General features: G+C 41.6%; 2 protein-coding genes across 6 annotated transcripts; one reads left to right on the top strand and one right to left on the bottom strand.

Annotated features, from left to right (window-relative positions):
* Window positions 1-7680: 7680 nt before the first annotated feature.
* Window positions 7681-17293, bottom strand: dthd1 (death domain containing 1). Its single transcript, XM_053860728.1, has 11 exons — window positions 17222-17293; window positions 16216-16371; window positions 15924-16047; window positions 14686-15016; window positions 13712-13891; window positions 13070-13335; window positions 12731-12874; window positions 9138-9427; window positions 8553-8803; window positions 8399-8456; window positions 7681-8238 (listed from the first exon to the last, which is right to left on the bottom strand). Exons 3-11 carry the CDS (start codon window positions 15953-15955, stop codon window positions 7946-7948), a joined length of 1845 nt encoding a protein of 614 aa, XP_053716703.1. The 5' UTR covers window positions 15956-16047; window positions 16216-16371; window positions 17222-17293; the 3' UTR covers window positions 7681-7945.
* Window positions 17294-19373: 2080 nt separating this feature from the next.
* Window positions 19374-145289, top strand: arap2 (ArfGAP with RhoGAP domain, ankyrin repeat and PH domain 2). 5 transcript variants are annotated; one of them, XM_053859945.1, is made up of 33 exons: window positions 19374-19525; window positions 24299-25138; window positions 25522-25604; window positions 30795-30862; window positions 31147-31205; window positions 32201-32551; window positions 34676-34745; window positions 47708-47831; window positions 60881-61074; window positions 71890-71996; window positions 75230-75429; window positions 78564-78649; window positions 79454-79636; window positions 88578-88752; window positions 97195-97320; window positions 105828-105972; window positions 111727-111829; window positions 112443-112641; window positions 117646-117709; window positions 117868-118031; window positions 122163-122375; window positions 122465-122570; window positions 124295-124442; window positions 127905-127982; window positions 132600-132674; window positions 133767-133884; window positions 135590-135718; window positions 137091-137224; window positions 137963-138045; window positions 140185-140220; window positions 142063-142126; window positions 143186-143305; window positions 144241-145289. In XM_053859945.1, the coding sequence occupies exons 2-33, from the start codon at window positions 24366-24368 to the stop codon at window positions 144526-144528; spliced, it is 4866 nt and encodes a 1621-aa protein (XP_053715920.1). In that variant the 5' UTR covers window positions 19374-19525; window positions 24299-24365; the 3' UTR covers window positions 144529-145289. The 5 variants fall into 5 exon arrangements, 4 of the variants coding, with proteins under 4 accessions (XP_053715920.1, XP_053715916.1, XP_053715921.1 ...); XM_053859941.1 differs by having other exon boundaries at window positions 137088-137224; XM_053859946.1 differs by lacking the exon at window positions 144241-145289 and adding an exon at window positions 143630-143881 and having other exon boundaries at window positions 137088-137224.
* The last annotated feature ends 105942 nt before the right edge of the window (window positions 145290-251231 follow it).

Here is a 251231-nt window from a genome sequence, read left to right as displayed (position 1 = left end):
AAGACTACACCCCAAAATCAATACACTTTGGTATGTGCGACACGTGAGAGCCAAAAATGTTTGCTTTTTTCTACTGTGACAACAGCTAGCAGTCACTGCGAGTCATGATCTGAGTCATTTCAACTCACTACAGCTTAGATCACCATGAAATGGCCTTTCACTTCAGAATAATAACATGCCAGAGGGGACAAAAATTCACTTGGTATTTGCATGCTAGTTTCGGTTTGCAACTGTGGTGTAAGCCAAAGTTTAGCGTTCAGGGTGAGTTATGCCCACAGGACAGACTTTTGGCTTTCAGCTGGGTGAATAATAAGATGCGCTTGTAATGTAAGTAGCGAGTCGGAGCCTGTAGCAGACTGAACAGAGGAATTGATCAAGTGCTAAAATATTCCAACACCAAGATCTGCCAAAGTCATGTAACCAAAAGGCTCAAACTGAGCAGATGTATAATTATTACTTGTTTAAGCAGATAACGTGTTTGTTTTGGGATGTTGTGTGACAGGCTGATGTAAATATGGGCAAGTCACATGCTGGTATTTGGCTGTGTTACCCTGGTTAGGTTTTGTTTCCTTTGGTACAGCGAGGAAACATGGATAGCGGAAACTGATGGAAACACTTCTGCTGGTGTGTCACACTGACTGACTCATCATCTGCTGGCTCTTCATTTGTGCTCAAATACTTCCATTTATTTTTATTTTCACTTCAAAATTTGGCTCAATCTTGTTAGGATTGGGAAAACAAGTCACCTTGTGGGGACATTGTGAGGTTTCTCATTGCAATAAAGGTTTCCCCAGCCTCACACCCTATACCTACATCAACCACCCAAAATAAATGGTTAACCTTAACCAGGACACTTTTAATCCTCAAAGTGAGGCTTAACTTTGTGGGCTCAAGCCAAATGTCCCCATGAAGCGATAGTGTTTTGTCAAGAATTTGTCACCTTGCTGCAAATTTAAAGTGTCCAATTAACCTAGTGGGCATGTCTTTGGAGCGTGGGAGGAAACCTGAGTGCTTGGAGAAAACCCATGCAAACACTGCAAGAACATGCAAACTCAATGCAGAAAGTCCAACCCGGGAATCAAAGCTTCTATTGCCAAGAATTACTAATATATTGGTTTATGGTTTGCGTATGTCGCCTACGTTTTAGAGACAGCAGCTCTGACACAAAGACGAGAAGCAGAGAGTCAGAGGTGAAGGTGCTCAGGTTTTCATTGGGACAAGATTATAAACTGGCGCATCACCTGAATAGCTCATATGGAGAAGTTCAGAGACTAAGCTAGGAAGGCTGGACTCACATACAAATACCAAAGAGACAGGGGATGTGATGGATGAGGAAAGCTATGAATGGAAGCACTAGGTAAAACGAGAACGGGATGAAAGAATGAGGTTCATGGATGTGTTTAAAGAGGAAATGAAAAGGATAGATGTGACCGACAAGAGCGATTAGGTGGAGGCTGACTTACTGAAGAGAAATGCCAAAGGAAGGACGAAAGACAGATACATCACGAAAAGGCCGAATGACATGGCAGATGGCAGAGAGGTTTTAGCCTCCTAAGAATTTGTCCATTTCCATCTTATGGGTTAATTCCACAGAGAGCGAGGCCACTCAACGGGAAGGTCATCTGTAAAGCTTTCTAATGAGTTCATTAATAGGACACAAGACATCTGATTCACATTCAATGGTGGAGCTTAGCTGAGTGATGTGGGGTGCTCCTGAGTACAAAAGCCAGCATAGAAGATAAGCATTCAACTTTGTGTTTCTCTTTCTTTGTTGCTTCAAAATGATATCACATCATATACAACAACAAATATACATCATATTCAACAAAACCACAATGTGCAATCTTTTAATCCTTTATTGAGTGTCTTTTCCTGGAGTTACTGGTAACTTGAATAATCTAACTCTCTAACTGTTTAAAACTATTTCTTATAGCGGTTTCCTGTAGCCTCAGGGATAGATGTAACCCATCTGAAGGTCAAGTCTGCTGCTCAAAGTCAAATGTAAAATTAAATATACATTTACTTATTTATTTATTGTGGATGATCTTGTAGTCTGGATGTGTGAAATCCAAAGTAGTTCATGATTCACCCGTTTGCCCTTTTAACCCTGGATGTGTAGTGATGTTGTGCATGATGGATAGATTTCTCTCAGTTGCCATGGCTCCCCTTCCTCAACAACCCACTTCAGAACAAACACACCCTCTCCATGTCAGACTGGTTTGACACACCAGTGGACACACTGCTGCTGCACCTCCTCCCTATCACGTCTCACTTTCCGCTCTGTTCGCATCCTTTCACTGCTGTTTATTCTGTCTTCCGTCACCTCTTCCCCTCCATCACTACTGCCTCCATATCTCGCCATGACCCCGTCCATTTGTCCCTTTTTATCTGGTCCTATGCTGCCTCACAGATTTTCTACTCGTTTCCAGAGCAAATAAAAACAAGAAAGTAAATGTGAAAACGGTCAGAAAAAGAACATAAATCCCTGTTTAATAAAACAGTGTTTGCCCTCCATATTCACATTTCTAACCTCTGGTGGACCAAAGGTCTGAGTCCTCTGTGAGTCAGCTTAAACAGAAGCTTTCATTGACCACATTTCCATGGTTTCATGGCAGTTGGACTAAGAAAACAGCCTTGATTAAGCCGCTGCCGATTGCTATGGTCTGTCCGATTTAGAGTCAACCCAATATTTAGTGACATCACCTCTCAGGGACAAGGGGTTTCACGATGATCGCCAAGTCCTTCCAATGTTACCAAGACTCGGTAAGTACACGGTAAGTGGACCTTTACCCTAGCACAACGCATTATTTAGAACCTCAAATAGCACTTCAGGTAAACGCCTTTGAGGTGGCCCAACATCCTAGTTCCAACACTTGCTCAGTACACTTGCTTAGTACATACCATGCTACATTTTGGAAGTGTGTGACATAAATCTGCTTACTTATTGTGTTGTGTGTGAGGTTCAAAACTCATATTTTGTTTCACAACATGTATTCAATGTTTCTATTAAGAATGCACTGCATGATTTTGGGCATTGCTTGCCATTATGGTTTGACGGTGGGTCCTGAAGCCAGACCACCTGAGAGCCAGACCAGCTAAGGGTCCTGAAGCCAGCTAAATTGTGGGACCTTATAAATTGTCTAAATTTATAGTAACGCTCTGCTTGAGTACACCGACAAGCTATTTTCAGGGAACTCTAACGTTCCAAGGATGACAGTCAAACAGTTGATGCTGAAAACAAGGACACATCCATTGCATGTGCTGCTTTGGTTTGCTGTATTCATCAGGAGGACTGCTGTTTTTTTTCCCTCTTGACAGAAAAAAACTGACAGGGAAATGCCTGCGCCAACATCCTCTATGCGCTAAATATTTATACATCGCATGGACTAATTGTCACAGATCAAAGTAAGTAACAGAATGGTGAGATCAGAAAAAAGATAGTGAGACATGGCCACAGAGGACGACATCAAAGGGCTGTTCTGATAATAACCAGATGTGATGCGTGATAACCAGAGCATGTATAAAGGGTACAGTATATATGACAATGAAGAGTATGATGGTGTATGACTTGAACATTATTATTTATTACGTGAACTTCATTTTTTATGACTGATTATTCTGGTTTTACTGTCTTGAATGTATTGAAATAAACAATCCCTAAATATGTTGAGTGAAATAACATTTCTATAGCATACATATTGTACTTTTCATCCTTGTCCTTATGTATAATTTTACTGTCTTACTGGGTGTTAAAAGGGGCAGAATTCCCAGTTTTCTGGGATTTGAGTTTTCTGCCTTTTGTTTAAGACCAAGCTCTGTGTTTTTTCCTGTCTGCAATTAAAGGTGAAAGACTTAACATGACTGACTGTTTCAAAGCCTGTAGATGACCATCACATTGATGAGTTACAATGGCCCCTATATTAAGAAAACAAGCACATTTTAGCAGCCATAGCAATTACTTTGAAGTGGTAGTGATGGGTCGATGAGGTTTCATGAAACAGTGTCCTAAATTTCAGCAACTTGGTACAGTCATGATGTATATGGGACTTCATTGAAATGTTTTTCCAAACTAAACATTTTAAACAGGGAGCACCATCTAGTGGCACCTGAAAACATAGCTCACTGTTTCATGAAACCTCATTCATAAATCACTACTATGCGGGATTTGTTCTTTGGGCTTTTGAAGTGTACGCCGTTTTCATTGTTGCCAGATGTTAAAACTGCAGTCTGAAAGCAGAAAAAAATGTTGCCCTACATCAATATGCATGTTCATTCCTTCCTCCTTCCACATCTCAGACTACATTGACAGGAATAACCACAAGATCAAGGCAGCAGGGATTCCTCTGTTACAGCGCTCTACGGAAAAAGACAGGTAGAAGGATGATGAAAATAATGAAAGCACGGGATGTGAGGTTTTAATCAGAATTCCTCTCCTCCGGGCTGAAGTTTCCTCTTCATCCTAGAAGGCGACCCATCACAGTGCCGCGCCACATGGCCTTTTTAATAATGTAAAGCAGGAGGAAAGGGTGTTAAAACGGGAGACGGCACCATTTCCTGGCACGGTGGGAGTTCCTTCTGTGACATTTACCTCTGTGGAGACCCTGAGCGTGAGGAGGCTCAGATCCACTAATGATACCCCCCTTCGGCTGTTCAAAAGCTCCCTCTTCGACAAGCACAGGAGCGGAACGACAAACGGGGAATATTTACAGATTGACGGAATATGTTAAAAGAGGTTAATGAATAAATGAGACGAAGCACCAGCGGTTTACAACAACTCCACCTGTAGCTATTTCATACATCATTAACCGTCACTGCGAGGAATCACCATGGGAACGCTTCAGACCCCCACCGGCTTTCTTCCATTGCGGCCTCCCTGGGACATCGCAGGACCAGCGGAGTTTCGCACATCAAGATGTGGAAGCCCTCTGAATGTCACGACCATCTTTTTCTACTCATACTTGGTTTGTCACTTCAAAAACAACTTTGATATTCCCCACAGCAAAATAGCATCGGTATCAAACAAGTGGTGGGGACATAAATAGATCACATCAATTGAATCACTGACACCTTCACCCCCACCCATTGAGGAACATATGATGAGCCAGCATGGTGCGATTTCACGTTTGTTTTAGTTTAGCCTGTGAGAAGAAGAACAACCTCAATGTGCAGCTTGCACGCAGAATGGAGTAGGAGTGGATCGAAATATCTGTACTGAAAGGTTACAGGGACCACGGTGTGCAATACTCATGACATGAAAGACCGATTTCTTTGATCGAGTGCAAAAGAAGGGACTCTATATGGTATCTTTTGCCGTGCAAATAAGGAAAGATTGAAAACAAGTTTCAATTCACCAATCTCTGGTTATGTTGATTTCTTGAACATGTATAAAACTCAAGGCTCAAAGTGAGGCAGGCTTAAAATACAGGGAAAAATGGACAGCAATGTATAAATATGGAATCCATTTTAACACAAATTTAAAATTTACATTATAATCCAGGACTTTTGAAGTCCCAGAATTAATATTAATAATAATAATAAATTTCTTAATAAATTTCAGGTCTTTGCAAACTGTTCAGACACTGACGTTCAGAGTTACACACTCAGTATATTTCAATTAGAAACTACTCAGTAAAAACACTCTTGACTCACATTTAGTATGAATATACCGTTTTGAATGATAACATATTGTCAATTTGATCAAACAATTGATTAATTTCCATAAAATTTCAAGAAGAGAATAATTTACATGAATAAAGATTGACATGGAACAAAAAAAATCACAGGAACTCTACAAAAGGGATTCATATATTTTTTTCAATTATTTCGACTGACGTTTTTTTTTTTACCAGTCTTCAACTTCGGTTCCGGCAACCTCCCTGGGTGCTGGAGCCCTGAAGCACCCATAAACTGTTGTGAGGTATTGTGCTAAAAAGCAAAGATCTGACACGACTGTTTGCAAAAACTGTGGCAGGAGAAACTGCTTGGAACTCTCAAGAAAATAAATGGCTGAGCACAGAGTCGTGAGTCATTGTGATTATGCTGCAAAAAGCTGCGTCTGACAAAGACCTGCAAGTAAATCCAATGAAATTAATGGGGAAAATAATGGTGAAAAGAGAAGGCTAGGTCGAATTAATTGAGCAGAATAGAGTAGAAGTAATGGAGGACATGGACCTACTTATTTTGTGCAGCTTTAAATTTTATTTGGGCATTTTTTATTTTATTTGTTACACCCATGTGTAGTGAATAATATTAGTGATGGCTAAATGAGGTTTCACGAAAGAGTGTTCTATTATTCTGAGGCCACTGGATGTCACTGTGTGCTGTGTAATGTTGTGCTTTACATACATCCATCTTCAGTTAACTAATGTTTAGTCCTGGGAGTGCTGGACCCTTGAACACCTCACATCATTTAAAAACGCAGCGCGCCATCTAGCGGCCTATGAGATTTATGAAACTGTTTCATGATGCCTCATTTATCCATCGCTAATAACTATTGATGACACTCTTCTTGCAGTGCAATAGAATTATTTTGTGCTCAAATTCCCCCACTCAACCATGGTGACTGCATGAATGATCGCAGGCTTTGATTCCAGTCAATCGGAGCTATTTTCGGCGTATCAGGGAGCAAGCCACGGAGGATCCGCGGAGCTTCCATAACCCAACGCAGACGTTTATAATTGAACTTCAAAATGTTACCTGACTGTCACACCAAGCTAAAAGTGCTTCTGTGCCACATTTGTGGTGAAACAGGAACATGCATCTGATCAAAGAAATTTTTGTTTTAATGTATTTTCTTAATCAAGTGGTCACCCATAAAGGTTGTCTGCCCGAAAAGGAAATCGCAACTGTTTGCTAGAGGCTGCTAAAGGGTGCAATTAACTGTCTTCAGACCGTCAGCTGAGGACAAAAGGAACTCCTCTTTCAACCTTATCACGGCTTGACCATTGTGACTTGCACGAGGGGAAAGAATGGAATTAATTGAAGCGTTAAATTGTTATACTTACTTGAGGTAAAGAACTTAGATTGGGTTCTGTTATTCTGGGTTTAACCTACTTACGATAAAAGCTGCGGCTCAATGAAATGTAAAGAGATGTAACGCTGATGCCTTGTGTTCAATAATCTCGGGCTTTGAATTATTACTTTTCCTGAGAGATAATTGAAGTGAGTAGTTAAGGTCAACGATTTAAGAGCAGTAGATGAGAGGATGAAATCTTTGTCAGGTCAAGAACGTCGACCTTCAGCAAGGTTTGTGCAAGGAAGAGTTGCAGGCGACCAGATGACGCTTTCTGTGTGAGCACTTCCACTTCCACTCCTTCCAATCATTTAAGCGGACATTCATCTGGAATGATTTTGTTTGTTTCAAAGCAAAGAAATGTCATGCAAAATAACAAAAATAAAACAATGACTGGACCAAATAACATGATACAATAACAGCCATCACGAGACACAGAAGGTTTGAGCAGAATTAAAATGTATTTTCACATCCTCACCGTTGAAATGAAATCCTTCTGGAGGTTTTTCACTTTGTGTTACAGAGACATCACAAGCATAAACACACAACAAATCCAAATTCTAATCAGCTTCCATGAGCAGACTCAGTCATGTCCTTACAATACCACGGTGCAGTCACGACTGAGTGTCTCCAGTTGTTTACAAGAGGGAAGAGATGGCTGACTGATCTCGTAAATCACCTGCCTGCCTTTGAGCGTGAGGCGACAGAATGTAGTGAAGGCTGTCAGGAATAAATGTCGGACTTTAAAATAAACCTGAGTTGCTACGGTAACAGCCTCTTGAAGATGATATTGATTGTCAGAATGCTCCACAATATGGACTTCCTTCTGCCATTCAACATGTCAAACTTCAAGCAGATAAATTAAGTTCCCTTGTAAAATGCTGACCTCTCGTGGCTGCAGTTGAACTTTACACCAATTCAAGGCAAAGACTTTCATTTTGAAGCTGAACTTTGCAGTTGAAGCAGTTCTCTGGCCAGATCAGGCCGACCACTCTTGGTCAGGCATTGGGCAAGTATAGCGATCTTGGGTTGTTGGGGAGAAGCAGGCTGCTCTTTTCTCCACTTGGCCAGGAGGTGAAAGGCCTGAGAAGATATATTCCCTCCTGTTTGTAGCTTCACCAGCTGTGCGGTGCTTCGACGGAGACGGAGAGCGCGCGCAAGTCTTGGAAGTTCTTCTAGTGAAAGCTCTGATGACAGCCACAGAAGCAAGGGGTCAGGCAGGGCATCTATGTTGGAGTGAAAGACAGAGTTCTTTATGTCCTCTGTGATGAAAATAGGTTCCTGAATGAATGAGCATACTGGGTGTGGTAAGCTGGTCCATGGGAGAAAAACAAATAAACACAAACCACACAAGTCAATACTAATACAGTGTATGTGTCCACCTACCAGTCTCCTCATATAACTTCAGTCTTGCTGTGGTCGGTCGTTTAATTGCTCTCACTTTCTGAAATGAAACACATTTAAACACATTTTTCTAAACCATTACAGTCATCCAATTGGCAATAATTGATGCAGGATAGTGCTTTGAATGTGTCGGCACCTTGGGCAAAGTCAGAGAGAGCTTGCAGACGGGATCTCCCAGGAGACTCAGTTCCAACGGCAGAAGTTTGTCCTCCAGCCACTTCACTTGCTCCCTGTCAATCTTATAAAAGATGGCGGTGCCCTTGTAGTGGGGCGAGCTGTGGTTACCAAAAGGGTCCATTTCAGTTAGACGTATGGTCAGGTGATTCTTCTGTTGACTGTGGAAGGTGAGTCGCTCATCGAGCATGCCGTTTTGGTCAGTCACTGGCACTGGAGGGGCAAGAACAATTCATATTTGGCTGTAAACATCAAGTAAGGTGGGGGGTGCAGCACAGAAGCATGAGGATTCAAAAGTGATACTGGATAGAGGACAGCAAGGGGCCACTGCAGTTACGACACAGAACAAAACGTCCAATATTTAGGAAGCTGAACTAAGATAATATAATCACAATGGGACTTGTTTGTACTTGAATTCATGATAATGGGATGAAATGGCTGTCAACACAGCCACTCTGAGCACTTTCACCTTTCACCTGGAAACCGTTTTAATGTCTGATCTCATGCGGAGTTGTTCCAGAATACCACCAACTCAATGCCACTTTACCTGAAGTGGTTATATTCCCACCCAGTCGGATCAGAAGCTGATCTCCCTCCCTCATCCAGATCTCAGACGAGGTCTCCGCATGGCGACTGTATCCCTGTGCCTGCAGTTTGGTGAGCTCCCAGCTGAGGTCTCTGGCTGGCACGGCTGCCAGGAGAACACTGTGTGGCTCACTGTCTCGCCTAAGGAGGGCAATGACGACGCTGTGGTGACTGAAGTGCTCCTGCAGCTGCTCAGCCAGACAGGTGAGATGGCATGGCTGCGCGTCCGACATAAGGCGAGCCACGAGCAGACTGAGGAAAGACAAGGATGAGAGAAAATGAATATTCGCTTGATCTGTGATAACAGCTTATCAGGTTACAATGGTTGATCTTTTAGCCCAGGCCTGAACAAAGTGCATCCTGGAGGCAGCCTGTCGACTGCATTTATGCGGCCTCATGAGTTCATAGTAACTATAGAACTGATGGTGTAGAATTTCCCTCCTTTGCCTTTGATTATTTCTTGTCCATCAAAATATACTGAAAGAAAAATATCATATATAACATTTTCTCATCGTGTCAGCCACAGTCGCAGTATAGAACTTAGTTTAGAACTGCTCACTTTTGTTTTCACGTAAAAAAAAGTGCATGGAGATTCTGTCTGTGGAATGTTTAATCACGGCATTTACCAACACTCTATATTCTGACATTGATCCTGTGCCTTGTCTGACACAGAAATGTTAAATCCCGGAATTCACGTCATGAGGTTCACATGCCGAGTCTAAAACCCTTACGTAAAGAAAAGCTGAGTGAGACTCACAACACGTCAGCTGCCGCTCTGGAAAGGATTTCTTCTAAACTGAATAGCGGTGAGTTAAAACTCTTGAAGTTTGAAGCTGTTCCAGAACCAATTCAATAGATTTGAGTCGTTCTACTGTAGGCATGTCACCATTCTTAGATGATTTAAGTAATAACACTGAAGAAAACCCTCCGCTCGGCTAAATAGATGAAACAGTGTATTATAAAAGCACGTGACACATTTCTCTTCCAGATTCTCTGCGGTTAATGCTCCCTCCAATGTTTAAGTTGGATAAGTAAGTACGACTGCTGATTCACAGCGTTGACAACTTTTTTGTATAAACACAGGCATTTGATGGATCATCCAGTGGTTCAATGTGCCGAGCTTGTTCCTGCCAGCCTGCAGCTGAGCTGTCACTCACAATATTTTCCTCTTGATTTAAAAAAAAGAAAACCTAAAATTCTGTCTTCTCTTACAGGAGGCATGTTTGCTATCTCGTATTGCTGGGAGGGCTGCTGGCGACGGTGACCGCTGGCAGTCAGTGTCTGAATGTGGTCATCAATAATGTCCAGGACCCCGCTAAGCTGCTGCGACTGTCGAACACCGTCATTAGACTCCTTCAGCATCCAAAGGAAGTGAGGAAGCTCCTGAGTTGATATTGAATCTCTGATCACTGGGTCGTATTTAAGCATATCTTAATAGATTTATACTGCAGTGTCACTGCTGAAAACATATCATTGGTTTTTGGCATGTCTTTAACTGTAAATCCCTAAAGAAACACAAGTGATGACAGCTGCAGATATGAGTGAGATTTACTTCTCATGACTAACAACTAGTTTTTTGTTTTTGTTGTCACCAATTAAATATGTCAAAACTCTGCTTCATTTCGCGATTGGCTGCTTTCCATTCCAATTTTAATTATTTATTTAAGAGGGACGTTGGGAAATCCTGCAATTTAAATTTGTATTTTGTTATATAAGCTATTGATGCTGAACTACAATAGCCTGTCTGTAAAAGTATTATTATTTAACACCCTCTTTTCAATATTTCAGCCTTGGAACATAAGTCAACTGGAATAATTAAACCAAGAGGACTTCTGGAATGAAAAGAATGACTTCATTGTGTTGACTGAGAGATGACAAATATATATGCTGTAAGGTCAACAAATGTTTTTTTTTTCTGTCTTCAGGCAAAGTCCCGGACAAAGAAGAAACTCAAACGACTGTACATCATAGACAGGTTCTGAACATGAACATGACATGTTGGCTTGAAATCAATTTTTCTATCTCACACATATTTCAGGTTTACTCATTTCACGGTGCAGGAAGCATCCCATAGCTTTTTGGCATCATTATGGTTTCCTGAATCCCTGGAGAAGTACACCAACCTGAAGGCAACACCCATGAACTGCATAGCGATAAAACGGTGGGTATGAAATGAGCAGAACTGTGCAAAAACAACTTCATGATTGACTGAAATGTTTGGTTTCTCTGTCAGATTAAGGACATATTACATCTTCTTTAACGCGCAGCGATGCCCATCTATAGTGATGCTCAGCGTAAGGGGAATCAAGATCATATTCTACAGAGCATCTGTAGATCTGGAGTGGCTGTCCATCTTCAACAGACGGGCCCAGGCCCGGGGAGAAACAGTAAGAAAACGCGTCAGAGAGGCGCGGCAGCTTCACTGCACCACAATAGGCAGCAAATAATCCCATCCTGATTCTTCATTTCAGATTTTGTTCTTCATGAGCGAACTAACTGGCCATTTCAGAAAGACTTTGGACGTTAATGATGCTGGTAACAAAGCAGGAAATGGCTTTTTAAATGATGAAGTAAATGATGCAACAAATGAGGCTACACACGAGCAGCGGCCGACCTCTCTGACGCTGGGCTCGCTTGGTTTATTAGCTGTCCTCCTCTGGGTGCTTTCCCCTCATATTGCTGTTTGTGTGGGGATTTGTTTGAGTTGTCGACTGCTGAGCACACAATACAGTCTCAGCTGATACGGACGTCATCAGTTCATGGAGTGGCCAGATCCTTTGTACATATCACTCATTCAACTGTGCTTTATAATTGCTACGGCAGGCTGTAGTCACACTGTCTATGGCACAACTTCATTTAAACGGCAAGGGATTAGGCATATAATCACTATCACTTGGGAATGATGTTGTAAAAGTGAAGGAGTTATTCAGATTATTGGATTTAACGCTGAAGTTTTCCACGTTTATGTGACGTAACTGAAAAATACACTAAGAATGCACTGGCCCACAGAATAGGTGACATGGACAGTGAATTGTAAAAAATAAATGGACTGATCAAGTGGAAATCTGTAGTCTGTTTAATACTAAACAATACTTTAGAATCATCTTTTTTTTTCTTCAAAAGTCAGGTCTCAGGAAGTGGCCATAGATCCTCATACCTCATATGGCCCTCTCCCATTAACTGTGCTAATTGAGGCTCTAAAGGTCTGTCAACTGGAGAAGCTGATATCAAAACTAAAAGCAAACAACAAACGTAAAAACTAAAATGTCACGCACAGCACATTTTCAGCTCATCAGATCTGGCTCTCTTTGGCGGAAGACAGCTCTGCATTAAAACAAATAACTAGATGTGCATGTCTGGTGAACAAGAATACTGCTAAATGTACATGTAAATGTTCTAAAAGAAAAATGATCAGTCCCATGTAGCTTGTGACTTAGACTTCTTTGGCATTGTAACACACATAGGGAAATTAAAATTCCATCAACTGTAATGCGTAAATGCATTTATTTACTTGACGTGAACTGGAAATCTATTAGCCGATTATTTGTGTCTCACCTCTCAAAGCTCTCGTTCAGTTCCAAAGACACTAGTCCGTTCTGCTGGTTCCTGATGACCACATTTTCCAAAACGCTCCACTGGCCATCAGTTGAGGCAACGACCTTCAGCTGTTCTCTGTTCTCTTTTGAAGGGACCAGAATTCTGAGAGAGACACAGAAAAAAAAAGAACTTGGGAAGCAAATTTTAACACTAAAAAGTTTCGCATCTCCACAAAGAAAAGTAAAACAACGTATAAATAACACAAAATGAAGTTGTGAAATGCATTGCTTCAATCCAGAGCCATTGTGAACAGCATCAGGTCAGCAACTCTTGCTGTCTATTCTGATGTTGGCTCACCTCACTCGGGGGGACAATGGATCGTCCCAAACTAGAGAAGCACTTGCAGCTTGGTAATGGTGATGCACCAGAGCTTCCCTCTGCTCGATCTTGCTTCTCTTCCTGTTGGGGTTGGGTGGACACGGCAGAGTGATGCTGAAGGGTCTCCGCAGTGGCTGTGAGGACGGGTGGGTGAGGTACAGCAGGGGGCTAGTGGACACCACCCAGTGATAGGCTTCACATCTTGACTTGACAGCAGCAAGCAGAACAGCATCTATGGGCTGAATCTGCAGCAGATGGAGAAACAGCTTGAGGAGTGACATGAAAGTTCTATCGACAACTGACAACATTCCCATTTGAAGTGACTGCAAATGCAGAAGCTGCAGTATCTTGTTGTCGGATCAAGCAACAAACTGTTGTGGTCACACACGGGTGGATTGTGAATTGAGCTCAAACATCTATTCCAGATGTTAACTTGTCTTCGTTAGTGCAGACATCTGCCCAATCCTCCCACTGAGAATCCAAACACCTCTAGGTGCCTCCTCTCCTCCCCAAAGACTTGGAGTATTTATGCAGAGTTTTTGTTCATTCTCAACATTAAAAGGTCCAAAGGGACTGCTCACTATTGATGAATGAGAACTGATGAGGAAATGACTATCTTACCACCGCCTGAGCCAGCACCGGAGCCGTGAAGGTCTCTGGGAGGTAGTTGAGGCAGATGCGAGGATCCACAGGCAGTTTATACGACAGTCCTCTCCTGGGAACTGTGTAATGTTCTCTTTTCAGACAGGACACAACAGCAAACAATCCAAGAGAGTAAACCTTCACCTCTGTAAATGAACCCTGTGGAAAAAAACATGAATAAAGCTCAACATCTGTTGATGAAGTACACAAGGTTTGAACCACTTGTCTTCTGTGTCTCATGACCTCAGTCTAAAAGTTAGACCCACTCCGAATTTGAACCTTAAAGGACATAAAAACTTCTGTTCACTGCAATTGGAAATTTCATTTCAAATTAGAATACCCAAGTATCAACTGTGCAAAATACTTCTTTGTGGTTTACTTAATGCACCAATTTGAAGTCTTCCTCTGGCAGAGGCAGCTCTGTCTTTATAATAAGCTTCTGTCTATTTTGTGACGGACGCAATGTCAGTGGGATGAGAGCTACGCTCAAAAAGTGTGATGTCCTGAGGAGAAATATGGTGATAAAGCCAAAAGGGATTTTGTTTTATCCTCTCACTAAGCACCATATAACTTTCAGCATGTTGCATAACAGCTGTCAGGCATTAGAAGAACAAAATATGAAAAGTTAATCTTCCTTGGAGATGGGAAAATAAAAAATAAGATAGTGATATTCAGTTGGCATGTGACCCGGATGCTCTGTGCCACTCTGTTTCTGTGCACATCTTTCTTTGGCAACAATAGAGATGAATGAAATATTCAGCATGCATCGAGCTTTTTCTGAATATTTGAACAGTTATTAAAACATACAGTTCAATTAATGTGAGCATAGAAGACATTGTTTACTTTAACTGAAATCAAATGAAGATCAATCTGTCATGAAATGAAAGCGAGTGTTGAATGTTTTTTCCAGATTTGATGCTGGATTCATAGGTACTTGTCACTAAGAAGTTTACCCTCTGTCCCTCGAAAGGGCCTTCAATTGTCACTGGGGTGATGTAGCTGGCTCTTCTCTTGCTGTCCACGATCTTCACCACCACATGCCTGTAGCTGCCACTGTATGAGCTGCAGTACGGCACCACCACCGTCAGGGGGAAGCGAAACTTGGCCTGCTCTTTAACTTTAAGCCTGATGACTCTGCTGACCAGCTCTTCAGAACCGGTCACCATCATGAAGCTCAAGTCATTGGCCACCTCGCACTGCAGGACTCCGGCGATCTCTGGAGGGGCTTTGATGAAGCAGACATCAGGTAGGCTTGAGTGGCCGTCCTCCAGCTGACCAGCCAACCTGGTAGTGTGTTACAGAGAATATAAAAAAGAAATGTTTCTTTTATTATCGACAGTGAGGTTGAAATTTATAAACATAGAACGGAATCTTATTTTACTATTCTTTACTACAAATTTTTTTTTTGCTACTTTAAAACATTCAATTCCCCTGTATATCTGTTTCAGGTAAACCTCATTTTAGACTTATTTTACTTTGTTTAGGAAGGGTCGACCTTTCCTGATCTTTAGTGAGAGGTTTAGCAGGATAATATTTTTAAAAACTGTAATAAATACTCACTCAACATCCATGGTGAAACAAATGACTTTGGTTTATATAGTTTAGGAAGGAACACGAAAGCCGTCCTGATATCATCGATGAAAAAAATAAAGCGTATTTTCTTTCTTTCTCTAGTCTTCATCTGTTTTCTAGTACTTATACACCTACAGTGTACGAATCAGAAGAACCCGTCCTCACACTTCAGCGTTAATACACTTTTTCATTGTCTGCATAATGGTCCCATCTAGCCAGGGTTGCTTCACACAATGGTCCATTTCTGATGGGAACATGATATACTTGGAGAGGCTGAACCAAATACGCATTCCCCCAAATCACATGAGTAAACTGCATGTTAGATGTTACGGTAAAATGGAGGACCAAACTAAGGAAAGTACAACGTGAGAATCCTGAAACTCTAGATGTCTGTTTTGTGCCTCACTAAAACTTGAGTTAGATGGCATACTAGTAATAGTTGTAGAGAAACTGTGATGAGGTGTTGATGGGGATTCATGAGGCTTCAGTTTAGAAATGATGCGAGGTTTCAATGGGGTAGTTGGAGTTGTTCAATGGAGTGGATTTGAAAGTGTTTTGAGTTTTTATGCAGTTAAATGTTGCTATAGCAGGTGTGTGTTGTAATATAAATGTCACATACCCAACGGTGATAGACTTGCTGTTTGTCTCCATTTGCTGTGTGTCTTCCAGCACACTGGAAGTCTCCAGAGATACACGTTTATCCTTATCATCTTGACCGTTGCCCTCAGCTGCTCCTTGTGTCTCTGCAGTGGGAATGCAGAGGGAGCCATCCATATTCAAGATGGATGCTGTTTCAGACTCCACAGAAGTCGTTTCATCTGGAACAGCGTCTGACTCACGGCATTCTGAATGACTTGGGTTATGGACCTCTCTAGTTTTCACTGATATTTCCGTGTCTGTGCTTAACTCACATTCTGAATCAGGAGGAGGCTTTTCTTTTTTAATCAATTGGAGAATTTCTGAATCCAGTTTGGAAATGGCTGCGTTGAATCTGTCCTCAATGTTCTCCAGATCCTCCATCAGATCACAAATAGTATTGTATAGCTGGACATTGTACACCATTGTACCTAAGGAAAAAAAAGTCAAGGGAAAAAGTAGTATTAGTCTATTTATTTCATGTAGTTTTCATACAATATGCATAAAATAATTAACTAATTAAGTACAAAGTGGTGAATTAAGCATTGTTTATATTTTTTTCTTATTTTTTGAAAAGCAAACAGTTAAATAAATGTAAGAGAATATGAACTAATGCTACAAATGTACACATTCACACTACACAGAGTTTGATCTGGTTAATTAGCCGAGCTGATATGTTGACTTGCATTAGTAGTGCCACATTTATAAATAACTAATGTATCATCTCAGCGTAATTTTGGCCCCTTTCACTGTTGACTGTTGCTGCGTTATGCACGCTCTAACGACCAAAACTTCTCTTTCTGTTGTTTTTGGTGGTGGGCACTAGAGGGCGCAACTTTTGTTTGTGTCAGTTGAAACCTGTCGACACTTGTGGTCAGACGTTTTCTTTTTGTTGAAACAGTTCATGTGACAAACTTAGGGAACGTGTGCTCCTTGTGAGGAGAAGATTTTCTTCAATAAAAACAGCGCTCCTTTTTCAGTTCGTTTCTGTAAACAGAAGTTTCCACGCGACCTAAAAGCAACGTTACAACGCGTTGCTTTTATCTGCACTGTTATCATTTATCAGTCCTTTCCTCATCCAGATCAGGTTTTTATTACCGATCAATAAAATAGTTATAACAGTGAACTTCAGAGTATTTGTTTTATTTCGACATTTATTTGAATGGTTAATGTCTTATTGTGTGTAGACCACTCAGGATGGACCTATTACAATATGTAGCCACAAATGAGAAGCACTTTCTGTTATGTTTTCAAGCATTTACCGTCGAAGAGCGAACTCACCTTGCACCGCTCCTATTGAATGGGCTCCCTCTGGTGGACATGTCTTGATCCTGCAGGAACAGTCAGACAGTTCTTCCCGCCATGCGGCCAAAGTGTTTGAATAACAAACAGTCAGCTGCCTCAAAACTCGCAGTACTTCCTGTGCGCGCTTGTCTTCTGCATACGAATGATCACCATCAAGCACTTGTTCATCCCCTCTCCCGCTTCCCTTGGCTCCTCTTCCACCCCACATTGCGTCACAACAACTTCTGGTCACAGCTCCCAGCTTCTCCGCGGCGTCAGACAACGTCTTTAGATCGGTCCATCCTCCGCCAGCACTCTCTGAAACATCCATCTGCTTGTTTAGACGTGGGACAAAAGACAAGGTAAAATAAAGGCGTTTACTCCTGAAAAAAATACTTGATGTGTCAGACAATAGTGAAATGATTTACTTCAAGATAACACGAGCGATTGACAACAAACTGCACCCCCGAGGTCCGATCCCTTTTGTGACTGGCCGTCCAGCAGTGTCCTTGGCTTGGAGTGTTTCTGTGTGCTGCCATGCCAGTTTACAGGCACCAATGCTGCATTTATAAGACTGCCAGCAGTAAAGCATGTTGCCAAGGCGACCTCTGGAGGCGTGGTGGGAAGGGACGAGAGAAAAAAAAACCAGTCAGTACAAAAACTCCACCTTTCATCATCCCTCTATTTGAGACTTCTATCAATCACTTGACTGTTACTCAGCTTTACGGAAGTAGGATCATTCAAAAACAGCGCTGGCACTAACAAATGATGGATGCCAGTTATTTTACTTTAGCACATTAGTGTTGATGGATCATTGAAAAAAGCCTGTTCAGCTCCAACACTGGGACTGTGAATCATTACCCTTCATCCTCTTGAGTCCATGACAATATAAATTTACTGCACTGCAAGTGACTGCCATGATGTATTGGCTGACAGCCTTAAGCAAGGACTTCTAACGCATTCTGAGGAGCTCCCCATTCCAGCACGGTGAATGTAATGAGTCGATAATTACCTGAAAACAAATTAACTCTGCATTATAGATGGTTTCTTAATGAATGAAGTAATAAAGTACAAAAAACCCACAAATAAATCAAACTAAACCTTATTAAAATTGATAACCCATGCAATTTCCTCACATGTAAATGCAGCAAAAATTCAATTAGACAAACAAACAAACTTTGGACTGTCTGAATTTAATAACTTTTAAAGCTCATCAACGCCTGCCCCCAGACTACATTGTAGATATGTTGACCCCCTACGAGCCAGCCAGGACCCTCAGATCCTCAGGTGGTTCTCTGCTATTGAAAAAAAAAATAGAGGTGACAGAGACTGATCTGCCAGAGGAGATACGAAATGCAAGATGCATTTCCCTCCTGAAAACGCTCTTAAAACTGATTTTTATAGGCTTTCATCCCTGTAATATTGTCAGTGTTTTCGTCTAAATCCTTGTTTGTCTGTAAAGCACATTGTGAACAGCGTTCTGAAATGTGCTATATAGGCAAACCATTATTATTATTATTATTATTATTACAATTTCTTAATCTCGTTTTGTCGCCATCAAGCGGCCATTCTTGTGAACAGCTTTTATTTCTTTATGGAGGGAAACAAAACTTTGGTTTACCACGGACGCTGTGAGGAGTGAAAAAACGTACACATAAAAAAAAAAGAAAATACAGTGAAGCGAAATTCAAATTAAACTCTATTGGACAACTAGCAGAACTGTAATGGCACTGTATGAGTGGGGTTGATTTTGTTTTTCGAAGTGCTGTGTTCCATAACGGTGCTTAAGATATAACGTGAAAACAATAGTTAAATATACAGACCGAAAGAAAGAAAATGAAATAGAATCATCTGGCTCGAGTCTCGGTTCAACAGAGAACAGCATTCCTGACTGATTGTCCCGGGGCCTCGGACTCAAGTTCGAACACGCCACTTCGCCCCTCAAAGAAGAACAACGCGCACTATTTCATCCTGCCATTGTCATGCTTTTATTGTGGAAAGTAGCGCCACTCTCTTCGATCGTCTTTCAAACGCCTTTATGTTGTGAGATTGAATTCCAATGAAGACGAATTCAACTGAACTAGTTTGCGCTTTACTCACGGTGCACAAGTGGGCGTGGTGTTACGTCACTGTAACTGGGAGGCGGAAACGCCGCAAAGTAAAAGCCCGCTGACAGACAGGAGGGATTTGTGATGGAAACAGAAACTTTCAACTCTAAAACCATGACAGAAAGCGCGTACAAAACAGCGTGTAAAAGTGTCGGAGGACTGCAAGAGGCTTCTCGCTGCCGCTGACTTTCAGGTGAGTTCTCCAGACCTGTGTTACTTTTCAGTCTTTCACTGGCCGAGCCGCTGCGACACGGTTGTCACATGTGGACCTGCCGGTAGCAGCAACACCACAACTTTTCAAACGAAGCGGTTTCACGTAGAAGGACGTCAGAAAAAGATTTCTTCTGAAGCACTGTGGGCAGACCTTTGCTCATGGCTTCATGTGCGTGTAAGAGCGGTGACTCACTCTGGATACCTGCAGTCCAATGGGTGGAACAGTAGCACCCACTCCTGTCACTCCAGCCGCCAGGAAATAAACCTGGGCTCATTTCTGCCCGGACACAAGGACGAACTTCAGTGTTCTCTGATGTGTGCGCGTGTGCTTATCTTGTTCTCTTTTTGATATTGATCTTCACGCTGAGTAGGTCATGACACCAGGGCTCTGTATTGACTCAACAGTTTTAATAACGCTCAACTTCCACCCTGGATGTGAGCCGGGGTTGATGAGTCGAGCACAAGTGTTCAGCAGCTCTGGCCAAACATGAAAGGAAGGACCGGTGAGTGCATGTTTGCCTCTACACGCTGCTGCACGTTGAGCATTTTTTGAGTCATTTTTGGTTTATAACAAGCAGATGGGTGATGTGAATTAACAGCTTTTGTGTTGCATTCTGACAGTCACGCTGCGGTGTTATTTGGTAAAGTCTTTTTTTTCCATTGGTGTCCATTCTAAACTTGAGCACCGCCGCACACCTGATGGAGTCAAATCTCATTTCGGGGCATGAATAGCAAGGGTCAGGCTGATGTGACTGGTTACATTGAACTGGTCACATTAGCACCGTCCAATGTGTTGTGTTCTGTGAGGTGAGTGGGTGGTTAATAAAGGACATTGCTCTGTAACACTGAGTCAAAGTTGGACATCAATCTCACAATGAGTCCTTCAGGCTTCTCATTTATCTCAGTCTCGATAACAAGCGGTGCAACAGGCACAATACTCAGTTTTCCGCTGCAACTAACCACAGTCAAGTTCTAACTTGTAATTTGGGGGGTGATTTTTCTATTTAGTCAAATGAAATAGTCCTTTTAACACCACTTTTGGAAATTTGAAATCTCACGAGCAACTACCTCGAAGATTACATCTAACTTTTAACACAGTGATGGTGCAGTCCCAGGTCCTTTTGGTGAATTGCCCACATCAACAATTCTAAAGAGGTTTTCAGCATCAATCTTTTTGGATTCTATTACTAAGACATGTCCAGTTTTGAAGTTATCAGGTGCCCTCATTGTCCCGCCAACTCTTTGCATAGCAATGCAATTAGCGTAACCACAAGCTAGCAGGAAGTGTTCTCTCAAAAAGCAGAACTGTCACTTCACCCCCCTACGCACTTAAAGGTTGCAGCTTCTAAAGAGGGAAGTGGATATGGCAAGAAGTTGGTGTATCTTCCTGTGGGTTTGAGGTGAAGGTGTGGGCACGACAGGATAGTGGATTGCAAACCCACTTTCATCTGTCTCTGACAGAAGCAGGAGGCACAGACTTTACAACATTTCTGTGATGATCAGCAAAAATCCATGTTTAAGGTGATGAATTATTTTTACTCCCATAGTGCGCTGCGACATTTCAGGGAATGCCGTCTTTGAGTTCAAATATCTGACAAAAATGAATTGGTGACTAACACTGATAATATTCCTCTAATACCTCTCGCTGGTTCTAAATGAGTAATTATAGTCTTGGTTTGTTAGTGAAATGTGTAAATGTATTAGAAAAATATCGCAATACTTGATGAATATTATATCAATATTTTTGCTGGAATGTTGCAGTACTTGATTGTGTGATATTGTCTTGATATTTTTAGTAAAATTTGGCTGAAAGTCCAACTGCGCTGGCATCATAACGCAGAAGCGCATAATATTATTCTGCATTATTCGATTGTCCCCCACTGAATTTACACTATTGCAATATATCGTAATGTATTGTATTGCCACTGTGGTATAGGTATACGTATCGTGTCACAAGATACCTGCCAATACACAGCCCTCATGACGTTAAGGACCCTTACATTCTGTAGTCTTTGGAGGATATTGACTGGGACTTTTTTAATCACTAAGATCATCATACACGCTTAGATCTTATTTATTTATTTTTTACCTTGAGTTTGACACAGGTTAAAGTAAACATATTTCACTTCTGTAGCTCTACTACCGGATCTAATTAACATGAAGAGCTGTAATGTATCTCTCTCTTGAGTGCTTTGAGTCTGTCTCATGTGTATATTATGTTCATGAATGTTACTGCACAGTACAGGTGCAAGGGCTAATTTGTCGGACCACCTAGGAAAATGTAAAAAAATGACGAGAAAAATAGTCCAAAACAGTTTTGCCCATTAAATACAGCTAAACGATATGACAACAAGTGAAAGCACAAGATAAGGCACCACACGTCTTTAAAAATGTATACACAGTCTTCTACTGAGCCTCTGCTTCTGCCAGCAATTCTGTCAGTTTTGTGCCAGTCTCATGGAGAGGGCGTGCCCCACAGCACCACGCCCCACATCCCTACTGTAATGTAGCGAATGGTCCATCATTTTGCGAAGACTGCAGTGAGCACTACAGAGGATGCCCTACGTAATTCATCCACACAAAGACACGATCATGCTGCCATCAGAAGTGAGTGTGTGATGAGGCCCCATAACATGGCTGAAGCACAGCATAAGCGTTCACTTGAACCCCTTGATTCGCACAGTGGGTTATGCCACCGTGTCTGTAGCCAACTCGTCCTCTCTCTCTGATGTGGTAATGCATTGCTGTTGGGAAAGTGGACTTCAGCATCCTATACTGACACCAAAGGCAGCCTTCTGCATTACATGTTGAGGCGTTTTAATGGAGCCCAAACATTTTCCTTCCCGTGTATTGTTCCAGGCAGGGGGTCTCGCACCTGGGGATCATAAACTGGTGGTACTGTAAACACTTGTGGATTGTGTGGTTTTAAACTTCGTATTTTATTTATTGGAAATATGGTTTAAAACTGTGTTACTGGCAATCCTTGTATTTCTCATTTTTCTTTTGACGTTTTGCATTGCGATTCCCATCAGACTTGACCACTTTTCAACTCAAGCAGATGTCGAATTTAATAGTTTGTTGCAGTCCTGGTATCTAATGACAAAATCTAGATGTTTCAGTTCCTAAATAGCTTGAAACAGTGAGTTGAAATGTAAAACAAACAAACAAAAAAAATATGGCTTCAATTGTTGGGCACATTAGGTTGTGTATTACGTATAAGCAGTGTAAGCATGAGTTTAAAATGGAACAAAGCTATGTATACAGGTATAGCGCTAATCACAGTTCAGGCAGTGATGTGGTATGCAGTGCAGTATGCCATAAATTATAAAAGTCTGAAGTCTGTGTTCATAGTTTCTGTCCATGTCAAACAGACGCCACGTGACGCTGCTTACTGTCCAAAAATACCTGTGTTTTCTTATGAAGCTCGTGATGTTGACAAGAACGCATGTCAGATTCCACTTAAGCTCAAACACCTGTTAAATGAAACAACGTTCCATCGTCGTGAGTCAACAGAATGTTAGACGTGTAAATGGAGTTGGAGTGTGGGTAAAAACATGCTTCCTGGCTGGGTGTGACCTTGGAGTTCTGTGTTCATGCTCCTCAGTACAATTGTCACTGCAATCTTGGCAAGCAAATTGCCAGTAAAGGATTGTGTGGCTCACAGCTTCCAAACTTCAACTCTAAAAGCCCTGATTTGCAAGGTTTTGTGAACGAAGGAACGTTCTGATACGAGTGAGTGTTCTTTTTTTTTTTTTCTATAGAGCTATGCACATTTGATGTCGTACCAATTATGGTGTGCTGATAGGAAAAACAATCTTAAAAATGCCAGAGTCCAAATTTCTGGAGAATCTGAAATTAAATCTATAGAAACGACAACCATTTGAATAGTTTGACATAAACAAACAAAACAAGTTAAATTAAAACATTATTACAAAGCAATCCATAAGAACATAAAACAATCTCCTCTACAAATATTGAGAACTATTACACTGCGCTCTTCTTTAAAAAAAAAATAAAAAAAAAGCAAATAAAATATAAAAACCATTATAACTATCTCCACTCAGCACGCTGACATCAAGTTGCAGGAACTGATGTCATGTCTTGTTGGAACTGGTTTGTGTTATGGCTAATGTGATCTGCAGAGATAGTTGCTAAAAATACCAGGAAACTAGCAGTTTTATGCATTAGATCAGGGGTCACCAAACTGCTCCATTGAGGCCCGCAGTGGGTGACCCCTGCATGAGAGGCATGAGAGGAATAAATTTTCCAGTCCAGATTTAGAGGAAAGCGACCTCTGTTGGTAAGGGAGAAGTGTTGTATCCAAGATGCGAACGAGTCTGTGTTTAATCGTGAAACATGGTGATGGCCGATCTCAACATTTTCAGCGATTATGAATTGTCATAGATTATTTGGCCAGTACCAAGAGCCAAGTGTACTTTGAAACAGAGCCCCGACTTGTACAGAAGTCTTTAAGCAGTCGGTTATAGAAGATGCACCTTAGTTGTATAACTAACAGTGGTTAACCTTATATATTGAGATTAACTTGGAAATGTCTTACTGGAGTTCTGGGGTGGTGCCAGTTTTGGATCCAGCCACAGAAACACATACAGTTGAACCAATGGGGTCTCTGAAGAATAATCACTGGATTGTCAGTCAGGTGCTGCTTGTTCCAGAAGATCCCTGATTGAGTCATCTGGGCACACTCCAAAAATCTGGGTTTAACCCCAAATGTCTCTTGTTTTTTTGTTTACAGTTTGCATCTAGTCTGCATGTTCCCAAGTTCCAAGTTTGTCATCTCAGCCATGAAGATTTAACCCAACATGTTGGAACTTCCGGAAGCCTGTGAGGAAGTAGAGGACTGGTTGGACACACTCCGGCTCTCTCAGTACCTGCCATGTTTTCAGCAGGGGGGATATCGAGCTCTTGCTGACTGCAAGGATCTCACAGATGAGCGTCTTCTGGAACTCGGTGTCCTACCCACGGGCCATCGAAGACGCATCCTCCGCAGTCTGGAAGCCCTGGGTGTAAACCGGAGTGGAGCTGCGAAACCCAAGCTGTTCCCCCGACATATCTTTTTAAATGATAAAAAAAGGGGGACTTCATGTTTGCATAGTCATACAAGGGGGCGGGAAGATGGTGATCATGAAGGGAGTCAAACATTGCCTCCCGGAGCGGGTCTTGGGTTCGATTATCAGGATAATGATGAAAGGAAAGACCCATCTATTCCACAACCTGCACCGCGCAATCCTGAAAATGTTGGACTTTGCCCACTTGAGAGTATCCACATCCCCCCGTCCATGTCCTCAGCCAGCAGTAGCAGCAGGGAATCCTTTTCTTTTTCTGAAACACCGTCTGACTGGGAGATTTCAACCACAGACCTCAGTGACCCTGCTTGTGGTTCTGGAGAGATCTCCCTCCCGGCGCAGGGCGACGATGCAGGAGGCTTTCACGGAGAGATGGTCGAAAATGACATCTATGGCTTACAAATGAGTTTCAAGGTTCCAAAGGGTCCCCAGCGTACACGTTCATATCGACTGAGGCATCGGCCTGTTCCCAAACTCCCGACTCAGGACCTTCAGCCACCTGATGACAGGTACGCTGCTCAAAATATAAATATATATATATATATATATATATAATATATATAAAAATAGAAGAGATCACAGGTAACTGGGTATCCAGGTACTTATTCACCTTGAAAATACAGTCAATATTTACATGTGCATTAGTTTCCCAATCTTTTGATTGTTGAATATCCCCTCTGTGGGACTGATGAAGGCCATCTAATCTAATTTCAGTTGAAACAGAATATGTTTTTGAACAAACTAATTGGCATTTAATACTCTTTTATTTTTCTCACTCAGTTTCTGTGCTCTATTTTATTTCATATTTTCACTGCGATGCAAACTTTGAGTGCTATTGTCTACAGATATAGTCCCAGTTTTTGTTCTAATCCCTGATCTCTTTATTCCTCAGGAGCACAGCGCTAGTGCAAACAGCCAACCCTGAGCACCTAACTGCCTCTGAAGGCTCCGTCGGTGCCAACGGCACGCAGAAAGGTACACTAGTCTTTCAAATATAGATTCATATAAGCCATGAATATTTCATTTTGCAGTTAAGTCACTTATAACATTGTTTGCTGAGAGGACTGAAAAGAGAGTGGGGATGAGTTGCACACCAGGAGGGGTGTTCAGTAGGTGTGTCATGGGAAAACGACATTGCCACAATTCCAAGTGAAGATTTCAGAGGATAAAGTTACTTTATATCTAATCCCTGGCTACAACCCTGGTGTGAATGTTTGGATAAAAAAATACATGTGAACTTTGTTAGCGACAGCAAAACTTGGAAAACTCATGTGAACCTTTATTTATATTTGTCCACTTGGCATTTCTCCCAGTCAATTTCATGTTGTTGAACCATATATACTTACGCAGTCCTTTGATATGGTATTTGATATTGTGTTCTCAATCGCTTTCCCTGTGGCAGAGCATCACTTCCTCCTCTGTCCATCCCATTCAGAAAGACAGGTTTTGTATTTCAAATCATCAAACATCGAAGGACAAACTCGCTTTTTGAAGTCCCAGTGAAAATAATTTAGAAACAAAAGAGCATGCTATTGTGAACCTCTAAAACAAGGGTGTCTTAACTGTCCCACACAGGGCTGCAGTGGGTGCAGGGTTTTGATGCAAGCCAACTAGTGCACACACGGCTTCACCAATCATGTGCTGATGGGTTGGAACAAAAACCTGTGCCCACTCTGGCCCTTTCTGGAACAGTTTGGATACCCCTGAATCAAGAGCACACCTTCTCACCAGTCAGGCATCAATGGAGTGTAGTCAGTTGATTGATGCCTATTGCTTCAGCTGAAACCTCATCGGTTCAGCTGTGTGTGTGTGTGAGAGAGAGAGAGAGAGATCTGTTGGAACAAACACCTGCACCACAGCGGCCCTTTGAGGACTGGATTTGACACTTCTGTGATAAGTGTTCATTTTTGTCCAGGTTTTTTTCATGAAGCGGAAACAGTTTCCAAACCTACATGAACTGCGTGAAAAACATTTTGCCCCCAGTGTTAAAGCTGTGGCTTATCTCCGTTGAGTTCAATGTTTCTAGCCACACCCTCTACTGACACAGCTGCTCTCAATCAAGAAATCGCTTCATGCAATGCTGAGAAACTTTCGGTTTTGGCTGATTTTCACGGTGCAAGTGGACTAAAGTGGTAGTGTTGTGCCCGAAGGTAGACCACATTTCTGTGTCCGGTGAATCTGTGAAGGATGAACAGTGATGAGGTGCTTATCCAACTGTGGCTAAACTATATCATATGATGATATAGTTTAAAAAACAAATGTACCGTATTGGCTCATATCAGAGACTGACGAATCGGATGACGCGCTGACGAGTTTAGAGACTTGGAAATAGATTATTAAAATGTCTGTTGGAGAATTTTACAGTAAAGACACATACCGATTCTGACAGGAAGCAGCAGCGTTTCTAGAAACTGTAGTTAGGTCTCTCAGGGAAAGTACAGTACTATTCATTCTAAACAGTTTCTTCATATTGTGTGATTTCCTATACTGTTATAATTCCATTTGTGAAGGCAACACAAAACATTTATGACTAAGATTAATCTATGCGACTCTGTTATTACTAAATGGGAACGATTAAGCTTTTGGCTATTTACTGCTACCATGTTAGTTATGAAAGTATTTTAAGTGTTGGTTTAAACGGGGCCTACCTGAAAATATGACGTAGACCAAAGACCCTCTTGCAAGCTAGAGCCAGAGACATTACGGAACAAGTGAAGAAGAACGTAAATGGGATGAATCACTGTGGAAAAGTTTGGAGTGCCGTTTCTGCAGCTCCTGCGAACCACAGTGAGGGCCATTAGCCACAAACAGTGTGAAACATGGATCGGTAGTGAACCATCAGGCGTGGCCCGCCGACCAAAATTCCACCAACGTGGGAGCGACTCAAAAAGTCTCAAAAGACTTCACAAGATTCAACAGACTGCTTTCCTCACTTGCCTCAGTTTGGGCGAGTGTTCATGACCCACTCGATAAGACTGTGTCAGAGCACAATTGGCCGTCATGGCAGAATTCTCTAAGGAAAGTCATTGCTGAGCAAAAAGAACATCAAGGTTTGTCCCATTTTTAAAAAGAAAACCTTATGATGCTAATGAATAGAACCAAGTGTAAAAACAAGACAAAAGTTGAATCATTTGGAAGGTGTCGTGACCAATCATTGTTGCCATTAGAGATGACTAACTAAAAAGATGACTGAATGGTTCTGTCCGACTATGTATACTGTGAGGGTCTATATAAGGTGAGGGTCCTGTTTCTGGACCTAGAAGACTTGGTGGGATAAATAGAGCAATGGATTCTGCTATCCACCGCGTAACAGCCTGAAGGAAAATGCCAGGCGGTCTGTTTGTGACCTGCAGCTGAAGCAGGACCACGATCCAAATCACCCCAGCAAGTCCACCTCTCAATGGCTGAAGAATAATAAAGACTTAATATATTCTAGTCAAAATCCTATCCTCTTGAGGTGCTGTGGTATAACCTTAAAAAGGCAGTTCATGCTCAGAAACCCTCCAATGAGGGAGAATAACAACAATTCGGAGTCAAATTTCCTCCTCAGTTCAGCTCTGGTTATCGCTAACACGATTGCATTTGTTACTGCTGAAAGATGACCCAGACAGTATTATAACTTTTTCACACCGGCTCTTGTAGCTTTGGATTTAGTTTTCCATTTATAGTGAAAACTAAATAAATTTTAAAAGTTGCATGTTGTGTGTACACTTGTGTTATATTTAACTAATATAAAATCAATTGATGATCTGAATCATCCTAGTGTGACAAACACTCCAGATATGGAAGGGAGCAAATACTTTCCCACCCCACTGCGCATGACAAACAACCTCAGGTCAATGATATAATTGTTGTAACTGTTGTTCAAAAGGTTTTGGATGCATTCACACTTGGGCTCACCTTCAGTAATTGAGTCTTGTAGCATCGAAAATGAAGAGGCTTCTCTCTGCAAATTTTGGAACACTATTATGGTTCTCTCTGACAATGTGCTGTGGTTGTTTCTCGCCCTCTTCTGCAATGTGTCAACAGTTTCCTGCCCAGGCTACATTAACACTCCACTCACAGGTTTGTGTCTCGCTTCATGTGTTTGCATCACATTTCTTCATCGGTAGATGTGGCTTTCCCAAGATTCTCTTTTGAGGAAAATGAATGGGAGTCTGACAGACGGAGGTTCAGAATAAAATTCAGCTAAGAGAAGATGCTAATGAAAGATGGGTAGCAGAAAAAGGAGAAAAAAGAGAAAGAGAGCAGTTTGCCAGTCATATTTATATTTTTGGTGAGCATGCATGTAAGTGTTGTATGCAAGATCAAAGGCTTTGCGGAAGGCTTTAGTTAAACTCACACACACTGCTTTGCTTCAGTGTTTCGTTAAACTACAAATTAGGCAAGATAACTGTTGTTTAACAGTTATATATAAACCTCGGGTATGTGATTTCTCAACTCTGATTCCACCGTCATTGATCGGTAAGCGACAACATATTCACCTCAACACATAACAGGAGCACTACTGACCGTCCCTGATGTTTTGGAGCCGCTTGGACTGGAGGACCAACAGCATGAGGCTATTGAAGGTGGACCTGAAGTTCACAAACAGAATCCTTGCTTAGGTAGTGGGGCAGGCAGCCCCATGTTGTCTGTTCTCTTTGGTCTGTAAGCAAACTGCAGGGGGTCATTGATGCCCTTCAGATGTGTCAACACCGGCCTCAAAGGGTTTCATGACCACAGATGTCAGCGTGACTGGTGTTTACTCATTCAGTTCTATCAGGTTCAGTTGAGGTGCATACTAGTTGAATAAGGTTTTCCCGGCACATGCGAAGGAGACAAAAATATTTTAAGATTTTCTCATCTTTCTTGAGTGATGCTATCTTTTTTTTGATTCATCCATTCTTCTGACCCCAATTAAATTTCGAATTTAATTTAGTTATTTATTTAGAAAAATCAACAAGAGCATACACTCCATATGTCACAAATCACCTTCTTGCACCACACCTGACCCAAGTGGTTGGTCACACTCTCACAGAAAGGTCCCCATGTTTGCTGCAATATGATCATGTCCTAGTGAGCAGGGCATGCTTGTCAATGTGTTTTTCCGTGTCCTAGCACGAACTCCACTTCCTGTCTGTGGCATCGATGAATTTCAGTGTGGTGTCTGAAATTGTGCAACTGTGAGTCGGCTGGTCTCTTTCTTTCCACTTGTTTTTCCATTTTTAGGCACTGTAAGATGACCACCTGCACCGGGATGATGTAACTATATTCAATATTTGATGGCCAAATGCAGTCTTTGATTATTACTACGGGTAGTTGCATTGATTTGCCTTTGAATGTCTCTTTACCTCCGACCTAATCGCCTATGTGACTTAAGAGAGTATGGTCTTCTGATGAGAAAGAAGCAATGTGCTTGACTCTCAGCCAAGGTCAGAGTAGGAGCCCAGAGAGGCAACACCAGGATTCAAAAAGGAATTGAGAACGATATCATCTGACACAATTGTGAGCGACCTAAAGGTCACTTGGAAGATGATGATTAATGGTTGCAATGTAGTCATCAAAAAGAGCTGGCTGGACTCTGTTCTATCATCAGGTTAACCGTCCTTATGATGAATCTCGCTCGCTTGTCTGTGATGGGAAATCATTTGCGGTGCAGTTGTAGTGCCTGTGAGTTTTCTCTGCATTATTTTTTTATCCCACCGTTCGTCTCTTGACACAGTTATGTGTCTGTTAGAGGGTGATTCAATCTTAGTACGGCTTCTCTCTGCTGTGTTTGGGTGTGTGTTTGTCTTGCTTGCAGCTACATCTTGTGGCCTTCACAGTCCTCCAGAGAAGTTCCTGTCATTTTTCAACATGACAGTGGAGGCCCACGCAGGCTGGCCCCAGGTCTCCAGACTAATAGTGTCTGGACAGAATCTCCTGTTCCTCTTATTCTCTGCTTTCAGAAAAACCCGCAGAGACTTGATGTCTCCAGTGGAAGGCATGATTAAACATACCTCACTTGTCTCACGTGACTTCATAATTTATATTTCAGTCAAGTCTGTCTCATCCAACAACTACAAAATGCTACATCCCATGTAGCTCACACAGCTTCACCAATCGGGTGTCTGAAGACTGTAGTCACTATTTAAGTGTGAAAATAACAATTACAAACTTCTGCTTTATCCTCCTTTTTCTTAGCTCTCTTTCAAAGGACCCTGACGCCTCCTGGGGAAATCTTCCTTCCCAAGAGCGGCCAGATCTCTCCGGTAAGACACTGTCCACTTCCACTCCTTGACTGAACAGAGTATTCTCTAATTCTCTCAGTGGGTTTTAACAATGACAGTCTAAACTTTGCCCCCTGTGATAATGCTGTTACCATGGGCACACAGCACAATGCTCGCTACTGTTTTCCCCTCGAGGTTAATAGAAATGTCAGCAGGGCCACTAAAATAAAACGGCCCAGTGCACCAACAAGATAACAGCGTCTGAGAGAAAGATGGACACTTTCTTTTTTCATTTGATACTAATCTTGACTTCTCCATTGGGGTAGGGGCGTAAAGAAGTGCTGCAGCAGCACCTGAAGGGCAAAATAAAGCAGAAGAAACAGAGGTAATGTATGAATTAAAACTACCAAATACAGTATGTCCTCATGCCAAGACAGTAGGAGCAGGCCACTTTGTCTTTGTTTTCCTTTTCCCATCTGATAACTCTACAGTTACAATGTTTATTTATAATTGATTTTAGCATGCTGTAAAGAAACAGTGTGGTATGTTGCGATAGTATAGTAATCATAGTAGTCATCATACAAAAGAAGAGTTTTATGGGACATTTCCAAAAGCGTGGAACTATTTTGTTCATGACTGGAAACTATGAAATAGTAAATCTACTGCATTGCAATTCCTTATTTTTCTTGCAATGGACACCTAAAATTGCCCTATTACACTTGTCCATGCTTTAACAGTCAATCCATTAGGGTAAAATGTCAAATAATGACATTGTAACGTCTTGTGCTTTTCTTATTTTTTAAATTATTATATTGATTCATGTATATTTTATTATATTTTTATATTTCAGTTATTTTTGAGTTATTTATTTCTTTACTTATTTAGGTATTCCTGCATTTCCACATGTATTTATGTTTGCATTTCTGTGTCCTCTTTGTCAGAGGAAAAGTCATTGTAATGAAAATGTGGTGGGCAGTGCTATATCCACTCTTAAGTAGGATTGGTGTGATTGGTATATTGTTGATCAGTTGAAAACCAGAATGGAATCACTGACAGGCTGGTTTTGTCATTGTAGTCACTCATTCAGTGGAAATGAAGCGTTTCAACCGAGGAGACCGTTGTTTAGACTAAAACTAGATCTTTAACTAGAACTTTGAAAATGCTAACATTTGACAAATATCCACTATAACTGTGTGTGAGATAAAATCACAAAGGGGCCTTTTGAACTCCCTCTGTTGGTCCTCACTACTGAGGATGAGGACTGTCTGCTCATTGTATTGTAAATAATACAGCCGATCGTAATTCTGCACCTGTCTGATTACACCTCCATCTGTAGGCGTCAGCTATTTGTGTTCATGTTACAAATGCTTGTCCATGCAGAAAAAAGATGCTGCAAGAAAAACACAATGAGGACAACGAGTCTCCCCATGTTCCACCTGTCCAAGACCCTGACGTTGATGAGTACTCCACAGTAGCGGAGTGTGCCAGCATGGTGTCGAGCGCCAGCTTCACACAACCTGAAGTTGATGCCGTGCTGGGCTCAGTGACCTCTGCGCCCGCCGCTCAGGACGACTCTGTGCTCATGGTAGAGTGTGACATCTACTCAGAAACAGCAGACCTTTTGGCGGCCAAAAACACAGAGCGTGATATTTCACCATATGCGTGCTTCTATGGAGCTCCACATCACCAGGTCCTGAAAGTGGGCTGGCTGGACAAGCTGTCCCCCCAAGGGTAAGTGACTTCTGCAGCCAATGACTGTTATTAAAGTCTGGGCATTTAAACAACTTCTTTGCTGTAATGACTCATTACACTGGAAACCTGCAATTACACTGCAGCTCAGTCTGGTATTAATCTTTTACAGTAATGAGATCACTGCAGGTTTTTACCTCGATAAGCCCAAATATGCCGCTGCTTGGCATGTGACGCCAAACTTCCTGTTTCTCTGCAAGCCACTCTGAACTCTGCTGTGCGCCCCCAAGGGTCTGCTATCCTTTGATGATTATTTAAAACTGATAAATGCTGTTGCGAACAGAGGCCTGGAGCAGATTTATTCATAATGCATTATCAAGGCAAGAGGAAACACAAATTCAAGGGGTGCAGCGGGTGGGGGTTGGGGGGACCTTACTGAGATGCAGATGAAATTGCCTTTCAATTATTTTTACTCCAAAACTGTTTTCATCAATTATTTACCACCCTCATATTTCCTCCTTCACACCTGAATTTGTGAGCGATTTAACAGCCTGAAGGATTTCAAGTATCTATCATAAGCAGCTGAGGTTTGCACTACATGGAAAACATTAGTCAGCCAGTTTAGACAAATCTTACTCAATGTCCTAAATTCTAGGTAGGTACTGATGAGTTCATGCAGGGTGTTAATTGATGCCCAAGTTAAACGAATAGTTCCTTTAATGCTAAAGCGCTCTGCTTTGGTCCCTCTTAGCTGTTAATGTGGTGACACATGCTTCAATCACTGTAGAGTCTGAGCGCATAAACAGTGTACTATTGTTTTGTGGTGCATACAAGCTCGCTGAGATGCACATATCAGCATAAAGGAGCAACATGGCAAGAGCTGTGGTGACAGTATTGTTTTTGTAGTCTGTGAAGGGGCTTCATGTATCTGTTTGTTGGTCCAGAAAGCCCTCAGGTGGGCATCGTCCTTACACCTATACATATAAAATATGAGTCATAGTTACAAGTCCTCCTCAACCAAATGAGAGATATCTATATTAAATATGTATTTGCTGAGAAAAAAACAAAGTTTAGTTTAGCAAGTTTAGCTTACTTCACTCATCAGATTTTAGTACAATGCGTGTCTTAACTGCATTGGACTGAAAATTGGAAAGCAATAGTTTTCACGAATAATAGTAGCAATATCTGTCCTAAACTCTGAGGAAAAGAAAAGGTTGGACAAGTCAATGGCTAAAGTGGCTGTGGAAAAAAAACCCCAAAACAAAACATTACCCTGCTCAACTCAGACAAGGTCACAGGAGGAAACCATTGGGACAGGGAGACTGCATGTACTATACTGTAACAGCGAGGAATAGTACAAATCAATGTTTGGAGTGCAAAAATAAGAGGAAAGGGACAACGGAAAGGAAGAAATTAAAGAAAAGGTGCCTCAGTTTGCAAAAAGAACTGTGATTACTGAGAAAGAAACAGGATAAGAACTAGAGCGAGTGCACCATAAATGAGAGAATTGCAGTTTTAAATGTGTGTCCAACCTTGGTGGAGACAGAGGCGATATTCTCAAGGTTAGTAGCACAAGCAAGACGATGGGAAGAATATGATGACTTATGACTTATTGTGACAGAAAAAAATGGAATCTCAAACATGTAGACAAGGTGGGACACAGAAAAGCTTACCATGCTGGCCACCTGCTGAAAGTAAAACACCACAACCCAACTTTATATCCAACTTTATAACTCTGTATTCCAGAATCACAACTAATCACCAATGAACCCCCGAAGTGTGTAAGAGAGAGAGAAACAAGTGACATGCAGACAGCATTGGTGGGAGTTCCATGGTGGTGCAGTCCATTTGCAAAGTTTCAGGGTTTAGTGTACTTCCAGAACTTTGGAACAAGAGCATGCACTGACGATAGAATAGTCCGAAGTTGACAGTCTGCCTGGGAAAAGAAACTCCTGCAAGAAAGGGGCGGACATTATACATTTTTGAAATTCTTATTCTCTCTGCTCCTTTTCAATCCCTGACAGTTCATCGAACGTGAAGAGTGGTATGCCGCAAAGTGTATTGAAAACTTTGTCCTACATTTATTCCTGCTGTGACTCTTTCTCATCTTCATTGGTGATGAACGAGCCGTTTGGTTTAAACTGCCCTTCTTATTTTGCCTTGCAGAAAATGTGTTTTCCAGAAGAGGTGGGTGAGATTTGACGGGGAGAGCTTGGCTTACTACAATAATGACAAGGTAGGTGTAGCATTAAAACTTGTATGCTAATAGCTGCCAAATTCCAAACGGTAGCCTGCTGACAAACCCACAGGCCTGTACGTGTGCACTTGGCGTCGTCGAATCCATTCTGGGGTTACAGAAGCCTGAGCTGCTCAGCCAAGTTCTCCCCTTTATTGTCATCATCATCATCATTAGCTTGGCAGGCTAAAGAAAACGAGGGCAAGGACGGAGTGACATTACGCCATGCGTGACGAGCCAGCACTGTGCGCGCCTGCCTGGCCGCACTGTAAAGTACATTGATGTTGGCACCTGTCCAGTTCCCCAGGAAATGAAAAAGGAGGGGGGAGAAATGGGAGGGAGAGGAGGAGGAATCAGGTTTTGCCTCATCAGCATTTCTCCCTCTCTTTACCTCCGTTTTACCTTCCTTCATTCTCCGTCTGTGTGACAGTTTGAGATTTTGCTTAGCATTGCCTTCCTCATCATGAGGCAGTGCGAGGGAGGGAGGAAAAGGGTGGCGATGGAACGGTGAAGTGGGGGTGGAGTAAGGAGCAAAAAAAAGACGAGGCGGCAAATAAAATACATTTTCTGATAGGACCAACAAAGGCTTCATTACACGCGTAATAGCCAACGTAGTTTTGTTCGCAGAGGTTTATACGCCCCCTTTTTCAAATGGACTGCCTTAGAGTACATAACCCTGATTGTGCAGACTGTAGATCTCAAGTTCAAATCTCTTAGTACAGTACTTGAATATGTATCATTGTGGGCTGCATGACTCACTGCAGGAATGGTAGACATTTGTGCTGAGCGGAAGCATTACGTAAGCCGCTCGGCCTCCATGAAATCCCTCTGCAGGTGTAGCGGTGCTGATGAAGGAGCTCATGAAGAACGTTGTGTGGAGCAACTTCAGCACTTTTACAGCAACAGCGTCAACAATAGGATAAGCTCTGATATGAAAAAGCAGGCGTAGTCCACCTCATTCCATTTTCATGAAGATCCTTTTGATTGTAGTCGTGTCTCAAATTTGCTGATCTGAGTTTTGCTTTGCTAAAAGCTAGTGGTGTATGATCATTTTGCCAATTGATAAAATGCAGAAACTAAATTAGAGGGCAAAATTATTTATATTTATATTTACTCTGCTCAATGAATTCCGCCAATTTTCACTATAATCGCTGACATCCCTGCCGCCGAGCATGTGATGGTTCGGGTCTGCGTCGGAGTCTCGGACTCAACACTGCGCTTAGGTTTTCATTATTATCACGATGACTCATGAGTCTCTGGTCAGACGTTTCTTTCCTTCAGTGTGTCAAGCAGTCTATCCTGCCACAGTTGATGGAAACGGTGGGGGGGGTCAAGTCTTTGTTTTTTTCTAGCGATATACCTGTCAATCTCTGTTGTGCTGAAACCATGAAGCATCAAGCATACCTGGTCGTCAAATCAACAAGTGGAATAGGACCACAACTTGAAATAATAACTAAATTTCTTAAGTTAGAATTCCCTTTTGCAGATTTCCAGTGAATTTAAATACGTTTATACGTGTAATTTCTTTATTCGTGTAAATAATTTTCTTGGCCTTTTTCATTGAAGCCAAGTTTCTTGTTTACATTTTATACAAATGTATTAATCAAAGTATTATTAAAAATGAAGTATTGACATTCCATGTGAGCCAAGAGTATTTTTACTGTGTAGTTCAAGCCTGGCCAACCCGTGGCTCCCGAGCCACATGCGGCTCTTTTCCCAGTTTCATGCGGCTCTTCACCAAACTTTGTCATTCCCTAAACTAAACGTATGGCATGTGTTTCACCTGTTATTCATTGTCCTTCCATATTTGTAGGATGTGGCTCTTTTCAGCAACAAAGTAAAACAATGTGACTCTTAGCCTCTGACTGGTTGGCCACCCCTCTAAAAACAAACAAACAAACAATGAGTAACTACACAGCAGAACACAATCCTGAGGTCACACTGTGCCCATTTTTTTCCGGTCATATCAGGGGCCTAGTTTTGTCTTTCATACTATTTTGTGAGCTAACTGCTTCATTACTTTTCATCCCCACAAACTGTTGACCTCTTGGATGATGAAGGGAAAAGAACTGTGATGCCTGTGCTACAAGATACATCATATAATCTCCCGTTTCTAATTCTAAGTATCATTGACAGTCCTCAAAAACATTTTGAGCCTCAATTTCCATCAGCTCTGTGACCGTCCATTTTGGCTGCTTTGTTCTGATGGAAACAGTATCTGAAAACGGTGCTCTCCATTTCTGCATTACGTCTGGACCTTGCTGTGTATGTGTTCTGTAAATTCACCAAGAGGATGGAATAGAAAAGGCTTCTTCTGGCTGGAGTACAATATCAGCATGCATAATTCATAAAGGCAGAATGGGAAGCACTCTTGGGAAAACCTCTTAAAGAATATTTTACCTCATGTATTCACTCCACAACCTCTAACCTTGTCTGACATCTAGCGCTTTACCTTCGTGTTCGTGCTAATGACCCTTGTTAAAACTTGGACTGCGAACAAACACATTTGCGTGTCTGTGCGAGTGTGTGGGAGCGCTGACCCCGGTGCCCCCTCGCTGGGCTGGCTCATTTTCGCTGCAGCAGCACTGCACAAGAGCAATCAATGATGTGGGACCTGTCTGATGCCGCCTCGTTAATCACTAACTAATTATAGCTCAGCCAGCCCGCTTGAGCCCGCCCTTCTTTTTGCCTTTGTTTTTGTCTTTCTATTGCATTTGTTGCTTTATTTATCAGCGAACGCTCCATTGGAGGCGGATTGGGAATCGGCAGGGAGGCCGGAAAGTCAGCACTTTACTGTCTGTGTCGCTGTCAGTGATGTTCTTTTTTTGAGGGGATGAAAGTTTGTCTTTGTTGTGTGTGTGTTCCAGAGAGACTGAGCTTTTTTTTCTGGCGTCGTTTGGACTTTTTAAAAGTCACTCTGCCAATGTGACTCCCCCCCTCTGTGAGAGCACAGGGCCTTATCATGTTTTGGGTGAGCAGCGAGGGCAAACAGTCATTCAGTTTTGCATTTTGTGGCCAGCTGAGGCTCTCTGTTACCCCGCCGCCGCCGCCACCATGCTATCTTAAGGCTGCACGGACAGTTGGGAGTCTCTCAGTAATTATTTGTGTCAGGAGCTGAAATATGGCTCAGTGCTTTGTGCAGAAGTTGAATTTGTTCTCTTCTAGAGTTCTTGTTGAACTTTGTTGATACCAGAGTTCCAAAAACGAAGCCTGGCTGGAATGAAAACTGACTCAGAAGAAAGTCCTTCTCAGAAACAGCCCTTTGCACCACCTGCGAGTATTTACAAGTCAATCATTTGTGTCTTACTACGTAAATAGCAAAGAGGTCTGTCATCCTGCATGCCCTGCTCTTAAGTCATTGCTGTAAATGGTTTGGTTCAAAATATTAACAGGACAGTGACTATTTTATATTTACACAATTCCCAACTTTAGATCAGTATTGATCCTTGTGGTGCAACTTGGCCATGTTGCCAGTGATGCACATCCCCCCGTGTGTTCAGGTTGTTCGCTCTGACACTCATCCCGCTTTTGTAATCCAGAGCCATTGTGGAAGTCTCTCCACTGCCTAGTTTTCAATCGTCTTCACAGCGCACAGTTCCTATTAGCCCCAGGAACCTATCCAAGGTCCGTCCTCACTTCTCAAGCCCTACTTTTGTAGACCCCTGCCTCACCATCTTACAATGACTCAGTTCATTTCAAAGCTAGATCAATACATTTGTGGAAAAAAAGTTGTCAATTGTCAATTTTTTTGTTTATTTTCCTTTTAAACAATGAACAAACAAAAACAACTACCATAAATGCGCTTGTTTGTCTCTGTATAATGCAGGTATTTTTTAAATTTGTGCGAGCTGAAGAACCCTAAAAAAACACTCTGCTTGTTCTTTATCTTTCAACACTGGAAAAAACCTGGTAGTATTCTGAAATCCACCTGAATCTGTCGGCCCCACCACTGATCGCACTTAATCGCCGTCCCAGCTGGAAGGTCTCTCTGTCCCTGTGTGATGTTGTCATTACGATAGGGTAGGTGGCGTGGGAGAGTAGCCAGATCCCAAGTCTCACTTCTCCGGGCCTTACTGCGATGCATCCACACCGTCTCATCATCAACAGTTTCGTTTGATTTCGTCAAACCTGAAATATCCTAGGGGATGTTCGGGTCCAGGTCCTTTGAGTCCTTTGTCTGTCTGTCTGTCTGCGTGTGTGTGTGTGTGGATTGGTATGCGCATTTGCGAACAGTCCGGAGCCATACTTCAGGATATGGAGGTGAGAGATAGTGAGTTGGTGGGTGCGAAAGGCTTAGAGGGTGGGTGGTTGTGGGGATGGTGGGGGAATTGCGAGATACAAGGCCAAAGGGCAGATGAGCCTGTTGGATTGAAGATCAGTTCTCTACTGTGTCTGATTCTGCTAAGAGTTGCTTGCCAAGACTCAATTCTCCACCGCTTACTCCCACTGCTCAATGCGCCAACATTTGCTGGAACAAGCGGCTCTAATGTATCGATGCTTCTCATGATTCATGTTCACTGATCTTATCTGAACGCCTTGAGTCTTTCCCTTTCAAAATATACAGTTTTATTTAGCTATCGATTGGGCGATAACACAAAGTTGGCAGTGTGGTTAAGAAAACATTGCTGCCTGTGTTAGCAGTTAATCGTGGTTTATCACTTAGGCTAGAATGCAAAACCTTTGCATTGTGCACAACAGCCTCCACTCTCGAACCACTGCTGAGTTTAAATTTGTTTGATAACATTAAATTTGAATGTTAGTGCTGAATATGTGCGAGAGCGCAAACTACAAATCATTTGGAAGCTAACCATTTGCTGGTTCTTTTACTTCACTTAAGATGAAGCCAACACTCGATTGAAGAATCAGAATTCAGTCTTGTTTTATCATTTGTTTTTTCTGAAAATAAAACTAATAATAAAACTGGAACCCTGAGGTAGGAAGCACTTTAGTCTATTATTATGATTTTATAGCTATTATTATGGTTTTATCATAGTTAACCTGAATTACTGTATCTAGATAGAAACAAGCATGACCATCAGTTACTCAAAAATAGCCAAACATTTTCCAATGCAATTTCCCGGATGGGTTGAAAGTTGCCGAATTAAGATGGTTTGAGTTTGCGGATGTTCTGTTGCTTCTATTTCTGTATTTTAATGTATTTATGAATTAAAAAAAATACAATTTACTGCTGGTCAAGTGACCATGGCAGGAAACAGCAAAAAAAAAAAAAAGAAATAGGGAGAAAAAAAATGACTTAAACTAAAGCAGCAAAAGTTTGAGATCTCAGTGACAATGGCAGGTGGTGTCCAAGCGCTGTGGGGCTGTGGGAAACCCTGTTCAAAGCCTTTCTACTAGTATTACAGTCATGACCACTGAGTCAAGACCAAGGAGGGGCGAAGCCAATACCACGAACAAGACCAAACTCAATACAGAATGCATTACACTATTTGCTATCATGAATCCAAACGGACCTACAGAACACGTCCATAATCAAATTCTATCAAAGCTTGCTAATTTCCAAACAGAGTTTTTTCTGTTTGCAAATGATTAGAAATCTTCAGCATGGCAAAGACTATAATTGTAAAATAGTCAATTCAGAAACAAGACTAACTGTCAGTGCCATTGTTTTTGTTATGTTGTCGACCCCCTATTTTAACAGGGTTAAGCGAGCGTGGCCTCTTTTTAAAGATGACCTTTCACCTTATGAAGCGTATTAAAATGAAGTGGAAACATCGAAACAAATGGATAACACACAACACATCACGGAGGTGTACATGAACATGAAGGTTTTCGCTGTGTTATTTGTGGAAAAATCCCAAAAGCAACATCGTAGTAACTGAAGTCTGTTGCACGCAGAACTCAAGTCGCACTATGCGGCGGAATATATGAAAAGGTGGACTGTGTGAAGAAGTCTTGGATTGGAGACAGATCTACTTCTGATGATTACATTTTTTTACCGTCACCAATTCAGTTAATGACAAAACATTTTCTCTCTGTCTCTCTGCCACTTCATGATTGACTGCATCCTGGCGGACAACTCTGTTTAAGCATGCATGCAGTGATTCATTCAACAAGCATGTGCCCCGCTCCTGTTTAGAGGAAGCACCTGCCTCTCATGCAAGTCGCAGGCCTCTTCATGCATAGTTGCGAGGTAGCAACACCGTATTTTTCAGGTTTGGTTTTGTTGTTCTCCCTCTCATGCACGGCTGAACCAGAAATTTCATTGCTTGTGGGTCATTCTATCATCCTGGAGGGAACGTGCATTGAGTCTTTCCCAGTGGGAGAATTGCGGAGATTAATTATCTATCAAAGAACTAATAACACATCTGATTGCCTGTTTCATTTTGGGCTCCGAGGCTCAGAAAGTCATTTTCAACAACAGAATACGGTATAACAGGAAAAGGTTTGAATATAAAATGTGTTTTTCATTTGGCAGAATGCTGGTGGTAGTGTGTGAATAACCTGAAGAAAACCATCACGAGAATTCAGAGAACAGATGAAGCCCATCCTTTTTTTCCCCCCGACCTACTGAAGTAAAGTCATATGAGGTCTGGACTTGAAGCCATGACACGCGAGATCCGACTTGGCTTAGTGCAGGATAAGTTAAGTCATGCTTAAACAAAGCACTAAACTTCATGGATTTGTACTTCATGTCAGTTGGTTCATTGTTTATGAAGCAGACCTACTGTGTGATGTGGTGAATTTCTCCCCCTGTTCTATGGTGATTCGTGTGAACTTTGTGTCGTGTGGTGAGCCAGCTCAAATGCCATGTAAATTACATGTGCTGTCATTGAGACAATGTTTTCCTGAGCTGGTGCGGCAGAGTTGAGGACATTCCATGCCAGAAACCATCAAATTGCTGAAACAATTTGCCCCTATATTTGGTGCATCACCAATGTGATTGCAAAATGTGTGTAAATGGGTGAAGTTAAGCACCAGTGTGCACAAAATTATACGTCTTTATTTGTCCACTGACTATCCAGAAATCTAGGGAAAGTACTAACTTCATGACCTATGACAGTTCTCAAACCAGACTTATACATTTTTAAAGATGGAAACGTGTCAAATCATCATCTCTTAAATTCACCCAGACTGGCAATAGCGGGCCATATTATCATATTTTAATATTTAAATGCCTCTCTGAAGATATAATTAGATCCTTGGCACCTATAAAGAATATATAAAGCTTGTTTTTTTTTTCTTTGTTGTAAACAGCTTTGCTGCTTTAAAGGTCAACATTCCGAGACTTGGTTTAACAAGACTTGACACTTGACGTCTGTTGCTCCCTGAAGACTTATGAGTGCCGTCTGTAAAATCTTTAATGTGCCCCACTTGTGAGTGTCGTTGGGGATGCTTTGTTGCACATGAGTGGGAGGTAGTTTTCTCTGCAGCCAGTTGGTGTCCTCATTCCTCCACTGCAAGGCCACAGCCTTACAGGAGGCTCCTCAGCTCTCTGGTGCTCAAACTGGTTCCGCTCCCTTCACCCTCCTCCCTGCTTTCTCCACATGGTGCCTCGGTTATTGTCAGCTTTAGCTCCATTGCACTGCCTTAATTGTTTCCTGAAGTTTACGGGGCTGCTTTTTTGTTAAAGAATACACACATAGTTTTCACTGCGGAGTGTCGCTGCACTGCAGAATGACACAGGTTGGAAATGATAGGAGGGTAAAATGTAAGTGGATGCGGGAGTGAGGGAGCTGATAGTGGGCGGGAGGTGAAGCGAGGAGGTCAGAGCAATGAGAAAATGAGCTCGAAGTAACTCTTTGTTGGAGGGAGGTGACTCAGGTGCGTCTGTTATACCAGGAGGGAAGATAGTTTAGGCCTCATTGCTTCCCTAGTTGACTTTCCTTTTGATAGAGGTCTATAAACAGCAGGTGTGTGTTTGTGAAAGTGGGAGATTGTCTCAAACTCCCAAAAGAAGAATGGTGGCTCTGTGGTATTGAGTCACACTTTCACGCCGATAGATCAACACAGGGCTTTTACTCGTTGCTCCTCTCATCATAATTTCCACAGCATTTCTTAACTACTTAAAATAGCACTTGTCCATAATGGAACAACATAATATCAAAACTACGTACAGCAAAATCGGAAAAAAACTAAACTCCAGTGACAGTAAAATGGTGCATTGAAAAAAGGCTTGCTTGTCTTCTGCCATTAGATCTGGGGCATCCAAACTCTACCACAGAGGGCCACACCCTGTGCAGGTTTTTGTTCCAACCAGGAGTGAAAACAGACGATTGTCTGGTGCTGCTTGTTTCACCTGAGACTTGACTGGTTGAACAGTGTGTGCGGTTGGAACAAGGACCTGCACCACCTCGCCCCATTGAGGACCGGTTTGGACACGCCTGTAATTTTGACTGTTACCTGACCTGAGAGCTGAAGACTGAAGACTGTAAATCAAAACTTTCAAGTCATCATTGTCCAGGGGAACCAACTGTTATTGGCTGAATGTCTTCAAGTACATTGTGCGAGACAAAAAAACACTCTTCTGTATACATATCCAATCTACATTGCATGGCCGACATTTCATGCTAGACATTTTAGTTGACTCAAATGTTTCCCCTCCTGCGGCATTTCCTTGTTCGCAAGGAATGACTATGGTTAGATGAGATTACATCATCGCCCAAGTGGTGTCAGCTTAGTGGTATCGGACTGTCAAAATGAAGACACCTGAAGCAGCTGAAGGCAAATACTAAGGAGTCATTGTAGGATTCTGCATGGGGGGAACAAACACACCACACTTCTGCTAAACAGCTGCCGTTGCCTGGGTTAACAATCCCTGCTTTTGGTGCAGACACCAATGAAAAGTGGACTATTGTTGGTCGAGGAAGAGAAAACAAAAGGGGGGAAATGGCTTGAAAGGCAGAATCATTGATGTGAGTGTAGGAACGTTAAATGTGGGGACCTTGGCTGGAAAGGGTAGTTTATGTAGATAGTTGGTTGAATGAGGAGAAATGTCTGCTTAGTATGCGTGCAGGAAACCAAGAGGTAAGGAAGTAAAACACGGGTCATGTGTTTTTCCATGTTTTAGAATGTTGTAGAGAAAATGGGCATAATTTTGAAGGAAGACTGACCATTGTTGTGGAAGTGAAGAGGAAGCCTGATAGGATGGTGAACTTGAACGCGGAAGGGCTCATGATGCACGTAGTCTCTGCTTTCACCCTACAGGTAGGATGTCTGTAGGGGGAGAAAGAGGGAATCTGGAACAAACTAGATGAGGTGATAGAGGGCATTCCCCTGAGGGTGCGAATCGTGATTGTGGCAGACATCAATGGCCATGTAGGTGAAGGGAACAGAGGTGATGAACAAATGTTGGGGATGTAAAGAGTTAAGGACTGAAATGCTGAGGGACAAATGCTGGTCGATTTTGCTGGTACACAATGGAGATAGCTGTATTGAACAAAGAAGAGAGTGGATGACTGTTGTATCAGACAAGAGTGGAGGGAGGACATCATAGATTGCAAAAGAGAAAATTCACTGTAGGTGGTGCCAAGGGAGAGCAGCATCGGCAAGTGGTCTGAAGAATGAGGCTAGTGACTAGCAAGAGGTAGACATTGAAGGAAGAGATTAAAGAGTGAGTGGTGGAAGTTGAGGCAGGAAGATTGCTGTTCAGAGTTTTAGCCAAGTAAACAGCCTCTGAATGGTCTGGACAAACTATTAGAGTAGGAAAGTACCACAGAAGTTGTGGAAGGAACTGCGTAGAGCAGGTATGTTGTCTGGGAAAAGATGGTAGGAAACAGTGGTGGTGTGATGAGGTCCACAAAAAGTTGGAGAGATGAGATGAGTGACAATGACAGACATAGTGAAGACTGTCACAGTTAAACAAGAGTCTGGTCAGCAAAAAAAGGGAGGAGAGAAGTATGCATTCAGGATAGTCAGGCTGAGAGAGATAAGAAGAAGATGTGGGACATGTTAGGTTGCCCAAGGACACGGATGGTAACCAGTGGATGGTAATGGTTATCAGCTGAAGATAGTGTGAGAGAAAGATGGAACCCTGACATATTTCTCTGATGCTGCTGCTGCATTGGCGTGTGAGTAATGGCTGTTTTACACATTCATCCATGCTTACTGTCATAGTGCTTTTAGTATTTTAACATTTTCAAAGATGCTATGAATACAGCTTTTACATGGATCCTGGAGTTTCTTTTCACTTACGTTTGATGTGAATTCAGGAACACTTGAGTGACCATCAGCTCTGTTCACCATTATCGTATTAATGCATTTTAACATTTGTGTCAATGGCTCCAAGACTTGTGAAGTCACGTGTCTTTAACAATGTTTTTACCTCATGCTTTGGGTGCAGTCCTCATGGACTGTCTCAGAACTAGGCTGGCACCAGAGTATTTACAGATGCACAACTGGCAATTAAACAGCTCTCCCCTCCCTGACCTCAAAGCTGGAATTAAAACAATTAATTACATTCTAGAGTGTAATTATTAGCAGACAAACTAATCCCATTCCAAACACACACTGCTCTTCTCCTTACCTTCCTCTACGTTCTGTCTAAATTTAGAATGGGGAAAAAAAAATCAGGAGATATTGGTGTGAAACTCCTGGGGAGGGAAACGCACAGGCGGGCTGTCAGTAATTAGGTTGAGCCACTTCTTGCCATTGTTAACATCCTGCTTTAATATGAGGAGAACCCCGCCCTGACCCTCTTAGACTTCTTCATTTCTACATGATGTCTCTTTTCCCACTTGTCTTTTTTCTCCCGTGCCTCGCATCTCTTCCGTGCGCCGCCGTCTCTCTTGCCGTTTCCTCTCAGTCCTCTCCTTGGCCTTTCACTGGAACCTAATTTTTCTGTTTTCAATCTCACTCTCCGTTCGTTCCCTTGTCCCCTGCTCTCCCAAGTGATGGATATTTTAGGCTCTGTGGTCTCTAAAAATATGCTCATACTGAAGGCGGGGTCATCAGCTTAATTAAGATTGGCGCAAACACGTCTGAAGTTCGCCCCTCTGTCCTTTCAACCTCTTTCTGTACAGTAAAGGCTCTGCTTTCACACCATATGTTGAAAAGATAATGACATTATCTCTATGAATAATGTAACGTGTCTTCGCTTTTACGTCCCATTGGTTTTCCTGCTGCTTAAGTTGTGTAATGTACTGTCGCTGAGTTAACCACCCCGCGAGAGCGTCGCTGCTTTTCCCTTTGTCCAGCTCCGGTAAGGGCATCACTCTCATCATGCCCTTGCTTCTTCATTTCACAATTTGATTTGCTCGTGTTGCCCTCGCTGTGTCTCTCTCTTTCACATTGACAATGACCCAGAAGTTTAATTGCCATTGTCAAGGGAAACTCTGAAAGAGGGTCACGCAGCCTCTAGTGCAACATCCTACTTATTTTGATGCCTTCTCAAAAGCTGCCCAGGGGAAAACGCAAGAGGGGTTGTAGAATGACTCACAGATCCAAATCTTGCTTTACCCCAAACAAATACCTACTTGTGTGTCTGTGTTTGCCAGGGTGAATTTTCTCGTCTCAAGCTGTTCCAAACTTGGCTTTTTTTTTGACAACGACACACTGCATGGGACAGTGTTCATGGGACAGCTCCAATGCAAATGAATTAGTCAGATTATGACAAAAGGCTACAGGACAAGAATGAGACCTGGAGGATTGGCGTCACGCAGGCAGGCCAGGGCATCGTGTCACATTTGACCTTTAATTTGCCCTCAATGTCTCCAAGTGACCTGAATGCCAAATTAAAGAGGAATGCGTGAATGCACATTTATTTTTCATATAAATTCCTTCACGAGACTATCCTAATGTTTTTCAATATATTTTCAGATAGCTTTCTAAAGTGCATTTTATATTACAAATCTTTCAAAATAGTACATCTGGCGACTTATCTTTCATACATATATGAAAGAAGATGAACAAAACTATGGACACGATAGCTTGTAGTAAGGGGAAAAAATTGTGAATTCTTATAAAAATATATATTTTTCAAGATTTATCGGGGTCAGTCAAATACAGTAAAACTAAAACAGAGACCCCTGCATCTGAAAGTGAAACTGAAAGTGTTATTGTGGCAACAGCTGCTGAATTCATCTCTGTTAACGTCTTTTTCTTTACAAAGCAAGTTGTTCAGTCGGTGACCTGGCGTGTTGGAATGGTAATGGGCTGGAGCCTAGGCTTTGGACAACCTGTTTCAAAATCTTAGATAAAAGCCTGCTACACCCTCTTTGACAGTCTTCTCTTAGTGCTGTGATATTCTCGCTACATGTGATGCTGTTCCTATAGTGTATGAAACTAAAGTTTCTTTACCTGGTCCCTGGTATCTTGTGTGTCCATAAATATAAAATATATCAGGTTTGTCATTTGACTTATAGCACTGACTCATGGGATTTTTGTTTGTGTTCCTCTGGCAGGGTTTGATGCAAACTCCTTTCATTCAACGGTTCTGTACCATTTATCAAAGTTATTGCTTGAAAGGCAACCAGGAAGCTATTTGTGCAAATGAATTTGATGCTGCAATGATGGATTTTGGCACATGCTTGATGAGGATGTCAGTCAGAGCTGTTTTCTTTCTTAAAATGAATGTTTTCACCTGAGATGCAAGTGTGAGACAAAATTACACTTGAAACAAATGATCAACACCAAACGGAAAATCTGGCTCTCCAGATAATGAAAAAACAACAACAAAAAACCATCAAAAATAGAATGACTTGACAGATTCGCTCGCCCAGAAACATGAAACTGCATTGGTTTTTGTGTTGAACGTCATCAGTCTTTTGATATTAGTATGACACCACCGCAAACTCATTTAGATCGGGGCAACTTTAATAAGACCTGCTGCAGGGCAGCTTGTAAACATGGCTGCACTACTTTCGCTTTCCTTTTGGACAGCCATCACACAAGCAGTGCATTTTGACCTTGATATCACTATAACTGGGTGACTGGTGTCCTGTTTCAAGATAGAATGGGAGTCACCACACTGTATTCCACCTCATCTCTTGTATTGTTTCTTGCAGGAGATGTACTCCAAAGGGATGATCCTGGCGAGTGCCATCAGGCAGGTGCGAAGTTTGGGCGACATTAATAAGTTTGAGGTTGTCACCTCGCTGCGAACCTTCATATTCCGTGCTGAAAGAGAAGGTAAAGAAACACATCCTTTCCATTTAGCCCTGTGATGTTGGCCGGCCACTTCAGCTTTGGTGTGTTTCTCTGTTGTTCTCTATGCGTCTTTGGCCTTTTTTAACCTCAGGTAAAAGGTTTTCATTTCTTTAGTCTTCACCACTTAAAAAATTCCTGACCTGGAACAAGGTCGCTCTACATTGAGTACCTTCTTGAAAATAGTGGTTTGAAAGTTTGAGCCAAGCGTCTTCAGGAATAGTTAATAGTTATAGTGTGTCTCTCGAGTGTTGCCAAAGTTTTAAAAAACTGAATAATGGGACAGTGAACAGATGATCGTATTTTGGTGTTCCCTTGGACACTGTTGACTTGACCACTCTCCTGCATGAGCTATAGAGCTGACTCTCTTGCTCAGTTTCTCAAGGCATGTGTGACTTTCTAAGCACTACTACTATGTGTCTCAATTTGAATTTGGCTATTCATGATGTTGCCCACTTATCAAATGTTGAAAAATTATGGAATTATTTAGACAATAGAAATGTGTTTAAATATTGTGTGAAAATGGTAGTCAGCCAGAGGTTTACGCTCCCAGTAGATGTCGCCATGAATGTTTCCAAAACAGAATGGGTGCTTATGAATATCTTGAATGCAACAATAGTCCGTCCTGCTTGTTGTCATTGACAAGTAAGTGGGTGTTGTCCGTGACTTATTTGGTCATCATTTTTAAATTTGCAGGAGAACTAGAAAAAAGGAGGAAGTGACCCTGACTGTATGTAAAAGCACAAACCACTGCAATAGTAGCTTAAGTAACATGCATGTTTTCCATGTTTGAACATTGAACCAAAATACAGGCACATTACAATATATTAAATATTTTTCATTCCAGCTTCATCAAACTAAATAGTAAATGCAGTCGACCTGACAGTGGAAAATGTTCTTCAATTAGCGGTGTGACCCGCTGAACTCGTATAGTGAAGCTGTCATACGGCTGTTACTGGATTGTGTCATTGAGGTGAGAAACCTTCTGGTTTTAGGCCTTGGTTGTCTGATAAATACAAATTACAACTAGAGAATGAGCCAGTTGAAGATGACAAACAATGTACAATCAAGACAGCAAACTGCAATGATTCCAGAATTGCGTTGGCACTTCAAAAAAAAAAAAAAAGTTCTGTCCGTCCCCATCTTTGAGGTCATTTTGACACAGTGCACTACTTCCGTGCCATCGCTCTCCTCTGTAATTTTCTTAATACAATATGGTGAAGTCAAGTACAAAAGCAAATGTCATCTTTTTTTAGCACACTCGCGATCCTCCCCTTTTTTGTTGATTCACTGCATCATTACTACGATGACTGCCGGCATTTTTGCAACCCCCCCCCCCACCCCTGCCGTTTTATGAGTCCTGTCCCCTCAGTGGAATCATTCATCACGCTGTCTGTAAGCTGAACGTCGTATGTCAGACTCAGTCTTCCTGACACAAGCTACAGGAAGTGTGTGTTTGATTTGGTGGTGGTCTCTGATTGCGAACGATGGGGTGGGAAGTCTCTTGGCTGGAGAGATGGATGGAGAAAAAGGAAGGAGAAACTTGGCCTCATCACCTCATGCATCTTTAAACAGGCCGGCTTGCCTTGTAGCAGAGTCATCAATCTTTGGGCGATGTACGCATGAGAAAAAAAAGGAGACATGGTGGGACTGTGGCATAGAGAAGGAGTAGCTTAGTGAAGTGGAGTCAAAGTGAGTGACGACGGTCCAGGAGGCGAAGCGTTAACATTATCGATGAGCAGCAACATGGACGTTATAAGAAAGGACAGACTGTATCAAGCAGATCCAGAAAGAAAACAACACTATATCAGGACGGGGACAGCAGGATGAGATGAAAAGGGCAGAGAGAGGCTGTAGAAAGGGGAGAAATGGAGGAGGGAGAACCGAGTAAATTATTGAAGGCCACCGGAGAGAGTGTGCACACAGCTGTCAGCTGATTCTCCACTTGGTCTGCAGGTGGCCTCTTCCCTCAGGTACTGACAGATCCAGAGAGGAGACGTGGAGCAAGGACGGAAGAAAGGCAGACTGGCTCAGGGAGGAGAAGTAAGGGAACGGTGTGATGAGATGCAGTGAAGAGGAATCAAAAGAGATGATACCACAGGAAGACACCGTCGACGAAGGAAGTGTCGGCATTCACTTGTTTGCAACCTCTCAGCTGCCTTGTCAAGTTGATAGGAGAGACAATAGCTTGACTGTTTGTGGATCGTTTATATCGCAGTCGATAGATTGGCTCAGCTTGAAATGCTCTGACAGCTTTTTTTGATAACTTTTTAACAACCTATTATTTATGCACTCATTAAACTGATACAAGTGACCACTTGGGGGCACTGTAGCATTTTGTAATTGTCGTGTTAGTAGTTATAAACAATCGTGAAAAGCATGTCAACTCTACACCTCTGTGCAGTCTTTGAATCGGAGGAAGAGTAAGCTCTTTGTCACGTGGGTCATATTCAACCGCTCGACCACCCCGCTTGACACTTAAATAGTTGTGCCCATCTAAAAAGGAAAGCATGCACAAATGACTAAACCAAACCTGCCCCATGAAATGTGGGTGACTAATGGTCTAACTATGGGTCATTGGGAAATTTGTTATCTACAAAGATCATCCTTGTTAAGCAGCGCGACTCATGACGTCACAGAGAGCCAAGTATGGACGTACTGTCTATTCCAAAATGGTACTTTGTTACGTCACAGTTTTACACAGTTTTTTGTGTAACGCTTCAATTGATCTAAAACTAGATCAGTTTTAATCCGCATGCTTTTGTCATTTGCACTTCTTTCGTACATTGGTACGTTTTTTCGCTGCCTTTTTCTGAAATACTGACCCTGTTTTTAGTATCTTTATCCAGGAAACAGTTATAAAAAAAGGCAAAGACGGAATTACTCAAAAGGAAATGATTAATCATTAAAACAGCATCAAAATATGATTAGTGAGGCTTCAAATCCACAATGGACTCGCTTTATCATGCAAATGTATCAGCCTGGCTTAAATTTTAATTAGTCTCATTTAGTTTCCTAAAATCATGCAATCTGTGGGCGAGCTGAGGCTCAACTAGGAATCAGGAACGCAAATATTTGTTTCTGTTTGGTACATATGTCGATATCTGCCCCTCCTTTGTTTTTTTTTTGTTTTTTTTTTCTGTCTTATCTTTCTGGTGTGTGATGATGGAGACTGTGTGGGCGGCCTCTGCGGAACAGACCCCGCTCTCATCTCATCCACTCTCTACGAGGATTATCTGTCGCTCGACTCGTCATTTCTCTCAGTGGAAAGTGGATTCTGCTATCAAACACAAATCCAGCTCTGTTTCTCGCTGAAAGACAAATACATGGTTGAGAGCGTTCAATAGATATATTCATACATTTTGTGCAATAGGAGTTACATATGGTTAAAATATTTTCCCAAGCACTCAGGATCCTGTTTGAGCCACTGGTGTGTCACTCGTTTTTTCCTCAATAATCACACGCCTCCTTTGATGAAAAAATGGATCAGATGTTTGTAACGTTCCATCATCTTGTGATAGTCTCTGGTCAAAGAAAGTCTGTAATATCTAGTCTTCTGGACTACTGTGCAAAGTAATTTAAATATCTTCATATTATTTTTAGAGCGGACACCAGTATCGATATCCGATGGCTTAAGAAAGCTGAAAACCAATATTAAGGCTAGATGTTCTGGGCCGATGTCTGTCTGTCAGATTTGCCTTTGGTCTTAAGAGAGTACTTTGAGGAGATTCATTTGTTTGCAAACCGTCCATGAGAAAAAATAGACAGTATACATTCAGATTTCACTTGCACCTTCCCAAAGGCACAAATGAGCGGCACGCTATATTCCTAACACAAGAGGCCGCAATTGGACAAAATACTGGCACGGACCGATATGATGGCGGCCGATAAATGTGTGGACCAACAAGTGAAAAATGTCCCAAAAATGGCCAATATATCGGCCCAGTCGACCTCCAGTTGGTGGCTAAAAATCTGCAACAGATGCCCAGTTTTGTGAAAGAAATCAGGACACTCGTCTACAACAGCAGTTCTCTGTGTCACCATCTCCCCATGTCACTGGTGAGGACTGGGCGGGAAAGATTTTACAGCAGTTGGACAGATCGACCCTCGTCTCTCGTATGTGGTGTCAAGTATCAAGCGAGATCATCTTCCATCTGATGAACTAGTACCTGTGCCGCCGTCACATTGACCTTTTTGGTAAAAATATGAGTTAACATCTGGATGTAGTGTTTTATTTTGACCTAAATCTACCGTATTTTCCGGACTATAGAGCGCACCAGAATATTAGCCGCACTCCTTAAATCTAAGAAGGAAAATAGATGTTTTCCGTACATAAGCCGCGGGTGAACTGTTGCTGTCTGTGCTGCAGAAAATGCATGAGGATCACTTCTAGCGATCCTCTAGTTGGATGTGATGTTGTCGGTAAATAAGACGCCCGTAATGTCATCGGTTTGATGTGACGACGCCCAATAGTTTTGCCTGCATGACTCTCTTTAGACTGTAAAAACTAGGGATGCCCAGGACACAGGGAGAGTCTTCAACCTCTTTTATGAAAGTTTCCACTCTGAATGTTTGCAAAAGTTTCAGATTCAGATGGCCAAAGAACGCTGTATCTGAAACACACAAAACAGCAGCGGATTTGGTCGATTCTGTCTTAAAACGACAACCAAGAAAGGCTGCTCATCTGTCAGTCATTTGATATATACACTGCCTCGAATGTTCATGCGGTTGAGCCATGTTGGCTTCTTGGAGGCATCATCAGTAAAGTGTGCTATATACATTGAAACAATGGTCATTGGAGTTCCCGATCATCAACCCCCTTCCCCAACCCCTCCTTGTAGGACGTCACATGTGAGGGGAAGCATTCTACTAATTCAACATGCTACATCGAAGGATGACTTCAGTGTCAACATTGGACACAAAAATGACCCTGAAAATAGTCTATATTTGAATCTTTGGGAGTATATGGCCTTCAGACTGTGAATCAATTATCAAAGGTCTTCTCACTGATCTTCTCACTGAATCAGGCATTCAGTGGTGATGCTTGCCTGAATTCAATTGAAGACACCAATGACATTTCATGGAACTCTATTCAGCCCTAAAGTGTGCTTCTGTTTGCCGAGAGAATCCCTGAAATTTAGCTGCGGTTGTAAACTAAGAGCAGCCACGCAGCCCTTTGAAACGCACACAAACTCAAACAGCTTTCCCAAGTCCTCCCACAGATTCCCGGGCTGCATCCTCCATGTTCAGATTGGCAGTTCCAGCAAAAATGTGAGCAATGTTGGAGCCAAACGTCCTGAATAAATGAACAGGCAAATAAGTGAGCAGGACAGGTAATGGAAGTCAGAAAGCAGGGTGGGAACGGAACAGTCAAACCAAGCGATGTAAAGACAAATCAATAATTAAAGCGGCCATTCATAATTGATTCCCACTCTTTATGAATTCCTAATAAGATTGGAGGTAGCCCGACCAGCAGGGCCAAAGCCAGAACCAGACAGTGGTAACAAGTATTTTAAGTGGGGAGACGGAACTTTAGAGTGGAGACGTAGAGATGAACACATGTAAGGTCAAAGAGAGGCAGCAAGGGGGATTCGCAGGGTCGGGGACTGGGAGTCAGTTTGGCAAAGTATTTTCTTTTGAAGCTGCTGTAGGTGATTAGAGTTGTAATCCAGAACTGGTGGTGCAGCAGGCTTGTCCACACAGGAATAAAGATAAGACAAAAGAAATGATGTATTCAGACACAAGAAATCACTAAAAGAACGAGATCACAGATGAGTCTCCCACAGAGATGTGGGACGGGACGATGGGATGTGCTTGAAAGTATATAGTTGCAGATAGTAGTCAGAATTCAGCTGATGCAGGTCTGCTGTTCTCTTTGGAGGTTTCTCTGGTGAATACGTTAGAATGACTTCCACAACATGTAGACAGGCTGGGAAAAGAAGCCTCGCTAAATATGGTACCTCAGTTGGAGATGTCTGGAACTGCAGGAAATGAACTCATGCTTGATAATATGTCAGTGGTTTTCTGTTAACAGGCATTTATATTTGAGCTTCTTGATCAGAGCCAATACAGTTGATGGACAGTTATCATTCCACCCGCTGTACTGTTATACTCTCAATCAGTGACGTGCAGTGAGGTTTGTGGCTGGTGAGGCACTGACTTCATAACAATCAGATTTACAAACACATGAACCCTGCAGAGTAGCCTATTCCCCATTTGATTCGCAGCACTTAACGGGTTATGTTAAAAATACCATTTCCCCTTTTTGACATACAAACTGTAGTGTACAAAAAAAAAAAACACAAAAAAACAAACAACGTTATTATGGCCTTAACTTTTATGCTGCTTGGTGAGCGGGTGGTGAGCTTGTTGTCTCAGGCGTCTCGGCGCTAGACGCCGGAAACTACATGTACAGGGAGACGCCACACAAACATGATAAATGCCAGGCATTAAAAGGATCTGATCGCTGTCTGAGTGGATGACATCGTTCAAAAACAACTTCTCAAACACCCAGAACACTGAGGTGTGCAGCTGGGTGATAGTACAACACAGCGCAGGCCAGCGATCCGGGACTCGCAATGTGTGCGGATGTTTGATAACTCACGTGTTTTCGCCTTTATTAGGCTGATAAACATCTGATTTTATTGACACAGATTTGCTTAATGTCGCACTCTACAGTAGCTATTTTCACTGCTGTGGTCTCGCCACAGCACAGCTGTCTGCATGAGAACAGCGAAGAGGAAAGACGTTGATTTTCCCCCCAAGTTACTGAACATCACCAGAGTATTCATTGATCATTTCTGTCGTCGGGATCTGAATTTCACTGATAAAAAACTTTCTCGATCGTCAGTATCTCACTGTGTTCAACGTCTTGTGAGAGCAGCATGGATCAATATAGGCTGTTGTTTGTTGTCACTTTTTCTGTTGTCGCAAGAACAATCCCTGGGCTCACAAGAGGAGAACTGCATGCCTCACTTTGTGGCTTTTCGCGGCCGTTTTATGATCGCTCAGCGCTAGAAACTTGTAACACACATACAGTTGTTGACCCAAAAAATCATGATATCCATCAGCTATACAATAGCAAAAGTGTTTGGACATTTTAATAGCAACATACAGAGAGACGGCAATACGTTGTCACTGCATAGCATGCCAGCACGGTTAGTCAAGTTGTTGCCCCATCTATGGTGAGGCTCAGCAGGTGGCTGCCTCACCGCACTTCTCTTGTTTGAACAATAAATGTGAAAATTCAGTGTTTTTGAATAAAAACCTAAAACTGATGTAATTAAAAAAACATTCATAGTGTAAATCAGTGGATAAACATATCCTGACTGCACGTCACTGCTCCCAATTCTGGTTTCAACATGGAGGGTGGTCTTTTGTCCTGACAGACACCCAGCCCATTTTTGGGACCTAGCAACAGTTATTGTTCTGTATTTGCTAGAAATGTGGTCACAATTTAGGACAAGTGGCTGAAAAAGCAACAAAACAAGCCAGCTAGGTCTATTATGTCCACTGCACCATACTGTACGAAGCGTTTAGTAAAAATGAATGGGTGAGGTCAGTCGCATAGTTTTTGACTTAACTGACCACTGACCTTATATTTTCACTGAATTGCTGAGAGTGCGCGAGTTAAGGAAGTCGGATGTTGAGCAGCACTTTGAAGTCAGAGGTCCTAGCGCTCTTCAGGATGCGTAAGCAAGCTAATGCTTAGACACTACAGCTTAGTTGTTTTTCAGTGTACTGGGTTAGTGAAGCATGATTTTGAAGTACCGAACCGGAGAACAGCAATGTTTTTCTTTTCAACTATCCTGACTCACTAATATGATGCAACTGTTGTAGTCCTCCTCTCCATGATGCAGCAAGTCTGTCATCATGAGGATGCTCCGTGTTGAAGTCTTTGCTTTATTAAGTTCTTCCTCAACTAGAATCTCAGTGAACGAGAAGTCAGATGGTAAATGTGAGCCATGTAACGGCACACTGTGCTTGACTCCTCCTCCACCGCACTTTATGTTTGGGGAAAAAAATCCGTCTGCAAAACTAATCTCGATGGTCGAACCTTGCAAATCTTGATGCCACCTGGTTTGTCTGGTTTCCTAAATTCAATCTTGAACCCCGCTGATAAAACAACACTGAGAATGAAAAGATAATATTCAGACCTATTTCTCTGCATTTTATTACATCTTCCTTGGATTTCCTTTGCTGAAAGAAACCATCCCGACAAGTGTGCAACTAAATGCTTGAAAAATAAATCAGTCTTTGCTTGTTGAATTACTGTGATAGTTTGGCCTGTTGTAGCTTAAGTAGATTTTTGATCACTTTTGGACTCTTGACAGGCAGCAAAGAAAAACTGAAGCATGTACCTTTCAAATAGTGAGAATGTTTTCTGTCAAAAACAAATATTTACGAAAGATAGTGTGCATGCCAGTCAGTTTAACCGTGCCATGAAAAGTCCATCTGCATGCAAGAAGCTCCTTCAGCACAAGCAAAATACTCACTCAGGCATACCACACAAACAAGCATTGCCAAAAATTCAGTGTGTGCCAATTTTCTATCAAAAGTTGGAGGAAAAGGTTTTGAAGAAAAGTGTTCTAGCAGCTGTTGTAGACTTCTATGACGACATCCTCAAGCTTTGATTCTGAAATCAGAAACTCGCCAAGTTAATCTTTTGTGTGAATGTCTTACAAAAAGAGAAAAATGTGAAAAAAGCGCTGTAAAATGCAAATAATGCTTTGTGTGCTATTCTGAAAGGCACCTGCTAATAAAGGATCAGGAAATTGCGAATTTGTTTCTCTTAGTAGGAGATGGAATCCAAGAATACACATTGCAGACTGTCAGAAGTCAGGAGGTAACTGCCGAAATAAGCGGCCTTGTGGATTAATTCAAGTGTCATGCAAATGTCTGAGCTCACCAGCTTTGCTCACACCAGCCACCCAACTAATCAAACATTACATTGTGCTTTCTGTTCCTGTTTATGGTGTCTATATACAAGACACACACAAAACGAATCACTGATGTCAGGATGAAGTCTCGAACTCAAGGTTAATGTTGATGGCAAGAAATTAGTTATTATTATTATTACTTTATCTTGAATAAATTGCAAAGCATTTAAGGTTTTTAATGCTGCCTTCAATTTCATGATTGTATTTTTCAAAATATGAAGGTTTTATACCGAGAAGTAATAATAATTGAGCATAACCGTGGTAGGAAAATAGATATTCAAGAACACTGTTCTTTCGATGGTCTTTTATGAGCCTCAATTTTACATGAAAATTCCATTGACCGTGCTTTTTTTGGTTTGAATATTTTGACCTTGTTTTTTTATATTTAATATATTTGAGTGATTCCTTCAATATTTTATGTATTGTGAACCAGTTCATGTGTTTCTCTTAAAATTGTGCTTTGAAAATCAAGTTCTTACTCATTCTTGCTTGGGGGCGGGGGTGAGCTATCAGAACTGACCTGTCCAATCTGGAGCCGGTTGGTGTTTACTGCTGCTGAATCTCCAGCCTACTAGGAGGTCATGTGATAGGTTTAACATTCATGTTGAATGATCAATTCTGTCAAGATGACAGGCTGAAATAGAGCTGTTAGATTTCTTTAAGAAACCTTCGTGGCTCTTCTCGATGTTTCTCTGAAACGTTATTGTTGAAATGATCAATTTTGGAAAATAAATAATGGATTCCTAAATAGAAAAACACTCAGAGCACATCAAGGCATATTTTGTTTCCCACAACGCACCATCTTGTGTCTAAAAAGGCAATCAGACACAGTATGATGACAGTGTCTGCAAAACTGTGCACTCTTTTCATTACTAGTGAAAAGATGAGGACTCAGTGAAGATCCATAATTGATTTTATTTTGTCAAACTAACAAAAATCTGCCTTTTTTTTTTTTTTTTTTTCAACCGAGCTTGTGCCTTGCTGAACGTGACTAGCTTTAATGGTGTTTATCAAATTCACAACACACAGTAAGGCTACAAATAAACCCTTTAAAAGTTTAATAACTGTGAAAGGCAACATTGGGGCATTATACACGGCTGTAAATATGGTGCCTAGTTCTTGCATCTTCAATCTGAGCAACGTACAAGGGCATGTTTCCATCAAAGTTTTGAGTAAAAGAAGTGTGAAAACCGACCCTGGTCTACTTTAGCAATCGCAGCAGAACAGAGAGCAAGAGAGTGAGTCAGTGTCAGATTCAGAAGAGTAATGTTACATACAGTGGGACAGACAGTAGTGGCAGCAGTCGGCAGCGCTGCTTCTGCGTATAGTGACCGCGCGTCTGTTTGCCGTGAATGCACCACAAGAAGCGGTTTCTAGAGCCGATTCACAGTCAAAATACTGTGGTGGAGATAGTGTAAAAATATTTGTGCTCTCACTAGAGGTATAACGGTTGCCGGTGAACCATTGTTAATGCCATCAAGTTCCTGACGGTTAGCATTACTGTTTCCCTCTTTAATAACCATGTTCATCACATAGATACTTCTCGTTGCCTTCATTGAAACATGTTGATCTGTTTTGGTGTTATTAAACACTCAACAAGCTGAGCCCTGATATATAACCTCTGTGTAATGAAAGAACAACACTAGTTTTCCTTTTAGTCCTTTTAGTTCCTTTTTAAATTGCCCGGCTTCTGCATTCCAATTTGTTAATGAATATTTCCAAATGCTTCCCGGAGCTGCTGTAATGCTGGCTGTTATTCATCTAATGCACCTGTCTTCTAGGGTTGAAATAAATTGCAAGAAAGTGCAGGAAGAGCCAAGGCCAATCTTTGTATTTGTTGTCGCTCAATGTTTTCCCTTTTATTGTAAAACAATTCTGTAAAAAAATTTTTATTTATTTATTTCTGGGTGATTAAAAAGAGATATTGTTGGAGAGTGTTTTCCTCTTGTGTTTTTAAAACCTTGTGCTGCATTTTTATTAGCGACCATTAGGAGGATGGCTGTTATGTATTAATGCTTGGGTACTGAGTGTGCTCTTGTCACTGTAAACTTTTTGATGAGTGAGGAAGATTCTGAGTTTGTAATGTGGATCGGAAAGCCATGGGAAGTACAATGTAAACGTAAAGCAAGTGGAAGACAGCCATAGCAGTTCATGGATTTGATGAAGGACGTCATGAAGTGGATCTTCATGGGTGGATGATCTAGATCATTCTCAAGACTTACCTCAGCATTTATCAAAATGTACTCTCGCCTGAGGTTGGCCCACCACAGACTGATCAGACCACGGTGGGTGTCACTGGTTTCTGCCTCAATTTACGGCTGGTTCTCGCTGTGGTATCTGCAAGTTCCTTGGTAAGCTTCTGATGAGCCCGACTTCTTTCATCTTGGCTTCGTCCCATGGCACGGTTGTGGAGAATTGCAGGGGGCAGGTCAGGTTACAGGGTGGTTGCTGCAACGTGAAAGTTAGAAGGGAAGTCGCTGACTTGAGTCTATCACACTTCCCAATCTCAGGTTGCATTTTGCGGGCTAGACTATGTAGGTGGCTTCCCAGACATAGGTTGTTGGTTGGTTTTGACTTCAAGTGGCATGGGGTTATTGGGTACATGGTTATTCTCTTGACCTCTAGTTACTCAACCCGGATTTTCAGCACCTGGTGTATCTTTTTTGTGTATCTGGTTGTGGCGTCATTTGTATCTGCGTTGACTAAGACTGGCCTTTCAACGCACTAGTTTGGGTCTGAGTTTCACATTTTCTACTTTTTTCCATTTAAGAATTTATCTAGTCTCAGTTCAAAGCTTTTGTCAAATGTGTTAACTGTGATACTGTGCTGTAGTTACTCAGATTTTGTTAGTCACCTACTTGGTGAAAGCATGTGACCTTTGCAACCATCAGGAATGATTGCTGTTGCTGAGAAATTACATATTTATGTCAAAAGTTCCTAAATACAGTCTACAGTATGTTTTCACAATGTTCACTTCTTGCCACATCCTGAGTGCCCTCCTACTGCTCCACTTATGCAGAAGTGATTGTAGTGCTATGTGTCATGTTGGTACAAGAGTGTTCTAGGAAGATATCCAAGTGGCCTTTTGGAACATTGTTTGAATTTAAAGCAGAAGTTTCATGATGCATTGCACTGTATTTTGGGCCATTTATCCTTTTCTGTATCCCAGGGTGATTTACACTGAGTCTAGACCCTTACGAGAACAAATGTGTTTATAGTGAAGTGCCAGGTGCAGCTGTTGTCGCAGTCAAATATCCTTTTTTATGGAATACGTGCGCGTCAACTGTAAGTTGATTAACTAGATATTGCAAATCCCAAAACAGACCTGGCTATAAATGCAAATTAATGGGGCGTATTGCATTTTTCAGGGGCACTTTTTTTAACCTAAATTTCCATTGCTTAGGTTGCGCAGTGGCACTGTGAACGCTCCGTTTGTACTGACAATATTTATGCCTCTCAGTCAAAGGGGTCGTATTGGGGGCCTCTCCATCAGGAGAATTCCATTGACAGGAAATAAGTCATATTGTACTGTTTGAATTTGATCAGTTATCTCTTAATACTTAATAATTTGCAAGCAGTCAAAGTCAAAGTACACCCTGATACCTGGCATGCTACATGAAAACAATATTTCCCCGTTACATGGACTAAATCCCGATCTTCGATACGGGGTACATTACATGTGAAGGACTGATTTCAAGGAACGGGTGGATATCAAAGCCCACCACAAACGTTTTGTCTTCATCGCACCAATAACTTAGTGATGCTGTAAGTGTCTGGTGGTCCGGACAAAATGAATGAAGAAAAATATGTCTTGCTATTTAAATTCAAACATCATTTTTGGCCAACGAAAAGTTGCTCGCAGTAAAACCTATTGATTACGTCTGAAACAGCCTCCTTTACTATCAACTTCATTCTTCAGCCATCAGTATGTGGGTGCAGCAGCTGCCAGAAATCCAATAAGGCCACAGAGGAAATCCAATATTGATGAGTCAACACCGTGTATGATTCAAAGACTAAACAATCTTGTGATCCTTCTTTGTCTCCTTTTTGACTTCAGTCTGCGTTTCTCTCCCACACTCTCGCACTCGTCCACAGGGGAGCGTCAGGAGTGGATGGAAACTCTTCAGATGGCAATGCGCCCCTCTGCTTGCAGCTCCCAGAAGCGCTCCGACAGCCTCTCCAGCCGCGCCTCCACAAACAAGTGTGGCTTGTTGGAGCTCCGTGGTTACAAAGGCAAAGTGCTGGTGTCCCTGGCGGGGAGTAAAGTCAGGCTCTGCAAAACAGTACAGGTACCTCCATTACCGCAGAGACTTCCTCTCTACAGCATGGCAGCTCCCGATTACAAAAGGAGGAAGATAAACGTAGATGAGACAGAGATATATATTACGGGAGAAGAACAGAGGGCTTCGTGAATATTAAACAGATACTGTCAATAGATTTCAGGGCAAAACACATTCTGGCAGTTATTCATTGATCTGCGTATTTTGCCAGCTTTATTGGCTACACATGCAGCCTTCACAGAAAACACAACTGTTCAGAGTCATCTTTTCATTTTCGTATCTGATGCTGTCTCAAGTTTCTTCCAAACATGTCTTAAGGTCAGCTGGCCAGCTGTGTCTTGTGCGTTAATAATTTAGATTCAGTTGATGTTGGTAAGTTGTTTTAGACGTTGTAAAAGAACTACAGAAAGGCACACCACAAAAACACAGCAGCCACAGTCACCTAGGTTCCAGTTTACTCATTAACATTAGTGTAGAAGTTGCTCAGAGAAAGTTACTTTTTCTGGAGGTATGTTATAGTAATTGCAAGAGAGCCATGGTCAGTAATACATGACTGTTCAATATTAAACCTACTGTCGTTGCGAAAAAAAACCCCAACCATAAATCAATCAATCATCATTTTTTAATATCCATGTTCTTGCAAGTGGGTTTTTATCGGTAATCTCAAAAATGTTTCGCCTCATGTTGAAGTCTAAGACAGGACTCAAAACCACATTATTTCATTTTATCTTTAGAGTTAATAAGACTCAAGTTGCTTATCCGACATGTTACTAAGTGGCAGTCACATGGTTAAACCACAGTGTGCGCCTGATGTCCCTATGTTCCAGCAACGCTACCTGGCCAAAATCAGAACAAGGAAACTATTCACAACTTTTCCAACTGCACAGACAATAGAACAGACAGTGCTTTCACCTGAGAGAGGTTTAACCGACACACTGCTGGTATCCACCAGCCACCAGACGCAAACCTGCTCCTTTCGTACCTGAAACGCAGCTCAAAGTGCTTTCGAATAAAGGGATTGCACCAGAGAATCACTCGTCCCCACAGACTCGGAACATCACAGCGGGAGCCGGTGTGGTTGATGTGACTGACAGCGGGGAGGAGGAGCAGCCTCGGGCAGAGCAGCGAAGTGAAGCCTTTAAGTGCTCCTCATTCAAGTCCTGCATACATTTCCTCAGAACAAATATTATTATTGTCCAAGAGTATGTACATTTGTGGTGAAGCAAGTGCAGAGATGCTTTCAGCATAGTCTCTAACTCATTTTTTGTTTGATCAAATCATTATTCTGCTGCTTAACGCACAAGAAAACTAATCTGAGGCCAGGGTTCACCAACCTTTTTGAAACTGTAAACTTTTGTGAGTGTTCCGGAGGGCTACCAGTATGATACACACTTCGGATATGAAGTTGCACTTTTAAAGAAAATGATTATTGATTTTGATTCATCACAATACTAAAAACTATTTAACGATTTTGGAAAGTGAAAAAGTTAACTTCTCGGTAAACTAAATCTTTGCTACTTGTACTGAAAACAAATCAACAGATATAATGCCTGACCTGTCATGTCTGTAGAAACTGTCAGCTCAAAAAACAACTTACAGCAACGCTTGATATCATCCATCTTTATATTCTTGTTTTCATCATAATTGCTGAAAGGCAATGGAACCCCCACAAAAAGCTTTTTTATTCTCCTAATTCACGAAGGGAACCCAGTTGTGAAGTTCTCCCAAAAGTGAAATAGCACACCATAAAACAACTGAAACTCAAAGGAAGCCAGAAAACTGCAGATAAAAACGACAGTGAGAAATGCTTATAGGAAGAATATAACCTGGCACAACATTAAAGAAGAAAGTTGACTGCGTGCAGATGTTGAGTTCAATATAGAATATCCCACAGCCAAATAAATGGATATTGGAATCAATCCCATAATCATATTTTAATAGGATTTCATTAAACAGTGCAAGCGTCTTCACAAACTACCCAGGGAGTTTGTGAAGACATTGTGTCAATCCAATTTTCATTGGCTACATGCCATGATAACAGCAACCTGCAATAAGTGACTTGAACCAATGGAGACCCAGATAAGGTCGACCCGAATCAAGTAAATCCAATGTTTTAGAAAAAACTATCTCTTAATAAATATACCCTTGTCTTTTGCCAAGGCTGCTGAAAAGATGTTTTAGGCATGAGGGGCAATATGTGTCGGATTTCTGCTGTCCAGCTGTCAAAGGAGAGGTTTGGGAGTAAGGAGCAGTCTGTGTTGAGTGATGGAGCAGAACGTTGATTGCTTGTTGCTGAGCAGCATGATCGAGTTGTGTTGGAAGGCTTACCCATGTCCTGGATGTTACTGCGACCCATCCATTCGTATGCTCATGATTACTGGTTTTTGCAGTGAATATTGGAGTGGCAGAGTACATGTGAAATGTGACCACTGCATTTTGTCTGAACTGCAGAGCCTGTGCCTTTTATCGAACCTGGGTCCTAAGCAGCACTGTGGTTCCGCTCAGGATATTTTTTTTTTTCACGGAGGTGTCACAGACGGAGTGGTGGGGTGATCACGAGAACATCGGCTGTACTTAATAATCCTCCTTAACAGTCCTCCTTAAAAAGGAGGAGTCCTCCTTGACTGACGGCAATGGAGTGATGACATTGCAAGTTTCTCTTGTCTAGATAGCAACAAAAAACTGGAGGTGCCCCTACACCACTTAAGTGCAGGACGGTATCCAGTGACATTCCATCTGTGCTCACAATACGAGTGAAAACAGATCGAACAGTGTTGATTCACAAAGGAAACAAAAGGGCACATGACTTCTAGAGCTGTGCATGGCCAGGTACCTTGCGATGCAATACATATTTCAGTAGTAAACTGTTGGTTCAACAATAAATAGTAATAATTGCCATCATTTTGTGGAGGGAAACAAGATACCACAGTACAATAGTATATGCATCTGCGTTATGACATCAGTCCAGTTAGACTTCCAGCTAAATTGGGAAGTGAATCACTAACCAACAAAATAACTCCAGCGTAAAGAAAGAAAACGTGATTTTTTTTACACATCCCAAATTAGCATTATCAAGTTTTTATTCAATATTGATATAGCCGACTAAAAGTATTAAGACAATATTAAACAATCAAGTATTGCATATTGATATTTTCTTACCTCCCTAATGATATCTCATTTGCATATTGATGACTCCACATAGTGAGTGTATTTGAGAAGTATAGAGTGACAAGGTGGTAAGAAAATGGTGTTTTAATTAACGTAAAATTGGTTTGGTTTGGTTTGGATTTGTTTATTTTCCGAGATGCACCATGATTCAGTGCATCAAAGAAATTGAAAGTTGATTTAGGGATGCTCCGATCGGCCATGGCCGATCCCTAAATCGGATGTGACAGCCGGCACTCACCGCTCCTACCTCCCTCCCTCCTTCCTTCCCAACTCGCTCACTTGGCAACACCATGTCTACTGTGGAGGTCTGTCATGCCGCATCATGCAGCTCATGCACAGGAAAATATTCTGCTGGGAAGCACGTTAAACGGCATCAATGGCACTAATTAAATGCGATATTTAAAACACCTGAGAGTTTTTCGGGCTCCGAACTAGCTCTCTCACTTTCCAGGCAGCAAAGTGAGACTGTGGGTTTCTTAGCAGCACTTGCCGGTCCGAGCGTGACATTCGGAACTCAGCAAATTGCCCGAGAAATAATCATTAATTTCAGCGAGCTAGGTGACCAGCCTTTCTCGGGTGTCATTTTATGGCGGACACTATCAAATCCACCCCTGTTTTGTATCGGATGCAGCATTCTTTAGCCACCTGAATCTGACCTTGCAAACGCCCGGAGCGGGAACTTTCATAAAGCTGTCAGCAGCTGTCTTCCACCTTTTTATGAAAGTTGCGGGAACTTTCATAAAAAGGTGGAAGACAGCTGCTTCCGCTGAGTGCGCTCCCTCTCTCTCGGAGCCCCCGCTACACGCAGCTTCAACCAAAAGTGAATACGTTTCAGTTGTCCTTCTGACAAAAGAGTTGCTGCATTCTGCAAGGTTTTTCTATTTTTTGCCTCTTTGAAGAGGTATATGAAAGCTTTTTTGAATCAAAATTACTTACACAGAAGTTCTCATCGTTTTGATGACAAGTTCATTGTCAAGCCATATGATTGGTATCTGTGATCAGTGGTGATCGGCACTCTGGCTGATCGGTATCGGTGATTGGAGCATCCCTATGTTGAATGCTTTGCTTTGCCAAAGAACGTCACTGATGTGATATTCTAGCGTGTGTTTCCAATATAGGTGCTATAATGGTGGGAACACTGATGCAGAATGATTCAGCATTGAGCTCGCCCAGTTTTAGCAATGAGGACCGTTTGACCAAGTGAAGGATGTTGAAATAAAGTGGAGTATGAGCTTATGTAATTGCTTATCTCAGACGAGAGCGTCTGTCACGCACAACTCTCTTGGGTCCTCCCGTTTTGATGTTGCTACAATTAAGCTGTGATAGTCCCATTTCAGGGACTCGGTATTCCGCCTGTCCTGCCAGCATGATATCCTATCTGTGATGGAAAAGATACCTCGCAGTAGTGGTGCCATTTCTTTAGGTCTCTCACATATTTGAGAATGCTACAGGCGTTGCACTCCTTTTCATCCCTACTCGGCTCTCATTTAGTTTTCCTCACGCTTGTAGTTTTCTTGTTTGCCTTTCATTATTTTCTTCATTAGCGTGAACAAACATCTTTGCTAGAACTCTTTCGGGTATCGCTGCATGTCAGCACATTTCCACTTCCTTGATGTGAGACGGCGGGACGAAACTTGAGGGGGAATGAGGGAATCAGACGGAGAGAGCAAATTAATTGTATAATTTCGGCTTACGAGCTAAATCCCAGGCGTAAATGCAGAAGCAGGGGCAGCACACTCCATACGAGGATGATGAGACCACAAAGAAATGGAAGGAAACTTTTCAGGGCAGATGGATGCCTGCGTGAGAAACAGGAACAGAGACAGGGAGAGTGAGAGGGTGATGAAGAGCACAGTTGAAGAATGTTGCCATGTTCTAGACCACTGAAGTGGGCTATTTAATCTGACATGATGAACAAGCCATTAGAAACATCATCCTCCCTCCTCATTCTTTGCCACCAAAATGCCTTCTCTCACAGCACCACAAGCTCCGTGATAAAGGTGGTTTTTAGGTCATTTATGTACTGAGGTTGGCAGAGTATCTCAACCAGTTCTTCCAGTCCTGGAAGTTGTGACACTATACATCACAGAAGCCTTTGCTGCTAGTTTGCGATCCCCTGATGCTGGCATGGTTGTTCATCCTTCTCCTGTTAAATAAAATAATAATTATTATTATTATTTTCAGAAGAGCAAAGAATGATAGTTGCTAAATGATTATAATAATCCGAACATCCTGTATTAGGGAAAACCGTTACAAAGTACTTTGAACATTAATATTTCTTTTTCTTTAAATAAGGCTTAATATTTGGGATGTAGATCATAGTTCAGGAAATGATAGGGAACATTAAAATGCAAACATGAAACAATGAATATGAAAGGAACGGCAGCTATTACTAGATCAGTTACGATTTGAAATAATGGTACAAACTGATACATTCATTCCCAACAAAATGTGTGTATAATTCTTAAATAAAATCTGTCCCAAGAAAACGAATTAAATCACTTGTGCTCAACCACAACCCAAGGATGTAGATCCTCAGGTGGAACTATTGTGAATCGATCGTGTGAAGTTGTCCCAAAAGCTGAGTCAAATCGCCCCATTCTGTGTTGAGGTCCTGATCCGCGTTCCACTGAAATCATGAAGACTTTTAACTCTCATGCTTTGTGCACATTGCGTATACATCATATGCGCACGTCCTCCTCCCCAGTGTTGCCAACTTTGCTGCTGAATTCATTCAGTCATCAATTCAAATGACTGACACTCTAAGTGTTCGATTACTTGTCTAAATTTAAAACATCAATATTTCAATAACAGCAAAGTTATGATGTGTTTGATGACTGATCATCATGCACTGGATTTTGTTTTGTTGGTTAGTTCAAGGAGAACTGGAGGCTCTTGGGTCTGTCTAACATTTTTCTCTCATAAACAACCAAAGAAAAAGTACTTTGAAACCCATTTTTTTTTTTTCAGTGACTGCTGAACCTGATAATCTGTATTGTATGTATTTCATTAAAAGAGCTTTTTGAATAGTTTCTTTTTAAAAAGGTGAACACGCCTCATGTTTGGGATGTCTTTTTTGAGAAACAAAAGAAAATTGGGTCACTTGTATTCTGATTGTTTCCCAGCGTTACGAATAATTTTACAATGCAAAACAAGAGTTATTTGTTTCAGCTGGCAGACAAATCTACCTCTCCCCCTGGTAAGTGGATCTTGTGTTTTTCACCAACTGACTCATTAATCATCTTCCCACTTTCTCACTCGACTTCTTTGAAGTGGCCAAAATGCACCTATGAGTATAAAATATGTCTTCCATATCTGCCCGTGTGCTTGTAATTGGGAGGGTTATTTTTACCTCTCGTGCCTTTCACTGCATCCACGCCTATATTGGGCCGGCCCTCCTCGCTTTGCTCCCATGTGAATTAATTGGGGAGGGCAGCGGGCCACGGCACATATTGGCTAGGTAACGAGTGGCAAGGGCCGGATGTGCGCTAACACCCAGAGCTGTAATTGGCTGTCTGAGAGGGATGAAGGTCATTAGGCAAAGGTGACGGCTGTGCCCTCTCGCTGCAGTCGTAAACTAGCGTTCATGTAAAGACAGCAGCAACGCTGATGAATGTAGGAGCGCCGGCCTTCCACATCAAATAACCTGCTAACCATTTATCTCTCTTTGTTTGAATTGGCACCACGTCAGCACCGTTCGCTGAAGAGCTGTGAGTGTGGTGGATTTTATCATTTTCTATTTGCTTCCCTTTTCCAAAGCTCTCGCTCATTAACTTTCACGCGTTTCAAGCCGATAGTTAACTAGAAAGAGCAGTGGGTATTCACATGTCGAATTGATAGGATTGAGAGGCCGCCGTCCCAAAAGCTTGGATCAGAACTACTAGGATCTTGTTGTAAAAGTAGTTTGACTCTTTCTTTACAGCTCTCTATCTGTATTACTCACCACTTGCTTTTTTGGTGCAGAACGTTCATATGGCATGACACTTTCACATTGAGAAGACACGATTTATTTATTGACTTATCCCATTTGCTAAATTAAAAGTACTTTAAATACGGGCGACAAATGTTTTCAGATCTGCAGGAAAGCATGTCTTGAAATATTCAAAGTGTTGAAATTGCTCTCAATTTTAGAGGCAGTTATGTGATGCAGGCCAAAGAGTGAAACGGATCCTTTTGGTCCAGAATGAAACGATGAACAACTGAAGGACACGACACACAAGAGGAGCTGAAGGGGGATGTGTTTACTTACTCTCAAAAACACATGCGTGTCCTAGTATTAATATGATGCACTTTGAATCATCAAATATCGCAGTGTTTGTGTGCAAATATGTTTTCTTGCAACCCTATATACGATGTTAGCATGTCCAATACCCACATACTTGTTGTCTAGTTATGCACCGTGTTCATGATTACGTAATTATATCTGAAACATGTTGACTTCCCTTGCTGTGCCAGGCGGTTCATCTAAATACTTTGCTTAGTGACAAAAACAGTGTCGATTCATTTCCTTTTTGTTTGGGATAATTGGTGTGAATTGTTGAGCGTTGAAACACACATGATTCACAGCAGGCACAGCATGCCAGCGTTTAACGCTGGCTCCGATGTGTGCTGGGTGATTCATTAGATCTTTCCTCTTTTTTTGACTTGTTTTATGTGCAGATGTATGGTATAGCTCACTCCATCTGGACCACCAGCTGACCTGTTGCCCTTCTCACCCACTCGGTGTATCACTATACCGACTTAACATTCTGCTTCCTCTTGCATGCCATCCAACTTTCTCTCCTCTTCTGCGTTGTGAATGCCGTTCTTAGAGAGTTTGGTTTTCAATACTCCAATGTTGTTGTGTTTGTTACTGCAAGATGAATGTCAGTGGGAGAAGGTCGTGTGTAGGGACCAGTCTTTTTTCACTCACCGATCGAGTAGGTTAACGTCGCAATAAAATTTTAGATGTTGGTAATTTCATTCAAGGATAGAGTAAAAGTTGACAAAATAGACACGTTCCATACAACAGCTCCCTATCCTGCATGAGGTCATACAGCATGTCAAAGTGTTGTCAGAATTTGGCACTTCTAGGTTAGAAGTCCTGCCGTTGCTCTTTCTTATGCAGTGTGGTGCATCATCAATTCCATGTATCAGTCAGATCTAATTACATGTAGCAGTCTGTAGGCAAAAGGATCTTTGAAGCAAACATTTTGTGTGAGCGCCATATTTGCTATTTTTCATAAATAACTGGATAATGAATGAACATAATTCATTCACACTTGAGTATATGTCAAGGTGACATTTCATTATTTCACATGCTGCCAGTGTTTCCAAGCCTTTTTTCTGCAGGCTTTTGAAAACATTGAGGCTCATGGGCGTTTAGATCCATAGATACACCGATAGCTTTCATAGATCGCAGCACAACCACATACGCAGGTTTTTAAATGTCCCAGTAGCCACATTCCTGACGTCGTTGGGTTACAGCTCTTCTCTGAACATGGTGCTTTGCTTCACCTGGAACAAAGAGCATGAGTCAGTTGTGTCTTCAGATTCACCCTGGGTCTTTTAATTAGACCCAGTGACATTTCTACTATGTGGTAGAAACCAGTCATGACTTTAATGCTGTTCCTGATAATCCTACCTTATTAGACTAGACCTTTAAAGTGGACCGAAGGGTGGCGGAAATGGTTTGTGCAGGATCCTAATATATTTTAGTGTGGCTTTTGGGAGGGATGATTCTGAACGAAGAGTAATTACAGTTTCCATACCTCCGTGGTTCTAATCGTTCTCCATTAGCTACCCAGACATCTCTATCCGGCTCTTACACTTCGTCCTGAGGGAACCCAAAAGTGTTTCCAAGCCAGTTGGGTGCCAGTGGTATAATCTCAAGTCTACCCTGAAGACTCTTTACAGTTGACTTGGATACCCCCAGGAGAAGTTAAAAACCTGTTCTCCTTGTTGTGGTTTATATTTAGCATATCCCTGCTTGAGCGCTTGTTCCACTACAATCCATTAATAACTGCTCCAGCTGCTCCTGCTTTGGTTGAAGAATTCAAATCAGGAACTCAAAACCCTGTTATTGATTGACTGAATGCCAAGGGACTGCCTTGTCAGATGAGCCACAGTCTTGGTCTGGTATTCCAGCGTAAATTGTGTCATTCATTGGATAACACTCTTGTGTATCTACCTGTATATTACTGCATCTTGGTTACTTTGTTTGGTACAATGTGAAGCGGAACTATGGAGTAGCACAGTATATGTCTGGAAATTTAACCTCTTAGGACACAAGCTTTTGTTGAGGTTTGCTTTTTACAATATGAAATAGGAACAACTTACTACTAACATTTGTCATGTGAGGAAAGTTGTTTTTTGCTAAGCTGAATGACCTTGTTTGTCGACAGTTATTATCCATAATGCTGTTATCAAAAAAAAACAACAAAAAACTGGTATCAAACATTTATGTCAGAGTTCCATGTCGTATGTGGCTGGAGACTTTATTGTACATATTGCATGTACGCTAGATCCATTCTCAAAACTTGACCAGAATGTTCTGTCCTGCTCTGTTTTCATTCAGGGGTTGTTGTTAGACAAGTCTTAGTTCTTTTTTCTCACTGAAATGGCTTTAATGTTTTTGTTCCAGTACAAGAAGGTGTGGATAGTGCCTCTTAATGTGGCTAGTTGATCAACAATTTAAAGAAAACAATGTTCCCTTACAGTGACAGACAAAAATTTAATCAGCACTTATGTGTACATGTAAGTTTTGTTCAAGTTAGTCCAACATTTGTTTTTATTTTGTTGGTTTTAGTTCGATCAAAGGTTGACTCATACCATTATTTGGCACGTCACACCTCAAACTCTGGTTTCATGTTTTGTGAAATTGCGCCTGGAGGAAAAAGATCTAGAATGCAAACGGTTGTGTTTTTGTAGAACACTGTGTCTTTACTTGAATTAAAGAAGACCTGTCTTTGAGCTTGGCATTGAAAAATAATGATGAGGTCATTTCCCATATTCTGGTATTTTAAGTCAGGATTGGCCAAGTGTTGGGTGGGGAGATCATTTTGTGGCGGGACATTTAAGCCTTTGCTTGCAAAAAGGAAAGTGGGCAGCAGTCAAGCTGTCGTCAGTTTCGATATTTGCTTTCCATTCAATGTCATATTTTGTGAGAAATTCAATATTACTGAATGTTGAATCACACTTGTGGTGTTTAGTTTGAGACATACAAAGAGACAGTCATTTGTTTGCTCCTACTCATATATCTAATATCCCAAATATTTCAGGACAGAACAACCATGTGGGTAATATTTTTTAGTAGTTGTAGTCAATCCTTTTCTTTGCCTGCACAGAATTTTGCCTCCCGCTTGCCAACAATTACTCTGGCAACAAGGCCTTATTAGCATGTTCTTTGTTAGACTTCTTGAAGGTTGTAACATTTTTGCTTTTCATGACCGTCTTGGCAATCAGCAGCGTGGTAATTTTGCAGAGCCTGGCAAATTTGGAAAGCTTTAAGCTAGGTTAATTACCTGCTGGCTCTGGTGTATTTATCAAATTAAGCAGCAGTGGAGGATTATTGATCTGCTCTCAACTCGGCTTTTTCTCCAAATATGTTCATTTTTGTTGCTGCACGGGTTCACAAGGAAGTAGATCATTTCACTCCATCTCTTTAATCTCACACAGGATTTTAAAGCTGGACTGGCCATTTGTGAAGTGGAACTGACGGCTGCCAATATGAAAGATGTGGACCGCAGAGGCTTTGAACTCAACACCCCCTTCAAGAATTTCTGGTACACTTGACTTTGTCTTTGCGTCCACTGTGTGAGCTGTTCTGTCTCAAAGCAAATGTTCAAGGTGCCATTCATGTTCAAGCACTGATATATTTTGGACCATGAGATATAAACAATGATTTGTGACAAATAAGATGAAACACATGCTCATATTAATGCTGCCGTCTAACCAGATTAGAACTGTTATTTAATTCTGCTGTAGTTAGTATGGTACTGATTGCTTCAACCAATCAGGAAGGTTTATTTTATTTACAAAAATGATTGACAATATAATTTACGCTGCATTTTCATCTATTTGCGCTTTGACTGATGAACTACAAAGATGCCAATAATTTCAGTTGATGTCACATGTCGGCATAGTTTTGGACTGAAATATGACGCTTATTTCTCTATAAAAGGCCCAAAAAAATGTAATCTAAATTCATGTCTTTGAAATAGCAATTTGACATGTGTTAAAGTTAGAGTTTAGCCAAGTCAATCCAAGTGTAGTGTGGAATGCTATACGTATTTTTTTGAACCCCATATGAATGCGTCCGGGGCCACAGTACATACACTGTGCAAACCTCAGCACCAATTTGAATCCCTGAAATACTACAACTTATTAAAACCCAAGTCGGGTGGAGTACTTCTTGTCCGTTTGTTCTGTTGAATATCTCCACATAAAGTTTAATCTTAACAGTCCCGCGGCAGGAACAGTTTCAGGTGACTCCGCTCCCAGAGGCCCATCAATCAATGAGCTGGCTGCTGGTTTTGCGCTGTAATGGTCCATTTAGAATACAACGGTCACAGCTGCTTGGACAAAGCTTGGCTTGTTTGTTTGCCTTGTTCACCCTTCTCCCTTTGTTACCCCCTGCCTTTGGTTCCCACCCGTTAGTTTTCGTAAAGATTTTTCCCCTCTCATTTCTCCACCTGTCTGTTGCATGTCTGATCGATCTGTTGGTGTCAGGCCCCTTAATGGTCCTATCGCCGGGCGCTTTTCCTAATACGCTGGACGTAATTGCCATTTTGTTTGGCACAAAGAAAAGAGAGGGCGAATTAAAATGAGCCCAGGTTCCCCCAGAATTGTTTGATGAGGTGATTGCAGATGGATTGTGTGTGTGTGCGTGTGGATACGATCCCTTGCTTGTGTGTGTATCAAATCGATTGGCAGCCCTGGGAGTGTTCTCCTACCTGCCCAAGGTGGGGATTAGTGCGAAACTCATCTAATCAGTTTAAGCTGTGGAGACTCACTTAGGCTTTACCATTGTTTTGCTGTCATTAAATGGACAGAGTGTTTGGTCGCTGCCGCTGGATACAATAGTGGACTTTTATGAGGAGCAAGAACGACAATTAGGGAGAGGAGATATAGTCTGCAAAGACACTCAAGTTTGTGGAGAAGAAAACTTTCTCTGCTCTTCATCGGAAAGCACTTTGCACTGAAGTTAAATAGCATATAAATGCCTAGCTCAAGGGCGTGTATGGGAAAATCTCAAACGACTTTGAAGTGTTTACACTTTTTCTTCCTACTCCAGCTAGAAATTATTCCCTAATGAAAACGTTGCAGGGATTATCCTTAGCACAGTATGGACAGTGTTTCTGTAGAGATATGCGGCTATTGTGTCTGCTACTGTAGTCGTCAAGCTCTGAGCCAAAGAATCACACTGACTTACCTTCCACTGGTGTGTGCGCACACCACTGGCTGAAATTGATAAATATGGTACCATCCAAATACCAGCTTAAATATCTGCCTTTGTTTCACAAAGTTCCTTCGAAATCACGATACAGATTATATTTTTAGACCCGTTTCTAAAAGGTGCAACATAAACTCTGTTTTGGCTTCAGCTAAATTTGCAAGTTGGAACGATGTAGTGGCATTTCAACCGCCTTACGTACACTTTGTCTTGGTCAGCACTGAAGGTAGCACTTAAAATGAAGTACATTACTGTTGCGAAATGCTTTAGGAAATGATTAATCAAAATACAAACAGCACTGGAATAATCAAATTTTCCAGTGGCATTATTGCTGTTTGTAACTTTGAATGCTGCATTCGACTAAATAGTTGTGGTCCTTGTTAAGGCTGTCTCGAGCTGCCTTGGAAGACACTTCTCTTGTCTCCGTCTCTCTTCCTCCTTCGTGGGAAGGTCCAAAAAGCCTGGGAAAATCAGCTTTTTCCTCAGTGGCTATGAAGGCAGGGCTGTGGTTCAGCTGACAATGTGAGCGGTCCTCCTGTTAGATGTGAACAGGACAGAGACCAGTGGGATCACAGCCATTGAACCCAATCAACCTATTGATCTCCAGCAGGTTGCTGGGCCACAGCTAGGAGGGTGTGCAGCCTTTTTGCTCTGGGCAAAGTGTCTCCCACCCCAACTCCCTCCTGCCTCGTCCCCTTCATCTTGCTTTATATTGGTTGCATGGTTGCTATGGCGACTGCTGGTCCCGTTGGCATGTATACTTTTTTGGTGCTTTCAGTTTTCTGACTCATTTTCTTTCCTCTCTTCCTGTTGTGCTCATTCCCTCTTTCTGTGTGAATCGGAGATTAAATGCTTATTTCATTCAATTATTAGTTGGTTTCTTTGGAAAAATCATTTATTTATTTGGGCCTGAAATTTAAATACGTATTCAAACTAAAACATATGTGTTTACATGCTACAACTTTCTACATTCCATCAATGACATGTGATATCAACAACTGGAATTATTGAGTTTTAAAATTACTTTTTTCCATTTCGGGAGTCTTGAAAGGCAAGTGACAATGAGAGACAAATTCTTGCCTCGCAACTGCTCAAAAGCACATTAAAAACCAAAGCCTACTTGATATATATTCTAACTGTATGTGTATGTTTTCAATGTGTGGCCTCAGGTTAAGGAATTAACCTTTCAAACGGAACATATTTGCAAGATGTGGAGTAGTGTATGACCCAGTGATTTCCTGTTTTCTGTAAATGATGCACCTCCATACCTATAGCCCCGATGATAAAAATAATCTATGCCAAACATTACCATAATGCGGATTTTAGAGGTGAACCACATATTGATTTACCTGCCCCGTTGCCCTCTACCAATGCTCGCATCAATTTTTCTCATTCTACTGCAGTTATTTATAGCCCTAGGTTGCCAAGACATATCCAAATTACTCCAAATACTGTGCACCCCCATAACCTCACTAAGTGTTGCAGTTTAATTGCTCACTCAGATCAAATCAATAACAGCGAGGTATGGTGGCATGCATGAAAAAAAAAAATCAATTCTTACAGCTTCACAGCCGAGTCAGAAAAGGAGAAGGAGGAGTGGATTGAAGTGGTCCAGGAATCAATTGCAGAGACTCTCTCCGACTACGAAGTGGCAGAGAAGATCTGGTTCAACGAGTCGAACATGAGCTGCGCTGACTGTCGCGCTGAGCAGCCCGAGTGGGCGTCCGTGAATCTGGGTGTGGTCATCTGTAAGAAATGCTCAGGTGAGTTCACGCCAAAACAACTGACACTTCTGCTGGACCACCGAGCCAGACAAACAACAAGCTCTAACACAGTCCATAGTGTTGTCAAGTGTTTTGAATGAACGTGAGCGTCTCAGTCACAGTCATTTTATAGATGGTGCAGTGGCAGACCAGCTCTCTCCATGATCTATATTATTGATCCATGATAAAAGGTTTTCTGGCATGAAGACTTCAACAATCATCTCTGCCATAATTCAGTTAGAAAGCTTGTGGATGGCTGCATCATCCTTGAGTGGATCATTTCGTTTCATTAAATTAAGGCAAGTTGCTGTCTTTAAAGGAGTGACTGGTAAACTCATTTGAAGTTTCCACAGTTTGCTCTGCTTCATAAACCTGTTTATTCATAAATGCATCAAGCGACTGATGTGACACCATATACACCCCATTGAATGTATTCAAGTGGGTTAAAAGAACAAATCCTCCTGCCAACAAGCCAGTCATGGCACCGGCCCTCTGGACTCTGACACAGTGAAGAACACTCAAAGAGAAGACACAAGAAACTAGTCCAGTGTAGAAACTACACGGATCCTGCGTAAACATGATTAGAGGGACGCAGCGACACTTCTGTCACCCCTCCATTACCTCCTTTGCTTTTAACGCGATTCTTCACCTCACCTCGGCAGAGCCTGTGTAATTGGTACGCATCAGATATCCAACGTCCATTTTCAAACGGCCTTAAATGATTTCGTATGCAGCGGTGTTTAATATTACATTTGTCGACATGCTCTGAGAGAGAGGCCGAGTGTCTGCCAAGACGAAGCCACCCCCTCACCGTGCCCTCCTCAAATTAAACCTCGGTCCATTTGGAATACCAATGTCTTCTAATGCTGATAATTAGCACCCTAATGTCACGGATAATGGAGAGAAAAATGCTGAAGGAGACAAAGGAGGAGAAAGTGATGGGCGCGATACATGTAAAAGTGATCCGAGTTTGGGATTTCTGTCATTTTAAAAAGGCAAACTTGAGTATTGAGGTGGTTTTATTCATCCTCTTAGTAGTGCATTTAGTTTGTATAGTTACTTTAGCTTAATGTCCAATACATGCTTGATCCAAAATATGTATGGTTAAGTGCTTTTGCTAGATGCACGGATACCAGGGCTGAATCACCAGGTGCCAGGACCTTCATTTAAGCATACATTGGATGGTAATTGTACTTCACTTGATGTGAAGATAGCATCCTTTCCTGATCTCACCTCCTTAGGATCCTGCTGAAGTTTTGCTCGCTGTCAGCAGATTTTGTATCATTGTATGTTATATCATTTGAAAACCAGAATTCCAAAATACAGTATGTTGTCGTCAATTCACTAATGCAAGCAAGAACTGCTGTTTGTCTTAATTTCAAATATACACAGGAAACTCCTAAGTAGACGTGTTTCTCTGACCAGGAGGGAGTGTCATGTGACCGTGTTTTAACCCTTGGTCGGAGGAATAATTGTGATTACATCCATTGATGGGAATTAAAAGGATTATAAGAAGCCAAACTGGAACATATTGGCCTCTTAGAAGCTACATCCTGGTGAAATGGGAACATTTTGTCCTGAAAATAACCGGCTGTGCCTGGGGTTCGCGATGTAACAGGGTCGTAGAGTGCATTTATGAAAAATACTAAAAGAAAACCTATTGGTTTTGCCACGGTGGCATGAAATGCAGCTCAGCACCTCGCTATTTCAAGGTCTTTCCCTCGCTTACAATGTTGTTACGTTTTCCCCTCTTGGTGTCTCACACCACTTATCCCTAAGAGAGGGAGAAAAGCCACACAATGAGGGTAAAAGTGTTCCGTGAACTGTTGCTGGAGTAGAGAGGAAAGTTTTTAATTGGGACTGAACTCTTTGGCAGGTCGTATTTTTGTGGTGAATGCTGCTGTGATGGGAATGCCCTTTCCTGTGCTGTTCAGTTTGACAGAAAAGATGATGACATTTTCAACAGTACGTATGAAGAGCACACTGCGCGCGGCGTCACGTGCTCAAGTTGGATTTTTCTCTGCTTCATTAGTGTTGCACGAGTGGACACGGTCCTGGGGTGTCATGCCAGGCTGCACTTCGAACACTCTAGTCCAAGTTACCAACTTTATTCTGCTCACTGAAAAGTACATTATGTGCAACACTCTTACTCACTACCATTAGGATGAAGGACCCTGTGTAATTGGTGTGCATCAGATATCCAGCATCCATTTTCAAATGATTTCATTTGCAGCGATATGTTCTCTTTGAATCAGTTCAGGTCAGGCTTGTTTGGTTGCTTTCAACTGGTATCGTCTTCTTAAGTCTGTCTGGTTAGCATAATGTAAAGGCCAAGGCCTAGTGCCATAGTTTCACTTGTGCGAGTTGGGAGTTGAAATATTTTTGTTGATGATACTGCTTGTCTGGTGGAGCTGATGTAAAGTGTTTAACTCTATGATTGACAGTGCTCGTGAGCCGTGACTCGTGATTTTATAACAGGAGCTAGGCGCCACATAACATTTGCTCAAGGGCCACAACTGACCCTCAGTCAGGACATTGGGCATGCTGGTACTAAAGGTACACAAGTCTTCGTGGCATTAGGTTTTACATTTTTGTTTAGCTGCCATTACGAGGACAATGTCTGCGAGCTGGAGATCCACTATTACACATCTGTTTAGAACCATTTCCTCTCAGTTTTTGTTTTCCCCAGCTGTGCTACTTAAGTACCATAATGACATCTCACCAAATCTGAAATTACCAACCGTTACACACAGGGCAGTAATTCACATCTGCACATGCTCTGTCTTATCTTTTATTCATGGGTGCTCTGTCTTTGGCCATAAGCGACCCCAGAAGCCTCTCATTCACCCAAATAAACAGGCCGACCAACAACACAATGAATTACTCATGATTCATTAGCAATTAATGGCCCTCGTTCTCTGCTTTCATTTCCAATTAGTACTGCTGAGGGCACTAAATATGTCTGCGGCTAGCGACTGATCCAGCTCTCCGTCATACTATAGTTCATTGTTGCTCAACTGCTCATATGAGGTGTGAAGTGATTCATACCAATCTGGAATTGCTTTGTATCTTTAGGTGCTAAAGTGTATCCTGATGGTCTTTTGTTTCCCGCTCTGTATGTTTGTGTGCACCAGGGCAGCATCGCTCTCTTGGACCGAACATTTCCAAAGTACGGAGCTTGAAGTTGGACAGCAGCATCTGGAGCAATGAGCTGGTCGAGGTTGGTAATCTGAGAGGGAGGCGTCCACGTAAAGTTGCACAGGAGTCTTATTAATATGCTGAGTTTACGTCAGTGAAGTTGGTACCATCTACTCTTATCCCCACTGACATGTTCACCGATCACTTTTGACTTTATTTGCACCTTAACTCCACACAGCCCAATATTAAGAAATGGAGATCTTGGAGTAACCACTGGCGCATTGGTCACTGCCTTTTGATAAATTCAGCTGACCATCCCTGTTCTGCAATCGGCCGAACACAACTCCATCATACAGGCTGACTAACCGTTTACCTCTGTCCTTTGTATTGCAAAGCTCAGCACCGCCACATCTTTCTGGAGCCTCCTTCATTTTAATGTTGTCAGGGCTTTGAGTATTCTGTTCAACAACCTTCGATGAATCATGGCCATTTTGTGGTACTTTATTTAATATAAATGAATATAGCTCGAAAACAGAAAACATCAACCAGTCAAATCCATGTTTTCGGGAAGTGTCCCAGGATTTTGGTTATTACAGAAAATGGATTGTAATACTTTTTTTAATCAAATGTCTAGTGAAGAGTCAGTGAGAAAGCTGATGTTGATTACAGTTTGTGCTACCAGCCGGCGCACCGACATATTAATTATGAAGTTACTACTGAATCTGCATATTGTCAGATTTGAAATACATTGAATCCTTTTGGAAAATAATTGATAAGCACATACCTAGTTTGTGGCTTGTTGATGGTTTAGTTATGTATTCTATGTTTTGTCATTTTCCGATCAAACTAAATGTTTAATAATTTGTCTTGTTTTTGTTTGTTTTAGCTGTTCTTGGAAATAGGAAACGTCAACGCCAACTGTTTCTGGGCCGCCAATCTTCCTGTTGACGAAGAAATTTACAGCGGTGCCTCAGCAGAACAACGCGCCACATTTATCCGCAGGAAGTACCGGGAGAGAAAATACAGAAAAATCTTGGAGGGTTATAATGACTTGGACGAACTCAACCAGGTACACATTAAAAGACACGGAGCTGTTGCTTTATGCACCGCTAACTGCTTACGGCTTACTGGTCTGGAGTCGCAGTGATAAAAGTGAAGCATAGAAGTCAGTATTCTATTTATAGCTGCCAGACAAATTTTCCTGGAACAAAGTTGAGCTGTCAGTTGAAAGTGGGTACCTGCACTTGGCTGCCCTTACTACATCTGTACTCAAACGCCTGGGAACTGGTGTTGCCGCCAGATAAATACTACACCACGGCTTGGTGACCTTACGACAGTGAGAGAAAGTCTGCAGATGTCAAAGGCAACATCTTATCGATCTGCACCATTAGAGAGTTTGCCTTCAGGGACTCACATAAGTAGTTGGGGTTTTTGGCGTCACTAAAAACAGTCTATGTTTTTTGGCTGCATCTTAAAGGATGCAAATGCAGTGTGCATTTAAGCTGACAAACGACTTAGCTTCCACCTGTGTCAGCTGTTATGCAAATGTGTGTTGTTTTCTTACTTGGAAGGAGAAGGAAGGAGAGTGTGTTGAAACCAAAAATAAAAAAATAAAAATCTACAGAGGGTACAGACACATGGTTTTCTGGAAGACCAAGGTGAAGACATTTCAGTCAAGGGTGAGGTGCAAGTTTCATAAAAGTATTTGATCACTGTGTCTGCCTGATAAACACAAAAGGCAAGAAGCAGAGTTGGTGATACTCAAATTTTCATAAGGGGTGACTGAAGGACATGGTTAGAAACCAGTGAATCAGAGGGACATGGAGGCTGAGTGAGGAAGAGGAGAGATACTGTAGGGAGCATGTTTTAAGAATGTTAGAAATGGAAGAACCTGGTAAAAGAAGGAGAGCCTTTTAGGTTTCTGTATCTGATAATGGAGGCCATGTGAGGATAGGGAGGAGATTGGCTTAGGTGGAGGCGGCTGACTTGCTGTAGAAACCCCTGATGGGAAATGCCAAAAGCAGAAGAACTTCTGCTGCCACTGTATGAAAGAACACATAAGATGTGATCATGCAATACACATTTGACTGAAAACCATTGAAGCAAGATGCAGTAGCTCGTGTGGAAAGTCACTTTCTCCCACTGTAAAGCAATGTTCATGAGGGAGGTGAGTTTCTTTCCGAATATCTCAGCTGTGATGTCACTAGAATGCAAATATGTTTTTGACAATATGTGTTCGTGTGGCTCACTCTTGGCTTATCTTGCCAATCCGAGCACAAGCAGAGCTTAGCTCAAGGTTGGCTGTCAGTCAGCTGTCCTAAATAACAGTATCAAAGCAGTAATTGTGAGTCCAGGACTATACTTTACTAATACTGCTTTCATATCCACTTTTTTGGATACTTTTTTTTTGTTCTGATAATTGACTGCTTACCATTACCGATCACAGATACGAGTACCTGATAATACTATACGATAATACTAGTACTTTTTTTTTCTCCACACTTTCCCTGAACAAATATGACACCACTGTCACAAATTCACTTTGAACATTTCACATTTAGCCTGGGATATCTACGTGCAGTAATTGCTGATATATCATATCTAAGATCCTGGTGCTGCATACTGGTTTATCTATATTCTTTTCACGGGGGGTTACATTCCGAGACCTGAAGTGCCATAATGGAAGGAAGTAGCAGTGTAATAACTCTATATAACTACTAATATATTCTGATGGACACCTTCCTTATTGAGCATTTTTTTAAATTAAACACGCCCACGCATCTGAGTCGTTTCTCCCGCAGCGGAGCGGGAGCGTGTCAGTAATCATCTGATCAAAGTTGGTGTCTCAGCAGTCTCGTCGGGGGCAGATGTACAGGGCAATCTCTTTTACAGTAAAATGTGAATAACATCATCTTCACGTTACTTTACACAGGCTGATTTCCTGTCTGAAGGACACCCGTTGCCGTGCGGTGCGCCGTGAAAAATAGAACCATCGCCACCATGACATGCATCCGGGAGTGTATTTGTGATAGGGCAAGTGTGGCATGAGAGCCGCCAACCACCCCATAAAAACCTGCGATGCACTGAATCCACAGAATATAGTGAGTGAACACTACTCCAGTAGGTAACGGGTGCTGTCAAGAAACGAGTAAGGCCAATATCGGAGCATGTACCAATACTGGTACAAGTACCGGGATTGCACTCTCTACTGTAGATAGGAAGGATTTACTATTGTTTCCTATTTTATTGTTGTTATTTAGATATTTTTAACTGCAAATTCGCAATTTATGCCTTGAATGGTATGATTATGATTATTATTTACTTTTGAAGGTTTTTCCAACATCAGAAAAAGAAGATTTGTTAGTTCCCAGAGATTTTGAGATATGATGAGGTGGCTTTACAGGAATCCATGAGTTACCAGCTGCATCATGAATGTGTCAACAGATCACTATTGACTGTTGAATGGCACAGAGCAGAGTGTCGTAAACAAAGTGCCCTAGCCGGCAAACTGTGTTTGTGTGCATGATATGAAGCTTGAAAGAGAGATGAAGCAGGAGGTAGAATTAGCTTCCTTTGTGCCAAATCTACCTTTATAAATGGATCTGACGCATCAGCTCCACATCTATTAGTGTGCTTGTGACTTTCCCACCACCTGACTCCTCATTATTTGTTTGTTTGTGCTAAAATTACAGTCACTCTGCCGAAAATGGGTCACAAGATCAACAAAACTGATGATATATATGGATAAAAAAAACAAGTATTTTTAACATAAACAAGCCTGTCGCGCTTCAGCTTATCGGACACGTCCCATTTCTGTGCCATATTTGATTAAGTTTGAAGTACTGTAAACTATAAGCGGCGACTCCTTTGGGACGAGACTACAAAGTGAATAACACAAGCAATTTGCTTGTTGACATTCAGGAATTTATTTGAAGTCACATAATAGTTTTTTATTAACCCGGAGGTCAAGACCGCCACTAAATCTGCCTTTTTAAGTGTCACTTAGAGTAAAGATGTATAAATATGAAGTGATTTATACCTGACTGCATCAATATATGTCCTTAAATCGTTTTTTATTCTGCTAAGCTGTTGAGTTCTCCGGATGCTCCGTCTGTATTTCATTCCTCTTTTCGCTTCTTATTCCCATGTTTCCCATTAGAAGCTCATATCCCAGTGACCTCCACTGAGTCTCGGCAGGCTGTGTGACCTAGAGAGAAGGGTGTCAAAGGACCTTCTTATATCATTACACACACTCACACACACGCCAAACCCTCCAGTGGTTGTGGTAATTGCTATGACACAGAAGGTCATTTCCAGAGACGGTACAGAATAAGGCCGGGTTGCATGAGACACCATAATCTGACCCAGCGGAGTCTCTTTGCAGATGAGGGAGAAGTCCAGTGTTAATCCTGGTTTTCAACCCGGTTCTCTAGACTGTGAACAGTGCTGGGCATTTTTAAAAAAAACCTTCAGTATAGGTTCCTTTGTGTGGGTGTTTGTATCGACAAATGCCCCGAACTGTGTGTGTTTGCGTGTTTTTGTGTCTCTCGGCCAGGTGTGCGTGCATAGCTTCACAACGCTTTCAGACACAGTCTGTTTGTTTGTGACAGATCGATCCAACATCCTAACTCGGTCCAAGACGGATAAAGGGAAAGGTTGCACACTGCGATTGTGCCATTTGCCACTCGACTCCATTGTTGATCCACTTTGTTGGGGGTCATTGTGCACTGGTCTATTAGAGAGAGATGGCTGGATAAAGGAATCATTGACTCTTTCGTTCCGCAAATATGCTGCAGCTAACGTCTTTAAAGACAGACTCACCGTTGCACTGCTTTGTGTAACTTCATATTGAAGAATGAATTGTTGGGAATTGGAAGAGAATCATGGAATTAATAAGTATGGTTCCTCCCATTTAGGTAAGCGTAGTCAGCAATTGGCTTCTGTTGAAGGTTAGGTTTGGTAAAAATGTGAGCTGTCTGAAATCAAGCCAAACACAAACTCCACACAAAGACTCTTCGAATGGACTAAATCAAATTGTGGCCAGGTGTTCCAGCCAGGTGTTCCAATAAATATATATTCTTGTAGTAGAGATTAATTTAAAGAGTTTGTACAACATTAATTTTTGTACTGACACTTTTTTTTAATCTAATTTAGCTTAAGTAATATGTTGACCTAATAAAAACAACACATTATTTATGCTTTCCTGAATCAAAATCCTTCAATCATCTATTTGTACTTTCACTTTCCACTGTTCCACTGTCCGATCTCAGTGGAGAAGTGCGGTCAATTCAATTATTTTAGGTCACTTTACGTCACACGTTAAATATTTGGACAGTTTGTGTTACATCAACTACATATTTTCAAATAGTATTTTGAATGTCTTTTCTTAATATGCTGAATGGTGTTAAAGTATGTCCCTCTAAGAGAGGCTTGAATCACGTACGTCAACTGAAATGCTAGAAGAACGTAGCAAGGTTTCATTATCAGCTCACGTCCTCCCTCACGTTGACACCAGTGTCGTGTACATGTTAGCGTGAGAGAAAAAAAAAAAGGCAACATACATGGCATGCGCTCCATTTGAACAACATTTTTTATCACATTGTAAAGCTGAATGTTTACACCGCAGGGTTACGGAATGTTGTCTGCCATTGCCAATCTTTTGTAATGCTGAATGCACCACATTATGAATAAATTGCTGTTAAAATGACATCAATATCAATTCCTACTGTAGTTGTTTGCTGACTATCAGGTAAAACCTTTAAATGTCCAACAATAAAACAGGATCTTTGGCCCGTGTAACACTTTCCGACCAATTTCCATAGAAATCAGGTATCATGTTATTTTCAGCAGAGGGGTAAACAAACCTGCCAACCCAGACTAAAATATAACCTTTCTTTGGATCTATGCCAATACTTTAAAGATTTGGAATTCACTTTCCAGTTTTCAGCAGTTAATGCTGCCTTTGAATAATCAAGAAGAACCACATGCAAAGAGAACGGGATGTCCATCACATACGTCTTGCAGTTTACATTTTCATCGCTTTTAAAGCTTGCTTTCATTGAAAATGTTTCCTCCTCTTGTGTTGATATATATTCGGCACAAGAAATGGCTTCACATTTTGACAGTGAAGATGCCTGATCAGCTTCTCTGAGTGGAAGCGGTTCACACACTGAAGATGTGAACATTGATGTTTAGCTTTCATTTGTTTGATTCTTTCAGAAAACGGAAGCAACATACAAAATAGGTAGTTAAATACATTTGGACATGGATATTGCACTCCACTGAAAATGAATCACTTGTGAAAGTGTAGATTACAGTGAACACAAGTGAACCATCAATGTAGACTTCATGTAAGTATGTAGACCTGTATATATAAAATAAAGATGTGGTCTCAATAGAAAATCAGTAATGTGTCATCAGTTATGAGCAGCAAAACAAGCTGTGCAACATTTTCTTGGGTTAGTCCCAGAATATTATAATAATATAGTCATATTGTGATGTCATGTCGTAAATATATACCATGAATTCTGGACTATTAGCCACTACTTTCTTCTTGCCTTTCGACTTATACGATACAGATGATATATAGTTGTTTCTATATATCATCAGGTCATCAAAATATTTCATGAGTTCATAACACAAGTTTGTGAATGTGTTTTAAATCAGAATAGTGGACATTTAACATTTTAATTTAAAGCTCCTCTAATACATTTGACTGGCGAAATGGATTTTCTGATACATTACAGAGTGTATGGGAAACATTTCTCCTTACATTTATTTCACATATTTTTTAAATGAGCAGGAGGGACCACTTCTATTGTTTTAAGCTTTCGCTGAATAAGTATTCTGCAGCAACAGATTTGACTGTAACAATGTTACACATCATTACGCGATAAACAAGGTAACGCTGCGGTTCGGTCGAACTTGAGCAGTGCATGTGGTTAGTAGTATATGTCACTTGGTAGAACTTGCGCATGCGCGTGACCAGCTTCCGGTTCCATCGCCGGAATTTGGCTCAGTTTTGTGAGTGAAAACGTCCTTCATCAGAGGACAAAGCACTATGTCAACATTCTAACAACCAGACATCAGTCAGTTGGGGCAGGTCCAACGTAGGGTTGTCAATGACTAAATCCAACAGCACTGAGACAGTCTAATTAAGACATGTTGGCTTTGGACTGCTCTTGAGCTGCTGGTGATGCGATCGATCCAGAATATGATGCCAAACAACGACGGTCTTGATGAGGTGGTGACGTGTGACAGGCCCAGGGGATAATCAGCCCCTGGTATTTCCTGTTCGATGGTACTTCTAGGCAAGTTTCACGATGGTGGAAATTATTCACGTTCCTCTAGTGACAATTGTGGCATAGCTACTCACCTTAACTCTGTGAAAGAAGGGAGGAATTAAATAATCAAACAAATACGTTCTAGATGGTCCAGACACATTAACACATTGTTTGTCACCCATTGTTGCTTTACGAGGCAAAAGTTAGAGCAGTATCATCTGTTGTGATGGGGAATTGAACTACTGTCGAGCTGAATACTGAAGGCTAGGACTCAAAAAGAAACCCAAACAAACAAAGCTCTCAGTCTCATTGTGGTCGTAAAGATGCACACCTTAGTTTTTGAAGTCTGATGGACAAAAAGAGGATCTAATCTAAATGTCACATTTGTATGTCACTATTATGTTGGTAAGGCACATGACATATTTTTTATTAAAATGTAAATCAGCCCTGAAGATCGACAAAAAACAAAAACATGCAATTTAGTACACTTGATTTAGACCTCGATGCTGTTGCTGTTTACATAAGTAAAACACTTCTCACATACGTCATAATGTTTTGTAACAACTATTCGTATTAATATGAATACTGTATTATTATTATTATTATTATTATTATTATTATACTGTTAGCATGACATTTTCCAGCATCATACGACAGAGTTTGGAATACAGTAGTATGATTTCCCTTCTGACATATAGTGACGTAAAAAAAAATAAAAAAAAAAAGTTGCATATCCATAGGAAATTGATTGTTTTGCTCGTCTTCTTCATGTATGAATTACTGTACAATAAATTGCTATCCAGATGAAAGATAGAACTATGCAATCTACCTGCCATTCGCCGTACACAAACACCTTTTATATATGCATTCCCTGGTTTTACATGTTGTTGGCCTGTTGTGCTGCACAGGCTTCAGGAAGACATGAGCAATTCTAGTTTAAGTGAGGGAGTCACACCTCTGTCTGCCATCAGTTGGATGTGGCCTGTTTGTATTAGGTAAAATGGATAAATGAAATAAAATAAATATAAATAAATAATTATAAATAAATAAAATAAAAACAAAGTGACCTGTCCTGATATTTAGTGTGATGGTTTGTGAGCCTGCATATGTTTGCTCATATATCTATGCTGATGATATATGCAAAGCAGGTCAACACTGGGGGGGACTTGACTGCGGTGTTCTAAATCATGAGAATGGCTAAATAATTCCAGGCCATTGTGAAATACTGACACTATTTGCTTAACATTGTAACAGTGTATGTTAAGAATGATGTTTTGATTGATGCTGAGGAGAGAAAGTAATGCCAAACATTCTCAGTCTCTGTTGATCAGATTTTTCAGTGTAAGACTTATGTTCCCGTTTTGATCAGATCCGCAATCAATCCGTGATTTTATTTCATCATAAATTTATTGTTGTCTTTCAGGTTGGTCTGATCCACACAGATCCTTTCATGTATTTTTCAACCGTGCCTGCCATCATGTCATTGGTTACCACAGCACACCCTCTGTCTTCTTCGGTCTGTGATGCTCATTTGTGTTCCTCTGACACAAGTGTGTGCCTCTCTGTTTGACTTTGTGCTCGGAACCAAAAGATCAGAAAGAATAGGTCACCTCATCAAAGAAAAACAACACATGACAGAGACGCACATTTTTGACATTCTAGCCGTCAGCTGGTCATGATGTGTGTTAGTCCACTCATGCACAATGATGTGCGCTGGATCACATTTAAAGCTCCTGAAAAAGCAAAAATGGAGCCCTGGTTTTTGAAAACGCCCAGGTCTAGATTGCTGGTGGAAGTGTCAAGGATTAGCCTGGATAATATCCTGTGTGTGTCTGCAAGCCTGAGCGCGTGCCTTCTCGTATTCGCAGCTCCAGCAGTGTATAGATTAACAAACAAATGAGATGTTGTGGCAAGAATGTAATAACCATAGGAGGTCCATGCCAATTGACGATTTGTTCCCCGTCTTTGCCCATTTAAAATATTATGTCTTCTGTTGGGGATGTGAAAATTACACATTTTCACATCAGAATAATTGGGTTGTAAAAGTACACAATCTGCCGCCGTCAAACTTTTATCATTTATTTGTTTTCATGCCTCAATACCCGCTAATCTGCTCTCGGGTATGAATAGTTTCATTACACTTAAAATGGCCCATTTGTCCTGCTCTTATTTGCCGTGCAACTTTTCACAGGGATTAAAGCTATAATGACTCCCATCGGGAGTATTAAAGTTTGATCTTATTTTAACTTCCCTTTGGAGATCAGCGGCCATGGCGCTTTACTCAAATTTTATATGGTCTTTGCGACGTCGTTTTATTGACTCTTGGTCCTCTATCAAGCGGCGTACAAAGACTGTCCGCCAATCCATTTTGAGGGGGAGGTTTTATTTCCATGATTTTCACAGTCACTTTCCGAGAATCTTCACTGATTTACCCACCGAAAGCTTCTCAGAATTGCAGCAAGCTTCAGTTTCCCGGCTGTTTATTACTCTTGCTATACAGCAGACATGAAGGGACGGGAAGACTTGCATAAATAAGATTTGCTGCTCTGAACTCTATCAGCCTTATGAATCTGATTTACAGCCGTGTCAAAATGACAAATAGAGCCTTATCTCGCACCTGCATTATTGAAGAGTGGTCCTCCAGGGAGCCACGGTGGACCTATGGTGGTCCCGGCTCTGTGCAGATCCTCATTTGTATCTTCACATACCTTGTTAATGTCTTTGCAGGCTCTTTGTGCAGCTGTGGTCACGGCCGATGTTCTGCAGACCATGGCGCTGGTGTTCAGCGGGGCAGATGTTATGTGTGCCACCGGGGATCCCACCTGCTCCACCCCGTACCTCTTGGCCCAGCGTGCTGGACAAAAGCTGCAAATGGAGTTTCTGCACCAAAATAAGTTATGTGGTAGGTAGGATGCACACATTCTTCTCCCGAGTGTCAATGTCTTTCTGGATGTTGTCGGTCACAATCACAAATCATGTCCAAATTTTGGTGAGACTCAGATCTACTGGATCTTTAAACACGTCACCTTTTGGTCATCTCGACGATGTCCTTTGCGTTATCTGTTTCCTTGCCGCTCTGTTCTTAACTCCACTCTGCACCATAAAGCAGCTTGTGGCGCTTTGGTTTTAACCTCTTTTCAACTCATTCCTGTAAATTGTTGCCATAATTTGTCCACAGTCTAATCCCTCTTCTACACCTCCCGGAAAACTTTGGCTACCCGTGTTATCTATCTATCACTAATCTATTGCTCTATCACTTTCTATTACTGAACGCGTAGCCTTTGATTATGGCTGGGCACCAGGAGCGTCACTTTGTTTTGAGACAAGACTGACACTGACAGTGTAACATATATTAAAATCAAATGACACATTTTAAGGCGCTGGATATCAATGGAGTTGCAACAGTTTCTACAAATATTTAACCTTAATTTATCTTCCTCCAACCGATTGATAATGTTATTTCTCCCTTTATTCATCTGACTAGCGCGTTGTCTCTGCACTAGCAGCGAAATACTTATTTATTTATTTATTTTTTATAGCCCAGCTCTGCCTTTGAATATGAATGGTTTCTAGCTTAAAAAGCATGGGCGTACAGCCTGTCACTTTTGGACAAGTCAAAAGGCTGGAATGATTTCTATAGCTGTGTCCATCACTTTAGAGAAGTTTGACAGTGTTACATTAGAAGTTGAGATCAGCTGGGAAAATAAAGTGTTCACCCACTTTAATAAGGCTGCTCACAATGGCCCCTGCTGTGTTGCCCTGTGACGACTACACCGCAGGGTTGTGTTGGTACAGAGCTATTGTCTGGCTGACTGTTTTATTTTTTGTATGTTTTTCTCTCTTCCACACAAAGCTGATGATGAGAGTATGTTGAATTAAAAAAAGCAAGAGACCGTTCGCTGTGGGTCGGGGGAGAGCTTTCTTTGCGACTGCAATTTTACATAATGTATGAGCTGCATCTGTGCACTCGTGCCGGAGCAGAGCCTGTCTGGGACGCCTAATAAGCATGGGTAACCTGGTCGTCACGGTAACAACCATTACTTGGACAGACGTGCATTGGGACCGAAATACCTATTTTTATTTTACTCATTTTTTTTCTGTCCTGAATTGTGTCGGAAGAATTCTCAGCATGCTCATTATGTGTCTGGAAGTGGGCAAATGGACAACTGTGATGACAGCATGTTCTTGTTGTCCCCTGTGTCCTGACAAACCTGACCATAAATGGCTCTGGTGAAATTAATTTATTTTAGGAGTCAAACTGTGAAAAGTGTGGCAGGCAGTTATTGGTCTTAGGCATAGCAACTTATGGAAAAAAATAATAAATAAATAAAAACTCATGTCATCAAGGGAGTACCCACAGTAACAGGCAATTTCTTGTGTTAATATAAAAAAATAAAGTTCATGTCATCGGAAAGAATTAAATATGATATACAGTGGTACCTCGGTTCTCGACTACAATCCGTTCCAGACGGCCGTTCCAGAACCAATTTGTTCGAAATACGAATTGCTTTTTCCCATTACAATTATTGGAAAATGAAATAATGCGTTCCAAGCCTTAAAATAGGCTTTTGTAGGAGTGAATGTAGAGTGTCTGCTGCAGGTGCGCTGTTCGTCTATGTGTGTGGCCGCTGCATGTGGGAGGGGTTGCCGAGTGAGTGACGTCTCTCCAGAAGTGAAGAGGTGCCCGGTGCGTGTCCAGCTCTGAATGTGCGCTTCTGTGCAGTTTGGCTGTGACAAAGTCATAAACCAAGTAACGCTCTGTCCCAGACTCGCCTCATCCCTGTCTGAGCTCCAGCCCACAACAGGACATCAAACCCCGGAGTGTGCGCTCCAGCCTCAGAGGTGTCCCACCTCCTGAGACCCCTATGAGCACCTCCCCTGTGAGGTTTTACACCTCAATATGAAGAAGAAACAGTCAGTAAATGTAGCTAACGGAACACGTCTGCATACAGAGGCTGTGTTATACACAATAACAAAGCACGTCATGGGTCATCTGATCGGTCCGCGCACGTTATGTTTTTTCCGGCTTTTTGCGGGGACGTTCGAGTTCTAGATTTTTGTTCAAAATCCGAAGCTAATTTTTGTTCAAATTCCAATTTGTTCGAAGTCCGAGATGTTCGAAAACCGAGGTACCACTGTACATCTTATTAATGTGACCATTGATGTGAGGAATCGTGTGATACAGTCACTGAAAATATGATCATCAGAAATGATAAAGAGTTTGTGTCAATAGTTTTGCTGAACTCCACCACTGTTGCCGATTGAGCACCAACCTCTAGTCTGCGGTTGATACTGTGGTAGTACTAACCTTCAGGCTGGGATATGTGGCTATGTCGTCATCATTTTCAAGTAGTTGTAACTCAAATGTCTCCAAAGATGGAGACCAAGTTTCAAGTATTTGTTGAGCCACTGACTGGTAACACTGTATTTGTGTGGACGAAAGGCCTAACTGAAACGCAACTTGTGCAGATACAACCAACTGTGTGGACAGGGATTAAGGCTCAACTCACAAAACACTGAATTCTGTCTTTGGCATTGGGTGACACAATGTTGTATCACACAAAGCTGCAGGAATTTTCCTCTTTTTTTGCGGGGGACTCCTGTGAGTTAAAATACTTTTCAATTGAAAAGAAATTGAACTTTTTAATTCCTTGGGCCCAGTGTGCTGTCTGGCAGAAACTTGGAACAATTGGATACCCGTAAGACTCCGTCCCTGCTGACGAAGGAAAGAAAGAGGCCAGAATGAACGAGGGGGACATCCAAACCTTGAACACAACACCAAGCTTAAAGTCATGCCAGAGATTAAAGATACTTCTGCCCTTGGTTAAATTCCTGGTCATCGTTAGCCACAGTTATTTTGGCATGGTTTACCAAAGTTTTGGCAGTGGGCTTTGACCAGCTATTGTGTATTTCTGACTGACTGAGCCTAGTCAACAAAGATGCACATAGATGCTGTTGTTTTCAGAGAGAAACAAGGACAAGAGGCAGGTTTTCTCTTTTGTAGTATCATTCAGGACTCATCCAGGATTTAAGATGTGTGGTTACTCTGCCATTGGAGCAGCTACACGTCACCAAAGTTTGCATGGAATTTACGCATCATCTGGCACATAATTTATATTGGTAGTGTAAAAGACAGTTGATTCCTCAGGAATTTCTTTTTTTTTTTTACTTCTGTCAGTGGACTTTGGCTCATGATAACTTTATGAAACTCAATTGTGTTTGCTTCCAGGAATTCCAACAAAGCATCTTCAATCTTGGACACCCTACCTCTACTAAAAGACTAATCTGCTGAGAGTGTTTTGGCCTTTGACATGTAAGCCCAATAGCAGCAAAGCAAAAAAAAAAAAAAAAAAAAAAAAAAAAAAAAAAAAAAACATATTCTGCCGACCATCACGATAATAAGTGCTTGGACTTTCACTGGTGGAAAGTTGGACATAAATTCAACGTCTCATCCTTTTCACACTGTGACTCAGCTAGTCTGTATACATAAACACTGGGGTACCCCCTGGGTCCTGTATAAGACAATGCAGTTCTCCTGCCTCTCTAAAATGTCATCTCGTCACCGCAGCTCATTTGCATTCACTGTTTCATGATATGAGAACCACTTCATTAGCTCCCTTTCTGTGTGGCTACATGTATGCAGGCCTCAATGGACCTCGATCTCCAACCCACACCTGCTCCACCCAAAACACCGTGGGACGGCAGAAGCGTGTTGATTTGCATATCCTTATCCCGGACTCTATTAAGAAAAAGCTGAGGGGCCACACTTGGGGCCACTGTTCCCTCGTATTTCCTAAGTCCCAGTGGGCGTCTTCAATGATGGCACCATCCCTTATTATCAGATGCTACCGCTGCGCTGCTTCCTTTAGGGCTCTCTATCATTTTTTATGTATGACTTGTTCCCTGGTGTTGAGCACAGGAGAGAACCTGCCTCCATTACTGGGTTTGTTTAAAGTTGGTACTTTATGAGTAATGAATATTATTTGCTCTCAATTACGATCTAACTAGACCTTGAAAATATTTGCAGGTTTTTTTTCAATTGTCGCGTCTGTTGGCGGTTTGAGACAAAAAATATGGATTCTCACTCTTCAGTTACAAATGAAAGGATGGAGTTATAGAACAAAATTCATCCATGTAATCACCTTATTGCAGTAACAATGTCATACTACACCACAAAAGAAAACAATGGATTGGATTAATAGTAGGCGATTTGAAGATTGCAAGAGTCTCAGAATTTGTTGCATAAAAACAAAATTCAAATCATACACCAAACCATTAAGCGTGACACGACACACAACACTGGTGCAGGAAATACTGGAAGAGCAGACATGCAGCGAAGTAATAATGAAAGCAGTGGAGTAAAATGGAATGTAGTGTGACGACAATGTAAGTGGACGAAAATAAAATTCCCATCCAGAAGTTATATAGCGAGTTGCTATTGTTGATGAGGGATAAAATTGGTATTGGCTGGTGTTTTCGTTGTCTCATTGATTGAACACAAGTTTTTTAAAAACATTTTTAGTTCCTGAGTTTAGATGAATGATGATGAATGATTTCAGATTGAGGTTTTGTTAAGCTGGAGCAATGTGCCTTGGAATGGGAGGCATCTTTGTCTCGAAATTTGAACAATTTATGACAGAATAAAATGTGCCAGAAGCGAAGCATGAAAGTTGAAAATCACATTGGTACTAAAACTGAACCTTGCGGTACACCACAGGGAAGGTTCTTTAAAAGAGAATAAGGGCCTGTCCCAATTCTCTCTAACAATCGTGTTTGGCCTTAACACTCTGTTTTGAGTGTTCATATGTAAGTGTAGTGTGCCTCGACACTTCTAAGACTGAGGGGACTCGCCGTTCATCACTTGAAATGATCCCTTCAAACCGAGGGGCCTCCGGAGCTGACTTGAAACGAAGTGAGAAGATGAAGCACGGATAGATTCCCAGAAGCCTGCTTCGGCTCTGCCCATTTGTTCTCTGTTGCTTCAACAAAGAAGTACGATTACAAGCGCCAATGGAGCTGGCATTTTCAAGATGTCTCCAGCACGCGATATACAGTAGACAAAACACACCACGGCAGCCAGTGACACTTACCTTGTCTTGTCTGACACCATGAAGTGCTAGTGTTAAGGGTGAGAAATGGGATTGGGCCTAACTCTCTCCCATGGTGACTGTAGAGGTATTGTTTAAAAGGTAAAATGGAAAGAAAGCCAGTGCTTTGTTCCTGACACCAACCCAAGAGTTTAAACATTCTTACTTATGTTGTCAGTGGTGAAGGCCACACCCAAGTCTAAAATAATTAAAATAACATTCCCCTTTCTGTCCATACTGTGACCAGATTGAAAGCCGGACTGACCTTTTTTTTTTTTTTTTTTTTTTTTTTTTCTCAAAGGCATCAAATCTCAAATTTGAATGGATGACACATTCTTCACAACTTTGGTAGGCTACTGGAGTGGTCTGGAAATTGGCCTAAAATAACCATACTCCAGGGTCCAGGCTGGGTTTGTCTTGACTTGAGAGAAAGTGTGAAAGAAAAGAAAAGAAAAAACACTGTCACACAACTGTGCTAAAACACCGGCACTGACTGCATAGCAGGCGGTTTTCAACATGGATAAGGTTTTTACAGGTGAAAAAGAAGTCTGCTATATTTCATTGACAACTTGAAAGCACATGCTGAAAACCTTTTTTGGGCGCTCTGTAGAAAATTGAAACTTTGAATCATGTGCCAAGAAAGTAAAAGTGCTCTTAGGAATTTGATTGCCTTTAAATTATAATTTACTCAGTAGAAGAGATAGATTAGAGAACATATATGAACCATTAGTATACTAATTTTACTAATATTGCTCATAACATTCGGTCGAATGGGGAAAAAGGCAACATTCTGCTTCAGTTGTGATGAAGCCCAAGCCCAATAGTGGTGTGTGACATGATAAAATACCGTGCATCGCACCATGAACGATGATTTTCCCCTTAAATCGACACAACAATGTAATGGAATGTGTTTGTTAAATACAAAAATGCACAGACATTAAACAAACTCTGCGAGACCGAGAATTTCTGGCGACCCACCCACCAACCTACTCCACCCTTCTCTGAAGAAGGGTCCCGGCCCGGTCAGCTGGGGACCGAACAGGAGCAGTTCAACACGAGACAAAATGATTTTGACTTTACAACCCATGTACCATCTTCTTTGTTGTCCATGGTGCCAATTAGTAAGCGCTGGTTCCGCCTGTCATCATGGCGACACTTCAGTACAAAATGTGATCCAAAGTCTGCAGTTCGACTGTTCGGTTCTGTTATAGAGTGTGAATAGAATTTCAGTTTGCAGTGTGTGTTTGCAGTGTGTGCTGTGAGTGTTCAACCAGACTACCCAGAGCCTTTAGTTGATGTTATCAGCCTGTTATAAAATGGAAAATTCTGTTTTTACTATTTTCATTTTTGTATTATTATTATTCTCAATATTTGAAAAGCCACATCTGAAACTTGGAAAAAAAAATGTTCAATGATCTAAACATGTATGCAAATGTGTTGACGATATGTAACACTTTTTTTTTTAAATAGTAAAAAATAAATAAATGAAAACATTGGATATTTGATGTTATTCAGTATTTCACCAAGAATTAAAAATTTGAATTCTGCACACAATGTCTTCATTATAGTATAGTATGCTGTTTACGTTGGACTCTGGCGGAGTGTGTCCATGGGATGTTGACAGTAAGTTGTATGGAGAGTGGAGAACTGTGCACCGAATGTTTGAAGTTAATTTGCAGCTACTGAGTTCATTGAATGCTATTCTTTTTACAGCATAAAAAACCCCTGTTATTTTAGCACAATTACACATCTGCTAATGCACATGACCGGTGTTTTGTCAGCCAATTGCTGTTCGGAACATGCTGTGCAACACAAAAAGCGGTGCTAAAAGTACACACTCGTTTTACTCCCAAAAACCATGTGGCGGTTAAATTACCTTCATTTTGTCCTTTTCAATGGCTGAGGCACAAAAAACATGTCCTGAATTGTTTGATATTGAAACTTTTGTTAAAGTAATGTTGCACACCAACCACACATTGCTCTGCAACATTAAAACACCTCAATTGTGACCTTCCTCAAAAGACAGTTTTGGAGTCACAGAAGTCCCTCTGTTGCTTCGGGGCACTCCTCACTACATCAATGTATATGTCACTTGCTTTATGCAGCATCTTTTTCACTCTCTGCCTTGCTAAAGCTTCATTTGTGGGGCTATACATACTAAGTGACACATCAGTGATGTGTGTGAAAGGAGTGCCACCTCATGGCTTAATCCTAACCACAGCCACTGTCTTTGTTTTTAACAACCCAAGGACGTCAGGATATGCTGCAGAAAGTGGAACATGTGCCTCAATGGAAAGCCTTTTCCGTCGACACTGGAATGCGGAAGGCTTTGCTGTCATTCTGGCAGAGAAACATCCGCTTGCAAATAGTTTATATTTGATGCCTTGGGAGTAAATATGTGTACGCAAAGTCCACCTCCCAGCCTCCAACTAAAAGTGGCCACCTGTTGGTGTCAATTCCTAAATGTCTAGTTTCAGTTCGTATGTGACTGAAAGTCCTTAACAGCAATCCTCTTTGAAGTGCCTACCAACATCACATCCTGGCCAGTGTGTAGTACAGCATCATGTTGCCAGCTACCTCTCCGTGATGTGTTTGTGGCAGCATACGTGCGCAAGTGTGTACCTCTGATTTCCTCCTGCTTGCGGGCTACCGCTTGGTGACCATTGCCGTGGGCGACCAAATGGCTAATTGAGCACTCTGTCATGTCACTTCCCTTTCACTGGGGAACAGGCCATTCAGCACAGGCCACACTTTTTACCACTGATGCCCCCACAGACCCCCCATCTTAACATGGTCCAGCTTTACAGGCCTGGGGGAACTGTGTGTGTCAGGGAAGGAAGATGCAGAAATTGATGCAGCATCAGACTACTGCATTATTTGCATCCACCAAATCCTTCACTGTAGTTTGTTGACAAGAACTGTATCTTTATACCATCTCTCTCTTGAGTAACTATCAGTGCAGTGAGGTGTTTTTGAGCAGGACCTCTGTGGATTGAACAAAAAACAGAAATAGAAGAAAGAGTGGCTAGAGTGCTAGGAATGCAAGTATCAAAGTAGAATATAGGAACTAGTATGGATGGGGCTTTAGGTGGGAAATGGCACCCATTTGAGGGATAGAGTTCTAGCCATCATTTTGACTTCAAAATGACCAGCAATAAAATCACCACGAGATTATAATTCACACACTTGCTTCAGAAATCGTTCATCCCAGAGGTGAACTGACCTGTCAATCACAATGTTTCATTCCTTGGCTACAGATTTCCCCCCACTGGATCAGTGGTCAGAGAGCGCTTCCCTGTCAGAGTCGTCCCTCTACATGGATGGCTTCCTCTACATCGCTGCTGGCCAAGCTAGAGCTCTGCTGGACCGGCGCTTAAGGGACGGTGAGTCTGCACGCAACACGTCACATCAATCCATTTGTGAACAATTTTAAAGTGGGTGCTTGTCAGAGGTCTGTTTCAGTTAAGCACTAGTCGATCAATCTGTGTCAGTGTGTCTGTTGTCAAACTGCCAATCGTGTAATCCTTTCACCAAACAGTCCAGTAGAAACGATCAATTGATGTGTCGTTCAAATACGTACGTCTCCTCCGAGGCTTCCTGTCACTGGGGAACTGTTTCCAGCCAGCAGTGCTCAGGTGACTTTAGAGGAACCCAAACTCGGTCTGTATGACTCAGATGCAATTACAACTTACCCTTGCAAGTGGTACAATTCTCTCTTGTTTCTTCCAAGAGAGTATGAAAGTTTTACTCCAATTTAACAACTAGACTCCTGAGCCATGCTGCTGCACCTCCTGATCTAGAACAGTCCCACTCCTCCAAACAGCTGGAGCGTTGCTGGGGCTCATGGGTAATTAGGAGAAGGAGCCAAACTCAGAATGTGCCTCTGGGGAAGGGGGTTATTGGGAAGGTGAAAGATAGGGGGGAAATGGAGGGAGTCTGGGTAGGCAACAGCTCGTGACTGCTGGTTTCAGAAAACTAGCTGTGATTTCAGTGAGGCGTCCTGTACTATGTCGCGCACATTGTTATCCCCCCATTTATTGTTGTTGAAAAGAATGAGGGAAACCAAATCATTCAGGGTGTGCTTGAAAAGAGTCAAACTTTTTAGGTTACTCATGTGTGCAACATTAAAAGTGAAAAAAAAATGCTTTTCTAGTTTATAGATATTTAATACAGTTGTCAAAGTGCTTGATTGGTGATAGTATTTGTTATCGATATAAGGTATATGCTTAAATTATGGCCTTTTTACAGAGAAAAGTTTTGGAAGAAAAATTAGAAAAGCATGAGATATGAAGTTGGAATGAACTGCAATCATCTTGAAACCATATTTCTCAACTAATTACAAGACACACACAAAGCAGGTCGCACCAACACCACCTTCCAATTAAAAAAATGCAGTGTCCTGACACAAGTTATTTTCTACTAGGTCCAGTGGGACACATTTTACTATTCAAGCAGAACGCTCCAATATCTTCAGTCAAGCTTCCCTTAAATGTGTTTTTCCTTTAATGACATACAGCCATTTTGTAGTGAAAAAAAGGGAACTGATTTCTGTCCATGCATTTTTAATTGACAAAGGTTATTTATTTATGTTTTTATTTCCTGTTATTTAGACGTGAACCAGTTTGACCTGCTCGGCTTAAAGTGCTCCTAATATTTTGTCTGATAAAACACCTTGCTAGTTCATCTATAATAGAGAGAGGCGTGCAAGTTTTGCTTTTGTGCTTTAATGGCACTTTAACTTCCGCTGCTGGTGTTGAAATATTCATTGGGGGGTTGGGCTTTAAACTCCATGCTTTCCCAACTTCTTCAATCACTACAAAGCGCTGTGAGGACTCATGAGTGTGGAAGCATGAGGTATTTTTGAATGTACTCCAGGATGCCTTTCGCTTGCAGCCTAATGGTTTGATGGTCTATAGATACACCCCAGTTCTTAATAATTCATAGGCTATGCTCAGGGCTCAATAAAAGCACTCTTCCATTGAGTCTTTATTATGACTTTTTTCTTCCCTGTCTGATGTCAACTCCATTGACTTTTGAGCTGAGAGATTCAGGCATTTCCAGCATGAATGGGATAAAAGGCTTGGTCAAAGTTGACATTGAGGACACATTTCAATGCCTGTGTGTGCTGATTATTCATCGGATTGTGGCATAATAAAAGGATGAATTCATGACCCTTTCATAAATAAAATTAGCTCCTTTTACTGTCTTCCACCCCAAACGTGTGTCCGCCATGTTGACCAGCATTGGCTCTTTGATGAAGTTGGTGGATGCCTACACCGCACCTCAAACCGCTTGAATGGACAAAAAAGTTTTGTAGGGTTGGTGTGAGATTTTCCCCTGAAGAGTCCATCCAGGGAAGCATGTCTGGGATGCACTCATCTTCTTTTGCATACTCATTTAGAAATAGAATAAATCATTTTACCTCTTAAGGGGCCATATCCTGCTGATTTTGGGTGCTTTTAGAATATCATCCCTGTAGCGCACGGCAATAACTATTTCAATAGTAATTTCTAATTCAATTTAACTACTACTGAAAATAGTTCTTTTCACCTCTGCCACTTTGTTTTAAGGTCGCGTTCCCTACTATGGCGATCGGTCGGACGTCAATTGCTCAGCTTTGTGTGAAAAAGGTATATAAAGTTAATATCATTTTAACATGCTGACCTCCAACAGCAATTCTTTCTTTCTAAACTGATCCGAGAAGTTGGCTGCACTTCTGTGTCTGTGAGACATCTCTGCCTCAGCGCTGGGATTATTGGCTCATTGAAAGGATTGTTCTGGCTCACTCCAGAAATGGGGAATATTTCAACTGTGAAATCAAAACCTCCTCTGTTTTCTGTTACATATTCACTTATATAGTGTGTGGCATTATCGTTCAGCAGTGGCACGGCTCGGCTTTTGCTGTTTCCTCCTCATGATCGATCAACGCTCCTATTTGAAAACAAGGTTGTGGTTTATAATCCAGGTGACACTGCCATTCCTACCAGTTATTACTATACTAAGTTTGAATCTATCATTTGTACTATTCTTATTGAAGATTTCTGGTAGATACATGGCTCAGTAAATTAAAACTGAATCAGTTTCAATAACTACTAATATCATTAAATCCACTGAGCAGCGTGACTGGCTCACTATGTTAACTTCACACAATTCTGACTCATACACTGTCAAGCCTCATGGTGGCAAGCCTAGCCCTATATATGTTTTACAGCAACTGTGAAGGGCAGAAGAAAAAAATCAACCTATCAACCTCATGATGTTACACAAGTAGCACAAGAGTTAGCCGTTTTAAAGACAAACACTCCACAATGACATTCACCTGATTTTGCTCTCAAGTGAGGGAGCGTTGATGCGCAACCACTGTCAGATCTCTCCAGGGATGCTCAGTTGGTTTCAGGCCTCTCGGGGACCCACAGACTTCGTTGTCCTGAATCCACTCCTTTGATACCTTGACTGTGTCTTTGGGTCATTGTTCCCCTGAGAATTGTTCTGGGAACCCAGTCTGGGATCAAGAGTGCTCTTGAACAGTAGGCTCCGTACATCGCTGCGTGACTACTGTGAGTAGTCTCACAGTTCCTGCTGCTGTCTCCACAGCATGACCAGCTATACATCTGTTATATGTTATGCGTCTCATTTATTTCTTTGAATCCTACCATTATTGGCTTTTTGGTGTGGATTTTTTTTAAAAAAGAAAAATGGATTGACTCCAATTTAGAATAACAGCATCACATGGTTTGTGGAAATGTGAAGTGGTTTGAATCCTTCCTGGCAGCAGGGCAGGCTACGTCTGCTAAAATGAATGGCAGCTTCCAAGTCATCAAAAGGATGCCTTTACCAGCATGGGTTTTTTTTTTTTTTTCAGTCCTGCATCTGGGCCTAGACGGATCCGTTCATCACTGCGTTAGAAATGTGTCCGCCTGGTCGGTTATCTGAGGTTACACAGCTGAATCAAATCAACTGGGATTCACAGTGGGTTCCTTCTCTTTCTATCAGCTCTAATATTTTCAGCAATTTTTGCCCTCTCCAGCCAGCCCTCGCCCTGTCTCGGCATGAAGACAGCAGTGACCAGTAAATAATCAAGTTTGACTATTTATAACAAACACATTTCCCTCTATTCCTCATCTCCTGTCGCTGTCATTACTCCTCCAAATGGAGTTTAGCAGAACGCTTTCCCAGTCTGATTATGCCTATAACCTCAACTCTGAAAAAAAATATATATATGGAGAATTATTCGTGGTCTTTTTTTTATAATGCGCATGCCTCCATTAGATACTATTTCAGTTAATGACATGTTTTCATTTAGCAATGTGAATGTCATTTTTATCTGCGATGAAATACATGCCCTCTGACTAGTCGGCCATCTATACCATCTCAGCCATGTCTGGGTGGAATGAAGCGTGGGGTATTTCAGGCACAGATTGTTCATATCCCTTCAGCTCCTGAACTTCCATTTCCAGACCCCCCTGACAAGCTGCCCAGCAGATGTCTTCATTCTACATATTTCAGTCGGCTGTTAGGATTGGCAGCGAAGAGTTGAAATATTGGACTGTGGGAGGGGTGATGGAGTGAAGAGGACACGAGTCTGCTGTTTTGGGATTTAGATTGAATTTAGTGTCTGTAGTTCAGGCAGGACTCAGGAAAGAGTTCTCAAACTTCTCAGATGAATATACGGTGTGAAAAGTTGCTTGGCACATTATTCTGAGCTACTTCCCAAAAACAGCTCATCTGTTGTTGGGTGGGTGACACAGCAGCCGTTCTGGTTCATGACTACTTGGGCCAGCTTTGACAGATGACAGACTGAGATGAGATGTTGTGGCAACTTTCTTCTGCTTTACCAGGTTCACTGTTTTATGATTCGACAGGGCTCAGACATGAAAGGTCAATTGCTTGTCAAGTGCATCTTGTCCTTGTTGGTATCTGACATTGTATCTGGGCCCATGACAAAGAGATATTCCACTGGACCAAAAATGTGTATTTAACTAATGCAATGTTGAAAATTCCCAAACATTAGCTTGTGTATAGATGTGTAGATTTGTTTGTATCAACACATGTTGATGTGCCTGATGATACTCTGCCAACATTTGGATTGATGCTAAGAGATGAAGAGTGGATCTGACTTGTTTGTTGTTTGTGAGGCCATGCACAGCTGGTTACGTACCAGTTCTCTTCGCCTAGCTCCAGCTGGCCTGGTTCCAATAAAGCCACATAACCATGGAGAACCACACATCCAAATCGGGCCTCTCTCCTCAAATTTCACACATTGCTATAGTGAGATGAGGTGTGGAAAAGAAACCTGCTAATTTGGAGACGTAGGGCGGGGCATGTTCCCACAATAGAAATTGAGCGATCTTTTCTCGCTGCTGTTCCAGGAGTTGTGTTGCTTTACTAATTGCCCCATTTTAGTCGTTGAAGGCATGTGATTCAGTTGGCTTCCGCCCGCGTGTCTTCGGTGGCTGGTTGCAGCCTCCCGTGGAGGACGGCTGGGCCACAGGGCCATTGCTGTGTGTGGGGAACAGCTGGCTGCGGTCGCAGCTGCTTGATTGTGAATCAGGCGCCATTGTTGCAGCTATTGTATCACCACGGAGACTGGGGCTATCCCACCCACTAAGTCAATGCTCAACCACAAACACAACCAGGGTTTTTCAGACGTATTTTCCGGGGGAAAAACCTGTTTTTGCGGTGCTTCATAAAAGGATGCGAAGGAAATCATCGCGCTTGGAGGGAACTCGTGCTACCAATTCCGATGAATAGGGCAGTGTCCTAATGTCACATGCCACGTGTTTGAGTGTGTTGTTTATCTTGCATTGCCAGATAGGAATAAATTCTCCCATCACACACCGTCTTAAAGAGATCCCTTTAAGAAAGAAGGCTTCTCACATTTTGGTTTTTACCATACGTCCACATTCAACCATTACTTTCAAAGACTAGTGGTGGCCCTGAGCTGCTTTTTGTCATAGCAACCCTGCTCGCATCTTATATGTTGTATTGTTTCTTATATATAGTTCCTCCAAAGTAGTCACTAAAGACTATTATTTTTTGTCTATTCTGCAAAATGTCAATTTTCTCAACTGTCAATGCTGTTGTGATTGAATTTACAACAATGTACAGCTTTTTGTGATTACCATTTAAATATATTGCCAGTTAATTTCCTTGACAAAAACAAACAAATTTTGGTTTTAGTAAATAATAAAATCCTTTTTTACTCAAGTGCTAAAAAATGTGACCCATCAAATGGTTCTTTTCCGTTTCTTTTATTGGACGGGGAAAGGAATAAGCCTGTTACTTGAAAATGTTCACTTTTCTGCTGTGGCTGCTTTGCTGTTCTGCTGTTTCCTATCAATTAGATGCAAACCCATGGCTTGAAAAAAAAGCCTGTCAGCTGTCAGAGCATGTTGGGGATATTTTGGTAATTTGAATAGATTTTTTTTTTTTTACTCAGTATGCCACACACCTTCTTGTTAGCTACTTATCATGATTTAACTCTTTAGTCATGTCAATGTTGGTGCATAGTAATTACAAAAGAAGCCAACTCACATGAAGATCTTGCAAATAGGAATGACAGATGAAGTAGATCTCACTGGAGCTGAGAAGACTGTTTTTATAAATTTGTGGAAACAGGTCAGGAATGGATTTGATGATGATAATAATGAGAAGGGCAAACAGCAGTTCATATTTTCGCATCATTCCTTCTCAAAAATTCCTCTCATTATTTCACAAAAGCAGTTTTCCAACTTCCAAAGAGGTCTATAAGTATTTTCTGCCCCCAATGCTTTATTCATTCTTGCAAAACTGAATGGGCTTAAAAATGAACAAGAGAACAGCGCAACAGTCCCTTGTTGTCCTTCATGTCTCCGGCTACTGGCCTATTGCCACTGGACAAAGCATCCTGCCGCTTTCTAGTCATTCTCTCCTATGGTCACCAACTTGGAGGTGTAGATGATAGAAGAATATTGTTTGGTACACAGTTCCAGTCCCGGCTTCCTGAGAGTGTCTCAACTCTCCTGTAGACATCTAAGTCAGCCAGTTTGACTCTGCCGAGGAGACTTCTTTAACATGTTGCATCTGTGAGTTGGCCTCCTCAGTGTTACCCACAGTGTATACACTGATAGTAAAAGCCCAAGAAAGTCAGTCTAGCTGCAGCCCCTTTGTCTCTCTCTACAGATCACAAGTGATGTAACAACGACTAATTCTGCTTCACGGATCCTTGCACATCACAGCAGGGTTCAGATCCACCACTTCTTTTGACATTAAGCCTGTATCATCTAAGCATTGAAATTTGTAAGAACATGACGCGGGCTATGGTTTGTAAAGAGCCCAGACTTCTCCAAGATCATTTTGTCATCTTATGATGGCGATTAGCCATGTTTCGGAAGCCTGCTCTCCCTCTTATGATCGCGTAACATCAAACTCTTCAGCTATTACTCTATTAGTGTGGCAACTAGAGAAGGGGATAGTGAATTTACGACAAGGTTTTAGACAGCCTTCAGCTGCGGAATGATGGACGTGGCATTTTCAAGAGAACTGCAGCAATCCAGATAGACATTGTTGCTGCAGTAAAGTGCAGTATGATCTTTTCCTGTCACCAAGACAACAGTGTGTCCTGTCATATTGACTGGATTGACAACTACTTACTACTCAAATATCTCTCCCACACACTTTCTGTCCCCCACATAAACAGAAAGCTGCCCATGCGTGGCTGATTTGGATCTTATTGTCAGTCTGCTGGAATTATTTTTCCTTGAAGAGGAGTGGGGTCACAAGTTTTTTAAATGCCACACTGCGCAGCGCGATTGTAGTCACTTTGTCGTCTTTTAAAAACTGTTTGTCATGTCCAAATAATTTATTTTGCCATGAAAAAGGAAGTCGAGGCGGAGAAGTACACAATGTGGAAAGAGAAACTGACATTGACTTTTCTTATTCTTATCACATCCGCATTCCTTTAAACAGCCAGTTGTAGACACTTCCTTTTTTTTTTTATTGGAACTATATCTGTTTCTTCAGAAACATCACACGCCGGTGGCAGAAGGATGTACAATTAGCATATTCATGAGATGAAACAGTGGAAAGTTTGCAAGCGTCGGGTGGCGCAGTGGAGAGGGTGTCGGAAGAAGCAGTTTGCGTGTTTGGGCATAAAAAAGCAGACGGCACGATGGCTTTGAAAATAAAAAGAAAATAGGACTTTATTTATTTATTTATTTTTGTAAACTTGGTTGTGTAAATAAAAGAGACTGATGCTTCCTGCAATTTCACTCAGATCATGTTCAGTGTTTGTGGATGGATCTATTCCGACCAAAAACGACTACGCCCTCATTTTATTGAACTTTGCGCCCGACGCCAGCTTCCACGCTGTCATGTCCATTAAGTAAAGGTCCATACAAAAGGTCCCCTAACTCTGTCGGCACACTTCAAAAGGCTTTCTCAGCAGTGCTTGTTGTGAGTCATTAGCTGTGTTTAACACGGTTTGAGGGACACTAATTATTCACAAACTAATCACTGAAGCTGCTGCGTCTAATCAATTTCTCCTCACACTTGCGTAACAACAGTCAATTTTATCAAAATGCCGAACTCCTGCTTGGGATTGTGGTGGACTCCTGGTTCCCAGACTCATATTGTCTCATATTGCAGCAAAATCCTCTACTGCTGCTCTCTCATTGACAATATTAGCTGTGGAGATGATGCGTGACTAATACAGAAAAACAGATTTAAATGAAAGAAACTATTGTTCTTGACTCATGAGAAACGGTTTAATCAGAAAGACGTTCAAACACGACATGACAAGTTTGTTTTTGATTCAAGAACTAATGTCTGGACGTGGAGGCAGAGTAAACAATCCATATGTGCTCACTCACACAGTACGTATTGACTTGAAAAACTGCTGTCTTTCCTGCAGACTTGATGCGACGGTGGTGCACCCTGGAGGGGGGCTTCTTGAGTTACTACGAAAGCGAGAGGAGTCCTTCACCTGTGGGCCGACTAGACGTCACTGAAGTGGTCAGCATGGCCATCAGCAACACAGAGACCATGACTGCAGTGGGGTAAGACCACCAGTTATGATGTGCTACCACACACAGCGCATGCTTGTCGCCTTGTTAATGCACAATCTACCAATGTTATTGGACATTCATTCCGTCTGTCCACATTATCATAGACTCATTAGGAGCTTATGCGGCGGCAGCAAATCCACACCCTTTTTAAATACCTAGTTTACATCCCTTTTTACCGCACTGCTCAGTGTGCTTCAGACGCTCACATCGGCACAATTGTAGGTGACATTGTTTATGTATTCATCCTTTATTTTTATCACAACATTGATCCACTACAAGTCGATTATTTTACCAGTCAGGACGAAAATACAAACATGACTAGAAGGATCTCATCTCCTGGTATTTGACAGTCAGCTAATGTCAAAATAAAATAATTGGAATTTTCATTTCCTTCTTTCTGTTTCCAGGTAAACCCAATCTGTTCTTAGGGATATGTTCTCCGATTGCTTCTCTTACTTTCTTGTATCCTGCGAGCAGCAATCATTGTGTTTCATTGGATTCTGCGTCGAGTGCGTTCCTCCCTGCGCACTCCTAAAGCTCTAATAGATGCGATTTGAACACAGAAAGTGGAGGATTAAATATTAAAAGAGCATCTACAGCTAAGCTATCCAGACAAGCCAGTTGTTTTTCTCAGTCATGCTCGGAGTTTGGTATCGGATATTGTATACTGTGTAAAGTGAAGAGGGCAGATTTGCCCCGTACATAATAACAGATTTATGTAGTACTTTATTATAGGCAAGTGACTGAAGTGTCCCACTGGGATTCAATCATTTTTAAAGCCCATGAAATGAGCTGGATTGGGCCCCTTTAACCGAAACTAGGAGAAGAGAATTTCATGTTTTTAAATGGAAGGACTTCATTGTCTATTCACGTGGGTTTGAATGTGTTCACTTAGTCAGAATGGCATTCAACAACAGCTTGATCCTTTTTATGCTAACTACACTCCAATTTAAGCAGCCGCGCATCATAATAGTCTCACTTAGTCACCCCTGCATGCACTCCCGCACGCACACACACACACACCCACAGGCACGCACACATGCACATAAAAGAGAAAATGGGATTGTCTTCCTCTCGATATGAGCGAATGGGTCAGCGATGGTGACAAACGTGACAGAAGCAACAGCAGCACATCTGCTGGTTCTTCTCGCCCTCCATTTATTCCAAAATGACAGCAACCACGCCAAATTGACAAAACGCTGACACCGGACAGATGTTTGTCTTCCAATCAATCATAGTCAGTGCGACCCAAGTCGAGGACTGTTGAAAGAAAACCAACAAACAAATAAAGGGGTTCAACATTTTTCGGATGTCCTTATGTTTTTAAATGTAGATTTAAGGACATTCAAGTATTCATTCGGTCGTTGCCTTTGAAATCATTTATCCTGTCTATAAAATAGAAACCAATGTTTATTATAACAATGAAATTATACTCAGTAAAAAAAGCTATAGTTTTGTGGCGTTATTTTCAAGAATTGAGCAGTATATGCATACATTGTTGCTTTAACTTTTCAACTTCTGTTTATGCCCTTGCACTCCCTTCCTGCTTTCTTTTTGGCTTTTATACAACTTCGTATTTCTCTCCTGAAAGTAGAACAAACAGTACAAGGAACAGCGTGTGGAAACTTTTACCTTGAATCAGTCCCCCACATATTTCCTGACAATGCTAATTTTTGCCTCTTATTTTTAGCCAAACTCCCTGTCGTGCACGCTGGCGTCACAGCAGCAAAGACTATTATTTCTGTTTTGCTAAAACTCTGCCACCTTAATGACCGAACGCTCCACTTCACCAAACTCTTCCCCACTTCCTCCAACCGGTTCAGCCTTCACAGCACGCCGGTGTGCTGAGAGACTCCTCACCTCTTGACTGCGCCGGTCATGAATATTAACGTATGCAGATGCCAAGCTCCCGCCAGCAGCCCATCGTTGTGACACGGGACCCTGGTGGAGTCATTGTCATTAACCACTACATTTGGGTAATTCCACCGCGATTAAACGTCGGTCTTGACACGTGCGTGAAGTTAAATATTACAAGAATATTACTTCAGAGAATTGAATGCAAAAGAAGTGCCATGTTGTCCGCTGATAACTCTTCCCGAGCTCTTTGACTCATTTCAAGTGAATCTTGACCGGTATGATTTTTGTTCTGCCTTGCTTTTATAAGCATTTTAGAATGGCTCTCCATTTTTCCTTTTGCTTTTAGATGCTCCTATTATATGCTTCTTTAAATGTGCACTTTTAGTCTATTTAATGTATATCAATAAGTCCGTTGTGGGTATTTATGTATTTTATTATATTTATTTGTGGAGCCGCTGCTCCTCCACATCGAGAGGAACCAGTTGAGGTGGCTCGGGCATCTGATCTGGATGCCCCCTGGACGCCTCCCTGGGGAGGTGTTCCGGGCATGTCCTACCGGGAGGAGACCCCGGGGAAGACCCAGGACTCGCTGGAGAGATTATGTCTCCGGTCTGGCCTGGGAACGCCTCGGGATCCCCCGGGAAGAGCTGGAGGAGGTTTGTGCGGATCGGGAAGTTTGAGCTTCCTTGCTCCAAATGCTGCCACGACCTGATCCCGGATAAGCGGCAGAAGAAGGTGAAGGTGAAGGGTATTTATTTGGACGCCGAATTCATCTGTAGATCACAATAACATCAGTAAAATTGGTACGGATTCCAACATGGACATCCTCATTTCCTTTGTTTGAGACCTGGGGCATCGACTAATCTGGGACTGCGAGCCATTCTTTCGAGACGTTAAAATGCATGTGCTCGAGTCGGTAGTTTCTCCACTGACAGTCTTTCAAGTGAAGCTATTAAAAAAAACTCTTAGAGAAGAGAAACATGAACTGATCATGTGACGTGAAAGATTGAGCCACTTATCTTCCTATATTACTACTCTGTTCTTCACTACTCTTAAGTGGAGCCATTGGCCTGGCTTACCTACAGTACTGTTAAGGACTGTTGTGTTTCCACAGAAGAAGCATCTCTGGACATTGTAGTGTACCCTAAAATGGAACAGTAGCTTTGGTGGGATCACAATTCTGTGGCATTTGATGTATTTGACTTCCCCAATGAAGCCACTAATAAGTTGCTGTGTGGGAATCTTTACATTATCCCCAAACAATATCCATCCATCCCTCCATCCGTTTGTCTGTCCATCCATCGTCCATCACTTGTCTCGGCGAACCCAGAGATATACTTCAGTCTCTCCAACAGGTCCTTAGTCTGCATCTTAGTCATGGTGGAGAAACTAGGTGGAAAATCATCCAGTTAAACAGCTTCATTTGTCTGCTTCCAGTTCAACTTCTCCTTAAGACCTTACCCAGTCCAAAAAGGTTACCAAGCTAGCTTTATTTATTTATTTATTTTTTGGCTTTATCTCGGGATGGAAGAGCAGCAGTTGTGTTTCGAGCCACTCCTGACTGAGCTCCTAACCTTATCACTACAGGAGAGTCCAGCAACTCTGTAGAAAAAATTCACTTTTGCCCCTCATATCTGCGGTCGCGAACTGATAGGGATGTACTGATAATGTTACCCTTTCGAAATAAACGGTATCGGTGGTATCGGTGCATCCCTACGAAATGAAATCTATTCACAGGCCCTGTTTGGACTTGGACTGGGAAAACCATCAGGATTTGGTCTCTCGTGCCCAAACAATGGTTCAATTAAATAATCTCAAAAGGCGGATGTGATTATAAATCTATGGATGGGCAACGAAGCTATTTTCATTTCAGAAATATAAATATCTTGGAAATGCAAAAACTAAAGCCACACGCTTATCCACGTATCAGTGTGATTTTTTTCATCTGTATTTCATCTCAGGCTTCCCTGAATGTCAACATTTTGACTCTTCTGTGTTGTCGTTTTCTCACTCTTCATTCGCATCCTCCCTCTGGGATGCCTCCCATGCATCATCTCTTCTCCCCCCTCAGTCCCTATTCCTTGTGATAGTGTTTGGCCGGCACATGGCTGTACCCCTCTACAACGCTCTCCCTGTGGGAACGCTGCTAACAAGCGCCTGCACACCTGCCGAGACGGAAGAAAGTGGGTGGAGGAGCGGGGTCATGCAAACACCGTTGTCTGGCCTGTTCCCACTGAAACGTGTTAGAAGCGATCGAATTGCAGCAGCCATGACCTCTGTGACATCCCAACTTAAACACCCTTTGCCACAGCATTTACAGCCTCCTCCGCTGCAGTGGAGCACTGGAAGCAGAGCTGGTGCTTCATGGCAGTTAACCATTAAGACTGTGATACTGTGACCTCTGCGCAAGGCTGAGGGTGAGCAGAGACTGAGAGGGAAAAAAAAAAAACGGACCAACCAAGATTAATAGCTCTATTTTTCATCCATTGACCTGGGTTCATTTATGAATGTATTTTTATGGGACTAGATAAATAATTGATCTCACATTCCGCCTTCAAAAAGTACCACTACAATAATGTGAAATCCAGAAAATGGTCATCATATCCATTTGCATTGGAGTATTTCTTGTCATCCTGGTTGTTATGTTTGTACTTGCGAGTATTTATTGTTGATATGAGGTTTTAAAAAAATGTTATTTTTTCCTTTTTCTTTCCATGATGCCACAATATTGGCTTTTTTTTAGGATTTTTTGTGTAACTCTTTGCAAAAAACATTACAATCAGATACCAAAAACTACTTTAGCCACAAGAAGAAAGAGACAGAAGCACTAAAGTTGTGTCACATCTCCTGTTTTCCACCTGGAGGCACTGCCTGCCCTTAGTCTGCGATGATGGCTGCAGTGACAGAGGGCGTCTCACAACATGTGGTGCTTGTATTTTCTTGTAACTGTCAGACCGCCACGTTTCCAGATTAGTTATTTAGCATCATTTTAGTTGGCCTATTAAAATTAAAATAAATAGTGACTGTATTTCCAGAGAAGCGCACATCTCAGTCCATTGTTGTTTATGTTGTCCCTCTCACCATGGTGAAAACATGATCTGACTCATGCTTGCCGTAAAGATGCCATAAGAAGGCAAATATATATTTTTACAAAGTAAAATGACATAACTTGAGCTTCAACATTGACTTTATTGTGATTATTGGTTTGGAAATAGTTATTTATGACTGTCCTTGACTCTAGAATTGTGCTGTTACTGGAGCACCAGGAGTGAATGCTCAGAACCAAAACGTCAAGGCCATGTGCGATTCTAGCTTGCCAGTATCCCCGAGTTGTTAAAACTATTGTGACCATTTCGAGCAAAACATAGTCAAATGAACAAGGCAGCTGTACAATTACTTAGTCACGATGGCGTCAGATCATTGTCATTGGGATCTAACACAAATATATCACTATATGTGGTGATGTTACCTATGTGGCTGCGCTTCACCCTTTTCATTGGACTCAAAAGCATTTCGTGGTTCAGGTGACAACCCGCTGAATATTTTCTCACCTCAAACCTCACAGCTGTTGAAATGGAAGAAGGTCGTTCGTGAGGACTGAGTATCTGAAGGGGCAGCACTGCTTGTCCCTCTTTCAATACCTCCGTAAAGGTGCCCTTGAGTGTTGGAGCAGTCCGAGTTGTGCAGTGTGTTGATATGATACATCTGTCTGCTGGCATTCTGCTTATGTTTCTTATTTTTTCACGGTGGATTAAAACAACTCAGGCTCCCTTGCAGAACTACGTGTTTGTGTTTGGAATGTGAAAACATGCAAATGCATATGTAAAAAAAAAAAGAAAAGAAAAGAGATTTCCATGACAGATGTACTTAGTTGTTTGTTTCTTGCAGGGCCGTTTTTACAGCTGAGCTGTACCTGCAGACAGAGCGGGTGCTGGTCGTTGGCGCTGAAACACAAGAAACGCAGCACGACTGGATCCAGGCGCTAACGAAGGTGGCATGTCTTAGAAACGCTGCACATACAGCCTCAGACTTTTATTCATAAGGTGCCAAACAAGTTTGTTTTTCACTTAAAAATGACAAAGAGGAAGTTCCGGAGGTTCGGTGTTGCACTTGACAGTGCTACTTCATAACCAATCCAACATCCATGCAGTGAGTCTCAGCAGCTACTGCTAGACTTGCTAGTGTTGCGGTGACTCCCCACCCTCGCTGACGTTATCTTGCAATAATAGCCCACGTCACGTCTTTGTACGTCTTTAATCCCAGTCAGAGATGGTGGGAGGAAAAGCTGCATTAGTCCATATGTCTCTCCGTCTGTGCCATAGACATGCTGCACTTTTTTTTATTTCCATGTGAATCGCAGATAATTGGCCTGGCAGTCCAGAATTGGTGCTGAGGGAAATGGAAACAAAAGAAAAATAAAATTAGAAACATTTCACCCTAAAACCAGCAGGATTATGCCTTCAAGAAAAAGTCACATCTGTTGTTGTTCAAGCTTTGTTTTGATGCTGAGGCTTCCTTTGATAAAAAGTTTCCACCAGTTAATTAATGGAAGTTTTTTTTTTTTGGTTTGTTTTTCATTTATTTTTTATTCTTTTGACTCACAGTGCTTTGTCCCGTCAAAAGTGGAGAGGCTGGTTCAGAGAGACAGTGAGTTGATTGGCAGACTCCTCTACAAGGAAGGTCATGACCTCTACCACTGGAGAATGGGCTGGTTCATGCTGGAAGGCTCAGCCTTGCACTTTAGCTCGGGAGAGGAAGAAGACGAGGAGGAGGTTCTTCAACTGAAACAGCTACAGGAACTCAGTAAGCTACTTCAACGACACAGTTATTTTGCACAGGAGCATAGATTTTTTATGTCTGTTTTTGTGAAATTCTGATGCTGCTGGGGCTAAAGAGAAAACCAATGTATAATAACAAAAAAAAAATCTTTATGAGACTGCCTACAGATATTCTTTTCCTTTATGCCTGCACACAATTCTGCTGCCATCAGTGCTGGTTTTGGTCCCAAATGTGTCCTTATTCAGACAGAGTACCTGTGAAAATGGGCTCAAGTGCATCCTTGGCAATGCATTAATAAGTTGAAGGTCATACATATGCATATGATTTCCTAAAGGCGTTCTCGTACTTAAAGAGGACAGAAATCCCGAGCGATCTTAAATGACTTTCTTCTTAAATGGCTCATGACTGGTATGTCACAGTTGAAATGGTGGCCTCTCAATAGGCAGCCTTTGGTGACATTTGGTTCGCATGTGCCCAACGGCAATAAAATGAAACGCATTTGAGAAACAAAAAAAACAATTTTATTTCACAGAGAAGGATAGTTCCGTAATGTTGTTTCACTTTGCTTGGGTCTCACTTAAAACTAAGTTGTGACCGCCAAAGACTGTGAGAAGACCATCCTGCTGCTCAGTCCTAACCAGACTAGCTAAAAACAGTTGGGCACTGCTCTCATTATTTATCTATGGAAGTAATACAAATCTCTGTTTGGTTATTCATTTCACTGTTGAGTTCTGATGGTCTTATGAAATTAAATAATTGACCTCCCCCCTACTGTAATGCTGAATAACACACACATTGAAATGTAAACACATTTATTCACACATTTATTTTGCATCAGTTTCCCGACCAACATCAGTGGATGTCCTCACAGGTTGTTGATATACACGAATTGTGGCCCTTTCAGATTTGTATTTCGGGGTCCTACATGCAGTCTACATCATAATTCGATGTAGAGTACGTTTTAGGGCTCTATATTGTCAGATATCTTGCAATACAAATCCGATCCAAGAGTAGTGATAGATAAAGTCCGATATATATTGCAGTACTGTGTGTAGAAAGAAAATGTTATCGGTATGAAACACGTTACAAATGCCACAGCATATCCACGCATTTATGTATTTAATATCGATATAGCCCAACTAAGCAACAATGATCTCCGTTCTCCTCAGATGGACATGGTCTTCAAAACTGCTTGCATATGTTTGGGCTAAAAATTATGATTTTGGGCTGCTGAAAAGTCTTATTTGTCACCAGGAGTAGATGAAGAACAAATCTTGACGTCACCAGCTAATAGTGAGCCATTGGCATGAGGAGACACGGCGGTTTTTAGGGTATTAGATTAGGCTATTAGATAGCAGGGCACTGAAAAGATCCCTTCAGGAGCTGAAGTCTGTAACACGGGATTGAGTGTTATTTCCTTGGCTGTAGCGCCGCTGCATGTGCCGCCCTGGGCAGCAGCCAGGGATGAAGTAAATACATGTTTCAATTACACTCGCGACATGCGTCCAATATGCAAACGCTGTGGTCCCATCCTGATTGTTTGACCTCAGGCTTCCTGAAGTTATGATCACTTTTTCAATCGCTCTCCCAAAACTTACTTGAGGCTTTTCCTTCTGTCATTTCAACGCTTATCTTGTTTTTTTCACTTTCTTTATCCTTAATTGCTTTGTCCTCCATTTGTCTCAGCTGAATAATCAGCTCCATTTTTATTCATACGTAATGCAAAAACTTTTATTGGTTTTCCATCACTTTTTTTTTTCAATTTACCAGGAAATTACATCCTTCAGGTGATTTGTTGTATCACGGTTTAAGTGCAACGGCAATGATATAAACATTTCTGACATTACCTTGTGCAGAGTTCTCTATTACTGACCCCAAGAGCTGTGGATTTTTTGAAGGGGGGGGTGCCATTGAATAACCTCACTCCTCACTCTCGCCCTCACTCCCATGGCGTATTGTATTCAAGTAGGGAAGTGGACTTTTATGTCCTACCGTATTATGTCCTGACTATTATGACAACGATGACAATTTATTGAAGAAAGCATCAGAGATGAAAGCACTTTTCCATGCCTCCCAGAGTCGATCCAGGTTCTTTGGTTGAGTCTTCCATGCTTCTTCTTCGATTCTACCCCAGACAAACTGAGTGATGTTCATGACTGACCCTGGAGCACCTTGATCTTCTTCAGGGGGAAGCTTAGGTATGTTGTCTGAGGTCCAGTTGCAGTGGATGTGAAGGTCTGATGTGCTGGGTTGCCTGATGAAAGATTGGTCTCAGGTGAGGCTGTACAGTGATGTCGGAAGACAAGGTAACAGGACTTTGACTTTGCCAAGCTGATAGCTTTTGATGATAACATTTCTGTTTGGCACCAGAACATTATTTAAAAAAAACTGTTGGGATGCAATGTAGCCATTTTTTGTGGAAAAAAAACATATTAATTTTAGGGGCACTTGAGTCCACTTGTACCCAAGCGACAAGACTTTTGTCAGGGACTGTACATTGCCACCGGAGGCATTTCACATAAAATGAGAAAAGCACCATCCCATGGCAACCTCTATCTGTCTTTTACATGACACCCACGGGATCAGGATATGCCACAGAAAGTATAGCGTGCTTCAACTGAAAACCTAATGCGTCAACATACAGCGCTGAAGGCTGCCATTGGTGTCAGTATTGGACGTATAAGTCCAATTTCCAAATGTAGATATATTACGCCACGAGAGAGAGGATCTTTCGATTAACCAGGTGACGGCAATAGTATTACTTTCTTGAAGTAATGCCATTTTTTATCCTAAAGTACAGTGTATGTATTGACAACAACAATCATTTAGTCATTTAGGGTTGGATTATTCTCATGTCAAGTTGTCAGAGGCTCTGTGTTACAAAAAAGTTAAAAAAAAATCATAAAATTACTGCACAAAACCGTTTTCTACTTTAGTTTCCGACAAAAAATGTGTTCTCTGTGTTTTTCTGATCAGACTATAATCTATGGCCATAAAAAGCGGTCCAAGGGTGTCATTCGTGATGTGAGGGGTGACTGGCTAGTAAAACAGTATTCTTTTGAAACAGCCTGAAAGTACATCCTAAAGGAACATGGCTACGCTCTAAACTCATCAAGCAACAGAAACTAACTGCCGACTGAGTGAAATTGTGGATGAAAGTGGCTCACATCCTGTTTGTTCACATCAGCAGCCTCGCGTTTTTACCTGATAACATCGTTACTAAAGCTTCTCAAGTCAAGAAAAACTCTCTTTTTTTCCTCTCTCATCAGAATTAATGCTGCTTTGAAAATATGCCCAATTGCACAACAATGACAAAAGAAATAGCTTCAGAATTTTGTGGAAATTGTTTTCCAAATGACTCTGTTTTAGATGAAAGTGTCTGCTCACTGTTGTGCCAATAAATTGGATTCAAAGCAACAACTTTATTCAACCAGAGTAGTTGTGATGTACTGACAGAGATGCTTCTCACTCAAGACTGTCACCTTCTTCACAAGTTATTTTATTTATATTTTATTTGTGTTACCTCTCGTTGCCCCTTTTTCATGCAAATGTCAGATCTCATTTAGATGTGGTCTAGAAAAAAACATTACAGTGAGGAATAAATATGTGGAAAAAAGTGGAATGCAGCAACACATAATTGCTTTTCAACTGGAATTTTAATGCACAAGCTTCTGTCATGTTTACTGAGAACAAGCAGAGATAGGTGCATTAGTCAGTGAGGGTCTTCAACTGCTCAGGCTGGAAGTTGGTCTCCAAAGTGAGCGATGATAGAATGAGGGAGACTTTAAAGCAAAGTCCTCGTGCTGAGCAATAAAGCACATGCTGACCCTGAATTCGGTTTGTATATATATATATATATATATATCTTTCATGTCATTGGCGACAAGACAACAAGTCTGTCTTCGCTTTGCTCCTTGATGGTTCCACAAATATCCAGTGATTGTTTTGACCTTTTCTTCCATAACAACCAACAAGTTGCCATAGTAACCAAAAAAAGAAAAGAATGTTCCTTTGGCCTGTCAAACGTCAAGATGAAAATTCTATTATTTACAAACAATTTCGTCTACTCATCTGTGCAGTGCAGGGTTTTACTAAATGGTGTTTTCATTAAATGTATTGACTTTATTAAATACGTGAAGTATTGGCCACTCTGTTGCTGACAAACTGTAGCGCTAGTGTTTGCTCCCCGAACAATTTGCAGATGTCCTCAACGTAGTGACATTTTTTGAAATATATTCCTGAGACACTAAAGAGCCTGACCTTTTTTCCCCATTCTTCACTTTAAATAATTGGACTGTGCCAGTGACTAGTGACTGTGATGCGACGGCTGCCTGCCCTGGGTGTCCCCAGCCTCTCTCTATCTCTATCCAGTTGCACCCTCGCACCTACTTTCTGAAGTGCCTGAACGTGAATTATAATGCTGCTCAAAAATTCTGAAACCTACTTGAGCACTAATATTTACTCCAAAGCTTCTTTTCTGCCTACGTTGCTTACATTTAAAATCGTTTTGGTTTGCTACTTCTCCACTTCAGTTTGTTGTATGTCAGGTAACTGTGTCAGGTAATCATTTCACTCAGTTGGGTCATTTTGTCGGATCTGCAGCCACTTGTTAGACATGCTTTATGCTCTGGCATCCTGAACGACTCTGGAGTGAGGTGATCTGAGCATGTCGAACTTGAAGGAGGCTCGCAGTTGATGGGAACACGGAACAACAGAGATGATCAATGTCTTTGCGGACAGAGCCATGGCCGCCACGTTGACCCGTTCAGATTGAAAACTAGCCCCACGTGTTGCTTTTATTTATACATATTTTGCTGTTAGAATTTCTCCTGCATAATTACTGTTGACGCACCCATAGAAATGCGTATTGTCTTGTGACATCCTTGATTCATCCCAGCAGCCCTCTCTTGTCATTTCGGGAGCAAAATATGCTCCTCAGTTTGAAGGATAAACAAAAAAAGCTGCTGAAGCAGCACATTAAAATGTGCTCGTATCGGCAAAGATACTCACTTGTTGCTCTCTCACCAGCTGTCACGACACATACTGAGGGCGAGGAGAAGATCCAAGTTCTGCTGATGGTGGAGAGTGGACGGTATGTCACCCTGTGGGAGACAAAAAAGTGCAGAGGCCCTTATGGATTCTTTTTAATCATGGCTTCTGTTCATTTCCTGATGTTATACCACATTCTTGAACTGAATTATTCACAGTCCTGCCTGAAAACTCAAATGCACCCCTTTGTTTTTTCATTAGGACAGTCTACATCCATGGCTACAGCATCATCGACTTCACTCTGTGGCGCTCTGCTATCACACAGGCCGCTGGGACCGATGGAAATGCGCTCAGTGATCAGCAGCTGACGAAAAATGGTGTCCCAATCATAGTTGAAAGTTGCATTGCCTTTGTCACCCAATATGGTGAGTCACTTTTTAAGCATTTTTGGTTTTTGGAACTGTGAGTTTCCAATGAACTGTTGATGACGATAATTGTGATTCAAAAATAAATTTATTTTCAATATCATGTTTAAACATGTGCACATATGAAAATACTACGTAAACAGCTCCGGCTATGCTTGAATCTGACATCTTTATGTCATGAATCTTTGGCACTGACCGATGAGTGTGCTGTGCACTTGTCGACGCCGGTGAGTGCCAATTTGAGCCTCGATCTTCGGCTCCATGTTTTATTCCCTCTTCCATTCTCGGCATCTTGTCGTCTGCATGGCACAGAACGACAGAAAGCCAGATGTGCAGCCCTAAGATGATCTACCACGTCGCTTATTCACGGAAATCCTCCACAACTCCTGGGAGACAGACACTGTTTGTCTTCTTCAATAAGTTTGGATCACAGCCACATGACCGGACCACAGCCCAACGATTTTCCACTGAACAGTGTCTTCCATTCCGCTCCACCACCATGCCGTTATCATCATTGTGACATTTTCTGCCCACGATAATCGTGCCGAAAAAAAATGATCTTGTGGCAGCCCTACTTTAAAGATTATCAGTCACATGTCCTTTGGTGGGACTCCAGTGGCCACACACTTTGGTGGGGTTGAAACCTCCAGTCAGAGACATACTGTAGTAAGTAGAGCCCAAAGCAGGGCACTCACACCTCTTAAACTGGTCTAGCTCCCTCAGTAGCACATCTGGTGCACCAGACCTTGCATCTGGTGATTTATTGACTCACTTTCAATGTCCATAGTATTTATGTATTAAAGTTCACAAAACACAATTTATTAAAATGGAAGGCATACACGAAATTCAACGGGTGTGTTGGGATTTTAGATGTTGTTGGCACCAATGCTTTTATTGGTTATTAAATCAAATTTATCTTGACTTTTATTATCTTCATAATTTTTTACCAATATCTAGATTTCCATCCTCAACTAGGCTTTTAGAAAAAAAGTGGTGTCTCAAATTTTGGATTTTATTCCATTTTATGGCATTGGGAAACATCTCTTCCTCAAATTTTCAAGGAACCTCCTCGATCGTTATTCTCTAATGTCTCAGTGTAGCTTCTGCCAGTGTCATTTTACTGGACTTCCTCTGCTCCATGGTGGGAATCTGAGATACTCCACTTGGTTTCATTCATACTGTATACCGTATTTTCCGGACTACAGAGCGCACCGGAATATTAGCCGCACCCACCAAATCTAAGAAGGAAAATGGATTTTGTTCATACATAAGCCGCACCGCTCTATAAGCCGCGGATGCACCGTTGCTGTCTGCGCCACAGAAAATGCATGAGGATCACTTCTGGCGATCCTCTAGTACTAGTTTTGAAAACGGGGTCCAGTGTCGAGACTGACTCATGAAACAATCTTGCCAATGTTCTGAACTCCAGTCATGAACTCCTCACATCTTATTTACATTTAAAGTGTTCAGAAAGCGCTGTTTTCACCCTCCAGTAGATCGTCTCTGTCAGCAGAGCTGCGGACACGCGGGCGAAAACAGCGCAATTTGAGCGCTTTAAAGGTAAATAAAACGCCCGTGATGTCATCGGTTTGATGTGACGAAGCTCAATATTTTTGCCAGCAAAGAGCATGCTCATTAGACTGTAAAAACTCGGGATGCTCCGAGAGACAGGGAGAGCACTCAGCTGAAGCAGCGCGGTGTCTTCAACCTCCTGAAAGTTCTCACTCTGGACGGTTGCAAAAGTTTCAGATTCACCGCGAACGCTGCATCTGACACACACAAGACTGCAGCGGATTCGGTCCCGGTTGATTCCGTCTTAAAACGACACCTGAGAAAGGCTGCTCATCTGGCGCGGTGAAATTAATGATTATTTCTCGGGCAATATGCTTCGCGTTCTGAACGTCACGCTCAGACCGGCGAGTGTCGCGAGTGACCGCTGGTTCCTGCAGTTTCACTTTCATGAGCACCAGAAAACTCTCTGTGCTCCGTCAAGTGCTGGTGTTTTAAATATCGTATTGAATTCGTGGCGTTGACGCCCTTTAACGTGCATGTGCTGCAGGATGCAAACTTGACATTCATCAGAACGGCTGCTGTCACATGTGATCGGATTTTGTGACCAGCAATGACAGGCAGTGGTCGGCATTCACAGATCACAACGAGTTCAGCCTTTCATAATCGGTGGCCGATTGATTGGAATATCCCTGTAAAAATCAATATATTAGCCGCATCGTTTTATAAGCCGCAGGGTTCAGACCGCGAGAAAAAAGTAGCGGCTTATAGTCCGGAAATTACGGTATCTTTGACTGAACCTCTTCTGTCAATGAAGGCAATTTCTCATGGTCCCCCGGCCACGGCTGTATTTACTAGTTGTGTTCTCCAAAGTTCAATTTTAGGTCCCATTTCTTTTCCCATCTCCAAGCTACTGTACCTCTTAGTCAAATGTCTTCAGCTGAATCAATCAATCTTTTCTCACCATGAAAATACACCTCAGTCCCTTTTCCCTCCGCTAAAAATTACACTTAAAATCAGACCCATGCTGTCACATGCTGACTCTGAAAAACATATTTTCCCATCTGGAATACAGTAACTTATGGAGCCCCTAATGGGACATGACCCAAAAAAAAAGAGAAGTTTTGCGATATCTCGCAAAAGTATTGCGAGATATCGCAAAAATAATATTGCCAGATCTCGCAATACTTTATGCGAGATCTCACAATACTAGTTTGAAGTGACGTTGTAACTACTTCCGGATCAAACAACCATGACGATGGTGAGTCAGGGTCAGTGGGATAGTTTCATTGAATTTTATTTCAAAATTGGACTAAAATATGATGAAAATATGGTTTTGAAATCAGTGTCAGGTCATCCTCCATGACTCCTCTACTTCTAGCAGCAGAATCAATACATTTGAAGAGAGTGAGATCTTGCAAAAGTATTCTAGCATCTGCTGGTAGTAGACAAAAACAGCCGTTCCGTAGTTTAGTTTCTTCTTTTATTTCACTCAAACACTGTGTAGTGGTCTCCAGAAAACAATTGCAGCTCCTCACTCTCCTCAACACCTCCCAAAAAAACAGAACTCTCTCTATCACCCCAGCGCAGCATCTCACTCCACCCTCACTCACTTGTCACCATTGAACTCTAAAAGGAACAGTAGCATAAACCCAGAAGGTCACCATTTTGCGAGATCTCGCAAAACTTCTCTTTTTTTGTTGTTGTTGTTGTTGTCATGTCCCCTTAGGGGCTCCGTAGTAACTCGCTCCTCTCTCGCCTGGTATTTTCTCTGCTACATATTCTGAATAGTCGAGTGGTAAAAAAAAATCTGGGGGGTGGTCAATTTTTTTTCCACCATTAAAAGCTTGTAGGGAGCTGTGTTCTTGACACAATGGCCGAGTAGTGCTAGAGTTATTTCAGTGACGTCAACAATAATAGTAGGTTTGCGATGTGCCCTAATTTTGGCTTGAACACCACACCCCCAACTTGTGTTCTGCAGTGGCAATTGCAGGTTGTTGAGTGTGTTTTAGGCAGGGTGTGTGTGTCCAGCATTATTGAGACTTGTTTGTTGCCATGTTGAGTCCAATGACATCATTAAGTGTTGCTGCGGTTTGCTGTCTGGGGTAAGGGCCATTGGAGCGATAAAAGACAACCACCTGTGTTGATTCCGTTTTTGGGTTAAAGATTGCCATCTTGTATGTCCAACATTTACTGGAATAGGGAAGAGATGGAATTATAATCAAGTACATCCATGTTCATACCTTTCATATGACCATGAACTCTGAAATGGCTAAAAGAACGAGTTTCAGCTTGAAACACAATAGAGTGACTCTGGCTGCTGCATGATGTTTTAACTCAGGAAAGTGGTGAAGTGAATCACCTGGGAAACAATACAGAGAAACCTGAGGCCGCCACAGAGACCAATTTATACCTGCTTGTTCTACAGAAACCTCCTGCCAAAGCAAAGATTAGTCTGTATGTCGCAGCTAAGATCATATTGCTCAATTCAAGTTTGTCATGCTGCTATTTTATTTCACTTCTGGCTTTCACTCTTGCGAGCTCAGAAAGCGATTTTAAATCATCAGTGAATTCAGAAAGTTCAAAAAGGAGTCATTGGTTCTGCCTCTGATGCCACTTCAGGTTTGCCCCTGCAAGGAGTCTACCAGAGGCCTGGAGATCCTGCGCGAGTGGCTCTGCTCCTGGAGGAGTTTAGTCGTGATGCTCGCAATGTCAAGCTGAGAGTAAAGGAACATCACCTGGAGGATGTGACCAGCACACTGAAGAGCTTCCTATCCCAGGCAGAAGACGCCCTCCTGACCAAGGAGCTCTATCCATACTGGGTGTCAGTTCTCGGTAAAAACCTTTCTTTCACTTTTGTTTTTTTACCAGAGAGTACGAATTGTTTAGAGGTTGATTTTATTTTTACATCTGTGGCTCTCCAGATGAGCAAGACGAGGGAGAACGGGTGATCAAGTATTCCACATTTATCGAGAGTCTGCCTAAAACAAACAGGTCCACGCTCGATGCTCTTCTGAAGCATCTTTACAGGTAATCGTCTCTCACAACTTTTGGAGTTTATTTCATGATTGTAAAAGTCTTTTCAGAATGTTGTTTCATCCCAGTGAGGTGCTGTCTTCATTTATTTATTTTACATGGTGCATCACTAAATACACATGATGAACAAAGCACATTGTCTGATGCCGGTGGGTCCCTTGCTGTGCTGGACAGGGGAGACCAAGCTTGGGAGAGTGCAATGTCTTCTTGGTGTTTCCCATCAAAACATTAACCCTTAAACTCTGCTCCTTGGTACAAAGTCCCTACAAATGGTAAACATTCAACTCTTATTTTGAAAACAGAAAAATCTAGTGACTCAAAAAAGAAGCTTGAATCTATCCTGAAGCAGCTCAGGGTTTTTGACGTTCTGTAACAGGTTCCTTTTTTGGTGTGGTACTCCACACCAAAATCACAGGGTTTCCTTCTGACAGGTTTTTGTGCTACAAACTAAATTGACTATCAATCTACAGTTGTTTCTATATCGATCTTACAGAGTCTTTTAAATTGTTTTATAAGGATATTGAGTCGTCATGATACTTATCATGGCATTGCTTTAAAATTCCTTTTTCATTTTTTGGTTTCAAGGAATAATAGTCATTTAAATTAGCCAACACACACACATACACCTGATGTTTTCAAGAGGTCTATTCTTGGAGATGCCTCACAGGCGATGTGTTGTATAATCACAGCATCGATGATAAATAATGCAGGTAGTCATAAATTATCAGTTGCGGCGCCATGTTATTATAGATGCATTAAAAAAAAATAAAATATGTGACTGTATATATATATATATATATATATATATATATATATATATATATATATATATATATATATATATGAACCTTTTTGTTTTTTGTTTCATTTTATTATCTACTGACAGCATTTCTTCCAAATTCCAAAATAGTGTTAATTTGCAGAAAAGGACAAAAGGTCACAATAACAAAGAAGATGCAATGTTTTCAGACCTCAAATAATGCAAAGACAACAAGACTATATGAATTTCAAAACATCACAATTCTCAAGTTTTAACCGAGTTCAGGAATGAATATTTGGTGGAATAACCCAGATTTTTAATCACAGCTTTCATGCAAGAATTCAAGTGGCTCAGCTTTGTTTGATGGCTTGCAACCATCCACCTTCCTCTTCATCGCATTCCAGAGGTTTTCCATGGGGTTCAGGTCCAGAGATTCATTAATGTCATTAATGGGTGTGTGTCATTGCTGCTCAGCACTTTAGTGGTTGATCGTATTTCTCACTGAGACAGAGTCAGGCATGAAAACGTGTATTGACTAGAAGCAGTGAGAGATCATTTAAAGTTTTACAGGTACGGAATTGATCGAATAAGTCGCCCCCAAGAGGGAGCTGGGAATGGAGCACGGCTGGAGTCCAGAGCCAAGCTGGAGTCATTAGATGATGGAATTAAAGGAAGTTGTAGTCAACTGTTTTAATAAAGGTTTAATTGGAGAATAATTCTTGAAATTAAAACTGGGATTCAATTCAATTAAAAGCATCTTTGTATTACAGCTGACTCAGGATTACTTACTGATAAAAAAGGACAAAGTGTCTGAGCTGACAGTAAGTGTTGTAGGAGTGAAGAGAAAAAAAAAAAACATGGATCTGAATTTATACCAAACTAACTTTGATATCATGCCGTTTACTATATATGTCATTGGGTCTGTGTTGGTCATCTGCATTCATTTGTCTTGAGCCAGGATTCATCAATGCTCCCACCTCAACCAGATGACCAGTGAAAAGCTGGCTACAGCCTTCTCCCCCTGCATGTTCCAGACTCAGGGACAAACACGGCAAGAAATCAACGTCATCTGCGACCTCATCAACAACTATGTTACCCTCTTCAGCGTGAGTCACACAACTCCATTTTCCTGTCGTCTCCCTGGTGTAGTTTTCACTTTATTTTCAAATGAAATCACTTGCTCTGTCTGTGGTGGTTGGGCATTTGATGGCAAAACAAACCTTTCCATCCGCTTTTTTCACAGCTCTCTGTTCTCACAGTCGCACATTCATTTTGTAAATCAAATCTGAATTTCATTCAAAAAGGTATTTGATTCCTCACTACAAAAAGAGGGCCAATGAAATACCTGATAAAGGTTTGCTTTCCTGGCAAAGTTTACTTTTCTGTGCAGTGAGCAAGATTTTCTGTGACCCCGAGTTCCTGGAGTCACTACATTGTCTGTACTGGTCCTATCAACAAATACTTTTCTCACATTGTTCACCGGTTCTGCTGAGAGGGAAAGATGAAATGCTGCAGAAGTTGATTCCCTAAATCAGCTCCGCAACTGTGAATTTAAGTACAGCAATAAAATGTAAAACTAGAAAGGCACTCAGCGAGCGCAGCCGTCCACCAGGACCCTCATGTCTACCCATCTTGTGACTTGTCCAGTGTTTTATCTCTATAATCATGTGGTTCTCAGCAGGGCTTTATCACAGTATAGAGAGCGAGGGGACACTGCAAGGCCCTGCCCTGGAAATTTGTGATATTTATAACCCTGATGCACTGTTTCCTGCATTCCCCAGTTCTCATCTATATTGCATTATTACTACATTCATCAGACTTCAAAGCTTCAGAGATGATATTATGGATGTTCATAATCATGTATGAGGTTTATTAAGTGTTATAAGGTGCAGAGTTTGAAAGAATAACTTATTTCTAAAAAAGTACTGCTTATGTAATGCTTATTGTTAAGGGCTATTTCGTCTTTATAACTTGATAAAGCTTTTGAATCTTCTAATAATCCATCATAGATGAGACATTTAAGTTAAGTGGTGACATTTTTTCTTTGAGGTCTTGAACTTGTTTTTGAATTTGCGAATGGTCACACTATAAATGGAACTAGCAGCAGTAATGATGTGAGGTTTCATTGGACAGTGCCATCTGGTGGCTTCTGAAAATGTGGGCACTGTTTCATGAAACGTCTTCTAACTTTCAATGGTGCTTATCAGTGTAGAACAGTGTAGTACACTTGCCAGGCTTACGGGTATTACTATAATCTCTATTATTCTGAAGAAGGCACAGGGCGTGATCATCAGCATTACGACCCCCTCAAGGAAACAGATGTTAGTGCGGACCAACTGGGTTGAAGCATGAGTCTCTCATCAAATTGACGTAAACAGCGAAAAAAAAAAAACTGTTGGAGATAACCCTGTTGTTGGATACCTCTTTTTTGGCATTTGAAATGTAATTGATATTCATGAATTCGAATCAGCTAAATTTGACAGCAGAGGTGAGTAGTTTTCTAGAACTCAATCGCACAACTCAGTTTGCCAGGAAAAAAAATAGTGACATCAGACATCACCACTTGGGCTAAGGTGAAAAAAAGGCAACAAAAAACACACACAAGAAAAAACAAAAAAGAAACATTTACTACTAAAAACACTCATTGATGTTCAGGCAGTCAAAACGTGCAACATTCCCTCCAAATGCTGGCGACGTCCTGGAGGGACTTATTAAAACCAAACGTAACTTCGGCATATCACATCTGCTAGTTATTAACTGTGTGACTGTAAAGTCTCTCATGCAGACGGCCCTCTACTTTCTGAACAATAAAAAAAATAAACAACGATCCAAATATTGCACGCTGAATATCCACACAACGCTCCAGGCACAACTTTATGTACTCTCCGTTCGTTCAACCACTCGAGAAGGAAAATGTTGAAGCCAAATTTGCACAATAGGCATAACTTAGCTGATGTGTGGATGAGCGGGGGAGTGGGATCAATGTCGAGCCTTGGAGAGCTGCCTGACTTACCGGATCTGCGGCGCAGTGACTGCTAATTCCCAGCTGAACGCCTAGATCCCCCTTGTTCTCAAGTTAGCAGTAGCGTCTAAATCGGTTCGGGACGCCGTCATTTACATGACAAATAGCCATTCAACTCCACCGATCAGGAGGCCAGTCGCACGCTGTGACATAAACTCAGTGAGACGCCTCTCTAATTAAAGTGCCAGCCCTATATTGGATACTGTTGACAGTGCCATTATCAGCTCTTAACACACGCAATAAATTTCTTTTTTTTTTCCCTACCATTCCCATATATAGAACCAAATGAAATTGTTTTATCACAAAATGATAATGTTTCAAAGTCTGAATGAAAGAAGCAGCTTCTAGATTTCCCACCCGCTGCCATGCGTAACAAAAGAATTGTCGCTCGACTCTCCATTGTGTGATACGCTCGCTCATGTGTCATAAGTGTTCGATAAAAACCAGAGTTTTGGAGGTTTTATTTAGCAGCGTTAATGTTGCAGTTATTTTTAACATTGCTTTGTCAAGCAATAGAGTCTACATGCCCAAAGTAAATGTTTGATGAGTCCTAAATATTTCTCTGAGTTTGACACTTCTGCATCGCCATACTGTCGGTAAGAATTTCGTTTGACACGCCCCGAGTGTTGGCTATAAAGACTACTGGCCGCTGTTTCATTCATCAGTAAAAAGCTAGAAAGTTGAAAGGCTCTGCACTTAGTTCGGTGAGATCATCTCACACCTCTTTCTAAACCACGACATACAATCAAATCAATATATCAACTTCCAAGATTCAAGAATTGACCCTGACCACTCTCCAGCTTTTTTCACATTGTCTGACCGGGAACCAGAAAGGTTCGTTCCGATAAGAATTGTATGTCTGACATTAGGTTCTGTTTTTGCCTTTAGGTTAGAAATGTTGACAGAATGCTAAGAAGTAAAGGTACACTCATATTGAGGGCATTTCTTCTGCCTTTCATGAGACTGGAAGCTCATTATTGTCTTTTGGGGGAATTGTTTTGTCTATTTTAGTTTTTTCTTATGTGTATTTTTCTGGTATGTCGTTTTCGCCAGTGACTGTGTGTATGTCTCTAATGTTTAATGTTAGTGTGCTGCCGTAACAAGTGAAATTTCCCCTCTTCAAATTAAATAAAATACCTGTCGGGCATCAAATAAACTCTTATATTTCATAGTTTACTCAAATTCATAGCCTCTGTGAACTGAAATATGACAATTCTGCAGAAGTATGGGGAAGTTGTTTATTTGTATGTGTCGATCATTGAGGATGGATGTGACTTTGTTGCATTTGTCATTTTTTTAAAGAATAAGTACCTTTAAATTCTGTAAAAACAAGCCTTTTTTAATAATTGCTTTTTTTGGGGTTCAAAACCGCCATGTTTAGATAAAGTATTGTAATATTTTGAAAGGAAAATGATGAGCTGCCCATTTCTCATTGTCAAATATTGTTGTACATACCGATTTTGGCCCAGTGTTGTTGTTTCCAGATCAGGAAACAGACATCATCTCAGCAATGTTTTTGAGTGTATGTTTTTGTCGTTTTTCTCAGGTCAATGAAGAGCAGGTGCAACAGATGGAGAGGGAGAATAGTTTCATCACACGCTGGAATGACAAAAAGGACACCACAGTGAGTCGACCCGCCGCTACCCAAATGGAAATAACCAAAGGGTGTCCGGTTTTGTTTGTTTGCTTGTATAGAGTTGCCCGCATGTGCAGTCGTCTCTCAATTTTCGGGGTTTCATTTGAGCAGCTTTCCTTTTTCTAAACACGGTGGAGTGTGGAGGAGGCAGCGGAGGTAAAACTGCTTTGTTCCTGTTAACCTTTACCGCGGCTACTTGGAGTCTGCATGCCTCAGCTGAGGAAAAAACATTAGACTCTGATAACAAGAAAAAAAAACAAAAATCAAATCCCATACCCCTGGTGAAAGCTAAAAGAAGTTGTTTTTCCTCTGGCTGCACACCTCGTCTGTAAGTTCTTTACGACACTGCGGGACTCCAGGGTTCTCAGCGGATGGCCAGTGTGATATTACTGGTATTGCAGATGAAAGTTGCTCTGTTGTTTACTGGGAAAAACGTTATTAAGCGTGTGTCAAGTTAATAACAAAAGTTCATTTCATAACAATGTTAATGATAATGAAACAATATATAGCACATTCAGAATGCCGTTCATAGGACGATTTACAGACAGAAAAACTTCAACGAAGCATGCAATGACTCAATTGTCGACGCAGCAACTCTGGAGAGACGTACCAGGCCAAAACCTCAGAATTGGTTTAGGAGGATTTTAAAGTGAAGGGCTACCAGGGCTCTTGTTTTCCTTTGTGTATGGAAGTGCCACCATCATTCATGTTGCCAAACATGTGACTGATGGTTGTGACACGTGTGTTTGTCTACACTTGACACGACTTCCAATTCTGACTTCCGAATGCCACGAGCGATGGACTTCAGTCATTAAGATGTTTCTTTTGGGATTCTTCCCTCAAAAGAAACACAATGACCACATTCACCCCTTTACAAAGACATCATTTTTTGGTGTGGCAGCTCTCATTTAAGCTGTAGCGGTGCGCCACACTCGCATTTACATGTAGTGGAAACCTTGGGGTTGACCTTCATTCTTTAAAAGAAGACACCGCTAAAGCTGTCACTATCATCATCATATCTTTTTTTTTTTTTTTTTTTGTCCAAAGCAAGACAGAAAATATAAGTAAATTTCAATCGTGAACTTTAGGTGCAGATACCATGGTAGATAGTGTCACCTTTAGGCTAAATGTGGACTCAGTTGGCAGCAGCACTCTCAAACTTGCAGGGGCCTCTGCATTTGTAGATATATCACATTTGTGCCAGACATCTCTTTCAAATAAGCCTAAACCTATTGATCCTCTTGTAGTTTGCTTTTAACACTTGAGTTGGTTTAAAAACCACTGCATTTCTAACACAAAAGTTTTTTGGCAGCATGACGCTCCTTAGCCTGTAAAAATCCATATATTAGCCGTGCCGTATAAGAGCATGAGGAAAAAAGAATCGGCTTATAGTTCGGGAATTACACTGCAGAACGGAGTGATGTATGATGGGCGACAAAAACCACAAGTCTCCTCACGCTCTCTGGTCTGCAGCCAAGCGTCACCGAGGCCGAGACCTATGTGGTATATAGAGTACGATATAAACAGTCATTTGCCACTTTAATGCAAGCTGATGTTTAAATTCAATGTTCAATATATTTCTTTCCCTCAAGCTCTAGCTGACGATTCAAAACTCAAATTAGTCTTGGTCTTTATCCAGGCTACATAGACGTGCAGCGTTATTAAGAGTGGAGCTAGCAGTCAAAAGTCTGCTCGGCTCTCATCCTTGCCGCTGCAGAGGATTGAAGACGCCTTTGATATTAAAGGGGCGTGAGATAATATTAATGAAGGAGAAATATGCAGACTTGCTGCTTGACACCATTGTAGCTGTGAGACCTGAGGCATCTCACGCAGACCACTCTCTATTTCCCTGGTCCCAGCTTTAACTCCAGATCAGTTTTGTGGTTCTGACATAGTTTTTATTACATTACTCACTTGTTTTAGCATGTTATTTATTTTTTGCTTTAACTTCAACAGCCATTTGCTTTAGTTCCATTTGGAGACAGATCTCTGTTGAAATATTTGTGTCAGATGTGAGCTTCCAGTGTATGGGAGGATCTGTTGAAGAACAAAATACAGTAAGGTCGTGTTTTGAAGCTATGTGTGCTAGTTGGATTAGAACAAGAAGTCCCATCCCCTGCCCCTTTGAGATCCAGTTTGCCCTCCCCAGAACTGAAGTATCTCTAACTGCAAGGTCATGCTGCAAGACAACACATCATCAAATCATTCTGTCTGGATTTCCACTGTTTTTTTCAGCCTATCCAGTCACATCCTCGGATTGTGTTTCCAAGGGTAGTGACTTTTGAATTCTTTCATCAATAACAACACGACATGAAAGCTGATATGACTAGTTGAGGTCACGTTGTTACCTCTCTCCTGATAACACTAGATGCCTGGAGCTCGTGGAGCTGAAGCCAGAACTCTTGCATGAGGATGCGTTATGAAAGTAATCTGTGAGGTGTTTAGGTTATTGTAGTCACAATCTATGCTCTACAATGGTGTCTGTTGTATTGTACAGTGGAGGGAAACAAGAGGGGCTGGTACATGAAACAAAAAGAGTCCTGAAAACATTGACTCATTTTTCTCTATTCATTGAGGCTCGATTGCTTCTTTTTTTAATAGCTGTGAATTCATATTTCTCTTTTTCTTTCACAACCAATTCAACTGGCTGTCGCAGCTGACCAGAAGGTTAAGGTTTAGCTGTAATAAATTCCAACTTTAAAACCGAAGTGCACATTTTTCACTCATTTCTCTGTAATTGAAAAACATATCTAAAATCATTTGACCCCTTCCTGTTTTTTTTTTTTCTTCCCAAATATTTCAGATGAAGAACAGGCTGTTGTTTTTCACATTATTTAGGAATAGTTGTTTAGAATAGAATAATCGCAAGGTAGCACTGTACCTTGCTGATTACCTTAGCAAATATATGCTTAAATCGTGTCTAGAATTTCTGAAAAATTCTTTTTAAACAAAGAAACCTTTTAGGTATTCAATAATCAATATGCAAGTATAAATTCCTAAGCCTGTTGGATTGTCTAGTTGTCATGACAAAATCTGGCAAGAGTCACATAGATTGCTATATAAAGTGTACAATTCCTCGTGACGTCCTCATGGTAGTAGCTCACAATTGCCACTCCCGACCAGTAGAGATGGGCGATATGGACAAAAAAAAAAAAAGATCATGATTAATATTGTCATTTGAGCGATAACAGTAATTATCACAATAAATACATTTTCATGATATTCCATGTGTTGTACACACTACAGTCTCTTTTGAAACTGTTTTATGATGAAACCTATTAGTGGACTTTGTCTCCAACGTCATTATTTGTTTATGTTTAATTATAATAAACATAATAACCAAGTATAGACATGAGAAATTCAATGTTTCACGTCTGTAGTAGAACTCACTCGTGTCTGACAGACTGCTCTGCCAGCTTTATTTAGGTCTTATATTGAGCCATCTGTCTGCTGTATCTCATGTCTCTTCATAGTTTACTTCAACTATGGACATATAGATGCTGTTAGATAGATAGAATATTAGAAATAATGTGAATAAATTATCATTTAGTCATATTCTATTCTCAAAATCATTATACAAACTGTCAGTCCTTTGTCTCCTAAAATGGTTGTTTTTTTATTGCCTCATTGAAGATTTCACTTAGTTTGACCATTTTAGAATTTGTTGATGGTCCCTAACTGATGCTGTGTTGTAGCATGAGCTCTGCCTGTGAGAGCATGTTGGCGATCAGTGAACCATAATCGGTTACGCGGAAGAGGAACCCAATACCGGAGCGGATGTCAGTCGAATATATAACAATGATCATGTCAGAAAAAACTATTTGGACCACTCCATTTAATAAAACAAATTCAGATCCTGAGACTCAGAGTTAAACAATGTCATTATCAAAAGTTCCCTGTATTAAAAATGAGTTTAAAACTACAATCATGAGCCAAAGTCCACGACACTCTCCACAATTTTCACAAGCCAGTGTCGGCTGTCGAATGCCACTTTGCTGGAGACCGTGCTGCATTTTCATGAACTCGTCTTATTCATGTATCTTCAGACCTTCATGTCCATGTGCTACGTAGTGAAGCTAGCATTCAAACAATCCTCAATAGCAACATTGTAATTGACAGACTAGCAAATGGGTTTTTTTTGTTGATTTTTTTGACAGTGGAGTTCTGCCTTTGACACGGACTGATTTCTTGGCGTCTCTACTGAGTTTGTTTTCCTTATTTAATTCCCAAATCAAAGTTCTCTTGCTGTGCTTGCAAAGAACATATTTTAAAACGTGAGCGCTCATTTTTTTTCTGGTGTCAGTGAAGCGTCAGCCCCCTACCGCCCCCAAACCCCCATGGCTCCCAACCTTAGCAAGTTTGTTTGACACGTGTTCTCTTTATTTAGCAAAGGTGTTTGAATTCTATTAACGCTACCTCGGTGAGATCGCCTCCAGCGCAAAGACAACCTTTGGTTCGCACAAATCCTCCAAGTGATTCTCTCAATTTTTACCATTTGGATTCCTGCCACACTGGAAAAGGAATTTAGGAGAAAAGCCAATTAATTCTGTTGTTCTGTTTTGTGATCCTTCTGTCTGACTCGATTGTTCTTTTCCCTCGATCCAGTTTTCTCCAGCTGGAGACTTGATCTTTGAGGTGTACCTGGAGAAGAAAGCACCGGAGAACTGCTGTTTAATCAAGGTACACTCGTGTTAATGTCTCAGCTGTGTGTTGCGCATGCACACATAATGTGAAGTCGGAATAGTATGGGACTGAGGGACGTGGGTGTGAAGAATGAAGGTGTGAGCTACGTATTAGAGGGCGGGAAATCATGTGGTTAAACCTGATGGGACTACTGCCATGGAAAACCACCAATGCTCTGCACAATTTCCTCCTCTGCAGCAAAGCTTATTTCTTTACTGTCGAACAGCACACGCAGAGGAAACCGATTGTGGCATTACAGGGACATTTTCTATGTACACTGGTACTCAAGTTTTGGCTTACTGTTATCACAAAACCTGATGAGGATCAGCTCCTCCAAGATTAAGATCTATAGTTCTGAAATGAGTTCATGCTGCAGGAAGTCTCTTGTGGTCTTTCTTATTAGCATGTGAAGGTTGGAGCTTGTGGTCAACTTGGCTTCTTGCAGCGTCTCCAGTTAACATGCACCCTCACCTTCGTCTAGAGCCGTGGGCAGCGACCTGTCGAACTGCAACGCTGAAAAAGACATGGCAGGAATCTCTCCCGGAGAAACGTCAAGAGAAAGGGATTGTGCTGATTCTGGTTAGGCCCCATGTTGCCTTCCTGTCCCACTGGAAGTAGGCTTGGTGGAAACACAGGACATGCTCATGCTGCTGTCTCCGTGGCATGGAGTCTGAATATCGTTTTCCCTTCAAGACAGGACAGACAGGAGAGTTGGAGAAAAACCATTTCATTTAGAGTGCTCTTGGATAGCAACGAATTCTCCCAAATATCATTGTTGAGTGTGATGTCAAAGTATTATTCAAGGTATTCATCTGTTTAAAGGAAGCATGAAAGCATTAAGTGAACTTTATTCACCTTTTTTGGGGGCTAAAAACCAGGCATGGTTTCAATCAGGAGGCTGGAAACAGCACCGTATGTCTGATATCTGAACGAAAACCTTTTACATAAACATCAAATGTCTGTTCAAAGAAAGGAGTTGAAAGCGGTTGATATTGACCTGCAGTGTATGAGCTGAGTTGTTTATACTTAAAAATAGCGGCTGTATTTTTGTGCTCAAGAGGCCAAGGTACTGATTTGTGTTTGTGACAGGTCTCTCCGAGCATGAGAGCGACAGAACTGGCGGAAAATGTGTTCAATATGCGCAACGTTGCCCTGAACGCAGAGGACTTCTGGACCACGTTTGAAGTCATTGAGAATGGAGAGCTCGGTATGTACGCGTGTCTTGTGTGAGTGCATGAAGAGAAAAAGAGAGACGAGAGAAAATAATAACAAAAAAGAACAGAGTGAAATTCCAGAAACGGAGTGGAAAAATGATGGAAAAAAAAATACATGGTGTGAATGGAACCCCATTTGTAGCCCTGACCTCATAAAGGGTGTGACCAGATATATATTTTTTTCTTTATATCAAATATGGTGAAATAAAGAGAGTTTGTGGGGAAACAAAGCGGAATAATTCAATGCCCCACCGTGACTGGTGCCTTTATTTTTTCACAGGAATTAACCTGCCTTCTTTGGACTCAAACAAGGAGAGCAGTTTGAAGACGAACACGTGCATGCGCAGATCTCTTTGAATATTATGAGCTCTCTTTGAGAGCTTTTGTTCCCTTTACTAGTTGGAAAAATGAAAAAAGTAGTTTTGCATCATAATGATTTTCATTAACAGTGTTGTGTGTGCGCGCGTATGAACAACACACATTTACAGCGTCAGGTGAAATGATCTCCGATTTACTCCGGAACAAATTGTCTGTTGTCACAAGTAGACGTGGATGAGAGAGAAACACAAAACCAAGCCAAGTCACAATCATTGAACCAGTATCATCCACGCTCCTTATTGAATTTAGCGGCTTATTCCAGTAACGCAGAGAGCATAAACTCTGATGGACGGGGCTTATGAACGTTGTCTAATGTGAATTTTTCAAATCAGAGTTTTGTGCTGTATTCAGTTGAGATTCACACTCACTTTTAAGGAACGTCTTCAATGGATGTTAGTGAATCATTGAGCTGCTTGTCACTCAACACTCACGTGTATCAGATGTGCTCGCGAGCAGCGAATGGAGTCAGAGTTGAGGTTTCTGGCTGAGTTGATTTGTTGAAGGTCTGGTCACAGTTTTCATCAGTTGGTAGTCGGCGCTCCCCTATTTATTTTCCTCCTCCCAATCTTCCAGAGGACACTCCGTCCTCCTCTAAAATATGAAGGTGTGTTGAATACTGAATAAATTGCTGACGCCTCAGCATATTCTTACTCCAAGACAATATGTCTGAGGAAGAGTAAACAGCGAGGCTGTTTTGAAAACGCTAGCTTGACAGGTTTTGCCTATAAAACCACAAAGAGGAGGCGTTAATTAGCCGTTTTCGGAGGATAGCAACAGATAAACACTGTTATCGGCGACGACCGTCAGGACGAGGGAGCTAATATTTGTTGGGAAATGAGGAACTAATTCCACGGCCGAGGTCTGCAGAGATTCCGGGAAGGAGATAAGCCCGCTGTTGTGAATACGTGATGCCATTGTGGCTGTTTTCACCACCTTCGGTTATGAATAACAGGGGAGCGAGGAGACGGAGGCATCAGAGCGTCTGCCGTATACAAATTATTATCGCCTCTTTTTTGCTGATAACGTGCACCCTGTTCACCAATTAGAGGGAGATAATGGGTCTATTTCACACACAAGTGTGTTGTTATAATCACATCCTGATACGCTGGAGTAATTTGAACTACTTTTGGATGACAAAAGAGGCAACAACTGCATCATTTTGTTATTTGGTTAAGCGAAATTAGTTATGGATTTAATGATATGTGACCGTTTTGAGAAGTTACGGTGGTGTGTATTCGAGCCGAGGCTTCACTCGGCTCATTGCATTATCAGGCATCTTTCTCCCCCGGGACTGATTTATTTGTTTTGTTCTTTTAACAGAGCGACCGTTGCACCAGACAGAGAAAATACTGGAGCAGGTGCTGGAGTGGAGTTCTCTGGACTCTCCCCAGTCCGCTTTTCTTGTTCTGAAGAAGTTTGACAAAACCAAGCCAGGGACTGACAAGAACGGTGAGAGGACAGCCACCAGTGGTCTTTAGAACTGAGGACATGGAAGATGAGACTATCATTGTATTATATTAAACGTGTGACACAACATATTAGAGCTGAAAGAAAACACTTAAATTGAGTTTTCTGTCTGCAGTTACTGATAGTTTTATATGCTACTCAGGAGAGTGGTTCAGGTGGTGCTCCATCATCACACTTAACACACACACACACGCACATTTTCTATTGCTATCTTATTGGGGACCACTCATCGCCAAAATGCTTTCCCCAGCCTCTCACCCTAAACCTCGCCATCCAAAACACATGGTTAACCTTAACCAGCACTCTGAAGCAGACTTAAGCCTAATTATGATCACCCAGCTATTCTGAAGTTTTTACCCTCAAAATGAGGGCTGAAGAAGTGACCGGCCAAAATGTCCTCACTCTGTTGGCTAACAACACACATTGATCCTCACAAAGAAAGAAGTACAAGAACACTCTCATTATCTCTCATACACACACACACAAACACACACACACACACACACACACATTTCTATTTCTATCCTAGTAGGGACATTGTGAGGTTTCTCAATGCCATCATACTTTCCCCAGCCTCTCACCCTAAACCTAGCCATCCAAAACACATGGTTAACCTTAACCAGGAGTCCGAACCAAAACTTAAACCTAATTGTAATGACCCAGTTATTTTGAAGTCATCATCCTGAAATTGAGGCTTGGATGTGGTCCTCACAAGGAGGTGTTTTGTCAGTAATTGGTCCCCACAAGTGAGGATGAACCTAGAACATATTATGTATTCAAAGTAATTTGAAAACTTTGAGGTGCAATAGTTGAAGGTAGTGTTGTGGTGCAGAATGAAGAAGAAAGATTTATTGAATTGAATTCTGGCATCTGCCAAAGAGGGAACAACGCCCCGCGTTGTAAATTATATTATGTTATTCTTATATTACATTCCAAGAATGCATTTTTCAACACAAGACCAGGATAGAGTTAAAATCCCAAGTATGTTTTTGTACAAATATACCATCATTCATTTCATTATAGTTGATCTCAGAAGCTCCAGATGAAGATGTGACAGTGCTGGAGTGGGTAATCCTGTCCTCAAAGGGCTGCTGCAGGTTTTTGTTTCCAACCCTTCAATCACACACTGTTTAACCATTGAGGTTTCAGCTGAAACACGCATCACCAGACTGACTATGAATTGAATACAGTCATTTGATTGGTGAAAAGCAGTTCTCCTGATTGACTGGAACAAAAACCTGCACCCTACTGTGGCCCTTTGTGGGACGACTTGCCCACCCCTGAATTAAGAGGAATTGTGCAGTCATCCGTGTTTGGAGATTTAAGAAACAGACATCTTTTTCCATCTCAGCAGAAGAAGGTGTGGTTGTTAAAGGCGAACATCTAAAGTTTAGAGATGGATCCAGCAAGCTGCTTCCAGGAAACAAGTTCCAGGACAGATATGTTGTTCTTCACGCAGAAAAGTTACTTCTCTACAGAGACATGAAAGTAAGTCCACTATTGCCTGTAAATATGCACTGGTGCTACTTGTTTTTTAACTGGGATTTCTGCTCATTCTCAACACTGGTCCGTATGGAGGAGCGCCACTTGTCACCAGAACTGCTTTGGAGTCGCAAAGAAACAGCATAAAATGAAAGAATCTGCATGGCGGCAACTGAACTCTCCCACGGCCCTCGCGGTCATCTATATCTTTAAATTAGGGCTGAAATAACAACAGCCGAGTTTCGGCTTATATGTGTGGGGAAAAAAATGAGACGGGACCAGCAGGCCTGACTGGCCCCAGAGGGATTTTTCGTCTCGGCACAATTCTGCAGTTGAGACACAGGATTTGTAAAGGAGTGTGAAGAGGAGTTAATAATTGATGAAGGTGCAGTAATTCTGGCACTGTGGGGAAGGAAAACATTGAGGGATGCTGGTGTTTGGGGCGGAGCTTTCAGTAATTCTTGACATCAGGTTGCACGAACATATAGATAATTGCCGGGTGTGAACACAATAGCAGGTTTGAATAGGATGCTGTCTGCAGTTATTCAGTCCACAAGTTCCCGGTTGGATGAGGGAATGAGTGACAGCGTGTAGGTGTTATGATTTTATTCGTTGCCTTCTTTGGCGATAGTTCAGAAACATTTCATGTTTTTCTGCCCATTGAGTGTTTGTGAGGAGTTTAGAGCATTTAGCTCCAAATGTTTTCCTTTTTCAATAATACATCATACATGTTTCTGTTTCCAGAGCACCAAGGTGGAAAAATCAATCCAGCTCAAGTCTGTGAAATGTTACCTGGGCCTGAAGAAAAAGATCAAGCCCCCGACCAGGTACTCTTGTCACCACAACATCATTAAAATATCAGACAAATGTCTGCTGCTCCTGTTGGTCATGAACCGTTGGACGGCATTTCAACCCATGCCATCTGAAAATGCAATTTTGCAAGTATATATCTTCCCCTTTATAAAGACAAGGACAATTTTCCATCATAACTGGATCTCAGTTTTTTTTCCATCCTGCTAGTGCTTAAATGTTCTGGCTGTTACATTACGTATTACAGCAAAGACACTGTTTGTTGAGTTCCCTGACAGTTTAAAATGATGTTTTTCATCTTTTTGTCAATTGGGAAATATTCGATCCATGCATTAATGCCTCTAATGGAGTGCATCTTGTCCATCACAGGGTGGCATATGAGACTAGTGAGCAAATTTGCTTATCTTGAGCTTAGGTGATTAAAAAAAAATACAAAGCCGAAATACTGTCAGTTTTCACAGAACTCGTTTCACAAAATTCAAGTTGGAAAATTCTCCACTTTACGTCTTGTTTTGCTTGGTTTGATCTTTTTTCTGAACACAACAGCTCTTGTTGCAGATGTTGAAAACAAACAAAACCTCTGTCAATTCCTTTTCTTCATGTTTTCTGAATGGAATGGAGTGGAATCTACACTCAAAATAGACACCTAGACAAAGTTCTTGGCCCAACCTCACATAGTTGTGTGTTGTGTGACAACGAGGGCCTGGGAACTACACTAAACCTTTTGGATCTTCAAGTTTTGTTTTTTTTTTCAAAAGGTAAAATAGAAACTTAACTGTCTGAAGGTACAGATGAGCCTCTATCCGTAATGGCCTGAAAATTAAATCCTTGTGGCTTATCATTAAATCTCCTCCATGAACCATTGGGGTCTTCCTCTTAAACATCACCCCAACACCAGAGTCCAACAGCTTCATGTTCTACAAGCACTGCAACTAAAGTGGTAGTACATATCTGTGAGACTTCCTCTACACTACCACTATGACAGTTGGAGCTAGTGTTTCCTTGCGCATTATGTGACATGTCTCCCCTCAGTAACTGAGCATTTACAGACCTGCTGCCACAAAACAACGGGCCTTGAAAATTTAAATATTCTTCAACTTCTTGGTTCCTTTTGGAGAATCAACACAAGTGCGCAGGGTCTTGAGTCTGAGCTACAAATGCCTTTTATCGAGTCGGTCGCATGCAAGATCATTGTCATTCACAGAGCAGTTGCCACAGTTGTCCCAGGAAATACAGCGTCAATCTTGGCCAGTGTCCGTTGTGTATGCACCACCATACCACTTTATAATTCCTAGTTATTTCCCTCATGCTGGAATTAAAGTCTCGCCAGAGCGTGAAAGCGAGTCATTGTCTGAGTCCTTCAGGGGAAGTGGATGAAGGAGACGAAAGGAAAGATCGTGCTATCACAGCCCGTTGAGTGGGCTGTTGGTGAGGCCATGTGGTGAATAGAGAAGTAAATACAGAGCAGTGAGGAGAACAGAGAGAGTCCTGGCGAGAGGGTTAGCACCGGCAGTGCTTCAGCACCTCATTAGGCTGAGGTCTTTCTGCACGTGGCCTACTGCGGGGCTGGATCAGCTGCTTCAACTCACAGGAGGGATGCTCCGGGCGGCTCGCTTTCCATCTCTACCCTCCTTTGTTCTTCCCATCGCCGCTGCTCTCCTCCTCTGCCACATCTGGTTTCAGGCTTGCACTCTGCACCTTTCACTGCTCATGCAGGTGAATTCACATGTTTATCCAGCCAAAGTGTGGGAAGACGGCCGTAGATTCGGTCATGTGCTCAGCTAATGAGTCATATTCCTAATGATTATTTATACGTACATGCCTGCAACTGTGTTGAAGGGATGCCTTTTTGTAGGTGAGCTGCGTGTGCCTGTTGCAGTGAGGATCTTGGCCCAAAGCCTATTGCTGTCATTATCTTGCATAAGCACGTGGGCTGCAGCCACGGTCATTAACATGAGTGTTTCGCACTTTAGCGTTTAATAGTCAACTTTAGACGCTCCACGCATTTTAATGAAAAGGTTTCGACCCCAACTAGGATTAGCAGTAGGTAATTACATTCCCCCCGGTGGCACATTAGCATGCATTTGTGTAGAAAACTATAGTAGAATGCAAGATTTTAATTGAAGTCTGATCAGTGTGTAACTTTTCCTTGACAGCTTTGGATTCAGCGTCTACACAGACAAGCTGCAGTGGTGAGTACGCGACAGCAACTCCACAAATAGTCACTGATGAACTGAAAGCCGCCGAACAAAAATACATCAGTTAGAGTGTGAGTTAGTGGCAAAGTTTAGAACACTAGTTTTCAGACGAATAGAAGTTTTCAGAAAAAAATGTGCTTTGCTCTATTTGAAGGAAGCATATATTACCATAATTTCCAGCGCAACTGAATATAAGCCGCACCCACAAAATTGACGAAATAGAGTTTGTGCATACATGAGCTGGTGGCGCTCCGGGAACACCTGAAGAGTGGTGGAAAGTGGAATACACGCCTGGTACAACAGCGCACTGAGCGCGTGATGTAAATAAAGCTCCTGTAATTCCATTGGTCTGAGGTCACCATGCTTAATATCGTCTCAGAAGCAGTTTGCCTCCTAAATATCGACATTAGCGTGGTTCATAATGTGTGAAAAAAGTAGCCATTTATATCCATAAACATAACGTAACATAATTTAAATTCAACCAAGACAAAAAAAACAATGAAAGATTGTTTCCGTATACAACCATGAAATGCTCACTTGTCAGAACTAGGTTGATCCTCAGCGCCGGCTTATGTCATAGCCAAAGGGCCCAAGTCAGTAAACAGGTGCAGCTGAGAGCAAGGAAGTTGCAGGAGATATCACCAAAGGGTGAAGCAATTTGTAGTAGTTTTTGGGAACATAAAGCATTTCATTCAGCAATGATTCTGAAAGCAATATAAAAGGCCTATGACAGAGAAGGTTCGGTGGTGGACATTGTTCACATGTACTCAAATTTATAGATTGCTTCTGCCATTAGTCCTCAAATATATGATATTGTAATATACAACACATGTGAGTTAAGTTTAAAGAAATTTTGTGGAACAACTTTATATTTGCTTTGTGCACATTATTCATCTCTTTAGTTACTTCGACTTGGTAGGCACAAATTTAGTGCTCTACTCATGCTCATGGCACGATGGAAGTGAGACCTGATTACCATCCGATCCTCCACCCCTTGGTAGCCCGGCTGTCACGTTCCAGGCAATAAAAAAAGCTACATGGTGTCCAATTCCTTCATTCGAGTCTCCATAGCTAAGGAAGACAAGTGTTTGACACTGACATGCTTCCATTTTCCCAAATTCTGTTTTCCAAAGAGCTTGAGCAACCAAAAAAAATCACATCAGGTTACACTTTTCTTCTTGAAATTATGACAAAGACCTTTTCTTGATTCATTTCATCTGTAGATGAAAAGCCAGAATTATAAAGCACCACAAGACTGGTATAAGGTCATGTATAAGTAACTGAGCTGACAACAAAAGCTGCAAGCAGTTCACTTAAAACTACTCTTCCAACGTTTACGCCTTTATCACCTTTGTTTTTATCTACAGGTGCTTTTCAATGTCAAAAAAGTGTTTTGCTCACAAACAAAAAAAAGTGCATCTTACATTTCTATTTCACAATGCGGCATTCTGTCACATTTCAGTTTCATAGTTAAAAAAATACTTCTGCATATGTCGACAAATACTGCTTCTGTAACTACTTTATCCAAAGTCATTGCTTCAGTGGCAGGATTGTAAAACTGATGCGCTAAATGAGACACCTGTGGAGGTGACAGGTCGCCAGGAAGCACATCGGAAGGCCACAACACACAAACTGGTCATTTCGGACTCTTGTATCACCATGGGAGAATGCGGCGCACCACCCTTATCAGCCGTGACCTCTCGCAGATTGCAGCACATTAGTGTGAACTCTTCTCCTCAGATGAAGAACAGTAACGCTCACATTTCTGTGGTTAGGTTAATTCCAGAGTGCCAATGATGAATAGAACAGCAGTGACTCATGCGACTTCCTCCACAGGCATTTCTGCTGCGAGAAGAGGGAGGCGCAGGTCAGCTGGGTGACTGAAATCATCAGGATGAAGGTACGATGACACATGAGGTTTATTTGTGCCAACAACTCAGATGAAATTAAATAAATAGAAACATGAAAATGAAAAATATAAAATACGTTTTTTCCCCCCGTCTGACCCCTCGCAGGCAGTAGCATTAGCAGATTGTGCGTATTACTACCTTTCTCAAAGCCGAAATATCTTATAAATCAGTTTCCTGTCAGCCATCGCACGGCGCAGGCAGATGAAATATGTAAACGGGGAGAGCTGTGAAGTTTTCGAGGTCGCTCAGCGAAAACATAAATCCCGTTACGTGGAAAAGCTGTGAGAATAAGGTCAAGACGATTGTAACAATCACATTGTGGCACTTAGCCCCCAGATACGCTTAAGTGTTGTCGCTGTCAGCCGCTGACACAGCACATACGACATAAATAATGCAAGGCGGAGGAAACACAGGCTTCCATTGTGGCGTATTTTCTCTCTCTCGCTTCGGCTGTCTGGATGCTGAAATAACATCATAAGTCTCATTATGCCCCGAATGTGGCTGTTTCCTGTTTATTTCCGCGCACGTAAGCATCGGCGACGTTTGATCAGACCCTGCCGCTAAGATTTCAGAGCCCTGTGTTTGAGGTCTCGACACTTTTCATTAATATAATCCCTCTGCTTTGCTTCCTTTATGGGAACTGGGCCGCAGTTTAGCACAGGTACTTAAAGTGGACGCCTTTTTCACTGCTGTAGTTTTCCTCCGCACTCGTAAAAAGGCCAGCTGCTGTTCAAAAATCAGACCATTCCTGTTTTTAGTTCTTCCTGTACCCATCACTGACAAACACATACATAGATATTAATGTTCTGTTTCTAGCTGATAGCAAAGTCTGTGCTGGAAGTGAACAATGGAGTCTGTTAGTGTGCTCTTAAGGTTGCCATAGCAACCTGAGTCAGACCCCATTTTCCTGCAAAAAGCAATGAATGGCAGTTTGTTGAAAGGTTTTGCTACATGTGGACATGTCAGAGAAGTCATGAAACAAAGGTCTTGCATGAGTTGAGTGTGTGATGAAATTAAAAACAAAGTTTTGTTCTCGACCTCTTTTTCAGTTTGGTGCTGATTTGTGCTCTGTGGGCCCACGTGTGAAAGACGCTGCAGTTCCCTCCTCCACCAAAGGAGGAGTCAAAACTGAAGGAGGAAATCAAGTGATGCAAAATTCAGCCAAAATGGTACATTTATAACAGTTTGTGTAATAGCTAGTAAATTTAAGATTATTAATCAACATGTACAGTTTTTTTTAAATCTCATAAAACATACTTTTTACATGACCTACTAAGCAACAAAGCAGAAAAACATATAAACTAGAAAAGCACTTGGAGAGTGCAAACCTGCGAGCAGCAAAAAAAAAAAAAAAAAAAAAAAAAAAAAAAAAATCCAAATGCCAATCTGGTAGCAATGAGATATTTCCACTGATGCTTTTGCAGTTGTCCTCAGCTCATGCTACCGTGGCTGCTCGTATAGAAGCTGTGAAACCTTTTTTTTTTTTGTCACAGTGAGCAGACTGTGGAGTCTTTATGTCGTTTCACATATTTCCTGAGAATCTCATCCAAATTGGTTCGTCACATTTCCAGGTATTTCGAATACATACAAACAAACCAACGCCATCAGCGTGTAACCTCCATAAAGTCCTCAACTATCATAGAAGTGTCAGGTCCGTACCTGATTCTAATTTAACAGAGAGCGCCATCTGCTGTACTTAATGCTGGATGTTTTAAGCGTCGCCTTCAATGAAGCTTCATTCATCCATCATGACGAATGAGTTTCCTTAACACACAATTGGGATACAATAAGTGATGCAAATAGTTATCTTCTAAAGTGTCATTGCCCTCCCTCCATCTGTCTGCAGGGGTCGCTGTAGCTCTACTCCATGTCTCATTGATTGACTAAGCGACTAAGCCCATGTCCATTGGAGCCACTTGTCAATAAATTCATTAAGTAGTTGGAATAAGTGGGAGCCATCTAGTCAGGATGGCTTCTCAGGTTCATAACCTTCTCTCCCAACACTTGGGGAGTCAAGCCTCGGTCTAAATTCTCAACTTGATTCTTGGTGACAAAAATGCCCTTCCAAAGTGAAAATGACCCCGAAACCTTGTTGCTATTTAAGGTGACTGAGAAGAAGATTGTCATTGGGCAGAGGCTGAACGAGATGCTGAAAGTGCCCGAAGTCGCACAAGGCCGAACCTCAGCGGACGCCTGCCATCCTCGCCGTGTCCGCTCTCCATCACCGTCCATGCAGCTGCAGCCCGCAGCTCTGCCCGCTGCACAGCAGAGCAGGAGTAGGGCCGCTGGCAAGAGAAGCTCCGTGAACGTGGAGGGCAAAATGCCTTCTAATCTGCTGAATGAACTGAACTCTGTGCTGAACAAGACCGGACGCAGCACCAGCAAGCACTGATGAGGCAGAGCACGGAGAGACAGAACGCTGCTGCATGTATTCTCATTTATTTTTTCTGTCTGAATTACACTTTCAACAGTGTTGCAGGGAGAGGAACTGAAGGTCAAACTGACCTCTACAAAAATGTCAGCATCAAGCACTACAAAACATCGTCGCTGTCTTGCCTGCTCGGGCCATTTGTAAAAGTTCAATGTGGGAGTTTGCTGGGAGGAAGGTTTTCCTGTATAGCAGAAACATTTTTTTATGACAAGATATTTATTTGTAATTATTTTAATAAGATGCTAGCAAAGTTGTCATATTCAAAGAAATATAAACTTTACATGTCAGTTTAAATAAATTATACCGTTGTCCTTTTGTGTTTACTGCGTACTGACTATTTGATCTTCTCGGCTAGTGTGACTTAATGAGGATCGCAGCTCTGAATTACCAAGGAAAAAGGGGATGTTGCTGTGAATTGCTTCTGGTGCTGGGTGAAGTAAACTTTGAACTAGATGCCTCTTTGTGAAAAAATGTTCTTGCATTTGATGCATGGTGAAGGCAAATGTAATCCCTTAGCATCATCAAAACCTTTTTTTTTGTCTGTTTTTATTTGACCATCCGATATTGCAAATGACTGTTTCTTCATGTTAAAAAATACCGTAAATGACCAAATGACCTTTTGGCTTTTTGCGCTGGAGTTTGCCAACATAAATTCTCCTCCATCTGAACCCCGCTTGACCATCCTCCCTGGTCTCACCCTTCGCTTCCTCATCATCATAAACGTCATGAACTCCACCATTCCTGGTGTCTTTTGTCCAATATTTATCTAAGGGACTGGAGTGAGATGAACACGTCTTAGATTCTAGTAGAAAACTACTTGCTAACTTTTCCATTTTCAATAATTTTGCTCGCAGCTCTCTGTGTATAACAGTCAGTTACAGCTTTCTTGTTGTGGGCTCTTCAAAAACCGTACTCTCCACATAATGATAACACTTTTAATGACATTCTTTGCACTTATTTGGAATCTTAATCGCAGTTGCTTAATGTTTTTCCACGGAGAGAGAAAGCTCTTATTATCTTGTTTGTGCCCTCAAATGTAAATTTAAATGTTGTCTCAGGAAGAAATTGTGTTTTGCTGCGGCTTTGCTGATAGTGATCTCTACTTCTTTATCTTGTTTAAGAAAGACTCGTGTTTTTTCTGCTCACTTCCTTGTTTTCAGATCAGACACAGCAGAATCAGGATGTTGCCGACGTTGGTGTGACAATGCATCTTTGTGATCTAATGTGTAAGATAAGATAAGACTTGACTTCACTTGTCAGTCACAGCACCTACGGAAAGTATACAGAGGATGACTGTTCAGAAGCATGTTATAGATATCTCAGTTACCAACCCACCTGTTAGGCCTAAATCAATTGGAACAAAGGTGAGTCTGAAGTGTTCACTGCTGATCTGCGGGTGATGAGTTTCTGACTGAAGGTGCTCTCCATTTGACAGGGATCCAACAGTTTAACCAAGACCGACTCAAATTCCCGAACTGGCTTTCTTTTAAACGTGCCTTCTGGAGAGGCTTTATCATAGGCTTATCATATTTCAGTAGATCTTGAGTGCTGGCAGGACAGGCTGAGTCCGAGTGTGTAAAAATGGACTCTGCAAGTGGTAGGAGTTTATTTGCTCTTCATTGAAACATTTTTGCTACGATGTGTTTGTGAGCTTTTATTTTCACCCCTATATTGTATGTACTCTTAGCAGTGCTTCTACTCCAGAGCCTTGTTTGGATGTTACTGTTTACACTTACACGAGCTACACTTAAGTCTTGAGGCCAGGTGCCATTCTGCCCCGGAGAATATAAACTATATAAAACCCTTTTTAGCATCACACAGGCTGTTGAAGATACCTGAAAGTTAAGATAGGTGTCAACATCTATTGCTAAATACAGAAACTGTTTTCCTGTTTGTCTGTTATTCACAGACGAAGAAATAATACTTTTTCTTTTCTCTTGATTTACTACATTTCTTTCACGACTGATAGTGTGACTGTTGACTCTTCATATCTAACCCGAACCTCTTTGACACCCCTGGATGTAGGGGAGCACAGTGAAACCTAAAGTAGATGTGTGCCGTCTGCGAGTCATTTGTGGTGCCCTGAAATGAACTGATCTTCTTGCACCCGCTTTTTGACTCTGCGCTCCAGCGGAATACAAAAATGTGAACCAACCGTGAGGTTTCCCTTGACTGATGTCCTTCCGTTGCGTCACACCAGCAGCCACGTCTGGTGAAAGTTGATGCTCTGGTGAGATAGTCGAATCTCTAATTAACAAACTGCAAATCCACCTGACCCTGACTGCACTTCCCGACGTTACGACACAGTCGTGCCACTCCGTTGAGGTGAAAGCAGCTGAGCAAAAACTGATATCAGCAGCATAAAATGATAAAGATGATGACACAAAAAGCCTTTCTCCAGCACCAGAATTGTATTGTGTTTTTGCTTAACCATGCGCGCTTCAAAAACACAAATGTGGAATTGTGTTTAAAGCTCACTCACCTACAGTTCATAACCGCCATGGGCATTTATTCCAAGTTTATCAGTGCATCAATCTGAATGTCAGGACAGAGAGAAAGGTTTATTGCTGTATTTACATTTCCTCATTGTTTTATTCAGCAGACGCATCAAAGTCTTTTTTTTCATCAGCTGAAATAAATAAGACTAAATCTCCACTCCAAGATGCGCACGTTGAATAATGAATTTTCCGGCAGAAAATGCACACGTATGCAATTGTCACACAGGTCACTCCATGAAAAATTCATATTAACATTTTATTTTCATTACGCCTCATACACCAGCTGCATGTCCTTTGTTTCACGTCTTGAAACCGTAATCATAGCGCTCGCACATTTGTGCACTCGTGGACTGAGAATTTCTTAGTAGGTCTTTGTTTGGGCTTTGAACATTTTCCCCCCTTCCCCTCTCTACTGGTATTAATTATGTTGCAGTGTTGGATGCAGTACGTATAAAATGGTTCCCGTTTTTCCTCCACTTGAGTTTGCCATATATATATATATATATATATATATATATATATATGTAGTCTATAATAATACTTGGTGAGGAAGGAAATCGAAAAATGTTGTTTATATATATATATATATATATATATATATATATATATATATATATATATATGTCAAACAGTTTTTGTCCTCTAACATTGGCTGCTGTAATTTTTTGAGCGTACAGAGGAGCACATCAAGATACACCTAATGGGACCCAGTGGACCTGGTGCCTTCAGCCTTTGCCTTCATAGTGTCTCCTGCTACCCGTCAGAATACTGTATTGTAATGTGCCTTAAATGTATTTTTCTTTGGTTCATGAGTTTCCTGTGTTATCTGGTGACCATTTCTCTGTACCTGAGTGGGTACGTTTACCTTCAAATATGTTTCTCTGCATAAACATATTTACATGTTGGTTTGCAGCCTATGCACTTTCATGAGGCCAAAAATAATTTCACCATGTTTTGGTTTCTGACATTAAAAAACACCCTAGAATTTAACGCTTCAAACTTACTACACTATTTACAATCTGCAAACTTTCTAGTGTTTGTTTCCTTTTGTCTCTTATTTCAGACTAAACCTTCTCTATGGACTCGAGAGTGTGCCGCTTTGAAAGAACAAAAAAGGAAAGAAACACTGGCGGTATGTTCAACACTCACATGATTATTAAACAGCGAAGGCAAAAGTAGCAACTTTGCCTGCTCTTAACAGGGCGACGTTGGTCTCCAGTGTCATCACCAGCGGCACCTGCTGAATGTGCTCGCTGTCACATCTATGATTAGCCAAAAGTGAAACTGTGGGTTCATTGCTCACTTTTCATCCGTGCAGTGTTGACAGCCAGTCTGACTGACTTCAGTCGGTGACGGTAATCTGACTCAGAATTGTTTGTCAAAGGTTGTGAATCTTCTTAGACTTCAGCAAAAGCTGAATTCAGCAGAGTGAGTTTGCCCACGCTTGCCGGGGCTGAAAGGCAGCAGAAATTGCATTTCAAAAATACGAAACCAGACTTAAATACTGCACACAGACTGTTCACAGAAGCTCCAAAATAACTCTGGTGGCAAACACAAACTGCAGTGCTGAACGGTTGGTTCCTGGTGTTGGGTTCAAGAGGTTTCACAAAACAGTGTCTTTAGTTTCCGAGACCACGAGATGGCACTCTACTCTTTTATGAACTTTTGGCTTTGGAGTGCACATTGTATTCCCTGAGGGCACTAGCTCATGAATTGTGTCACTTTGCATCTGTCACAAAAAAAAAAAAAAAAAGAGAGACAGATTTGATATTTGAATCGATGATATTGGTGGGTATATAGTTCACCCATCCACTTCATTTAGTAAATGGGTGAGATCATCATTGGTTTAGTTTTTACAGACGATAACATAGTTAGAATATCTTCGAGGCTTCCTCTTGTAAAGAAAATCAATAGCAGCTCTTCGCCCTGTGGTTGTGTCCACTTAGTGGTCATGGGTTTATGAAGCTTCAGGAAACATTGATGTCCTTTTCAGAGTCCACCAGAGGGCACTCTCTACTCTAAAATCTGAAACCATAAAGGCAATCTAATTTAATCTACTCTCCTGATTTTAAATGAATAGAGTTTCATGAAGCCTCACACACTGTTTCATGAAGCCTCATCAACCCATCACTACTACTGAGTCTCCAGTTTCTTGTTTGCCATTATTCAGATGTCTAAATCTCTGTGTAGCATTGCAATCACGGCTGGACACACAACAAAGATGTGAGTCGTGTTTGAAGAACTCAAGATTTGTTGACAGTGCGTGCTCCAGTCCTCACACTCATTGGTTACACATCAGTCGGTTGTGTCGCTGGGTGAATCATTCGATGCTGTGTCTGGCTCTGAAATGCCTACAGCACTCAACTGGATGTTGAGCCAGCCATCTTGTGCTTTGGGTCATGATGAATGTATCTGGAGTGTTTCATGACAGTGGACTCTTTTGTCATCAGGTCTATACAGAAGGGTCAGGTGCCTGTCTGTCTGTGACAATACATGCATGTAAATGGTGAATTAAAAGTTATTCTGTCAACATTTTTAAGCGACTTTGTACGTGTGTGCTAGTGCTAATATGCTAACAGAAGAAACCCTTCTGTGTTGGCTACACAAACAGGCATCATGGGAGACACATTCTGTTTTCGAACAACACCCACAAATGTTCATCCTGTACCACAAACCTGGTGACACTTACAGTCTGGTGTTTGGTATAGTTGCAGGATGAGTCTGATATGTGCACAGTACAGTGTGAACACACTGTTACTTATGAACGTCATATTATTCAAATGTTCATTAGCTCTGTGTTTTTGACCGGATTTGAGTCAGGTGAGTCTAAAACGTTTGAAGCAGTTTCCCATTTTCACAGCCCACTAGATGGCACTCGTGGCCGTGTCAACGGTTTTCATGAAATCTCACGTCACTTTTGTTTTGCCCGATTTACGAGCAGTGCGAGATTATTACGACCATGGGGTCCGAAGAGACTTGTTGTTGCACATTTTCAAATGCTCATTGCTAAATTAAGTCAAGTGCTGTTTTAATATGCAAGTCCTGTTTGAGATACTGCCGGTTTGGATTTATTCTGAGCAGAAGTCTCGTGGATAAAACCGTCTTGGGTAAATAAGCGAGGGGCACCGCTAGCTCTGATGTACTGTGGCTGTACAAGACGTTTAGCAATGGTGCGTGTGATTTACATCTCCAAAAAGGGAGCGTCTTGTATTAATGAAGCCGTCTGTTTTTTCTCCTATAAATAGCTTGACGCGACAGAGCGGTCCCACTGCCCTCTAATCTCCATTCTATTAATGTCCTGGACGATATTTACGGCACTTGAAGCCTTTTAGCCTGACACAGCTGTAAAGTATACGTCCAAATCGGCCAAGCTTTATCTAATTAAAAGCCTGTGCGATTGCAATTCAACCGGGACCAAGTCTTTAAAATTCCAATCAGTTTCAACCCACCCCAACGCAGAGGTGGAGGGGGCCACTGCAGACCTCATAAAAAACGAATGTTAGACGTTCCAATTAAACGTGGGGGAGAATATTGCAGTAGATCATTTTCATATTCTCCCATTATTGTAATTTAGGAAAGATGCCAGAAGGAGGAGGTCACGCCGGTGGAGAGAGTGCGGCCGCTGGATAATTGTTTTAGATACATGTGCGTTCGCAGCAGTGTGTGCCGAGCCCTTTATTGAATATCCAGGTTCCTGTCGCCTCCACTTTAGTAAACAGGCACAGGTATCCTCACTTGACTTCGTGTCATCACTTTAATCCAGCCCCAACTCACAGGCCTCAGCATCTACTTCCTACACTGGAAAAACCGGAGAAATTGCTGTGTGGTGGAAACACGGCACCATTGTTTTGCCTCTCCCAAGCTGCATGATGAGGAAATGAGGACACCGTTGGATGAAACCTCACCACCTTATTCTTAACATCCTCGCTTGGCTGGCACATTGAGACAAAGATATATTTTCATTTATTTATTTTTTGTTTAGTTTTATTGTGACATTGCACTTGTGTTGTCCATCATAAATTAAATAGATGCACAAAAAATAGTGGTCCAGTGTGACTCGTTGGACAAGATGCCAGCCGTGTTGTGGATTCATCCTTTCCAAGAGAGCCATCTCTAAAACTCTTGAGGAAGTTTTTAAGAAGCAAAGGACAAAAAGGATTACTATCGACAACCGAAAAAAAGAATCAAAAATGAATGAAATGAAAAAAAAATGAAAAAAAGGCATGGGCGAGAAATGTACCTCTAGAAAGCTGAGTATTTCGTGTATGTCCACGCAGAATACTTCCTGAGGATCAGACATTTCCACTCATTTATCAGCCCCTTGCCCTCGCCAGCGCTTGAGGCAAGACGGTAAAAGACAAATGTACTGCGAAAGGGGTCAAAATCACAATGATTCCTTTTTGTGTTGCCAGGTTCTCTGTACATTTAAAATCAATACGTTTTCGTTTGCATATTGTTTGAAGAACCAAGCTAGACGTCCACAAAAATCAATTCCAGAAGAAAAAAAATACTGTAAAATACAGCATGTCTAAGTTCGATGCAAGCAGATGACGGATATTTAGCTGAGACTAAAAGCAGAGTGAAGAAGCCATGTATCAAACCTGGGAACATTTAAAAGCTCACCATGAATTGCTAAATCTCCACATTTCACTTCAGAATATATGAGTGCTCACCCTGAACATCAATGTACTGAGCTGAGTTTTAAGTTCCCACTCCTCTAGACAGTTGAGTAAGTTGTGTTGAATAATTAAAATGTCGATGCATCTGGAAAATAGACCGGAAAGCGTTAGGCTTAGTGCTCAGTCAACCAGCAAAATGTAAGGAAAACAAACAAAAACTACTGTGACTCTGTATATAGACAGATAAGGTTTCAAGAAACAATGTGCTAATTTTCAGAGCCCTCTAGGTGGCACTGTGTGCTTTATAATATTTGGCTTTTAGCAACAACAATGAAACCTCACGTACTGCCACCTGGTGTTAGTGGGAATTAGGACACTGCTTTATGATACGTCATCTAGCGTCACTAAAAGAATACAATAAAATGAGTTGGATGAATGGAGCAGGAGCTAAATATTGAAGAGCCCGAGCCACCGTGGACTTACAAGACCTAATAGCAGCATTGTAGGAGTGTTTCAGGCAGCAAGATTTTGTTGACCACAGTGAGGAATAGTTGGCCAGTCATTGTCGCAGGAAGGAGAAAGCCTGGGCCTTTACTGCAAATGTGTAGCTGTACACAAAACAAGGCATCATTTTTGCCCTTTGTCAAGCTCATTTGGATGTAAGATGATATGATAATGTCACTCAAGTCATATCACTGTCTTACATTTAAAGCTCATTATTGATTGGAAGTTGGTCTCCAAAAAAAAATGTTGCATCACAACGGTGATACTGGTGCATTCAAATGGTGTTGTTTGCAAAACCCAAAAAATGACTGAACTGAAGAAGCCCTGAAGTAATTTTGCTATAGATAGAAACAATATCATGTGTCTTTAAGACATTTCATTTTATAGTGTCCACATGTAAGTTGTGTCAGCCATGAGACAAACATCTCAAATTCAATTCTGAAGTTTAAACGACTCAGGCAGAAAGTTCTGTGGCTGAGAGCGTCTGAACACGGTGTTCAGCAGTGTGCGGGAGAATGACTCAAATATTGATACTAACTCAGCTGGTGAAGTCAAACAACCAGAGGCTGACGAAGAGCATATGTGCTTCTTTTAGCGCTCAGTAAAAGGTTCACCACCTTTTGGGAAAATAGAGAAGGTGGTTGGCGAGGGCTCGAGAGGAGAGGCGTGAGGACTGATCAGACTGGACCCGAGGACGCCGTGGTCATTTCCATTTAGTAATCCACTCCATAGGTGGAATGAAGAGAGAGACTGGGCCGACCTCAGTCCGCTGCTGTCTAACGGGCTGCCGGATTTCATTACCACCAGAGCAGGTAGGAGAATAGACAAGTTTCACCAGATAGAACCAAACATGGAGGAAACAAATGAGATACAATGGGCTTAATGGGCACAGCTGCATTAAATATATAAAGCAGAACCATTCAGCTTTATCACTTTTTTGTGCCCACAGGTCTTTAGAGTGCAACATTTTATACATTGAATGCGAATCTGTGTCTCAGCAGTTGAGTATGAGCCTAGTGGATAAGGGGGGAATAGGAGCCTGTAGCAACTGTACTTAAGTTTTACTATCTTATGGAGACACAACACGAATGGACTCTTGTCGTATCCCCCCCATATTTAGGGCTGGTGTCCACTCGCACACAATACCGACACCTTTTGTGAGCCGCGGCTCAGGCATTTCCAGCAGAACAAAACCCATTGAGAGGTTTCTGTAACATCTGACTTACGACCTGCTCGACTTATGTCCACCCATACTTCCGACCACGACCAGCAGAAGCTTTTTTTTTTTTTTTTTAATTCAATGTCTGGCACCGCAGCACGTAGCAGCCTGGCATCGCGTACGACAGTTACAGCAGCACAGTATCCCAGCATCTCACTCTCACACAGCCATCTACCGCTACAGCAGTACCTATAACCCTCACGTCTGTTACGAGTCAAGATGCAGAGTGGGACCCAAGTGTAGTGATGAAAGTCACAGGAGGCAGGGGCGAGTCAAATACAATAGTTTAATCATTCACAACAATAAAACCAGAACAGAAAGCGTCACCTAACCGGGAGAAACAAAGAAACTTAAATCTGTAAACAGAGAGACAAAAGCACAATGAACAGAGTTACTCAATCACAGAAGAAACCAGGAAATATGTGGAAACAGAGGAAGGAATAAAACACAAACTCAGGCACCAGGGTTTCAGACAAAGCAATCAAAATAAGCAATCAAGTGCACAGAAAGCAAGAACGAACGAGGAGAGCCAATTTACCACGGGAACAAGAGGAGAAGATCTGGCACACGTTGCTGGAGTCCAGGTGTTCTTATACATAGGTGACCAAGGGTTCATTGGCTCCAGCCGTGTGCCACAGGAACAGGAAGAAAGGAGGGAGAAAGCAAAACAGGACTCAAGTGACCAAAATAAAAGAGGAGCCATGACAGCGTCGGCTATTAGGTCCAATCTGACTTACGACCGGTTGGTCGAAACCGATCCTGGTCGTAAGACGAATGTTACTTGCAATTGATCCAACTTTCGCCACTAACAAAGACATCAGATGGGAGACTTTCACAACAATTTCTTAATGAAGAGGAAAACCTCACCTCTTTATTTCTGAAACCTTGAGCATATATGTAGTGACCCTCACTCTGACTTCATAGTTTTGACACCTCTAATTTAAATTGTGAAGAAGAGCATATATTCTTGCCTGCTCTTGGACCTTTCATTTTTTAATATGGTTTTAATCCTCTTTTCAGAGCATAAATGTCATCTGATGTTTTCTTCAAGTGGACGGTCCTTGCTGTTTTGGTGAATTTTAATTATTTCTCATCGTCAATATGCACAAGCCAAGGTGGCATTCATTGAGTGAAAAATCTCATTACCATTTCATGAGAGTCATTTTCAGGTATTGGCGAGTCAACATGAACAGCAGCCCTGATCAAACAGCTGTCAAGTCGTTTTGATTTTAGATTACCACATTAAATATTGATACGTTTCCACGCTGATGCGCTGTTTCTCACAAGGACACATTTAAACCCACTCGACGGCCGCAGAGGCAGGTCATTCGATAATGATCTGCGACCTCTTTTATAGGGGCAGATCTCAAGTGTTTGTAGGGTATTTTGTCAAATCTGGTAGCCGGCACTTACACTCCCTCTGATACCATGTACTGTAGTGGCCAGAAGCTGTGCGTTAGTTGGCTGGCTTCAGTCATTATTGAGAGGTCCAGTGAGTCCGTCACAGTGAAGACAGAAACAAAGACACAAACTTGTCTGATACAGACCTGCGCAAAGTGCGACCCGGGGACACAGGCAGCCCTTTGACTGTTATGTGGAGTCACAATGAAACTATAAAACTGATGTGTCAGACAGTTTTATTTTGTGCATTTCAAAGTTTCGAATATGACTTTGGTTTATTTTATACTTCCTTCTTTCCTGTGCCTTAAAATATATTGTATTTGAGAATATGCTTTGATTTATTTTAGACACATTGAGAATCATCAATTGGATTTTTGTCATGTTCTAATACCAGAATAATTCCACAAGTGGATTGAAAACCCAATAATTTTGAGAGCGTGATTGGAATAGTTTACTCCTGCACAGACACAATCAAACACAAATGCTTTTTTTCTGGACCAGCATGCTGTTCATTAAAATATGCACTAAAACATTAAAAACAACAGAAACGCACCTCGTGTGTTGGTAAGTTTATCTGCCGCTGTTCAAGTGAAAATATTTCATCAGAATAAAACAGTAGTGTGTGAATATATCCAACCCATATATTTTCCAAAGACAATGACAGCAACAGTCGAATAAAAGGTTGAGCTAGTTTTATTTATAGGATTATTAGGTTTTTTTTATTATTATTTTCATAAGTAGCTGTTCATTGAACAACGTTTTTGCTTGAATTGGGCTCCATTTCAGGAGGGCAAGCCCAATTATTGCCTACAATTCAATATTATTTACATTAAAATGGACTACAACACAGTTTACGTTTTAAAGAAATGGAAGATTCACTTGCCCCAAAAAAGGCAGTTAATAGAGTAGTTTCAAATAACTGGCTGCAGATGGTGGCAACAACATTCTGGTTAAATAACTGCCAGCCCATCGGGTCTCATCTCCAATTGTGTACGTGGCTTTGTTGAACCTTTCGCGCTACAGATCATCTTTAGTGAGGCGCTTGCTCACCCCGAGGGCTATTTCTGCAGCATCTTTTAATGTTGCCACAGGATACAGCGCCTTTAACGGATGTTAATCCCATCTGTATGCGAATGATGCAGAATGGCACTGAAGAGCACCCAGTCTTCTGATGTGCCTTGATAAGGTCTAATGGCAGACATTCCCATCTCTCTGGATCTTTTCTGAGCCTCCCTCTTCCTTTTCTTGGGCTGATGGTGCGATAATAGCCGCTATTGCCGCACGAGATTTCTGATTAGCAGAACAACAACAATGACTGCTAATTATCACCTGACAAAGCGGCGTTGACGGAAGGTCTTTTCAGCCCCGTGGTGCTTCCAGAGCTGCGTCTGCTTGAGAGGAGAAGTCGGCTGCTTTGTTTACAAGGATGTGGTTGATTTTACACTGGAGGATTAGATGTGATGGAGATGGACCAGCGATGAGGCGCAAAGGCTTTGGTCTGTTCGACGGAGGTGAGAGGGGTTGATGATCGACTCGTTCTGGCTCATAGAGATCCACTTTCTTTTTTTATTTTTTTCCACATGAACACACAACAGACTCATTAAAGTGGTAGAGCCGTTGACAAGTCAGACCTGTAAACATCTCAATACTTGATCCTGGTCAGGCAAAGTTAAGGACAGCTGCCTTCACAGCATCACTAATGCCAGAGGAAATAATGGAGGCTACACAAAGTGCTATGTTCACTGTTGCTAGGAGATAGAAGTCTGTCTGGAGGACGCATGAACAGAACAACAAGTTATTACCGCAATTTATTTTTCATCTGACTTTCAGGTGTGCTGTGCATTGCATTTTCGAGGGTCAAAGAAATACATATTATATGCATGAAAATGTCTTGAATGTTTCGTTGCTGTTCAGACAGGAGTGCTTCTCATATACCTTGTTTTTTGCTGTTCTTTTTGTACAGGTGCCGATATGGATAGAATATTTTGGTATTACAGATTGGGAATTCAATGTTTTCAACCATTCATTCAGACAAAAGTGTTGCATTTGATGAGTAGTGACATGCGATTGATAAAAGTGAAAACTACTGCAGTACAAACATATATGCGCTCTATGGTGTAAGTTATGTTCCACAGCAAATTGAAACAGTACCATAGCATGTCATAGACTGGCAGAACACTCCCCCCTCACAGCTCCTTTTCTCATCCATGCTACACAATTCACGCTGGTCACATATCTTGCCTTCAAAACAGTGATGGATTCTCTTGCCTGTAATTGAACTAAAGGATCAGTGGGATGTGAAGATACCCCACACCAGAAAGCACAAAGTACCAGGGCCTGGTTCAACAATGTGGCCAGGCTTAGGTCGGATGCAGAGGCTCTCCAGCCCTTCCGCTGTGGAACATGCTCATAACCCTGGGAATTACAAGGAGGAGCAAAGACATCGATTAGGTTGGGGAAGGTAACCGAGAGTCTTATTGGCTTTGGCCTAGAAGGCAGCTGGTGAGCTGGGTCTACCACTGCTGACTGGAGGTCATCATGGATTTTGGTGGATATGTCCAGTGGATGTACGCTTCTGTGAGGACTAAGACCATGGAGGAAACCCAGGAGCAGGAAGTAGTGAGGGGCAGACACAAAAAATGAAAACAAACAATGTGTATTTACAATGCAGTGGAGCCAACCCAAGTGGGATGCTATCGAAGTCCAAAAAGCCGATGAGAAAAAGAGTCTCCAATGGACCAGAAACAAAGAACTTATTACTTAAAGAACAATAGAACACACTTAGACCAAGAAGTGGAAAAACTTGGTCGGCATAGCACACCACAAGTTTGGAATGACCGTGATCTGGCGATCCATCTACCTCCGGCTATTCCTGAAGAGGACAATCAGGGGAAACAAGGATCTGTTGCAGATCACACTAGACACTTGTCAAGTAGACAAAGCGAAACACAGGAGCAGGAAGTGGCTGAACAAAATAAAGTCTTCCACAAGGGGCTCCGACAGTTTCCAGCTGAGAACACTTTTCCCTGATTCACAGATGTGCTTGTGTAGACTGTGAACACCTGTTTGTATTAAATCAAAAGTCATCTTGGTATTGGCCAATGCTTCATCATGATTAAGATCTGGCAACAAAGTGGGTAGCTTTGTAGAGGGTGATGCTATTGCAATGCAAAAAAATAAATCAAATAAAAACAGGGATATCAGTATGTAACCTGTGTAAATGGCGACAAAAATCTTTCACCCAAATAAAAAAATGTTGAAAACATTGACAAATACTTGCAAAATAATTGTCTTTACTAAGCAAATGTTGAAATTCCATGTAATAATTTGATTCAGCTCATAATATGATGAAATATGAAAAAAGGAAAAGAATATTCAAATATGTTTTTTTTTTTACTGCTATTGTTTTTCCAACTCATCTGCGTATGGAATATGAAGCTGTATCGTAACTGGCGAGTGGAAAAAAGCAATTCACATCACAACCTTGCGCTTGGTCTTATAAGCTTAGTCTTAGGCTGATTTATTTTTCCTTTTAGACGCACACATCACACCAGTGGCTCTTAAAATTGCACTGACCCTTGCTGCGGTATCCTATAATTGCCTCTGAGTGTGTTATGTATGGTAATAGCTAAGTCATTACATTATCTGTAGCTGATCTGTAGTAAAAATAAATGAATAGTGTAATGTTAACAGTTGCCAACTGTTGACTAGCCACCAACTTATTATTTGTGTTTTAAAAACAACAATGCGCCATATGTGATTCGAGTCAAACGTAGCCGGGTCCGGACTGCTGTGCAAAATGTCGTGCCTGGTTCAAGTACCCAAGAAATCCCCGCGGTGAGAACTGACTGGCTGTCACCCTTTGGCTCTCACACCTCATGTGATGAATGTCCTGGAGAGACTGAGATCTCAGCTGAGATCACAGGTGAAGGGATTGCAGGACCTTCCACAGGTTTCTTGCCAGCTAAACGTAGTGGAGACGAGTGGGGAACTCACTTGCATGAGGATAGTGGTGGAGACACAGTGAGGATCCCTGTCTTCATAAGGCCCTTAATACCATTCAGCCATCACTACTGGGTGAGAACCTGCAGATGATGGGTGTCGGCAGTTCTGTTGTCACCTGGATCACTGTTTGCCTGACAGATCACAATTTGTTTGGCTGGAAGGTGTCATGTCTGTTGTGGAAGTCAATGTGGTGAGGGCTCCACAGACGGTGCTGCCACCTTTCCCTGTATACCCCTGACTTGTAGCACAACTTGGTGTCTAGCCACCTGAAGAAATATTCTTGATGATGCTGATGCTGTTGGGAGGGGGGAGGGGTGAGGGGGCTAGTGGGCTAAACTCAGAATAAAGTGTAAATGCACATGCAATGGCAAATTCATGGACCTCAAACTTAACTTAAAGTCTTTTTTGTTACAGACGAAAACAACGTTAATAAAGTTATTCTTCAATGTAAGTTTATGTATATTACTTTTTTCTTTTTCTGCAAAGGCAGTTTTGCGCCTACGTGTTGCTATACAGTTTCCAAGTCTGTCTCACTATAGAGGAGCATCCATGAACCACTTTCATCAGTTTGTTTGCTTCGCTGTCTCTGTCGTGAAGGCTGACCTCCGTGGAAACCAGCGACAATGAATATTTGATTTATTTGATCGCCAATCACTTTGTTTCAATAATGGATGAATTATTCAACGCAAGTCAGCTACTTTGAAAAAGACAAAACAAAGGGAGGCAGAGAGACAGAGTTGCATGAATACCTCGAGATCAATTCTCCTCTAACTCGAGCCGCCAAGCTTTCAATATCTTGCCATCTCAGCCACTGTGAACTTTCAATTTAGCTGCGACTCTTTAAACTGATCATCCATTTTCATTACAAGCAAGTATCAGGTGGCTGCGTCTTCGGGGGAAACGGAATCGTCAACTCGGAGACAGAGCTCTCTTTGTACTGCAAAATTGATCTCCCCTGCTCACATTTTAGCTGGGCCCGCTAGACTTCTTACTATTCCTAAAACATCTTCGAAAGATCCAATCGTCCTTCAACAACAGCCTGAATTCATAAGTGATGAATTGATGCCCCACTTGACTGAAGGTTTACTTCCAGGCGCCTGAAGCTAGTCTTCACAGAGCAAACTGTCGCCTTGCACGAACTTAACCCGGAGTGACTGAACTCATTATCTCAGATTTATAAAGTGTGAGAAATTGCACCTGCCATCCGTGTTCCATTCACAGCGTTGTTTTTTTTTTTTTAAAAGCTCAGCCGAGAGAAACGGTTCAAGTGACAGCACAAGAGGAAGAAAACAACAGTATTTAAATGAGGAATTTGTGTCCTTTAATTGTTGCCACCTTGCAGCATTTGGACGGAGAACAGGCAGCAGGCTCCGGTAAAATTAGATTTCAAGGATTGAACAGAAGACGTAAACAAGCCACAACAATGAGAGCGCCATCTTGGACAAAATCTGTTCCTTCCTTGTTCACAGCAAGGTTCGGCACATTAGAGACAATTAGCCAAAAACGTGGAATGTTGAAGGGCCCACGGTGGCAGAGTGACATGAATGTGATGCTGCAAATATTTCAAAAATAATCTTGAAATATTGGCCAGGTACGCGAAAAACTTGAATTGTATTTCAAAGATTGATACAATTGAAATATCAAACGGTATTTACTTTATTGTTGAGCAGATATCCAGGTGCTCATAAATCACACATTAGAATGCTGACCACAATGGCTCATCTCGCATTCCTCAACTCTTAGAGTTGGCTAATCGAATTTTTCCTCGCAGCCGTCCTTGGATGAATCCATTTCTCTCCCCCTCCCTCACCAACCGGCCGCTTTTCTGCTTAATGAACACTAGTCAGGGCTTGTTTGTGCAGGCCTGCTATTCAGGTCATGAATAAACCAGGGACTGTAACTGCTTTCTTTTGGATTCTTAGAACCGCCATCTATATTCACAGCGGCTTGTCGGGCGGATTGTCTGCATCTGCGTGAAGATGTGTGTGTTTTTCTAATGAACAGAAGGAGCTAATGGTGGTAAAGCCGTGATTTCTCCAGCTGATTGGGCGTAATAGATGGTGCTCAGCGCTCCTTCATAATTGATGAGGATGTGTTCTGTGTGTTTCTACTGCTGTGAGCGCATTGGTGTGGGACCGGGCGCCTGTTTTGGGTGGGGCCCTCGTCTCGGGCAAGGTACGCCTCTTCACTAGCTCTGGTCCGTTCCCGTCAACTGCTCTTATTGTCATGGAACGACGGTGGTTGAAGAAAGATTCGGATTTCAGTGAAAAGTGATTCTGGAGATTTAAAAAATAATAACAACAAACAAATCTATATGGTAAGGTCGGGTCTCAAGGAAAGAATTCATCTCATTAATAAGGATTGTAAATATCTGTCAACAACATTTTGGGGCAGAGTTGAAAACGCATCTGAACCTCGTTTAAATAACCATAATCCATTTAATGTCACCACTGTTCTACAATCTAGCATCTGCAACCTCTGAGGAGCGATACAGAGCAGTTCCGTTGTAGCCAGCACGGACTTTGGTATTTGCAAGGACGTCTTGCTTTACACTGAGGTCAAGCTGTTGCTTGATTCGGATATTCACTTCGATTCAATTTCCCCATGTTTCTTGTCTGACTTGTTGACTGAAAAAGGTCCATGCGATCTCGAGTGAGCATGTGACTGATGGAATCGAGCGATGTAACTTTCTATGTATTTCCATTTCAATTCTCAGGGATATGCAACACTCACAGTCCGAAGTTCAACCCCTGGATCACATTGCAGACTCACTAAGCAAATGAGTTCACCCGCCAGCTGAGGCCTTAGTAAAGCATTTTTCTGATCACTTGAGCAGCAATAGTTGGAGAATTTTATGGAATTAAAAATCTCTGCTTTGAAGACGTCACACACACTGACAGCAAATCTTGTATATTGGTCTATGTCAGAACGCAATAACAAAAGCAGATGTACATCTGGTAAAAAAACAAAAGAAAACCGGAATAACATAAAAACACGATGAATAACCAATGACCCACAGACTCATACATCAGATATGAAGTGAGCACCGTGAGTGTCTGTCTGGAGTGAGGTGGGAGAGCATTCTAAAGATGATGAGCTCTCCTTTAATTCGAGGAGCAGTTGATCAGATGACCTCTGAGGCTCTGGGACTTTTAGTAGCTCTGGTAGATGGAGATATCAGACACTTCAGTGTTATACAACAAATTTTACAGACTATGGTTGATCATTCTTCACCCTCTCAGATACGTGGAGATATGGCGGAAACGCGGACCTCCATGACTTTTATCATAATATTATTACAGGGTTACTAAGGTTTGTTGAGTGGCTCCACCTATGTCATCCCTTGGCACGATACAATAGCGGATTGTCATCAAAATGTATTCCACTGCAGGTTATATGCCTTCACCTTCACCTTCACCTTTACCTTCTTCTGCTGCTTATCCGGGGTCGGGTCGCGGAGGCAGCATTCAGAGCAGGGAAGCCCAAACTTCCTGATCCGCACAAACCTCCTCCAGCTCTTCCCGGGGGATCCCAAGGCGTTCCCAGGCCAGACCGGAGACATAATCTCTCCAGCGAGTCCTGGGTCTTCCCCGGGGTCTCCTCCCGGTAGGACATGCCCAGAACAACTCCCCAGGGAGGCGTCCAGGGGGCATCCGGATCAGATGCCCGAGCCACCTCAACTGGTTCCTCTCGATGTGGAGGAGCAGCGGCTCCACCCCGAACTCCTCCCGGATGACCGAACTCCTCACCCTATCTCTAAGGGTGCGCCCAGCCACCCTGCGGAGGAAACTCATCTCAGCCGCTTCTATCCGTGATCTCATCCTTTCAGTCATTAAGGTTACATGAATTTTCTAACACATTCTGTTCCATTACTCAATGTGAGTAAAGTATACAGACACTTGGACTTACTTGACATATTGCTATTGTCTTCACAACTGGTTCAGGGCTCTTTGAATAGACAATGTATTGGCTGAGAAAAGACAAGGTTTGGTTTGCCTCAGGATCATTTAAAAAGCTCATTAGTTACCTAAATATATTCTTAAAGTGGAAAATTGCATTGAAAAGTACTATGTTTACTCATATGATAACCAACATTTTCCATCACCAGGCTCGCAACATTGAGCCAGCTTTAGGAGTGCTGTACATGCTGTCTATACGTACAGTAGGTGTATGTAAGTGTTCCAGTCCAGTCCATGGTCTTGCCATGTGTTGTGTCTCAATGATCTCACAACACTACACATGAGGATTCTGTCCCAGCACTGATCGAGAGTCATGTTCAATCATGAGAGAAACTTCAAATGAACTAACAGGAACATATCGGCTGCTGGCAGCGTGAATGGCGCCTGGACTTCTGACAGAACGGATTGCAAATTGGAATGAGATTTAACATAGTTTTTATTGTCAAAGTTCAATAAATGCCAAAACTCCCCCAGTCTGTTTGTGTCACAGTTGAAGTCAGGATTCATATTCCTCAATATTGAATGTCTTTAACATTCACGGTCGTTGGCACTGACCATTTTGGAGCTCATCATGAGGAAAAAAATTGCTCTCCACATACATAAGACATAAAGGAAGCTACGTCCAGAGGAGGTGCTCATGAGTGTGTTCTTTCAATTGTCTCAAACCTGTCCAGCGGCAATCTACCGCAGACTAATCTGTTTATTTCAATAGAGTATATGTATTCGAAATACTCCCTATTCAGTCCAGTAACTGTGACAGAATGCAGTAACTCATAATTTGTATTCTGAATACATGACATCCTTCTGTCTGACTCCGCTGCACCGTTAATCCTTGTTATAACTGCCGACAAGGCTGTTTTGAGTTTTTATCTTTTCACTTAAATTAGAACTTCTTTTCGCATTTTTATGCTTCGTTGTATAAAGTCCACTCATCTGCATTCTTCTGTGTGTCCTTTCTGAAAGAAATGATCCGCCCTCTAGCAAAGGAGATCAGATGCATTCAATGCAAGAACAGGGGGAATTTCTGTGATTCAGATGGCGCCCCTGGAAATACAGACTGATGATACAGATCTGGGCAGGATGAACACCAGCGATGATGCATTTCAGCAAAGGAAACTGTTTATAGTGAAACCAGGCAAGGCAAGTATATATGTGAAGCACGACTCACAAGGTACACAAGGAATCCAGAACTGCTGTACATCGGCAAAAAGATGGAACATTAAAAACATAAAAAGGCAAAAGCAGAAAATAAAAGTTTGCACATTCACAAGAGCATTAATGGAATGATGAAGGGCTCTCAGACATATATACCAGTATTCTTCCCTTAGACACAAGTTGTTTGTTACCCAGAAACATTGGCAAGATGTATATAAGCATAAAAGGTTTGTCTTCCTCAATGAAAATAACCACAGTCACTAATACCTCTGTGTGTAGCATGGGAGGAAACCGGAGTACCCACCCGGCATTAGCATTACGAACTCCACCACTTGTAGAGAGGACTGGAAGAGTTGCCACAAGCTGGGATGGAACCCACCGCTTGCTGTGAGACTGCAGCACCAACCACTGTAACACAGCTCTGCCTATCTACAAAGGAGCGAATCGTGAGCCGACACTTTTACACTGCAAGGCTTCTGCATGGATTAAAAGGCGCCCTGATTTTTAGGTGACACCTCAAGCGCTGACTTGCTTGCTCCCAACTGTGTTCAAAATTCTGCACAGCTTCAGATCACTGTCTGTGACTCCTTGGAGTTTGAAAGTCGTGTTGTTCAGGTTGTCCTTAATCGCTGCGAGGCAACTAAGGACACTCGTCTGGTTTACTTTACATTTATCTTGATGAAAGATGTTGTTTACAAGCCTCCGCTTTACACTGGCTTGCAGATATTTCATTAATATTGCGAGCCAGAATGGCGCAAGTCGAATAATGGCATTGAGAGCCAGACAATGGAGAGGTGTATAGGTTTCGACTTGAAACATTTAAAGATGAGAAATAGTCTGCAGGGTTGCGGTTTATTACGAAGCCTACGTGTTTCACTCTCTTTGTCATTGGGAACTTGTGTGTGTGCGTGTGCGCGGGAGAAAAATAACAACTGCCGTGCCTCAGTGTTCGCACACCTGCAAGGTCCTGAAGAACTCACACGCAAATCTGAGCATTACCTCGAGGCCCTGCAGGGTCTCCCGTCACTCCTACACAAACTCCTGCTGTTAAACATGTTTCACTCTCTTGTTCCATTCTTTATATCCTCGCTTTCCATCCTGTTGTTCTGCTTTCATTTTGCATCACCCTGCTCCCCGAGCACCTCCGCCACGCTCACATATTTCACCCATGCCGCTCTTTTCTCACTCTGTCCTCTTTCCACTACTCATTTTCCCTCTCGCTGTTTCCCAGGCGTCGTGCCAACCCCATGCTTCACTCAAACTTGAGTTTTTTTTTTTTTTTTTTTTCCACAAACCTTGACTGAAAGACTATGGAAAGGTAAAAATAGGAGCTGCACTAACAGAATAGAGGAAATAGATTCATAGGCAACAACTTTAAGAGTAGAACCAGCTCCTTAAGAGTTAAATCTATATTTATTTATTTATAACAGTCCATAACTGGTACTTCACTGTAATTTTTTTTTCTTCATTTTTTGGCATTAAAGCAACCCTGCCTCTCAACACCCAACACACTCACTGTTTTTTTCTTCTTGACTTCATATAGGCACTTTCCCAACTTTCATCAAATGAATCCTATTGTTTTTTAATATGCCTTAAATAAGTGTTGACATTTTAGCCCACTATATACATTTTTATTGAATTGTCTAATATAATTACTTGTTGGGCCACATTTGAACCTGCGGTCTTAATTTTTTTTATAAATACTGGATTTATGGCTGACTTAAATGGATGTTTTTTGTTCTTTCATGTGGACATTGTGGAGTTTCCTTCTGCAGGAGCGGTTTGTGAACAAATGACAGCAGCACCACAACTTTACAGCCAGCTAAACCCCACTATCTATGATTTCTTTTGGCTCCGCAGGAGAGGACATGAAAGAAAAAATGTTCAGAAACTTGGTTCTCGGAGTAATTCCTGGAGAAAACAAGACAGATGAAATTAACCAGAGCCACCAGAGGCACTCGTCTGTGAAGAGCAGCGGTCTCGCTGAAGGTGATTCAGTATATATTTCCACCTCAAGAGTTTAGAGGTACTGGCCTCCACAGGATGGAAAATGAAGGAACGTAACACGTGTGATTTTGAATCTTTAATTCAATGAGATGGATTCAATAATGCTGGGTTTCGTCTGGTTTCAATTTTTTAGTTGAGATGGGAAAGTTTAGCTAGATCACAGTCATGTAAGCACCTCCTGAGGCCCACTGGCACATTACCAACAGAAGATGAACAAGAGTGAAGAGGAATGGCTGAGAGCAGAAACCTTCTGAAGACGACAAGTAATGGACAAAGAAGTGGAATAACATGGTCAATAATGTTAATGATTGTCTCACACCCAAAACTGATCTGGCATCGTGCTCTTCATTTATCTAACAATCTAGACTTAATTTCATTGGGGTCGGAAAATCCATATAAACAAAATGAAAAATGAAAAAAATACAGAAAAGGCACAGAAATTACAGGAACTGTTCTTCTCTCTGGCCCTTTTTAATCCCTCAAACCAAGTTGAGATCCAAGAGTTGTTGTTTGATGTGGGGTTGAAATAAACTTCTTCTTCTACTACTACAACTACAAGTCTAAACCTCAGATCATCATCATCTTAACTGCTTCCTCAGAATGATTCCAGACCCCATGAATGTAGGGACGGATTTTCAGTTCGTCTTGTCCAATCTGATTAGAAATTCCCATCAACCTTTGCGGCTTAAAACCATCTGTGCAGGGCTTCCATGCTCTCTTGTGCCTCTTGAATCCACTCCAGCACCCGCTTCTGCATTCACTTCACTCGATGAGCTACTTGTCAGGGTACAAGTCCTTTGACTACAACTCAGCAGATGATCGGTGAAGTAATAGTCATTCGTTGGCTACACTACCAAACCACGATCTACACGTCCAAAGTATTATCATACGGCGAGCGCCTTGCAGTCCTGCTTCAGACTAGCTTCAGAATCTTTGACCTAAGTGAAGTTAGCTAGTAACACATACTCGGTCTAAAGGATCCATCTGCACCCGGACACCAATGATGTGCTCTCACAAGACCTACTCCAAAAAAGCCGAGACGTCCTGCAGCATGAACATCAGTGCCACCCGCAGCCTCTTCATCTCCACTGGTCCCCACTGAGAGAATGCGAGACGTCTTCTTCTTCTTCATCACCTGCTGCCATTCCTCCCACCTGTCGCCATCGTTGCTTCACCATCCTTATCATGGCATAATCCTCATCTACTTCATGTTCGATCCTTGTACATTCAATCTCTCTACCCAACAATGGACGAGTACGATAGTGTTTGCTCCAGTGGTCCTCAGAACGTTGATGTTTTGTCTGACAGCGTGCATGTCTGCGATACTTCAGCTTGTGACAAATAAAGCGATTCATTGGTTCATTTTCAAACTTTCAGTGTTCTGGTCCAAACAGAGCGGAACCCGCACACTTCGCGTCTCCTGGTCAAGACCAAGCAGTTGCCGTCTCTAGCCATTTAGATAAAATGCCAAACCTAAAGTGTAAGCGACGGACTGCGTTATGTGAGAAAAGTGGAAGCCTCTTGGGAGATGCAGTCTTGAACACTCATTCATTTGATGTTGCAAGTTGGACGTATGTATGTAGCTTGAGTTCAGACCTATGTAGAGTTTGTGAATGAAACATGTTTGAATCCCACAGCAGGTGTCCTCTTTGAAGTGGGATGGAAAGGTGTGTTGTATGTGGTAGCGCCACCAAGCAACTAGCTTGTTAGTGAAGTAAAAAAGAAAATAGGACTCAGTAAACACATATTTACATCATTTAATACACAAGATGGATGTATGACTCACCTTATAAAATGCTACATGTAGTCATTTATTTCTCAACAATTTCTCGTGGGGGACCACGCCGACGCACGCCAGTAGGGAGTCTTGTATGTCATTTTTAAGACATACTGAAATAACACTGAGTGGGAACACCACAACCCTGTCACCCTCCCGACTGTTGGAGGTAGAAGATGAAGAGGTTAACACAGATCACAATGCTCAGGGTGTACTGTAGGTGTCTTTACTGTCCTGGTTCTGGTGGCAATGATTTGTTAATGTTGGCTACAATTGAGATTCATTGGAACTGAGTTCAGTGTGATGCATTTTTACTTCATCTGCACGTCTGGCAGGCATCAAAATCACGGTGGGCCACCAAAGCCAAAAATGCCACGGCTGTTTTTATGCCCCAGTCCTGCCCTGGTGTCAGAACTGGATGATGCAGGGCACTGATCGCATCCACATGCTCTTACTTTCATCTTCCTTTAAAAACCTGCTATAAGTGTTTGACATATAGCTGAGTATTGAGTGTTTTGAGTGACTGGTACATTTACATGTGATGCAATATGTATGAGTGCGCATTTGTGTGTTCACCTTCGTACTGCGAGATGCTGTTTTCTGTGTTTTGGTTTAGAAAGTGTTTTGGTTTGTTTTTACGCGTGACATAAGTAATGTCATGAAGTGCTGTCCCATTTCTTAGGGATGTCAGTCACTTCTCACTTCATTGCCAGAGGGCACTTCATAGTGGAGGGCACTCAGAACCATGTGCTAGTGTTAAGGGTGAGAAATGGGATTTAGCCTGTATACTGTAATACCACTAGCGGTTTGTTTTTTTTGTTGTGGTTTCACGGTTTGATTTTTCAAAAGATGCAAGGTCTTCTTTGTGTTTGTATCAAACCTGTTCTACTCATTAAAATCAGAGTTGAAACTAGTAGATAAATATTTCCAACACATTCCTTGAACTTATGCTGATAAGATACTGCATTCCACACTGTATCATTCACTGGAAGATTAAAATGAAACATAAATATATTCATATAAGATGAACAAACTAATGAAAAAAAAAGAGCCCAAGTTCAGTGTTTAAAATCTGTTCACAGTCAGACAGGCTGTTGCTCACAGAACGCTTTAAAAAGTCAAATTCAAACGTATGTATTGCATAAAAGATAGTTTGATTCAGGTGAGAGTTTAATTCAGTGTAAAGGCATTTACTGCAATGACTTTTTATTTCCACACAAATAACCCGTCAAACTTGGTAATGGAACTGCAGAAGTTGTTTAACTCACCAGAAAAAAACCCAAAACAAAACAAAAAAAACGTGTTTTTTTCCACATAAAATGTAAATTAACTGTGGCATCAAGACGAACAAGAGCTGCCCTCTGGCAGGGTCGTTGAGGTCTCATGGTCTTGTGGGCATTTTAAAGGGTAAATAGCAGCCATCGGGACAGATTTTTAACCACACAAAAACAGATTTACTCTGCTAATTCCAGACATCACTGCAGTGTCCTCCAGCCCCACACTGAAGACAGAAACTGCTCTGTGGTCCCAGTCTGGGCAATGACAGAGTCAAGTGAAAGTCAAGTTTGTTCTGATAAAAATTCCCCACATTTTCAGCATGCAGCGCTTGCCCTTAATTCTCAATACATTCTTCACTGTTTTTTGAGATTCTCTTTGTTTGTCTTTGATTTTCACACACACTACTGCTCTGTTGCACAGTTGCTTCAATACTTCTCAAGCTGTGAGAGGTAAAAGCCAAAGTGTGGATAATGTATGTTTCCTTTACAGTCTTACTATCTCCTCAAAACTCCTTGCCATCTCACTAGACTCAGACATAACATTCGCTCTAGATTGGGAGGTCGTGTTTGAGATGGGTTTGTACTCCCTCAGCTCCGATGTCCTGAAACTGCAGATCCTGGCAGACAAGGTCTATAGACCCAAAGTGATGGTTTGCTTGTCTGACACTTTGGGGGCTCTGAAGTCAGTCTGTGGAACATAAAAAATGACACTTAAGATTTTAAAAATCATTATGTGTGTTCCCTCCCGAAACTGAGTCCAAAAACGCAGAAGGCCATGCAGGTGGGTGTCCACCAGGAGCAGCAGACTGTCTACTGATGTTTAGAATATGAAAAGCTTCTAGAGTTTAGGATCATTTTCACCAACACAGGATTTGAACATGTTTTTGTGAAGCTGCAGAGGCTATTGTGTGGACTGACATTTAAATACATCAGCTAATTTGCGGTTTTTGAGTCCAACCACAGAATCTGTGCTCCTGCATAGGGTAGCTCCTTAAGAAGAGGTGGTTGCTTGTTTTGGCAGACAGTCACGGTCAGGACCCCAGTCGACCGAATACTCTGCTTCAGATACAAAGCATCAATTAGAAAGAGTAGAAATCAAAGTGTTTAAAATGTGAGACAAGAATGATGCAGCAAAATAGGTGAATGGGGAGAAAGTACACTCCATATTTGTATCAGACAATACAAAGTGAAAGGAATAAATCCAAGGAAACAAAGATCGTGGCCCTTTGATCTTTTCACTGGAGTGGTTTCATTATTGTTCACTACTTGTATGATACTATGTTTCTATACACTGGGTTGGTTTTAGTTCTTGACATTCTGTCCTCAGTGAAAAATGCTGAGAGAATAAAAAGAGCTAATTCTAAGGTGAGGAATGTTTAGAATAACTAATAGGTTTGAATAAAAACACTAATGAATGCTTGATGCGACAGAGCTTGAATCCACTTCAAACACAAAACCTCTTTGCGGCAGCTCAAGAGTTTGCCTCACTTCAAACATTTCCAGGTTGAAGGACATTCAGATTGGGCAGAAAGATGTTCCCCTTTCAGGGTAATCTATCATCCCCACCGTGTCAAGGTCGTTGGTGAAGGTGTGGACTCATTTTCCAGATACTGTAAAAGGAGCTCAAATGATCCAGACGGGGAAAAAAAAAAGTCATAAACCAGTGTAAACAAGTCAAGTCTTCTATTTGATTAAAACTGAGGAACAAAAATCAATTTGGCAAAAATGTCTGAGGAATTCAATATGGCCTTTATTGCAGAAGTGGTGGTAATTGAAGAAACAATCAGAAAAACGCGAGCGGACACTGGAAAACACTCTTCTGTTATTGAAGATGAAACAAAAAGATGCCAATACTTTTGCGTCCCACAGCTTGGGAGGATATCGGCAGGCAATGAAACAATGATAGCGAAGAAGAGACAAGAAATGCAGCTTTGATTTTGTTGAAATCAGCGTTCATAAAAGTGATGTGGCGGTGGCAAAGACTTTCTGTGAAGTTGGAAATAAACACAGCATGAAAGGTCACTTTGAAACTTGAAAGAAAGTGATATCATCGAACAAATCGAGTGAGGAAATAAATTGGAATAACTGCCTGACACGCAACTACTTACTTATTTTTATTTTTCGGGGGAGGGAGGGAGGGAGGACCTTGGCAGTGACTGAATCACTCCCAGGTGCTGAAATGCCCTCACAGTCTCCCTGAAATGGAACCTCTTCCTTTGCTGGTAAAGGATCACAAATCTGAACGCTTAAGTGATGGAAATTCAAAATGTCCACGTTGACATCTGGGACCTCTGTTTGTGGGCGGAACACATGTCTGATGAAATGCTTGAACAGCTACTGTGCAGGGGACCGTCTCTCGCAGCTTCCATATAATTAAGAGCACAGCGTTAAATCACACCTTTTTTCGCACTAGCTGCTTATGTGTCAACGCTTTAAGAAAAAAAAAAAGTGAAACACCGTGTGGTCATTTTCCAGGAAGATCGTGCGCGTGTTTATCACCTTCCTCCCGGCTGACATTAGTGTCTATGTGTGTGAGAAACAGAGACAATGGATGCTGTTGTTGGTTTACTTCTCACGTGATTCACACTTGCTAACATCCTTCAACACCAAGGTTCCGCATCACCACTCTCACATGACTCAACGATCCACCTGCTTGATATACTGTACGACAAAATGTCCACCACGTTTACACAAGCATGTCCTTCGCTCATCTGTCTTGTGGTGATACAGCACAAGGAGTACAAGGAGTAGTTCACAGCTGACAATAAGGAGCTTCATCGCTGCACCACATGGATTGGATGGCGTTCGCTTCCTCAATTCTGGGACATTTTTATGGGTGAATTAAAAAGTAAGGAAGGATTTGTGGTTGAATTCCCATGAAGCAGTACTGCTGGATTTTTGTGAATTATGCTCCATTTTGTTTTACCCACTTTTCTGCCATGAGGCAGAATTCACAGCTCAGTCACCGCAGATCTTGATAGAGTCATCAGAGCGGAAAACAAGACTTATCTATGGGTTTGTGGTGGAAATAAAACATTTTAAAGAATTTGCGATAGAGGATTGAACAATTCGATCCGCGCTGCGACTTACTCAGGAGGAAAACTGCACAAAGGCCATTACAAGTCTTTAGGGAAGTTGATTTCTATTTATGTCAGTTTTATGGTTGAGATTATTTATAGGGTTCTGGGTAAACCGAACATGACTGCTGTCTCGGGAGTCCTCATCCAAGCTGAGCGGTTTGTTCAGCATGGGCGTTTTTCCTCTTAGTTCTGTCAGCTCAAAGCAAAAGTTGAATTCAAACTTGCAGTACTTTTCTCACACAGAGATGTGACCTCCTGAATGACAGTCACGGAGAAAATCTGCCTATTGGTGTGACTAATAACAAATCAGCCTGCAAGGTGTGACACAAATTTAACGTGACGCTGCAAGATGTGCGACTGCCAGGTGCATCATTGATTTGCACAATACATTGCCTCTCTCATGCTGCTGAAAGTCTACTGGACAAAATCAAAACTCATAAATGACACAGCATTTAAAAAAGGCCATTCTTCCTACTTGATCCAGGAACATGAACCACAGGTGATTTTCACTTCTCGAAATAATGAAAAAATAATATGAAGATGCATTCACAAAAATGTTAAAGAGCATTGTGTTACGAGTCAAGAGCCAAGTGCAGTGATGAAAGTCACAGGAGGCAGGAGTGAGTCAAATACACTATTTTAATCTTTAACAACAATAAAACCACAACAGAAAGCGTCACCGAACCGGGAGAATCAAAGTAAAGTCTAAATGTCCAAACAGAGTCACCAAACTGGCAGAAGTCCATAAACATGAATAAGAGTCCAACAGAAAGCGTCACCGATCCGGGAGAATCAAACCAACTTAAATCTGGAAACAGAGAGACAAAAGCACAATGAACAGAGATAGTCAATCACAAGATAAACCAGGAAACTCACGGAAACAGGAAGAAACAAAACACTAACTCAGGCACCAGGGTTTCAGAAAAGTACTACTGTGCTGTGGTCACGTCACGGTCAAGGTCTTTGGGTGACTCCAGGTTCTTGGAAGGTCACAATTTGGAACCTGGTAACCCAGACTCATGAGTCAAACATTTCAAAGGTTCTTAACATTGGCAATCACCAAGTCAAATACCCATTGTTATTCAACGTGTCATTGCCGAAAGAGTGGATTATTTCCTCTCATGCCACAGCCCACTGTTCTGTTACTCAATAGTGGCACATCTCCGAACAGCACTGTTTATGATAGCATTACTGACTGCAACGCTGCTCACTTACAGAAGGACTTTGTAACACAAGGTACTTTTGCAGTATACTTTTTCTATAATTCGAAAACCTTTGACAGCCTGTCCATTTTCTACCTACCTTACTTTACCCACTGCTGCACAGTATCCTGAAACATTTAATCTATTAATTCCGAACCCATTCATCAATCTTATCAAATCCAAATCACATTATAACTTGTTATACCTCTATTCTCTTCTCTTCTTCTCTAATATTGCTATAACTGTTTCCAAGGCATTCTCACAAATTCTTGAATAGCGACCATTTTCAAGTGTCCCTCAGCTACGCCCAACCCAACCTTCAGTGTTGGCATCTGATTGAGGCACAGGTTCCGCCATCGCTGCATCTAACACCGTCATAGAAAGACAGAGGTTGGGGTCGATTGAGTACTGTAAACTGGAGACTCAATTGGGTAATTTCGTGTAATCCTGATGCCTTCTGGAATGTTACCATGAGGGGAATTCGTCTTACTCCGAAAGATTCGTGGTTCATCATGCAATACAGAAGAAAAAACACAGGTGTCCACATTGCATGGGAAATTCCACTTGCACATAGTTGACTCCTGGAGTATGAGGATATGTTGCAACACTTGGAAGTACAGTGGTACCACCGTGAACGTCTCGGACTCGAAAAAAATTTCAAGATTTTTTTGCTTCGGATTTCAAACGAAAACCCAGAACTCGAAAAACCACAATGTGCATGGACCGATCAGCTGATCCACGACACGCTTTGTTATTGTGTATTACGCAGCCTCTGTATGCAGACGTGCCCCGTTAGCTACATTTACTGACTGTTTCTGGAGCTCGCTCTCCACACCTCCGAGGCTGGAGTGCTCACTCCAGGGTTTGATGTCCTGTTGTCGGCTGGAGCTGGGACAGGGATGAGGCGAGTCTGGGACAGAGCGTGACTTGGTTTATGACTTTGTCACAGCCAAACTGCACAGAAGCGCACATTCAGAGCTGGACACGCACCGGGCACCTCTTCACTTCTGGAGAGACGTCACTCACTCTGCAACCCCTCCCACATGCAGCGGCCACACACATAGAGGAACAGCGCACCTGCAGCAGACACTCTGCATTCACTCCTACAAAAGACTATTTTAAGGCTTGGAACGCATTATTTCTTTTTCCATTCATTGTAATGGGAAAAAAAATGATTCAGATATTGAACAAATCGCTTCTCGAACGGCCGTCTAGAACAGATTGTGGTCGAGAATCGAGGTACCACTGTATAGTTTACATGCAATAGGTATTTTCATCTCAAAACATGAGTTTTGAGCACCATCCAAGGACTAAGAACGAAAAGAAAAGTGGCGAGTCGAGCATAAGTAACAGATTTATTGTTTCTGGATGAGTCATTTTTATTACAAATGACTCTGAATGAAAGCGTGAAGAAACAGAACAGAATAGCTTGACCTGAATGTGATCTCAGTGTTTTCTGTCCCCGCGCTCGGCTCAGCCTGCTCATCATTAGCCAACTGGGAGTAGCATTCAATACTGGTGGCATGAAAACGATTCTCCATCCACTGTCCACCAGTGTGTTTTGCACACAAATGGATTGACGCACTTCATCAGGAGCAGGCGGTGATCACTGCGCGCACCAGATATAACTAATGGCAATGACACGCCAGTCGGCTGGCGCCGGGCGTATCGCTGTATAATCAGGGAAGAAGTAGAGTGAGAGAAACCGCTGTCACCAAATAGATGGAACTCCACATTTGCATAGCCACGTGTCAGATAAGGACAGTGGGGGACCCGCTGCAGCGTGGCACAGCCGTAACCACAGGGCATGCACATAGCACCGCTGTCTGATTGGGCTTGGTGTGTGTGGTGGTTTCATTAAAAGATGGAGAGCAGATGCAGACGTTGTGCCAGGCTTCTCATGCAAAACGTATTTTCTACTGTATCCAATAATACATAGAGTGAATAATAAGCACTTTGGAGAGGGAAACACAGCGGGCCGTGCATACAGTTGATAATATTGTACGGAAAACTTTGTGAGCCTTATAATCATAATCCTCTTAACTCGCTGTTGTTGTGTTTGGTGAGTGTTTTAATGCCGGGAAGCTGATCTGCACCATGAATCCCAGAGACACGTTCATGTTTTTCAGAGCAGCACTGGAGAGTTTCGACGATTTCTGGGTCGTCTGGCAACACGGCACAGTGTTGAAGGGGCACAATAGTCGCATGCTCACCCTGGCAGAATGCATCCAATATTGACAAAGCAAATAAGAAAATATGGAATTCAATGGTCAAATCAGCCAACAGTACCCTGCGAAGCACCATATTTTTGTCACGCACTGGCTGAATCTTATTGCTATTTGCCATTCATTGTACTGATGTACGCCACAGAAAGTTTAATACATTTCAGCAACAGCTCTTGTTTGATGAGAACTGCTTCTTCAATGCAATCTAAAGATTGAGACATAAATCTAGTAAATAATATTAGTTTTTTTTCAAGCATTTTTTGTTCATACTGAAAAAAATGGTTTCACACTAGCAGAGCTCTATTTATCTCACGCAAATGTCCGTCTTTTTCAGTCAGGCTGAGAGTGATGTACCAGGGCGGTAGTGGGCATGTCGCCTCCTCTCAGTATGCAGACACATGTTTCTGTCTAGACGACAGTGGACAAGACTGTCAGCCAGCAAGCGCACATAAATAAGTGGATGGGGAAGCTTGTTGCAATAGTATTCCGTCCTCAGAAGGAGCCCAAGTTATAGATAGATGTAGGTGGCTCATCAATCAACATGCAGCTGCAGGAAATCAATGAGCAAAAAGGAAATAAACAAAAGGGACTGTGACACATAAATAGTGTGAACTTCCTGTTTATCGACACGAGGGATGGCGACGTGTTGACCCAAATTTCCCTCGACAAGAATCCGCGCCAGCCACTTTCAGCGGCACTCATCACCCTGCAGATGATTCCCAGCAGGTTGTGCTCTTAATACGCCTCCATTTCTTTTTCTGTCTTCGCTTATTTGCCTCTTGCTTTTTCTGGCTGCTTTTCTTGTCCCCCCTCCCTTTCACCGTAACACATCCCAGCAGAACACTTTGCTCTCACGGCCACTGAGCATGGCATTTGAGGCACATCAACAAAAGCTTAAAGAGCACAACAATAATTAATGAGACCAAACTTTTGCTCTTTGTCAGCAACAAAGCGACTGCATGAAAGGGCAAAACAGAAAATGAGAGAAGTCTGATGAGGCGCGTTCTTACGGGACGGGGAACGAAAACGGCGCTGCCTTCAGGGCACATTAACAAATGCTTTGAAAGATCTCAAAGAAAGAGCTTTTCTTAATTGACGATCGTAGTCGACCGCCTGAAAGGTCGTCATTCTCCAACAACCAAATGGAGTTTGTCAGCTGCACTTTGGAAGATTCTGGAGCCAAATTTGGAGAACAGAATGTATCATTTGGCCCATTTGGTGATCAGATGATGAGGAAAGCAAATTAAAAGAGGCAGGTACAGTCTGTTTGCTGGAGGGCGCCTTTAAGTTCCCCTTCTTGTGTTTGCTCTGGTCTGCACCTCAAGCCACATGAGTGTTAAGTCTTTTTACAACCTGTATTCACTGGGAGCCAATAAAAGGAAGTCATTACTCTTGATAAAATTGAGGATGATATTCATGATGGAACCAAGCCATGTTTATGTCTGCTTATCCAATGCGCTTTGAATGTACTGCCTTCAAACTGCGAAAAGACCCAGTATCATTATATGCTGAGGGAATGCAGAATATCAACCCTTTTTAACCATTATCTCAATAAATCGCTTTTAACCTTGGCCTCTCGAGGACTGTCCATTTTTTTTTATAGATGCTAAAGTTTGAATCTGCCATTTCATTGTTTTTATAAATAACTTATAATTGTCTCAATAATTCATACATATCTGCTCTTTGAGTTTGCTCTATATAGTGGAATTTGGATACAACATCAAGTGGTATCTGTATAACTGCCATGTGCTGACAAGGTTTCATGACACAGTGTCCTTATTGTCAGAGGCCATTGTGACATCCTGCACTCTAATGTTGGGCTCTGAACAGCAATTTCAATTGAACCTGCCGTCATAAATCCAGACTGCTGCTGAGTGAGCTCTGAAAGTGCAGACACTGTATCATGAAGCTTCAGGAGCCCTTGGTTGTTACTGTAAATGTTGTTGTTCTTGGGACTAGTTTTCAGAACATGGTTGATCAAAGCCTGATGGACGTGTGGGTTTCAGAACGGATTGCACAAGCACATATTACACACATAGCAGCAACGGTCTTAGACGTGACCGTTTCCACCGAAATGCTATATTTAACTTTCACTTAAAGAGCGTTCAAAAGTGAAACAGTCGTGTTTACTGACTCTTCTTCAATCCAATCGGGTGACGATCATGGGGCTCATGGGGAATGTGTGCAGGCCTGGGTCACAGTTTATGTTGTCCAATAACTGACAAATAGGGTCGCTGATCTTGCTTCATGACACACATTTGGGAAAACCAACTCAGGCTTTTCACTTTACCACAAGGAATCATTTCACCTTTAAAATATGGTCCCTGTGTCGCTACAGTATGTTTGCTGCAGCTTGCAGTGGAGGAATATGGTGGATAGAATTGGCTTCTATAACAGGCATCGGTCTATCGCCGATCCTATATGATATGACCTGATGCTGCAGTACCTCTCAAGATAAAGTCAGTCTAGCTGTTTGCTCTGCTCTTCTTCAAGATTAAAAAAAAAGGATTGAATGTTCACCGAACTTAAATGAGACACCTTGCACTGTGACTTTATTGAGGTTAGCCTGACCCTAGAAGGTGTAAGTCCAGGCAGTGACCATGGCTACTTTCTGTGTGAGGTTTAGATGTTTTCCCTGTGCTTGTTGTGGTTCCTCTGGCCACTTCACTTTCCTCCCACGGTCCAAAAGCATATCGAGGTTTATGGGTGACTATAAAGTGTCTGTAGGTGTGAGGGTGTGCATGAGTAGATGTTCGTCTATATGTCCCGTGAATTTGTTCAGGGTACCTCAAGTAGCTGGGATGGGCAGCACCCTCCGACCCCACTGAGGAATGAGTGAGAGAAACTGAATAACTGTACGAATTTGTCTATATACCTGCTCATACAAAAATGAGAGACGCCAACTTACGGCATCCAAAGTTCCATTACTTCATGCCCCTGACCCATCATGTTCTTGCAGAACATTTAACATGATACAAGAGTTCTATTTGCCTGTTTGCGTTTCCAGAAAAGTGGACCATTTCTCTCTGAAGCATAACTTGGATTTCTCCGAATAAATCGCAGAATCGTGCAGTGAAAGGCAACACAAAAACGATAACTACTGTCTTTGTTGTACATAACAGAACAATGCGGTTTATCCATAGAATTGGGAGTAAAGGGTTTAGTCCAGCTATATTGGCCTGAGGCATTGTTTATATGGCCCATCAAAGTCAAGAGTTCAGCGCTCACTCCAACATTGCTTCAAGCTAGATGCAAAATATCTCGAGTAAAACTAAAACTTCATTATAAACCTACCCCCTTTTCTTCAAATGCTTTAACAGAGAGCTGACTTGATTGTTATTATGCAGCACCACTCTTCTGTACATATGGGTTCAGAACGGCCCTGGGACTTCAGGTCAAGGCACGAGTTGTTTTTTTTTTGTTTGCTTTCTCTCATCTGCCACTGACCTCTGACACCCACACTCATGCAATTTGGATTTACATTTTCAAAAGAATATACAGCTGATTACGCTGCAAAGTAGATTTGAATCAACAGGCAATTAAGAAGATGCATCACTTTCAAACCGACCGTAAAACTGCTCCTCTATATAGTTGACAGAAAGGTCAGGAAGTGAAAGAGATCACAAGCTTTCGCACAAAACAAAGTAAATGATGCGAATAAACAAGTGGACTTGCTGCATTTTTCCCCATATGATTATATGGAGATATTTGATGATTATTATTGTCCAAGTTTGATCCGGGACACACACAAATGAAGTCTAACTGCCACCGCACAGCAGATCTCACAAGCTTGCAATGGAGGACAACATTTCTCTACAATATTTATATGGACTTAAGAAGAGGTAAATGCGTCAGGTAATCTTGAAAATTCCCGTGTAGCTTTTAATGTCAGACACTTTCAACAGAAATAAACAGGCATCACAATACATTTATGTCCGCTTGTTCATACAGAGTTATACCATCTGTTCCCAGATGACCTGTTAACACTCATGTGTAATATTTGCCCTCATGATATATGTTTGGTTTTTTGGCTGCAAATGCAATCTGGAGCGAAAGTTGCATCTTCCTGCCAATTTCCTCGCTGCCATCCAAACCAGATGCAGCATGATTGACACTCTCACCAACATTACCATATTTTCCTGAATAATTAACCCAAAGTGGCTCTACATTTCCACGCCTCCAGGCAATGAACCACAACTGCCAGTGCAGACTTCTACCTCAGTGTCAATGGACTATGGGTAGCATTAGTTCATGAGAAATATGACTATGGAATGTTTCATTTTGGTTCTACTTCAGACTGCTGCACAGCACATGCCACATCACCACTATGGCACATTGCTCACACTTGAGATTTATTTTCCTTTCATTTTTATTTATTTTTTTGCTGTAATGTAGATTTCCAACTGAATAAATAGCAGGCACAAATCCTTAACTGTATGTCTTATTGAATTCAACAGGAAGTTGATTTTGAGGCAAATACATATTAAATATCAGCACAGTTCCTCATAGAGGTAGAGGAGGCTGACTTGCTGTGACAACATTTGAAATTAGGAAAAGGTAGTGTTGGATGGGACAGTCAAATATTTGTGTGAGGGAATGTAATGAGCACGGACTGTTGGATGTGTCGCTGTCCTTGGTGCTGAACACTTGCACTGCTCGTGCATTTCGTCTCTATTCTTACTCTTCACGATTCTTCATTTGACAGGACGCATCAAATATATCTAGGGACTGCAAAAATAATTCATGATTTTGTTTTTATTTATTGATTTTTTTGTACTTGTATTAATAGTAGTGAGTAGTGTATTATGTCAGGGCCAATTCTCACGAGGTCCAGATCAACTAAAAGCGCTACGTGAAGGAGAATTCACACAAAGGGAAAAAACCTACACAATCGATAAATGATAAGTGAGTTTAAGAACACTCACACGCGGTATGGCTAAAGAATTGAGGAAATCAAAACAGAAGCGGATCAAGGAAGAGAAAGCGAATCTCAGGAAGCGGCTGAAGAGAAATTCAAGCGCGCGCAGAAATCTAGAAAAATTCAGAACAACAACGAGGAAGGTTAGTCTTGGGGCATTTACCAAATGACACAAAGTTACCATCTAGCAGCTGCGCTGCCGTTATGCTGGATGAGAGGAAGGAAAAGGGAACTACAGGGGTTAACAAAATAAAAGCACAGGAAAGACACGGAACAGACAAAACACACAGTGAGAACATGACAGTTACAAAAATACTAACTAAAACTACAGTCAATATGGGAAACAAGAATACTCTTTTTAGTTGGAAACATCTATGACACAGGCTGGATGAGGTTAATCTTGATTATTTGCTGGTAAAATCGATGTGACTGACAGAAAAAAAATAAAAATAAAAAATGCTTCCAAACTGCTAGCTCCTCAAGTCATGAAGCCTTTTGTGCTCTTTCCTTCAGCTGCAGATGTTTGGAAATCCACATGGATGTCTGAGATGAATGTCTAAGACATCAAGATTGACATCACCACTCTTCATGCCCTGTGCCTTTTTTTTACATCATGGAACTGATGCCATTTACGGAGGGACAAGAAGCTGCCAGGAAACGCAGAGGATGTGACACATAAAGAATATATCACGACACAAAGAAGGCCTGGGATGTGCAACACGAGCTCAGAATGAAGACTGAGGGTGTCTGACTGAGAGCTAAATCTGAAGCAACAAAATAGCTGTTTTTGGTCTTTTACCCACTCCAATTGAATTCAGTTTCTGCATGTGAAAGGATTCTTCCTCTGACTCTCTCAATGTAAAACACCAACAGAAGACAGGCGTGAGACGTAATTAGGCTTTAGAGGGAGTTTTTCTTTTCCTTTTTTGATGGTGGGGATTTCTTCCTTTTGCGACCATCTGCTGCCACATTCCTTTTCAGATGAACCACAGTGAGGACAGGATACAACGTCGCTTTCACCGAGAGATGCAGCATGGAACACACAACCTTCTTTCGCACCAACAAAACACGATTCCTGATGGCGCATTCAAGTGCCGAGCAAAAGTGGTAAATGACCTTGGTGAGTTATTTTTGATTCATAAAAGCAATCGGAGGGATTGTGCCATCACTACCGTCGCTTTTTGAATCATTTAATTAACTCTGGCTCTTTTGTTATTTTAGAGTTTATTATTGACTTCATGTGACTTGTTTTACAATTTGCTGTGTTGAAAAAAAAGTGTATCCAAAAAGATAGTGAAGGAGCAGAGGTATCTAGTAGTAACCCTTCACACGAGTCTCAGCCAAACCTGGAATCCTGGTCGCCCTTTTCTCAAGACTCGCCTTGCTTATTTCAGCATCGGCAGTGCAGAGTTGTTTTATTGCTCTTCTGGGCCGGACAATAAACGTGACATAGAGTGTGATATTTAAATGCGTGTTATCAATTAAGAGGAATAAAGTCCAGCTTGACATGAAAGAGGATTTGGATAGTTTCCTGGTGATGAGCTCCAATAACTGCAGAGGAATTACAGGAGTAAAATAGCATTTACTTATCTAACTTGTGGAAGGCACGACCAGATACCTCCATTAAATTCCCTCACATTTTAATTCGGCTATCGTACTGTATTGGCGTTTAAGAGAAGGGCGGGAAGAAGATTTATGCGTGGGTGGGAGGGTGTGGGGGGTGTTTAGACAGAGATGGGAAGAGGTTTAGGAATAAATTGCACTTACAGGGGGAATGACAGAGAGAAAGCGAGTAACCTGCCGATAACCGATACAAACTGAGAGAGGCCTCTGCTGTCATCGGGAGCCAATTTAAATCCTGCACATCCATTAATCCCATTGCTATGAACTAGGGCCCCCTCCTTCGCCTTCCCCCACTCCTCTCCCTGTGTTTCTCTGTTGACGGATGAGATGCAGCACGCACTGAGCCAGGAGGGCCCTGATAACAAGGCTTTCATATCAAGTTGCTCTATTATTGAGATGCAGGGAGGAATCAAGATCGCTGGCTTTCTTGTTGGAGTTTGTCACTGCCTCTGATTCGCAGAGGGGCGGTGAGAGGGGGGTAAGAGTGGGATGTGAAAGAAGAGGGTGGGGAATAGAGGACTGATACTTAAGAGGAAACAAAGCAACTCAAGTGTTGCTGAGACAACATTCCCGGGGCTCAAAAGATGATCGTGGAGCAGTGAGAGAGGGGGAGCCTCGCGTGCTGTTTTATGCGCTCCTTGTGAGAGGGTGTGTGGGTGCTGAGATTGGGTTTGGGATAAATATCATATTCAGTCACAAAATGGAAAGTCAGTGGCTTGAATTATTTATTCAAGGATTTGGGGGAGAAATATAGACACAAGAGGAAAGAAAACTGAATGAGAGGACAGCAAGGAAGTGGATAGTCTCCTGGTGATAACACCCAAGACCCACACCATTTACAGCGGTTGCCATGACAACTGAACATGCCGCGAACTTGACCGACCTAATGTCAACGGATTTACATGTGAAAATTTAAAATTTAAAATTTATTACGTGCAGTTGTTTAATATACCACTCATTGAATGCTAGCACAAACATCAGCAAGTTACATTTTCTATTCATTTCTAGCAGAAAATATGATGCTTACAAATACACATTAACAATATATATTCAGAGCATTAAGATAGAGCTTTTTTTTCCCCAGTCACCACTGTTAAGGATGGCATATTTGTTGGATAGGCATCAATGCGTTTTTGTCTACAGCTTTAGCTTCAGTGCCTTGCACTGTAATAGTTTGGGTGCCATCTCAAGTGAAGGTTTGGAAAATTTGAAGCCACGATAACTGAGGGGTGATGGCAGTGCCCCGTCACTGACTTGCTCCGTCTGTCCTGGACAGAGAGGACAACAGAGCCTTCATTTCATACAGACTCCTGATCTGTGAATACCTCTGCCATAGAGAATGCACTACTCCTCCAAATCTTGTGACAAGTGCTAGTTGTCAGGGTCATGTAATACCCAGATATCGACAAAAATTAGACACAACAACAAGATGTGTGATACCCATTTGCAGGGTCCGCCATTCTGCACTAAACTTAAAAAAAGGTTTTGCTGCATTTTTACGTTTACTCATTGTGGAATGAGAGCAGCAGCCGAAACAATAAGTAGCTGCTCCCCCACTTTGTGCTTCTGTCAGTCTACCATACTAAACACGTTACTCTGCTCCTCTGTTTCACCCACAGAATTGGTCCCACAAATCATCCCTGATATTCTTATTGAGCACAGCTTTCATGTCAAAGCATGAGCTTTACAATTGACTTTATTCCACCATAATTATGACCATTGAAACTAAATTCACCAAATAGGATCAGTTAACAACCTGTGGGTATACGCCAGAAAAGAAATGAGCAAACACATCAGACATCACCACTCATGGCTCTGCTGGCTATTTCTGTCATCGCTGGCACCATTTAAACAGAAGAAAGCAGCTAACCATGTTCGCATTAATCTCGATCAATCACCCAGCAGGAATTGAATCTCTTAACTGATTTGCTTTGCTCAGCAACATTGCGCCGCAGTGTTTCCCTGCCCCACGGCGCTCCACACACTTCCTGCATTCTGTGATCAAAACATTTCATGAAAGAGGCTGAAGGTTATACACCCCAGCCTCTCTGCCATGGATGACCATGGAAACAAAACATGGTCATGGGGGAATGAAACAGCGCTGGGTAACTGACCGTTCATTCTCTATGTCTGTTGTCCATTTGCTACCATTCAACACCATCCAAAATAAAACATAAAAACATGCATAATTCATTCAGTCAACCACAGGTCAACGAAAATAACCGCCACAGTGCTTTGGCAATATACGAAGCCTCTCAACAGAATAAAAACAGTGTTTTATCTGAAACACAAGTTAATATTGGATATGTAAAGCCTTCCTTGATATGAAAACATCCACATGCTTTTAGAAGACTTAAACCATCATGCCTTATCCAGAGATTGCTGGGAATAACTGTGGAAATCATTTCTGAATTTCAAAGTCTTCCTTTGTAACTTTTCCGCCACCTCCTTGGCTTTGATGATTGTCGAGAAACACACAGAAAAGTGTTCATTATACGGAAACGTATCACGGGTGTAATGGCGGCTTTGTTCCTTGAGAATGCGCATTTAAAAAGGATTAGTTGTGTGCCGACAGGATTCTCCTCCTACCGTCCTTTGATGCCTAATGATGGGCGGGTGCTGGGATTGATCTGGCACTGTGTGGGCCAGATTAAAGGGGGAGGGGACTCCACTCTGGCATCTTCCACATTTCCTCTAGAGGTCTCCCCTCTCGCCTCCACCCATATATCCATGTCTCTGCGGTGGATCTAACTCTCGCTCTTGATGTTCTTTTCTTCATCCGTTCAATGCTTATCTATTACACCCATCAACATGGCCGTTCATTCGTGACAAGCTCCCTCTCCCGAACTATTGATTCAAGTTATGTTCATTAACCGTGCTGCTTAACTTTAATTCCATCACAATTGTTGACACGCCAGTGTGGATTTGTTTTTTTTTAAATTCATCCACCCCAATGAACAGGGAATGGAGAAGCCATGCAGCCACTCTCAACAATATGGGTCTCAACGTGAATTTCAATTTGAATACCATTCTTTTACTCACGCCGTGTGAATGCCATTACAAATAGGAGCGTGTCAGACTATAGTCGTTCCCATGCCCATCTTTTGAAACTTTTTTTTTTAAACAAATGGTGGAAGAAGAAGATAAAATGTCATAGGAGATTCAATATCTATACTGCATGATTCTTTATTAAACTTACATCATTTTAGGGGTGCATTTCATAAGCAGTATCAACCGATCTGTATAGGAAAGTCTGATAATGAAAAGGTGTAGGATTATATTTGACTCATAGAGACGCCAACTCATGATTGGTGCTGCCTCACTAGGACTCCTTGAGTCTGTCTTTACTATTATTATTATTATGTTTCTTTATTTTTGGTGGTCATCAATGAACTTCAGATATATTTGACTGATACGGTAAAAAAAACATAGTCAGCGGTGGAAATGTTTTATACATCAAGCTGGGTAGAGATGCAGTTTCAAGTCTTTTCTCCATGTCTTTTTCAGCCCGGTTTGCATTAGCTCTCTTGGGAACTTCCCTCTTCAATTATCTGTTCAGGTCATGTACAAGCTCTCACTTCCATCGCTTACTGGGCTTCTCTTTCCTTTCACCGTTCTCTTGATCATCCCCCTCCGTTCTCTGCAGGGAGTTAGATGCTTCTAATCCATCAATTAAGGATATCAGTACATCGCTTCTCCAGCCCATTAGCGGCTGTGTCATCCTCTGACTAAATGTATAACCCCTCCACGCTCCTCAGACCTGACCAATATCAAATCCAAGCTCCTCTCGCTGCCTGTCTTCTTCTTCACAGCCCAGTATACCGGCTGAGGGCATCTTCGGGGATGTGCCACTCACCTCAAAGTTCACACCTCGTCGAGTTTTCTTGAGAATCAAAGTCCGAGGTGCCTCTCTTTTTTTTTCCCGCGTTGTGAAAGGCGGAGAGGGAATGCCATGCAACTTGACAAAACACTTTTTTTGTCAGTGGATTAAAGCTGGGCATCCAATTCTTCCCTATTAATGTACATTCTACCATCTTTTCAAAATCCTTGAACAAGCACAGTTGTCATCTGGATGAATAAACACCCTTCTAGTTAGCAGATGAATGACAAAGCACATGTTTTACACCCAAATTCATTACAAGACCCAAGTCGGCATCTCTCCCCAATAACGCTCTTATTTCTAATCAGCCAAATGAAGATAAAGGTTTTTGGTTTTTATAGATGATTTATCATTTAAGCACCTTGCATTTGTTGAACATGTGAACCAGCACAATTACAGATGCAGATGTCTTCCCTGCTTCCCCACTGATTGCGAGATCACACGGTTGGAAATAATGAGGTCTTGTTTGCCAGTGATGAAAGGAAAAAGAGTTGATAGTTAAACTGAATCACCCAGCAAAAGTTCACATGCAAACTTGTATAACAGAGACTGATACAAGGGAGATTTCAGTGCAGTAGAGGGCCATCATGATGGCAGAAGGCTAAAGGGACGCTGTTTGGAACGACAACATTTTGGAACCCAAAATAAAACCAGTACTGCTTGTTCTCCACCTGGTGTATGTGTCTGTCTTGCAGCACCTAGCTTCAACCTGGCTTGCATCCAAGTACGTTGGCTGCTGCCTGTGCTGAGGTAGCAAACCTATTCCCAATGGATCAATGTGTCTGGATATGAGATGCTTAGTGGTGCTTTGTACCCATTTTCTCAGTCTGTATTCGCACTTTTGTGCTTGGCCACAGCCTTGAGTTCCAGAGTTGTCGTCCAAGTTCAGAGTGGTGCCGTTCAGATTGAGTGCTTCAGTGCATTCTTCATTGGTTGGATGACATTTCTACCTCAAACCACATGCTCCTGTTTTATTTATTTGTTTTAGACCTTCACTGTTGGACATTCACCATGAGTGTGGAGTCAGTGCTTGCTCTGTTTGAGGGGGAGGGGAGGAAGAGTCCTGACTTATCTGGACTTTTGGCTCATGCTTGCTCATTATGCAGAAGGCTATTGTTCACATGCTGCAGGGAGCTGTTGCACAATTTTCAGGAGGTGAACGATTTAAAGAGCACCTTGAGACCCCGTCCCTGTAGACCACCGTCGAGTCCTTCTTGTCACGAAGAACCAATCTCAGAGCTCCATGTTTTGCTCGCAACATTCACTGCAACGTCAGTGTAGTAGTGGCACCTGTGACCATTCCAGGTTGAGGAATAGTGGATGTGCAACTATGAGGCTGTCTGTGACCATGACGTTTCTCATAGATCTGTTTGCCAGTAGCGAAATTTCCTGTACCCCAGTGGTTCTACCGACATGAAGCTGACAATCCCTGTTGGTCGAGGATATGCCCTTGCTCAATCTCCTTGCACCCCCACTTTCCTGTATGCTCTCCCCCCCAACAACAACGCCAGAGACCCCATGGTTCCCTGGAATTGTTCGGCTGGCCTCTTCTACTATAACAGTTCCACATTCCAGGTTGGCTAGTTTCAATTCCATTTTTTCACACAGTCTTTGGCCGCCATTGAGATTGTGTCAGCAGTGGGACCGGGTGTGCACATTGCAACTTTCTCTTTTCTATTTTAGAAGTTTTAGAGCATAAGGAGTCTCGACTTTGTGGCCTCTAATGATGAAATTAGATGAGCTTGTCCTATTCACCCTACCTGCCTTGACCTCTTCTCTTTGAGGCAATGAGTTTGCAAAACACAACTCTTTGGATCTTGCCTCTGGAACATTAGAGGTGGGAACAACAATAAATATGTGCATAAGAAGCAGGAACAAAGATGATCGACCACCTTTCAGACTCCCCACGACTGATAGAAGTCACCCTGTCAAAAAGCTATATTGATGGCAGTTGCTTGTTTCAAAAACAAGCAAGACAAGTGTCATTATAAACTAAGTACCGTAGTAGATTTGAACAACAGCGTAGATTACATTCCAAGGTACACTACTGGCTGACATGTTGCTGATACACAGTATTTTATGTCTAGCAATATATGATCCCCAATCTAACGTGTAACTGTGAGAAACATGATGATGTAAATACAGGACAAGTAAATATCTTCCAGCCTTAAGCTTGTTTGGGAAAAGATACCCTGCCGTCGTCGTCACTCCAAACTATGGAAAATGATAAACAGGTGAAGTCATGTGAACATGTTGTTCCCAGTTTATTTAGACTCCCACTTTCAAATGCCCCTTTACTACAGATTTCCCACTTGCAAATGTCCCTTTAGTACAGATTTCCGCAGCCTGAACAACAGTAAGTTGAGTAATTTGTTAGGATTGTGTGTACATACAAATAGTTGGACACATGCAGGGAACATGCCACACCAAGGATGTTACACATGGAGGTGCGATGCCAAAGAAGCCAACAGGAAGGCAGCCACTGAGGAAAAGGAGGCTATGTAGGGGATGGGTGTGACTAGGGAGGAGGCACAAGTTAGGCTGAGGCAGTTAAATAGACTTTTCGTGGCAACCCAGGATGGGATGTGCCGAAAGAATGTTTTGCATTTCGTAGCAATGGAAAGACAAACTCTTTAGGCCTATTTTGAAACGAGTGCTATTGTCTTATTGAAGATGAGCGACAAAGATTAATATGCAGCTCTGCCATTCAAATTTTTTGGCAGGGCATTCGTGATCAGCCCATTACTGAGCACCCACTCAAAACACGCAATCAATTTACCCACTCAGCTGTCTGCTGTCAACATTCTCAAACACATAAACTTACCCCGGGGATAGAAGCACAAAGTGTTCCGCACACTCCCCAAGATGGGGCCATCAATATTTCATAACCTGAGCCCAGCCTGTAGGTGAGCATGCCAGCCTGCCAGACTGTTTGCTGATTAAAATCGAAAGGGCTACACTCATTGTGCGAGGCCAGCCCTTTGAAGTGGGCTCTCTCTATTTTTTAAATGTTTAAATAGCGCCTGTCTGTGTCTTTCCGCCTCCGTAGTTGCTGCCGCCTCAGAATGAGAGCAGAAATACCTTTATCTACACAGTAGCGTTGCTGCTTTGAGGAATCAGGTGGAAGAAACAACACAATGTTCCTTTTCATTTCAGAAAGACAAGCAAGAGCGCTGTAATGAAATAAAAGATTCATAATAGTTGGGGCGTACAATCTTGGGGGACAGATTCAGTTAATGTCAGGCCTGCCACGGGTGAGTCAGAGATGGAGAATTGGGTGGGGACTAATTTTGTCTCCCAGCAGCCATGTAGAATGGTACGACACCTCTGGGTAAAATTGACAGAGCTACCATGCAGAGAAAGAGTAAAAATATGCTTAAAAAGTCACAGTATAACCCCCCCCACGCTCACATACAGTATGACTCATATCCTGTCGAAACGCACTCCAGGTACGCTCACTTTGCTGTCAGGAACTTGTAAAACTTGCAAAGAGAAAAGGACAACATCATATAGTTTCTAGTCCCCACATTTGCCTTAATATTTCACCAAATTCAATTAAGTGTTGGCTGCCTTGTAGTTTAACACAAGTCTGAGGTCAGTTGGTTTCAATGCAAAGCTTTAACTATTAGTCACTATACATTTCCCCGATGCTTCACTTGAAGGAGGTGCTCTATTTGTAGTGTATAGAAGTAGAAGTGGAAACCCAGGCCCTGAGAATTATAAACAATTGTATGCCTTTTTGACCGTCTATGCAAGATTCAAGTGACTGTTGCTTTTCCAAGCAACAACGGGGAACGTGGACAGGTTACCAGTTACACGTGTTCTTGAGCAGACAATGGCTCACTCACACATTCACACTATGTTATGATCTTTTAGGTGAGGTTTTATGAAACAATGTCCAAATTTTCAGAGGCCACTAGATGGCACTGTCTACTGCATAATGTTTGTTTTTAAATAACTATTTCAACATGCAATGATTCTTTCTAAACCAAGAGCACCTTCTACTGGCCTCTATAAACACTGTTTCATGAAACATCATCGACCCCTCGATACTGTCTCATGATGTCTCCCGTGATGTCACCCATCACAAACACCAGGGGGACCTTGTTCTGAGTGACCCTTTTTTGTACACTGAGGCATTGACTTCTGATTTTGGAACCTTGAAAGCTGACAGAGTGGAAAAACCCCAATGGATTGTGGGCTTACCGCTCGACTGGAAAGTCTGTGTAAAACACTGTCGTCAGCTACATGTATCTGTGCCGCAGTGTTATTAACTACCACACTTGTTCCCACAACTGCTTCCAAAAGACATTGGTTTGTGATCTTCCGTGTTTTAAAAGTGGATGAATCGTCTTGGAAGTAACAATCATGTGACAAACAGATGCCGATCTCGCAATCACTTGACACGTTGGTGTGTTCACAGAAGTTTAGACTGTCAAGTTTGAATAAACAAAATCTAAATCAAGCATGTGTTCGTCTGTTTCATATAAGTATCATATAACTGTAAGTAGTAATGTTACTACTTTGAGTTGGAATGTTTTCATCAAAAATTCCATCAAAACGTGTCGTGTTGTTTCATAAGTAGAAAGCAAAGCCACTACTCTTTTTTGGTTTACATTGTAGAGCCCCTCATATGGAGTCTTTGTATATAGGTCCAGCATGCCTTGCTACGGTCCATCAACTTTTTCAGCACTGCATTTGACGGTGATTAAATCCAGTCTACAGTCTACTGATAAAATAAAGTCTACTGACCATCGACATGGCCACCACAGCCCACAATGCATTGCAGAGATTACGGATGCACGTGCCCTTTTGTGCCCTATTGGAAGAACGGGGTGCTGCGAGGAGACCCACTGATACGAAAACAAGCTCACTCCAACAAAGGGTGGCCTGAAGCTGCTTGAAGCAGGGCGCTACTTGAAGTGAGGGCCCAGCACCTCGACTGTGTTGAGTACCAAAAATAATTAAAAATAAAAAAGATTACTTCCAGGACTAGTGTGGTCTGGTATGGCATTGTTGATCTGCAACCAGAAAGACAAATGAAGCACCACAAAATAATGGAGAGGAACGCTTCAAATGACAGCAAGCTTTTGTTTTCCCCAAGCCAAGACTATGACATCAGGAAACCTGTTGCATTAAAGCGTGCATGAAACAGTGTGAAAGTAAAGAAATGGATTGTGCTGAGAGTGTGTGTTTTGGAGTACGGAGAGAGTCAGCAACCTCATTTAACTCTACTTAAATTTTGTCGAGGGATGGTGTACGACCTTTTTTCACAAAATGCTATAACTTTACATTGACTTTTAAAAGTTTGTTTTCATCCATCCTGCAACTCCGTATTGTCTAGGCACTGTGTAAGCAAATCTGTAATCAGGAGGGATTTCACTGTATGCTGCCACCTTACTATTAAGAAAATGTATCTCTTCCCCCGGTGCTGTGGTTGCTGCACCGAGTCGTCATTTAAAGATCTGCTGACAATGAACGGCAAACCCCTTTGAGACACATTGCAGAGCTGGGAACCCTAAATCTTTCTCCCTCTCCATTCGCCCGCTGTGTTTTTCTGGTTCTTCCTTACATTATTATTTTTGCTTTCATTTTTCATTGCTTTGCTATTGCAGAGCTACTGTGCGAGGTGTGGAGGGAGATGGTGCAGTTGTTGTTGCAGGAGATGAGAAACCTTAAAAAGAACATTTAGTGCTGATAAGGAAGCCGACAGAGTGAAGTACGTATCATGTAATGAGTCAGAGAAGCAGATCTTCCCGATGCTCCTTTCCAGCAGAGGTTTGCAGGATGATTTGCCTGAGCCGTAGAGAGTGCAGTCCTTAGAGGCTCTTTTTGAAGTCGAGGCTGAGGATTACGGTGGTTGCTTCCTCAGCAGAGGCAAACCTGCATCTCATTCCCAAGACAGACATGGAGAAAGTGGGTGTGGCTCGGAGATGGGCCGAGTAGACAAACAGAGAAGTTTGGGATTTGCTGAACGCAACACGATTCATGGATATTTTTGTCAGTCTATGCAGTGAACTAGCTTGTCAAACATTTTTCACCTGCTGGTGCATAAACGGTTCAACAGGTTGGAATCACAGGGGACGCTGGATAATACAGCCAGCAGTGGCTATCTGCTCCTGTGTGTGTGGAGGAACAGTGGAAGAACTGCCCGAGGCTGAAAAATGACCTCCAGCAGGCCACTTAAGTGCATGTTCCCAACTGGTCCATGAGGGTCGTGAGAGCACCCGCTATCTCCCAGTAGGGTCCATGCCCAGGATCACAGCGAAGATGATGTCCCCCAATCTTCACCAAAGGAGTCTCTGAAGCAAATGCAAAGATGCTCGCAAGTGCTCGCAAAGATGCATGAGAGTAGTTGTCTGCCTCGTCACGGTTTTACCTTGCCTTTGGCTCGAGGACACCAGTGTCCGCTTTCGAATCCAAATGCCTTGGCATGGTAACTGGCTGCCTTACAAATGCCAAAATTGTATTTGCCATGTCCCTGCATATATTGTCCTGTACCACACGTACTGTGGTACAGGACAAAGCAATGCAGCGGCTAAATTCTAAATGTCATCTTGTTTTGATCGAATGAGCGCAAAGTTCCTCACTGTAGCAAATGCATTATTTTTTCTTTTCTTTCTTTCTTTCATAATTTTCATAACCTTCCATTGATGGTTATCCATTGTCTTAGATTCCAACACTGAGTAATATTTAATGCAAATGTTCTATGAAATGCTGAACCCAATTGTATTTATTATTATTTTTTCTATTCCCGATTACACTATTCCTTCCTGTCGTGTTTTAGTTGCAGAAGAGAAAATTAGTTATGACTCTGAGAAATTGTTTGGCAGTACAGAAATACAGGCAGGATATAGAGAGATTTTTGGCCGAAACAGCAAAAGACAATAGTGGTACCAGCATGCATTTTTCATGAGCGAAGGGGCATTATGCGTACTGGAGCTTTAAATACCCATCTGTGAGTTTTATCCCAATTCTGCAAAAAGACGCTGTAGTGTAGTTTGCATGTGTTAAACTTGAGGTGAAGGGGCCATATCAAGCCTACTAAATTTTATGTGGCCCATAAGAGCTTTTAACTGATTTTTTTTTTGCCGAATAATTACAGTCATTGGCAATTTAAAGTGAAGGGAAATTGAGTTGAGAGTTGGTGGTAAAGAACATTTGGTGTATGCTAGAAGATTCACTTTCCTATATGCCCATCTATTATTGCTGCAATACTAATACTACGACTATGAAAAATATCTTGTTGAGTGGACTTGAGAAGGCCCTAACCACAAAGCGCATGTTGGACAGGTCCCCAGTCCATTGCACAGGATCGAGGTTTGTCACACAAAAAAAAATCTGTTTTGCTGAAATACAGCGTAGAACATATATTTCAGTCGTCTCAACTATTCAAGATGTACCACCCCTTCCCTTTCCTATGAACTGTTATATGCTGTGTTTAGTTGACCACAACAACACAACAACACAGATATCAACTTACCACAAAAGAAACCTCTGTTTCCTTCCAAGGGGATGTTGTAAACCTATGGACACTCCAGGTACAGTAGTGTGCTTTAGGAAAGCCTGTGTACTGTATAAGAGTAACAACAGTGTCTGTGTAGGGTTCAAGAACAGGTCAAGAAAGCTATTCTCTTCTCCTATAGCTCTCTATGCCCTTGTGTTTTTCATCCTTGAGTCTGTTATTTAATGATTAGTCCCCATAGATCATGTTCATGGATGATTTTGTCACGGACACAAGCACAGCAAAGTGCAGAAAAGACAGTGACAAAAAGTGCGAGAAGCTTGTGAGCGTTATAGATGACTTTCGATCATCGATTATTGATGCCAGATGCCTCGAAAGAAATTACATTTTTTGTTTTGGACTGGTCCAAAAATATCCATCAAACCCTTGTGTTACTCATGACATGCAAACAACCACGTACTGACAGTCAACATGACACAGATGTTTACAAACAAACTATTAAAAGCAAACAAACCGATACTTAACAATCACAAACAGTTGAGTCTGTCACCAACATCAACAAAGAATGTGTTTATGTTGCCATTGTTCTGACATGACAATGTTCTCGATAGAAATGTAGTCAAGGCGTGGGACAGTTTTTGCCTGGGTGGCAATGTTGCCGTGTTGATCCCTGAGATGACATCATGTCTGGTCCACTCGAACAAAACCGACACTGACTGAGAGTCTCAGTCTCTGTATTTACTTAATTACTTATTTTGGAGGATCATTTGAAATATACACATCACATTTTTGGAAATAGTAAAAGTAAGTTGATAAGTAATGACACCCGAACACTGTATCCTGGACTTGATACAGGAGCGCTCAGCACCCGCCACATACACATCTTGCTAGTCGCCCTCCAACTCATGCTAAAAAATCACTGCCAACTCTACCGATGCTGTTTGAATGAAATATTCTCCCAAATCCCCAGAAACTTTCAAACAGGTATCTTATTCATGGTGCTTTTATTTACAAGAGATTGAAGATTTTCCCCTTGCAAACTTGATTTTCTATACTCAATTCATAATTTGCCATTTCAGTTTTTGATGTATTTTTTTAATACCTTTTGCCATTTGGTGTCATTTTATGCTGTATAGGAAATGGAATCCATGTCATGACAGCAATTTCAGTGTCATGCCAACCCTACTTATTAAAGCTTCTATTTAGCGCTGAAAAACTTCCACAAACAGAGCCTATCTAACACAAAGTGAACTTGAAGAGACCTGATGCTCTGTGATTTGTAAAATGTACAAAAAGCTACTTTAAACAGCGCCAAATATATAACCCTTGACAACACACTGCAACACACATTTATGAGATATTATTACCAGATTTGGACTGTTGAAGATCTTAATGTGATTTCAGAGGCCAACAGTGTTCGGGTCTGCGCCACAGTCAACATTGTTTTATTGGCAAAGCACAAATAAACAGCCACAGCCTTGCCACTGTCATCCTGGAGCTTTCCATGTTTAATGCCACGCTTCCTGGGAGACTACTATGCATTTTAAAATGGGATCAGAACGCCGCTGACATCCGAATGCTGTTCTGCGACCAGGTAAAAAAATTCAAAGGTCTGTGGTTCCCATGTAATTTATACAGATAGAGATAACGTGTTAATGCATGGTGTGAATAGAATTCATTCATTTGGATGTTTTTCATTACCCAGACAAGACTGCCAGGCACGACCTGCATGTTAATACCTGAAGTGAATGGAGATTTAGTAAACGTGAGACAGGAAGGCCAGGGAAAGCCAGTTAGTGACTTTACATCCATCAGCGCTGATGCTGGGGTGCAGGTGGAGAACGGAACGCTGTGGGGGGATTGCGCTAAAGAGAAAATGTGTCTGATAAAGAGACAGAAGTGATGGGAGGAAGGGTGTCACCAAGATAGATTGAAATCATCCATTTCCCTTTTACCCAGACGTCCGTGCGCGCCAGACAAAACAAAGGATGATGGGCTTTTGGAGGGCACGTGTGGCTGGAGAGGGATGAGGAGGCCTTCAGAGTTTAGATTCTGAAGCCAGTCTACATCACTCGGGGATATTGGGAGACGTCTGTTAATATCGGCTCCGTCGGCGTCATTTGCATTCCTCACAGCAACATGGTAGCAGAACAAATGAATTCAAGTGAAAGAGTGAGAAGAGAAAGGAGCAGGATTCGTCATGTGAGTAGAGCAAGCCGCACGCTGAAAGCACAGAATTGTGCCAGGATGGGAAATGAGTCACACTTCTCAGCGTGAATATTAAAATCTCCAGATGCACTTTTTCAACTGGCTTAACACGGAGGCAGAATGTGTTGGGTCATAACAATCAGGTGGATAAAGATGTTTATAGTGCCCTCTTGGAGCTGAGTGGGCTGTCCATCTTCATGCCAGCAGAGGGGGGTAATGGCACATTGAAGATATGCAAAGTGCTTGACTTCAGTGGGGAAGGAATAGAGTTGTACTCCTGAAGCTCTGCGGTAGCAATAGATGCGTTTATTAAAGTCTGGTTGCTCGACTATGAGCAACAAAAGAGGATTTATTAATCCCAAATCTCATTATCAATAGAGGGAGGAAATTAAAGTACTGATGGCTGGAGATGGGTAAATTCAGGCCCCTGAGCACTCTGCATCAGCCAAAGACGCCAAATTAAAAGCCATAGAGACTTTGTCTTTGAGGCACTCTAAAGTTTCAGAGGTTTGCTGTCTACATTTGCCATTCTTTGATGAAGATAAGAGAAAAGCACACATCTTTACATGCTGTGGTTTTTGATGTCAAGGACTTTTCTGCACCTTTGTGCTGAATATTTGAGCTTTTTTTGTGCTTTTTTTAAGTACTTAAAAAAAAAGACAACAAGACCACACACAGAGAATATTTAATAGTCGTGGGTAGGTGAGGTATGATAAAACAGAAGCAGTGGGTAGATGATGTTTTATGATACAGTGTCCTAATTTCCAGAGGCCACCAGATGGCACTCTTGGTTTAGAAATTCGAGGTTTCATTGAGATAGTTGTTCAAAGCAGCATTATACAGCAGACAGAGCAACTAAATGGCAATTCAGGCACTGTTTCATAGAACCTCATCAACCCCTTACTACTTTTTACCAACACTTGCAGCCAGAATGGATGTGACCTCATGCTAGGATGTAGATGCCAGAACCTCAGATGACTTCCTTGAAACTTGCTAGCAGAGAGCAGAGACGCCTCTCCAGCTTGACTTTGGGGTGACTGACCTCCCCGCCCCCTTCTTCCTAAACATCTGATGGAGTTCAGGCACTGAGGAGCAACTGAGTTGGGTCTAATAATTTGAAGTTACAGTGGACTGAGGAGATCTTCTCAAATGCCTGGACTTCATACCTCCACCGAGTGATAACCTTTCCACTCAGGGAATTCTTCACCGGTGGCAAACAATTCAAAACAACTAAACTGCTTTATATTATAGCATTTCAACAATTCCTCAACGATTTCTCTGCATCTTTGCAGTATATTTTTCAATGTTTGGCTTCAATTTGGGCTGTCAGAGCAGTTTTCAGGACAACTGCCTCGCAGGCCGTCCTTACAGCATAAACTTCCATTGACATTCAGTCATTCATCCATCCACACCACAACATGTTTAACTGTGGCAAAATGTCCATGTCCACACAAAGACAATGCAGGTGTTTTATAGGACGTACAGACGCACCCATGCATCTGACTGGTATACAAGACAAGCACTTTAACGTTTCAGATGAAAGTCAAATAGACCAGATTTCAAAAGCACATTCAAAGTTATAAGAAAGTCAATAAAACATTTTCATCTTATGCAACTTTGGTATTTGTTTCCTGGGAAATAGGATGGTTGTATGAATGCCCCTGATGTTTATGTCAACATGATTAAAAAACCTGGATGAAATAATTTGACATGAGCCAAAATGAATTTCTAGCCTGTCTGATGTTTTATGAATCAAATTACCAGAGCAAAAATACATTTATTTGTATTTTACCCTCATCTTAACACCAAAATGACGTGCTCAGCAATTAGTTAGTGGAAAAAATAAATACATGAAAATACATAAATTATCATTTTCCCTCTCTAAAACAGAGGCCTGGGGGTTGTCTCAGGGTCTGTCAGTCTTGAGCGAGGCCTAATGATAAAAGCTACTACAAGTTCTAGCTTTTCTCTTCAAGTACAACAAGAAGGTGTTGAGTTACAGTAAGGTTACGATAAGTAGTGATTGATAACATTCGTTGTTACGCAAGCCTATATATCCTAAAGTAGGGCAATTGGCAGGATGGAAAAAGAGCGCCATCTGTCAAATCTCAGCGATGGATGTTTATGATAGAAGCTCTATTCAATACTAAGAATAGAGCTGTGGTAGCCATCATATGTGTGCATAACATGTCACTAAAGGAGCATGAGAGGAACAGTAACGTAACTGTCTATCGCTGGTTCTAATTCCACTTTTTTTTGGCTCGCATCAAAGTGTCTGTTTGATAAAGCTCAACGCAAAGAGACATGTCCTACTGTCCATTTGGCCATCAGCAAGGAGAGTTGTGACACACAAAAAAACGGCTGTCTTACTCTGCTGCAATTGAACAGCCAGTTTATGTGTTGTGTACTTCTTCAGATATTCCACTTGTAACAGATTCAAATAAAGTGGAAGAATAAATAATTTAGGGGGATTAAAAATCTGTCTTCAGTGGTGGATTTTTAACATTGAGCACAACAATTTTGAATCATTCAAGTTCTATTCAGCTTTCGAAGAATGGAATCGAAGAAAAGAAAACGTCCAACTGAATCAGGACGATGCCCAGATTCATATCTGGAGCAAAAACGCAACCAAATGAAAGAAGCTGTTTTTCTAAAAGGGAAAACGACGACAAAAAGAATAATAGTAATAAAAAAAAGTCTATACAGAGTAAGTATCTGCTCAATCTTCACATTTTTGCTGAACAGGCATCAACAAGTTTTAAGGATGCATGCGTGTTGGCGTAAATAATGTCTCCGGAATGAAACCTTATCGATATAAAATCACCAATTGCATTTGAGTCTCTTGTATCTTCTTGCTTATCTTTGCCACGCAGAAGCACAAATTGTTCACATTAACTTGCTATTGCGTGTAAACGTTGTTGTGATGCATGTGGAACCAACAAACTACTTATTAAGCGTCATGAAGCACGGGCATGCTGTTTCGAATATGACAATTATTCATGCAATCACCGTAATTGTTCCACATTGTGCTCCTGCCAAGCCTGGCTCATAAGTCACACTGTGGATTGTGAAAACAGATGCTATTTTGGAGCCAGAATGACAGCACTGTACACAGTCTGACACCAGATTCCCGTTGAAGAGATCTACCTTGCTGATTTGAACAAAATAGCCTGAATATTGGTTTGACAAACACCACTAAACAGTTGCGCTACAGGAGAAAAGCAGGACGTGAATTTGCATTTGTCTGAAACATCTCAATCACGTGCAAGTGTTGTTTTGATAGCTATGTCACTGTAGGTTTCTGAAAAAGAAGGCTGGGGTGCACAAAATCAAGCTCCTCTTCGCCTCGCAATTGTTTCAGAGGGCACACACTTTTAGGCCGTTGGAGTTCGGCATAAAAGACTGTTAGAAACTCGACATATTTCAGCGTGACTTTTGTCCAAAGACATTATTAAAAGTAAAACAAAAAACATTAATATTGATGCGCATGATTCTTCTAATGGAAAAGTGCAGTTGGGAGGATTTGACTGGCGAACCCAGTCTTCAGGCGGGAGGGCAGGGGCTGTATGATGGATGCAGTGAGAGAGCCAACTCTCTGTTGCTCTTGTTCTCTCCAGTCATACGGAACATAAAGCACACGCTGCCGTTCCCTGTGACTTTGCTACAGTGGATGTGGGTGTACGCCGACGAGCTGCCGAAGGAATCGGGAGCCAGGTTAGTGCAAGTTCACTTCCCTCCAGGACCAGGCCAGCGAGGTCATTTCATTCAAAAACAACACACGCATGGCAAGAATATGTTGATAATTGAAGTCCAGAATGGATGGAAAAAAATGCTTGCTAAATCCTGGAGTGCTGATTTTACGCAAAAGCAGTATACTTGAAGTTCATTTTATTCAGTATGCTTGGGTAAAAGTATAGCAAGAAAAAGTATAGCATTCATTTGTCATTCAGTAGAACGTACACAGGGTAAATTGGGCAAATTTTTAAGTATACCATCACACTCATTTACTAGTGTACCAATACTTCTTGTCCACATATAAACTTATGGAAGTGTACTTGAAGAGTACATTGGTACCTCGGTTTTCGAACGTCCCGGAATTCAAACAAAAATTTTAAGATTTCAAACAAAAATCCAGGACTCAAATGCCCCCGAAAAAAAAAAAAAAAAACATAACATGCGCTGACGGACCAGCTGACCCATGACACGCTTTTTTATTATGTACGGCGCAGCCTCTGTATGCAGACGTGTCCCGTTTACTACATTTACTGTTTCTTCTTCATACTGAGGTGTAAAACTTTTCCTGTCTCCGCACTGGAGAGTAGAGAGAGTAGAGTGTCACAGGGGAGGTGCTCGCTCTCCACACCTCCGTGGCTGGAGCGCGCACTCCAGGGTTTGATGTCCTGTTGTCGGCTGGAGCTGGGACAGGGATGAGGCGAGTCTGGGACAGAGCGTTACTTGGTTTATGACTTTGTCACAGCCAAACTGCACAGAAGCGCACATTCAGAGCTGGACACGCACCGGGCACCTCTTCACTTCTGGAGAGACGTCACTCACTCGGCAACCCCTCCCACATGCAGCGGCCACACACATAGAGGAACAGCGCACCTGCAGCAGACACTCTACATTCACTCCTACAAAAGACTATTTTAAGGCTTGGAACGCATTATTTCTTTTCCATTCATTGTAATGGGAAAAATCGATTCAGATTTTGAACAAATCACTCGAACGGACGTCTGGAACGAATTGTGGTTAAGAACTGAGGTACCACTGTACTTCCATGAGCTCGATTTATAAATGGTATTCTTCGGCTTGCATTCCCAAGGTAACACTTGGTTTATGTTAGCTATTTGTTAAATTAAAAATACAAATTATTCACATCTAAACCACCTATGAGAGAAGACAACAATAGCAGCACAAAACAACCTGACAATAATATAGACAATACTAAAGTCCACCCTGATGAGCAGCGCTAACTTAAATTTGATCACGCAGGTATCAAATAAAACCTGTATGTATGTTTATCTGACATTTTAAAGTATACTTGTAATACAAATACCCTGCACAGTTATACAGGTGAGGCAATGCAAACGTGGCTTAACGGCAGGCTTGGTGGGTCAAAGTTGTTGTCAAAAACTTTTAATATTTGGAAAAACCCTGACCTGCCCTGCCCACCGTATCGCCATCCGGAGGAAATAGAACAATAACATCTAATAAAATATCACTGTTCTATTAATGCTGAAATATACTTAGTACTCACACTTAATAAGACAAGTATATGTCTTAATATTATTGTACTTAGACTTTTCATGATACCTTACCATAGAATTCTCAGCTACATAAAATATAGTATATAAAAAGCAAACTTCAAACACATTGCCTCACATTTTAGCACTCAGTAAGTATACCCTTGCTGCACTTAAATGAACTACTTTGTCCAGAGGGAGGTCTACCTCAGTCTTCTGGCTGTGTGTCATGCATTGTGTGACACTTAAGTCAGAGCACTTCCTCAGCTTTCCCTCGCAGACATTGTCAGCCTGAATCAGAGAAAGACAAGTCTGCACAACTTTATGGTGGCTTGTTGTGTAAAAGCAGGACCACCGATTGATTTTGTCGTGTATTTGTGGGTTTTGAAAAACCCAATATTTGAATGGCCATGAAAGTGGAGGGACGGGGATCATTTGATAATAATAATTTGATACATTGATAAACAATCATACTCCTCTTTGCCACCCTGCACTAACATAACCATGACTGTTTATCTGCAGTATCATTCATTCAGATGATCTTAGTATGGTGCTTGCAAATTGATACAGCTGAGATCAGCACATTCTGTTCCTAACCCTAATCCATAACCCTCATCCCAAAACTGTATAGATGTAGCCAGCTTCCATTGGATGACAGCGCCACCACGTTTGTCTCTGGACACGGAGAGATGAAATGTAACCATACAATTGGCCAGAGCCACCAGAAGAAGAGGAAGGAGGCTGTCTGGAACATTATCATCGTGTCTACAGTTGTCATTGGGCTCCATCAGTGGAGATAGTGAATTGTTTTCTGTGTTTGTGTATATGTGAGTGCTAAGTGCCCACTTGGCTAATTCTAAACTTGGTTTGATGGTTGATCTTTGAGTCTCTAATACCCTTGACCTTGTCATGACAATAAAATTGCCTTCCATTTGTGTCCACATTCACGATCTTGATGCACGCACCTCGCAGCCTACACAACAGTCAAAGTCACCCTCATCACTGTGAACAGCTCTATTTTTCTTCTCATGCATTAACAAAAATGCAAGCAGCAACTCTGGACCTGAAGTAAACAACGACTTTCCTGAGACGTTCTTTGGAAGACAAAGGAAGGAGCCACATCTGAGCCACTGCAGAGGAGTGTTGTCACCCATACCCAGCTGTCATTTGAAATCACTTCTGTTGTACATCATTCATATCCTTCCTCATATAGTTTTTCTCAAAGACTCTCCTGGCTTGTCTGAATGTAAAGACCGTGACCAGGAACACCCATGCTGCTTGGCAATCTGAGCAGGATTTTCAACTGACCACACACATTAACCCTGGATTACTTGACATCTTCTTGGTCATGTTCAAGTTTTCATGACACATTGCACTGCTGAGCCACTGTTGCCTGACTTTTGAAGTGAAGTGAGGCGGAATAAATCCATATTCCTGCAGTAAAGTAAGGACATGTCAGTGCTCAGAAAACTGCTGGCTGTTCAAATGTGCCATTCTGAGGTGAATCCAGACTCTCAGATATCTCCACTGTGCAACCTGGTCGTCATTTGAAATGCTTACCAAGCGCTAGCACAATATTGACTGGCATAACTAGGCCTGCGTATGAATAATTACATGTGAGCAGTGAGACTTAATGTCTTTGTCGAGGATTCAACAAGGTTTATTTGTCACATGCTTTAAGGCAAAAATTCAAACCACCATCAGTTTGCTTTGTTATTGTTAGTTGATTTCATCTAATTTATTTTATTTGTGTATTTATTTATTAGTCTTTGTCCAGACTGAAGGGATCTGAAGACAGATATAAGGTGTGTGGTGTCCTTCACAATCCTCCACTCTCATCATCACTCTCCTGTGGCAGATGTTTCCACAGATAGTGGGCAGAGCAGTTCCTGAACCAGATGATGACGTTGTCCGTCAGGACATGCTCCACAGCTGCACCGCAGAAGATCAGCAGGATTGGTTGGGAAACCTAGGACTTTTGAAGCTGCCTCAGGAAGTCTGACCGTTGTCTGGACTTTGCCCAGCAGGTAAGTGGCCTTTAAATATGAAAATGATTGCAAATGATCTCTCCTGCATTTTTCCAACTTTTCTTAGCTGGAAAAATAAGTGTGCCTTTTAAAACTAGTAGTGGGACTTAAACGAGGTAATTACGATTAATTAATGGTATAATTATAACAATTAATTCATTACAAAATAATAATAATAATATTTGAACAGTTTGCTCTCCAGTCAACAGGGAACCTTTGTAAGTGCAGGAGTTCCTGCTCCACTGACCACACTGATGCACAAGACACATGGCAGCTAGGATGATAACAACAACAACAAACATGGAGGAATCCCTGAACAAAAGCAAACAAAAGCATCTATTTGCTTTGGTTCAGGGATGTTTTTCTCTACACAATGGCCAGGGTTTCCACTACTCTCAATGTTCTTGAAATTCTGATAAAATTGAGATTTTTCAAGACGTTTAAAGAACTTCAGTTTAAATAAGGTGATATAAAAACTTGAATATAGCCACCATCCTGATTTTTGTGCTATTGTCAAACTGATGTAAAATAATAAATACACCATTTGATTTATATATATATATATATATATATATATATATATATATATATATATATATATATATATATATATATATATATATATATATATATATATATATATATATATATATATATATATATATATATATATATATATATATATATATATATATATATAATTCATTACTATTTAAATATATATTATACATTAGCACAGTAGCTCAAGCAGTCACCCTAGAATCTAGAAAAAAATAGACCTGAAGGCCTTTTTTTTGCAGTGATGTATTTTGAGAAGAGGACCTTGTTCAAGTGAAACGAGTGAAAGAAACAAAAACTACTTTCTCCAACTCACAATTGAAATGTACCCATTACAGTCAAAATGATCACAGTGCTCAGGCTCCTGAATAATTTCAAATGCCCTCAACCAAGGAGGATATGGGTCCTTTGTCGCGTTCACCAATACACAGTCTGAGTGACAGTGTTTCCTGAACCAAATTCTAGTGTGAAAAAAACAAATGATTCCATCATATTGAACATATTCATTGCAGCCTATCTGCGGTGAGGATTCAACAGAGGCTTGTCTAGTTATCCACTGTGAGTAGTGGCAATTCAATTATACCACGAGGTTTGATCTTTCATTTAAAAGCATTTTGAGACTACAAAGCACGGAGACTTATTTGACTTTTGGTCAGTTTGCACCAAGTTTATCTCTGAGAATCAATAGCAGGTCACGGCGGAGGCGACCCCTGTCACAAATAATCGTATTAAATCACTCTCCTCCAAATTAAATGGAGAGACTTCAAAAGTCTATTACAAATTCTAATTTAATTTCACTGTAACACTGAGCTGATGAGACACACATCCAAAGATAATTGGAAGCAAAGCAGATCAAACCAGAGAACATGTAAGTAAAGGAAAAGGGGATTCAATTAAATAGGAATCTTAATATTACAGCAGTGTTTGTGTTTCAATTAGCGAACATACAGATATCTTCCATATCTTTCAATAAAGAGCATTCACAACATTACAGACTAGAAAAATACGTGAACCATGCAATGACACGTGGCACATGACGGTTTCGGCATCATATTGCTGCAGTGCAGATGCATCTCATTTCTGACTAACCTTTTCCTCCAGCTGTGAAGCCTTCAAGGTTTGACCGAATTTCCTTTATTTGATATGAACTCATTGAAAAAATAAAGAAGGAAAAAACGGCATTAAGCATCAGCCCCACACGCAGTTGAGAGTGTAGCGGAATGGGGAATGTGTTTTAATGATTTGTGGACACCAGGAGGTTGCGCAGGGGGTCTGCAGTTTAAACCAAAATGTGTTGCGTTAATCCGTTGAAGTTCTCCTGCCTTCAGGTGGATATTGCATCCCACGCTTTGGTATTGGACACTGTTGCTGAGATGATGTAGGGGGACTTAATAAGTTGGGAGGAATCTTGAACACTCATTGAATGTATTCATGATACTTGTGAGGCAGAATGATGCTGCGCTCTGGACTGGTGGAGCCGTCCTTAATGGATGCCCTTTGCAATACTAGTTATCGAATCTTGTGAAAGATTATGATAAGTCACAGCACTTGTTTCACAGGTGACTCCAATGTGACTATAGGGACCAAGCTTTCGAGGCTACGGAGAGACAAGATTACTCAGCAACCCTTGAAAGACTCACTTTCTTGTCATCATAACAAGTGCATAACCAATATAGCTGCCTCTGAAACAATACATACAACAACAGGGAACCCAGTTCTCTCACCCAGTATATGTTTTTAAAAGTTATATGGCTAGATTTCGGTTTAATACTATTAAAATAATGGGGTTAGTAATTGTAACTCTTAATACAAGGCACTACATTTCCATAAAGCACTAAAATACATTGTAAAAATGTATATGTAAAAATGATCAGTCCCGATCACAAGTTCTAACAGCCCATGGGGAACAACAATTTTTTCGTCTGTTTGTCCTGCAGCTCAGGGACCTGAAGTGTCCTCGAGAGGGGGCAGAGGGCATCAGATGATTCCCTCAGCAGTTCTTATTACCCTCTGTAGATTCTTGTTATCCGCTGCGGGGCACGCAGCGAGCCACACGATGATGTCGTACACCAACACTGACTGAATGAAGCCCTGTTAAAGACACCAACAGTTTCTCCTTCAGGTGGTTCCTCCACAGCGCCCTCTGGGAATGGAGTCTCTATTGGGTCTTTTTGGTCACTGCTGAAGTGTTAGCTGCCCACTTAAGGTCAGCCTGGATGGCTGCCCCCCAGCAACTCATTCCTCTTGTGCCCTCATGATGGCCAATGGGGTGTGATCACAAGTCAATGACCATTTCCTCGGTCTGTTTAACTTGAGGCTGTGAACACTTCTCCAGCTCTTGTATGCCCTCTCTGTCAGATTCACTGACTGGGCAAAACACTGTAGTGTCATCAGCAAATTTGACCATGGCATTAGCTGGTGTGTGGGAGTCGTGTATTTTGCGTACAGGGGTGGGCTCAGCCTTCACCCCTTGTCTGGGTGTATTTAATGCAACAGCACATGGGGCGGGAATCCAGATTTACTTTCCTACTCTCCTTGATGCCAGGGATGATAGTGACAGCATACAGGTGGATGGATCCAAATCATTACCAAATGGAGGCTATCCATTCGTAATCCATTGTTCGACAGTTCTTAAAGCAGCAATGCGTAACATTTATTCATAAATACATTATTTTCATATTTACTGAGATGACAGGTTTTAGTTTGAAGAGTCCAAAATCCCGGAGTCAGACTCTCCAGCTCTCTGTTAAACGCTACCTTTGGACTATGTAACTTTCGAGCCACTCAGAGGCGTGTTCTGAGAGTGATGTCACAGCCCCAACTCCACCCCCACACTTTACAGCAGAGCCATCTTTTTTTTAAACCACATATAGCCGCTTTAAGAGTTTCATTTAAATATAATTCAAACATTTCCTGTTGTTTTGCTGGTTGATAAATATGTCATACATAACCTTGTGGACGCAGCAATGTTGGAAATCCCAACACCTTGTGAATTACATTTCTACAATAAATGATGCCCAGCCGTCAGTTATATCATTCGTTTATCTATGCATATATTTATATATATATTGACAGTGAATATTTTTGATGACACCAGTTTGTGCTGGTTGTTCTTAGTCTTTTTGTTATGAAAAAATGTATTACAACAAAATAAAAATAAATATGATTAGATAGCTACTGAAATCACAAAAAGATTCATTAATTACTATTTAAATACCTGTTGTTTGTTATTTACAGACTGCGGCAATTCACAGTATCTAACACTTCCTTCCTTTTTTTTTTTTTTTTTTCGCCAGCTTGCCATTTGTTTCACTGCAAAAGCTATACCTGTTTACAGACTCGGCTGGTGTGGGCAAAAGCAGCAGTGGGAATTTCTTGATGATGGGCGATAAAAGCGACACAGCACCTTTCATCACACTCAACTTTTACTGCGCGTCCCTTTTTTCTCCGCATGCAAATGCTTAATGGGTTTGCAATTGCCCTGTAAAAGGTGTTGAGATTTTCTTTCTATCCGAATTTCCTTTTTGTGCTTAGTACAGCACTGTACTCTGTCACGGCACTCAACTCCAAGACCACAATGAAATAAGCTTGACTTGATCGGTAAATAGTTGCATGGCCGCTCAAAGGCTAACTGCAACGACATCCTGATGGAATTTGGACAGAACTATCCAAGGCTGTTTATTGTCACGGGTTTCTCGAGGTAGGCCATTAGCCATTCTTGACCTGTGCAGTTAAGAGGTGTCGGCCACGATTTTCTCTTGTACATCATTGGTCTCCATGGTTCGGCGCTGACGGCCTTTAAAAGGTCCACCGGGGAGCTCACGATTATCATAAGCACCATCACTCCTGATGTGTCTTTCACTTCACCTTCAGCTTTTTTTTTTATCTCTAACTACCTTCCACTTGAATATCAGGTTTCCACTTCACACTAAACATTAGCACAGAATTGGTTTTAAGCTTAGTGCGAAAGAACCAATTATGTCTCTGGAATGAGCAAAGAACATGGAGGATGTGAGTTCTTTATCTTTTGACTTTCAGACTTAACTCTTATAATATAAATCACAATGTGATCAAATGCCTTATTACACCTAATAACAGTTAACATTACAGTTAGTCATTTAAGATTTAATATGATAGTGAAATGATGTGTCCGCTACCTATTGCTCGCTTATAAAAAAAGCACCAAAACTTGTAAAGTAGTCTGTGGCAACAGCTGCACATTGTCTGCAGATGCGTTAAAAGCAGCGTATTTGAAAGTGACTACATTATTACTGTGTTGTATTTAGAACTGTTAGTGGGCTCTGAAGCAGTTGCATAGCAGAACAATAGCAAAAGCTGTTGAAGATGTTATAGCTGCACCAGCCGTAGAAGTTGTGATGTAGTGATTGATAGTTTATGACAATTTTATTATGACACTTATTTGATCGACCAATCAGAAACAATACCAGCATGAAGGCTCCACAGAACACTGTTGATAAATATGTATTAGACAGATTTTAAAAAGGGTTTTGTCCTGTTGCATATCGTGATGAGTAAGGTACCAAATATTAGAAATATTAGAGAATTGACTTGAAAAACAAGATTACATGATTACGTCCTCGTTGTAAATGTTGGGTCTGTGGCTCCTTTGAATAAATAAATAAATTAATTAATGTATTTTGTGTGCATTATATCCACCTAATCAGGCACAGACACTATGGAGGGATGGGTCACAAACCAAACAAAAGAGCATCCATTGCAAAAAAAATAAAATAAAATAAAAAAATAAAAATTTTAAATGTAAATTTTTTTAAGTATTAGTAAGTATTAATTATAAGTATTTCTTATGTATGTTCACACTTCAAATGTATTTTATATACAAATACAAATACATTTTGGTGCAAGAGAATTCAATCAAAAATGTAAGAAAGAAGAATAATAAAATTGGACAATCATGGCAGGGCTGGAACTCAGGCACCACTAAGGGTCTATCTGTGCATCTCCTGCACCCGAGTGTGACGCTGACAGTGTTGTATTTTCTGTTGTTAATTTTTCTTCAATCATATTTCAGCTGGTTTGTGTCGTCCGGTACGATAAAATCTACATGCGGTCAAAACAACTGACGAGGCACCTGTGCGGGGTAGATCAGTTCCGACAATCAGATCTGGAATCTGCAAGACTCAGGCTAGCTAGAAGGCCTCCGTATGTCAAGTATGAGGTCACTGAAGGCCCGGACGTGCAATGCAAAACTGAAAACTGAAAATTCCCAACCACAACGGACCGTAAGAGGCCCCTGGATTTTCCGCAGGGCGATCGTAAAGAAGATCAGTCGGGTGCCTTGAATGTGGCAGAGCAATAATGAATTCATCTTTCCATGAAATGCAAGATTCTTTATTATTTTAAGAGAGTAGAATGTGGCACATGCCACTTTTGGAATTCCCCTTAACAGTCCGACAAAGAGAATAATGAGCAGCTCAGAGGAGAAGTGCTTTGTCAAAGGCACCATGCCGTTCATAAAAGCAGACAGTCAGAATTACCCTGGTCAACAAGGTGATCATTATGCTGTCATCTTCCCTTTGTGCAGTGCTTGTTACACATTCGCGAGGTGCAAAACTGTCAACCAATCTACACTCCTGAGAGCTAAATCATGGATTCTTTGGAAAAGATGATCTGTGTTTCAAATCTTACTCCTCTTCTAACCCCTCATAATGGGCACATTAGTGTCAGCGGTTCATCTGATGTTTTTTTTACCCCCAAACTTCTTGAAAATGGATTTGATTTTAGACATAATTTAAAACAAAAGAAAACAGCACTGGCCCCTTTTTTCTTTTATGTTTTTTTTTTTTTTTTTTTTTGTCTTGAGCGTCACATGAAAGTGAAGAAGTAAATACGATGCTGAGATATTGAGCTATATGAGCAATGGTTTTGGACGAGGGACAGGGGCTTTAATCTGAGAAGCCATGAGTGTTTGGTGAAGGAAAGACTACATGTCATTATTGATTATTATTATTTTAATTATTAAATTATTATTCATTTATTATTTTATTTGAAATTTTGACTGGTACAGCAGAAGAAAATTGTATGCCATTAAGTTAGCAATATCATCAGCACTGCAAAAAGTCAAAATGCATTATTTTCAAAAGTCAAAATATCTCATCCCACTTGATTTAAGATAAACTCACCTTGTAAGTGACATATGACATTGAAGTCCCTCCAAACCCACACTACTTCTACCCTGAAATAAGTAGAAAAAACTGCCAGCAGAAGAAAAGTGAAAAAAGAAATCATTTTATCTTGATGAAATGTCATTTATAAGGTAAATTTATCTTAAATAAAAAAAAAATAGAATTAAATGCTGGAGACAAATCATTGCTCTGTTGTGACCGGATGATTTGACCAAGAGGTGGCACATAGAAGCAAAATAGAATGGATCCTCAAATAGCAACCGGGTGAACATCACAAGTACATGTAGCTGTGGTAAAAAAAAGAAGTTGGTGGTTGACGCTTTGCTCAAAAGATGTGGCGACAACCTAAGATTCCCACCTGGGAGTGGAGGCAGTCCAGTAAAATTTTGTGTTTCAAGAGAGTGAAAAGCTGGAGTGAGATCTACAGGAATTACAATGGAGGTCATTGTTAGAGAAGCTAAGACCATCGCTGGCTCGCTTATTTTAGTTTGAGCTTTGAGAGACGGGACTGTCTCTTTGTGCATTTTCCATAGTCAAGAGCAAATAAATTACTTTGTTCCAATATTTCTACTGGATGTCTCGCTTGTTACAATTGTTATATGCTTTTTCGATCAACCACTTTGATCTACAAAATTTGGAAACCTTTCTCAAAACAAATTCAGTCAGGAATTGGCGTACATCTTTCACGCAAGCAGTATCACAAACTTGCGCTTTAATTTCAAAGCGCATGTGGGAGCTCGAGCCGCAAACCTCTCATCTGCAAAGACCAGGTCATTCTGTGGTGTTGTTGCACTGCAGTGACATAGGTCCTTGTGTTTATGCTTTAACCAAATTTTGTTCTTCTTCTGTTTTACATCAACAATGTAACAAAGTTTGTTTAAACTGAGTTTACACTGACTAGATGTTCCATAAAGCAAGCTATATAAACTGTGAAGGTTCTGGAATGTGAAGTGAGTCTACAATAAAATAAAAAGATTGTGTTAAAAACAACTACATGATGAATTAAACGTGTACTGTCCACACAATCATAGCTAAATTGTCTATATTGGATGCTTTCTTTTAACCCCTCACAGTAACGTCAGAACACAGTACGCTGAACATCCCTATTGTTGCACAAATCACAACTGCATTTGACCTGAAGACAATGGTGCATCTGCAGGGGACGAGGGCAAAATCAAAATCAAAGCAGGCAGGTGGGAGGGAGGTGAGGAGCATGTGAAATTGCTCGAAGCCGCGTCTCACGCACTGTGAACTCTTTACCTCTTTTGGCCTGTAGCGTTCGCGCCGATAAATACCATTGCCAAAGTGAGCAGCGTCGGCCTTATGAGATTCACTGTGTAGTCTGATGTGAAGCAGTAGCACAAAGTCTTTCCACATTATATGGTTTTAAAAGAATGTGTAACCTTGTTTCAAGAGAAGAAAAAAAATACAGTTTTACAACTTTTCCTCCAGTCTGCACTATTCTCATATTCCTTGTCCAGCTCCCGTTTCTGGTTCCATCACTTTCCCCTCAGTGGACTGAAAATGCTAATTCTTTCAAAGGAGTCATGGGATTCTGCTTGCCTCAGTAAGTCCTCTCTCCAGATACTGCTGTTGGATGTATGACTTAATAAGTTTTTGTGTGGGGTGGATTATAAAGTACATTAAGTAAAGAACAAAAGGAGAACTCATAGATCACAGTGAGCGTTTATTTATTACCCTGACACGCAGGTGTCTCGACGCCTCCTTTTGCTTTTCTTTCTTGACCACTAATGGCCGTTTCTGCCCAGCCATCTGTGAAGGACAAGAGAACCTTTTGGCTGAGACAAATCGCTTTGGAGCAGGGCTAAAGCCTTCGGTCGCCTCCTCATCTTCATGCTTTACACACAGTCACACACACACACACACAGCCGTGCACACACACTCCCTCCAGGGTAACAAGAGAAGCGCCTGCATTGAGTCTATAGTGTTCCATCAGGAGCCAGCCAACTGAGCCACTGGTCTAATCCCCACCAGCAGCCCACATGGTTGCGCTGCCCAGTTCCAATTAGAGCCATAAAAAAGTCAACAAATTTTCCTGAATGAGAACCTATATGAGCAATGTGGCCCGGACACCATGACCTACCCACCACTCGATATATCAATGTGACTATAAAAGCAGGATAGGATAGTGAGAGAGCAGAATTATACGACATCCCAGAGGGGGTGACACTTGTGAGGAACAAACAACCCGCCTCCCCAGCGGGAAACAAAGTAGTAACTGTCTGCTCGGTGAGCTGCAGTGGCTCGATGAGGCGCAGTTGAACCTCAGAGGCTAGATTCCCACAAACACATTGCCAGGAAATAGTCATGTCTGGCAGACTCAAGAAAAACCGGGGCGCTCAACGATGTCAAGGTCATATTAAGAGCGTAGACTCTAATATGAGAGGCCGTCATGTGTTGGTTCACTTCATGTAAAGCTGACTTTATCTTGAATAAATACTTACAAATTGCAACAGCTGTGAGCTGCCATTGTGCACCTCCAACCAGGCACCACCTTTGAGTCTAAAGATATAAAACATGTTTTGAAGATATAGAATATTCAGTGCTGGAAAACATTTTGCATAGTCAAAAAACCCGATATTTAGATTTATCTCTGAATAAAGAGGTAAGTCGGACAGTGTGCGTGACCCCCACTAATGTGGGAGCATCTTGTCCAGCAAACATGGCAAGCATTCACCAGCACTGCAAATGCTGTACATGAACACAAGTAATTTCCATGTTGGCCCAAGGATAGACAGTGTGTGTTGCCATGACTAATTCAAAAGCTTTGGGGGACATTTTCATATGAATTCAATGGAAGTTCAATCAGTATAAATTTGTTTCATTAATTAAACAACCATTTTTATTGTTTATTGTCAACCTACAAAAAGTGGAAACAAACTGAACAAACAAGCTTCTGTGCAACAATGATTCAAGACAACCAGTTCTCGCAAATTTGTTTTTCATCACTGAGCTATGAAAAGAGGCCACTGTTTCATGAAACTTCATCAGCCCCGAACAACCCAACATCAGACAGACAGGCTGCTCTGGTGCACAAAGCAAGAACAACTCTGCAGTTGCACAAATCATTTACCAGTATCAAGTTGAGGCCTGTTGAGCCAGATTTTGAACGAAAAAGAATAAAAAAAAACATCACACAAAGCAGCAGCAACAAATTGAGACCAAATGCATTTTTTTATTTTTTTTTGCTAAATGCTGAAGGCTGCCTTTTTCGTCAGTATGGAACGCAAACGTCAACATATGCCATGGGATTATTCCTGTCTCCTGTTTTCATTACTGCTGCACCACACTGTTTAAGATGATGAAGTGCTGAACCCACAAAAGCTATGAAGACTAGTCTCCCAAGCAAGAGTGCCACAGAGAAGCCCCACAGGGACTTGGAAGTTTTGGAAATGTAGTGTCAAGTTACTGCAGTTTGAGGTCGTCTAAAACTACAACATATTGACTGTAGATCTAGATTTTTTTTTCTTGAGGATGTACAGCAATCTTGTGGGAGAAGGACTTAGCTTAGGTGTGATGGTTTATTCTCAGTTTGGCAACTCATGAATGAATCTTTAATATTGAAGAGAAGCTTAAAAGACATTCTACACTTATGTAGGTGAGATCTGTTTTATTAGATACCAAAGGGAATAATGTGTTTCACTACGTTGACGTGTCATTGTTAAACATGTATTGTATTTAATGATACTAGAAATGGCAACACTCAAGATCCAACAAGTTTCATGGAAAGAGCAAGTGAATGTGAACCTAAACCTACTGGATTTATCACTACTCTTTTTAACAGCACCAATGTACTCTCACTAGAGGCGACAGCTTGATGGCTCCCCTGTCAACAACGCTATCAACAGTGTCTGTGTGTCCAAATCCACTAATGTTCCACACGACCTTGCAAAGTAAAAAAGCAGCGGATCAGTCTACCTGCTCCCCCTCGTTCATCGGCGAAGCAGTGAGGCTTGAAGTATACATTTGCGCACTGCATTACACCCTCTAATAGGCAGTCAGTCAGAATAACATGCTGCCTGAAATGTCAGCATTTACCTTCGTAATGACCGTGCTTGCACCGGTTTTAATAGGCTCGGCCGCAGTCTGTAGTTTAGTGTCTTTAAGCTGTCAGAGGCACAGACCCTAAAACTGAACTGGCACATCATTTTCTCTCTTACTGCTGTGTACATTTTTCCTCCCATTGTCTTGTGTTGGACATCTTCTTTTTTCTGTTTAAAGATGATGTTTAAAAACACTGAAAGGCAAAAAGGCAAACATGATGTCCAGTCTGGCAACACAGTTTTGCCCAACTTTCCTGTGTACCAATGCACATCTTCGCTCAGTATGTCAAGACCATCTTAATAGGAGTATGATCTGTATTAGGTCTAGGTCATAAAAAAGAAAAAACCCTGATGCTGAAGCAAATAAATGACTGACACGTTATGTTGCCTCTGAGTTTTGGTTCCAACTGTGCAATTCTTAGCGTGTCACATGATCATACGTGTAAACACCTACCGAGACTAATGTGCCACTGGAGTACATTCATGTATAGTCACGGGTCAATGACAATAAGCACCATCTGCCCTCACCTCCTTTCCTGTTGCTCCCGTATACACAATAAAATGAAATGATAATTGATGCTAATGAAATGGCTAATTGTGGATTCGGTGCAACCATGCAGAGCTGCCTCTCCGGGCCATTCTGCTCACCGGTTATCGCACCAAAACCTCTTGAGAGTTTCAGCAGAGGAAAACAGAGGGAAACAACCGCGATAATAAACATTAAAAAACAATGAAACCATGGTGATTACGCAGGGCGACTGGTGCCACTTTATTATGCCGTGCGACGTGCGTCAGAGGTGACATTCCTCTGCGCTCCTTCCACAGATTGTGCCGGGACTTATTTTGGATAGTGAGGAGGAAAGGTAGCTCACAGTAGGTTGGCCAGCGGCAATTTCTCACCTCAGAAACGGTCTTGCTTGTCAGTCCCGGCAGAGACAGCCGCTGAGGCCTGCTAAAGCGGAGTAAAGCTCGCGGCTGTCTTTATCTCGCGCCCCGTGAGCCTCAAGTAGTTTCAGGCAGTGATTAGCGAGGCGTATCCCGTGTGGGTCACGCATTTTGCTGGAGGAGATCAGGGTTGGAGATTTGAGGCATCTGGGCACCTTTGTAGTTGGGGCAGGTGAGTGACAAGAGGGAAGAGGCAGATGGTGAAGAGGTCTGGGTTCGAATAGCACGCATGATTAGTTTTCATCGAGTACGGAGGACAAAGGATTTCACAGGTGGACTGTTCTCCAAGAATAATAGACCTTTAAGAACAGCTGAAGGGCACTGACTGAGAATATATCTCCATCTATATATACATATATACTTTGTAAGTTCATAATAGACAAGAGAGGGAATGTCTAAATAGGTAATCCACTGCTGTACTATTTAAGTGTCCAAACACATTTCCCTTTCCTCATGTAACAACTGTACGACAGAATAGCAGAGATGACTCTGTACATACATGGATTTAATGTTTCCACACAATATTTTAAAAAGTACTCCAATGATCCAAATGAATGACCAAGTTTTTTTTGGGGGGGGCCCAACCTTTTATTCTTTCTTGATAACATTTCATGGAACATTCAATTTCGCACAAGATACAATAAATCTTGTAACAAATTGAATTGAATATGGTACACTACCTTTGCAGGAGTAGAAATGTTGTACTTCAATATCAATCGGATAACAGTAAGTGTAAATAACAGCAAAATCAAAAGCCTATACGTGATACCATAGTTTGGGAAAATGAAGAAAGAATGATATTGCGGTCAAAAGGAAGTACCGGGATAGTATCTGGACAGCATAGCTGTGTTAAAAAGGAAGGATTCTGCCAGTCTTGTGTACAGATTCACAAGCCCATCTCATCACGCTTCTCGTTCATTCAGCTTTCAGAGCGCGCATCGACAGTCTCTTCAGCAGCAGGTTAATTAAGGTGGCAAAAGTCTTGAATAACTTTTTACTGTGCATGTAAATCATTTCTTTGAATGGAAATATTATTTTGGCAGCTTGCTCTCTTTCATATAATTGTTCATAGTCCAGCAAGGTTTGAAGAAAAAAGGAATCCTTCCTTGGCTTCCCACCAGCTGGTGTGGTTGGAGGCGTGACGCGAGAGACTCGACCTTGCAGTTGGTGTCTGCTGTTTAGAGAAAATGGCCATTTCAAGTGTGTCTAAGAGAGTCTATTCACTTCTGTAAATTGCTTGTCCATTTTCTCCTGAAGCCCACTCTCCAAAATAAAGGACACTTATTAAGCCACTTAACAGGTTTGTTGGAATGTGAAATAGGAATATGCTTCAAGAAGTAATTTGCCACCTTGAAATCAGCCTTCAATTCAATAGTCGCCGCTCTGGTTTTGACTTTATAGTGCTAATGATGTCCATTACTGTTTCATTGATCCCCACACCAGCTGCTGCAGTGGTGGAATGGGATAAAAAAAACCCTTTCTATTTGCTTAGGAATGAAGAAATGTATTCCATTGCAGAGCTTTAACCTCTCTTCAGCCTTTATACGCTGAAAAGAAATGGATTTCCTCGTAAGACAAAGTGTCGGGGACGTGCGCGAGAGCGAGTCATATAGCAGCATTAATGCACGTGTTTGATAAAGATAAGTGATGTCTCATAATCTAGCTGTTAATGAGATCTTTTGAAAGTGGAAGATGTATATGGCTCTGGGGTGGTGAGCAGGCGAGGGTGGGAGGGCGGGCCGCTGAGAATGGCTGCATATGGAGCCTCTTCATCAACTTGAATTGGTACTTTATACAGCGGCCGCCTCATACTCTCAGACTTCTTTTGTCGACATTCAGGACCTAAATCCTTGAACTCTGGACTCATCCACACATGACTTCTATCTTTCCATTCACTGACTAACCAATGGCCCATTTATTGTGCCTATTGTTCTCAATCCATATGGAATCCTCAACTCTGTAATTGCTTTTAAAATAATATAAAAACAATATTCAAATGTGCTTATTCTTATGTTGAACTTCATGAAAGATTGTGGATACTCATGGCTCATCATCGCGCAAAATCTTGACTCAAATCAACACAAATATCATTTTGTATAGATCACAGTTGCTTAAGAGTTTCACCTTTACAACATTTTTTATGCATAAACTGTTGTCAGGTGGCATTCCCTTAATGTAATGGATACAGTGTAATATATTGACGTTGAGACAGTAAACCTTTGTGTCCGACACTGACACCAAAGGCAGCCTTCAGCATTGCTTGCTGACAAATCAGGCTTTCAATTGAAGCACATGAAAGATGGAGGTTCAGGTTAGGTGAGGCATGGGATAGTGCTCCTTTCGTGTTGCATGCTATTTAAAGTTTCAGTCAAGGTGACTTCCTGACGGCACCTTCAGTAAGGGTTATTCATTAAAAACATAAGGAATCAGACTGGCGTGAACAGCCACTGATGTCCACACTGGCTGAGAGTTGGAGGGGAGCATTTGTGTTGTAAGGCCAACCATGTTGAAACACCAATTTCAATACATGCGATGTGGAAGGCATACTGCCTGAAGAACGACTGTGTATCATGTTTGCCTTTTTGGCATTCACAGTGCAGCTATGGTTGAATTCTGGATCAACTTAAGTAGCAAAAATATCAAATTATACATCCTTAAAATCAATAAATCTATTTCAACTGCCACCAGACCCTGAAACTAAAAGAACAAAATAGTTGAGAGGAAGTGGAGCTTTTGTCAGAACTGCTTAATAGCTGAAAAATGGAACACTGGCACTTAGTCTGCAACGAGTAGAGGCTGTTCATTTTGGCACAGAAGGAGTCACGTTAAGTGCAACCACATCAGCACAGCGGAGCTCTTTCCAGAAAAGGTTGCGCTACCAGCCAAATGTAGAGCTGCCACGTTTGTTGCTGGGTGGCTCCTGTGGGTCCAGCAGGTGGGCCTTGGGAGGACAGGAGCAATGAATAAGGGAGTGAGCCATTGAGCGGATGGAGGGTTTTCTGTGCCGTGTGCCATACAGCTGCAGCTACAGATAACATTTGCCAAGAAGAGGGGCTGACAGAAGCTCTGTAGTCACTGATAATATATATACATGCAGACATTGTAGTGGCACTTCTCTTGAATCAAAGGGATTGGACACATTACAATGCAAATGTATTTAGACGGCCATTTTGACTCTGGAGCATGTTATTTCCAGAGAGTGGATTCCTCCAAATAATCCCACTGACACGATTGAAGAGATGGGGTCTTCATCTAATGGAATGATTTTTACATGCTAGGCATTCATTTTAAGAACATTTATGAATTCGTGGATCACTTGCTGCTGGACAGTATAGAACTGTTTAATATCATCTCCAGCCAGTCACAGTGACTCGATTGACTGCAGACGTTGGTAGAGGGAATCTTCACGTTCTCTCGCTTGCAGTAGGCTGATTCAGGCCTCTTTTTGGTCCTGGACCCCTCCGTCTGGCTACAGGATAGGGCTGCAACTAACAATGATGACTGGTCAGCTGCTCTCTACACCAGGGTTCTTAACCTTTTTGATCTCGGGGCCCACCTGTCCCAGGACAAATGGGCCCATTTAAGTAATAGAACCCATTCTTTTGGGATCAATAGTCGTATTTAATCTACTTACACGTACCAAAACCTTGTGGAATGACATGAAACCATGTGATCATCGCAAAGACATTTGCCATCAAAAATGCACTTGATGCAAACTGTTGACTAAATATACTAAAATAAGAATAATATATTTTATTTAAACCCCAATGAAGTTATAAGCGTAGATTAAAGGGAGAGTGGCCTCACTTTCTTTATCATTTTTATCTTTCTTTTTCAAGAACTTCTGCATTGTTAGCTGTAAGCGTGATTCCGTCTGGTTCTTTCTTTGGATGAGCGTGTAGCTGACGCGTGTCTTCCGAGATGCAAAAATATCCACAGTCACTTCTCTTATTACGATTTATTAAATCCCTCATTGGTGGTGGTGACAACAAAAACAACTGCGGTATTCCAAACAAAATAACAGTAGCACGGTCAAAAACTAGTATGCTCCTCACGCTTCCTTAGCACTTTCCAACCTCAACACGCACACACGTCACACACGTCACGTCACGTCGCATACGAGAAGTCACACCACTCATCCACCGTGCACACACACACAAAATGACTCTAACATTAGCTGTGACAAATTTGCAGCTGTCAAGTCAATTGAGAGGCACCTCATGACCCAAAGGTGTAAAACAAAAAATCTTAGCAGCCCTCCAGGAGGCGCTCGCGGCCCTAAAGAATCAGTGCTCTAGAGAAGTTACAAGTTAATAGTCTGTTTTGAAACATTGTGGTGTTGAAGATTGTGTGTCCCGATGTTCCCAGATCCTCAGCGGTTGCGACTAATGGCTGACAATTTCGTTGATGTGCTTCATAATGCATAACTGATTCCGATGCTTAATTTGACTGAATGCCCCCACTGCAGACGTAATGCTGTGTGATGCATGTTGGGTGCACTACAACCACTACTGCCTGACCAGACTGACTGACAGCAAATAGTGTTCCGCTGCATGGCTGTCTGCTACGTGCAGCGACTGCTGTCGCTTACGTTTTGCCAAGTGGACAAACGTTGTTACTGCATGTTTTTGAGTGAGACTGGGTTGTTGCTTCACACAAAAGGAAACCACCGCAGCTTTATTTCATACACGTTCGTGTTTTATTCTGTTTTTTTTTTTCTTTTGCTGAAACCTTGGGTGATGGTGTGTACCTGAGAACCTGCATGAGACAGTACCCTAAAATTGCTTTTGTTTTTATTTCACGTCCAGACAATAATTATTATTGTTATTATTATTGCACATTGGTGTCCTGAGACTTAAATATTACATTATGTTGGGTTTTGTTCCGTTGCTTGTGCTCAAACACATTTTTCAATGTAACAAAACTTCCAAAATTGTCAGGATAAGAAAGCCCCATGTCTCTTTTTTTGTCTTATTTTTTTCAACATTCATTGTTGTAACTTTGATCCAACGCACCCAGAAAAAAAATCTATTGTAAATAATAACAATAATAATAATAGTAATGATAATAATCATAAGAAGAAGAATGAAACATTTTTGCTTTTTGCTTCGCTCAGTAGTTTGGATCTGCTGAAATCTTCTGAGGAAGTATAGGTGAGTGCTGAATTCTGTACAGACAACCTTGTACTATCGATTATTTGGAGTTTTTATTATTTATATGCTGCTGGCGGGAATTCAAGTAACTATCCCTCAGAAATCAGCACATGAGAGGCAATAAATTCTTGCGAAAGCTGGGCTAGAGATATGGCCAATGAAGTGTGCAGCCCCTTATAAATTCTGGTAAGGTGAGGCAAGTGTTGTACGCTGGGGTTCACGAGGAGAGATTCACCATGGGCCTCTCTCAGAGCAAACTCAATTCCCAGATTGGTGTTGGTACGACATCAACCAGCAATCTGCTAAATCTGGAATATTTTGAGTTTAACATCGGCTTTTGTTAATGGAAAAAGTTTGCAGACAAACTTTTATTGGACAAATCTCTCTCATGAAAAAATGGCTTGTGCTTTCGCCATGATTTGAAAGCTGTTTGTGCACACAAATGAGACGAGGTGTGATGTGCCAAATCATGTGTCCGGCATGTCCAAACAAACAGGGCAGGGAACTGTCGGCCAGATCTTCAACAATGACGCTCTGTCTCCTGGAGTAGGTTCCTGGCCACAAAGGCAGCTGCTGAAAGCCACTTCAAATGGCCCACCACTTCACACATGATCCCTTCAAATTGGTTCGAGCATCATCATGAGACAAAGGTTTAGCGATGAGAGGGACAAGCTGGAATGTTTTTCTGAAAAAAAAACAAAAAACCAAAAACTGTTTTTTTTTTTTTTTTTTTTTTTTAGTTTACTCTGTCAGTACCAAGAACGTGTTATTCATTGTCATTCCTGAATGGGACAGAAGATGAATCAGTGTCTCAGTGCTTTCTATTTAGAGGCAGTTTAAGGCCATCTGGCATATTGAGGAGCAACGTATTGTAACATATGGATATTACGCAGACGCTCAATGTACAGTAATTTAACTGATGCAAGCGATCAAAACTGCACAAAACAAGACTCACATAAAAATGGATTGATGCCACCCCGCTTGAAAACTTGCTCTCCTTTGTAAACTTTGAAAGAGAACTGTATGCTTCAGAAGAGGAAAAAATATGGCACTTAATAATGGGCTGCGGTGTGTGTGGGTGAGATGTAGTAGGAGGATAACGCACAGACACCAGTGAGACATTGTAGCAGGGCCAAAAGATGCGGACATCTCTTCAGAACACAACATACAGTAGAGTTGATCCAGTTCATAGATTTTCCCAACACATTTATTTTTCTTTAAGAACCGCCATGTTGTATATATCCTGTATTGAGATGGTTGCAAAAGCATGCTCCAACTGGAACTCGTATTTTGGAGAACCTGTCACTCATACAGTCATTTGTGTTGAGCTTTGTCATAAGCTGTGCTTACAGTGCATTACCCACTGAAGAGGAATATGGAGCATGTTTACAATGCTGCCTAGTAAAATGCTCTAACATAGGAATAGAACACAGGCATCTGTGGACGCTCAGTCTCAATATTTGAACTGACCCATTCAAAACTGTGACATATCTACCAAACTGCACTGCTGTTTGTCCTACCTCTGCTCTCACACATCTCATGAGCCATTGGAAAAAGTTTGATGAGATACGATGCTGCACGGCTCTGGAGGCATGGCTTTGGGGGACAATTTGAAAAGGGACATCTCAATTCAAATTGTAACCACGTAGCCCTGCCTTTGCACTAGTCTGTTTTAGTCACTCTAGAGCCTGTGATATTAGTCATCCCATGTTTATCTTCATCACAAAAGTCCAAAGAAGTTCTTCACTATGTTCTTCTCCTCTAAGTTTACATCCGATGAAGCAGAAATAGTACATGACATTCTTCATCTTATAGCTTGCTCCTGACTTTATACTGTCATACATGGTATAATGTCTGTGACCTTGAAATGAGTTGTATAGACGGGGGTTAGGGGATGTGGGAACAGAGGTGACAAGGAAGTGATGGCAAAGTTTGGTATCCAGGATAGGAACACTGAAGGTCAGGTGGTTGTGGACTTTACAAAAAGGATGGAAATGGCTGTGGTCAATACTTTCATCCAGAAGAGAGAGGAGCATAAGTCAGCTTATGCTCCTCTCTCTTCTGGATGAAAGTATAAGAGTGGAGGTAGGAGCACACAGGTGGATTACATCTTGTGTAGAAGGAGATTAGTGATTGTAAAGGAGGAGGAATGGAGGAGAAGTGTGCGGGTGCCCATCTTCAAGAACAAGGAAGATGTCCAGCGTTGTGGCAGTTACAGAGGGATGAAGTCATATGATGAAGTTATAGGGAAGAGTAGTGGAAAGTAGACTAAGGGCAGAGGTTAGCATATAACAGTTTGGCTTCATGCCGAACAAGAGCACCACAGATGCAATGTTTGCTTTGAGGATGTTCATGGACAAGTACAGAGAAGGTCAGAAGGAGCTCCATTGTGCCTTTGTGGACCTGGAGAAAGCTTATGACAGAGTGCCAAGAGAAGAGTTGTGGTATTGTATGAGGAAGTCTGGAGTGGCAGAGAAGTATGTTGGAGTGGTGCAAGACATGTATGCCAGGTGTAAGACGGTGGTGAGGTGTGCTGCAGGTGGAACAGAGAAGCCGAAAGAGAAAGAAGAAAAATGAGTAGAACAAACAAAGAACACAATAAAGACAGTATGGGTATCAAGATACAAAGGTCATCCCTTCTTCTATTGACTCGTTCAACAAACCTTTGCAACACCATGTCTTCATTTGTGGTCGGTCAACTTTCTTCTTTTTTTTTCCAGGAGCAGAATTTTGTGCAGAATGATTAAAGACCTGCACCATAAATATAGAACGTGACATTGGAGCCGTGGGGAAACTAGATCACAGATAATTTGCTGCTGCACTTGCTGTTTAGAATGAGTCATCTATACGATGTAGCTTCCACCCCTCTGCCTCACCAAGACTGAACGCATTTCAATTAACAACCTATGAACCTGCATATTGTGGAGACTGGCTGGTATAAAATTCATTTAGCCTCCACAATGGTGGGGTCCTAATTATCAATTGTACATCATGTATTACCTTAACCTTGCTGACCTCCAATTATAATAGCCCCAATCAGAATAGGGTTAATTCCAAGTGACGATCAATTTGGTCCAATTTGACTCCGCTCCTGTGGGGGACTGAATCACTTTGAAGCAAGAAATTGCATTTCCTTCCTGTCCGCACCTCGTGTCTGTGTTAATGCAACACGCTTATCCAATGTATTTTGCATATTGTTGTGCTCACAAAAGCCCTTCTAATGCTTCGCAGCTAAGTCTTTTTGACAGAGGATGCTGGAAATGGATGGGGCCGCTGACTGTTACAACTCCAGCTGATGTTACTACTACTTATTAGTCGCATGATTTCCACGTGTCACTAAAACTATCGTCGGTAAAACCCAGTACCGTGACAGTTATGTTTAAAAATGTTGGTCATTTTTGGAGTCGATGCACATAAAATCCAGGCAAAGTGAATTAGACCTATTCTGAATGTACTCATCTCAATCATTTTTTTTTGTTTTGTTTTCTTTTATTGGACCCTATGTTGCATTTACAATTATAATTATTGATGGACATTGTTGAGCATGTGCTTCAACTGAAACCATGCGATGCTGATGGCTGCATTGGTGCCCGCATAGGATGCAGAAGTCTTATTGTCAATATATTAGGTCATGGGCCAGAGGATGTGTTGCTTTTAAAATCATCACCATTACAATTTGTATGCCATCTGGTAGTCCATGGAGCCACATGGTACTCTAATGTAAGTTACTTTCAATGTAAGCATCTGCTAAATGATGGACAATACTATGAAAGTTATCAATGAATTGTGATACATTTGAGGGAGGCACACTGTACCAACAGGGCAGCTTAAATTTTATTTATTTCTATTTATTTATTTATTTTTTAATTTTTATTTATTTTTTTTATTTTTATCACTATTATTTCTGTTGCCACTCAGAGTTCCATTATCATTCCATTCTCAAAAAATGCATTTTACTTTGATCAGCTTAATAAAATAAAATAAAAAATAAAATAAAATGAAATAAAAATTGATATTTCTTTGGACAAAACTAAATGCGCCTGCCAAACGATTCACCCCCTAATGGATTCCTGATTCCATTCCAGTACTTCAGATGCTCCAGTTACAACAGCACTTCTGTAAATGTGAAGTCAATTAATACACCTCATTTGAGAGAAAGTTGCCAGTTCAAATAACTGGCTCGCAAAAGTGCAAAGCACTAGTGCTAAGAGATGATCGTATCAGAGCAGATTCAGAAGTCTTCCCTTCATGTTCGTAGTCACTGAACAGTCAACAGCACTTTTCTTTGAAGGCAAACTACAATGCAGAAATCTTAGGCACCACTCGTCCTCAACCCCAAGTTGGCATGTCTAAACAATGACAGCATGTCTTTGAGTTATAAATGTATAATATCCCTCAGGTGGCTGAGAGGCAGCAGCGTCTGATTGGCTTTGGTTATTAATCATTCATTACTCTCGCATCAATAATTAATTATCCACCCGAGCTTGAATCCTTTATGTAAATACTGTCACAAGTTAGACAGTTCCTGCTGTAAACCTGGCTTGGCAGCAGTGTCTCAACTTTTGATGCTTTCAGACACTCTTGTCTCTCTTGCGCTGTTCAAGACAATGTGGAACCAAGGTCACTCCAATGTTGATTTTTTTTTTCTATTTGATGAGTTGCGCTGACGTGAAGACACTTTGCATTAGTTTAACGTTTGTTTGCTGGATGATGTATTTCATTCAAATTTCAGTGACTGAAATGAAACAGTGGCCAACAGAGTGGTGGTCAGGGATGACAAGTGGTGAATAGGAGAGTGCAGGCTGGGTGGAAGGGTTGGGGATGACTGCCAGAGTAACGGAGAAGCTGTATAGAACAGCACAGGCGAAACTTGCCGTGATGTATAGCTTGAGTGTGATCGAGCACAATTCATCTTTGGTGACTTTTTGCTGTGAAGTGAAGTGGTGTCACTGCAAGCCACTGCTCATCACACACCACAAGTCCTACTGTACTTAGGATTTCAACATTTCTGTTCTGTCTTTTAAATTGGACAAAAAATGGGGATAATTATGTTGTTGTTTTTTGTATTTATTTATTGTTAGCTGGAACTCATTTGACAAAAAAAGAAAAAAAAAATAGAACTTATTGCTACAAACATGCAGCAGCGCCCCCTGTGTTAGGGAAGTGGATCCTCTCCTGTTGATTGTAAGGTGGTGATGTTTTTCATTGTTTTGAGAGTAGAAGATTCTCAAGCTTTCATGAGAAGTGACTAGAGAGGACAAGATTACCAAGATGGGGAGTGCAGACTCAGGCTTCAGCATGTGCTGAGGAGAGACAGAAGACACGACGGACAAATGATGTCTGAAGTGGAGGGAACAAGTAGATAGAGAGAACAACCCGTTTTGTTTTTTTTTTTTCAATGTACAAAACTCGATGGCAGCGTTGTCTGCATAGCACAACATCTCTATTGGCAGCGCACGTGGAATGTCTTGGTCAATACGGTCATCAATTTCATAAATGTTCTTCTATCAGTTTCACCATTTTAGATCAAATTAGACAGCCGTCTAATGTCTACACAACATGAAATCCCCTCCATATCTTCCCTCCATTTTTCCGCTAACTTTTCATTTGTTGACAGGAAGGGTCTGAAGATCACCAATGCTGGAACGCCACAAGTGCATGTGGAGAGAATCACAATACGCCCAATTTAAATACTGCTCTGACAGGTTCACAGCTCAGGTGAAGTCATTTGTAAAGCACTGTCTTTTTAAACCAACGGTCGGTGATCACTCTGAGGGTCCTGTCCATAAAATCTCCCTCATCTTCATCAGACCCCTGTGATTTGTCAAACTCGACTCAATAAAACCAGTGAGGGATTCATTTGAAGTTGCACACTTCAAGAAGTTGGAGCGACGATTCTTTTTGGATGTAAACATTACACAACACTTTTTTGTCAACAGTTTGATTCATAGTTTCATAGCATTGGATTTAATCCAAGCCAACACTAAACTTGCTACCAGAGTGCCTGGCTGTTGATCACAGCAACTCTAGTATTCACCAATGTTTCCACTGCAGACCAGCACTAAAATTACACGGCACATTTGTCCTGCAGGCCACTTGCTAGACATCCATGTCCAGCATCGCAGCACCGCAGTAGCTGCAGTCTCTATACTGTAAGTACAGAGGTTAAAGTGGGTGGAGCTTTTCTACTCAGAGTTCCTGTAACCACTAAAAAAGGTATTGAGCATTTAATTCATTAAAAATACATTTTCTGTCTCAATCCATGCACCTTTGTTTTGGTGTCAGTTTCCATTTATCGTAGAAGTATGAGGATTGTACTATAGGAACTATTGGTTTTGGTACCAGCAATGATGGGTAGATTAGGTTTCAATGAACATTACTGAAAGGTACACGAGGTTTCATTAAGTATATATATATATATATATATATATATATATATATATATATATATATATAGTGTCTGAAAATCACAACAATAGAATTAGAATTGTGTTGGACAGAAGAATATATGGACTTTCAAGTTGTGAAATAAAAACAGATTTTTTTTTTTATGTAAAATATATTTAATGCAACAGTGTTGAACTGAAACATCCGAATTTTTGCATCTATTTTTGCATCCCTTGATGACTTGTTGGTATTATCATGTGCACAGACATGTACCAATATGAGCACGTAAAATTCATAGACATATGTCTCTATCTACGGCAGCTGGAAACTCTTCTCAGCCCATTAAGCTTTTTTTAAAAAATGTGTCGTTTAAATATAATGAAAACCGAATGTGTTGGTGAACATCCATTAATGTAAACTGAAAGCCAGTGAAGGTAAGAAACTATTGGTTTCAATAAAAGTGCGGCATGTGAAAACGACGGTCAGCATTTTCAATTGCAAATATTGTAGCATATTACAAACAAAATACTTCACCATATATGGAAATATATTTTTATACATTGTCTTTAGTGAGGGTACGCAGACAACTCGGAGGTGGTGCTGTGGTCACTAACGTGAAAGCACAGGTGGATCTTAGCTGGATAATAAAAGTGAAGCAATTGTGTCTGACTAACCGTTAACTTGACCTGAATACTAGTCTTCCTTTTGCCTCGTAAGTTATATAGAGTCCCAAAAACCAGTAGCTCCACTGTCATCACTGCACCACTGAAAACGCGGTGGTGCTGCAATGTTGTGGCTGGGTACTACAGGACCACTTGGACATCAGTTCATTCACGGAGGAAGATAGAAGATGAGATGGAATGTGGATATGGGATTAAAAACTTAAATCTCTATGTATATAGATTGATTTGCATTTTATCCTGAAGCATCAACGTAAGGGCACATTACAGCAGAGACCCCAATCTGTCAGCTGACATCTCTCTTGATACTTGACACCTCGGACAACAATGAAACTGATCAAATCAAGAGCAAGCATGCAAGATACGGGTCAGTCTGTCCAGATTTTTCTTTTAAATCCCGCACTCGGTTTTCGAACGTCCCAGACTTCGAACAAATTGGAGTTCGAATAAAAATTTCGAGATTTGACCAAAAATCCAGAACTCGAATGCCCCCGAAAAACGCCCCCGAAAAAAACATAACGTGCGCGGACCGACCAGCTGACCCACGACGTGCTTTGTTATTGTGTATAACGCAGCCTCTGTATGCAGACGTGTCCCGTTAGCTACATTTACTGACTGTTTCTTCTCCATATTGAGGTGTAAAACCTTTCCTGTCTCCGCACTGGAACGTGGTAGAGTGTCACAGGGGAGGTGCTCGCTCTCCACACCTCCGAGGCTGGAGTGCACACTCCAGGGTTTGATGTCCTGTTGTGGGCTGGAGCTGGGACAGGGATGAGGCGAGTCTCGGACAGAGCGTTACTTGGTTTATGACTTTGTCACAGCCAAACTGCACAGAAGCGCACATTCAGAGCTGGACACGCACCGGGCACCTCTTCACTTCTGGAGAGACGTCACTCACTCGGCAACCCCTCCCACATGCAGCGGCCACACACATAGAGGAACAGCGCACCTGCAGCATCTGCATTCACTCCTACAAAAGCAACACACAAACAGTCATGGTGTGAACTGGAGAATGCAGTGGCACTTCTGGTCTCACAGGATGCAGGCCACGCGTGTGGAAGAGCTGCTTTGCAATGTGGAACTATCTCACAGTACCATGCTACTTTTTCAGATGATGAGCCCTAACATACTCTGACAGACCACCCCACCTCCCAATCCTCTTTAAGGCCGTGTGGCTATTTACACTAATAAGAAGGTCAAAGATGACATAAATCCAAGTCTTTGTCTCGGAGCCTTCGCTGGCCGATGATCCGATCAATCACAGCTCATTAATGACTCAAAATTGCCTGCTGAAAGAGAAGCATATGGCTGTGGACCGCAGCTGCCTCTCTCTCCTCCACAACCTGCGGGGGAAATGATGTCGATCCTGCAATTCCAAGAGAGTTATCATCGTGTTACTTGAGGTTCGGAGATGTTTGTATGTTCCCTCTGTTCATTTAGCCGCTAATAAAACGGACTATTGGCAGAAGACATCGACAGAACTGACGATCTTTTCAGTCGTCTTGGCGTCAACAGAATAATACTGAAAGGCAGGTATTTATTTTCCTCTATACATCAATAACCTGACTCCTGTTGCGTATAAGCATCGATCGGAAACAGCATAGGCATTATTTCGGTGTCTGGGAATTGAATTGTGATGTGATAACTCCACTGCATACATACATTCTATGTATGCTTGCGTGTGTGTGTGTGTGTGTTTAATGTACAGTACAGTAGCATTTCTGTGACAGGGGAAACTAATTGAACAGAGGCATTCAACAATGCTGTAGTTCCATAAATAGTTTTACCAGAAAAAGAACATAAGATCGGTCAACAGACTCCTCCATTCATATCACTGAATTCATTCTGACATGTTTATTACACTATTATTTATTTATTTTAATTTAAAAAAAGGTGTTCTACTTCAGCCTGTTGGAATCTTATATTTACCAAACAAAGATGGGCCTAACACAGACAGAAATGTGGATGCTTCTGTCATGTATTTTTAAATGTCCAGCCCACTCCTCACTCATCCCCCTCGAAAATTCTGGTTGGTCTGGAAAAAGAAAGAGCTGGCCCAAATGACTAATATACTGAATTTATGAGGGTTTCTTTTCTTTTCTTTTTATGTGAGTTCTGTTATTTTCGGTTGTCCGGTTGACTCAAGTAGCATTGTTTTATTGCAGTCATTGGTTGATTGACTCCCCACTACAACACCAAATTCATGATTTATGATGTCCCCAACACTTTGCTCCTGACTTCAACATCGATCGAAGGCATAGCTGCTGGGCACATGCAAACAGAGTTCTTAGTAAATCAGCTCCTAAATGTGTCTGTCCTGCTCTGACACAGCGATCCATCCAAAGTTTTCCAGCAACAACCTTTAAACTGCAGACAGTTTGGAGGACAGGGGTGCGATACCATTGATTCATCTTGTCGTCTGTTGCTGTTTGTGTCGCCGCTCCGCTATTATCTCACATTCCATCGACACTTCATTCCTCCACTGCGGCGACCACAACTTTCCTGATGGACATACATTGGCACTCTGATATCCCATAAAACCCTGTGCCGGGCCATAATATGCGCGGGAGCAAAAGCGCTGGACTGCAGACTGGCACTTTTGTCATGTTAATGCGGCCGCATATAACGCTCCGCAAATAGGATTTACTGTACGGAGCTGCCAATGAAATGGAATTGCAGCCTCATAAAATGTACTTTTAAAGAAACTGTGTGAGGGAACTCTGGGCAATAAATTAGGAGCAGGATTAGATGGTGGAGGAGAAGGAGGGCAGGCAGATGAGGATGCAGGACAGCTGGAACACACCAGCGCTCAGAGGTCACGCATCTGTTGCAAGTCCAACACTGTTCCCTTTCAGCCAATATTACACTGCTCATTTTTTTGTCATCAAAAGAGATCTATGGTGAAAACTGACAACATCACTGTGCCTATAACTGAGATGAATGCATGTACGTTGCCAGGAGACAGAACTTTTGGATGGGAAGCAGACATTGCTCTTGTAGTTTTTTGAAGTATAGAGCAAGGGCCATTGAGTTTCTTTCGTTCTCCCTTTTTTCCCATTCAAATCATCTTTTAAATCAAGACCCTTCATGTAAGAGTGTGTGCATCCATGTTTCTGAAACACCTCTCAGTATATTTCCAGCTGTGTTTGCTGATATGAATAACGTTCCTGCAAATAGGCAGACGCTGTGAGAAATCACTTCCTCTTGCTTACACAGATTCTTTTTTCCTTCGTCTCATTTCGCAGGTATTTTCCCTCCACCTCTGGCATCAGCTGAGAGTTAACAACACCGCCACTCAACCTTCGAGCGTCAAAATCTGAGCAGCAGACTGCTCTAGATATCTTGATGCAGAGTGAAGTCATCAAACTCCTTTCTTCCGTCTGACACGTAAGCCATGACAGTCTGAAAAGAGATGGAACCTTTAATTCAGTACGGAAGACAAGTTGATGTAGTTTTTTCTCTGCCCGAGAGAGCTAGTGGTTATTGATCAACTGCTGCATAATCGTGACAGATACAAAGAAAAGAAATGAACTTGAGCTATATCTCGATTGTCTCATTACTCAGGACTGTTGATAGGAAACCATTTGTATTCATGTGAAAGGAATCATTTGTAAAGCTGTGTTCAAACTACAGTGGCACGAAAAAGACTACGTGAAGATTTTAATTCATACATTCATTCATTTTTTTTTTTTTTTACTCAGGCATTTTTTTTAAGCATGGACGAGTAGAAGATTGGAAAATGTATAATTCAAACACAATATTGAGAATGTGTCATTAGAAATAAACAATAAACAATATCACATTCATTTGTCTTCTTTTTCTTTTTCTATATTTCTTTTCAGACCTAATTGACCCCTCAACTTTTCTTCACAAACTGTCCCTCTGGTTTACATCCTAATCTTGTCCTTTCTAGTCAAGGAAAACTTTCTCTTGCTTCTTGCCCAACTAACAACACATCACTACAGCACCAGTAAGCATCATAGGTCAATGGAGGCTTCTCCTTAAGCACATCATAGCACACAATAAAAGGGCTGAGCACTGAGCCTTCTGCTGAAACAGCACACCTCACCAACATCTCTCCTAAGACATGCTGCTCAGATGCTCCTGACTTGCTGATATGATTGCGAACTTCCTTCAGACAGGACAGGAAGGAACTCCAACTGACCATCTCTGTACTTCTACATCAACCAAATCATGGATCTGTGGTCAAATAATGTTATGTGTTGATATGCATGGATGATCAGCGCAAGATGAATGAAAACCCAAGCAAGGAAAAATAAAGTGTTTTTTTTTTGTGAATGAAAGAGCAATGTAAGAAATTGTACTTGGAATAGTTTTCAACATAAAAACAAAGATTGCCGGTGTGTCACTTATGCATAAATACTCCAGACACCTCTCCTGAAGTCATTTCTTGCTCCCCTATACAGTATCTGCATTTTCACTCTCACCTCCCTCCCACCTCTCGGCTATTTCATGCATCATTTCTCTGTTTAATTGCTGCTGGCTGAAACCTTCTCCAGATTTCCCCACTGCTCAGCATTCCTACAGTCCAATGCTATCGAGGCCGTGCACTATTCAATTAGCTCTCGGTAGACTAAACTACGCAGGGTGGGCCAGGACAGTTAGAGCCCTCAATCATGGGAACACCAGTCTGGATTGCAGCCAGACGTCAACAAAGCACTGCAGCACTGTTCAGATGAACTTGAGGTACGAGAAAATGGAGTGCTGGACAATGGAGTGCTCTTTTCTTTATGACTCATACGCTACAGTGAATGGCCCAAAAAGAACTAAGAAAATTGCTAGTTACACAACTTTTCCAATTTGTGAACAACATAACTTTGAGTTATGAAAATGTGCTCTTGTCAGATCTTTACACTCGGCTAAGATTGTTGTGGACCTTCAGCAGAGGCGACCAGAAACAATATCTGTTATTATTTGTGCTTAGAAGAATCATGATCGTGTTGAAGTCAATAGTTGTTTTGTTTTGTTTGTGGACAGTGTTAACTTATGTGATAATAATGCATCTTACAATACTTATAAGTGCATTCTGCTAAACTCAATGTCACTTCACAAAAAACAACTGTGTTTTTTGTGAGTTTTACAATGTACACTTATTGAGTACTTTATTATGCTGACAAACAAGCGGTTGAAATGAGCTTCCTCTGCAGGGTGGCTGGCCGCTCCATTAGAGATAAGAGGAGCACAGTGACCCAGAGGGAGCTGAGGGTGGAGCCAACTGAGGCTGCTTGTGCATCTGTTTTGGATGCCTCCTGGACGCCTCTCAGCCAATCACACGGTTTCTAGCTCAATACAATAAGGCATCTATCTGAGGTGAAGATGACACGCTGAAGTTCAAACTGAGCATCAGAATTGTTTTGTCTTTAATGTAGTTTTTGGTAGAGCTGGGCCTCTGAGGCTTCATGAAACAGTGTTCTCATTTTAAGAGCCCAATAAATGGTACTTTCTTTCTAAAATCTTTGTATTTGACCAGCTAATTCAATGAAATAGCCACCATCTGAGCTCTGAAAGTGACGATGCTGTTTCATGAAGCCTAATCTGGATGTTGGTACACGACGGGCTGTATTTTAAAAAGAATCATCATTTGGGACACTTTTGGCATTGTGTAAATTTTTGGATATGTACCCAGCAAATCTGCAGCAACTTTGTGATGTTGTCATGCCAATATGGCGCAAACTCGATGTGAAATGTTGAGTCTAATGGCAAACCCAGTATCACCACCTAGCCTGAAGTAAATCAGAGAGAGTGGCCTAGTTTGGAAAGGTATGTTTTGTAGGGAGTCAGAATCAGTCAAAGCAGCATCTGTGTGTCTATGAAGAAATCTGACTCTTTGGCCATGTCGACTGAGGCAAGGCCTTGGTACACACTCGTTCAACCTGGAGAGAGTTACAAGGAAGAAGGCTCAAGGCTGAGGCCTTATGATGGAATCGTGGCAAACAAAAGAAAATTCACGCTTCAAGAAAGTAGTACTCATGCAATATATTGTTCATATATATATATTGTGGTGTGTCCTGGATGCAGATAAGCTGCAGTTCCTTTTATTGGGTTGTGGTTTCTGTTCAGACCGAAAACTTATTTTGGAATCAACTTAACTATTTTAAGAATAAAGAAATGGGCGGAGCCGAAGTCAGCTTCGCCGCAATGTTGCAGTGATAGCTCTGTTAGAGGTATGACAATTAGCCTGGATGCTAGCCGACTGTTTGTTAAGAAGAAATAAAAACATACTGTTGTACATACATGTTGTATTGATCATGTTGTCAGACACGGAAGACCATTTGGGTCGCGAATGTATGATACGCAAGAAAGTGAACAAACATAAGAGTAGCCCTTGTGACTAAAATGTCCCTGTTGTCCTATCCAACATTGTTTTTGAATAAAGTACTTTGGTATCCTGGAAATCTATCCGCACTTCATATCCCCACTTCATTTCAAGTCATCTCCGGAGATCCCTCGGTTTGAAGGGATCATTTCAAGTGGTGACGCCGAGTGCCCTCGGTCTTAAGAGTATTGCGACGCACTACACTTACAAGAACACGCAAAACCAAGTGTTAGGATCAAAATCAAATGTTAGGGTGAGAAATGGGACACGGTCTTCGACACGAATCAGTCTGCTGAGCTGGGCTGAACGGAGAGGAAGCACATGCCGCCTCTCTGACTGTTTCTTCAGTTTCAAACAGGTTTGTGAGGGTTTGGAGCTCATCTCTATGTGGTTGAACCTCATGAGACGATGGTGAAGTTCAAATATAGCTAATGATAATTTTTGTAAATGAGGAGGGTAAGGAAACGTAGTTGGTCAAACTCTAGCACGCTGCATATGTATCTGTACAGTGGATTTGTTGTTTTGTCTGATGTGTTGAGTTATGTTGTGTGCTGAATGGAATAAGCAGTTACACTTTTCTTTGTAATAATTACATAAACTGTGTATAGGTGTGAAGAGGAAGTCTGGAGTGGCAGAGAGATATTTTCGAGTGGTGCAGGACATTTGTACCAGGTGTGAGACAGTGGTGAGGTATGCTGCGGGTGTAACAGAGGAGTTCAAGGTGGAGGTGGGACTGCACCAAGGCGCAGTTCGGAGCCCCATCCTCTTTGCGACAGTGATGGACAGGTTGACAGATGAGGTTAGACTAGAAGCCCCTTGGACGATGATGTTTGTTGATGACATTGTGATCTGCGGTGAGAGCAGGGAGCAAGTGAAAGATAAGCTAGAGAGGTGGAGGTTTGCCTTAGAAAGGAGAGGAATGAAGGTTAGCATCAGTAAGACAGAATACATGTGTGTGAATGAGAGGAAGCCAAGTGGACAGGTGAAGTTACAGGATGCAGAGATAAAGAAGGTGGTGGATTTTAAGTACGTAGGCTCAACTGTCCAGGGCGATAGAGAGTCTGACAAAGAGGTGAAGAAGCGGGTGCAGGCAGAATGGAATCATTGGAGAAAAGTGTCAGGTGTGATGTGTAACAAAAGGGTGTCTGCAAGGATGGAAGGGAAGGTGTACACAACTGTGGTCAGGCCAGCAATGTTGTGTATAGGTGTGAACTATGTTGAGGGAACAAGAGTGAACCTCATTTCTTTCTGGAAAAATGTGAACCTGTTTTGTTACTTGTGTACAGTAATTTGATTATATGATGAAAGGAAATCATGATTTTTGTTTTTGTATGTGGCATTGTGAATGATGAGAAAAAAAAAGAAAGAAGAAAGTGATGTTTTGCAGTTATGCAAATAAAGCGGAAGCACTTGTCGCCTCTTTGATTGTTTCTCCAGTTTCTACCAGGCAACTCATTAGGCTGTAACACTATCATACTGTAATATTAGTATCACACCCAGGATTTGCTTCTGGGAGACAGATCAGTGTACATGAACATACCAGCCTTTCAGATGGCCCATGGTTTAAAACACATCATCTGAACTGAGAAACAATTGTGCATTGAAGCTAATACATGACAATTTCAGTTTTACAACTCTTTCAGTTTTCACTATGATTGCTGTTGTTTCTTAGAAAAAGTGAGTGACTAGTAGCAAAACACACAGTGTCTACATCTGCATTCAAATTTCAGTCAGTTATACAAACCGTCATCACCAAGAAGACCCAGAACTTGAGCTGAATCTGGACCACTTTTAATCCCTATCAACTCTGTTGTATGAACAACATGTTGCTTTTCCACTTCCAAATCCACTGTAAGTTTCCACCCACACACAGCACCAGAACACACACACACACATTTATCTGTTCCCCATTGTGGCCTCTCTCATCGTAATGGCTCTATCTGCATCACACACGCACACACACACACACACTCGCACAATCCACCGAGGTATCCAGAGTAATTATCAGGTTGTTAATGATTGCCATGCGTCAGCCTTGCTACAACCATTCATTACAAGAGCTTCTTCAGACCCCCGTCGGCCTGAGAGACCGCTTATCTCACCCCACACCACTTGTTTGGTTTGATGCAAGCCATTAACTGACAAAAGTCCTGAGGAGAAGTTTGCCCAACTCTTGAACGTAATACACTTTGATTTATGAGTTTTTTTCTGTCCTTGCTGAGTTGACAGTTTGTCATCTTCTTGACATTGACTGTTGCGTTGATCACACTTTAATCACTCCGCTAAGATATGCAGCATAAGGGTCAAACTTATCTGCACATGTTGCATGCATGACAAGTGTAAACATCCTGCCAGCGATGGTGTTGCAGTCATTGACAGTAAGTCACCCTGTCTAATCCAATCCACTTATACATGCAGTCACTGAAGTGACCTGTGCAGCTGCCCTGCACCAAGGTTTTGCCCCAGGAAGGAGGGTGTCGATAATGACACTCCACATTAAAGACGGGACGCCGACGCAGACATGATCAAGAGCTTCCCGCCTGCATTCTGATTGTGTCAGAGCTGGTCAGTAAGGTGAGTTTTCATACCTGAAACCAAGGACAGAAGTAGCATCTGTCATCTGTGTCATTTGCAGAAATGACGGTACAATATATATATTTATACTTTATCTCTTGTAACTTTTAAATTCGTTCATTACAGTACTACAGGAAAAATGGGGTTTTGAAATGAGGATGGAAAATGTGCTCTACATGTTGTTCTTCATTGATGGAATCTTCTTGATATAGTCTCGGTACAGTGATACATGTACTGTGTTTGCACAAACATTTGAAATGTGGTAAAACATATGTTGCCAAGGATCATAAATCAAATTGCAAACAAATGAATTCACATTTCCGACTCCAAAAAAATGCTAAGTTGCATGTAAAATTGCCCCAAAAAAATCAATTGTCACAAGCCTACTCCATGGGACATATAAGTCTATTTTACACTTTTGAAAGACGCAACACATTCAGCAATTTATCATTGTTGATATACATCAACGCATTTGGACTGAATATGTGGAATCATCTATGCGTTTCCCGGTGAAACACAATAACCAATTGGACCCTTTTCCTGCTCAATTTTCCCCTTTTTTCCCCTCATCTATCTGTGAATCCTGTCATCAAAGTAATATTTCCAGTCGTCTTACAAGGTGTGATGAGAACTGTTACTTTTTCTGGCTGCCAGCTGAGACATTCTTCAGTTTGATGTCATTGAGTCGCAAAACGATTTTACACTTTCAACTCTAGTCTGTCTGTTCCCACATCTTTTTTTCAGAAACCAATGGAGTGTGTTGCTGAAGCCACTGCGTCATTATGCTTCATGATTGCGTTGCTTTTGTGAAACTATTTTTTTCTGCCTTCGTATACTGTAATCTAGTTTCTTCTCTCTCACTAACTAAAACGTGAATCAAAAGATCTCCTTCTGTTTCTATTCACCTTCTATTCTATACACGTTGATCTACTGTAAGTCTTCATCACGACAGTTACAATTTCAGTTTATTCTATTTGCCTTTAGTGGTCACCAAATAATCGGATTTCCGCATTGTGGGACTATTACCTGATCTAATCTATTATCTGAAAGACTAGCATTGCATCTTTCTGTGCGTGATTGTCGTAAGAACAAACAAAGAAATAGATAAATGAATAACAACTGACCAAACATATGTATTACAATACTATAATGACCTTGCAGTCATTTAAAAATGTAGCAAAAACAGCAAAGGTATCGTCATGAGTTAAACTTAGTTTCAAATTGAGGCTTGAACTTGTAAGGACCAGCAAAATGTCCCCACAACTCCCTGAGGTCCTGACAAGTAGGTGTGTTTCCAGCAACTGGTCCACACAGTTATAGCTATGCAAGGACCACACACACGTACGCTTGCTTTCCAGAGCTATTAAATCCTGTTACTTTACGATGCTACTGCATCACCAGGTCTAATGAAAACAGGCCAGCAAGATGCTGACACAGGACAAATGATCATGAAGTTATATAAGTAAATGAGTGGGGAAATTTACTTCATTCAGCCCATCTGTAACCTTTTAGAGACAGATTCACAGACGCAAACTTGTTTTCATTTTCAGATGCTGGAGGTAAATATTTTGGCTCTCTGGATACTTTAGAAAAAAAGCACAAATGAGTTTCTATCATCAGCCTGTGATTGACTCACAGTGTGTGTGTGCAAAAATATGTGTAATATTTTTAGCTCACACAATAAGAAGAGGCCATTTATTAACAACAATGCAATGTTTGTCTTTTCAAGGCGGCACATGAGTGAGCGCCCACCGGCTAGAACGTAGGCAATGAATATTTGAGCTGAACCGTCATAAAGCATTTGAACTTGCAACTTGTACGTCATTACGTTACACAAGAGCAGAGTCTGGAATAAAGCATTGCTGTCAGAAATAGGATGAGCGCTGTCCGCGGTACTGAACAAACCAGGAAGCACAATCTTTAAATTGAATGGGTGTGTTTCCAATGCTACAACACCAGTGTTGGGCAAGTTACTTTAAATTAGTAACTTAGTTACAGTTACTAGTTACCTTGTTCAAAAATAACTTTGTTACTTCAAGTTGCTCATTACTTTCAAAATAACTAGTTACTAGCAAAAGTAACTTTTTTAAAACTGTATATTATAGTGGAGCTCAAACATAATCATCTTACAACAGGCAAGGTCATAAGGCTGGGTCGGGAACCAGCAACATTGGGACAGAATCTTATTACTATTATTTGTGTGGCCTGCTAAACTAGACAGTCAGGTAACAAAGGCAATCTATGATCTATAACCCACTTCAAGTGCAATCCCATTACAAAGTCTCCACTCAGTGACCTAAAGGTGCCATGGCAGTGTGAGTACAAGTGAACGAATGACAGTATTGAAACTTTTGATGGGCATATTTATTGTAATCATTTAGATTACAAACAATACTTTTAGACAAAAACTCTTTTTACAGATCACTCAGTAGTAGTAGAAACAAACACTAGTCCCAAACCAATGATGCTGATGATCATCTCAACTGCAACACATCTATCTAACTCCACAGCTGCGATAGGTAGCATGTCTTCCACATCACACCTCGCTTCTAGTGTGTTCAACTGCTTCTGAAATAAAGGCTGTGCAACAGGCGCTCCCAAGTCAAGCTTCTGCTGTTTGCCTGCAGTGGCTTCTCCAGTGGCGTCAGACCAGCTAACCTTAGCAGCGTCTGCTTCGGGCTCTTTTCCCACCAGCTTGGTCAATCGACGCGTGCACTTTCTGAAGATGTTACATGTTACGCCAGATTGGAATCGCTCGCTTTGGACGTGTTTTCGAGCCTCCACATAGCTAGCACGCTACTGCAATATTTCTCTGGTCTTTTACAGCTAAAAAGGAAAAATAATGAGAATATATCCACAATGGGAACCCCACACCTGGACCGTCATCGATCGCAGCCATTATTGTTTTCACATGCGCGGCCCTGCGTCACGTGACTAATGCAGGCTTCACGTCCACCTCGGAAGCCTTTAATGCATATTATGGACACTGCTTTTTAAACTTCATAAAGAGTTGTGAATGTGAAGTAATGAGTAACGTGCAGATTTAAATCACAGTAATGATAAACGCGTTGGTAATTTTGGCAAAGGAACGCGTTATGGCACTCGTTATTACAAAATATAACGTCGTTCCTATAATGCGTTACTTAATAACGCATTAGTCCCAACACTGCAAAACACCACGTCCCACCAAATTGAAAATGAGCTCCTCTTCTGCATCCATTTGGAGGTATAATTAAAGTGGAGAAGGTAGGTGGAACAAGTTCGCCCTCACAAAGCTGACATTAAAACAAGCCAACAGAAATGGAAGATGATTAAAAAACATTCTTTGTCTGGATGGGATGACTTTGACTGCTTGGCGTGGCCTTGACTCCCACAAAGAAAAGGAAAATGCAGGAAAGTGAGGAGAAGAGTGCTTTAGACAAAATAAATGGTTGTACTTTGGCTGTAGATTGCTTTAGTGTCTACTAAAATGTTTGCACCGCATGATTTTTCGCATCTACATTTGTTGCAGGAGATATTATGTTATTTTGTTCAAGGTTTTGTGGAAGAATAAAAAAGTACGACTTAACAGGACGCTGCCGTTTGTGTTGAATTCGATCTGTTGGGGTAGTCACTGAAACTCACTGCAACACAAATACACAGCAATGTATTTTTCCTCTTCTCCTCGTCATTAGCCATAGAAATGATGGCATCAGATGTGTTAGCGTGTGCTAGCACATGGCCGAGACCGAGACGTTCCCCCAATTGATAGACTGGCTGGATCGCACATATTATCTTCACATCTTTTCCAACATGAATTGTCAAATTGGTTCATTAGTGGCGATGAGATACGGTTGTGGGCGACTTTTCAGATAACTTAATAACATTTGCAGTCTGGGTGCCATAGCAACCACTGACAGGAAATGTCGAAGCACAAAGAAATAAAGGAAGTGGAGAAACAGGTAGAGTTGGCTACACACATACTAAAATCAGAAATTGCGTGTCATCGTCTTTCTGTCTTTCTCCTGGATGCATGATCTTTGCATGACTGCCATTCAATAAAAAAAATCATGCACCACAATTTTCACATGATTTTTTTATGTTCACTGCATACTTTGTTGTAATGTAATAAGACAGTGTGTGCCACCATCCCTAGAAGCTAAAACCAAAGCGTGTAAGATATGCCTCTTTGGTCAAGGACTAACCTCTGTGTGTGAAGCTATGTCATGCTGGAGTGAAAGGCTCCATCGTTGGGTGGTAGACAGATGGTAAACAGTTGTACATGCAGTCTCACAGTAAACACTTGGCTCCCATGACAGCTTTTTTGGGGCGGGGTCCATGTAGAAGACTCTAAATTACACTTTAAATTAGTGTTTGTGTTCACAGACATTTGAACTTTTCACGTACGTTGAACTGCCATCAGTGCACAAAAGCATTCACACGAGCACAATGCGGGCTTTTTTTCATCTCTGTTCTTGAAACATTCATCTGTAAAAGGGCAATGTGGCACAAGAGAGCAGTTTAGCAGCGCTAGGAGAAGGCAATAAGTGGTGTGTTCATAGTCCCCATCTGTCAAATCTCGGATTTTTATCCAAGACCTGGAAATATCATTTATTTTTCAGCTGGCTGCACAAAGCCCGTTTAAAATATATATTTAGATATAACTACAGTGCAGAATGCAAAGCAAAAATAATGAGAAATTAATACATAACAAAGAAGATGAGATAAATTGAACCATCTGAAAAACTAGGAAACAGTGTGACAGCTATATATATATATATATATATATATATATATACACAATTGTGGTCATCAAGGTCTGATGATGTGCTGTAGAGATTGTTGCATGAGTGCGACTTACTTTGGCTGGTCTGCGACAACTGGTCATTTATCGACTGTAGCCAGTGTTCTGATGCAGCTGGCAGTTTGTGATTGCTGGAGGCCACATCGGTGCCGCTGCAACATTCACTTATTAACACTGCGTGTTTGGGTACATACGACGAACCTCACACGCCGAAGTTTTTCAAGTCAGCCGTGGAAACACTTTTGTAATGAGGGGAGTGGTTTGTCAGCTTGCCTAGTACGCCTGGGATTGACGGATGCGACTGTGCTTGGTCGCAACCCGCAGTCCACTGAATCCAAAGAGCACTGTTCTTAATGTGGCTGGCAAAAAGAAGTGTTTATTTTTAGTCCAATGTTCCTGCCATGACACATAATGAGACCATTTACTGCTGGTCAATATCCTTGTTCAGCTTGCTGGAATGATTTATTAATTTTGAAACATTGTTTATTATCAGCTGTGAACCTGTTTGACTAAATTTGGCTCATAAAACAGCACCGGCAACTGACATGTTTTTGATGTCACACAGTGCGTGGTATCTAGCATCTTGCAAGTTATCGCTGCTCATTTAAAGGGCTGTGCAACAAACTGACACACTCACAATGCCATGTAACGTTGAAGCCCCAACAACATAATGAAATAAATAAATAAAAGTTATTTTTCGTTTAATTTACATTGTCCTTCCATGCTCAAAAAGGATCGGGCAGAGAGATAGTTTCCAGGTATACAGTTCACGCACGTTCCTGCCTTCCTTGTGGCCATGTTGAGGGCTGAATGTTATCAGACAAAAGGGGAAGAGGAAGACAACCATCAGGTTGCTGGATGTGCTAAAGGAGGACTCGAAGAGGACAGAAGTGACAAAGGAGGACACGTAGGAGAGATTCAGGTGGAGAACATATGCCATATGTCTGGGTCGGGTCAGATCCCCTTTCCTAGACCCCTCTGTGTCCCCGCCGAGTTCAGTACTCTTTTCAGGAGGCACTGGAAAAGTCTGTTTTGTGCTCTGATCATGTGAATGTGAGTCAGTGCACCTGATACAGACAGAATTAAGACAAAATCACCCATTCAAATAAGCCAATAAGGAGCCCATAAGTGCCTCCTAGTTGGCATAGTAGACAATGATCCCACCATTCAATGAGAGAGGGATATGTTTCATTTTGATGCAATAAATTATGGGTCTCAAAACAGATGGTTTTTCCTTAATAACGCAGCTTGGGAATATCATATTGCCATAAAACATAGATTGCTGGGTTGGCGGCATCCTATTTATCACAGACATAATGGTCACTCTGACTGAATCTGATGGCTGAATGAGGTACAGCCCCCTCATCCTGATTCTAACTCCAACCCCAGACTCATGAAAAGGGATGGTTCCAGCATTTTGAAAGGAGGTGCTGATAGAATGGGCCATGGCAGCCTTTTGTACAAACCAGTAGGCACTGGAGGAGCCTACTGGTCCATATGAAGGGGTGACATGAACCCTGAACACCACCCAGTCAATGGGATGATTGCATCTGTATACAGTGCCAAAAAAGTCACCAATAGCAGGAGGCGCTCTCGAGTTCACAAATGTCAATGAAACAATGGTTAACAGCAACTGTCTTGATGTGCAAGTTTGTTCAAACATTAACCAACAAATGTGACATGTGCTCTTTCAACGACATACATTTGACATATTTAATGATGACAATGCTGTGGAGCTGAAATGAAGAGCTGACGCCTCCGCTGCGATGACTGCCTGGATCGTCTTCCTCTTTCTTGCCTGTGACTCTGTCTGTGTGGGCTCTACATTCACGTATTTTGGGTTCCAATTGACTGACAAGACATTGAAAGTTTAGTGAGGTATGTATAACTTTTGTCCGACAGTTGTCTGACCACATAAAAGAAACTCGTCTGATACTCCAAAAAGGAAGGGGCTCCATCAAATAAAGCAGTTGGAAACAATGGTTATTTTTGTATAAGATATATTAACTTGAGGATGTGTAATGCTGCAGGAGAGATACCTCTACACAGAACATCGGCGGAGCAGAGTGATCCATGCAAACACTAGATTCATGTATTTTGGGTTCCAACTGACTTACAGGACTGGAACAATGAGGAATGTATTCACAAAATGGAAGTAGTCCCACTGTCAATCCGCATCAAGTCACACACTGACCCACAAAGCTCCGCTGGATCTGAAGAGGAAACGTCTCATAACATCTTCACACAGATGTACAGTACAGCTCGACCGCGTAAATCCGGGACCCTTGAGCACCCCCAAATTGTGGGTTACCCCCTTTCAGTAATGGAAACACCGAAATACGGATACTGACTATAAACTGAACTGTACTTTTTGATCAAAGAAACTGTCCACACTTTGACGTGGAAGAAAGTGTTGCAAAACCGACTCCTACTGCTTCGCAGGTAGCAAGTGATGGTTCCGATAGCGATGGTATATGACAGCACCCCAGCAGCACTCAGTCCGGGTTAAAACTGGAATGGCTAAGAAGATGTCAGCCCTCGATCCTGGTAGCGCCGCTCATGTCACGAACCCAGGGGGAAGTTTGAGAAGCCCTTGCTTATTCAGCACTGAGAGGCAACACACTCAGCACAACATAGACCCCCCACCTTTCGCAGCCTGGCAAGCTAATGCATTTTTATTACCTGTGTCAGGCCATTTTATGATACCACCTTATGCAAATGATAAAAAATCATCCTGGGGTATATTTTCTTGCTGACAGTTGGGAGTACAATTCAGAGTTGAAATAATTTACTTTTTTTTTTTTTATAACCTTGGATTCGATTAAACTATTTCATAGTCCACGCGTGTGGTGTCCTTGCTCCAAAATCCAAAAAAGAAACTTTATTAATATGTGTCTGCTGAAGTCAACAGAATGTGTACTTTTTCCCAGTTTCCAGGCAATAGATGAGAGAAAAGTGAGAAATAAATGGCTACAGTGGTGTGCTTTTACAAAGATGTCTTAACTCACCCACCTAATGGGATGTGCCCTAAACTGAACAATAGTTCCATTAAACACCAAGTCAGAAACAAGACGTTGAATAGCGAGCCTTTCAGAGTGGCAAGCCAAGCTGAAAGATGGAATTTCAGCTTGCTCGAGATTAAAAGCCCTCAGCAGCAGATGGAAGTGGAAAAGAGGAGAGGAGCAGAAAAAAAAAAAAAGAAATGGTAGATGGAGGACGGAACAAGGAAGTGCAGAGGCAAGATGGAGGTGGCGGGCAGTCAAAGTGGCGGTTACACTGTAAATAAGATCTCCCCGCAGGGTGCTCAATGCCTTTTGTCTGGCCTGTAATAGCTTACAGCAGTGAAAGAGACGAATTAGAGTAAAACTGCAGGAACACAGAAATACAGGCTTTGTCTACGGCTTGAATTTATCTCCAGGGTCTGAACTTGGGTTTCCCGGAGTCCGCCAATGTCGGCTTGTAAAACCTGAGTGTTTGTGTCTTTGGTCCTGCTGCTTCCTGAGGTCCATTGAGCCGATTCACATCCTCTTCAAAACAATGCACTGTGGTCCAAACAGAAAGCTGAAAAGCACAAATGCACTCAAGCGCATTTCCTCTTATCAAGAGGGTTGAAACGTTGAAACGAGAAAAAAAAAAAAGATTTTCATTGATTCATTCATTTTTCCTTGAAAATACATCAGAAAAATCAAACATATTTGTTTTTCAAGTCAAGTCATTGATACAGAAAAGAAGCATATTGTCGTTTCAAACTGAAAGATTTTTTTTCGCACTGGACATTGTTAATGAAAATAAATAAATAAATACAGCGCAGTTTTGCTTCAGATTTTGACATAAATGAAATAATTTTCATCTTAGCTTCTTATACAAGGATGACACCTCAACTTCCTCAGCTGTCACAGTGATGGATGACATCAGTTGAGTGTCTTATACTAGCAACCGAAATGAACAACAAATTGTCGAAATGAATGGCTGAGTATCCTTAACGTTTCATAGAAATATGATGCTGCTGCAGCAGTAGTTGCTGGTTACTTCTCAGTCTTTACCTGGTACAGTCAAGCTTCAGTTCATTGATGAAACTGACTGAGAAATGGAAGGAACCTATCAACCTAGCCTATATGACGCACGTATAGGCTAAGTTGAAAAGGGACTGTAGAAGCTAGAAAAACTCATCCTCACTCCTCATATATTGACGTTGGGAAACTTGCTTGGTGACAATGCTGGCCTTCAGTGTTGCATGTTGACGCTGCAGATTCTTTTGATACTGCCATTGTCATCAGTATAAGCCACAAAAGTGCACCTTTCCTGTCCATATATACGGCATGGGTGTGAGGAGGTGTTAAATAGAAACACACTATGGACACACAATTGGTCATTCTTTGCTCTTTCTAACACAAGAGCATCTTGTGTTATTCCAGCTGGCGAGAGGGAGCAAAACTTTGGGTTTCACACGTGTATCACAATATTCCAGGGAATTGTTTGCAAACTACATCAAATTGTTTTTCAACTCATAGTTAAGCTACCTATATATCTCATAGCTGAAATGTTACATAAACAATTTGCAATGATTACAGGTAAAACAAAAGTAATATTGTTAGAAAGTGCTGCTTTAAGGCAACCATTGTGCCATTCTCTCGATTTTACTGGCTGAGGAAATATGGAATAGAAGCAACAGGATGCGGGATAAGCAGACCTGGTTACTGTCACATAACAGATCAATAAGAAGCGCCGTATTATCGAGGAGTGTTGTCATGGTGAAACAGGCTTCCGCAACACAACAACGGCATTAATAAATACAGCCTCATTTCAAATTCTCCTTCATTATATCTTGAATTAATTGACATGAAAAATGCTATTTTACGAAGGCACAGTCCTTAAGCGTTGAAGCAGGGGAGAGGGGTAGCTGGGTCGCATCATTTCCATAATGTATCACGCATTTAAATTCAGGTGTCGTTAATAATGAGCACTTGTGTTTGAAGAAGCTCTTCATTAGTGTGAATGAGCGTGTGATTGCCCCGCGCTTTGATGTGACTTCACACGGGAGAAGAAGAAGAAGAAGAAAAAAAGATGGCATTCAGGGCGGCTAATGAAGTTCTGAATGGCGACCACTGACTTCAGTGAATGTCATCGCTTCTTTTGACATGAAATGCTAACAGGAGACCCCCAAGTCTGTTTGAAGAGACCCGCCTGCTTTGAGTGAAAAGTCCAAGTCGTGCTTTAAAACCATGCGGACGGAATGGTTGCTGCAGTAAACAGAGCCCGCGCAGAAACCCATCGGCCACTCCAAATGTTGGCGCCCCCGTGCTGCGCCGCCGTCGGAAGTGAGACGCAGACTGCAGGAAACTTGGGTTGTCAAGCTTGAATGTCAACTCCCTCCCTCTCTCTGTTGTTTATCACACTCTTTTTCACTTTCATTATCACCAAAAAAAAGGGATAAATCAATCTCTCAAAAAGCTGTCCAAGCAACAGAGGCACCTGCCTGTTTGGATGGCACTATGCTAATGAGCTGCCGCACGAGCGGATGCTCCTTGCAGAAGCGAAGAGAGCATAATTAATTTTCAGATTCCAGCTTTGATGTGTCTAATTGCTCTAAGCTTCCCAACTTCATTAGTCAGCGAGCTCCCTCCGTGGACGCCCAAGCTAGGTCCCTGTGGTTACTGAGGACGGGCTTACCTGCGCATTTTTAGGCCACGTTATTAATAGTCACACTGTTGCTGCTTCGCCGTCTGAGATGAATCCAAAACTAATATTACATTACACACTTCCAAAGTTTTTATTTGATATAGTCATGACAGGAGAGTCAAGCTACGTCCCACTCTGCTGGGCGACATTGATCAAACTATCTCAGTGGGACACAGGTCAGATGAGAAGTTAAAACACTAGAAAAAATATATTGGATGGCTACAGTCTAAAAGGAAAATAAATAAATAAAAGAATTAGAAGCCAAGACACATGTAGATTGGGTTCAATAAAGTAGTTTCAATCTACTATATCATTTCTAAATCTGTATAAATGTGTCTAAAAATGTGTCTCAGCAGGAACAATAGACAGCCTATTTTCTTTTCAGAAGAAGAAGCTATTCATACATACACAGTTATAATCTACTGTATACTTGTGTATCTATCTATCTATCTATCTATCTATCTATCTATCTATCTATCTATCTATCTATCTATCTATCTATCTATCTATCTATCTATCTATCTATCTACACAGTGAGCAAATGATGATAAGGTTTCAAACACGGCAAAAAGGCGGAATGATACAATGGAACAACAGACAGCCTTGGAAAGACCTGTGCTTCTGTAACATCATGTGCTCGCTGAGAGAACCACTTTCTATACGTCCTGTGCTTATCACTAAGTTGCGAGCGTTCTTTGCCAACATTCAGACGACATACATTTCACCAGAATAAACTTTATTCTGGTCCTGCTGCCAGAGAAGTGATCGAATCGATGTCGTTGATCGAGATGATGATGGAATTTCTACGTACAACGTTTCCGAAACGTCAACAAGAGTTCATCATTAGCAGGGATTTGGACTTGAACAAGAATGTCAGTCTGTCACTGCGCACTGCCACAATTACGTCCTGCCCCTGACTGTCACTGTCACTTGAGGATGGAGCCGTGGCGTGTTGGAACTTTGAGCCGGGTGACATTAAGACCTGCTCTTCAGGCAGGCGACAAGTGCAGCTTGTAAACCCCTCCAAGTTGTATTCACAAGGTCAATTGAAAAGACTGATGAGAGGTTCATTCTAGAAAGAAATAAAGTAGACAGGCCGCGAGTGTTGAGGTGGACTTTTGCTGGATTTTTCCTCATTAATGAGTTTCGCAGTGGTTTGCCAAGACCTTGAGTGGAAGCTGAAGCTCAGGGACTTGCTGACTTGTTCAAACACCTTTCACTCTTCATTTTAATTCCCTCCTTATTCTAAGCCCATTTAACACGTTGAGCACAGTAAATGAGAGACTGGTCTCATCTACCCCACAGCTTAGGATCATTTTCCGGCAAAGGGATAAATAATTGGATTCCAGCTTCCTGTCTTTGCACTTTTATTATCATGAAGTTTGGAATAAATGTGGCGCTCGGGGAGAGGGCACATGGGACTATTGTTGTTTTTGTAGATACTCAGCAAATATTAGGCCTTCCATGGAAATCATTTACTCGTGATAATCCAGAGCAGTATTTTACACAAAACTGCCCTTGAGGAAAAAATTAGAAGCCTAAATACACACAAAAGTTGTAGGATTCATTTGCACAAAGTTAATTATGAGCGGTAATGTTTGTGTGTTATCTGGAAAAGTGACACAATTCTCAGTGCTCTGATGCTGCTTTTGCAGCTCGTGATGCTGGGATTCCTCATGAGGATTCTTTGGGTAGTCGAATATTGCATTTTCCCTGCTGTCTGAGAAGCTCTGAATTCTGTCATGTCACCTTCACTCCACTGCTTTAACAAGCAAAAATGTGGGTGCGACCTACCAGCACGGCATGTACTGTACTATATATATATATATGAATGATACTATTGAGCCCGGCTGAACTTAGCAACCATACTAACGGTAACTAACATGTCATGTCTCCTTCAACCATCGCGAGTTACTAAACACAGCTAATATCAGGTTTGTTATGTGCCACCGCAGACATCGGCTAAGACCGAGGAACACACATACTGCATCGGGTTACACACATGACCTGTCCATTACATAGTCGTGCTCCTCAGCTACATGCATGCTTAGTCCAACTATTAAACGCATTATCCAGGTCTATATATCCGAATAAGAGAAATTCCAATTTCTCACCAGTCGTCGAACTATGCTGTTCAAATGCATTTTAAAAGTCCAAACTTTGCCAGACTAATGCAATAACTTGTTTTTCTTGGAGTCACTCAGTCAGTGTTTGTACTAGACTTGTTAGTCATTGTTTGTGTTAATGGACATTCTGGTTTGGACATCTGTAACAACTGTGTGTCTATTCTACTGCTGAGACACTTGCCCAGCGTCAACATTTCAACATTCCAGGCAACGTTTTAAAACTTATCGGAGAAGACTTGTTTTAAACTCTGACGCCTGTCTTGACTGTCAACTATAAAAAATAAAAATGTCAACAGATATTTGGTGCTCACACTTTCATCACTGTTTGTACGCTCCTTGTTGAAACATGGTGAGTCATGATGTCACAAAGTTAGACAGAAAAAAAAAGCTTTATTATTCATCTTTATTATTCCATGTACACATTCTTTTGCAAGTAAAGCAATTTGTGAATGACGTTCTGAAGCATGCAGTCAAAACAAGGTTTTTGTCATGATGGCGGATGAATGGACCCAAGTGCAGTCAGTGTTGGTCGACAGAAGACATGGAAGACCGGCAGCCAGTCGGCATCACATACAACTGTTATAACCCTCGCATCGGCTATTTTGAATGGCATTCGACTTACATCCAATCTTACGACCGGTTGGTCGGAACCTGGATCCTGGTCATAAGTCTGATATTACTTGTACAAGCTTGACAGTGATGTGTCTATTGCCATTTGTAATTACATTTTTTGCTGTATCACCACGGTCCTTCCTCTTAAACTAATACATTTGGGGAGGGCGGTATGGGGGCAGTTAGCAATTACATTCTTTTACCAATGGCACCACAAAAGACAAATGTTCTTAAAATAAGCAACGTTGCTTTAATGAAATGAAAAAAAAAGGGGAGTGCAGTATTAATCAAAGAATGAAAATACTAAAACACTAAAAATCAGGCACACCTCAGCTTACCACAATTCATTTACAATTCTAGATATGTAAACAATTTATCATTAGCAAAAATAAGAATAAACTAGAAAAAGAGTAACTGTATTCAAAGTCACAAGCAGCGCCATTGAGGCTTCCCCGAACTATATGCTATACAATACTATACTGTATACTATAACAGGTGCTTGTTGGCCTGGCCTTCAGTATTGGTGGTGAATGGAATGGAAAATCAGTGATTTGTTTGCAAACACAATTCAATTAATTTACACTCCTATGAATGTCTGTCAACACAACTTCTATACTAATTTGTTTTGAAGGAAACAGGAAACCACAAATCAACCATCCAATAAAGTCTGCAAAACAATGTCATTTATTTACTAAAAAAACCTTCACAGACCACAGGTGCAAACATAAAACCATATTATGCGACGGCAGCTCTGACAGATGCATGTTCGATGGTGTACAATGGTGATGTTTTCCTTGCCTTGTAGGAGAGGACGCGTGAGAGGAGCACTGCTATTTATGAGCCCTCTCCGCCTTACTGACCTTTCTCTTGATGGCGCAGCTGCAATACCACTGCAATTGACATGTTGTTAAGTGTAGCACAAAAAAGAAAAGTACCATCCCATGGCTTACTGAACGGCAACCTTTGTCTTTCTTTTACATAACACATTGCCTACGGCATCAAGATATGCCACGGAAGGCAAAATGTGCTTCAGTTGAAAACCTAATGTGCAACATGCAACGCTGATGGCTGACTCTGCCGTCAATGTAGGACGCTAAAGTCCACTTTTGCAACATCAATATGTTAATCCATGAGAGTGAGGATGTGACTTGTGTGATAGATAGTAACCTGAAATCAGTTGTAAATACGAAGTGCTACGAAGTCCTTCATAATCCTTGCATGAACTGATGCCTGGTCACCCGAATTGCTTGACATCCTCACAATAATATTTGTCACTGTTACAAAATGCCCATGAAAACATGATCACCACCACGCTGCAGGCCCTTCCCACTGTTTTGTGTGCACAGAAGCATGTTGCCTTCTTACAGCAACCATGTGCACCCAAATTATACACGCACTGAACCTACCATCCAAAAGGGTTCAAATAATGACTTAATATGTCCTTCTCCAGAACACGCCTTAAATTGAATAGTATTTGCAGCAAACACACAAACTGAAACACACACATTATTTTGCACCTATTAAGGACAAACGTTTGCAATGGAGTCTTGATGAATCACTTTGTTCATATCAAAGTCACTTCCTGTAAATCTGCCCTTGAGTGTATAAAATGAAAGAAATGGGCAATGAAGAAAATAAGAATTTAGTACGAGGCAGTTCAATGGAATGTGTTGAAGGATCACCCTTTTCTGCTGAAAATAGTGAAGAGAGGAAGTAAAGAAATGCCTCGTGCAGAAGAGAAAGTGGATATTAAATGTCTACAGGGACAAACAAAAGAATAAATCCAGCCGTGGGAATACTTTAATACTGTTTATAAATCGATCACTGAAAACAACAGCGCCATCGTGACTGACAACACAAATTTAGGAATCAAATATATGCATATTCCCACTGGCTGCAACGCTTCAGTGCACATGGAAAGTACACAGTTTCCCATTTGCATTTCAAAATATTGAAACTCCATTATTAGAGGAGAAACTGAAGTTCACACCAGGACTGTGTTTCAGGGCAGATTCGCACCACTGACCTATTTCCATTTGCCCATGGCTTAGAAGGTGAACAAGAGGAAGGTAGAATCTCCATATCATGTCTGTTCATGTCAACCTATGGGCGAAACACTCTGGCGGTACCATCTCTTATTTGCATTTCAATTAGCTGTGCTCAGGCGTGAAGGAGTTTATGTTTGTGGAATAAGCCAGAGAAACAAGTGCTGCGGCAGTGGGTGTCCAAGAGGATGTTTTGTTGTGCTGTTTGAAATTGTATTTCAGAGGAGTTTCATCTTCAAGTGGCTGTCTGCTTTGGTTGGCCTGT

The sequence above is a fragment of the Synchiropus splendidus genome, chromosome 3 (genome assembly GCF_027744825.2).
Source record: "Synchiropus splendidus isolate RoL2022-P1 chromosome 3, RoL_Sspl_1.0, whole genome shotgun sequence".
NCBI lineage: Eukaryota > Metazoa > Chordata > Actinopteri > Syngnathiformes > Callionymidae > Synchiropus > Synchiropus splendidus.
This window is presented reverse-complemented; position numbering and strand designations above follow the sequence as displayed.

Coding starts and splice junctions, on each gene's coding strand:
- dthd1 (XM_053860728.1), bottom strand. CDS start 15,955: ATGGAGACAAACAGCAAGTCTATCACCGTTGG. Junction 15,017..15,923: donor AGCAAGTCTATCACCGTTGG/GTATGTGACATT, acceptor ACACACTACCAG/GTTGGCTGGTCAGCTGGAGG. Junction 9,428..12,730: donor CTGAACGAGAGCTTTGAGAG/GTGAGACACAAA, acceptor GTCTTTCCTCAG/TCTGCTCGTGGCTCGCCTTA.
- arap2 (XM_053859941.1), top strand. CDS start 24,366: ATGTTGGAACTTCCGGAAGCCTGTGAGGAAGTAGAGGACTGGTTGGAC. Junction 105,973..111,726: donor GAGACCATGACTGCAGTGGG/GTAAGACCACCA, acceptor TGTTTCTTGCAG/GGCCGTTTTTACAGCTGAGC. Junction 112,642..117,645: donor GAAACAGCTACAGGAACTCA/GTAAGCTACTTC, acceptor CTCTCTCACCAG/CTGTCACGACACATACTGAG.